We start from the raw sequence: 288,358 nt of genomic DNA on the forward strand, positions 1-288,358 counted from the left end.
GAAAGTGATTTGTGCCTAAACTTTTGAGATCTTTTGCACTGATGATTTTGGACAAACTCCAGGCCTAAAACAACTCAGTCTGCTTTTTTTTAAAAAATCGCCTCTGTCACCTTTGGTTCTTTTGCTAATTACTTTAAATCTGTTTCCTCTGGCTACTGAAATAGTTTTACAGGATTTACACCATGAAAACTATTCATGATTTTAAACAAATATCCTCTTAATCTTCCCTCTAAGGATTGAAATTCCAGCTTTTTTTATTCTCTCTATAGAAATGAAGTCTTTCGCCCATGGTACTAATCTAGTAAATCTCCTCTGCACCCTCTCTAGGGCCTTTGGCATCCTTCCTAAAGTATGGTGCCTGGAACTGTACACAATGCTCAGTTGGGATGAAACCAGTGATTTATAAAGGCTGGCATAACTTTTGTGCTCTGGGCATCTGCTCATAAAGTTGTGGATCTGCACGTATTTTAACCACCTTTTCAGCAAGTTGTACACTTTGCAAAATTGGTGAACCATTTCACCTCTACCCTCATTTTCCCTCCACCACCCTCCCCCCCCCCCCCCACACCCCCCAACATCATGACCCGTGATTTTCTGGTCCTGTATCCTCTTTAAAACTACACCAGTTTTCAAAAAACTGGCATTCCATGGATAGCAGCAGAAGCAGCCACTGGTTACTGGCGGCTAACGTTTTAGCCTTTGACTGCTGGTGCATTGTGCACTGGGAGTGCCACTAACCTGTTTCAGATGGTGACTCCTCAATCCCGTGGGAGGAAGTAGAACCTTCAATCAGATTTGGCATTCATTTCTCTTCATAAACTTTATGCCTTGCACTATATTTACAATGCATTTATGCTGGTGCATGATTGCTCCATAGTCATCAGTGTTGGATAGCAGCTTAACTGTTTCAATGCATTCCAACAGTGGCATTATGATTAGTTTGTGCCATAGAATTGTCCATCCATGTGACACATAATTGGCAGCAGTGAGCTGGCTCCCTTTTCCGGCAATTGTCTTTACTGCTGATAATGAACTACTTGCATTCCCCAACATGTTTAACCTGTGGCCAGAAAATAAAAATCGATGCAAGCATGGCAGTAATTGCTCATGGAATTGAAAACACTGGAAGTACTCAGCAGGTCAAGTGGCATGTGTGAAGAAAGAGGAACAAGTAACAGTTCAGTCCAACAACATTTCATCTGAACCAGGAATGCTAAAATGAAACAGCTTTCCAGCTGCAGCTCTGTAGTAAAAGTTGCTGTTGGTGATGTGGGGAATGGAGAAGGGAGTTTGTAAGAGATAAAAATGAGATGGAAGGCCTGAAATAGAGAGACTGAATGACTAAAGGGATGATAGAGCCAAGTGCAGGAGGCTGTTGAATGGGGAAATAATATAGAGGAGGTGTGAGTGCAGAATAATTATCAGAAACTACCAAAGATACATGGAGTGAATGAAAATAAAATGCAGAAATGGCTGAGTATCTGAAATCTTTGAACTCAGCTTTGGAACTCACAGTTGTAATGTGCCTAACTGGAAGATGTTATGTTGTTCTTCAAGCTTACGGCTCACAGAACAGTGCAGGAGGCCAAGGTCTGAGGAGTCAGCCTGTGAGTGAGATGGAGAATTAAACTGATAGATATTTAGGAATTCATGATCACTGTTGCAGATTGAAAGTAGGTCCATTTAGTCTCCCAACTGTAGAAACCAGATTATGACAAGCAAACACACTGCAGTATATAAAACTGAAAGGAGTGCAGGTAAATTATAGCTTCACTGGTAAGGATGTCTGAGGCTTCCAGTGGTGAGGAGGGAGGAGCTAAAGGGCAGACATTGCATTACTTGCATTTACATGGGAAGGTGCTTTGAGAAGGACAGTCTGTATTGGTGGAGATGGAAGAGCAAACCAAAGCGTCTCAGAGAGAATGATCTCCTCAGAATACTGGAAAGGGAAGAGGTGTCTGGTGGTGACACCACTTTGGCAGTAATTGGTGTTGAACACACCCCTGAAAACATCATAGCTTTCCCTGTAACTCAGAAATGAGAAGATGGTAACAATAAGCAAAACTCATAATGACAACATTTTTTATAACTGAACACAGTAAAATTCCACTAATCCAGAACACCTGGGAATTTGGTGATGGCTGACATCAGATTTTCTGGAATATTGGATATAAATACCTCAACATGGTTTAAGTTCACTTTCTTTTGATGGGACACAGTATTTTTTTCAGTGAACCTAGAAGTGTGCAATGGAACTGGGGCTCCGGTGAGTTTCAAGGAAGCACAGAAACACCAGCTGTGAGCCAGATGCCGAACTACCAGCATTTCTGAATGGTCAAATATTGGATTCTCAAGAGTCTTACTGTATAGCACTTACTTGGGGCTTACACATGCACTAATATTCCCAAACATGTAAAGCAACTTATCTGAAATGTGAAGCTTTTGAATGTTTGAATTAATATTATGTGTTTACAAACAAAATGCCAGATTAAGCATTTATTCATTTGCACTATACATGAGGAATAGCTTTAGGTATGGAATTCACTGATGGCAGGGTTGGACAGCATCTGAAAGAATTTGCAGGGCTATGCAGAGGAATTGGGGGAGTCAGACCAGCTGGATTACTCTTACGTAGAGCTGGTATTGACTGAATAGGCTGAATGGCCTCCTTCCCTGCTGTAGCTATTTGACGATTCGAGCTTCTTCGAAGCTTCAATCACCTTAAAACAAATAAATTGATAAATATTTTAAAGAACAACATTTTAACACATAGTTCAACCAGATTATTTTGTAAAGTTTTCACTGAACAATGGGTAATTTTCCAAAAAAAAGCACAGGATATTTCTCTTTAAAGACAAGTTGCAATAAAGGAGAATACACTGAAAGATCTGCATTTCTGTTCTTCAGTTTATTGTCCTTCTTACCACAATAACAAGTCAGACTAGGGCCAGTTCACAGTATGTCACTGTCACAGGATGAGGTGGAAGTTTACCTGTCACTTCATTTCTTCATCCCTTTTATAATAAAGGGCATTGTTCTCTCCTTTATTTATTCTTGTGGTATTGCTGTACTTTGCAGCTCTGTGTTTATGTGAGCAGGAAGGGAGTTTTCTCGAGATAGTGCCATTGTTGACACACCTGGGGCAGACTTTCAATAAGGCAATACATTCACCTGCCCTTCCACCTGTAGCAGTCACTGTAGGAAGAGTGATTAACTGTACCTATAGTAATGGAGCTGGGCAGCTGTGCAGGCAGCTGTACCATGCACAGTTTGTGCTCCACAATTCGAGAAATTAACCAAAAATGTAGTATCTAGTGTGCTTTGAGAGAACAAAGCACTGTAAATGTACAGCTGTAAGGAGACAGAGAGAGAGAGAGAGAGAGAGGGAGAGAGAGAAAGAGTATCTGACCTCCCGTGGTTTTTGATTGTTGAAAGAACTATAGCTCTGCCATAAAATAGGCTCCTTATAAGCTTAGATACATTTAGAAACACTGACATGCAAGAGTTGTTTGTTTATACTTGGATTGGGATGAGTTTGGTTCAACAACGGAATGCAAGTGCTGGGAAGTTTTTTTAAGTTGTTTATTTCCCCAGCTAAAATGTATCCCATTGTGAATAAACTGTCTTCACGTCTGAAAATGCATTGAAGTGTACCCCACTGTAACCACTGAAATTGTGTTTAATCACCTGGAATATAATTCAAAATTATGACTTTGTAGCATTAAAAAATTACAACAAACAGCTGATGCATATACCAGACAGAAAAGGGGAAGAGAGCTGAAGGAATGTTAGCTCAGGCCAGCAGGGAGGGGGAGTGCAATACTTAGTGTTAGATTGAAGAGAAAGTTGCAGCTTCTATTGTTAATGAAAATCAAAAAAACACAGATGCTGGAAATCTGAAATAAAAACTGAAAATGCAGGAATCACTCAGCAGGCCAGGCAGCATCTGTGGAAAGAGAATGAGTTAACATTTCAGGTCCGAGACCTTCAGCATTTGGACATGAGGTCTCAGACCTAAAATGTTAGCACTTTTTTTTATCTTTCTATAGATGCTGTCAGACTTGCTGATTGTTTACAGCACTTTCTTTATTTATTACACTCTATTGTTTATGGCAATGAGGTTTTACCCCAAAAGTAAGTTCTCGCAGCCACAAAGGTGTTGCAGACAGGTAAAAGTGACTCAATCTGTCTCTAGGAGCCGTGCCTCATCAGATTATTGGCAGATTGACCCTTAAAACAGTCTTGTATGTAAGCACAGCACGTTGCATGGAGGGATAGAGAAAAGGGGACAGAAATCCTCATGTCAACTTTTGCATTAAGATTATTATAATTTCTCAACTTCATGTAAAGGAATTTCACCACAGAATGAGAAAATATTGTATGTCATCTCCTGAGAATCCCTCGACAGGACTTCTGCACAGCTGGTGGTGATTCAATTAGTAACCATTGTAAACATAGGAAGGCAGGAGGAGGCACTTGTCCGACACATGGCTGGCACAAAGCCCCACATACTTTGATCCATTTGTGGGGCCGGAGAATTTCAAGGCCCAGAATTTGTGGTCGGTGGCAAAGTGATGGAACATGAAGGTGACCTTGAAGAAAGTGCCCCTCAAAGATCCTGCCTTCCTGCGATTTTGCTGCTGTCAGGCATCAGTTCACAGAATTAATGGTGCGATTAAAGAATTTTCACAGACAATAAAACAAGGAAGAAAATGGCATAATTTGAATTAATTTTTGAACATTATGCTGAACATCAAGGATAGATCAGAATGAACACATATAACTAAGGTAGAAACTATGTTTCAAAATTCCTTATATTTTAAAGGTTTGTGTGAGGGAATTACAACACACAAACATATAACTGTATTTGAAGAACAAATAATTTGCTGATCAGTAATTAAGGCTTTGTACACCATTAAAAATGTTCAGATCTGCATAAAATTTGCTGGGTATTTGACAGGACACCTAGTTCATAGATACTTTACATGCACATCAATGTAAATGAAACCATTGACTGAACTGGGGAAGGCTGCACAAAGCAGTCCACAATGGAGTACCGAATCGCTTGCAGCAACTCTGAACTTGCTGTGTTGAACAATGCGTGCAAAACAATCCTGAAGTTTATATCAGTTTCCTGGAGCAGTGACAGTTACAGTTCTGTCATCATTAGTACTGCAAAATGTGGGTCATTATTTTGAAAATGGGATCCAATTGTTCAGTGCGGGCTCTGACCCATATGTTCTTTTTGAACAGATTGCCCCAGAAATTACCTTGCTTATCAGGCAATGTTGAGTAGGAAGTATGGACACACCTCCAGCCAGAAGTCCATTGTCCACAAATAAGAGCCTTCTTTCACCCATGCAATGTAAATAAAAGCAGGAGATACATAATAGGATCTTTCATTTTAAGTGAGGTCAAAATGACTCCCCGGGCCATTGTTTCACTGGTCCATCAATTCAGAAACCTTTGGATGTGCACACTGGCAAGGAGGCCGCTGATCAATCCCTGTCTGTCATAAAGATCAGACACTTTTCCCCTGTTTTACACAGATAAATGTACAATCTACACTGTTATAGGCTCCAGCCCACCTATAAAGTTCTGCACAAAAGCTCCCCGATACCCAAAGGCAATCAACTGAAAGTCTCTAATTCCCACATCTCTACTATTAACTGCTGGCTGACTGCCCAGCACACCTGCCTTATTGCACTGAAATGCCATGTACACAACAGAAATTCCAGCAAACTTTTTAAAATATATTCTTAAATTCCCCAAGGGGTGAAGTTGGCTATTCAATGCAGAGGGAAACAGTGCACAGTATAAAGTGGGTTGCTCATAAGATATAAGTCCACTGCACGTTACAGGTGAGTATCAAGTCCACCTCAACATTTTTCTTAAAAGTGATATGAATCAGGGATTCTTGCTGCAAAACTCATGTAAATAATGTCCACACTTTCTGTGATGCAGCTTATTTTGTTGTTACGTGTTACAGGATGGGGAAGGGGTAGTTCGGGGTGGAAGCACTGAGTAGCACATTGACCAATGCTGAAATTGTGCTCACAGCACATTCCCCCATCTTCCGGCTGCTCCTTAAAGGGAACAAAGCTGCCACGTGGACTATGATTTCTAGAAATTCATCCCAATATTTTAAAATATACAGAAGAAGTACAGCTTATAATCCTGATGTGTTTCAGTAGGTTTTACGAATCCCACCATTGAGTAAAAGTCACAGCGTGACCCCCATGATGCTGAGATCACCACAGGAGGGCGCTGTGATGGGCAGGGAGGCAGAATCAATTTGCCAGAAATGAGGAGGTTCGGCACAGGAGAAATCAAAGTGAATTTGTATTGGCCTCAATAACGCAAAAGAGGAAGTTGTCAGCAATTGAAAAAGAAACTCTTAGAGTCATATTTCAGCTGTTTTAAACATTTCTTTTGGAAAATAGACGAAGATTAGGAAAGTTGATATGAGGCCCAATTTCATTGTGATACAGCTGCAAGTTCTGTTAACACCTTTGCTCTGTCTATAGACTTCAAAGGGGCAACTTTAACCTGACAGGCAGAAGAGGATACAACTCGTTTTTCAATTGGTCCATTTAACTCTCCAAGTTAATTGAGAGCCGTTTCGACAATGCAAAAACTGCCATTCTACCTGATTCCTATTAGCCGTCTACCCAGGGAGCTGGGTTCAACTTGTACCACTAGCTTACAAAATAGGTAATGAAAGTCAAAAACCTGTAGATGCTGGAAATCTGAAATGAAAACAGAGAATACTGGAAACAGTTAGTGGATCAGACCTGCCGAATGTTTCCAACAATTTCCATTTTTATTAAAAAATAAATAACCTTGCAAGACTATATTATGAATACCAGTGTTGTGTGCTGTGGTAAATTTCTGGAACCTGGTCTATTTAGGGAAGTAGGTTAAATATAGAGTCACTGAGTTACAAAGCATGGAAATGGGTCCCTTGGCCCACCTCATCCACACTGACCAAGGTGCCTTCCCGAGCTGGTTACATTTGCTGCATTTGGCCCGTATCTCTCTAAACCTTCCTTATCCATGAACCTGTCCAACTGTCTTTTAAACATTGTAACTGTACCCCCCTCTACCACTTCCTCTGGCAGCTCGTTCCATGTACTCACCACCCTCTGTGTGAAAAATTTGTTCTCAGGTCCCCTTTGAACCTTTCCCCTCTCATCTTAAATGCATACTCTCCAGTTTTAGACTCCCCTGCCCTGGGGAAAAGACTGTGACCATCCACCTTATCTATGCCCTTCATAATTTTACAAAGCTCTATAAGGTCATCCCTCAGCCTCCTTCGCCCCAAGGAAAAAAGGTCCCAGCCTATCCAGTCTCTCCTGATAGCTCAAGCCCTCCCGTCCCGACAACACCCCCGTGAACCTTTTCTGCACCTTCTCTAGCTTAATCACATCCTTCCTGTAAGTGCGGTCTCACCAATGTCCTATAAAGCTGTAACATGATGCCCCAACTCTTGTACTCAATGCCCCATTCAATGCAGACAAGCATGTCATATGTCCTCTTCACCACTTTGTCTACCTGTGACACCATCTTCAGAGACTTGTATCCCAAGGTCTCACTGTGCTGCAACACTCCCCAGGGCTCTGCCATACATTTATGTGAGTCCTACCCTGGTTTAACTTCCCAAATTGCATCACTTCACACTTGTCTGAGTTAAATTCCATTTGCCATTTCTTTATCCACTTTCCCAGTTGATCTAGACCCTGTTGTAACTTTAGGCAACTTTCTTCACTGTCCACTACACTACCAATTTTGATATCATCAGCAAACTTACTAATCATGTCGCCTACATTCTAATCCAAATCGTTAATATATATGATAAACAACAGAGGATCCAGCACTGATCCCTGTGGCATAAAACAACCTCCGATCATTTGCTTGTTTCACTCTCTGCCTATCTTTCCCCTCTCTCTTCTAAGTATGACTTCTCCCTGGAAAAACGTTCTGTGAAACTACTCAGCACTGTGCTTTCAAATTCCCAACCAACTCTGGGGCCTGGTGCTGGATTCATCCTGACGTTTCCACAGCCACTGATCTGCTACATCACATCTCATCCAGCATGTTTGACCACTGAACACATTAAATCCATCAGTCTCACTCTCTCTCTCTGTCTCACACCAGCCGTTCCCCCTTGTAATTCTGTGTTTTGTGCCAATTCACCCTTTCACCCTAAAATCCAATGTGATGTAATGTTGACCCCTGTTTTATTCCGAACCAGCAATCCAGTGTCCAAGCCATGGTGAACCGAGCCCAGTATGTATTTCATTTACATGCATTGTTTATTATCCTGCCAATTTCTGAGAATTCTGTCTAAATAATTTATCCCAACCAACTTTTGAAAGCCATAACATGGAATGCATGTTGCAATATAGTTCCTACATATTGTTTGGTCCGCTTTCTTCCACTAGATAACCAACCTAAAACAAGATAAGACAGATATAAGTGGTAATTTTACTGATTAAGTGACTGTGTTATATTTATCACTCTGTTTTAAAATGAGACAAGTCATTGAAACATTTTACAATATGCCTATTAGCCAATAACAAATATGCTGACTTTCCAAATGTTTGTACTTAGTCTCATTCCTCTGCCCTTTTCCCAGATCCGATCATTACAAAAAAAAATCAAGTATTTATCTAATTCCCTTTTAGATATTCTAATGAATTTGGATTTACAGCAGGGCATAGCTGAACATCCATCTACACTGAAGTAAAATCTTGAGGCTTCACCCTTTATTCTTTTAATGACCTTAAACATATGCCAACAATTACCAAGCACATTTAGTTCCCTTTACCAGCACTGCACCGTGGCTGCAGTGTGTACCATCCACAAAGTGCACGGCAGTTACTCGGCAAGGCTACTCTCAGAGCACCACCTGAACCAGAGTCCTCAACCACCACTCTTGGGGCAGCAGATGTGTGGAAACACCATTACCTGCAGGTTGCCCTTTAACTCACAAACCTGCCTAACTTGGAAATGTATCACCATTCCATTATCATTGCTGTGTCTAAATTCTGGAATTCCTTACGCAAAAACATTGCGCCAGTGTCTACATCAGAAGGATTATAGTGGTTCAGGAATGTGGCTCATTCTCATTTCCTCGAGAGGAGTCAGGGAAATGCAGCAGCTACATCCTGCAGGTGAGTAAATCCTTTATTTCATGGGTAAATTTACAAACAATTTACTGGAAACACACATCTCGCCCAAGATCCACCTTTCCCCAGGGCGACAATGGCTAACATGAGGAGACATAATTTTAAGGTGATTGGAGGAATGTATAAGGGGGATGTCAGGGGTACGTTTTTTACACAGACAGTGATGGATGCGTGGAACGCACTGCTGACAGAGGTTGTGGGCGCAGATACATTAGGGACATTTAAGAGGCTCTTAGATAGACACATGAATGATAGAGAAATGGGGAACTATGTGGGAGGGAAGGGTTAGATAGATCTTAGAGCAGGATAAAATATCGGCACAACATTGTAGGCCGAAGGACCTGTACGGTTCTGTAATGTTCTATGTTCTATGTAATGTGATAAAATATCACCCTAAGGAAGGAGTACTGCTACCCAGCTGAATGTATCAACATGGTAGAATGAACACCCACACTTAACCCCACACCTCAAACAGGACTTGCCAGGGAGAGAAATCAAAGCCTGCTAATCTGCATCTGAAAACATGCAATCAAGTTCTCATGGATCTGAATGTTTGGCGTTTATCAAGCCAGTGACATATTCACTATAGAATACAGGTAGGAGACATGCCATTCTCTGCATAGTATCTTAGCCTATCAAACCCACGAATATAAATTTTGAGTGCAGTGGTGAGTACTCCTAATCATGGGGAAATTGAGACTTTCCATCTCAGCAGCAACTTAGGTACAACATTAGAGTAAAACTTCCACTGTTCTGCCACAACCACGGAAACATATCTGTCACACCGGTGTGATATTTCACTGCTTTTTTTTCTGCCTCTCCTCCCTCCATCTCAGACATTGGATACTGGAAGCAGGACTGCTTAACTCCAGGATTGCCGAGCTTCCCTGTCCAGGGTCATTAACGTGGTCTGGAGGATCCAACTTGGTGCAGGCCCGCTTCGTGGGAGGAGAAGTGCAGGTACAAGGGAGGAGAAGTTCTGGAACCACAATAAGCCTCTGAAGCCTGTAACCATGGTCTTGGTCACTGCCTTTGAAGCTATCTGGCTGCCACTGGAAGTAGGGAAAGATATTGCATGTACATTTTAAAATACTTTCTTACAGTGATACTTAAGGAGTAAGCCTCAACCTGCATATCTAGCAGTCTGTCGGATGTCCATGCCAGTCTTCATACTCCATGTAGCTGCTATTGAGGTTTTCAATGCATGTTTTTTTGCCATGAGGAGGCCTGAACTTGGTCTATCGTTGGTTTCCTCTTAGTGTTCTGAAGGTGGATGTAGCAAATCATAGGATAGAAATGGAATCATAGGAATCGAATGATACAGAAGAAGGACATTCAGTCCATCACGTCTGTGCTAGTTAAAAATGTGCTACCCGGCCTGACCCCTTTTAGCACTGGATCTGTAGCCCTGCAGGTCACAGCTCTTCAAATACACATCCTTTAAATAAAACGAGGTTTTCTACTTCTACCACCCTTTCAGGCAGTGAGTTCCATACTCCTGGGTGAAAAATGTTCTCTCATCTTTTCTCTAATCCTTCTACCAATTGCTTCAAATCTTACCCTTTGGTTTTTGACCCCCTCTGTTGAGGGAAACAAGTCTACTCTACCTAGACACCTCATAATTTTATAGACCACAGTTAAATCCTCTCTGCCTCCTTAATTCCAACGAAAAATATATATTTCCTCATAGCTACAATTTTCCAGTCCTGGCAACATCCTCGTAAATCTCCTCTGTACCCTCTCCAGTGCAACCACATCTCTCCCGCAACATGGTTGACCAGAAATGTGCGTAGTACTAAAGCTGTGGTCTCATGAGCAGCGCTCCCTGTTTTTATAGTCTATGCCTCAGCAAATCAAGGAAAGCATCCTCGATGCACCTTTACTGTCTAACTGACCTGTCCTGCTACCTTTATGGATCTGTGGACATACACTTCAAACTCCTTTTGTTCCTCCACACCAAGCAATACGTTCCAATTTATTCTATATTCCTTTGTCTTTCTGGGCCTCTCCAAATGTTTTACATCACACTTCTCTGCATTAAATTCAATTTGCTACTTTTCTGACCAGACAATTTGTACCTTCTTGCAGTTGCAAGTTTTCCTCCTCATTATTAAACACGTGGCTAATTTTTGCATTATCTGCAAACTTCTTCACCATACCTCCTACATTTGTCTAAACTTTATTACGTATTACATAGCACTGTTCCAAAGGACAGTGGCCCCAAAATATTGACCAATATTTATTCTTCAACCAACATAAATAAGCAGACTAGCTAGTTAATGTCTACGGATCTTGCTATGCAGAAATTGGAACTGGAATTGGAATTGGTTTATTATTTGTCACTTGTACCGAGGTACAGTGAAAAACTTGACTTGCATACCATTCATACAGATCAATTCATTACACAGTGCATTGAGGTAGTACAAGGTAAAACAATACAGAATGCAGAATAAAGAGTCACAGCTACATGAAAGTGCAGTGCAGGTAGACAATAAGGTGCAAGGTCATAACGAGGTAAATTGTGAGGTCAAGAGTTCATCTTATTGTACTAGGGAACCACCAATAGTCTTATAACAGCAGGATAGAAGCTGTTCTTGAGCCTCATTGTACGTGCTTTCAGGCTTTTGTATCTTCTTTGTGATGGGGAGGGAAGAAGAGAGAAAGTCCGGGGTGGGTAGGGCCTTTGATTATGCTGGCTGCTTTACTGAGGCAGTGAGAAGTGTAGACAGAGTCCATACTTCTGGCTGGTTTCCATGATGTGCTGGGCTGTGTCCACAACTCTCTGCAATTTTCTTGTGGTCACAGGCAGAGCAGTTGCCATACCAAGCCATGATGCATCCAGATAGGATGCTTTCTTTGGTGCATCAATGAAAATTGGTGAGTGTCAGAGGGGACATGCAAATTTCTTTAGCCTCCTGAGGAAGTGGAGGCGCTGGTGAACTTTCTTGGCCGTGGCATCTGCGTGGTTGGACAAGAACAAGCCATTGGTGACATTCACTCCTAGGAACTTGAAGCTCTCAACCCTCTCAACCTCAGCACCATTGACGTAGACAAGAGCATGTTCACTGCCCCCTTCCTGAAGTCAATGACCAGCTCTTTTGTTTTGCTGACATTGAGGGAAAGGTTGTTGTCATGACACCATGTCACTAAGCTCTCGATCTCCTTCCTGTACTCTGACTCATCGTTATTTGAGATATGGCCCACTACAGTGGCATCAGCTGCAACCTTGTAGGTAGAGTTAAAGCAGAAACTGGCCACACAGTCATGAGTGTATAGGGACCAGAGTAGGGGCCTGAGGACGCAGCCTTGTGGGGCACCAGTGTTGAGAATAATCGTGCTGGAGGTGTTGCTGCCTGTCCTTACTGATTGCAATCTGTTGGTCAGAAAGCCAAGGATCCAGTTGCAAAGGGAGGTGTTGAGTCCCAGGTTCAGAGTTTGGTGATGAATTTGCTCGGAATTATAGTACTGAAGGCGAAGCGTAACCCATATTACAATAATGTACTTTAGGAGAACTTCATCGGCTGTAATATGTTTTGTGATATTCTGTGGTGATGAAAAGCAGTATAGAAATGGGAGCAATGAGAAGCTCTTTTTCTGCTAATATTTTCATTTCAGGGTGGTTTCTGCACTGCTACCAATGTTTTCCTTGTGCAGTTGTACTTGGCTCAAGGGAACAAATCCTTCACAACTTCATCGGCTTCAGCCTCTTTTTTTCTCTACTGCTGATACCAGGATAAAGTTACGTCCCACGATCTGCAGAACCTTGTGCTGAAATTTCATTGGGTGACACCTTCTTACAATTGATGTGTGCTTCATATTTCAGTTGAATTATGAATGTCGTTTTGAACAAAAGCAAAGCATTAAAAATTTGGCAGTGTTCAGTGTGAATTGCCAGGGATGCCAGTGGTGATAACCAGAAACTCTTTGTAGGAGTAGATTATTCAAGATGAAAGAGTAACTAATATAAAACACAAATGTTGTGCAGTGGGTATGTTTCAAACCAATCTGAAAGTCTTGGCAGCAGTCCTGCTGTACGCTAAATACTTCTAAGCAAAGCACAGGTGCTCAAGTATAATAGGGGGTACTTAGATTTCTGCCTCAGTGTAGGGCTCAGATTCACTGAAGAGCAGCTGACTGCAGAAGCACTGCAGATGCAGGGAACTGCAGAGTGAGGTGTCCACTAGAATGTAAACATGGTCAGATGGTTTTCCCCTTTTCTGCATGCTGCTGGCGTTCAGCTTGAACTCTCTGTGGACTTTCTCTGTGTGCTTGTCACAGCGAGCGAGCATTCGTGAGGTGTCAAGAGAGGGAACAAGCTCATTTGTGCAACTGTGGAGGGTCTTTTATTCCCAGAGCTCAAAAGCTGGAAGTGAAAGCGGCCTATTGTACTGCCTCAGCAGCGACAGCTCTCAGCCTAATGTGGTCTCAAAGACAGAGAAGTGGGAACAGTAAATATTAAACAGCAATAGACCATTTTTTAAAAATTCTTTTATTCTGCATTGAGCTCAGTATATTCACTTGCAAAAAGTGCTAAACAGCCAGAGTTTTATCATGAAGGGAGCGTGAGAAGGGGCTGAATATGTCAATTATTTAATTTGAAGCTGAGATTGTGCTATAGAAATCCAAACAGCCCTACTTGGAAGCAGTTAGTGACTGAAGCATGTTCCAAAAATTGGATGAAATGTCCCTGAAACAAATGTTGCACTCTTCAAACCTACTTCACCTTAAACCATTATTGAAATGAAATCTATTTTAAAAGCCCTTGTATTTGTATAGCCCAGACGGCATTTTTACAAATAGCATTGACCTCTGTTCCATGCTGCTGGCTCTGGGTTCCGTGATTGGCAGGTAATGGCAAGCCAGAGCAAGAGGTCAGCAACATCTCAATTTAAACACACGACTTAGGATATTGATCCTTGCTACCAAAAGCAACCCGAAAATGACAGGAAAAAGACCTGGGTCAGGTTTCAAGTGGAATGCTTGACGAATGCCATCGACCCTCAGATGAATGCACACCTAATCCTCCTGGAATTCCAATGTACTTAACTACTTCCTGTCAGCCTCAGAGCGTATAGAAATCCTGAGCCAAGCAAATCTCTTTAAAGGGGCAGATCACTTTAAGGGGACATGTCTCCATTTGGAAAGTCTTTCTTCTTTTGTTTACAAACATGCAGTACAAGGCTATAAATCGTGCAGAAATTATGTTGGTGTATAGGCATTGCATCTCCATTTTATTCAGGAGCCGAAGACCCACACTCAACGATTCAGAAACAGCTTCTTCCCCTCTGCCATCAGACTTCTCAATGGTCCATGAACCCATGAACACTACCTTGTTATTTTTTCCTTGCACTATTTATTTATTTTTGTCATTTATAATAATTTTATGCTTTGCATTGTACTGCTGCTGCAAAACAATAAATTTCACATCATACAAGTCAGTGATTAATAAATCTGATTCCAGTTCTGATTCCCGATTCTCCTCTCTACCTGATCAAAGAAAATCGCAAAGCATTCTAGAGAAGGAAATGCCAAAATGCTGAGCAAAGCACAAATTGGTTTATAATTAGCTGGACTTGTGTACTCAGCAGTGCTAAATCTCATCAATCCAGTGTCAAATCACATTGGGACTGCCAGCGCTTGGAAACTAATGGACTTAAATTTGAAATACCTGTTCCTCTGAAGTGGTCTCTGGTTGAAGTGCAAGATGAAAGTCAGCAAATTACAAACAAGCTCTGCATATTGCTAGCTTTCAGAACACCTAATCTAACCATAACACTGTGGCAAACTCTGTGAAGGTACATATCAGGAATCTGTTGTGGCAACACCTGAATAACAGTGGAAAAGCAGCTGTGTCAAATCTCATCCAACAGCTTTGATGTGCTTGAAAGGTTTTCTTTCAGGTTCTTCTGAAGAAGTAGCAGTCCTCAATGGAGGCAGATTTCTAAATGAGGGAACTTGTAAAAGAAAATCAACCTGATAACAATGCAATAATAAACTATGTTAGTTTTAAAGCTATTGTCTGAGAAATAGAGTAACATAGCTCCTTTTATTGCCTGCATTTCCTTCTTGTACTCTTTGTCTTAGTATTAAAATGTACTCCTAGGACCACTTTCTAAATACTTGCTACATTGTCTTGAAGATTTATACCTCTTGAAGACTTCTTAACCACAAATCAAGGTGTGTTTTGAAAACAATATCCTTCCAATTTCATATTTAGAAGTTCAACAAAGATTTGTTACAGTACAAGTCACAGGTGGCAGAATAATCTCCATGAATTAACCCTATTTGAGTGTTTTCACAATCTCCCCACTCAGATCTGTTTGAAATCAAGCAATCCACCCTGCAGACTTTTGTATGAAGAGGCAGAAGATAACGAAAGAACCATTTCTCAGAGTCCTTTGCTCATTGGCTTTAGCTGCAAATGATTTTCCACTCCACCTTTTAGATCACCGCCAGAATGATCAGTTGTGGCCATTCCATGGATAATTCCACAATCAGAGCACTTCCCCTCTGAATTGTGAACAACGAACAAGAGACAAGCATTCCATAAAGTCTTATAAGTGCAGTATGCTGTGATGTATTTTAGGTGGTTAAATCTTGGTGAATAGATAAATAGATAGAGTTCCACTGATAAACGTATTCCCCCCCCCCCCCCCCATTTTGGGCTTCCCCTTTCCTATTTTCAGTCCTGAGGAAGGGTCCTGACCCAAAATAGTGACCGCCTGCTTTTCTCCACAGATGCTGCCTAGCCTGCTGAGTTCCTCCAGCATCACAGTGTTTTTCATTTAGATTCCAGCATCTGCAGTCCTTTATTTCTCTTTTCTCTATCTCTCACCTACATCCTCAAAACCCTCATCTTGTGTAATTGGATTTCAAGTATCGATAAAAATTCTCAAAAGGCAATTGGAAGTCAGTTTTTTGTATTGGATTCCACTTCGGAACTTGGACGTTATAAATGCAATTCACAGAGCAGTGGTGCAGCATAGAAAGCATTCTATCAGATGCATCACAGCTTGCTATGGCAATTGCTCTGCCCGAGGCCGCAAGAAATTGTAGAAAGTTGTGCACACAGCCCAGTCCGTACATAAAAACCAGCCTCCTCTACCATGGACGCTGTCTACATTTCTCACTGCCTTGGTAAAGCAGCCAACATAATCAGAGGCCTTTCCCATCCCAAACATTCTCTATTCTCTCCCATTCCACAGGCAGAAGATACAAAAGCTTGAAAAACGGGCACCACTGGGCTCAAGGACAGCTTTTATCCCGCTGTCAGGGGAAAGCCACAGTGGCCAGGTCTCTGGCACTGAGTCTGGCTCTGTGGCTCAGAAGGGAAGGGGGAGAAGAGGAGAGATGATGGTGGTAGGGGATTCATTGGTTAGGGGAACAGACAGGAGATTCTGTGGATGAGAACGAGACTCCCAGATGGTATGTTGCCTCCCAGGCGCCAGGGTCTTGGATCCGCTTCGGAACTTGGACATTATAAATGCAATTCACAGGGCAGTGGTGCAGCATAGAAAGCATTCTATCAGGATGCATCACAGCTTGCTATGGCAATTGCTCTGCCTGAGACTGCAAGAAATTGTAGAAAGTTGTGCACACAGCCCAGTCCGTCATAAAAACCAGGCTCCTCTCCATGTCCGTATCAGTCTTAAGAGGGAGGGTAAGCAGCCAGAAGCTGTGGTGCACATTGGTACCAATGACATAGATAGGAAAAGGGATGAGGTTCTGAAGACTGAATATAGGGAGTTAGGAAGGAAGCTAAAAAGCAGGACCTCCAGGGTAGTAATCTCTGGATTGCTGCCTGTGCCTCACGCTATTGAGGGTAAGGATAACAGATGAATGTGTGGCTGAAGGGTTGGTTGCAGGGGGCAGAGTTTCAGATTTGTGGATCATTGGGGAAAGTATGACCTACACAAAAGGGATGGGTTACACCTGAACTTGAGAGGGACCGATATCCTTGAGGACAGATTTGCTAGAGCTGTTGGGGAGGGTTTAAACTAAATTGGCAGGGGGATAGGAACAAAAGTGTTAGGTCAGATCATGGAGCAGTTGGTGTAAAGGTAGATGCAATGTGCAGAGAGACTGTGGGGAAGAATAGGCAGTGGACGGCATAAATGCAGTCAGTTGGATGGGTTGAAATGTCTTTAATGTGAGAAGAATTAAGAATAAAGGTGATGAACTGAAGAGCACGGATCAGTACATGGAATTACGATGTTGTAATCATTGCAGAGGCTTGGCTGTCACAAGGGCAGGATTGGCTGCTTGATGACCCAGGGTTTAGATGTTTCGAAAGGGATAGAGAGGGAGGTAAAAGGGAGGAGGGAGTGGCATCGCTAATCAGGGACAGCATCACAGCCGCAGAAAGGGAGGACGTTGTGGAGGGATCATCTACTGAGTCAGTGTGGGTAGAAGTCAGAAACAGGGAGGGAGCGATCACTCTGTTGGGAGCATTCTATAGCCCCTCTTCCCCCCCCACCCCCCCCCCCAATAGCCACCAGTTTGGAAAGGTGCAAAAATACCAGGTTTGTTGTCATGGGTGACTTCAACTTCCCTAATATTGATTGGCACCTCCTTAATGCAAAAGGTTTAGACGGGGCAAAATCTGTTGGGTGTGTCCAGGAAGGATTCCTGATACAGTATGTGGACAGGCCGACAAGAGGAATGGCCATACTGGATCTAGTACAAGGCAATGAACCTGGTCAGATGACAGATCTCTCAGTGGGCGAGCATTTCAGAGATAGAGACCACAACTCTCTAGCCTTTAGCATAGCCATAGACAAGGATAGGAGCAGACAATATGGGAAAATATTTAATTGGTGGAGGGCTAATTATGATGGTATTAGGCAGGAACTTGGGAGTGTAAATTGAGAACAGATGTTCTCAGGGAAATGCACAGCAGAAATGTGGAGGTTGTTTAGTGAACATTTGCATGGGGTTCTGGATAGGTTTGTCCCACTGAGACAAGGAAAGGATGGTAGGGTGAAGGAACCATGGTTGACAAGAGAGATGAAACATTTAGTCAAGAGGAAAAAGGAAGCATACTTAAGGTTTAGGAAGCAAAAATCAGGCAGAGTTCTTGAGAATTATAAGATAGCCAGGAAGGAGATTAAGAAGTGACTTAGGAGAGCTACAAAGGGACATGAGAAGGCCTTGGTGAGTAGGGTTAAGGAAAACCCAAGGAGTCTTACACGTATGTGAAGAACAGGAGGATGACCAGGGTGAGGGTAGGACCGTTCACGGATAAAGGGGGAAACATGTGCCTGGAGGTGGAGGAGGTAGGGGAGGTCCTTAATGAATACTTTGCTTCAGTGATCACCAGGGAGAGAGACTTTGATGAATGTGAGGTCAGCATTGAACAGACTAATGTGCTGGAACATGTTGAGGTTAAGAATGGGGCAGTGTTGGAGGTTCTGAAAAACATTAGGTTAGATAATTCCCTGGGCCATACGGGGTATACCCCAGATTACTAAGGGAGGCGAGGGAAGAGATTGCTGGGGTGTTGACGATGATCTTTGCGTCCTCTCTGGCCACAGGAGCGGTACCGGAGGATTGGAGGATGGCAAATGTTGTTCCGTTGCTCAATAAAGATAACTGGGATAATCCTGGGAATTGTCGACCAATGAGTCTTGCGTACTATTGTAGAGGATTCTTAGGGACAGGATTTAGGAGCATTTGGTGAAGCTTAGTTTTATTAACAATAGTCAGCATGTCTTTGTGAGGAGTAAGTCTTGCTTCACGAGCCTAATTGAGTTTTTTGAGGAGGTGACAAAACAACTTGATGAAGGTAGAGCGGTGGATGTGGTGTATGTGGACTTCAGTAATACGTTTGACAAGGTTCCCCATGGTAGGCTCATCCAGAAAGTCATGAGGCATGGGATCCATGGAAACTTGGCTGCATGGATTCAGAATTAGCTTTCCCACAGAAGGCAGAGGGTGGTAGTAGTATTGTGCCTGGAGGTCGGTGACCAGTGGTGTTCTGCAGGGATCTGTTCTGGGACCCCCTGCTCTTTGTGATTTTTATAAATGACTTGGATGAGGAAGTGGAGGGGTGAGTTAGTAAATTTGCAGATGACATGAATGTTGGAGATGTTGTGGATAGTGTAGAACGTTGTCGTAGGTTACAACGGAATATATACCGGATGCAGAGCTGGGCAGAGAAGTGGCAGCTGGAGTTCAATCCGGAAAAGTGTGAAGTGATACACTTTGGAAGATTGAAGTTAAAGGCAGAATACAAGGTGAACGGCAGGATTCTTAGCAATGTGGAGGAACAGAAGGATCTTGGGGTCTAAGTCCATAGATCTCTCAAAGTTGCCACACAAGTTGATAGGGTGGTTAAGAAAGCATATGGTGTGCTGGCCTTCGTTAGTCAGGGGATTGAGTTCAAGAGCCCTGAGGTAATGTTGAAGCTCTATAAAACTCTGGTTAGACCACACTTACACTATTGTGTTCAGTTCTGGTTGCCTCACTATGGGAAGGATGTGGAAGCTTTAGAGAGAGTGCAGAGGAGATTTACCAGGACGCTGCCTGGATTAGAGAACATGTCTTATGAAGATAGGTTGAGTGAGCTGTGGCTTTTCTCTTTGGAGCAATGGAGAATGAGAGGCGACGTGATAGAGGTGTATAAGAGTATAAGGAGCATAGATAGAGTGGACAGCCAGCACCTTTTTCCCAGGGTGGCAATGGCCAATCCCAGAGGACATCCGTTTAAGGTGAGTGGAGGAAAGTTTAGGGGAGATGTCAGAGGTAGGTTCTTAACACAGAGTGGTGGGTGCCTGAAATGCACTGCAAGATGCTGATACAATAGGGACATTTAAAAGACTCTTGGATAGGCACATGGAAGAAAGTAAAATGGAGGGTTATAGGCTGTGTAGGAGGGAAGGGTTGGATTGATGAGGGAGTAGATGTTTATATAGGTCGGCACAACATCATGGGCTAAAGGGCCAATACTGTGCTGCGCTGTTCTATGTTCTATATGCAGAACCCCCTTAAGTTCATACCAGACTGCAGCTTGAAACTTCATCTTTCATCTTTAAAACCTAGAGCTGAAAATGGTCTTCCCCATAAGTGAGCCAAAGTGCAAATGATGAAAAACAATCAAATTAATAATGAACAGGAAGAACTAATAACATTGGAAAATCATTTCCAAATGTAGCAAGAATCAAACAAGACTTGTTTGGGGACAATGAAATGGGATTCACTGGACACTGGTGCTGTACAGGAGCTCACTATTTTGTTGAGGCTTTACTTGTTTACTAACAAGTTCCTCCCAGGAAAAGGAAAAAGAATTCAAAAACAATTAATTTTGGTAAACATTGTATGATAAGTGGGAAGCTGGGCACATTAGGTTTTTAAATCTGCAAGTCATTGTGCATTTGTGAACTTTAAAAAAAAACTACTTCAATTATTTGGACAGATGTCAAAACAAATAAACTTCTGTTAAGTGTGTATATGAGAATGCTTCATGAGTGGAAGCTTCAGAAGAGAATCAAAGTGAAAGTGTGGAAGTGATTAGGAAGCACAAAACTGTACAAGGAATGTGATGCCAAGGGGGAATTGCATTGCACAATGTTGCTGGATAAGTGAACAGTGTTTTTTTTTGAAACCAGGGAATTATAGAGATTTGTTATGGTTATGAATAAGAAGCCACCTTAAAATGTACATGCACAGTAGCAAACACCTTAAGAAAGTACAGACTAGCCTGGCTTTGTTTGATTTTATTTTATATGATCTGGTGAATAATTAGCACTGAGGTTGACCTAATTTTTGCAGCTGTTTGAAACCCCAATGATGTATGACAAAGTGGAGCAGGAAGTGGGCAGCCATTCTGCTACATCCTCACCATGATGCCTGCTGGGCGTGGAGTGGGAGAGTTACAAATTCCTCCAACAGCCAGATCAGTCAAGAGACCAGATAGTGGAACAAGATTCATCCCCCACCGCTCCTGGAGGGTTTGACCATAATCATTATCTATGCGTCCAAAGAACAGAAAGTTTTTTAACAGCTTTAGTTATAGCAAGACAGTACTTCTCTGGCCTTGGCAGCATCCCGAGATTTCCTGGAAACTTGATGCAAGCAGATGCGGAGATGCAGCAGCTGTAAGCTGGTAACCTCACCCATAGATATACAGACTGACATCATCCAGACAACATAACCTCCCAAGGGGTCAGCATCAACACTTGCCGGTGAGCCTGACCCAGTGCACCAGGATGAACAACTTACAGATTTTCAGTCTCAGTTTCTAACACAGTGACATTGGATAAAACTTGGCTTTTATGTAATATTTTTATGACAGTAAAGCATCCTAGGACATTTGACAAGAGCATAGTCAGATCAAAGTACCCAGCTGAAGAAGAAAGTGGTGACACAAATCTTAGACAAGGCAATAGATTTTAAGGAACACCTTCCAGGAGGAGAGAGACAGAGACGGAGGGGGAGGGGTTTGAGGAGGTACTCTGTGAGCTTGGAACCCAGGCAGCTGAAGGGGAACTAACAGGGAAAAGACCAAGGATCAAGTGGCAATGTCAGCCACAAGCCCAAACCTTGACAGAGTCAAGGTAACATACATTCAATTCCCTCTGCATCTAGTGACAATCATAGTTTCCATCTCACATTCAAATGCATTGAACTCGGATTTCAGATTGAATTAGACTGAAGCAGGCCTGCTCCTCCATTCAGTGTGATCATCGATGATCTTCTGTTTGTCATCCCTTCACTTACAGTACCTACCTGATCCCAATTATCTTGGATTCCTGTATAGTCCAAGGGTCTACCTCACCTTGAAGATATTTAATTTCTCTTCCCCACTTGAATACGTGCTTGCTTTTCTCTTCTTCCCATTCTGACAAAAGGTCCCAGATATGAAAGATTGATTATTTCTCATTCCTGGATGCTGCCTGACCTGCTGAACATTTGCAGCACTTTTTCTTTTTTGTTTCAGATTTCCAGCATCTACAGCTTTCTGATTCCATATATTTGGAATTTCTCCACCTTTAGCCATTAACCTGTCAAGTACATTTTCTTTTGTGATATTGTTTCAAGTTCCTCGCTCTCTTTTGGTCTTTGTTACTGTTTATATTGTGCTTTTATTGTCTTCTATTTGGAAGACATATGCAAAAGATTTGTTTAATGTCTTTGCCATTTCCTTATTCATTGGTCTCAGCTTTGTGACCTATTTATTCAGATGCTTTCTTCATGGCAGAGTAGTTACAATCTCCAATAGTTATGTGTGCTGTGATATTTACAACCACCTGAAGAGAACTTAAGCTTTGAACTTAAGACCAAACAAATGTGAGTTCCCTTCCCTAATGGCTTTAAAGAAAATAAACAGAAAGTTTGTCAGTCAGTGGAGACCACAAAGGGCAATAAGCAAATAGAGTGTAATATAAGAGTGGGACATTATATTGTAACTTTAGAGAACACTAGTTAGGCCACACTTGGAGTGTTATATGCATTTCTAGTCACCACTCTATAGGAAGGATGTGATTGTGCTGGAGACAGTGTTAGAGGAGATTCACCAGGATGTTGCCTGGATTGGAGGACTTTAGTTATGGGATGAGACTTCAAGCTAGGCTTGTCTTCACTGGAGTGAAGGAGGCTGAAGGGTGACCTGACGGAGGTATATAAGTTTATGAGAGGTATAGATAGGGTAGCTAGTCAAAATCTTTTTCCCATAGTAGTTTCAAAAACAAAAGGGCATAGTTTTAAGGTAAGAGGAAGAATTTTTAAAGGGGATCAAAGTTTCAAAGTTTTTTTTACACAGAGGGTGGTTGATATCTGGAACTCATTGCCGGAGGAGGAGGCAGAAGGAGCTACAATTACGAAATTTAACAGGCATTTAGACAGACACTCAACTAGGCAAAGCAGAGAAGGATATTGTCCTAATGCAGGCAAATGGGATTAGTGAAGATGGGCAAGAAGATTGACATGGACGCAATGGGTCAAAGGGCCCTTCTCGGTGCGACACAACTCTGTGACTCTGTGACACTCTCCACATTCTTTGGATAGTGGCTGCTGGCAATGGTTCTGATATTCCCAATCACATCCCTAACTCCATCTTTTGTTTCTTGTTCCATTACCATCCCCTTTTGCCTTGCGTTGTTATCTGTTTGAAAATTAAACATAACACTGCAGGTGCTGGAGATTTGAAATAAGCACAGGAAATGCTGGAAATACTCAGCAAGTCAGGCAGTATCTGTGGAGAGAGGAAAAGAGTGAATGACCCTTCCTCAGAACTGGAGATGTTTTTGCCATCTTACTTGGCCTCTTTTCTGCCTGCTCTCAGTAAACTCTGCTTCTCTCTCCACCAATGCTGCCTGTTCCACTGGGGGTATCCTATATTTTCTGTTTGTAACTTATATGTCAAGCATCTGGAGTAATTTGTTTTTATATAACAAATACGTGGCGGGAATAAAAATGAATAATTATTGTATTAAATACATTAAATGAAAGCCAATTTTATTGAATGCCATTGAGTTGGATTCTGAGACTGAATATCTATCAGTTGTTCGTCCTGGTGCATTGGGGCAAGCTCACTGGCAAGTGTTGATGCTGACCCCTTGGGAGGTCATGTTGTCTGGATGAGGTCACTCTGTTATATCTATGGGTGAAGTTACCAGCTTACAGCTGCTGCATCTCCGCATCTGCCTGCACCAAGTTTCCAGGAAATCTCAGGATGCTGCCAAGGACAGAGAAGTACTCTCTTGCTATAACTAAAGCTGTTGAAAATCTTTCTGTTCTTTTGAGATTATGGTGGGGGGGACTCTTCTTCCACTTTTTGGCCTCTTGGCTGATCTGGCTGTTGGATTAATTTATAACTCTCCCACTCCACGCCCAACAGGCATCATGGTGAGGATGTAGCAGAATAGCTGCCCACTTCCTGCTCCATTTCTAATTATCTAAACAACTTTTTCTCTTATTATTGCTGTTGACTTTTAAATAAATATCAGGTGTCACCACGTAGGAAAAGTTTGGGGGTGCCTTCAGAAAAGAGTATGTCAACATTTAAATGACACCGATCATAAACATTCACTCTGTTCCTCTTCCACAGGTGCTGTCTGACCTGCTAAGAATTTCCAGTATTTTCTGTTTTATTTCAGATTTCCATTATCTGCAGTATTTTTCATTTCAATAACACCCTTATTTAAAATGGAGCTGGATTCTACTTTAAACATGATATGTATGTATGTTTTTAAAACCTTCATTTTCAGAATGTCAATCCAAGAGTTGCTTTTCGCCATATGAACTGGATTCTCTTCTGCATCCTCTCAGGCTTCAGAGGGTCTCTATGGCTTTTATTCATTACAATATTTTAAGAATGGCCATTACATGCTTCTTTCTTTCATTAGACTCTGCTTTTGCTGCCAATGTTGTCATCATAAGTAATTTATATTCTGCTTGATCCCATAGAAAAAGCCAAACAGATGGTCACCCAACATACTGCTGTACTTTTGAGAGTCTTTGTGGCCTATTTGTTCAGATGTTTTCTTCACAGTCCAATAGTTTCAGTCTCTAGATCCCAGTAATGGCGGTTACTCTGTGCCACCAGACCCTTTGTACTGAATTTCAATATTTCTTGGTCGGAAAGGTAAATGGGTTTCCTGCCTCAGTTTTCAGAAGAATGGAAATGACCGTCCATGAAAACAGCAGGGAAAGGGATCTGCAAGGCACAAACCACGAGTGTAATGGGATGCTCTCCACTTGCCTGGATGAGCACAGCACCATCAATGCCCAAGATCCTTGGCACCATTCAGTACAAAGCAGCCTGCTCGACTGCCCATCAACCACGCTAAACATTCATTCACTCCACTACCAGTGCCCAATGGTTGCAGTATCTACAGTCGACAAAGTGGATTCCAGTTACTTGCCCCAGCTATTCCAACAGCACCTCCCAAACCCATGACCATTAAGAGCAAGGGAAGCAAGCACCTGGGAGCACCACCACCTGCAGCTTCCCCTCGAGGTTGTGCACCATTCTGACTTGGGAGCGTCGTCAGTTCTTCTTGGTTGCTGGTCTAAATCCTGTAACTCCCTGCCCAACAGCATTGTGTGAGTTCCTTCACAAGAAAGACTGCAGTGGCTCCAGGAAGCAGCTCACCACCATCTTTTCAAAGGCATTTAAGGATGGGCAATACATACTGGCCTTACCAGCTCTAACCAGAACCTGAAAATGAATTAAAAAATGGACGGTATGCTAAAGGCACTAAATGAACAAACACATTTTTGTAGAGACATAAGAGACTGCAGATGCTGGAATCTGGAGCAAGAAACAATCTGCTGGAGGAACTCAGTGGGTCAGGCAGCATCTGTGGAGGGAAATGGACAGGCAACGTTTCAGGTTGAGACCCTTCATTTGGGCCTAAAGATAGAGAGCAGATATCCAGCGTAAAGATGTGAAGGGAAGGGGTGGTGCTACAGGTGGATCCGGCTGAGGAGGCGTGAGAGGCAGATGAAGGAGAGAAGAGTGGAAGTAGTGACAGAGGCTGGGAGGTGATAGGTGGAGGTGACAAAGGGCTGGAGATGATGGAATCTGATAGGAGAGGAATCAAATAAGGGAGGTGGGAGGGCAGATGGGATCAGTGGGGGGAGGGGACCCAATGGGATGAGTGCGTGGATGATGGGCAGGCCGAATGGGTGGAGCAGGAGAAAGAGGGTGATGAGGGCTGGACCGAGTGTTGGAGGAACTGGGTAGATCAGGAGGAGAGAGAAAAGGGACCGAGGGGGAACAATTTACTTGAAATTGGAGAATTTGATGTACATGCTGCCGGGTTATAAACTACCCAGGCGCAATAAGATAAGATAAGATTTCTTTATTACTCACATGTACATCGAAACACACAGTGAAATGTATCTTTTGCATAGAGTGTTCTGGGGGCAGCCCGCAAGTGTTGCCACGCTTCCGGCGCCATCATAGCACGCCCGCAACTTCCTAACCCGTACATCTTCGGAATGTGGGAGGAAACTGGAGCACCCGGACGAAACCCACGCAGACATGGGGGGAACGTACAGACGGACAGTGGCTGGAATTGAACCCGGGTCGCTGGCGCTGTATAGTGTTACGCTAACCGCTACACTACTATGACAATATGGGCTGCTATTCCTCTGGTTTGTATTTAGCCTAACTCTGGGAGTGAAGGAGACCAAGGACAGACAGGTCAGTGTGGAAATGGGGAGGGGAATTTAAATAGCTACTGACGGGGAGCTCCAGAAGGCCATGGCGGTTGGAGAACAGGTGCTCAGTCTGTGCTTGGTCTCACCGATGTAGACACAGCAACAGGGAGAGCACTGAATGCAATAAGCAACATTGGAGGAGGTGCACGTGAATCTCTGCCTCACCTGGAAGGGCTGTTTAGGTCCCTGGATGGTGGTGAGGGAGGAGGTGTAGGGATAGGTGCTACACTTCCTATGGATGCAGGAGTAAGTGATGGGAGAGGAGGAAGGATCGGGTGGGAAAGGATGATCGACCAAGGGAGTGACAGGTAGAGTGGTCCCTGTGGAAAGCAGAAAAGGGTGAGGTGGGGAAGATGTAGCTGGTGGTGGGGACTGAATAAGTTGGGGCTTTTTTCCCTAGAACGAAGGAGGCTGAGGAATGACCTTATGGAGGTATATAAAATCATGAGGGCCATAGATAGGATGAATGGTCACAGTTTTGTTCCCAGGGTAGGGAAGTCTAAAACTAGAGGGCACAGATTTGAAATGTGAGGGCAAAGATTTAAAGGGGACCTGAGGAGCAACTTTTTCCCACAGAGGATGGTGGGTTTATGGAACGAGCTGCCAGAGGAAGTGGTAGAGGCAGTACAATTGCAATGTTTAAAATAAATTCAGACAGGTACATGGACAGGGAAAGTTTAGATGGGTGTGGGCCAAACACAGGCAAATGGGACTAGCTCAAGTAGGCAAATTGGTCAGCATGGACAAGATGGGCCGAAGGGCCTGTTTCTGCGCTGGATGACACTATGACTCTATGATTCCATGACTCTCGCCATCCTAAACAAGATGAGCAATTTTCATTGGTCACGCTGTTACTATGAGGGATCCTGGCTGTCAGCCAGCCACCAGTCCAATGAGTATCTGCTTCTCCGCCTCTTTGCCGTACTTCTGCCAGTGTCTGCAGCAGGGCTGGTGGAAGCCCATCAGAGGAGGCAGCTGAAGGTGTCACCGTAAAACATCGAATCATTCTGTAAGGCTCAGTTTCTTGGACTGTGACCTCTCGTTAAGTGCAGCGGCAGCGCAGACCTGCTGGCTGGCAGGCAGCTGTGAGGGAGCAGCAGTGGTGAGGCCAAGGGAAAGCAGCTGATTCGCATTCCATGGAGTCACTGTCATTCTACTGGGGTAGTGCCTCAGGGGAATCTGCAGGAGGATGGATCATTGGAGGGATCCTCTCAAAACCCCTGAAAGTCAGTGCCATGATGGCAGCAGGCTGAGGTCACATGACAGAAGTCTGAACTCCCACTAAGATACTTAAGATATTTCTTTATTAGCCACATGTACATCGAAACACACAGTGAAATGCATCTTTTGCGTAGAGTGTTCTGGGGGCAGCCCGCAAGTGTCACTACTCTTCTGGCACCAACATAGCATGCCCACAACTTCCTAACCCGTACATCTTTGGAATGTGGGAGGAAACCGGAGCACCCGGAGGAAACCCACGCAGACACGGGGAGAACGTGCAAACTCCTTACAGACAGTGGCTGGAATTGAACCCGGCTCACTGGCACTGTAATAGCGTTACGCTAACCGCTACACTACCGTGCCGCACTACACTCAGGAGTTTGGTACCTTTCGCTTGTGCTGCAATTGAAGTTGAGACGTTGCATTACAGTACAACATTACAGGATGGTTGGGTTGACAGGTGTTGAAAAGATGCTGGTAATCACATCCATGCCAGAAAAGATGGGCACTAGCCTCTGTCTGCAGCCCTGTCCTTCTGTAAGGTTAGAGTTGGACTTCCCCATGCTCTTTGACATTTCCCTCATACTTTCAGTCAGGCTGGATGATGCCACAAACACTGTCTTTGTCATTTTCATTTCATTGTCTTTACCTTGATGCTCTTGTGTTTAACTCCTCTTCCAAGCACTGCAGCAGAACTCGTGTGTGACCTTTGTGAAGCAGGCACTGGGGTTACCCTTCCCTAGTTGCTGCCCGCTCATACCTGGTGACTCACTGCATCTGGACCCCACATCCAAGCCACCCTCTGCTATCTGAGTTGGGGCATGAGTCACATTGAGAGGTGGGAGGCCTTCTTCACCCTGGCCAGGTCGGATTTATTCAAAGGTGCATGTGTGGGCTTCTGGTGAAGTGAGGGGTGTAAATAGGAGCTGAGCACTCACACCTTCTGCAGTTTGTCATTCACAACAGATTGTGGGATATGTCAACTTTAACAGTTTCTCAACTACCATTGGGCATCAACTCCGTGGTAGATGCACCAATAATGGTGAGCACTATCATCCGGTTAAGTGAACTGTTGGAACTGAACTTTAACCCAGCAGTCTGCTGTTGCAAGCGCCAGTTACATGACATCTTCTCCTGAAGGAGAGGGGCAAGCATGTTAGTGAGTCTGTTGAAAAGTGCTAGTATTTGGGTGAAGTGCTTGACTATGCAAGGGAGCCGGGGGACGTAAGCATAGGGCTTGGGGTAGTGGTAAGTGTGTGAAGGTGTAGTCGGGTACAGGCAGGAGTACTGACTGACAGAAATCATTGCTTAGTGTCTGATGGCCATTCAGCAGTGTGGGGTAGTTGTTGGTTTGTGTGACTTGATGATATATTTACTAATCTTGACAACACATGAGAGGTCAGTAAACTTTTCGAGGCACCATGTCCATTTCTTTGGATCTTCTCTTCCGATATTGACCTAAATTGCAACCTCCTCCCACTGCCATAATCTTGATGAATGGTTGAGCTCAAAGGCCCAAAGGAACATATTTCTTATGTTCTTAAGCTACTGAACGATTTGTCTGGTGGGCTTCCTGAGCCCTTGTGGGTAGAAGACTTCTCTCCTCTTCAGCTGGTCACCCAGATGTAGCTCTAACTCTCACTCATGCATCCCCGTGAATGTCAGGAAGCTTCCTGAAGCTTTGCAATGCCTTCCACCAGCAGTAATCTCCTCCCATTTAAGAGCTTAACGTTCAATTTAAGAGATGCCTCATGGCTCCGGCAACCAGGTTCAATTGTGACTTCCCATGATGTGTGTGTGCAGTTTACGTGTTCTCCTTGTGACTGCATGGGTTTCCTTGTGTGCGCTAATTTCCTCCCATACCCCAAACGTGTGCGGGTTGGTAGGTTAATTGGTCGCTGTAAATCACCCCTGGTGTGTAGGTGAGTGGTGGAACGTGTGGGTTGAGGGGAATGTGGGGAGAATGGAGGGGAATTAGGGTAGATGGGTGTTTGAAGGTAGGCATGGACCTGATGGGTGAATGGGCCTGTTACCATGTTGTTTGCCTCTATAAGATGCAGCATGCTTTTAGTCTGTACCAGCTAGCTATAACTAGTGTTAGCCACTTGTGGAATTGGACACCACATTTATGTTACTGAAGCCCATGTGCTTGTACTAAAGTCAGTAGCACTTGGTGCTGCAATAACGATGTCATATCAGAGATTTGTCACATCCTGCTGCTGGTCAAATCATTGTACACTGCAATCCCAGTGCATGCTTTACACCACTTCTCGACTAAGCTTACTGCACTTTCTTTTTAAACATCTCCACACACCTTCAAATTATACATCTGCTTGGATTAAAAGAATTAGAACCTTTTTCCATACATGGCATTTGCAGAAAAGCAGGAAGAAAGTCCTGCTACATTGCACATACATTGCAGTTGATTGACAACTGATGACAGATGTGGTGATGCTAAGCAAGTCATTCTGACCTGACTTGGGCCAGCGGAGCCTGGACTGACCTGATCTAAACCCAAATCTTCTGCAGGTCCTTCCCAGGTTACTGCAGGATTCCGTTCCTGTGAACTGTTCATAACCCAGACAGGTCACAAATTGGAAATGTGGCTGTGAACCAAGTTCCCAGGGGGACGAAGATGCCTGCAGCCCCGCAGCAGCCGGCAAATCCATCCCGCCAGTCTCCCAAATGCTCATTCGTAGGTACGGGCTGCACATTTGTAAGCTGGGGAGGACCTGTATCAGCATACACACTTAACCCATCCCAATTCCACATTTATAGTCAGATCCTGTTGGGCACAGGCCAGATAGTAAGGCTCCAGTTCAAATTGATAATCAACCATTATAACCAAAATTGACTGCTTATAGGCCATATTTCTCACGGTAGTGTAGCGGTTATCATAACGCTATTATAGCGCCAGTAACCCGGGTTCAATTCTGGCTGCTGTCTGTGGGGACTTTGTACGTTCTCTCTGTGTCTGCGTGAGTTTCCTTCGGGTGCTCTGGTTTCCTCCCACATTCCAAAGACATACAGGTTAGGAAGTTGTGGGCATGCTATGTTGGCGCCAGAAGCGTGACAACACTTGTGGGCTGCCCCCAGAACACTCTACGCAAAAGGTGCATTTCACTGTGTGTCTCGATGTACATGTGACCAATAAAAATATCTATTCCCCACCTATTCTAATTAGTGCAGCACCAACTTAGTGGAAGTTCTGACCCTGCTACCAAAACAAGTCTATAACCTGCAGTATAGTAGTCTGAGAAATATTCATCCACCTCCTTTCTGAAAGTAGGAAATTGACACAGTGTTAACCATTACTTTCAGGCTTGCAAATATGTCACTGATTCTTCATTGTTGCTGTGAATAACATTGGAATTTCCTTCAGAGCAGCACTGTGAACAGAACTGTACTGGCAATGCCCACATCCTGCAAAAAAAAGGTGAATCTACTATTTAGGTGGGGGTGTAGGTCCCCAAGCCTTGTGTCCAATTGGAAGTTAATGAACTCTAACCTTAAATCCTACAGTCTCATTTACATACCAAATGATCTGATTAGGTCTGCACCCCAGCCAGAAGGAGGCTATTCACCCTCTGACAGCTCTTTGAAGAACTTGACTCAGACCCCTGCTCTTTCCTCATATCCCAGCAACATTTCACTCTTCAAATATTCACCCAATTCCTTTCTGAAAGTTGTTTCAGTGACCTTTTCATCACTTTATTCCAGATCATATCAATGTTTACACATTTTGTTTTGACTCATATGGCCTCTGTCTTTTGACAGTAAGATCTGTGTAGATGTTCCATCTGGCACTGGAAGAAGTTTCTCTTTATTTATTCTGTCTAAACCCTTCATGATTTTGAACATTTCTGTCAAATCTCTCCTTATGCTTCTCTTGCTTAAAGAAAATGATTCCAGTTTCTCAGGTGCTCCACATTACTGAAACCTTATACCCCTGATGCCATCTGTGTAAGTCTCCTCTGTGGCCTTTCTAAGCCCTTGGTGTTCCACTTAACATATAGTCCACAAAATTGCCCACTCCACTCCAGCTGGGGCCTAGTCAGAGTTTAATAAAATTGTTTTTATATTCCATGCTCGTAAAGACAAGGATCCCAGAAGAAATTTTAACTAATATTTCTCGACTGAGACAATCGACCATGGGCATCCACCAACTTATCTCTCTGTAGCTGAAATGCATCTGAAATTGTATTATCTACACTTCTCAACTGTATTTCACTGATAAAGCAGTCCATCTCTATGAGTCTCTTCGTCCAACTTAAAGCCCTAAATCTTGCCCAGTGTTGGTTACAGCCACACAGAACAGCAAGGCCCGGATATGAAACCCCACTCTCTGATGAGGCAACAGGCAGCTAATGATAGAGAGGTCACAATTGGCAGACTCACAGAACAAAGAGGCAAAACATATTTTTATTCATATTTGTTATCCCTTGGAAGATGCATAGTGTGGGCATCAATAAACAAAATTTGGCTCCCTTTGAGGCCCATCACAGTCAAATAGCCTATTGATTCTTTGGGTTTGCATGTGAAAATCACTGTGTAAACTTAGTAATCACAAGGCCATCATTGTGCACAAACAGGGCTTCAAATTTATCAGAGGAGAGAATATGAGGAGCAAAATGCACTTTCTATTTAACTCTCACAAATATCTGGTCTTTGAGTGCATGGTTTAGTCTTCATGGGAAATTGCTTCACAGATATGCTCCCAATCAATAAACACTATAATTGATATTAAATTCTGCAATGATTTATATCATACCACGATGTTACAAAGAAACCAAATAAAGGGTTGTCAAATTGTGTTTTTTAAATACCTTTTCAGCATAAAGACAAAATATAGAGATGTCATTTGAAGTTTCCTATTTAATTGGGAAGCAAGATTCTGCATAACAAAAAAAAGGATGATTTGCAAAGAAAACTTTTTTTAAAGTAAGAATCCCCTTATACAGTGCAAGTACATAAATGTGCAGAAGCTTATTTCCAGATTTCCTCAAATGACTTACAGATTATTTTCTTCTCCTATCTGAACAAACAGACTCCTGGCAGAATCATCCTTTAAATTGAGGTTGTCATGGAGCCTCTCACAGCCCCAATCATTCTGGACATTTCGCATCACTGGTGAAAAATTAGTTTGGTATCAGGCCCTTCCCAGGTGGCTGGAGGGTCCGGCTGCATGAAATGTGATAGGTTTAATCCCATTTACACTAATTGCAGCTGGGGGAAAATGAGGCCCGTGTTTCATCAGGAACTTTACAAACATCAAACTGGGAGAATATTGCCTGGCTGCTGTCTTTGTTCAGTGACAATTACAACAGTATAATTTAACCGGACCACCTTGCTCTGGGTCCACAAAGTATGAGACAAATTATCATTTCCTGTGAGTAATCTCAAACAAAGAATTTATGTATATAAGAAAATCAAAGCAGCTGGAAGCAAGATTATAATATTGTGTCACGGTATTTCATAACATTATATTTGATACACTTAAGGTCACTTTGTGAGTTTGATATCCAAAAGTTTAAGTCCTGTTCATGCTCAAATGCTCTTAAACCAATAGTACCCATTCACTAATATTGCTAGAAATATGGTCAGATTTTAACTGAAGAGTAGGGGAAAGGACAGAGTTTGGGATGAATGATCTCCAAACGTGGCAATGAACCTGGGGTGTCTGGGGAGGTGGAATCTTGGTTGATCTTAATGCCTAGTCCTCCACTCACATTCTTTCATCCACATCTCACAACAATAACAGGAATCACCTTGACCTCATCCTCTCTTCCAAAAGTCTTTGCAACTGGCAGAGCTTCCTCTCCTATTTCTATTATTTGGAGTGTCAGCACATCAACAAGCATGCATTTCCCTTCCTTCCTTCTCTGTTTTTAGACATTACCTCCCCAATGCTCTTCTATAAGCTCCATTTCTTTTCCCCAAGGACTTTCATATGCAAAACTATAGTGGATGCAATGTGTTTACAACTACCCTCTTCATATACATGTGCATTATTGGTATTGGTATTGGTTTATTGTTGTCACTTGTACCAAGGTACAGTGAAAAACTTGTCTTGCATACCGATCGTACAGGTCAATTCATTAAACAGTGCAGTTACATTGGGTTAGTACAGAGTGCATTGATGTAGCACAGTAAAAACAATAAACAGTACAGAGTAAAGTGTCACAGCTACAGAGAAAGTGCAGTGCAATAAGGTGCAAGGTCACAACAAGGTAGATCGTGAGGTCATAGTCCATCTCATCGTAGAAGGGAACCGTTCAATATTCTTATCACAGTGGGGGTAGAAGCTGTCCTTAAGTCTGGTGGTACGTGCCCTCAGGCACCTGTATCTTCTACCCGATGGAAGAGGAGAGAAGAGAGAATGACCCGGGTGGGTGGGGTCTTTGCTTATGCTGGCTGCTACACCAAGGCCGCGAAAGGTAAAGACATTATCCCAATAACTTCTCAGTTGTTTACATATTATGCCACTAATCTGGAATCCAGTGCTTCTGTCCTTTATCAGATGTCATCTTTATATCCAAACCAAGTGCCAATTTGGCAACCAGACTACCACATGTCTGAATCCTATTTGCAAACATTAACTATTATCACCATATGGCTCACTAATTCAACTGCCTCAATTAGGCGTTACTTCAGCAATGCCCTCAAACAAACTCTCAATGCATGTACAGCATGCTCATTTGTCTTTACTGTAGGAAGATGTTAGCCAACTTCTGGGGCATGGAAGTTTTTACAAGTAATTCCCAGAACTCAGTGATGTCAAAAGTACCAAATTTTGGAAGCCTGGTACGACACACGACCACTACAATGCTGCATACTCAGCTTAAGCAACCAAAAAAACTCTTCCCATTATGATCCCTTCCCTCCATTCTGAGGTCAATAAAGACGTTCTAATCTTCATAAATCGTATATCTATTATGACACAGAAGATGACCATTAGGCCCAATGGGTCCAGACCAGCACCTAGAGAAGCAATACCAATTCCTCTTACTATCTCCCTGTAGTCTTGCAACTTATTCACTTCCACATGTCCATCAACTTGCCTCTGATTCTTATTTCCCTAAGAGCTCGTGGCTGTGGGAGGAAACCAAGAACACCTTGGAGAAACCCATGCAGTCACAGAGAAAATTTGTAATCTTCACACTAACAGCACCTAAGGTCAAGATTGAACCTAGGTCCTCAGAGATGCACAAACTATTGTGTCACCACACTGCTCTGTACACTCTTAGTGAACTCCTTGATGTCAGAGAGCAGCTCGGAAATGCCTGAGAGCTAAGGAGTTGAGTTTGACACACTGACAACCAGGGAGCTCTCCGATACCTCGAAGAAGTATGGATCTTAACGGGCTTGAAAATGTCGGTCCACTTCCTTTCCTCATTTAAAGGACAGCACTGTTGACAATGCAGCACTTCCTTACTGCTTCACTGAGGTATCAGACCAGTTATTGTAAGATCTGGGAACAGGTGTAGACCATCCAGGCTTCGGATCACAGGGAGTTAAAAAGGGGGATGGGAGGGGAATTTGGGTGAGAGAATCGAGCTGGAGTAGGATTGGAGCAGGGTTGTTCAGAGAGGGGACGAAGGAATGAACAGTGTTGAGGTAATGGGTGGTTGTCAGCCAGATAGGTGGACAGGTTCCTTGCTGATTGGATGGTGGGGGGCAGGGTTGGTGGGTGGATAACAGTACCACCCTAAGAACATCAGCTGAAATGAGGTGAGGTTGGGAGCAATGAAGGCAAACACAAAACAAACACTTAAAGGTGAATCTACCTGGAAGAAAATGGAGACCCTGCAGTAAACCAGATGTTAGGTCCCCCACTTTATGTAATCTCAGAGCAGGCCTCCAACCTCCAGTTAAGGCCTGCTTCTGTGTCTTGAGGCCCACACTAGAGTCATTGGAGTTATACAGCATGGAAACAGGCCCTTCGGCCCAACTGGTCCATGCTGATGCCCATCCATTAGTCCCATTTGCCAGCATTTGCCCGTAACCTTCTAAACCTTTCCTATGCATTTACCTGTGCAAATGTCTTTTAAAAGTTGTTATTGTACCTGTCTCAAGCACTTCCTCTGGCAGCTTATTCCATATATATCCACATCCCTCTGTGTAAAAAAGTTGCCCGTCAAGTTCCTAGTAAATCTCTTCCCTCTCACCTGAAACTTATGCCTCCAGTTCCTGATTCCCTAACCCTGGAAAAAGACATAATGCATTCACCCTATTAATGCCTCTCGTGGAGGAATCAGTATAACCTCCTGGAAGTGCACGACCCACACACTAACCTTAGCAAACGGTCTATTGGTAAAATTTGATTGCAAGCTTCACAGAAACATTATGCTCCCTGGTAGGATTTTAAGTCACAGCCTTTGTATGTGGTGCACTAGGTTTTCACTTTAGCATCCCTCAGCAATATTTATCAAAGGGTTGTATGGCATATCCCTGCTTCTAGTCTTCTGTTTCTGAATTGCCATTTTTCAGCTGGCCTTGCAATAAATGAATACATGGTTGCAATAATTAACTAAAACTCAAGTTCAGGTTGAGAACCATTAGATTGGCAATTGAAATGGATGTTTTCTTTATGCATTATTTGTAAATCCAGCCATCTGCATTGGGTTCAGTTGCTCGGGAGCTTGTCACTTTCTACTATTTATCAATTCACACTCCAGGAGGAGGGTCGGTAAAGTATCCTCCAGCATGCTCCGCAAAAATGCTGCTTTCAATGCTGGGGCAGTGAAAAGAGCCTAATGAGCTTAATGGTGAACATGTAGCCTGGCTAGACTCTATTAGTTGGTGAATAATGGGGTGTTAAACTGACTCACTTAGATAAACAATTAGAAGATAAGCATTTGCAAAGGTGAGAATGGAAATTATTAATCTCCCACTGAAGTACACATTGTACTGGCAGTAAAATTAGATGGCTTTTCATGGAAGAATTGTCTTCCATAAACCTTCATACCAATGAATGGAGTGAATGAGGAATAATTTGCCTTAATAAAAATAGAAATGCTGGAAAAACTCAACAGGTTAGGCTTGCTGAATTTTCCAGCATTTTCTGTTTTTTTTAGTTATTTCAGATCTCCAGTTTCTGCAGTCTTTTTGATTTTCAGTAGTTTGTCTTATGGTGACTGATGTAGACAACTAGATCTAGTAAATGAGACAGACATACTTCAGGTTGGAACAGGAAAGTATTCAAGACTGTTTCACTTAAAGCCTTTTCCCATGTTATTCTGTTGTTGGAATCTGGTCTAAATGATCTTCAGTAAAATAGATGTGTGTAGAATGTTGCTCAAAATAGTGTTGTAATCTACATTTAGAGCCAATAATTCTTCAAATTTACTAATATCTCAGGCCTTGATAAATATGTTGTGGTGATGTAGCCCAGATGTCTTCACTGACTGTACCACAAATCAAACTTACTGTCTTTGAATACTTCAACATGCTGCAAATTTCCTTTCATTGTGCAGTTACTGCGATATATGAGATGTGGCCAAAATGAAGGTTGCTGGCAAGTCAGAGGAAGTAAGTGCTAAACAAGGGAATGACAGAGGTACTCATTACAATGAAACCTAATTTATTAAAATGTAAAATGAAATCTTTGCTGTCATTCCCGGTTACTCTTCATAACAATTCCAGTGCAATGAAATCAACCAAGATTTTCTTCAGTAAATGAAAGTTTAAAAAAAGATGCAAATGCTGGTAATTTGAAACAAATAACAGTAGAAAATGCTGGAAATACTCATCAGGTCAGGCAGCATCTATGGAAAGAGAAGCAGAGTTCATGTTTTAGGTCAAAAACTCTTCATCAATCTTCTTCAAATTAGAAAAGAATGAATTCCCAAACTTTTATATCGGACTGCAACTCTTTTCAGTATTACCAAGCAATGAAAATATTTTAATACAAATACAAGTATGGTAATTCATGTTTTAGGGCTTTAACAACTTTTCTCCTTGGAAGTTTCAACAAAATTATCTTGGGTTCTATTTGTCACATGGGCTGGTTGCCACCCATGATAAGAAATGTAGGCAAACAATTATAAAAAAATGCCATTTATAGCTCTCCTTCGACCTCTGATATTTTCTATTTCAGCTCTACAAGAGATGAAACTGTTTATTTTCTGGATATCAGCATGGTGTGAATCAAATCAGCTGAAATTGGCTTCCGTACTGGAGAGATCTCAAGAGAAAACTAAGGTGGATATCGAAAGATAGCTGCTTTAGAATTTTGGTTCACAAATCTTTGCAAGGAGGAAGAAATTTACTATTACTGCCCTCAGGACATTTAAATGACTTCAGTGAAATCCACAATAGATTGTCGTCTGTGGATGGGATGGACATGTTGAGCTGAAGGTATATCTGGGAACTTTTCACCTGTTCATCCTGACACCTTCTCAATCCACAGATTCCAATTAGCGCATGTGCAGTCCCTGGAATCAAGTGTGTACACATGGTCTCTCAAAATTGAGTTCGCAATTCTAGTGAAGCTTCTGGCTTGTGAGACCAGAGTTTGGGAAGCATGTGTGGGCCTGAGCTTGGTTGAACTGGAGTTTGCAAACAAGTTTTCATAAAATACTGGAGACTTTGGATTGAAGTCAGAGAATACCGAAATATAGCTGAAGGCCTTTTCTTGTTTCCACACTAACTTGTTCACATCTTTATATGTTTACTACAGCTGTTGGCACAATGCTACATTTTTATTTACTGGCATCAAAGCCACTGTTAAAATCCAACTGTTACAAAATGCAGTTAAACTGATCACTGTCTTCCAGTTTGGACAATAGTCCCTTTGTTAGGTCTTGAGCTTCAGTGACTTCGTAATTATCACCCTTAAGGCAACTGCATTGCTGTTGCTATTAATTTTGGGAGCAAAATCCATTGTAAAGTGTGACTTACATTAATACTATAGGGTGTGCTAAATTCTGAAAAATATCACCACTTAATTTTATTTCATTAAATTTTGCATACATGGACAATAACGCCTTACTAACTGCTGGGTATTAAGGGAATACAACCTTTACATGAAAGTCCTTTAGGAAGATCCCATACTAATCAGGATGAGATGTCCAATCTCAGCCTTAATGACTAAACATTAGCTTTTCCCTATTCAAAATCATAATGATATAGGAAGGCATAGTTAGCCATGTGCTAAATGAGTACAGAGAACATTGCTTGAATAGAGCTCCAAAGACAAACTACCACAGCCTTCTGATCCAGCAGCAGATGTACGTTCTCCCAATTCACCCAGAGACATAAGTGTCCACTCAGACACAATGTGTTCTGAGCAGTGTCAAGTCATGACTGGGATTGAATGAGACCCAGATGGCATGAAAATGGAAAATACTGCCCATAAGAATGAGATAACCTCTACAGATGACTGAAAAAAGGGTTAAAAAAAAGGAAATATGTTGGAGGAACATTTTGCTGACCAAGACGATCAAAACCCAAGCCTGGCTATAATGAATATGTTGCTCTCAGATGGTGTATGTTGTTAGCACTGTAAGGGTTTATGTTTATAGCTTTTTAGGAGTATCTATTACATATTTCAGTCTATTTTAATTGCAAGCTGTTGGTTTTCATCCTGAGATGAAGGTGCAGCCATGATAACAAATTTAACAATAAAAGACAGCCTCGAACAGTGCAAGTGTTGCTTGCTCCTGGGAATTGGATGGCTGCTTGTTATTAATGTTGTCCTCTGCTCACCTGCTGCATCCAAATCAAAACACTTGGAGCTGAGTTTACACTGTTTGCATTAGGCAGCTGAATTCCTTGGAGAGCCCCCTTCCTCGTCAAAGTGAATCAATCATCCACAAGGATGTCAGCATCTGCCTGAGCAATTTTATTTGGAAGAAAGGGCAGATGGTGGTGTTTTTCTGTTTAATCAGTTCCACCAAATGTGGACCAAGCACTGACACAAAAAAAACAGCGATTGGAGATACTCGCTGTTTCCAGTGTGGCAAGAGACTGTATGTTATGGGAAAATTGAATTTATGAAAAAAAAGGAATGCTTGAATCCAAAACAGAACAAAACACACCAGGAATTCACAGCAGGCTTGTCAGCATCTCAAAAGGCAAAAAAAGGTCTTAATGCTTTGGATGAGAGCTTTCATTTGAATAGAGATCCAAAGACAAACTACCATCAGTTGTAGTTCGAGCAGTCCATTCTCCTACTTCACAGTTCTGATCGACCTGCTGCACATTTCCAACATATTCTGGTTTTCTTGGCCAATTCAAATTGGCCACAATATAAATACAAAATAAGGAATAGGATGGTTCCTAAAATTCAATGTAGTCAGGGGTTATTTTTCTGCTGGTTACCCAGTAATATTTCATCTAAACCAATCCATCAAATAATATGGGGATCGATTTTCAACATCCCACTGGGCATGGTACTCTCATATCCTGGTCCACATCTGTTATAGAGACCAGCAGTTTGAAACCCCGTCAATTTGTGCCTGCTGAACTTTGGGGTAGGAATTTCTTTAGTGACTTTGAACCAAGGATGTTCATCCTTACACAGTGTTTCTGATGAGATTGTATACTTGGAGACCCAAGAGACAGCAGATGCTGGAATCTGGAGCAACACAAAAGGTGATGGAGAAACTCGGTAGGTCAGGCAGCATCTGTGGAAGGGAATGGACAGTCGACGTTTCGGGTCAAGACCCTTCACCTGGGCTGAAAGAAAGAGGGGAGAAGCCAGTATAAAAAGGTGGAGGGAAAGGGTGGAGCAAGAGCTAGCAGATGATAGGTGGATCCAGGCGAGGGGGGTGTGATAGGCAGATGAGGGAGGGGGGAAGGTGAGAATGATGTCATAAGCTGGGAGGATGAAAATAACGGAATCTGATAGGAGAGGAAGGTGGATCATGGAATCAAGGGATGGAGGTGGGGAGGGGAACCAGTGGGAGGAGTGTGTGGATGATGGGCAGGTGGAGAGGGTGGGGGAGGGGAAGGAGGGTGACGGGGTCCAGTTGGATCAGGATGAGAGAGGAAATGAAAGAAGGGACAAAGGGGCAGAGGGGGAGTAGTTACCAGAAGTTTGAGAACTTGATGTTCATGCCACCAGGTTGGAGACTGCCCAGGTGGGTGATGAAGTGCTGTTCCTCTAAGCTGCGAATTGTACACTTCCTTTTCAGAAAATGCTTTAAAAATTGGATTCTTGATCTCGAGTCATTGAGTCATACAGCACAGGATTAGGCTCTTTGGCCCGCCAAGTCTACGTCAACCATGAAGTAGCCATCTACACTAATCTCAGTTTTTTAATTGTCTCCACATTTCCCATCAACTCTCCCCTTGGGACATGGAGGAAACCGACACATTCACAAGGAGGATGTGCAAACTCCACACAGACAGCACAGAAGGGTCCGGCTTAAACCTGGGCTGTTGGAGTTGTGAGGCAGAAGATCTACCAGCTGTGACATTGTGCCACTCTCTGAGGATTTGGAAGCTGAATCAGAGAAAGGACCTTTCACAAAACTGCTTAGGCTTCCACAGTTGTCCATGGAACTCATCTGAAGCTAGAGTTTAACCCATTAGCTTGTGAAGAACAATCAAACATCCAATGCAGATTCCTTTTGGAAAGTTAACCAGACCTGATAAAGCCCAAAATGTTTGGCCATGGATTCAAGTGCTCCCTTTTTTAAAAAATTCTCCACCACAGTCTACCACCTTTTGTGACGCTGGAACATGGTGTATCTCAGATCACTTTGTTTTTGTTAGTTAAAGCAACCCTTAAAGGAGAGTCTCCATTTGCTCCACTGAGAATCAGCAGCAGCCACCATTTGCGACACATTCACTCCCTCACTCTCACCCCCAATCTTCTCTGCCATTTCTGTAATTATCCTGGGCCCTACGTTGACATCCCTCATGCCATCCCTCATGCCCAATACATCATGGGCACATCCCTCCCCACCATCAGTAATATCTGCAGGAGGCACTCCCTCAAGAAGGCAACCTCTATCATCAAAGATCCCCACTATCCAGGCCATTCCATCTTCTCACAGCTACCATCGGGCAGGAGGTACAAAAGCCTGAAGTCCCACTCCACCAGGTTCAAGAACAGCTGCTTCCCTTCAATCATTTGGATCTTGAATCAATCAGCACAACCCAAATCACTATTTAGCAACACTATGACCACTTTGATCATTTTGCACTAAAATGGACTTCTGCTTATTTTGTTCTAATTGTGTTCTTCCTTGTAAAATTTGTGCTTAATTTATGTTTAATTTATGTTATTCTTGCGAATGCTGCCTTATATGATGCTATGTGCCTGTGATGCTGCTGTACAAGTAAGTTTTTCATTGACCTGTGCATACAGTACATGTACTTGTGCACATGACAATAAACTCGACTTTGACTTTGACTTGATGAGCACCCCAACTCCTGCTGATGCAAAGATACCAACTTTTAATAGTTCCTCTTCCCATTAGCTTTAGCTACAAAGAACAGTGCCTAAATTTCTCAGCCTGTGTTTTCTGATTTTATTAGACTCAGCAGCTTGGAGAATTTCAGCTTTGATGAACAATTTCTGATAGCATCTTACTTGCCAAGCAATTTTGAGAAAGAGTAAAGATGTTAAGAAAGTTCTTTTTAGAAATATGATTTCTGGTTTGAAGGTGCCAAAAGTTCACAGATGGAGCTTGAAACCATATGAAAGCACATCTTCCGGCACAGAGATCTCTCATACTCTCAAACAAATAGAAGAAGCATTCCAAATCTGCCACCATTTTAATATAACACAATGAGGAACAATTAGTCAGAGAGCTGTTCAGGGAATCCTGTGCAAAAAGTTATTTTCATCAGCCAAAGTGTTCTTATTTCTGTAATATTGTCTTAAGATTAGATCCATTTTTCTATCTGATTACTTTAACATAAAAAGGACAAGAGCTCAGATGTATTCCTAGTTAGTGGAAGGACAATGAGAGTGACATTTCTGTGACTTAATGTTTTCAGTATGGCTTTGAACTGCAATGTACAAACTCCCCAGTCCACCCCAGCAACCCCGCCCCCACACCCCACAACCTCGGTCTTTCCCTCTTCTCACCCCTCTCAAACAGTCCAGTAGTGAATATATCAAATGGTATATTTTTATGACTAGAATTTGCTGCATTAGGACATCTCATTTCCCTTTTGCCCTTCAACTTGCTGGAAATGTGATTGATTATAGCACAGTGAATGAAAAGTCACAATTAAAAGTAAGAAAACCTTGAATATTTTAAAATCTCCAACACAATTCACTACCTGATAGAATGAACTTTTAGACTTTTAATGGTTCAGTTTCTGGGCAAGAAATGTTGATTGGTTGTCATTGGCACTTTTTTACATTATTGAAAAGTTACTTGCCACTATGAATTACTGGTCTTAACTTTCTATGGTAGGTTTAACAGGCAATCGTTGGGAAAATATGACAAGATTATAAAGTTTATCCAGAGGTCAATGGTACAATGCTGTTTTGCTGCAAGGTTAATGATGGAGTAGGCAAATCAGCCAACATCTAGTGAAAATTTGTAATCACAGGCCATCTCTTTACCCCACATATTACTGACTAATTTGAAGATTAGTCATGAGCTGCATCATTATGACAGATATGAGGCAGAAAAATGTATAGATATGGTACAAATAGAAGGGTTTACACAGCACACAGGATGATCATCCAGACGGTGGTGAAACTTGTATGTTGAGCCATCCTTGAGCACCGATGGCCATCATTCCAAGGCTGATGGTTCTAGGTGGGGCAACGAGAGGTTACCCAGAAGCCAAGATGTTAAGAAAATCAAGAAAGATTCACTTCAGTTTTAGAGACCACAGGACGGGGGGAGGGGGGTGGGGAAGGTGTTGAAGGTGACAGGGCTGCACTTTCCCACTACTGCTGTAATTGTTGAAGTGTGCAAACTGTTGCTTGACACTGAGCAAGGTCTCCATATTCTGTTCACCATTTCTAGCATCTTCAGTCGGCTGATATGCTTAACCTGAATCTAGTCAACCTCTGCTACAATGTCTTGGTTTGTTGATATCTCTGTGGTTCTAACATCTTCTTGTTGGCAAGATGTTGGTTGGGTGCAAATATACTTTCATACATTAAAGAAATGTTCAAATAACTCCCAGCAATAACCAGATAGCTAGTGTTGGTAAACGGTTTGTGCCATTTGACTGCTGTGGGAATTACAGAATCCTGGAACTTATACCACGAAAAGAGACCATCTGGACCTTGTGTTCTTGCCGCTCAAAGTAGAGGTTAGTCCCACTTCTCACATCTTGTCCCATAGCCGTGTGGATCATGACACAAAAAAATTGATTGTCCAGATACTTGTTAAAAGGAAGAATGTTTTCTGCCTCTCTTCAGGCAGTGAGATCTCCAACAGTACTATGCACTGAGTGAAACTTTTTTCCCTTAGCTCCCATCTAATCCCAAATAAATTAAATTCATGTCTCCTTGATGGCTGTCGCGGATAATCAAGATATAAATAGTGGTGAATGCATAAGGTAAGATATCTTTATTGGTCACATGTACATTGAAACACACAGTGACCTCACCAGCCATTGTCTACTTATAGATTGATATTACATTGCGGACTGAATGAGTCGACGGAAAATTAGGTGGGATCAAGTTTACTTGAACAATGTCCCCATTCACTGACTACCTTCTGCCCAAATCACATCACAGGTTAGAGCAGACCCAAATCCAGGCTTCACCAGCCCATCTAATAGATATACACCTATTCAACCAATGTGGTCAGTTTGGCTAATGCCTGCGAAGGTATTCCCCAGCCCAATGGGAGATCGGCATTGGAGCTGAGACCACCTTCCACGGGTCACCTACAACATCTAAAAGAAAAATGATAACAGTGTTATTTTGTCAATGATATCCACCTTGATTTGTGGCATCACTCTTTTATTTCTAGATTTTTGAGAGTGATGTGCATCACATTGTTTTGTTAACCAACAATTTGCCTTTCCAGCAGAAAGTTTGTTCCACACCCACGACAGGGTGCTGTATACGTGGCTTGCCTCGCTGATAAAATTATGTTGAATTTCGCACAATGAAGGTAATTAATTTCAAACAGGCTAACACTCAATCTGGAATCAAGTCCATTGCATCACAAAACATGCTTCTTGCTTTAGTTAATTTACGCTATTGGTCTAGGGCCAACATTTTGACACATGACAACATATATATTTTTAAAATTTGTTTTGCAGCTTGACGATGAATTAAGATTTCAAATACCTGAGTGGGGAGGTTACTGGTTCCTGATCCATCTAGCCACAGGTTACAGGTGATTTCTTGTCAATTCGACAAATTAATAACAGAGCAGCTACAATCAGATCAGTTTTAGCACACATGACAGGAATTGTAAAGGATTGTATTTTGTTGGATTTGTTTTCTAATTGTTTACCCTGGACCGAGAACACTGAGTTTCCTTAACCAGGAGTACTGAGACCCCTGCACCAGTAACACCGAGACCCCTGCACTCGCAGCACTGAGACCCCATGCACCAGTAACACCGAGACTCCTTCACTGGGAGCACCGAGACCCCTTCACTCGCAGCACTGAGACCCCTTCACCAGGACCACTGAGCTGAAAAATTGCAGCATCTGCACTGATAACTTCTTGCAAAATTTTAAATATTTTTTACATTTTCAAAACATTGTCTTTTACTCATCAATATTTCTTTTTTATTACTGTAAGACCTTTGCAACGATTGAATAATCGTTGCCATTTGTGGTGTTATATAATTTTTATTCTGCACCATGGGTAGCAGTGGAAGCAGATACGGTCGTGGCATTTAAGAGGCTTTCAGATAAACATGTGAATATGCAGGGAATGGAGGGATATGAATCGTGTGCAGGCAAAAGGGACAGTTTGATTTGGTATCAGGTTCGGCACAGACATCTTGAGCCGAAGGGCCTGTTCCTGTACTGTACTTTTCTATGTTCTATGTTCTAAATCAGGGGGCAGGAATTTAAAACTAATTGGCGAAACATCTCGGCAAAAATAAGGAGAGTAATTTTTATGCAGGAAATTGTGACCTAAAATTCACTGTCAGAAACGGGAGGAGTGGATTCAATAGAAAATTTGTGAAGGGAATTAAATATATACTTGAAACAGAGAAATTTGCAGAGTATGGAGGAAACTGCAGGGGCATGAGAGTTAGTGGATAACTCTGTCACGGAGCTGTCACAGTACATTGCTCAGAATGGCCTCTTCTTGTGCTGTAAGAAATTTTGAAATGCACAAAACGTTTTCTGGACTTGAAGAGATCGACAAGTGAATCTGAATAACGAATGCTGAATGAAAGGTAAAGAATGCACAAGCTATGCAGGCATTACACACTCATACCACTGCATTGTGCCAAATTGGAAATGCAGCCCATATGACACCCTCACACATTACACCCACCTCAACCACTCCACTGCTGCTCTAGCTCCATTTCGATGGAAGATGTTTCCTTCGTCTCTTGTGGCTTTAAATCCTGGTCCCTCAAGCTATTTTATGCATCCTGCTCACCTTTTCACACCACATGGAATATTTTTCTCAGAGGGAGAGTGAGGGTGAATGTGTTTGTGTAAATGGCCTCCACTCACTTTAATTTTTTGAGAGAAATCTCAATTTTTTTGAAAAAATCTGCTGTAATTTCTGTCATAATTACTGTTTCCATTGTTTTCACAGTAACTTGGCTTTTTTTTTGTTATGAAACCAGTCATATATCCTACTGGCTGACACACTGCAGTCAACAGACACACTGTTAATAAAAAAGGATGTTGAAGTACTGGGGCAGAGATTGTTTTTTCACAAGGATAGTGTCAGAAATGTGAAAGTAAACTTATAAGGAAAGGATGAATAATTTGGATTTCTTTTCTTTTGAAAAAAGGAGTGGGAGCCTAAAGGTGTTTGAGATTATGATTTTTTTTTGATAGAATAGGAACAGAGTGAGTGGTAGATCAAAACCAGAAAGCATCAATATAAGAAAGTGTCTGAGAGATCAAACAGGAATTCAGAAGAAACATCTTTATTCAAGAGAGTGGTGAGAATGTGGGACTGGATCCTACATGGAGTTTCATGTGAATGCCGTCAGGGAAGCCTGGATAAGCTCAGAAGATAGAAGGGAATAAAGGTTGAAGCTGACAGATGAGGAAGGCTGAGAAGAGGCTCAAGTGGAACATAAATGTCAGTAATGAATAATAGGGCCGAATGGCCTGTTTTAGTTCTATATTTCTACCTATATCTATGTAAATTCTATGCACACAATCAAAGATAATACAAAGCTATTGAAAGAAAACACTTCTGAAATGCTAAAAAGAAATGTTTGATAGCCTGACTGTGCCAGGTTTTATAATCGCTGAAATTTCTCTTCTGTCTTTTTTCTCTGGGGTGATAACGCTTGCATTCGCTCTGACCACAGTCTTCTACAGGTACAACTTACACTCTTCTCCTGCAATGATGGTACCCAAGAGTATCAAACAGAGCAGTCTTCTCTTTACTAAACTCACATAGAGTAGGCCATGTCATCTTCCAACACAGGCATTTGATTCTTGAGGGGATGACCAGTTGGTCAGAGTGAAAGATTTAGGGATGTGCTCAAAGTCTCCTTGAAGATGTGAAACATGCCCACTGAATCTGTCCCGTGACCACTCAGAGTGGAGAAGAAGCACCCGAGATGATGCTGAAAGCCTCAGACCCGTGAATCAGGAGCACATAGAAGCCCTGCAGAAGCAGTGGAAGGAGCAGACCACCTCACAACCTACCCAGCTGCCCACTACACCAGTCAGCTCCTGCCCCATCTGTGGAAGTCTGCGGTTCCCACATTGATCTCATCAGTCACTTCAGAACCCACAAATCAAGTCATCTTCAGTCCCAAGGGACTGCCTAAGAAGAAGAAGAAGAAGAAGGAGAAGAAACTCTCAGCACTTGTAGCTCTAACATGTTTCTAAGCTATGCAAACTTTGGTGTAAGCACACTTATAGAACATAGAACAGTACAGCACAGAACAGGCCCTTCGGCCCACAATGTTGTGCCGACATAGCTAATCTATCCTACCTACAGAATGCCCATATCCCTCCATTTTCCTCTCATTCATGTGCCCATAAAGCCCCTCTTAAAAGCCCCCAATGAATTTGCCTCCACCACCCTATCAGGCAACACATTCCAGGCATCCACCACTCTCTCAGTAAAAAACGTACCCCTCACATCTGTTCTGAACCTACTCCCTCTCACCTTAAATGCGTGCCCTCTGGTATTGGATCACTCAACAATGAGAAAAAGATATTGCTTGTCCACCCTATCTGTGTCCCTCATAATCTTATACACTTCCAACAGATCACCCCTCAGCCTCCACTGCTCCAGAGAAAAGAGCCCAAGTTCGTCCAGCCTCTCCTGATAGCACATGCCCTCTAATCCAGGCAACATCCTAGTAAACCTCCTCTGCACCCTCTTTAAAGCCTCAACATCCTTCCTATAGTGAGGTGACTAGAATTGCACGCAATACTCTAAACTTGGCCTAACTAGAGTTCTATAGATATGCATCATAACTTCTTGACTTTTATACTCAGTACCTCGATTAATGAAAGCAAACATTCCATAAGCCTTCTTAACCACTCTCTCTACCTGTGTAGTCACTTTCAATGAGCAATGGACTTGCACCCCAAGGTTTAAGATGACCTATATTTAAAATGGCTGTTCCAATCTTTTAAATAGTCTTTGAAACTCCCTTCCCTTTACCCCCTCCACACTGGATGGCATGAATTCACCACAGAGGCTGATTTCATGCTGTGCATAGAAATTACGCCCAATTCACACCTTGGTACTAATACGGCCATGCACAACTTCAGCAGGTACCATCCCAAACTCCACAACCATTCCTGGCCTTGCCAGGTCAAGAAAGAAAATTTGCTTATCATGTTTAGTGTATGTAACAGGATTGCTCTTCAATGTTTTTGCTGGACACCTGAAATTCCTTTGTAACTTTGACAGGAAACACCAGATACGAAGGCAGCAGCCAGATAAGCCATGCCCAAGACAAGCAATGGAGTTTCTCCAAACTAACTTAGTCTGTTGCAGGCGTCTGGAGCTGGTGGCAAAGTCCCTCAATGTCAGGAGTTTCTACAAGTCTGCTCTGTTTTCCAACTGGCTTGGAGCAGATACATGTCAATTCCGATCTGAACACAGAGTTGATGGATACAGGGAGGAAAAAGGGGTAAGGCAGGAGCTACAATAGGTGTCCGATTCATCTAAATTTGGTTTATGCCAGGAGTAAAGCACAAAATATCAGTAACTGAAGAAGGACAAAGGGCAAAGACTTCAAAGAGGCATGGTTCTAGTCAGAACAGCTGCCTTGATAAAACAAAACTTGTTTTACAAATACAAAAATGAAGGTGTAATTCATATCCCAAGCCACCAGCAGCAGAAGACCAGTGCAAGCCCCAAGAGAGAATGGTCTAACCCCAGTAATTTTAACTGGAGTCTAGAGTCAAACATGGCGTAGCAAGTCTATTTGACAGTTGCACGGAGTTACTTCAAATAATTATTGAGACTAGGGCACTTTCTTCCAGCCATTTACATTCTCACAACATTTACCAGCAAGGAATGGGGCTATTTGTGTGTTTGTATATTAAAGTGTAAGACCTGTCCCCTAAAATGATTGGAAAGTCAAAATCACAAGCAAGCAGTTAAACAAAGCCACATCTACTGCACACTACTACTGTGAACTGAGAATGTTAGCTACAGTAGAATTGTAGCTATAATAATTCAATATGTCTATCAAGTCTCCACAAGCTTTAAATATAAAGCTTAAATATTTGCATAGTCAGCAGCCTTCTGCAAAGGTACAAGAAATATTCTTTCTTTTAAAGAATAACTTTATAGGAAAGTTTCATAGTTTTAACAGCCAGTCATTTTCCAGCAAATGCCAGCCCAAACTATTGCACCTACTGAATTCTATACATTTATTTATTTCATTTGGTTTACACATTGCAGTTAATAGCACATGTTAATTGTATTAAAATTCATTGATACAGGATCTTGATATTCAAATGAAGTTAGTGATTCACAAGGTCATTTAGTATAAGGAATCTATCCCAAAGGAAGGCCTGTAACTTCTTTGATTGGTTCATCTTTTAGTGGTTTAGAATGTTGTACAACACAATCACTAAACTCTTTCGGGTTTAAAGGAATGAGGGGTGATATTGTTGAAACATATGAGGGCTTAACGTGATGGTTGTTGAGAAGCTGCTTCCTCTGTCTGGAGAGTCTAGAACTAGGAGACATGCTTTGAGGTAAGAAGTTGTCCATTAACAACTAGGATGAGGAGGAACACCTTTAATCTAGAGGTTGTAAATCTTTGGAAATTTCAAATCAAAAGGGTGGTGGATTCTGTGTATATTCAACTCTGAAATCAGTTCATTTTGGACTTCATGGGAACTAAGAACTATGGGGACTAGAAGAGAAAGTGAACTCACAAATGAAAGTGGAGCAAGCACAAGGGACCAAATAACTTTTCCAGCTCCTTTAACGTATCTCATGTTAGTAATGAGTGCATTGGACTGCTGGTTGCCAGGTATCACCTTTTCTGATTGATTAAATAATATATTACTGTGCAATAAGATCTTCTTGAAATTAAATTCTGCAGGACTGAGGTTCATTGTTGTTTGCAAGTGAAAAATGTATTGGTATTGGTTTATTATTGTCCCTTGTACCGAGGTACAGTGAAAAACTTGTCTTGCATACCGATCGTACAAGTCAATTCATTACACAGTGCAGAGAATACAGTGAGAGGGAATATGTGAGAGAATACAGTATTTCAGTTGTACTCACCTTCTGCACATTTGGTCCCATGGAAGTGAATGGATGCAAATGTGCAGAGGTTAGTACAGCCAAAGTTTGAAAATGAATTTATTGCACATCTCACAATAAGACAGACCCATTTTATCCAGATTTATATGTGAGCAAGCTTCCATAAAAAGCATGGTGAACATATAAAATCAAAATGTACATAAAACATATCAGATTGCAAATTATATTGGTTAATAAAATCCATTACAATTGAATTGGAATTTATAGTTCTAAACACTCAATCCATGACATGGCAAATTATAATGCTCAAAAACTAGGTTTTTATACGAAAGGTATCTTGGTAACAGAGCACAAAGATATATCCAACACTGGGTCAAATGCCCTGCTCAAATCCAAAATGCGTAGTTGAGGTAGATTGTGGAATTTACCATTCTTCATGTTGCTTTACTCACGTAAGCTGATATATCATGTTTAAACAATACTGTTTTTGGAACACACGGCTTGATTTATGACCAGTTTAGTGTCTCATAAATCACACTTGCAACCTTGTGCACTGAACCCCATTTTATGACAGGATTTACCATTTATAAATGATTTTACTTTACCTCCCATTGTGATTCTGTTCCTTGCAATCATTTTTTTTCTCCCCCAGTGTTCGTAAGGGAGGCTTAGCAACTCCACATGGAATTTCAATTCCAGTTTTTTTCTAGCTTTTACAAGAATGATGTATTTAGATGCTTGCAATTTCTGGTTTTATTTTAGGGCAGAATTTTCAGGATTTATGTTTTAGTTTATATTTTCTGTTTGTTTACTCTAAATGCAGTTAAGGATTAGATTTTTCCACAGTTAACATCTAAATTTTCATTGGCAGGAGGCAGTTGTTTTCACAAAACAACTCTTGACAAGGCACTATTAAAAAATTTGCTTTCAAACAAATGTAAGAATGAGGCAAACAATACTCAAATTCATAATGCAATATATCATCATGGTAAAAACAATGGAGGAATTTCCATGACTTTGTTAAACCCTTTCTAAAACAAAACATTGAAGCAGGAACAGGCCATTTGAGCCTCTTCTCCTATACATTTACAATATGTTCTCAGCCATCCGGTATGCATGGGGAATGGGGTTGCCAGTTACATGAATAAGCTGGTTGTATGAGAATTGTTCAAAAAATTACTGTGCATCATACACTCGCATTCTATGCATAAACCTGTAAATAAATTGCAGAATCATATGTCATCTTCTTACCCTTTTAAATAATGATGTTTTACCCTCCAATTCTATATTTTACACTTAAACAGTCTTAATGTAAAATACAGCAAGACTAAATCAAATGAATGACTGATCACTATCATGTGAAGTGCCAAATCTTTAAAGAGGATGTTGCTGCAAATCAGACTACAACTGCACTGCCCTTGTGTATAAATGTAAATAAACTAAAAATGTCTTTTTACACTTATTTTGATAAAACCTGAAATAAAATTTACTGTTTGAGCATTTTATGAAATTGTTTAGTACTCTCAGAAATTTTTGCTAGTTGTTTTAGAATTCCAGCTGTATGATAAACGGGAGTTCAACATTGATGAAGGGTCAGCTCACTCAAACCTATAACACTGCCTTTGGTCCATATCACAAAGTACCAAGTGCTAATAAAACTCTGACAGTCTCAGGTATGGAATTATCATTTGGCCCAGCATCCTCAACATTTTAGAGTAGAGTTTTCCAGATCCCTCCTATCCTTGTTGGATAAAAGAGCTTCCCGATTGGAATCCTAAATGGCCTGGTTACAATTTTAAAACCATTCCACTTTTTTCTGGATTTCCCACCTGAGCCAATAGTTTATTTGAATTAATTCAATTGGACCATCCTCAACCTTGTGAGTTTAGGGGAATAGAAAACAAATTTTGCAACCTTTGCAATAAGAAAGCAATTTTACTTAATTTGCAAATTGCTAATTTAACTTTTTAAGTCTCTGTATCACATTCTGAATCTATTGTATGCTCTATTAGCCTGAGAAACAGATCCTGAGGTTTCATGACATTCTATTTAAAATTCCAATACAATACTTGAGATGGTTTCTGACAAAGGATCTGTAGGTACAAAGGATTAATTCCATGAATTTTGAGATGGCCCAACAGTGCATCAGCCCTTTTGACTTTTTTTGCATCTGTTTACCACCGCCTAGTGATTTCTGTGCATGGACATACAACTCTCTTTGCTCCCATTTAATCTCTTGTCATTAAGAAAATAATTGTTCTTTCTTGGATCTAAAATAGATGACTATATATTTCTCAATTTTAAACACTGCCTGCCATGGTTTTACCCATTCTTTTAATTTCTCCATGACCCTTTGTAACTCCCACCTCTGTACTTGCACATTTTTCTCTGTCTTCTAACCAATCTGCAAACTCAGATAGACAACTTACTATTCCTTATCCTATGCATTATTATTATGTATAGTGAAATGCTAAAGCACTGTACAGATCCCTGATGAACATTGCTTGTCACATTCTGCCAATCAGAGAGTATTTCCATTACCCTTTCATTCTGTCTCCTACCTCCCGATTTATTACCATTTTTAATTAAATGCCATGCTTTCCTCTGGAAACTTATATAAAGTTAGATTATGAAATAAATATTTTTGTAAATTTTATTAAAATGATCTTGTTGGATGAAAGAGTTACATAATGGCTGCCTAAGTGTATTGATACTTGATAATGGTAACTGTTAATGGATGTATTATTATTCCCGTAACCATTACCATTACCACTGGGAGAGCTTAGGTGGTCTGGTGCACAGAGATAGCCCCAGAAAGAAAGAATCACGGTGCTTCTGATCACTTCATCTAGCTGGGCATAAAATGGAAAAATGGAAAATTATCAGTACCATGCTTGTAACATATGAGGTGGGACAGAGCCATTCCAACCAATTCCCAATGGCGAACCGAGTTATCTCTCAGCAGGGACTCTGGAATGTAAATACATCACAATAGATGTTACACAAGCAGTACTCCAATGAGTAGAATGTAATTTTATAAGTATCCAGGCCTACTGAATGGTTTACATTCAGGAATACTAAACAATTATTATTAAACTTGTATATCAAGGGACAGTTAATTATTTAAGCCATAACTTGATTTAAAGGGAACTCCTAGAGAATATTCACTTTTAGGTACTTGAACAAAGTTTAGTCCAAAACTCTCTGGGTTTGAAGAAGAAATCTGAGTTTTAAGTGCTGTGTCACAAGTTAAAGAAGTCCAGGCCTACCAAAAGGGAGCCATCTAACCATGTGTCTCTATATTTAGTAGATAATAAGGTCAAGTGGGAGAGGTCAGGTACCTTTGGGACAGCATTCCTGGATATACTTTACGATTATCCATTTAGTGTTTAGCTGAAAGTCCCAGTAGTTGGTGGTAAAATATTTCCAAGACAAAACCTGTTCTTACAAACAAAGTTGGTCTGAGTTTGATCAAAAAAATTAATCTATCCAACAAATAGAATATTACGTAAGATCCTTATTTAGAGCAAGATGATGTCTCATTTATATCCTTAGCACACTTTCAATAATGATATATGATTGACCACCTGCCTTATTAATGTACCTGGAAATTTAAATATGTTCCTGCAATTTAAGGTATTCCATTCCCTCATTTTAAATTGTGTTGATAAAGTGATGAAAAATGTCTGGTACTTTGTTTTGCTTTCTCAAATATCAGCAAAGTACATCCGGGTAACACCAGTGATTGCTACACCTTTAGTTATTTTTAGTTGGTGCTTCCCATACTTTCCTAAAGAAGTTGCAACTGGGTTTTGAGAGTTTGTTCTGATCTTCCAAAAAAATCTTGGTTTACCAAAACTGTATCAATTGGATTGAGGAATGTCACAGAATTTATAATCATGACAACAGAATGGTTGCTCGCCTGGACTTATCTACATATGGGGCTTCATCCCAGCTAATAGATATTGAACAGGAGATGGTCTAACTTTCAGTGTTAATCTCTCAATCACATGCTATCATTTAAGGAAATCAGAAAACATTTGATTTGCTGTTATTGAAAAAGTAAAAGAAAATATTCAATATTGTTGCCTCAATGCTGTCTCTATGACTCCAGCTGAATCGTAGTACTGCACTTTGTGGGCGTTTTTCAAACAATTTTAAAACTTGATTGATATTGAGGTCCCAGAGAGAGAAAGATAATCTTCTAATTTATGGAAGCATCCATAAATATAGTTCTACTGTCATGCTATTACTTTTATTATAAGGTTTTGGAATGGTCAATATTCCCCTTTCATGCCTTTTGTCAATGCACTGAACACCAGGCAAATTATCTTTTTTCAGCAAAGACAATTCTTAATAACCCTAACTCTTAATTGATCTACATCTAAAGCATATTAATATAGATATGCCCTGGGTTAATTAGGAATGCATGTGTGTCAGAATTCTTTAATTCAAATAGTTCTCAATACTGGCCACTTGAGGTTAAACTTTATAACTTTGGTTTACATAACCCATATAAAATATTCAGAATTACTGCTCATTCCTGTTCTAGGTGTGAAAATAAAAGAAACATGCCTTTATATCTGAAGTGGAATGGCCCCTTCACAAGCTTGATATATTTTAATTTATGCTATATCTTGCAATATGCATAGATAATATGTTTTCCACTCTCTTTTACTGGTAGCAGATGCCTTTCCTTCTTGATGGTTTGCAACTGCATCTCTGTCTGATTCCCTGTCAGACTTAGGTTGGTCTGTGTACCATCTCTGGTTTAGTGGTGAGCTTTATAGCCCCCCTGGTGGTCTGAGCTTGAATCCTCACAAACTATTGATGGGTCTGGGGCCTCATTACCTAGCTATGTTGCATTATACCAAATGATACTAAAGGGGTATCGCCTCTCGAAGGAGATTGCAAATGCAATAACATAAATCACCTTGACAGCTTTCATTGTCTCGTTTGTACATAACATTATGATGAAACACTTCTTTAAGGTACTGCTGCTTTGACTACTGTAATTTGTTTTTTTTAATCCTCTGTTGTTCTTCTTTCTTAATTTGACTTTATTTTACCTGTATACCTCTTTGATATTTATATTTTTTCCATATATAAAACCAAAATCCTAATACCTATTGAAAGAAACACATGTAGATCCACATGATCCTGCTGTATCTTGTAGGATGCAGTAATATGACAACACTACACCTCACTGATGTCCAATTTTTAATCAGGACGCAAAAGAATTCAGTGTGGGTTTTATGCCTTTAATCCATTCTTAACAACAAGGTTGTGAGCAATATAATTATTCTTGGAACGTAATAGCATTATAGTTCTAACAGTGATATAATAATGTTAACAAAACATTACACAGACAAAGAAGATTAATGTATTTCTAACTGCTTCCCTACCTGCTCCCATTAACCCATTTGATCTCACCTTGTCAGGGAAATTCATTTTGTTTTACCCTATCCTCTCCAACCTTCTCTGCGCCAAAAACTAACTTGTTTTTCTCTTTTACCCAGTTCTGACAAAGGGTCCTGGACCTGAAGCATTGATATTGCTTCTCTTTCCACAGATGCTCCCTGACCTGATGAGTGTTTCCAGCATTTTCTGTTCTCTGTTTGCCGTTTTCTAATTTTCCTAATTATTCTTGGCTTCTGTTAACTTATGATATATAAATATTCCACAACATATGAAGTAGTAAACCTGAACTTCTTTAGTACCATTCAAGGACCTCAGAATGTCCCAAAGTGTTTTGCAACCAATTAAGAGTTGTCAATAAATAAGGAAACACAGGAATCTATGATAATTAAAAGATAATAGTTACAAGGTCGGGCTACGAAATGCAGGCTTATCCATCATCACCAGTGTCCACAATTTAGTTCATGAATTGCCAGTGTACATGTTTAACGTGGTCCACAGTGTTCACAATATTTGTTACCAAGGCAGTGCCTGCATCACCCGTGGACCCTAGAAGTATCTACAGTAAGCAGCCTGTGACACCAGCCATGGGGCAACATAGATTTGATGCCATCCTTGCCACTTGGGCTGAGTGTGTTGGAATGTGTGAGGATGATGTGCCTGCCGTGGTTGCTTGACTTGTATGGTGTGGAAGCTGTAAGCTTTGGAGTGTGAGAGGGGAAATAGATTATCAGAATGTTAGTTATGTGTCCTGATTGACAGGGATTGTCTTCTGGTGAGTGATGGAGACATCTTTTCTGACTTTGACCACACGTGCAAGCCTATTTTTGCAGCACTGCTTTGGTGAACCTGTGGATTCACTTCCTGGCATTGACCCTGCTCCTGACCTTCTCCAATTGTGCCTTAACTGACTGCCTGGTAAACTCTCAGAGTCATTGTGATAGAGAACCTCTCTCTTTCTTGCCATCTAATTAAAGCCTTTTGAGCCATGACTGAGGGTACCCACATTTTTCAAAGACTTCCTTCAAAGGATCCAAACCTATGATGTGATTCTACTGTGAGCACAGACAGTGAGCATTTGCCTTTAGGAGGTGCAGACAAGGGTTCAGCTGGCACCCTGTACATTTGAGCTTCCAGTAAACATGGCAATTAAAGCTGCCTGAATGCTGAACCCATGATATTCAGGCATTGGTATGCACTTTGCGTGAGTTCTGCATTTGACAATGTTTTCTTCTGATATCCAATCTCTCCCCCAAATGTCATTTTAGCAACGTGACTTGAAGGATTAATATTGCTCAGGACACTTGGGCCAACTCTTCCTGCTCTAATTCTGATAATGCCAGGGAATCTTTTACAACCACTGAGAGGGCAGATAGAGTTTGATCTGATACTCCAATCAAAAGGCAGCAGCCCTCAGAACAGCATTTGTGCATCGGGCTAAATGTTATGGTCGAGTCACCAGAGTGGGATCTTAACTCACAAGATTCTGACGGAGCAAGAACATTACCATCAAAGCCATGAATGACTTACTGATGCAAGTGTCTGCAATACCTTTCAAATGCACCATCTAGGACAAAGTTATAAAGATGCTGAACAATGAGAGTTGGCCACACACATAGAAAAACAAATCCAGTATCACTTACTCCATTCTGAATCTCACTTCAAAGTCTTCAAGGACCATAAAGAAATCACGGACTTTGACAATTAAAGGGTTGGCAGTGAAATCACCACACTGACAAAGTTAAGGTTAGCTAATTATTATAAAGGGTTTAAAGAGTAATTGGCACTGTAGACTCAAACAGCACAGAAGATCTTTTGGCTTAACGTATCTGTGCCAGCTCTCTGTAAGGTTAATTCCACTGCCCTGCTCTTTTTTCATAGCTTTGCATATATTTTTTCATTGTCATGTATATATCCAATTTCCTTCGAAAAGTTACTAATGAACCTCCTTCCATCATCTTTTCAAATGTTGTATTCTATATCACAATTCTCGCTGCATTTACTTGGAACAAAAGAGGTTGAGGGGAGATTTGGTAGATTTTATATGATTATGACAGATTTAAATAAAATACGTAAAGTAAAATTCCTCTCATTTGGTGATGGTACATTCCAGAGTCATAGATTTAAGGCTCTCAGGCAAGAACTGCTGGGGAGACATAAGGAAGAACCTTCTTAACGCAGTGAGCGGTAATGAGGGTGGTGGAAGTTGAGATGATCAATGAGTTCAAAAGATAAGATATCTTTCATTAGTCACAAAGCCCACGCAGACACAGGGAGAACGTACAAACTCCTTACAGACAGTGGCCAGATTTGAACCCAGGTCGCTGGCACTGTAATGCATTACACTAACCACCACACTACCATGCCTGCCCTCCATTACAATGTGGATGGGGCACTTGAGGGAAATAAACAAGCAGGGCAAGAGAGATAGATCAGGTAACTGGGACTGGCTGGAGAGTGAGTGTAAATTCAATTGCCTCCTTCCATTTTGTAATAACTCTGTGACTCTATCTCAACATAGGTGACCCCCACATTTTTGGGTGGGGGCAGGGGGTGGGGATTGTGTTCCTAGAAAACAGTCCATATATTAATCTTTTGTAACGCAAAGCTGTGTCATCTGTGCATGCGTCAAGAAACACGAGTTAAAATGAAATTGTGTTAATTAATTTACTTTGTTTTTCACACAAGTTCTGTGAGAATGAATTTTCTTCCATATCTCAAATTTTCAGGTAGTGATTTGTGAATTCTGTGAGGGCAAATTTCCATAACCTGAACAGCCATGCCTGTAGACACAAGAGAGACTGCAGATGCTGGAAATCTGGAGCAACACACAAAATGCTGGAGGAACTCAGTGTGTCAGGCAGCATCTAAGGAGGGAAACGGACAGTTAATGTTTCAAGTCGAGACCCTTCATCAAGACCCATCAATCCTGATGAAGGGTCTCGACCCGAAACATTGACTGTCCATTTCCCTCCGATGCTGCCTGACCCTCTGAGGTCCTCCAGCATTTTGTGTGTTGCAGCCATGCCTGTATGTAATTTCCTCTGGCTCTTTTGCCAATTACTATAAGTTTGTGTTCTCAGAGGAAATAGATTTTCCTTCTTTATCAAAACCCTTTATAGTGTTATACATCTAGCAAATTACCCTTGGTTCCATTCTATTAAGTCTCCTCTGCTCTCTCACAAAGGCTTGCTCCAAGCTAAATGACAGCTAACTTCACAAGCAGGTTCTCTCTAATGTTTTACAAATTTATAAAATCTGTGCACAAATGGTCTTACGTAAAGATATTTTCCAGCTGCAGGTAGAATTATGGAACTTTCTCTTGAAGAAGCTCAAGTGTTGTGTTCCACCATCATTTTGGATCTAATCATAATGAAAGCTATGTCACCAACGGTGACTATATCCAAAGCCAGTTATACTCTAGCAAATTACCCACATTATCTAATGGTAACAAGCAGAGCCTTTTCAAACACAAATACTATCTCTCCGCTAAACAAGAAAACCAAGGCACACTTATGATGAAAATGATCATGCATTGTACATAAGGGAATCTTAAATCTTCTTGCGAGTATTTAGAGTTCTATTTTATGTGTTCACATGTATTGACATTGTAACGTAAATCAAGTTTGAAACATTCCATTATATATGAAATCTTAGCAACAAAAATAATACACCAATTTTCTTGCTTTCTTTCTTTCCAAACTAAGAGAGAGGCTATTTGAAAGCATAAGCTTTTTGTTTCTTGAGATTGTGGTGCTTCAGTTTTCTTGGGTCGAGTACAGTAAATCATAATATCCTCTTCCAGGTACAGAAACAGAAATTCGTCCAACCCTGGAATGCCTGAAGTAAAAAACGAACCAAGTCTCTGAAGTCATTTATACTGCTAAAGACTCTTGTAAATATGTTATTGGGCTGATCTTCTGTTGTCCTGAAATCCTTGGTTCCCTGCCCCTGGGCTATGCTGTCTGTTCCATCATCAACTCAGTGAAGTCCCCCAGCACTTTGGTGTGGCCCAGTACAGCCAAGGGCTTGTATCATTGCAAGCAGCCTGCTGCACTCACAGAACAGCTCTGACAGCTGTTGATGCCCTGTCTCAGCCTCACAGGCTGCCAGTGTTACTGATTGTGAATGTCTTTGATGCCTAGATCCTATTAAAACATTTAAAAATTGATATTAAAATTTGTTTATTTTACACATTTAAGACAGCAAAAAGAAATGCATTCATGTACTAAAGATCAATTAAGTATATTGCAAATGCCCTAAATAAATAATTTAAAAGACTTTTATCCTGGCAGCCAATTTCTTTCATTCAACTGAACAGGTGGCTACCCCTGTGTTTTCACCAGGCTTAAAACAGGTCAGCGGGCAAGCTTCCCAGCTTGTGAGCCAGGAAGTCACTCTGCTCTGTTGTACCATGAGGATTCCAGTGAAGCAGGACAGGGGTAGTCATGGCCAGAGGGGGCACAGCAGAAGGTTAGGTCCACACCAGCACTGGAAACTGGGACTTCCATTGGAAATCCAGGGTAAGAATCAGAATAAATGCTGGCATCAAAATATAAAGTCACTGAGAAAAAGAGCAAAGACTTGTCACAGAACCAGACAATATTGATTTATTAAGGTAAAACCGTCTGCATTAGTTGAGAAACAAATCAGCGAAGGTGATTGGCAGAAGACATGAGGAGAAACTTTTTCCACACACCAAGTACGAACTGGAATGCACTGTCAAAGAGGGAAGGAGAAGCAGCTTCAGTCATGGCTGAGAGAAAGAAATAGGATAACTAGCGGAAGAAAAAATATTTGCTTTGCTATGGCGAAAGGGTTGGGGAATGGGATTAGAATACCGAACGTAGAACATAGAACATAGAACAGTACAGCACAGAACAGGCCCTTCGGCCCACAATCCCTCCTCCCTACAGAATGCCCATTTCCGTCCATTTTCCTCTCATTCATGTGCCCATCCAAGCCCTTCTTAAAAGCCCCTCTTAAAAGATTGTGGATCACTCTACGAAAAGTCTTCACAGGTGGAATAAATAAAGAGATATCTGTGCTGCAATGATTCTATGATTCTGCCTTCCAAAACAGGGACCTAACAAATCTTCTGACTCCCATTATACTGGTAGATCTATGAGCGTGTTCTATTCATTTCATTCTATTATTGACAATACATACTTGGTAAGTGCTCTATGGAAGTAGACAGGAACCCGAAATTAATATATGTATAAGCACCCTTGATTCAAATTCATTTGCTTTATCTGAAGTTTGATAAAATTTTGGGAGATTTACAAAATTTATGACTGAAAGATTTTTGAAAAGATAAAGCACAGGAAACAAAGGAAAAATGTCCTGCCCAGAAAAGTGCAGGAAGAATTTATAGATGAATGAGAAAACAGCCACACCACACAGATATCTGACAAAGTATTTCCCCATATTTGCAAGTTTAAGCAGATTATCAGCAGGTGAGGTTTTACTGTTCTAGAATTTTTTGGATCATCACACAAATAACCGAATGGTTGTCACAGCTTACCAAGAAATTGGACTAGGAGTAGGTCATGTGGCCTCTCATGCCTGCTCCATCTTTCAGTAAGATGGTGACTGACCCAGAACCTCAATATCACTGTTCCACAAGCCTCCCTGTGCCTGGATACTCCTCATATGCTGAAATATATTGATCGCCAACCATTGCTATAGCCAGTAACTAAACTGCCAGTCATCAATGATGGATAATTCCAAAGATTTACAACTTTCCCCATTAGAAATTTAATCTTATTTTGCTCTAAATGTTTGACCTCTTATCCTGACACTATGTCCCCTGGTTCCAGATTCTCCAAGCTGAGGAAATGGCCTCTCAGTATCTATCCTGATGATTTCTCTCAGGATCTCTAGCATAGTAAATATAACTAGTCTGCTTTTAAAAATTGGACCAATTTAATCCTGTATCCCTGACTTCAACTGAGGAATAGAGCCATAGAGGCATACAGTTATACAGCACGGAAACAGTCCCTTCAGACCAACTTGTCCATGATTTTTTTTTCTTTTTTTAAAAAGGAAGTAAAGATTTTACCACATATTCTGCCTGGGTAGTCTACAACCCAACAGCATGAACACTGAATTTTCCAATTTTGAGTAACCCATTCAACTTTTTTTTGGTTCACCATGACATTAATTTAATGCAATAGTTCCTGGAGCTCTGCTTCACAAGGAGTCCCATAATCGACCATTCTTCTCTAACCCTTTTCTTATTTCCTCCATTTCAGTAGTTTGTCCTCAACTAATTATTCTGATCCAGGAAAAAACCTTGTTTAAGTGGGTAATGTAATCAGTCAAATTATCAGGCCTTAATCTGATTCAGTTGTCTGTGTTTTGACTCTGAGCTACTTAGAATGTTTTTTAGAACCTACCATTTAATTTTGCAGTGGGGAATAGAAGCAAAACTCAGTTGATTGCACCAGCCAAAGGCTATAATTATGTTATAACCTATAGTAATGGTCAATATGACCAAAGGCAAGGCTTTACATGCTGCCAACCAGTCATAATTCTAAGAGTAAACTAGCTGATGACCTGAATCACATGGATATCGAGTGCAGGTCTCATATGGAGACACAAGAGATTACAGATGCTAGAATCTGGAGCAAAAAATGAGCTGCTGGAAGAACTCAGCGGGTCAGGCAGCATCTGTGGGGGAAATGGACAGTCGACATTTTGGGTTGAGACCCTTCATCAGGATTCATCAGGTCCCACACGACAGGGTGAAAGACCTCCAGTTGTGTGGCTTCTTTGTAATAGTTCAATAACTGGTTATCTACCTCACAGCTGTCATCACGTTTATATCATGCTGAACCACAACAAAGACATAAAAAACAACCACAAGTTTTTACATTGTCAAATTACTCGAGATATTTCACAGTATTATCAAACAATATTTGACACTGAGACGCGCAAGGAGGTATTAGGGAAGATGAGAGAGAAAGATGTTAAGAAGTCGCTTCGGAGAAAGAGATATAAAGAGGTAGAGAGGTTTATGGAGTGGGCTCCAGAGTTTAAGAGATTCACAGGCAGTGACACAACGATTATAGATGAAGTCATTAAAATCAGAAATGCTCAAGCAGTCAGAATTGGCAGAGCAACTCACAGTGTGTAGAGAAGCAAGAAACTACAGATGTTGGAAATCTGTCATAAAAACAGAAAATACCAGAAATTCTTAGCAGGTCGGACACACTCATGTAGAGAGAAAAAGAGCTCATATTTTAGGCAGATGATCTTAACCTGAAAAGTTAACCTTGTTCCTCTCTCCACAGATACTGCTTGACCTGTTGAGAAGGTCCAGTGTTTTCTGTTTTTATTTCATAGGGTTGGGAGGTTGGAAAGGCAAGGAGAGTCAGGGAGAGGCAAGGACACAAAGGGAATTGAAAACAGGAATGACAATTTCAAAATCAAAGTTTTAATTGGGGCAGTGAGCAGATGAACGATGGTGAACAGGATTTGGTGCAAGTCAGTACAAAGGATGACGTGGAGTTTATAAAGAATGGAGCAAAGACGGTGACTAGGGGCATGTTGTAATAGTCGAGTCTGGAGGCAGCATAGGCACGGAGCATGATTTCGACTTCACATTTCAGCCAGGAACAGCATTGCGTGGTGTTACGGATATGGAAACAGATGACCTTATTCATGATGCAGATATGTCATCTGAAGCCCATCTTAGTGTTAAATATGACCCCGAAGTTTGCAATACTGTTGTTGTATTATATCGTGCAACTGAGAGACAGCATGTTGAAATAAACTAAGACCAAGGAGAAATCCTTGGGTAACAAGGCAACAAAGAAGAATGGTCTTATATCCACAACTAGACAGATAAGAACAGAACCACAGAGAAATGGTCCCATCTTACCCACGACAATGGAGAGATGTTGTGCGAGGATGGTACTGGATAGCAATTAGTTCAGTGAAGCCCTGAGGATTGGTGCCAATTGCTTCACACTTCTGTTTGAAAGTGATGTTCCAGAGCACTGGGGGAAATGGTCAAATTTCTGTCTTTGCCTTGTAATGCTAGTAGCTTGGTATGTACTGGTTCAGCAAATTGTGGAACACTATTGGTAACTTCACACATGGTGAAGAAGACTGAAGATTTACTTTCCCCACCAAACCATTTTTGAAAAGAGCAAGACAATGTACCACTGTCAAATAACCAACAAAGGAACAAGTCTTATGTTTATTCACACACAGTTTTGCATTTCCCCAGAAACCTCCCATCTCCACCCATAACCACAGTGAAACCACAGGAGATATTTAGTAAATGGTTGTTTCTGCTATTTCTCCCTGGGACCTTCCATCCGAGAACCATGAAGAAATTATGAGCAATCCCACTCATTCCCAAAGCAAACAATCCTGTCTTTTGTAGTCCTACTTTTCGTACTACCAGCAACCATTTTCCCTCCTTCAATCCAACCTTTTGGCATTGACTTTACCACAAATATAACCAAACATCAATTCCATAATAATAAACAAAATCCCACAACTCAGTTCCTTCTGTGGTCAGCACTTGATAGCAACAACATTATTTTCTGATGTCCACAAAGGATCTGGATTTGTTTCAAGTAGAAACTGCACAAGCTTTTGACTGTGGACCATTTTCTGTCTCTCCTTCAATTAACTCAGAACATCATGCAGTAGCAGCTGTCAATCTAACTCCCACCTTTCAGCAGTAAGAGCAAAGACCTTGATTATCTATTGATAGTCTCCATGCCTCCAAATTTATCTTAAATAAGGTGTTTCTTGACATGGCTAAGAAGGTGAGATTATCAGCAATCACATTAAAAGCACTATACTGAACAGAATCTGAAATACAGTGAGAGAACAGTCACCATGTTTTGTTCCGAACACATCCCGTACTATTAGTTGATGCATTTATTGTAAAATTTTATGACTTTATTGTCCTTTCTAATTCAACCAAATTGTTACCATTGAATTATTCTTAATTAATACTTTACTAGGTCTGAGTGAATTTGATCTTTGCCAGGATTCAAATTAAACTGATTAAAACCATTTACTGTGACAAACTTGCTTACAGTTTTTAAGGAACATTTTCATTCCAAAACCACTAAGTATGTGGTAATATTGCTGTACATTAACCAATGATTGCAGAATGTTGTTGCTGGCAGCCATCATATGCATAGTGATTACAGCTACTGCTTATTTTACATGTACTCTTTCAGTGACCTGTAATAGTGTGCTGAAAGTTGGCCAAAATACTAATTATGGTAATTATTTGGAGCAGATCTTTTCTACATTAGCCAGACTGATACTTTCTACATTTCTGTAGGATGTTGAATATGATTATATTGTCAGCCATATAAATGTAGAATTTCATTATCATTCAGGTGAGTGCCACTTCCTGGGTGTGTCACTGTAAGGTTCACATGAGACAATCTTGGCACCAAACATATTGGACCAATCGGGCTGAATTTTGCCAGCAGTCCCAAGCTGTCATGTTCAGCCAATAAAACTGGAATAAGTCCTGGACTTCAGTCATATCTGAAGTGCCCACAGCAACTTGAGCATTCAGCAGTCAAAGAGGTTCATGTGCCTTGAAATTTAATTACATTGCACATTTTCTTTAAGTGCTACGCAATTAACTTCTGATTGCAAAATACAATTATGATCATAAAGAGTTCTAGAATGAAATTTAATCTTCAATAAGCTGCTGCAGCTTGAAAGATGTCAATCCACATTCAACACCCAACTGGCAGCTTCCTGTGAAATTGAATCACAGATACATAATTTACACAGTGTGAACCACACACAGGATGGCATGCCTTAGCAGTAGGGACATCTGCACTATTAAAAGGACTGTCATTTCGCAGGCTTTTTCAGGAGTTACTTGGAGGAGAGTTCCCTAATTCCAAGAAGGTGAGCACTACAGTGATAGGGTGTGTAATGAGTCTGGGCCGGCGCTGAGCTCAAAGTTGCCTTTCAAAGATCTTTACTATGGGTGTTTTAGTCATGGTTCTGCTGGGTATTGTTGACCACAAACAGCAGGGGATGGGACAAAGGCAAGGACGAGATGCTGCTCATTCCCAGAGAAGGAGTGGAAGAAGGGAGATGGCCAGGACGGTCTATCCCCTAAGAGCCTTTGGAGAGGAATCTCCAGTCTGAACAGTATTGCGTCCAGAGGCCTGAGTTTACCAGATGACGTGGACTAACAGGGACAGAAATTGTGACTGGTTGCTCAGGTAATCACATCATGTGCACACACAAAAATCACACACTGATAGCACCAGGACACGTAGGCACCTGGCTCCCAAGCAGGACCATTTTAGGACATATTTTCATTGGCAAATGACATTTCTAGCTCTCTGATTCGGTGAGCTTTAAACCTTTGGAATTCTCTAACCCACGGAGTTGCAACATTACAGGAGGTACTAAGGAGAGATAAGTTTTTCAAAGATGAGCTGAACACATTGAAGAGCGCCTAAGAAAAAATTTATGTTTATCCCAAAACTCTACCAGAGTTCTTCAAGCCAATGTCAGTGTCTTATGCAATGAAATCAAAACTAGAGTGAGAAAATGACAAGCTTCTCAGAGAGAAGGTAATTGAACCTATTAAGGGTTTACGTCCAGAACACTGACAGCGGCAGAGAAAGTTTACCTGTCACGTTGAAGTACATTTATTGACATTATTTCACTAGTTGCACAGATCACAAAGCTCTGATTTCCCTGTTCCATGAAATCAAGTCAATACCTCAAACAGTTTTCCCCAAACTTAAAGATGGGCTTTGACCTTGAGCACATATGTTGATACAATTGTTTTCAAAGCAGGGAAATGCCATGGAAATGCATATATCTTCAGACATCTTCCAGTGCCAGAGATGACTCCTGATAAGGAACACAGGGTCAAATGCTGATGGTGGTCATCTGGTCAGTATGCCTCCGAGTAATATGCAAATAAACAGTAGACAGCAAAAGATCTTGGACTGCCTCAAGTTGAGGTCAGACACTCTATCAGAGATAGGGGATTTCCAGCATACATGAAAAATTTTATTAAGCAATGTTGAATTAGCTTGGTGGGGTGGGGGCAGGGGGAGGCTGCATGTAGTAATGTGTACATTATATGTAATTGAATGTATATAGTTGATAGTTGGCCTCCTCCAAGTCATGATGTTTCTGGGAGCCTATCTTGTGTCACTGTTTTGATTGTTGACAGATGTCATTTTGGGTGATCGCTCTAAGGATTGTTTTGAAGACATGTGCATATAGCAAAGAAAATAAACAAACTTCCTTAAGCACGAAACTTAGTATCCACCTTTTTGTATGTTAAGGAATAACAGTCGGTAGCTGAATTCTTAGCAAGCAGCTGCCGCCTGGATCACACATGTCAGCTTCTAGTGCTTGTAAATGGGAGTAAACCACGTGAGCAACTTCTTAAAGTTTTGGATGTACCACTTTAGCATTTTTTCACCTTCACTGATTTGATGTTAGGGCAAAACACAGTGCCCACTTAGCAAACCAAAAATGGCTGAAACCCAATTTCTAGGCTGTTGTTTGAAAATAGGTTTTAAAGAGAAACAAATGTTTTGGTGTACCATTGGAATGTACCACAAGTTGCTCTTTGTTCTGAAGTGGTAGGCTTTGAATTTCTGCCCATAACAATCCGCACATTGCAACTCTATTTTTGCCTAGTCTACAGGAGTGTGACAAGGGCGTTGCAATATGCACCCTCCTGCTGCCCCTACCCCACCCCTCATGAGGGGAATGAAGTTTACCTTGGAGAGTCCTATTAGCATTTTGCTTATCCATTGCAATCAGATTACATCAGAAGTCTATTCTCTTTCTGGAAAAAAAAACATAGCAAGACATACTTTTGCAAAGATCGCTGTAAGTTCAGTGAAAATTAAATCATTATACTTAAAGCATGCCTTCTTTGCCTTCCCCTGTGGGTCAGTTAGCAATTAGCTGAAATGTATGAGTTAACCTTGTCAGCTGTGCCTTCAGCTATCTGGACTCCAGCTCTGCAATTAGCTCTCTACACCCCTCCCTCTCCCTCTTAACACTCACTGATCTGTACTGAATTAGTTGATCAAAGCTGCTTCAGCAGCTGAAGTGCTGCAAATGTAAAACCACAGAGCCACAAAAGGCAAATTTGTCTTCCAACTATTGATCTGTTCAGAAAAGGAGAGTTGATTAAAAAAAATCCGAAAGCTCCAGGTACCCATCCAGTTTGGAAAGAAGTCACTGAAATATCTTTTACTCTGAAAGAGTCCGTTTCTTTCACGAGGAATCCCTTTATTTCTGGGAAATGTGTGTCATTTTCTTCATATTAGCAAAAGACAAGTCCACTGGAAAAATCAGCGAAGAATGTTTGATAACCTCTTTTCCATGTAAAGGCTAGTCTTTAATAAAACAATAAATGATTTGGAGTGGAATGGGTTAAACCATTAAGCAGCCTGGTTGTAGATGAATGGTGAAGCAAAAGTAAAAGTCTTTGTTGTTAGCTTCAATGAGACATATGAAGAAAAAGTCTTTTCACAAAGGCAGTCCGAATCTTTTTCCCAGGGTAGAAATGTCAAATACATGCATTTCAGGTGAGAGGGGGAAAGTTCTAAGGAAATGTGCTGGGCAAGTTTTTTTTACACAGAGTGGTGGGTGCCTGGAACAGGCTGCCAGGGGTGGTGGTGGAAGCAGATACAACAGTGGCATTTACGAGGCTGTTAGCCATGAATATGCAGGGTATGGAGGGATATAGATCAGACACAATCAGAAGAGATTTAGTTTAACTTGGCATCATGTTTGGCGCAGACATTGTTTGGTCGGAGGGCCTGTTCCTGTGCTGTACTGCTCTATGTTCTAAAGTCATGAAAGATGAGAAGTGTTTACAAACAGCTTAACTGCAAACTACTAACTGAATATTAAACAGGTTAGGAATTGAAATTGTAATTCCTGAGGCTTTACATAAGATCCAATAACTTTTGACCATTTGACATTGACATAGTTTCTTACAATACCATAAATATAAAGGCAATAAAGAGTACAAATTCCTCACCACAGGAATGTCCGACTAATGTCCTAACAACTGTATTAAGAGAAAAGCACCTGACGTGATGCAACAATGAGGGATGGGGAAGCAGGTGTCTCTAAAGAGTAATCATAAGCCAACTGAATAAGAAGATTTCTGGTTTTGACAATAAAACACGTTCATTCATCTTTGAGTTGTTAACAAAGCAACAGATTGTTTAAATGTTTGCCCTTCCCTGTATAGATCTACTAGTTGAAAATTGCTGCAACATTCAGTTGGCAGAGGAAGATGAAGTTCAACAGATGTTTGAGTTACACAACATGCAATGAACTTTGTATTTCATCATTTACCAAAATATGGATTACATGTTTACAAGCATTTGATTTATTTTGCATTAGTACCACATTTGAATGTTATCTAATTGTGTCTGAAGTAAATGAGGCTTTGTAACCATCCATGCTTAGCAACCAGCTCTTGTAACCAAAGGCTATACAGAAGGCACTGGATAGGTGGATAAATTACAAATTGTCACTGTCTGAACCAACTTTCGGCTTGCCATAGAATGGTACAACACAACTGTTTTTGTAGGAAGGGGCAGTTTGAGGATCTTTATCTCTTCTCAAGGCCACTCATGTAAAGAAAGGAACTCCTGAATTTCCTCAGAGATTCACTCCATTGTCATTCTTATTGCTCTCTGATGTTGGACTCCTCATGAAGCACAAATGCATAATGGCAAGTTTCTGCAGTTTTCTTGGTGGTTATGCTGGAATATTTTGGCACTGAATCTACAGCAGATTAAACCTGATTTAGATTCAGCAACAAACAATCTGCTGGAGGAACTCAGCAGATCGAGCAGCATCTGTGGGAGGAAGGGAATTCTGAACGCTTCAGGTCGAGACCCTGCATCAGGACTGAGAGTGGAGAGGGGAGATGGCTGGTATGGAGCAATTTCATTTGTGTCAATAGAGAAGAATGGCTGCAAAGAAGATACAAAGTTTCAGGTAATTTATGTCCATGAATTAATTGAGTTAATATAAACACATTTATTTGACATGTGTTTTCTAAATGTGGTAAGTATTTTAATTACTTTCAATTCTTATTCATTTTTAAGACTTTTAACAATGTGTGGCGACTCACCGTCTAGTCGGGCGAACTGGCTCGGCAGTCGGGTCGCGCGGCGTCGGAGCGACGAGGCCCAAGATGGCGGTGGGCCTCGTCTTTCCGAGCGACGGGGAGAACCCGCGCGCGGGAAAGTCCTGATGACGTAGGACTTACGTCATTGCCGGTTGTTTTGGGCGGGAACATTCTCCCTTAAAGGGCCCGCGCAAGGCGGGAAAATAAACCAGTTCTGTTTGGCAATCCTCCGAGTAGAGTCTTGTTTTATTCCGCGGTAGCAACCGCTACATTGGTGACCCCGACGGTCCAAACGGCTTTTGGACCCGCGAAATGGACGACAGCGCAGCAGCCAACGCAGTGGCCCTCAAGCTGCCCACCTTTTGGACACTTCGGCCCAGCGTCTGGTTTGACCAGGCCGAAGCGCAATTCCACCTTCGGCAGATCACCTCCGACTCCACGAAGTACTACCATGTGGTTAGCTCTCTGGACCAGGAGACAGCCGCCCAGGTTGGAGACTTCATCCAGTCGCCTCCGGAGGGAGATAAGTACCCGGCTTTCAAAGACCTTTTGATCCGGACCTTCGGCCTCTCCCGTCGTGAGCGCGCCGCCCGCCTGCTTCATCTGGATGGCCTGGGGGACAGATCCCCATCCGTCCTAATGAATGAGATGCTGGCATTGGCCGAGGGACACAAGCCATGCCTGATGTTCGAACAGGCCTTCCTCGAACAGCTCCCCGATGACATCCACTTGTTGTTAGCTGACGCTGACTTCAGCAACCCCCGTGAGGTGGCCGCCCGGGCAGATGTCCTGTGAAGGGCCAAGCATGAGAGCGGTTCGTCCGTCAGTCAAATCACCAGGCCGCGAGCCCAACGCCCGCCTCGCCCGGCCCCAGCAACCGAGCAGCCACGCCCCAGGAACGCAGACGACGACACGGGTGACCAGCTGTGCTTCTACCATCAGAGGTGGGGTGCGGAGGCCCGTCGATGCCGCCCACCCTGCAAGTTTTAGGGAAACGCCAGGGCCAGCCGCCGCTGATGGCTACGGCGGCTGGCCGCCGACAGAGCCTCCTCTTCGTCCCGGACAAGAAATCTGGACGGCGTTTCCTCGTTGATACTGGAGCGGAGGTCAGTATTTTGCCCCCGACAGGCTGCGACACTCGTGACAGGCCACCAGGTCCTCTACTCAATGCCGCCAACGGTACAACGATACGGTCTTTCGGCACCTGTACGCTTCAATTACACTTTGGCGGCAGCCGTTTTACCTGGACCTTTACCCTTGCCACCGTCGCCCGACCACTCCTAGGAGCCGATTTCCTTCGGGCCCACAACCTGTTAGTCGACCTGCGAAGGAAGCGGTTAGTCCACTCTAGCACTCTCCGGACCTATCCCCTGGGAGAAATCAGCCCACCAGCCCCGCGCCTGGACTCCATTTCCCTTTCTGGCGACGATTTCGCCAAGCTCCTAGCTGAATTCCCATCGATTTTGGCACCTTCGTTTACAAATTCTAGGCCCACACACGGGGTACGACACCACATCATTACCACAGGGCCATCCCTTCATGCCCGAGCACGACGATTACCTCCAGACAAGCTCCGCCTGCCAAAGGAAGAGTTCCGTCACATGGAGGAGCTGGGGATTGTTCACAGGTCAGACAGCCCCTGGGCCTCCCCCCTGCACATGGTCCCCAAAGCCACCGGAGGGTGGAGGCCCTGCGGCGACTACCGCAGGCTGAATGACGCCACCACCCCGGACCGCTATCCCATCCCTCACATCCAGGACTTTGCAGCGAACTTACACGGGGCCCGCATCTTTTCCAAAGTGGACCTCATTAGGGGATACCACCAAATCCCGGTCCATCCGGATGACATCCCCAAAACTACGATTATCACCCCATTCGGCCTGTTCGAATTCCTTCGGATGCCGTTCGGCCTTAAGAACGCCGCGCAGACCTTCCAGCGGCTGATGGACGCGGTAGGCCGAGACCTGGACTTCGTGTTCATTTACTTGGACGACATACTGATCGCCAGCCGTAACCGCCAGGAACACCTTTCCCACCTCCGCCAGCTGTATTCCCGCCTCCGCGATTTCGGCCTCATGATCAACCTGTCCAAGTGCCAATTCGGACTTGACTCTATCAATTTCCTCGGCCACAAAATCACCAGCGACGGGGCAACACCCCTACCCGCCAAGGTGGATGCTATCCGCCATTTTGCCCGCCCCGACACAGTCAAAGGCCTACAGGAATTCCTTGGGATGGTCAACTTTTACCATCGTTTCATCCCTGCAGCAGCCCGTATCATGCGCCCTCTGTTCTCGCTGCTGGCTGGTAAGGGCGAGGACATCACCTGGACTGACGAGGCTGCGGCTGCTTTCGTTAAGGCCAAAGACGCCCTGGCAGACGCCACAATGCTGGTACACCCCAGGACTGACGTCCCGACTGCCCTCACGGTAGACGCGTCCAACACCGTGGTGGGTGGGGTACTGGAACAGCTACTCGAAGGCCGCTGGCAACCCTTGGCATTTTTCAGCAAGCACCTTAGACTGCCCGAACTGAAGTACAGCGCTTTTGATCGGGAACTTCTAGCGCTGTATCTGGCGGTCCGGCATTTCCGATACTTTCTAGAAGGCAGGCCTTTCACCGTTTTCACCGATCATAAGCCTCTGTCCTTTGCCTTCTCCAAAGTCTCCGATCCCTGGTCAGCTCGTCAGCAGAGACATTTATCCTACATTTCCGAGTTCACAACCGACATCCAACATGTCTCCGGAAAGGATAATGTCGTTGCTGATGCACTTTCCAGACCAACCATCCACAACCTATCCTTGGGTGTCGACTACACGGCCCTAGCTGACGCACAGCAAGCCGACGACGAACTGCCCAGCTACAGAACCGCAGTCTCGGGTCTGCAGCTCCGAGATTTCTTGGTTGGTCCAGGTCAGCGGACCCTACTTTGCGACGTTGCGACTGGTCAGCCCCGTCCTATAGTCCCTGCAGCCTGGCGGAGACGCGTTTTTGACTCGGTACATGGGTTGGCGCACCCGTCCATCAGATCTACTGTCCGACTGGTCGCCAGCAAGTTTGTCTGGCATGGCCCGCGCAAACAGGTCAGTGAGTGGGCCAGGACTTGTCCACACTGCCAGACGTCAAAAATCCAGCGACACACCAAGGTCCCACCACAGCAGTTCGAGCCTACCTGTAGGAGGTTCGACCACATACACGTCGACCTCGTGGGCCCTCTGCCGGTTTCAAGAGGAGCCCGGTACCTCCTTACCATCGTGGACCGGTTCACGAGGTGGCCTGAGGCAACCCCCCTGACTGACATCACCACTGATTCTTGCGCCCGGGCGCTGCTCACAACTTGGGTCTCACGTTTTGGCGTTCCGGCCCACATCACTTCAGACAGAGGCACCCAATTCACTTCCAGTCTCTGGGCTGCATTAGCGAACCTGCTAGGGATGCAGCTGCACACCACCACGGCCTACCATCCTCAATCAAACGGGTTGGTGGAACGTTTTCACCGCCATCTGAAATCGGCCTTGATGGCCCGCCTGAAGGGTCCTAACTGGGTTGACGAGCTGCCTTGGGTCCTGCTCGGCATACGCACTGCCCCCAAAGAAGACCTCCGCACTTCGTCAGCTGAGCTTGTATACGGAGCGCCACTAGTTGTCCCCGGGGATTTCATACCTGCCCTTCGGGACCAAGGGGAACAATCCCCAGCAGTCCTACAAAGACTGCGCGAGAAGCTTGGCGCCTTGGCCCCGATTCCCACCTCACGGCACAGTCAAACCCCATCCTGCCAGCCCAAGGAACTACGGGACTGTAAGTTTGTTTTCGTTCGCAGGGGCACACCTCGGGCGCCATTGCAACGACCATATGAGGGACCGTTCCGAGTCATACGGAATAACGGATCCACTTTTATTTTGGACATTGGAGGCAGGGAACAGGTTTTCACGGCGGACCGCCTCAAACCGGCCCATTTGGATCTGCAACAGCCTGTCGAGGTTGCCACGCCGTGACGCACAGCCCACGGACCTTGGGGACTGTATCGCCGGTTCTAGGGGGGGTTGTGTGGCGACTCACCATCTAGTCGGGCGAACCGGCTCGGCAGTCGGGTCGCGTGGCGTCGGAGCGACGAGGCCCAAGATTGTGGCGGGCCTCGTCTTTCCGAGCGACGGGGAGAACCCGCGCGCGGGAAAGTCCTGATGACGTAGGACTTACGTCATTGCCGGTTGTTTTGGGCGGGAACATTCTCCCTTAAAGGGCCTGCGCAAGGCGGGAAAATAAACCAGTTCTGTTTGGCAATCCTCCGAGTAGAGTCTTGTTTTATTCCGCGGTAGCAACCGCTACAAATGTAATCTTTTTAATTTGATTATTTTTAAATACTCCTTGAATATTTTCTGATGGTTGTGAATGTCAGAGGCACTCAGACTTCGGTCTTGACAGTTTTGAAAGAAAAGCCTGGCAGTGTTGGGCATTTCTGAGGGACAGGCTTGGATTTTCGGTGTGAGGACCTTGAGCTGTGCAGGGCCTCACCAATCAGGAGCCAGATTCAGTGACCATGCAGCCACTGTAGGGGAGAGGCAATAATGAGAGCTCACTGCTTACTGAGATGAGCAGACAATTCATCCCATGAAATGTTCATGTCCCATTATGTACCACTGGTGCATGAGCTGCTTTGGTTGTTACTTTGTTCAAGTCTATAGAACTGCTGGTAACTGTAAGAATTCTGCTTTTGTGTGTGACAACAGTGGCCGATGATCAAATAACACTGTTTAATAATTAATGAGAGAACTACTGTACAATATTTGAGGTATTCTACACCAAAAGTCACAGCTCACGTTCCCAAAGACTTTCCACCATCTGGAAGACAAGTCAGGAATTTGATGGAATGCTCTCTGTTTCTATTTCTTTTTCAACAATCCCTTGGGATGGATGATGATTTTCTTTGTCTCCAATTCTGAGGTGGTCAGTGAGACCAATGGAGACTCTGCCAAGGGGGGAACAGAAGGTGCTTAACGGGGCAGGAGTATGAAAGGTGGTGCGCTGGGCTTCTGCGTGCTCTCGATGAATGGGCTTGAGGTTCTCAATGCCATCCTGAATGCTCCTTCTCCATCTTGAGCATTCATGAGCCAAGAATTCCAATTATTTTGTTGTGTTGTTCCACTTCTTCAAGCATGCTTTGAATATGTCCTTGAAAAGTCTCCCTTGTCCACTTGGTAATTTCTTGCTGTGATGGAGCTCAGGAAAGAATGCTGTGTCTAGAGTGTGGTGTTTGACATGTTAACAAGATACTTGGAAACATGGACTGCTTTCCCATATCCTGGAAATCACCTCTCATTGACAGCAGAGATCAATGATGAATGTAACCATGACTACCATGTGTACCAATGACAAAAAGCACTGCTACAATTCATCAAGATTTCTTTGACAAAATTTTCCACCTCTACAACTGAGAAGAACAGGAGGAATAAGAAGGACACCTGCACATTTCACTCCACCACACACGCTATACTGATTTGGAAATTTAATGCTATTCCTTTACCATTGTTGAAACAAAAACTTGGAATTCCTCACCTGAAGACACTGTGGAAGAACTTTCACCACAATAACTGCAGTGGTTCAAGAAAGCAGCTCATCGATACCTTCCCACGAGCAATCGTGGAGGGGTATTAAATGTTAACTGCACCAATGACCATTTCCCATAATTAAATTGAAAGAAAACTTGACCATTATAAATGTGATTTACTTTCTGTCAGCAGGAATGATAGCAGATTGGGTTATAAAATAGAACCAAATTTTGCAATCAGAATGTGCAGCTGCTACTAAATTGCTATATTGCTTATACTTTTGTGTTTGCTGTGGTCAGCATTTCTACTGGGAATTAAAGACTTTAGGTACACATTGCAATCCAGGAATACCTATATCAAGCTTCACAAAATGAGCTCGTGGTTTCTATTATGTTCTAAGAATATGTTGTGCTTGCACCTTCAACAGGATGTCTATTTGAATGTCTCTTCCTGACTCTAACAATCTTAGCAATTTTTGCCAAATTAGGAAATTTTGACCTGCATCTGGGCATTCACCACATGTCATGGCTCCAGACTGTTCAGAGTCATTCCAGATGAGTGAATGTACTTTTAGATCAGGAAATAAATGCCAATACTTATTATGCAAGCTTACAAGTAACTTAAGAATTGCAAATATCATCAGCAAGTTATGCAAAGCTTTCTCTTAATACTTCAGCCTTTCCTAATACAGCTGCTGCTGTCACTGGGCAAGTTCTACAACAACAAATGTGGTTTATTGTTTGAACACACATATTGTGGAAACAGCATTTGGGTCCATTTTGTATTATTTTGCTTTGTAGTCAAAATCTTCCAGTCAATGTGAACATTGAACAACCATCAGGTTCATGGCATGGTTGTCAATTGGTTTGGGTTTACTTCTGCATCACTTGTTTGGCCAGAAGAGAACAAATGAGGAATGGATGGATTTAATAGTGGTTATGCAGAAGTTCACAAAACTTCTTTCAGTGGCCATAGCAAGTACACCAGTACAGACATGTGAGAAATGTTCAAAACTATCTGCCAGGGTAAATTGTCCATTTCTCATGACTATCAATTGCAATAATGGAATTATGATCCACACACATCTTTCTCAAGTGGTCCAGAACACCATCCACACATCAAAGCCACTTCAACTGTCACTCTGGGACTTACTGACAATAGCCCGACTGCCATAACATTAATGAAATTTCAAGATGTTCCATCATCATGTGCAGAATTTAAATTCCTGATCTTAACCTTGCCTGGTGAAACTAGAATGGGTTTGCCTGAAGGGCTGCCTGAATTATACCCGGCTCAATTTTATGCTCCATTGATTTCGATGCTGGGGTTTCCAGTCTAGCTGGGCAGCTCAGCTTAATCCAGGGTTAGGGTTTGAAGAATATTGTTGGCATTTGTGGGTTCCACAGTTTTTTTGATAGTGACATCACCTGATCAAGGTAATGAGATTTTTGCTGATTTAATTTACAGAAAACAATCAACTAATTTTGGAGATGCTAATGGGGCTTTAAATGTTGTCCCCAGGCTTATAACTACAGACTTTATGTCATTTTATGAAGACTTACGTCAATCAAGGAATATTAATAGTGAAGCAGATTTAGGGAATTATTTTAACAAGCTAAACTTTCTGAAGCATTCATTTGAATTGCCAGAAAACTGGGAAGGCATTCCTCTGGCAATACCTCCACATCGGATGATTTTTGCGAAATGTAATTTTATGAACTGTAATTATATCAACTCTGACATCCCTTTAATGGAAGGCTGAACTTTTAACCCCATTTTATTTCATTTTATAAATTATGTACAAATTTGGCATACGAATGTTTGGCCTTTTGCAATGAGAACAAACAACTTAGAGTGCTATTCTGCATAGAAAGGATGGTTAGAGTTGCTGAAGGAAAATCTAGTCAAAGATTGCCAAGAAGGTGGAGGCTGGGAAACTGGGGAAATGTGATCCCATGTGATCTCCATCTGAATACACTTCCACAAGATGACCCATGTGGGGTTTAACAATGAAGTTTCAATAAGAGGTTCCTATTTTTTGTGAATTGACTTTTAAAACTTTGAATCTGCCTTCATTTAAGAACAACCCTCTTGATGTCAAACAATCAAAAATCCCCTAAAATATAACATAAAGCTTGTTTTGGCAAAGCCAGTTTAGCCACGCTCCAATATATCCTCTGTCATCTTGCACAAGCATAGAAGCTATTATAATGTATTTTCCTACCTTCTTCCTCTTCACCGAGCTCCCAGAACTCGGCTCCAAATGGGTGAACAGTCATAATGAATGAGGGCCAATCCTGAGAACTCAGCTGCTGAAGAGTTGTCAAGCATTAATTCTTTTAAATAATCAACCAACAATGATGGCTACATGGTTATGCTGGACTCACCAGCTGGATAGTATGTCTTGAAGTCTGTTTTTAAGAGTACAATGGAGACAGTTATTCATTATTTTAGGAAGCATAGGAACTGGAGTAGACCCTCAAGCATTTTGTCTTTCAAATAGATCATGTTCCAATCAATAAATTAACTGCATCTGCCTTGGCTCTATAACTCACAATAATACCCTTTATGAGAAACAAATCTTTCTGTCTTTGCTTTGAACTTTCAGCTTTCAATTGACTTAGAAGCAAGAGTCCCAAATTTTTGCGTGAATAACACTTCCTGACATCGTCTTAATGGCCTGCCCCTAATTTTAAGGCTGTGCCCCTTTGTCCTTGGCATGTTCACTGGATAAAATACTACATCTCCACCTATCCTATCGCGTTATTTATTCAAGTTAAACACATCATTTACAATGTCCTTAATTCTTTTACATTGAGGGGAAAACAAACATGTCCACACAGCCTGTCCTCATAATTCAGCCCATTTTGCACAGGCTTCTTTGCTTTGTAATTTAGGTCACTTGCCAACTTTGAACTTGGATATTAATAACTAACCTCTTTTATTTTATTATCCACAGCAAGCACACAGACTATTTCCCATAGTTGCTGGTTGGTCTACATCTGGCTGTATGAACACCCTGGTCTGGTTCTCCTTATTAGTGAGGCAGCTCAACAAATTGTCTTCTAAGTACTTTCTTTTTTGGGCTACTGTATTCATTGGATGTACATTCTTACTGCTACATGGTCTGGAATTGCTTCGTTTATGTGTGACCAAATGTCAAAATGAACTAGTATTGGCAACCCAATCGCAGGGAAAGTGCAATTGTGAAAATATAAGATACACAAAATCTAAAATTTGTTTTGAGAATATTTATAGAGGATACTAAAATCAAGAAACAATATGACATAACTTGTTGGGTACCAACTAAAATATGGCAGTGGCAACAAGAGTCTCCACCTGCCATACGCCTGACATTTCAGGTATGGCTTTTTGCATTCACCCAAAAATGGGATTTAACTCTGTTTAATTATCAAAAAGTTACTGGAAACTAACTGCAAGACTCCTCATTAACTAAAGTCAAAGTCAAAAGTCAAAGTCAAGTTTATTGTCATATGCATAAGTCCATGTATGCACAGGTGCAGTGAAAAACTTCCTTGCAGCAGCATCACAGGCACCTAGCGTCATTTCAGCAGCATTCACAAGAAAAACATAAGCTAAACATAAATTATACACAATTTTTACAAGAAAGAACACAATTAGTACAAAAAAAAGTCAAGGTGCAAAGTGATTAAAGTTTGTCATGGTGCTGTGGTAATTAGGGTTGTGCAGATTAGTTCAAGAACCAAATGGTTGAAGGGAAGTAGCTGTTCTTGAACCTGGTGGTGTGGGACTTCAGGCTTCTGTACCTCCTGCCTGATGGTAGCTGTGAAAAGCTGGCATGGGCAGATGGTGGGAATCTTTGATGATGGATGTTGCCTTCTTGATGTACTACCGATGGTGGGGAGGGATGGACCTGTGATATTTTAGGCTAAGTCCACTACTCTCTGCAGCTTCTTACGTTCCTGTGCATTCAAATTGCCATACCAGACCATGATGAAGACTTCTTCCTCAGTACTTCAGGATTTATCTTTTAAAAAAGCCTCCATATGATCTCAGGCAATGTTGCTTTCAGAGTTTTTGTTTGTGCTGTGTGGTAATGTGACGAAGCCAATAGTCCGGAGTGTAAAAAATGAGCAATTATGTGCATTGGGGATTTGCATCTGCAAAACAAAGTCCTAAGCAGCTCTGAGTTAGAAACTTTGTAACCAGTCTAATTATAAATTGTGCATACTTCCTTTTGCTTAACGTGATTCACAGCATGTCCCTTGTATTTTGAAAGCCTTCTTTGATAAGAAAGTGTTAAATGCACACAACAAATTTAATTCACAAATGACATGGCACAAGCTCGGTACTGATCAACAAATTTGATCAAAAAATTCTGATGTATTCTGGACTACACAGGCCCTCCAAAATGCTTTTCTAACCTTAGCTGCACAAAGTCACATAACACATAATTATTATACAGATCTAGTTTCCATGGATTGGGGATGGGGCCGTTACATTGTTATGGGGCAAATTTTCTATTTCAGCACTCCTGATGTTATGTTTATTGTAAATTTGTTGACCACCAACCTGTGAATTTCTATGCATGGACAACATCCACAGGGGCGGTGTTTGTGTTATTGATGTGTTCCCCTGGCAAGTGCTCATATTTCAAAAGTGGAAAAGTCACTCTAAAATCCTACTGAAAGCGAGCTCTGCTCCAGAATATCCATTCCAATCTCTCATATAATCTCCACTGGTTATCTGGATCTAAATTTCAAATTAGGTCAATTTGACCATGAGCTATTTCAAATAAAGCCCTTGATTATTATGGAAGAAACTGGGTCAATTTTCATCTTCACTCTGTGGTACTCATCCTGTAGGGTTAATTCACCATCAACTGCAGGATCTGCTGACTGTTTATCCCACTGAAATTAAAAATGTGCACTTTGCAAACAGATTCACTCTAATGGATTACCACCCAGCTGAAAGTTTACATCCTAATATGCCAGCTTGCACACCAGAATATGAAACAAAGTATAAAGAAGTTCACCAATGGAATCTTGGATCATGTTACTTTGCACTGGCGGTGGGATAAATTCCACTGGCACCCAGGAGGTCCCAATCTTTAATTGATTACTGAAGCTGGCATTGAGACAACCTTTCTCACCTCCATTTTGATGTCATCAATGAAAAGAGCCGACCACTTCATCAGTTGTCTTCAATCAACAAAGAAGTCAACAGAAATGCACAACTGTACAAAGGTCTCAGCCACTCCTCAAAGAATTCCATAGCAATGTAACATCACTGCCCACTTGCATTACATAACCAACCAAATGAACAATTATGGTTGGTTGACTCAGGCTGTTTTTTCTTCCAACCATGGTATATTTGTGAAAAAACACATCTAGAAGAATGTTCTTAAGTATGATTTAATTGCAATTGAACTAAATGCTTATTGCAGGCATGCAAGTTGCTCACCATTACATGTACTGACCCTTAACCCTTTGATCACATATTTGTAAATACAGCAAGCAAATTGAATTTTGGAAGTTCTGAGTACCACCTAGTTTTGTGCTCCATGACCAAAATGAAGGCAAACGTTTAGTGCACTTAAACAACTGATTAGTGAAAAATATATTCCTCTCCCCTTCTGTGGGTCAAAGTGATCTGGAGAATCTCCAGTTGCAAAGAAATTATGGACTTACACGCAGAAACGATATAAGGAGGAAATAGTTCATCTCATCTGAATAAGATCATTTATAAATCTGTAACAGCAAAGCATAAATTTGGCAGATGGTAAGTTAGTAGGCAAGCACAACAGAACAGTACGCACTGACTCTGAAATTATTCCCAGAATTTACGTCCAGTTAGCCTACAGGGCTATCAACAACTTTATAGGCATCACTTGCTTTTCTACTAGGCCTTACCTACTGTACATAATGAATGCAACATATCACAGTGCCTTTGTTATAGAGGCATACAGCACAGAAAGAGGCTCCTCTGTCCACCTCACCTATGCTGACCCATGCCATTGAAGAAGAATTCGCATGCAGATGTTGGCAATAAATAATGAGCTTGTCCATTGTGTGACGGCAGCAATGAGTTAAAGTGGCCCAAGGTTTGCTCTGTGAGTCAAAGTAACATTGACAATCTCAACCAGAATATAAGAATTGATACTTTTGTCAGTGTCACTATCTGCTCACCCTCACTGGAAATGGGGACATGCGTCTGTTCTCCCACTACAAAGCTTGCCAATGTTCAGACATTGATGAAGACTTTGCACATTATACTGGAGGTTAAAAAGCATCCATGTAAATGAAGCCCAGGAAACAATTGACGTTTTAGGAGGAGGATGAGGAGGAGGAGGAAATGAATGAGAAAATAAAATAAATTTTATTAAAAATTCTTAAAAAGGTCAAAATGAATAAAATTGATCAAGTATGGTCCATAATTTAGTGGAAAATAAGAATTAAGACAGGCATTATTAAATGTAAGCAGTGTGTCAAAATGACTATTTGTAATTAGAAACCTTCAAAAACCACACACTGTTATTTCCTTGATATCCTGTTATGTTCCATAAATGACATTCATGTCTGTGGTTTCAGCTGTGGCAAAAGTGCAGAGCAAAGAATGCATTTATATTTACTGCTTCTAATATGCCTTCCAACAGAACTGAGAAGAAAGTTAAAGCTGCAAGGAAAAAGTTCCCATGTAAATGTAAGTTGTTCTGTTAGCTGAACTAACTTCCTCAAAGTTCTCTTTCAATGTGACAGTATTTAAAAATATTTGAAATTCTTAACATGGCAAGCTAAATAATTCAGGAAAAAAACAGTAAGTACTGAAAACATTCAGGCCAGACAGCATCTAAGGAAAGAGAAATAGAGTTAACAACTCCGATTGATGACCTTTCATCAGAACTCTGTTTCTCTTTCCGCAGATACTGTCTGACCTGCTGTGTTTCCAGTATTTTCTATTTTTAGTTCAGATATCCAGCGTCTGCAATTTTTCTGATTTTGGGTTCAACAAGACACTTACTGAAAGAGCTTTCTCCTAATTTTCTACACTCTTGTTTAAAACAGCAGTGCAGCTTATTTTTGAGCCTCAACTTGGTTTCCTGTTTGAAGTAGAAGATGGTATGGCAGCAGGCCAAGGAGGAACTATCCTTCCAGTTAGATCTGGACCAAGACATCCACCAATATGGACCTCTAGATCACTATGAACTCACACCTTGCTGACAGACAGTACAGCTCAGGCTAAATGCTCCTTTTCATGAGAAGTTATAACTCTACAGAAGCAATAATGAATCAGTTAATAAGAACAGTATTTAACATCATCTGTTCCCAAACTAAAGATTCACATTCTTAGCCATTTTTCAGTGTAATGTCTGAACATGGATGTATGATGCATAATTTTATGTGAAACGCAGATATCCTCACACACTTCCTAAGTTGTTAAGCAGTTTTGCTAGATAAAAAAAATCAAAAACATATTTATGTCAAAATTTAGCCAGGATGAAGATATAAAAAGATAGCCTTCCCAATTAGTCAGAACTGGTCTATACTGAACTCATCTGTATAGTGGCAGCGAGAAGTTAAATTAGGAACAACCTCAAAGAACACTGAATTAAAGTGTAAAATAACTAGTTACAGGTCCAAAACAATCTGATGGTGCATAGAGTTCATTTGGGTAAAAATAAATTCCCTCATTTTAACTCTGTCATTAACATTGTGATTATGTGTCATTAAGACTCCATGTTCTTAGACAGAACTGTACATTATCCCACACCAATTTGGTTTTTTTTTTGCAATACTTGGAGAATCTCGAAGATGTCATCTTTCAGATGTGATATACACTACTGTTCTCTCAGATGAATGTTAAAGATCCAAAGAATGGCAAGAGGATTTCTCCTGGTATCCTGGTCATAATTATTTCTTAACAAACACCTAAAAAACAAATGAACTGAACACCAGCATCATTATCACATTTGCGAGTTTGCAAACTGACTGCCACATTTCCGCCGTAGAAAGTGACTAAACTTCCAAACTATTTAATTGGCTGCATAGAACTTTTGATATTGCAATGTTCAAGTTATCTATTGCTGTCTCTCAAGCTAGACTCCAATGGTCCAAGAATTCAAACACCTCAAACAACACAGCTACATTTAACACAAATGACAGCGGCCATGATAGAGAACTTCTAAAAATGTGTTGGGATTCATCACAAGGCTTGACCTTGTTTTCTCTGAGAAACAGACCAAGTCTTCTTCAACCTCCCAGCAGCATCTCTTAGCTGCTGATTGTGAAGGAATCACAAGTCCAAGGCCTGGGAAGAGCTTCTCTGCTCATTCACTTAATGAATTGTGCATTAAATTATGAGAACATTCCACAGAGAATCATCAGTCTTGTGGAGACGTTGATAAAGCTTCTCCCTTTCTAATAATCTGATTTCACATTGCTGAATGGCGCAAGGTTGTCAATGGATCTCCTGTATGTCACATCACATTACAAAACAATATGAGCACTAAGGCACTCTCCCTGCTTCCATCTCACAAAGCTGACACTGACATGCACAGTCCTGTGCACAGAGGCACCTGTAGCCCAAATGAACAAGAACCATCTGTGAGCTGAGACCAGGCCAGAGGCAGTCATATCTGATCCTCATGTGTGTTAAATCTGATTTTGTGTAAACGTGTAATACGGTTGATAAAATATTGATAGCCATCGCCTAAACTTAACGGAAATAATAATCAGAAGAGATGTAAGCAGCCTGCAAATTTGCTGTCACCAATTTGAACTTTGTGAATTTGACTTAATTTTAAGAAAATTATTAGAGTCAAAAGGAGTTTGGAGTGAAGGATGAGTCACTGTAGCCCTGAAGGCTCATTCCCCTGAGTCAGATGTGTACATTCAACATCAAGACTGTACATGCACCTAGCTGGAATCTATTGGCCCAAAATGTCCATAGTTATACTGGTGATCAACAATCTCAGAAATACTTCACAAACCCTTCTAGTAGGAGTCACAAGTACAACAAGGTCAAGACTCCTGGCCAGTTTTCCTCCTCTGGTCTCCTGTGGCAACTTCCACTTACTGTCTCAGTTCAGTTAATACTCCTGTTTTATTACATGCAGTATAACACCAGGACCTAAGCCATTAAACATTCAGCCCATGGGGGTACCAAGGAAACAATGCTAGAGTATTGCTAAGAACATGTGTCCTGTAGGAATCGAAATCTGAAGACTGCAGGCAGATCCAGGGATAAGTATTTCATATCCTTGTCTGGTAAAACGCCCAAATCAAACTTCTGCACATCTCATTCTTGATGCCAACACTGTCACTATAACAACAAAGAATATTTCAGAAGTATCATGTAGGCTGCAGCAGCAAATACAGTACTGCAGATTCTGATTGTGAATAACAGGAGCCAAAGTAACATGGATCACTGATGCTCCCATTGTTTTGCAAACAACTACTGATCCTCAGCATGATCCTGCATCTAAAGCCTGGATGCAATCAATGACTGACTAAAATGACTTTAGCTTTAAGCATCTCACTCTCCATTTACTAGAAACTAACTAATCACAAATTACAACCACATTGAAAATGCAGATGGTGGAGCAGTAAGTGTTACTATGTATTTCTTTGATAGCATTACACAGGAAATATCTGACAACATGAACCTAATTCAGCTACTTAACCTTCTTAAAAAATATTCACGTGCCAATTACTTCATCACATTAAAGACTGTTTGAATAAGTGCATCATCATCATTTTTTTAAAACAGGAATGTTTTTCTCAGTTTGCATCAGTAGTTTGTTGCTTTGGAGGTGCTTTGCTATATCATTGCTATCATATCCACAGACATTCCAAAGGTCCTCTCCCTTACCTCATAAACAGCATCAGAAAAAAATGTCACTTAATTTTATCAGGATATATAACTCACTGGATGTCATTGGGCCTCCCTGGTACCAGCATAAAGAATATCATAGAACAGGTGGTGAACTCTCCGGGGTGGGAGGTAACAGCCAGAAGTTGTGGTACATGTTGGAATCAACCACATAGGAAGGAAAAGGGTTGAGGTCCTGCAGTTAGAGATTCATTAACCAGGAAGGAAGTTAAGAACATGACTTCAAAATATGGTAATCATCTGATTACTTTCCGTGCTATGTACTGGTGAACACAGGGAAACAGTAAGGTAAGGCCAGTTAGTGTGTGGCTAGAGAAATTGTGCACAAGGGAGAGCTTCAGATTACTGGAACTGGTACTGGGACAGCTTGTTTTGGATCCACAGCCTTGCAGGCGGCCTAAGTGTTGTTTGGAGAAGAGTTTATTTTATTTTGCCAGAGGCAGAGGCAACAAGATTGGAATTGGAATTGGTTATTGGTTTATTATTATCACGTGTACCGAGATAAAGTGAAAAAATTAGTTTTGCAAACCATTCATACAAATCAGTTCAAAACATAAGTACATTGAAGTAGTACTAAGGGAAAAGCAATAACAGAATGCAAAATATAGTGTTACAGTTGCAGTTACAAAGAAAGTGCAGTGCAGGTTGATAATAATGTGGAAGGGCCATGATGAGGTAGATTGTGAGGCCAAGAACTCATCCTTAATGTACAAGAGTCTGTTCAAGAGTCTTATAACGGCAGGATAGAAGCTGTCCTTGAGCCTGGTGATGCATGTTTTCAAGCTTTTGTATCTTCTGCCCGATGGAAGGGGGGAGAAGAGAGAACGTCTGGGGTGGGAGGGGTCTTTGACTATGCTGGCCACTTTTCTGAGGCAGTGAGGTGTAGACTGAGTCCATAGAGGGGTTTTCATGGTAGACTGAGCTGTGTCCACAACTCTCTGCAATTTCTTGTGCTCTTGGGCTGGGTAGTTGCCAAAATTGCTACTTATGTCTTCTTGGGCAGTCCCTTGGGATCAAGGGACTGCCCAAAGAGGAGAGATTTGTTAATTTTCAAAATAATCAGAGGTAAAGATGTAGAGATACACTACAGCAGGGTATTCATCTCATCATGCCACTGCTGGCTCTTTGAAAGAACTTCTCATTTAATTCTGATGAAAGGTCACTGACCTGAGATGTTAATCTGTTTCTCTCTTCACAGATGCTGCCCAGCCTGCTGAGTGTTCCCAGCATTTTTTCCTTTCATATCCAGTTCATGCCAGTAGAAATGACGACATTTAAAGAAGCTTTTTATATGACAAGCTGTTACATCTAGAATTCACTGTCTGAAAGGATAGTGCACACTGAATTACAAAAGGGAATTGGATAAATATTTGAAGAGGAAGTACTTGTGTTGCCCTGGGGTAATATTGGGGGAGTGGTCTAATTGGACCAGTGCTGGCAGGAAACTGATGGGCTGGAAAGATTCCTGTACTCTGTCATCCATGAAACTGTAAATGGTATTTTGATTTTCATTCCTAAAGCTAATCTACATTCACCAATTACTTCATGACATTAAAATGTAATGTTGAATTATAAAACGTTATTACACAGCCTCTTTACTGAGTGTACACAATTTTCTTTTTTCTTTTTCAATCTTTTTATTAGTTTCCAAATTAATACAGAATAATAGATAACATCAATGATTGTACATGTAATACAAAGAGATCAAGAGAGCAATCATGACATAGATAACCATAAAAAGTAATAAAATATAAAAAAAATCTTTAGATCTCACGATCTCTTAGTAGATGAATATAACATAAAAGAGAAGAAAGAAAAAGATTTATTTTATATATAAAAAAAAATCCCTAAATCAATAAAAAAATGTAAATAATATAACAAACTAAACTATAAAGAAAATTTCAAAAAAAAAGAAATGAAAAAAATAGAAAGAAAAAACTGGACTGACGTTTCTCAATAAAAACAGAGCAATATTATGTCATCAACTCCGTTCCTTTAAATTGAAAAGTTATTGAAAAGGGATCTATATCATATGAAAGTATTGAATAGATGGACTCCCAAATGTCTTCAAATTTAAGCGAAGGATCAACAGTACCACTCCTAATTTTTTCCAAGTTTAGACATGATATAGTTTGAGAAAACCATTGAAAAGTAGTAGGGGGTATTGGATCCTTCCATTTAAGCAAAATGGATCGTTTGGCCATCAATGTGACAAAGACAATCATATGGTAAGCGGAAGCAGATAAATGGCGAGACTCTATCGTTGGTAGTCCAAAAATTGCAGTGATAGGGTGAGGTTGTAAATCAATATTCAATACAGTTGAGATAATGTTAAAAATGTCTTTCCAATATTTTTCCAAAAGAGGACAGGACCAAAACATATGTGTCAGAGAAGCCACATTCGATTTACATCTGTCACATATAAGATTAAAATGGTGATAGAGTGTACACAATTTTAATTTTTTTTCTACAATATAAAAAATTTTGGAGTGAAATACTTGGTAATGGTGAAAGCCACCCTAATGTTGTGTACACACATATTGTGAATAGAATCATTTGGGATGGTGTAAAGAACCTTGAGTCCAGGCAGCAGGAGCACACAGAAGTCCTATGTAAAGACCTGAAAGAGCAGACAGGTAGTCTGCTGCCCATCTGTGAAAGAGTCTGCTTCCTCATTGGTCACCTCAGAATGGAATCAAGTGATCCTTGATCCCAAGGGACTGCCCAAGAAGACATAAGTAGCAATTATGTCAATGGTAAACATTACTTATTAATGCTAACAGTTGCACATAACTGTTTGTATCTCACCATTCCACTTCACAGTGTCAGAAAGCAGTTGCCAGACACACATTGGCAAGTTTTGGCCCAAATATCACAAACAAAACATTTGCAAACCTCAAAAAGGGAAGGGATCATATAAAGCCAATGTATATTAGTTCACTCCTATGTACAGAACTAAATACATGAAAATATTGGCAGAAGCCTGGCCCTAAGTTGTCTGCACATGCAATCTTGGCTATGTTGCAACAGTATCTAATGTCGGGGCCACAAGATGAACTTAAACAAGGAGGGAGGATAAATTAAACAAAACAATTTCAGTTGATGGGTTAAACCACTCATTAAAAAGCTGAACCTATTAAGTAGTAGCAAAAAAGTGAGAGTGGGAAATAAAATTCAGTACAGTATATATGATTCCCCCTTTTACAAAAATCATCAACAACAACAGCATCTTGTATTTATATATCAATTTTGCTGTTGTGAAGTGTTCTAAGCCATTTGACAGAAGCAACATCAAACTATGTTTGACACTGAGCTATGAAGAGAGAACAGGTCAGATAACCAAAAGTTGGTTAAAGGAGTCAGTTCAAGGTAGCACCCTGAAGGAGAAAAGAGACTGAAGAGTTGGAAAGCTTACAGAAGGAATTCCAGGGTCCTGGGCCAAGACCTAGGTGCCAATGACAGAGAGATTAAGTTCAGAGCTCTGCAAGAAACCATAACTTTGGAGAGCACAGATATCACAAAGCCCTATAGTGCTGGACAGAGATGGGGAGGGTGAGGCTGTGAAGAGATTAAAAATCAAGGATAAAAATTTTATAATTGTCAATGCAAGCACAAGGATGAAGCATGAATGAAATTTAAAAGAGTTTTAAATGGATTCATGTTTACAGACAGTACTACAATGAAAATCAATGAGGAGTGCATTGGAATAAGCAAGTCCAGTGGGAATAAAGTGAGGTGAGGTGGACTGTGGGTGGAGTTAGGTGACATTATATTGTCTGTTGAATATTGTCTGCCACGAATTCACAAAACAGAGTGGAATTGTTTTAGTGTATCTGAACTAACCGCAGTCCTAAGCTATTGTCAGATAGGAACATTTGAGACATGTGCGAGTTGGTAAGTTAATTGGTCACTGTGAAATGCCCCTTAGTGTATAAGTGAGTGGTTGAATCTGGGGGCAAGTTGATGATAATACAAAGAGAATAAAAAAGGGATTAATGTAGGCTTAGTATAAATGGATGGTTGATAGCTGGCATGGACTTGGTGGGCTGAATGGCCTATTTCTGTGCTGTATGTCTCTATGACTCTATATGGTCAAGTTGGAATAAATTTGCCTTCACATTACTGCTCTCTCCTTTAATAGTGGTAGATGTATCAGGTCTGGAAGGTGATTCTCATAAACTTTTCTTAGGTTCACATGCAATGAAATGAATCAGAATCAGAATCCGATTTACTATTACTGACTCATATGATGTGAAATTTGTTGTTTTGTGGCAGCAGTACAGTGCAAAGACATAAAATTACCATAAATTATAAAAATAAATAAAGAGTGAAAAAAAAAGGAATAATGAGGTAGTGTTTATGGACTGTTCAGAAATCTGATGGCAGAGGGGAAGAAGCTGTTCCTGAATCATTGAGGCTGGGTTTTCAGGCTCCTGTACCTCCTCCCCAATGTTAATGATGAGAAATGCTCATGAGTTGTGGTAATTTTCAGACACAGAACTATTTTTCCAAAAGATTCTTAAGATTCTGCTTGACCTGTTAAGTTTTTCCAGCTTTTGTTTATTCCATATTCCAGCATCTGCAGTCTTTTGAATAACCTTAATGGTGTACTCAAACTCAGTATCTCCTCCCAAGCCCTTATTATTTGGCCAGATATTAACAGATGTGAGTTTACAACACAAAGTACCCTTGATTTTGTACTAAATTAAGTTGCTAGTATCAGAAGTTGAAAATATATTACCAGGGCAAGACAGGAAGTTCATTCATCTCTCGTCTCAACAAATACAATAAAATCTACCATTAGCTTGAGTACAACTTTAATTCAGTTTAAAAATTACTATTTTTATGAAAAACACATAACAATCACATTATAGTATTCAGTATGCCCAAAGTACATGCAGTTCACAGCCCCACTTAGTGATCCTTCAACAGCTTTGATATCCATTAAGATAGAATAACAATCAGATGGATATTCATGTTCATGTCCATGGTCTTACTCGTAGCTGGCAAGTTAAAATCTAAATTAACATTCCCACTCGAGTTATCTTTTAAAAGCAGCAATATTAAATGGTTATTATTAGGCTTTCTTTCTAAATTACAGGCTGAGGTCACTTACAAAGATGCTTACAGAAATCCATTTGTAATTCTGTATTTTACTGTGTCTCATGGGAGATGTCTCTTAATCCTATTTATTTAATATTCACACCAGCATCGTCAGGCCTACTGCTATCCAGACCAGCTGCAGGTACTAGCTGTACAAAGTAGTTTTAACGTGCTATGAAGTCACATGCCAGAGCTGTGCCTCAACAGGGACTCCAGCAGCCTTCTCCAAATGGGCTGTTAATCTTTGTTGCTGATTGATCAGGGTGTAAAGGCATCTGTTTGCTATCAGGTTCATGAGTTGATAACAGGTTTAGTAGTACTATAATGTGCAGGTGGGTGTATAAAGATCTCGTTTGTGGGGACATAAATTCTTCATTATGGTCTTTGTATGGGAGAGTTGGGTTTGGTTAGATTTTAACAACAAGGGAGAGGCCCAGTAAGGATAACCTTTTTTCTATTAAACTGAAGGATACGTCTCATGATTTATTGAATTGGATTTGCATTTTAAAGCTCAGTGCAGATGTGGATTGGAATGAATGTTCTTATTATTGTACAGAAACTGTAGCAATTTATATATTGATGTCCATATTTTGGAGCAAGGTCACAGCATCTACTCCCAGGCTCAGTGATGTGCCTGGAAAAGAATGGAGGGAGCAGTCCTTGAGGAAGTGTTCCATGATTTGGCTTCCACTACTGAAGTCACCATTGAGCTTCTATCAACATAAAAGAAGGTTACATCTTCCTTGTCTGATCTGTATCTGGTTCAGGACTGCCCATATACTGCAGGGAAGCTCTAGTCCAAATGATGAGGCTGTAGATTTCACTGGGATTGTTTTAAAGGTTCAAATATAATTTCATTTCAAGGGAGATAGTTTTAAGCATGAGATCACAATCGCTTGTAATATGATCACAGCAGGGAAACTGAGTTGCAGGCTGGGCACTGAATTGCAGATATATAGAAACTATCTGCATTGACTTTGAATGAGGACCTTTGCAACAGGGAAAAATCAATGTAAAATCAATAGGAACCTTTTCCATTAAAAATATCTAAAAAAAAGTCAAACATCCAAAACTAGAAATACCTGAATAGTGTGCTAAAACATTTCTTTAGTGGTTAGGACCATCAGCCAGAGTTTTGGACCATCAATCCAGGGACATGAGTTGGACCCACTATGGCATCTGGGGAATTTTAATTCAAGTAATGAAATAAATCTGGAATGACTGGTCCTGGAGATGGAATCCCTGAAGCTACCAAAATGTCATACGACCTATCTGGCTCATTAATGCCCTTCAGGAGAGAAAACCTGACATCCTTACCTAGTCTAGCCTGTAAGTGACTCCAGACCCTCCAACGTGGCTGGCCCTTAAATGCTTCCTCAGTTTAGGAAATGAACAATAAATGCCGACATTGCCAGCAATATTCTCAGCCTGTGAATGAATGAAGAAAATAAAAGTTGAAGCTGCAAGGGAAAGTATCAGCCAAATTATTTCATCTGCCAAAACTTTACACACAATCCTTAGCAAGCTTCTCAACTGGAAAGCTGCTTTGTGCTATTTAGTTACTTTCAACAATGACCAGGGTCAGCAGGACACAACAGTCATTTTTATCTTTTTGTTTTTAGCACATCATGAAGGGTGTTGCACCCATCCATCATGTGAGCAGCTTTTGCCTTCAGCAACATGCTGTGTGATACATGATCTGCCTCCTTGAACACTGTGAGGTTGCATATGGTTAAAGCAGTGTTTCAAATTGAAGTGGGCTCCAGTGGATCTTCCCTTTTAAACTTCTGTATGACCTCTTTGGAAATGGTGTCCCGACTGAGCTGTACCTTTGGTGTTTGGGCAGGCTGATCTCTTACGCTGCATTTTATGTCATTGAATTTAACCAGTAAATGTCACCAGCTGGAGTTTATCACACTCTGCTCAAACTGTGCTTCTGGTAGCCAATTTTACAGACTTAAAACCCTACTCTGTCTTTGCAATATCAACAGCAAAAAATAACTGGCTATCCTCTCAACTCTCCTCAAATCTGGGAAGTTTCCAATTGTGGTCAGAAACCAATGGACAGATCTCCTCACAGAAGCAACACATTCTCTCCCTCACCCATCTCAAGATCTATGCCAATAGGGTTATCAACCTCACTACTCCAGACTCATTCTGAAACTGTACCTTGTAATTCAACAAGTTATAACAAAAGTGATGAGCAATAAAAAAAATATTGGAAGTAGTCTTTGCCACATTATATATGCTGACTCTCATTCCAAAGTTCAAACATAAGTCAAATCAAGTCAAATTTATTGTCATATGCACAAGCACATGCATGTACAGGTGCAATGAAAAACTAACTTTCAGCAGCATCACAGGCTCATAGTATCAGATACACAGCATTCACAAGAAAACATGAATTAAACATATTATACATAAATTATAGGAAACCTTACAAGAAAGAACACAATTAGAACAAAAAAAAACAAAGTCCATTGTAGTGCAAAGTGGTCAAAGTGGTCATATTGTTGCTATACCGAGGTAGTGATTAAGGTTGAGCAGATTCGTTCAAGAACAGAATGTTTGAAAGGAAGTAGCTGTCCTTGAACCTGGTGGTGTGGGACTTCAGGCTTCTGTACCTCCTGCCCGATGGTAGCTGCAAGAAGATGGCATGGCCCGGATGGTGGGAACCTTTGATGATGGATGTTGCCTTCTTGAGGCAGTGCTTCATGTAGATAATTGAGATGGTGGGAAGGGATGTGGCCATGATGTACAGGGCTGAGTCCACTACTCTCTGCAGCTTCTTACACTGCTGCACATTCGAATTGCCATATCAGACCATGATGCAACCAGTCAGGATACTTTCAATACATCTGTAGAAATTTCTTAGAGAGTTCGGTGACATGCCAAACCTCCTTAACCTTCTAGGAAAATAGAGGTGCTGCCGTGCTTTCCTTGTGATTGCATCTATATGCTGGGCCCAGGAAAGGCCAACAAATATTTTAATGCCCAGGTATTTAAAGCTGCTGACCCTCTCCACTGCTAATCCACCAATGTAGACTGGCACATGTTTGTCCTCCTTCCCTGTTTCCCACATAAACAATTTTCATGCATTTCCTAACCAGTTCTCATTCCAGCAAACCAAATGATAATTTTCATTAGTAATTCACATTTACAGGTTTCTTGGCACAAGCACTTATATAGTTGAGTTCTTATCTGTACATTAGTAATATAAACAATTGATTAGTATATGAATAGTACACAAATATGAGTGACTGGATGCAGCTTTGACTGTGTATAAATGTTGTACTATTACAGATGCAACACCAACCTTTTATCTCTTCTTCTTTTGGATCCATGTATCCAAATATCCTTTATAAGATGAAGCAGCAACTCATTTCCAACCCTTCCATTTTAGTGCACACATTCAGTGCTCGGCTTGCAGTCTCCTCTACATTGAGTAAACCAAATGCAAGTTGGGTATTGCTTTACAGAACACCTACCTTACGTCCATAATGATGACCTTGAGCCTTCAGTTGCATGTCCATCCCACTCTGACCTTTTTCTCTTTGGCCTCACACACTGCTCCAACAAAGCCCACTGTATGCTTAGAGGGATGGTATCTTTTGACTTGGTAGATTACACACCTCAGATGTTAACATTGAATTAAACAATTTTACATAAACCTTCCAGTTTGACTAGATTGATGATAGGTCATGAATCTAAAACATTAACTTTGTTTCTCCACAGATGCTGCCTGATCTACGAAGTATTTCCAGCATATTTTATTTTTACATGTTATCATAGACCTATAAATAAATCTTAATCATTCAACTGCAGCTAAATTGTAGTAATATCTGATTATTTCACATGGAATTATTAGGAATTATACAGAAAAAAACAATTTGTCTCAACCAGTCAATGCTAGCATCCTTTTGCCTTTCCACACCAACTCAGTCAATGTGTCCTTCCACTCCCTTCTCTTTTACAAGCGTATCCATTGTAAAGATCCCATTCCCATTGAACCACAGTTAGAATACTATTCGTCAGCTTAGGAACCTTACTTGAAGGAGGATGTCCAAGGCATTGGAGAGAGCACAAGGAAAGAGTAGATAAACTGGTATTCGTCCATTAGAAATGACATAGTAACAGGAGTCTGGGAGCAATATTCAGAATTATAAGAGCTTTTGGTAAGTAAATATGGAACAAAAGTGCTGGTGGCTTGAGACGGCTCATTTAAAGATCTCCTGCCAAGTACAAAGAGAGAATTTGGGAGTAATTATTAATGCAGTGGGTAGTTAAATTAAGGGAGGCTCCAGCAGAAATAGATCGCAGTGAGGACAGAAGTAGCACTGAAAATATTTGAAAAAGAAAAATATGAAGGGATATGGGGAAAGATAATGAAAGTGGTAGATCTTTAGCTGCAGTGGACTGAATGGCCTCTGCACCATAAAATTGTATGGTTCCACTATTCAGAATCAAGGTCAGCTGGAGCTCAGTACTTCCGATCAATAGCAGACTCTTTACAGAAAACTAGACTTAACAGGATGCAGCAGACTCCAGTTATCTAATGTGGCTAATTTGTGATCAATCGTAGTGCTTATTCATTCACTGAAATTGATTAAAATTAATGATTAGCAAACTGAGTAGCAAATTCCATCACAAAAAAAATGACTTGAGGTATAAAAATGCTTTGTGTAATCCATTTAACTGCTCAGCCACAGAAATAAACCATTGGTGATATTTTAAAGCTGAAAATCTGCTTTCAGAGTGAAATGAAAATGATGTTGCAACATAAATATCACTATGAAAATGTGCTTTATATGAAAGGAGACTAGCAGTGTTAACAAAAGGATGGATATATCAAAACGATGATTCAATTGTTGTGCATTAAAGGCAGGGTTCACACCCGTCAAGCAAAATCTTTGGAAACTCATTGATATACAGTTTAAAATAATTTTACAGCTCTGCATTGTATTATTCAAGATTCTAAGTTCAATTAGTTTGTGGGCTGTACTTAGCAGTGCTTTCTATCTGTGCATTCAGTTTATATCAATTATCAGAGATGTTTTAGCAGGGGATGGAATGGCAAGGTTTTCTGGTTTCTGATGTCAACATTTTAAGATGTCTGACAGCTAAATATTATTACGCATCTTTACTGTATCCATGGTATCATGACCTTACATGACAACACAATGGAGTGTGTTAAAATACTTCATAAATCAGGAGCACGTGCTCATCTTAAGACATTAGGCATTATTTTAAAATCACTTGCATACTTTCTCAGAAGATCAACAAGTTAATTTGGTTGTAGCTGGACCCTGCAATTTAGGACAGTCCCAGCTTCAAGGAGTTGATCTTATCCAGGGAAACTTTTGTAGTTCGATGCTTGGTCCTGGTATTGGTGGATTAATGAGGAAATAAAATCACTTTTTTTATCATTAAACCCATTTGAGAAAACCAGACAAATATGTGCTTGGCTATTTTCTTAACCAACAGCACAGCAGCTTAAAATAGTACGTCAATCTTTTATGGACATGAAATGTCAATTTTATTTCTCTCCCTCCAGAGATGCCACCTGACCTGCAAGGTATCTCTAGAATTTTCTGATTTTATTTCAGATTTTCGGCATCTGCAGTATTAGGACCCAGCTACTCCATCTACATTGTTTCCATTTTGGGTGCATTGTGCATAATCTCCCCCTCAACACCAACATTGTGTGACATATATGTATATATATATCACACAATGTTACATATCACACATATATCACACATTGTGTGATATATATATATATATATATATATATATATATATATATGTAGAGTACATTCCCCCGTGCCTATTTCTAATGGGTCATGCCTATGTCTACGCAGCAGAGAGTGCTGCTGCTGCACATGCCCAGAAAACAAGATTTGATCCTGACTCAGGTGTTGTCGGGGTGGAGTCTTCATGTTCTCCCTGTGACAGCATGGGCCTTTTCCAAGTGCTCCAGTTTCCTCCTACATCCCAAAAACTGGTTGTTAACTGGTGACTATAAATATTCCCTGGTGTCAGTGGGTGCGGTGAGAATCGGGGAGGAGCTGATGAGCAGGTCAGGGAGAATAAAATACAGGGAAATAAGTGGAGGAATTGGACTGATGGTAATGCTTGGAGAGCTGGCATGAATTCAACAGGCTGAATGGCCTCTTTCTGTGTCCTAAAGAAAATGTGAAATATGAAATATTTCACCACGTTAGCCTGCTACCAACAGTAAGGCTATGCACCCCAGCTTTACATCTCCTCAGTAATCCGTCTCTGTCACTGGGTAACTTTGGAAGTACAAATAATTCTGCACCAATTGCCAAACTGCCTGCAGCTTTTCCACTCAGCTAGAAGTAACAATATAAATTAATTAATGTAACAGGACAGAATATATGAATTTTAAAATGTGGAATGAGAGTACATCGGCACACAGAGTCCAATGGCTCCCTTTATCTAATTCTGATTCAGTTGATCCTGATTGTCTGCAACTTGTATATGAAAAATAAATTCTTCAGTGCCACTGGAATAACACTAAAGCCACTCGCCTGCCTCTAGTGGGCCTGCATTTGCTGGTTGTTTTGCTGTGCTATAATCCTCTACCACTAGGTAGGGCTTGTCCTACTAAGCCATCAGTCTCTGTTTGCATGGCGATTTGATACCTGAAACCAAAGGCACCTACACCAAGTGCATTACTTGCTGTGTGCCAAGGATATCTATAAATTATTTAATTGAGCCGACTTCAGGAAGCCAGCTTCATTTCTTCTCCAAAAATATACTTAAACTATATAGTTATACAATCCAAGATATTGCTTTGTCTTCATTTGCTGTACCACTTGTATCAACAGTCATTTCTATATTAGCAAGACGACCCCGGAGCGTGGCGACTCTTTGCAAGTTGCTCTCTACAGATCTATTCATTACCCTTACTATAATCATTCTACACTTTTAACTCAATGTAACTGCATAGTGTAATGAATTGATCTGTATGATCGGTATGCAAGACAAGATTTTCACTGTACCTCAGTACAAGTGAAAATAATAAACCAATACCAATACCAATACAACATTCACATTCTGTCAGCATTGCATCAATTGTTCTTTCCCAATCAGTCCATCTGAGATCAGTTTGAGAGGTTGTCACACAGGGCCCAGCCCCTCAGTGTCCAGTGGTGGGAGGACTCTAGTCTGCGGCCTTTCCCCTCTGAGCCTTTGCGGCAGCTGATTTGAACTTCAAGTGTGTCCCTCAGTGCATATTCCTTCATCTTGGAATGCACCAGTCTACATGCTTATTTGCGAGTTCTGTTGATGATGTATTCTACTGGTGACTTTGACAGTTTGCTCAGGGGACCATCCAACAGGATCTACCACCTCCTTCTCCACAAGGTTTGGAGGACATTCCACGCAGACCACTGCTTGATTGAATCATGGAACTTCTTTCTCCTCCATCTCTCCTTTTCTCTGGACATTTGTACGTCGCAAGTGCTATCCATTTTAGATCTCCAAAAGGCATGGAAAATGGCTCAGGTGACTGCTGCAGCTCAAAGGCAGAATATGGGCTATGCCTGCACCATGGGAGCACAGCGCACCCCCGGTCAAGTTCTTTTGCATGATTAAGAGGGAGTGCTGCTCCCACATTCCCAGTTTCTGATACACCTTGGATATGTACTCCAGCCAGTTGTTGGTGCCTGCCCTGGCTTCTCCAAACTAGTTTCCCAGCACCTTCCAGTAATCAGACCTGATGCTGAAGGAACCAAGGATCGTTTGTTCCAATTGACAAAACACCTGGCTTCACTCTTCCTCCAATTGACTCTGGCCCGAGACCAGTTCAAACTGGTCACAGAGACTCATCAATCTGCTGACTGACAGTGAGTCTGGGCAGAAGACGGTGATGTCATCCATGTGCTGTGAGCCTTTGACCTGAGTGTCTCCACTGACTGTGAACGTCACCTCCCTTATGCCCACGTACCTTCTGATGGATTCAGCAAAAGGTATGATAAACACACAAGCAAGTGTACTCCTGCACCTAGGAATGCGCTAATTGGGAACAATCACTTGCAGACATCCGTTACACAGGAAGACCAACAAGAAGTATTTTCTTTTTTTATGTTTCAAAAATATGCTTTATTCATAATATGTAGAGCAAATACAATCAGTTCACGTCTTTCTCTACATTCAAAGTCAAAGTCAAGTTTATTGTCATGTGCACAAGTACATGTATGCACAGGTGCAATGAAAAACTTACTTGCAACAGCATCACAGGCACATAGCATCAAAGAAGCAACATTCACAAGAAAAGCATAAATTAAACATAAATTACACACAACTTTTACAAGAAAAAAAATGTCGATTGTAGTGCAAAGTGATCAAAGTGTCATAATATTGCTATACTGAGTTAATGATTAGGTTTGTGCCGGTTGTTTCAAGAACGGAATGGTTGAAGGGAAGTAGCTCTTCTTGAACCTGGTGGTGTGGGACTTCAGACTGTACCATCAATTCAACACATTCTCTTGCAATGTGTCAAGGCTACTCATGTTTCCTCAAAGCATGCACCTATGGAGTATTGGAGAGGCTGTTACACCCCCTCAATGTACAATGGCAGCAGGAACCAGGAGATATTTTCTTTGGTGGACTGTGCCACAGCAAGGTACACTACCATGCTGTACTGGTGGCGGCCTTGATGAGGGAGAGTGTTCTCACCTGTTTGTCAGGAGGCAATGAATCCAAGTCATCCTCCACAGACTTAAATCATAATTATGGTTTGCATGCTCACTTCATTAACGAAGGAGTGCTGAACTCTCAGTGCCTTTTGGATAGAGGTTAACCTCTGACCTTGCATGCACTCCCAGATGCATATTAAATATCCTGTGGCATCATTCCAAGCAGAGCATGGAAGTTTACCTGGAAACCAGGCCATTATTTATTCTTCAACCAACATTACTAAATTACATTTTCTGGTAATTACCACATTGCTGTTTGTGGAGTTGGCTGGGTGAAAATTGACTAGCAAAGTGTAGTCATGTAGCTACCTTCCAAAACAGCATCATTGGCTCAATGGACCATCCCAAGATTGTGAAAGTGCTTTCTGAATCCATCTTCCATACTTTGTTGTGTATTGCTTTATTAGTAGTGATTCAGTGTAGAGAGGGACCAGTGTTTTTGCTGTCACACAAAGTTTGCTCAATATTAGACAAATAGAGACTCCATCTATGAATGCAAATCAAAGTAAATAAAGAGTTGTGAACAGCCATCAGATGAACAAGGCTTCAAAGCACAGCTCACACTCATGAAACTGCACTGCGTGAGTCAATGCTTTTCAGGCAGAGAAAGTGAAAACTACCCTTGCATTTCAGTTGCTCATCACAAACTCTGCAGGAAGATACTGCTATAGGGATGCACAATATCCCACAAGCAATGACTGACCATAGGTGCAATGGACTAGATAAGAATAAATAAATGTTCTGTTTCGGCTGAAATTGAGGCAATGTTTGAATGCACTTCTTACACAAGGATCCTGAGCAGGATGAAGCAAACTTAATTTTCTCTCACAAGTGTAACTGAAACACTTGATAATTCATTTACTGTTGTGTCATTATGTATTCACAGTGTGTTAATTTTCTAATCCCTTTAGCTTTGGAGTTTATCCTTTTTTCTTCATTTAACATACATATATAATATGACAAAAATGATCAGAATTAAGTCATCAGATTGTTTCAGACATTCTTAAGTGCTTAGTAGCAATTTTACACAAAGAAATGTATCTTGGTATGGCTTGGATGAACTCTTAAAGGGAAACATCAAATAGCAAAATGCTGGATCTATGTAAGGTAAATGCTGAGGAGTTCAGAATTTATGACGAGAACAGACAGGTTGGCCATTTGAGTCATCCTTCAGAACTGAAAACCAAAAAAAAGCCTGCAAATAGACCTATAAAAGCAACGGTCCTCAGAATCACAAAAAGGAAGTTCTTGAGTTGATTGACATGTGAATTGCTGATAAGAAAAGCAGGAAACTGTAAGGTGATATACAAGAGTATTTCAGCAAGGCAACAAAGGGCAGGATCATGCTGTGCCCTCCAGACTGCTACAAGTGCTTTGCAGCCTGTAAGCCAACTGGACGAACTGCTTTTCATTGATTGTTAAAACACGATAATATTTTACAATGAGAAGCATTTGAAGTTTGGTGTAGACTAACTGGTTTAGTGGCGTTCTTATAAACATATGCGCTTGTTGCTAAATTGATTGTTATTTAACAACAAATGCTACTTACTGGTTCAAACCAAATTATGCGGAAATAACGGAGGCAGTTAAACAGGCTTGGGTGGAGCCCACAGAAGGACACAGGTCATTTTTTTTTAAATACAGATTTAAAAGGAGTATGGTAGCACGCAGTGGATTTATCCACATCCAAAGAGAAAAGCTGGTTAAGACTTGACATGCAGACTATTCATCACTATTCTTTACTAAGGTTCTGCCCCCAAAGGTCAAGCTAAATCTCTATTCTCCATGTCTATGTTCCTGGCACACCATCACACACAGCTCTGCACTTATACCATCTGTCCCAGCAGCTCCTCACCTCATGGAAAAGAAACAAGGAGAGTCTGCAGGTAGAGTTGTGTATGTCCTCGGCCCAAGCATAGACATGGGGACTTTCACTGGTGGAATGTGTCAATAGATAGTTTAGGGGAGTGAAAAACCTGACCACCTTAACCTTCCTAGTGCTGAAGCATTGGGGCCAACTATACTGAGCTCATCAATGTCATTCAAAACAGCCCAGAGAGGGGACAAAATGGACAACTTCCTAGCTCTAGCTCACAAACACCACAAGGTGCAATGGCCAACTTTAGCACCACAAAGGCTTCCACTTCTCTTTTGTCTATTCTGAAAACAATTGTAGGTTGGAAAATATATTTCACAATCAATTCCTTATCCAGACTTCTTTTAAGATTATGCCCAGAGCATATGAATATTAACAGTAATACCCTAAGATTAGTTAAAAGTTGATTTTATTTTTAGCAGCATTTGGCAAATTGTTATTCAGGTAACCCAGATACAGCAATAATTTCATCTTGCACAAACGCAAAACATGTGGCAAGGCTACTGGAGAACTTTCAGTCCCTGAACAAAGGTTGATGTTTCAGGTGAGATTCATCACCAGTGCATCAATAACTATCTTGTACCTTTTCTGTCAAACATATTTTGCTTCACAGGTGCCTCAAATTCTTTTAGGCTGCTTCTGTTCTTAGGATGCTGGTGTAATTTGAACTAGCACAGTGACATTGTGTACAATGTGTGGAAAATCAAAGGGAAGATTTTACCAACACCTGCTGAAAACCAACAACATATTTTCTCTACAGTACAGTCCAACACCTTGAGCACTGATCTGCTTAAACAAGAACATAAGAATTTTTAAATACATCAGTTTAAGTTGCACTAATGCAAATAGAAAATACTCAAACATGGTTTAAATAACCTATCGCATCAGGAATTTTGCATTGGCTGTTTTTTTTTTACGCTGCACCATTTCCACAGGTCCATGCCTGTACCACCATCAAAGATATTATTTATTTATGAGGCACATGTACATCGAAACACTCAGTGAAATGCATATTTTGCGTAGAGTGTTTTGGGGGCAGCCCGCAAGTGTCGCCAAGCTTCCGGCCCCAACGTAGCATGCCCAAAAATCCTAATCTGTATGTCTTTGGAATGTGGGAAGAAACCGGAGCGCCCGGAGGAAACCCACTCAGACACATGGGAGAATGTACAAACTCCTTACAGACAGTGGCCAGAATTGAACCCAGGTCACTGGCGCTGAAATTGTGTTACACTAACCGCATATGGTTCTTATCACTACTGCCAGATCAAAGGAATGTACAAGGGTGAAAATAATGTAGAATCCAAATACTTTCAAACTAAATGCTTGATTCCAATGCCAACGTATCCTTGGTGTTAAATAAAAGCAGAAAGTTCTAGAAACAAGTCAGCCAGCATCTGTGGAAAGAGAAACAGAACAAACATTTCAGGTCGACAAAAAGAACAACTTTATGTGTGTTATTGGCCCATTTTGCTTTGAAGTTTGTTAAGCCGTCTCCAATGTTCTCTAACTACAAACCAGTGGTGAATGTCTACTGTTAAGAGAGCCAACTCACAATCCTTTGCAGGAGTGCACGCAAACATTTCAGGCAAGCACTTCTTAAATCAGATGGACAAGACACTTATTTTACAAAAGACTAACTTTAGTTAGGCAAAACTTTCCATGGCTCTAAGTAAGAATTAGACAGCCTGATGATGGGTCCCAACATGAAGCAATCTCAGGAAAATTAACACTAAACAGAAATTGGTGGTGGTCACTAGCTCATTCCATCAGCACTATTCACCCATCTGTATTATTGCCTATGGATCCTGTTGCTCTGGCTTTTGGAATTTGCCTCTTATTCTAGTATTTGACAGTTTATTATTGGTTTGAAAGGGTGTTTTTTGTCTTTTGCACTTCCTTCTTAAACTAATTCCTGTTGTCTTTTAGTGCATTGGTTTTGATTGAGAGATGTGCATTTCCCTAATCCTTTTGCCGATGAGAGTCTTGATGGTAACTCCCGGGATTAGTGCTTCACACAGCAGTCTTCTTTGCTGAATTGCTTATACCACTGCTAATTCCATAATGACATTTTCACCATTTGCTGCACTGTGATTTTACCATTCTGCTTGACAAATTTCAAACTCCAAACTAAGTTCTCTTTTCAGTTCAAGGCTGTGGAGACAAGAGGAAGCCCTTGCGGATGGTGCCAACCTGCTCATACATCTGAAGGGTTGGTTCGAGGTGCAGTTCTTTTTTTGATCATTATGGCTGTAGTCTGAGCTTCGTCGCAGTTAAGTCACTGGTCTATGGCAGTCATCTGCAGCCTTAGCCTGCCCTACCAGATGCTCAACATTACTATTAAAATTAAGTCAAAACGAGAGTCATGGGAACAGGCACTGATCTGTATGAGTCTGGAGTGAAGAAGCAGTAAACCAGAAAACTTTTCACCAGCATGTTGTGGTGAGCCCAACCTTGCCATTGGGCCGATGAGAGAGGCAGAAAACAATTCATCTTACTTATCTATAAAGGATTGCACACCAGAATTAAATGGGTCTACCCTCTCAAAAGTATGTGCCAAGAAATTCATATCCAGTCAGTAGTATTAAATGCACTGCACCATAAGAACTAAAAGGAGTAAGAGCTGATCATTTAGATCAGGACCACTTTCCAGCACAGACCCAAATTCCTTTGATTCTCTTTATATCTGAACATTTAGCAAATCTCAGTCTTGAATAAACTCAACAGCTGAGCCTCCATGGCCCTCCTGGCTCAATAGTTCCAAAGATTCATTACCCTCTGGGTGAAGAAATTTATCCTGATCTCCATCCTCATCGAACAGCCTCTTACTTTAAGATTTTGACTCCAGTTCAAGACGCCACAATTAGAGGAAACAATTCCACACTTACTTTGTCAAGTCCCGTAAAAATCATTTCGACAGTGTACCTTGCCTCTAAATTTCATTCTATTGATGACTTGACATGGCTACATGGAGAAGGCCAGTCCCTATCTGCAAAAGAACCTGCCTCAGCTTTAAGAACAGGGTAAAACTGAATAAGACCCAAAGGAAGCTTCATATCCAGTGCTTCAAGGTGACTATATGCGAGATATTCCTTGTCCACTTTATGTGGAAGAGTATCCAAAGACTATCCCTGGGGAGAAAAATTGTGGAATCACACTAGTGCTCACTGGCAATGTATTAGGAAGGATTGTGAGCAACCACCAGTTTGCAGGCAGTGAGGCTCTGCACCTTCACTGCCCTGATAGACTTTTGACACACTGTCAAAGGCTTTTCAACTATTTCTAAATGTTGCAGATAATTGGTGACATTTAAAAACATTTGAAATAAATTTAAATAAATGAAAAATTATAAATGACTGAAAAAATTGATAAATAATAAAACATATTTAACATTCAAATAATTTTATTCAATATTAACATTTTTAGTTAAGAAAAACTACACGTAGACGCCATGGCCAAGAAAGTGCATCAGTGCCCCAACTTCCTCAGGAGGCTAAAAAAATTCAGCATGTCCCCATTGACCCTCACCAATTTTTATAGATGCACCATAGAAAGCATCCTATCCAGATGCATCACGGATTGCTATGGCAACTGCTCTGCCCAAGACCGCAAGAAACTGCAGAGGGTTGTGGACACAGCTCAGCACATCATGGAAACTAGCCTTCCCTCCAGAGACTCTGTCTACACTTCTCACTGCCTCGGTAAAGCAGACAACATAATCATAGACACCTTCTTCCCCGGTCATTCTCTCTTCTCCCCCTCCCGTCGGGCAGAAGATATAAAAGCCTGAAAGCACATATCACCAGGCACAAGGACAGCTTCTATCCCATGATAAAAGACAACTGAATGGACCTGTTGTACATTAAGATGGACTCTTGACCTTACAATCTATCTCATCATGACCTTGCACCTTATTGTCTGCCTGCACTGCACAGAGTACTCCATGTGCAGCCTCACCAGTACCCTGTACAGTTGCAGCATAACCTCCCTGCCCTTAAATTCAATCCTCTGGCAATGAAGGCCAACATTCCATTTGCCTTCTTGATAACCTGTTGCACCTGCAAACCAACCTTTTGCATTTCATTCACAAGCACTCCCAAATTCCTCTGCATAACAGCATGCTGCAATCTTGCATCATTTAAATGATAATCTGATCTTCTACTTTTCCTTCCAAAGTGGATGACCTCGCATTTACCAACATTGTACTCCATCTGGCAGACCCTTGCCCACTCACTTAACCTATCTATATCTCTGGCAGACTCTCCACATCCTCTGCACAATTTGCTTTTCCACTCAATTTAGTGTCATCAGCAAACTTGGATACGCAACGCTCGGTCCCCTCTTCCAAATCGTTAATGTGAATCGTGAACAGTTGTGGGCCCAGCACTGACCCCTGTGGCACCCCGCTCACCACTGATTGCCAACCAGAGAAACACCTATTTATCCCAACTCTCTGCCTTCTATTGGTTAACTAATCCTTTATCCATGCCAATACATTACTCCCAACTCCATGCATCCTTATCTTATGGATAAGTCTTTTATGCGGCACCTTATTGAACAACTTCCTGAAATCCAAGTATACAACATCCACTTGTTCCTCTCTATCCACTGCACTCATTATATCCTCAAAGAATTCCAGTAGGTTTGTCAAATATGACCTGCCCTTCCTGAATCCATGCTGTGTCTGCCTGATGGAACCACTTCTATCCAGATTTCTCGCTATGTCTTCCTCAATGACAGTTTATAATTTACCAATTTACCAATTTCACTTTCCATGCAGGGCAGCAATCCCATTCAAATGAATGGAGTTGTGTGACATATACCAGCCATGGCTGGTATAAAATAAGGAGGTCAGATACAGTGTGTTCAGCCCTCAGTGCTGCTCTGTCCCAGGACTCGGTGCTGAGTCCAGCATTGGAGCAGGAGGTCAGATGCAATCTGACTTCCAGACCATTCCCTACATCCTCACTGCCACAAACAGAAGGCATAAATGCACTGAAATGCACAGAGGACCTTGCTGGTAATTCCCTTTCAAACTCTCGACAAATGGTGTGTATTTTTAAGCTCGCAAACATCCATTATAAAGTTAAAATTTTGTTCTGTGCTTAAAAGATTGTGCTTTGCATCATACAATGATCCAGCAAAAGTGAATCCCCTGCTCAATTATATGTTCTGTGCCACCCGGGCCAATTAGAAAGTACACTCTAGTTTCTTCACACTAATACTTAAAACAAGAGAAAGAAACGGTGTTGAATATCAAACCCCTGCTCCATCACTGCTATTCAAGCCTCTGGGAAAGCTGCAATTCTTCAAGGTTACGTTGCCACCTCTTGTTACTCGTAACAAAAGGGATGGAGTCCTGTGTGTTGCTGAATAATGCATAGGTGACCTGTTTGAATCATGAATGGGTATCAGATTGACTGACTCTTCAGATGTGCCTGGTGTTGACCTGGAAATAGCCCAAAGCACAAAACCTGAGATTTTTTTTGTGTGACAAGAACAAGCTACTGTATCTGCCGAGGGATAGACCACAGCACTTCAAGTGCCCCCAACTAAAACCAAGCCCCCTGTAATTGACAGGCTGTTGTGCCTGTACAGAAGCCCTGCTGTGCCTTTTGTACCATTTGATGTCATATCCATTGCTTTCCTGGTCCTGCCTGATCCTTCTCTCTTAAATTCTGTGCTGGTGAACCACTGAATCCAGTCTGTGAACTATACAAAACCCCAGAAAGAGGAAGTGAAATGTTCAGCTGCTTTTATATATTGAGATGCCAGTTCTCCATTGCAGCCTCTCCAGCAGCAAATATGAGGGAAGGTGATGCACTGAGCCAGCAATCATTTACTGCTGCAATAAAGGAGATTTTTATGATCCTCAATATTAGTTGATCATTGTGCCAAGGCCCAATATAAAACTGCAACGGAGCAACAATGAATTGATATGCAATGCCATAGTTCATGGGGTATCGGTGCACTGTTCTATCATACCTTGTTTTGTTATACTATTGCATCTCCCAACATTTTCTGTTATATCAACATGCTACCTTCAAAATAACCCTTCTAATATTCTGCCTTTAAGCTCAATGCTGGCAGCTATCTCACACGGTAGAGACCCAGGTAAAAGATATTAACTGTCCAATCAGGTACTAACTCTCTGGTTAAATACATCACTGTTGGCCTTGAAATTCTTTTAACTTTAGTGAACAAAAAAGTTGTAAAGGTTTGCAGCACAGCATCTAGAATTTCCAGTGGTCAAAATGTCAGAACTTCAACTGGATTGAAGTTATAATCTATATTTTCAAAACAGTAGTGGGAAACCAGGCACCAAATCTGTACTTTTGGCTGCTGCAAGAACTTTGATCCAAAGATCCAAATATCAATATGGTGACATTGGGATCTATATCCGCTGAATTACTAAATGATTCTTGCTTATATCCTAAAATAGTATTGCTAAAGATTCAAACACAAACAGGTTGGTTTTCCATTGTTATGCTACTGAAAAATGATTTTACCCAGAGTGAAATGCAATAACAACTAATTCCGGGTCAATGTGTGCCATTTTGAAAATTCAGTTGTGCCCTTCCACTCTTGTGCTCTGATGTCATTTCTGAGGCTCCTCTGATCCCCTGAGGCCCCTCTAATTCTTCCATTTCACAAGCATCCTTCCAATTCTCCCATCCCCTTGAAGAACCCTGATCATCCCAACTCCCCAAAGCCCCTCCAATCTCCTGATCCCCTGTGCTTCCAGTTCACTAAGATCCCTCAATCCTGGTTTCCCACTACTGTCTGAGGCCTCTCTGAGCCTCCTGAGGCCCTCGACAGAGGCCACAATCTCCACATTTCAACCTCACGCACCCTGCCCACATAACTGATCACCACTCTCTATTATAGGGTCCGATTCTTTCAAATTCCTCCCAACCCAAATCCATGATCCCGACCAGGTCTTCAGAATTCTGCCCCTCCCACGTCATCTGCCCATCGGCCACCAAACCCAGTATCAGTCTCAATATGAAAACATTCATCAGCCATTCATTCACAGGTAAGGTCCAGGACAACGGCCACAGTTGAAATCTAAGGCCCCTGGCTAAAACTGTTGTCAGGACCCAGTTGCAATGCCAGTCCACTACATCCATTTGGGTGCACTGGAACCTCTTCATAAGTGTCTGGAGCAATAACAGTACTGGTAATGGTCATCACAATGTTGTGTTCCATGCACCTAAAAGCTCAGAATCAGGTTTATTATCACTGACATATGTCGTGAAATTTGTTGCTTTGCAGCAGCAGTACAGTGCAAGACATAAAGACATAGAACTTACTATAGGTTACAAAAATAAATAAATAGTGCAAAAGAGGAATGATGAGGTAATGTTCATGGGTTCATGGACCGTTCAGAAATCTGATGGCGGAGGGGAAGAAGCTGTTCCTGAAATGTTGAGTGGGGGTCTTCAGGCTCCTGTACCTCCTCCCCGATGGCAGTAATGAGAAGAGGGCATGTCCAGGGTGGTGAGCGTCCTTCATGATGGATGCTGCCTTCTTGAGACACCATCTCTTGAAATGTCCTTGACGGCAGGGAGGGTTTTGCTCATAGTGGAGCTGGCTGAGTCTACAACCCTCTGCAGCCTCTTTCAATCCTGCACATTGGAGCCTCCATACCAGGCTGTGATGCAACCAGTCAGAATGCTCTCCACTGTACATCTGTAGGAATTTGCAAGAGTCTTTAGTGACATACCAAATCTCCTCAAACTCCTAATGAAGTAATGCCACTGATGTGCCTTCTTTGCATCATTGTGTTGGGCCCAGGATAGATCCCCCGAGATGTTGACGCCCAGGAACTTGAAGTCGCTCACCCTTTCCACCGCTGACCCCTCAATGAGGACTGGTGTGTGTTCTCCTGATGAGCTGAAACTGGCACATGGGAAGGAGAGCAGAGGGGGAAAGTCACTTCAGTGCAGCTTCTTTTCTCCTTTGATCATTGGTTTTACCAAGGCACACAAACAAATCGTTTAACAGAAAAGCCGAGATTACTGGATCTTTGTCCTATTGCAAAAAACAGAGTTCTGTACCTTCAATATGTGCCAAGCCAGGAAGCTGGCAACCTGGGAGCACCAAAAAAATAACTATGATCCAAACAAAAAAACAGACCAAGATTTCCACCTTAAACATGACCCTTTTGGCAGAGAGAACTGAATTGGACCAAAAATTCAGTAGAACACTGACTTGTCATACCCAGACAACTTGTGTTGCCTACTTTTTTTATTGCAGACAAAAAGCAAACCTTCAGTAGAGGATGCAGTAGTGAAGGATTTATAATCCACTGGAAGGTGCTGGTCACATGATGTTATTTATGGAGGTTTCCTGAGGACATCCTCTGAAAGTATATATTTTGGTAATTCATTGCAATTTCTGATGCCGACAACAATTCAGTTCATCACAGGGAAAATAAGGGGCTGGGAATTGTAGGGGCCTGAAATCATAGAACATAGAACAGTAGAGTACAGGTACAGGCCCTTCGGCCCATGAGGTCTATACTGACCATGATGCCAAATTAAACTAATCCCATCTGCCTGCACATGGCCTATATCCCTCCATTCCCTACATGCTCATGTGCCTGTCCAAATGCCTCTTAAACACTATTATCAAGTCTGCTCCCACCACCTCTCCTGGCAGCGTGCTCCAGACACCTACCTCTCTCTGTGTAAAAGACTTGCCCTGCACATCTCCTTTAAACTTTCCTCCTGTCATCTTAAAGGTATACCTTCTAATATTTGACATTTCTACACAGGGCAAAAGGCTCTGACTATATACTCTCTCTATGCCTCACAAAAATTTATAAACTTCTATCAGTTCTCCCCTCAGCCTCCAAAACTCCAGAGAAAACAATCCAAGTTTTTCCAACCTCTCCTTATAACTAATCTTCCCAAATCCAAGCAGCATCCTGGTGAACCTCTTCAGCATCCTCTGTAAAGCCTCCACATCCTTCCTGTAATGGGGTGACCACATAATACTTGAAATGTGGCTTTACCAAAGTTTTATATAGCTGCAACATGACTTCCTGACTCCTGTACTTAATGCCCTGACCAATGAAGGCAAGTATGCCGTATGCCTTCTTTACCACCCTATCAACTTGTGTTGCCACTATTAGGGAGTTATGGACTCCTCTGTACATTAATGCTCTTAAGGGTCTTGCCGCTTACTGTATACTTTCCCTTTGCATTTGACCACTCAAACTGGAAAGTTTAGTTAACACATGGCATGAGTGGCATCCAAGGCTTTTTCTTGATAGAGCAGAACATATAGAGAGGATCATGGATGGGGGAAGATAGTGGTGAAGACGGGGCTTGACATAAGGGAAGATGGGGCTTGATCTGGGTTTAGGTCAGGGTTGGGGACAGAATGTCAGACAGTATTTCAGCACAATAGTTGACCTAATCATTTTAAATAAATTAATACACTCAACTAAACTAATTAAAAGGGGAAAATCCTTCATATATGTTGCAAATTATATCTGTTCCATCACTAGCAGTCATGTCTGACCTCTTTTATTTGTAAGAAAACGTTTATTTTCTTCCATCAGATGTACAAAATGATGGTTTGCCGGAACATGGAATTTTTTTTTCTCTTTTTCAGGTCCTGCCTCCAAATCTGGACCCTACCACCTTAACAAGAGGCTCACATTACAAGTGGTTAGTGCTCATTAATGCACTCTTGAACTACTTAAAGCCAACCTGGATCTCAGACAGGAGATGTGCACTGTACCTGCAGCAGGTGATGAGACGTGTTCTGCACCAGAAGCTGACCAGGGAGAGTAGAGAATGCCAACCACATGGGAAAAAGTGTGTATTCTAACCTTGTAGGGGAACACCACTCTGCACTGGAGCCCTTAATGTAGGATGTGTGAAATAGAAGAGACAACCAGCATATGGCAAGATCTTTCCGGGAATCAAGACCACAGGGCATGGAGAGATTATTGCATTAAGTTCAATGACCTCGACTATACAGTCAAGAAAAATGAATGTATCTTCAAATGCCAGATCCCACCAACTGTAACGTGTTCTTCACACTCTGTTCAATATACCATACCTCCACAATTATCAATCAGGACTCGTACCAAACACTCATATGTCTTACCCATCCACATAGACTTAACACCGGTGCAAATTTTTCATCTTTCAGCATACATGCAGCCTGCATTAGCTGTTGCAGGTGCAGCACTCAAGCACATTGGCAGACGTTCACTGTGATACTTTGCTTTAACTTGCTGGATAGGGATACACATAATCACTGCCTGCAGCTGATTGGAAGGACACAGGTTATTAGACCCAGTACCAAACATCACTGGAGTAACCTTGCTGAGTCTGTGGCCAGTAATGGTTTTGAAACAAAGAAGATGTCAGTTTCTTGACACATTTCTCTTCCTCCTCATACCGCAATCTCCTAAATGTACAAGTTGCAGATGGTGCAAACATGCAGTTCCAAAGATCTACACACCCCTCTCCTCACCACAACCTGATTCTTGTGCTTTTCCTCTCAGGCAAGCAGGAACAGCAATCTATCTAGATAGTCCAAGAAGAGCAAGAGAGAGATGAGGACACAACATCTTCAATTAACATTCACATACTGCAGCTCAGATACTGATATCACCCATAATTTAAGGGTTTGCTTTGAGGGGATCTCCAATCGTGATTCATTGCACACAAGAGGCTTGCAGCCATGGCAGAGCGGTGAGGATATCACAGATGTACAGCAGCTTGCATATGAGTTGATGGGCATGTTCATTGAAATGCTTCATGCAATGGCAAGCTTGCCTTAAAGCCTGCGTACAATGTCGAAGACAGTGGGGGAGTCCAGTGCAGGGCTTTGGCAGATTTTTGTAGCTCATCCTTTCCAACATGGAAATAATGTCCAAATTCACTAGCGCACCTGCAGACCCAACCATGGGGCAGAATCTCTTGGCTGATGTCTGAGCTTACATCACAGAACAAACAGAAGCCACCTGTCACCAGAGTGCTGCAGTGGAGGCTGTTGCCATCACGACTGTTGGTATCACTCCTCAAAGGCTATCACAGCTTTTGGCTGTTTCAGCAATCCAGTCTTTGAAAGATCACTTAGATTGCCGAGGCATCACCCATGGGGCTTCATGCAGCATGGACTCGCAGTTCTGTCAGACTGACACCATTGTTATCTGATCTCCGCCAGTCTACCTGTCACCCAGTCTGCCTAGAATGCTGCCATCCATACCGAGAACCAGAGTGAAGTCCTGGAGCACTTCAAAACCATCCTCCACAAAAGTCTGCAGTTCTTTCACAGACAGTCAGCAAAATCCCAACAGCACTTTATACCCAATGCAATACTTTCAAGCACACTTTTATCTGAAGTTGCACAGCAGGCATTTGATGCAGAGCAAGTTCCCACAAATTGCATTGTGGTACTGTCCATTCAGTCCATCTTCAGTGATGTTAAATATCGGCCAGAGTTTTGACCAACGTGTAAGAGGTTAATGATTTCTACCACCAACGCTATACTTCATCAGGAGTTTGAGGAGATTTGCTATGTCACCAAAGACCCTCACAAATTTTGATAGCTGTACGGTGGTGAGCATTCTGACTGGTTGCATCACAGCCTGGTATGGAGGCTCCAATGCACAGGATTGCAGGAGGCTGCAGAGGGTTGTAGACTCAGCCAGCTCCATCACGGGCCAGAACCCTCCCCACCATCGAGGACATCTTCAAGAGGCAGTACATCAAGAAGGCAGCGTCCATCATTAAGGACCCTCACCACCCGGGACATGCCCTCTTCTCGTTACTACTATTGGTGAGGAGATACAGGAGCCTGAAGACCCACACTAAACAATTCAGGAACAGCTTCTTCCCTTCCGCCATCAGATTTCTGAATGATCCATGAACCCATGAACACTACTTCATTATTCCTTTTTTTGCACTATTTATTTATTTTTGCAATTTATGAATTTTTATGTCTTTGCACTGTACTGCTGCCGCAAAATGACAAATTTCACGTCTAATGTTAGTGATAATAAATCTGATTCTGATTCCTTTAAGCAGTGTTGGTGGAGAGTGTGTCTTGCTGCTGAGCATGCGTTCTGCTTTGTGAGGTTAAAAGAGGATGTTAGCTGGAGTGCTCAAGTAGAAAGCACCAAATAGTGCTACCATCAGCATTGACTTGCATCGTGATCTGCCTAATACTAATATTTCTACCGGGTGTTAATTCTATCAACCTGGCAGCTGGTGAGACATATGCAACAAATTCAACATCGTATTCAAACTAAAGAGCCGAATTTTGCAACCAAAGTCCCCAAATGATTAATATGTTACCTGGATAAATAAAATACCACGGACGAATAGTTAGGCAATCTCCACCCTTTTCATCAGTCAGTATCATCTGTGAAAACAAGTTTGCCTTCACTTCATGCTTGGAAGAACAGTAATACACTATTGTATGTGTCCCAAATGTATGTTTTTTGTCTAAGTGAGCTCCACCTCATGCTTAAGTATTTAATTGTGGGCCAACAATGGGAAATGGAAACAATTTGACAAGTGGGTCAGAAGAGGTAAGATGCCTTGTTAATAAATGCCAACCCCTCCCCCCGCATTGTTCCCAATTGCTGTAAATTTATTCATCAGCCTTTCCAGCAAAAAGGATGTACATTTGAACTAAACTTTCATTTTTAGATCTGAAACCTCAAGTTCAGCATGATCTGTGAAGACCTAGAAATGCAACTCCACCAGCAGATCAAACCACAACCAAGCAAGTGAGGTCACTGGAATTTTTTTTTTGATTCATCCACCACGCAAATACTTTCAGAGAAATTGCCACCTGCTTCTTTGTAAAGTGCAGCCCACGCTCAGTGACAGCTGGGCTTGATGATCTGACAGAGCACAACATGTTTAGGCAAGCGTGAATCTACCATTACCTGATTCCAGGCCAAGGAGGAAGCAGAACTGAAAGCCAATTACTGAAGAGTTGTTAAACAGACACCTGTCCAAGTGACTCATCAGATTGGGACTATTTAAGTAACTTGAGATTCTTTATGGAGAGCAATAAGTTCATGTGCAGCAGGAAAGTTCATTTCTGTTAAACCATTATTTTATGTATTGTAATCAAGGTTTGTGGCTGTGGAAAACATAATTAAACCGTGATGCTGACATGTATCTTCACCACTCCCAGAGGCTTCTCCCAAAGAGGTCTATTCTCCAATATATCTGCTTGCTGAAGTCCTTTCCTAAGTCAATTCACAATATAAATTAATTATTGAGATGAGGGAATTAAGTACAAGATATCCAACTTTACAAATGACATAAAGCTAGGGGTGGGAGTTGTGAGGAGGATGCAGCAAGGCTCCTGAGTGAGTTGGACAAATTAAGCGAATAGACAAATGCATGGAAGATGTAGAATAATGTGGATAAATGTGAGTTATCCACTTGGGTGGCAAAACACAGAAAGGTGGATCGTTATCTGATCAGCAATGGATTAGGAAAGGGGACGGTGCAATGAGACCTGGGTGTCCTCATGCACCAGTTGACGAAAGTTAATTATGCAGCTGCAGCGGGCAGTTAAGAAGGCAAATGGTACATTAGCCTTCATAGTGAGAAGATTTGAGTACAGGAGCAGGGATGTCTTGCTGCAATTATACACGGCCTTAGTGAGACCACACCAAGTTATAGTCTTCCTACCTGAGAAATGGTGAGCATTGCTATGGAGAGAGTGCAGCAAAGTTTCATCAGACTGATTTCTAGCAGGACTGATGTATGAAGAGAGATTGGGTCGATTAAGCTTATATTCATCAGAGTTCAGAAGAGTGAGAGGGGATCTCATAGAAAGCTATAAAATTCTGACAGACTAGGTGCAGAAAGGTCATTCTTAATGGCAGAGGAGTCCAGCACCTAGGACCTCAAACTAAGGAAAAGGGGTAAGCCGTGAGGTGAGGAGAAAACTGTTGAACCCGTGGAATTACCCACCCAGAAAGCAGTTGAAGCCAAGTTATTCAATATACTCAGAAGGGGTGAAACATATTTCTTAGGGCTAAAGGGGTTAAGGGATAAGGGAAAATGGAAACAGTGTAATGAATGTTGATGATCAGCCATCATGTTGAATAGAGAGCAGACTCAAAGGGCTGAATGGCCTCATCCTGCTCCTATTTTCTATATTTCCAAGTTTCTATGATGTGTGCCCTATTACAATGTTTCATAACAAACAAAGCTTATATACCAATGTGAAACACTGGTCTTTTCTGTACAAAGGTCCAATGGTATATAATCATAGTATGGATTTTAAAATAATCACATGTAGCAAAATCTTTCTGATCCTTGTTTTAAAGTAAGTTAACAGCATTACAATAACTCCCTCTTCTTAACAGTCGTGCTTTTCTCTTTTGGTACTGGGAATGGATTGAAAGTGTATTAAAATAATTTGCATTTAGATTGATGTGTTATTTGTGTGCCCATTTTAATAACTGAAGTTTGAAGGGTGCTTTCTGTCCACCACAGCTGAAGTTCCAGGAGCTCAGGTGCAATGGGACAGCAAACAGGGGAAGAGGTGTTTTGCCTGGCTTGCACTGTTTTGCTCAGTGCTTGGCTTATCTAACATGCACCAGCAACACAAGCACGATATTCATTAGATCATTCATTCAAAGGCATGTTAAAGCTGTGTCCTTGCTGACCCAGGAATTTGGATTGCTTGCTTTCAAAATGCTTGAACAAAACACCCATCTGAACTGAGTTTTAAAGCTGCATAATTAAACATTACAGTAGCATCATAGAGAGATATAGCATGGAAACAGACCCTTTGGTCAAGTCCATGCCAAACATCAAACACCCATTTTTACATTAGTCCTAACATAACTCATCTTGTTCTCCCACATTCTCTTCAACTCCCCCTTCCCCTCACAGTCCACCAATCATCCACACACTAGGGTCAATTTACAGTGACCAAATAACCAACCACCCCACACTTCTTTGGGATGTGGGAGGAAACTGGAGCACTCGGGGGAAATGCACACGGTCACAGGGGGAACGTGCAAACTCCACATAGGGAGCACCTGAGATCAGGAGCTGTAAGGCACCTGCTCTGGTAGCTGCACCACTGTGTTGCCCATTTTGTCAGTTAATTGGTCAGGCAGTTTAAGACTAATGTTCACTCTCTTTTTGTTATACAAATTATTGTGGTCTCCCCCACCCCCATCCATCCATCCATTGAAATAGCTGCCTCCTTATTAAACACTGAAGCTATGTGTAGGTTGTTAATCCTCCATGATCACTTGAAGTCCAAGAATTGAATATTAATATTCATATTAATATATTAATACTAATCTCCAGGACAGTGTTGCGAGCAAACACAGGAAGAATAAAAATCATCAGGTTATTTTTAAAAAGTGATTTTCTTTGCTAATTTTCAGTTGATAGTTCAAACAATAATGGAGATAGTGAAGGTAAGAGCAGTTTCCCTTGTAGTCAAGGTCACTGAAGCCAAGCAGAAGCTTAGTCTTTTCCCTATTGGCATGGGAAGGCAGTGTGTGTGGTTGACAATGAGAAAGGTTGTGATGTAGCCTCCAGGATTACCCCAAACACAGTTTTGCAACCATAATCTGAAACCAGGAAACTAATCAGAGCTGCTGTGGCTCTGTCTGTATTATTCAGTGCAAGTGGGGCAGAAACCCTATTTCTGGGTGTAAGTGCAGTTGGGTAACAGTTGCAGCAGAGTGGAACAGCTTCAGGGAACCTGTTGGCCTGAAACCTTTTCTCTTACCACTGAGAACAGCTCCCTTGAAATGAACAGCACTCTCTGTATTTCTTTTTATTTATTGACCTTATCCTTGGAGAAATGGACGAAGAAGAGGAATGGTACAGCCTGCAGCAGTGGGACGAGAACCCTTTCACCAATGGGGTCTTGGAGGGTGCAAGAAGAGGTCTTCCACGCCTATCAATGGTATGTGCATCCTTCAGTTTGTAAGGGCTGCCCTTCCCCTGTGATCCTCCTTTGTCTGTGAGGCCTGCAGCTGCCCACTATCCCACCCAAGGGAAATACAAAGGACATGCTAGGGGAAGTCATCCTACCCACAGCCAGTGAAAGATCTCTTGAGAGAATGAAGCCCTGAACTTGTGCTGCTTTGCAAACACATTAAAGGGAGCAACATAGGTAGGATGGTGAAGACAAGAAAGTATGGTGCCTTTGGGTTAAATTTCTCAATACCCCAACCTATCCCACCCTCCCATCTTCCCTCTATCTTGCAGGCAGGAAGCACCTTCAGTGGCCCTGACACAAGACGGTCAAACTGCAGGGGAATGTGCCAAGAAATGCTGGTGGAATTGCAGCCCGGCAGCGTTACAGAAGGGGGAGTGGCTGCCACCTTCACCGCCTCAGATCGCAAATACGCACCAGCGGCCAGACGGTCTCGAGGCCAACAGGCCAACAAAAAAATCTTGCTGATGCTTTGAAGTTTGCCTTAATTTCCCATGCCTGTTCTGCTAAACCTTTCTTCACATAACAGCCCACTCATCTCAGGAATCAGCTTCACTACCTACAACTCAATTATTGTGGCATGTTTGAAAGGGTCTTGAATTTCGTCTGCATCCTCTTTATTGCAGGCATTGCTCTGACTTGCTCCTGCACTTCTTTCCTGGCACTGCTTACTGCAACTTGCCAGATTCCTGTAGTTCCCACCACAGACACTTTGCTTTCATGTTGATACCTTGCTCAGCATGACTTGCAGGAATCTCTCACCAAAGGCAGAGTTATCTGCCCACGTCCGCACTCACGCCTCCACTGAATTTGCAGACTCTTGGCTCCTCTTAGTATAATCCAGATGAAATAAAAGTAGAATTCAACAAGTAAAAGTCAGGTAAAAGTGCTGCAGGCACATTAAGGAACTGTACCTGCACAGTTATAGCCTCCTGTGCTCTACATTCTCAATGCTTGATGCAAATCACACTGGACGTGTAATGCCACATAACAAATGACAGGGTAGCAGGAATTCTGAGGTTTCCTCCATGTCAGCCATGAGAAACATGCAAAATAAAACAATAATTGTGCCACAAATATGCTCTTGGGTGCTGTCTGCATGGAGTTTGCATGACCCCAGTGTGACAATACAAGTTTCCTTTGTGTGCACTGGTTTCCTCTCATATCCCAAACATGTGCAGGTTGGTAGGTTAGTTTTCCACTGTCAGTTGCCCCTAGTGAGTAGGTGAGTGGTAGAATCTGGGGGGAGTTGATGAGAGAATGTGGGAAGAATAAAAAATGGGATTAACGTTGTCGTCGTGGCTATCCCTCGAGGTCGAGGATGATGGTCTTTGTTCCATTGATCTATTTGTGGGCTCTCAAGTGGCTTATGAGTCCAATCTTGGCTCTGAAAGTTCTTCCGCATTCAGGACAGGTAGTTCCAGATGGCTGATCGGGTTTTGGTTGTTTCTGCCTCTCTTTCCATTTTCTTCTCTTTTCCTCTAATTCTGCACATCTGTTGGCTTCGCAAGTTGCTGTTCCTTCTCGGATGATGGTTTGCCAGAGTTTCCTGTCCTTGGCATTGGTTTCCCAATTGTTGATGTCGACGTTACATTTCTTCATGTTGGCTTTTAAGACGTCTTTGAATCTCTTCTGTTGTCCGCCTCTTTTGCGTTTGCCTACTTTAAACTGGGAGTAGAAGATTTGTTTCGGCAGACGTTCGTCTTTCATCCGAACAACTTGACCGCTCCATCTTAGTTGGTTGTTGATAACATAGGCTTCAATGCTTGTTGATTTTGCTTCATTTAGCACGCTGACATTGGTTCTTCTATCTTCCCAGCTGATATTTAAGATGCTTTGAAGACAGCATTGATGGAACTTTTCAAGTGCCTCCAGATGTCATTGGTATGTTGTCCAGGTTTCTGATGCATACAGGAGCATTGGGATCACCACTGTTTTGTACACTAACATTTTTGTGTCTGTTAGGATGTCACAATCGTGAAAGACTCTTGTTCGGAGACGTCCAAAAGCCGTTCCAGCGCATTTAAGACGATGTTGGATCTCGTCATTAAGGTCGACATTGGAGGAGAGGTTACTTCCAAGATATGGAAAGTGGTCCACGTTTTCCAGGGTCGTTTCGCCAAGTTGAATTGATGGTTCTATCTGATTTGTCTCAGTTTGTCTCCCTCTGTAACTAGATCCTTGACTTTCTAACAAACAGACCACAATCAGTGAGGATAGGCAGCAATACCTCCGGCATGATTATTCTCAACACTGGTGCCCCACAAAGCTGCGTCCTCAGCCCTCTACTCTACTCCCTGTACACTCATGACTGTGTGGCCAGATTCTGCTCTAACTCCATCTACAAGTTTGCAGATGATACCACCATTGTAGGCCGTATCTCAAACAGCGATGATTCAGAGTACAGGAAGGAGATAGAGAGCTTAGTGGAACGGTGTCATGACAACAACCTTTCCCTCAATGTCAACAAAACAAAAGAGCTGGTCATTGACTTCAGGAAAGGGGACGGTGTACATACTCCTGTCTACATCAATGGTGCTGAGGTCGAGAGGGTTGAGAGCTTCAAGTTCCTGTGTGTGAACATCACCAACAGCCTGTCCTGGTCAAATCACGTAGATGCTATGGCCAAGAAAGCTCACCAGTGCCTCTATTTCCTCAGGACGCTAAAGAAATTTGGTTTGTCCCCTTTGACTCTCACCAACTTTTACCGATGCACAATAGAAAGCATCCTAACTGGATGTATCACTGCTTGGTACAGCAACTGCTCTGCTCAGGACTGCAAGAAGCTGCAGAGAATTGTGGACACAGCCCAGAGCATCATGGACACCAGCCTCCCCTCCCCTCTCGTTGTCTTGGTGAAGCAGCCAGCATAATCAAAGACCCCACCCACCTGGGACATTCTCTCTTCTCTCCTCTTCCATCGGGCAGAAGATACAGGTACCTGAGGGCACGTACCACCAGACTTAAGGACAGCTTCTACCCCACTGTGATAAGACTATTGAACGGTTCCCTTATACAATGAGATGGACTCTGACCTCACGATCTACCTTGTTGTGACCTTGCACCTTATTGCACTGCACTTTCTCTGTAGCTGCGACACTTTACTCTGTACTGTTACTGTTTTTACCTGTACTACATCAATGCACTTTGTACTAACTCAATGTAACTGCACTGTGTAATGAATTGATCTGTATGACCGGTTTGTAAGACAAGCTTTTCACTCTACCTCGGTACAAGTGACAATAATAATAAACCAAACCAAACCAGTTGGTGACAGTTGGTAGATGATCTGAGTCTTCTTGGAATTGATGGTAAGTCCAAGTTTCGTGTACGCACGGTTGAAGGCAGTCAGAATCTGTTGTAGGTGGTTTTCTGAGAGAGCTGCAACACAGTTGTCGTCTACGTATTGGAATTCGATGAGGGAACTCGTGGACGTCTTGTTTTTGGACTTGAGGCGGGCAAGATTGAAAAGTCTGTCATCTGTTCTGTAGAAAATTTTGACTCCTGGGGGTAGATCGTCCTTGATGATGTGGATGATTGTCACAACGAAGATGGTGAACAAAGTTGGGGCAATCACGCATCCCTGTTTTACTCCTGATTTGACTTGAAAAGGGTCACAGTTACTGTTGCTGACCATGACTGTGGCAAGCATGCCATTGTGGAGGAGTCTCAGGATTCAAATGTATTTTTCAGGGCATCCATAGGTGGATAGGACATCCCACAGGAGTTCCCTTGATACCGAGTCAAAGGCTTTGGTGAGGTCGATGAATGCCATGTACAAAGGTTGAAGTTGTTCACGACATTTTTCCTGCAGTTGTTGCATTGTGAAGATCATGTCAATTGCTCCACATGATGGTCTAAAACCAGCTTGTGTCTCCGGAAGGATCTTCTCGGCTGAAGGCTTGAGCCGATTGTTCATGATGCGGGTGAGGATCTTTCCTGCTGTTGCTAACAGGGAAATTCCACGATAGTTTCCGCATTCGGATCAATCACCTTTCCTTTTGTAGATGGTAACGATTGCTGAGTCTCTAAAGTCTGCTGGTACGTTACGTCTTCATTTATCCAGACCTTGCAGTTGGTAATGAAGCAGGTTACCTCCAATTTTGTAGACTTCGGCTGGTATTCCATCGAGTCCAGCGGCTTTGTTGTTTTTCAATGTTTTGATGGTATTTTGCTTAGGGGGTCATCAACGGGCTGTTTTGGAATGTTGTTAATCATACTCCTGTCAAATGAGATTGTTTGATTTAGAAGATCTTCAAGGTGCTTCCTCCATTTAGAATTGAAGTCAGCATTGCTCTTCAGGATGGTTGAATCATCTTTGCTTTTGTGAGAGGCTTGACCGTGAGTGGATGGGCCAAAAATAGCTTTAGCTGCATTAAAAATACCTCGAGTGTCGTTGTCGTCTGCCAGTTGTTGGATTTCCTGAGCTTTCTTCCTCCACCATTGGTTTTTCAGGTTTCGGGTGCTCTTCTGGACTGCAGCCTTGCATTCCTGATAGCATTTCCTTTTAGTAGCCGATTGTTGGTCATTGTGTAAAGTGATGAAAGCTTTTCTCTTTTCGTCAATGAGTTGTTGGAGTAGTTTGTCGTTATCATCAAACCAATCCTGATGTTTTTTTGTCTTGAACCCAATTGTTTCTTTGCAGGAGTTAATGATAGCGTTCTTCGATTGATTCCAGTGTTCTTCTACAGATAGCGGGATTTGTTGAGGCAGTTGTTCTTGAAGATTTTGTTGGAACTTCTATATATGGTTGATGTCTTGAAGGATGTCAACATTGAATAGTGTTCTGATTTTGGTGCATCCTTTTGGGCCGAATCTTCATTCTCATGGTGGACGAGATGAGTCGATGGTCTGTCCAGCGCTCATCGGCACCAGTAACAGCTCTTGTTATCAGTACAGTAGGATTAGTATAAATGGGTGGTTGATGGTCTGTGTGGACTTGGTAGGCTGACGGGCCTGTTTCCTTGCTGTATCTCTCTATGAAATGGGTCAGCAGATCTGTAGACCATCTGAACTTAGACAGGCTTCAATTGCTTGAGATGGTTGGGAAGGAATTTTCTGGTGTAATTTTCCCCTTAATTGATCTTGGTGAATTATCTGTTGCTTTGCTCTCTCAAGAGATGAAGTACCTTTGTGGGTTTGAGGGTGAGGAGTAGTTGGGGAGTGGGTTCGTGTGGGGTGGAGGGGGGAATGAGTGGGGAAATAGTGCACAAAATGTATCACCTTGACAGCTCAGCCATGTGTACAAGAAGCTAGGTGGGCCACCAGCTATTTTCCTGTTTGGTAATTTAATATTTTTGCAAATTTATGTTATCAAGTCTGATACATGTGCAGGCTCCTGATACATACTTCAAAGATAATGGCCTAGTTTTACAATGCAGACAATCTGACAGCATTCACTGCTCCTTGGCAGGTTTTGCTGTTGTGCTGTCCTATAGCGTAATCAATGAACTGATGAGGACTCTAGATAAACTAGACTCACCATTAAAATACCTGAAAATATTGTACCTTGTTGAAAGAGGTATAACTGAGTTTTCAATGGCTTACCAAACCATAATTACTAGTTTGCAATCTCTTTGGTCCGATAAAAACTGGTTCTATATATGTGCATTACTATTCCCTAAGATAATTGCATTAAAACTCCATGCTTTTTAATAAAAACATTTTATTTTTTACAGTTTATTTCTGACACCAACCTTTACCTTCATGTCATGTGCATCTTTACCTCGCTCTCCACAAAAGGTTAACAAAAAGTTGGTTATAAATTATCCTTTTTAAATTCTTTAGGGGCTAGGAATTACTTCACACACTCAATAAAAAATGCATTGTACAGTTGAAAATCAGCTTAACAATGGAATAGAGTATTAGTGTGTCCAATTGTGGCTGTCTATGCTTATTAGGAATTGAACCCTGACTGTTGAGCAGATTTTTTGCCAGCAGTTATTTTCAGGGATAAAACTCCACCAGTGCAACAGCTAAAATTTGTCTCCAGCGTGATTTTCAGCCTTAATGGTGTGAGAAACAACCAGTTCCATATTAACTCACAGAAGGCCTAGCTTTGATCAATCCCATTTCCTCCTAAAACCATGCTACCTTAAGGGCCAGCATTCAAACTCGTTCTTTGTTCTCTCTGAAATCTGGAACCTCCTTTCACCCCACACTTGGATTGCTTTGCATATTGTGGTTATGGTCATGGTTGCTCTCAGATTCCTAATCACAGGAATGTTCCAAATTGCTACCACCAATCTCTGCTGCAACTCACAATTTGCTGCTTACTGCTGCATTAGGAAGTTCATCCACACTCCACATATAGAGCGAAATCTTCAGGTGCAGAAGAGCAGACACTAGTATCTCTCTGCATTGCAGACATCTTCAAAGTGCAAGCATTAATAGACTGCATTTCATGCCCTTACAGACCTTCCTGGCACCTTCCTGCCAGGGGCACTTGGCTGGGCTCCTGGAGAATCTCTGTGGCCTAAATGAACAAAGAACATATTTCTGCAGATATCTTTCTTGTCCAGCATGTCCAGGTCCTTCTGAGTTACTGAGAGTGCTTTTCTACTGTAGAAAGAGGCAGAAGTGGACTAGGGCTTTGAATGTTACCAACAGCCATAAACAGAGAATATACTTGTATATTTGCTGTTGTCAGGAGTCCAGAACAGCAGAAGGAATATGAGAACACTGTTTTGCTTGAGAACTGTTTGTTTCTTGAATCAATTGAGCAAACTTTCCTTTTGAACTGTGGTCATCAGTGGTATTCAGGGCTATTGATGACTCTTACTTTTGCCATCATCAGAGGTCTCCACTCTCAGTAGGGCTTTGAGAGTTCTGTTTACTTTAATAGAGCAAACAGTTTTCTCCTTATTATTGGCTTAAAACAATTTTCTCATGCATATCGATTGGATCAGAATCCTACTGTGATAAACCAGTGTCTTGCAACATCTACCACCAACCCCTCTTCAGTAAAGCAGGGAATAGGGGAGAAAAGCTTCAATCTGAAATGTTAACTGTTTCTCTTTTCACAGATGCTGCCTGGCCTGCTGAATATTTCTGGCACTTTGTGTTTCTGATTTCAAGTATTGGTAGTTTTTTTTTATTTGATTTGCTCTCTCCATTACCTGGCAGAGTTGTGGTTCTACAATCGCATGTGTCTTTAAGAGCTGGCCACTGGGTTTGCAGCTGTTAGGCTAAATGCCAGCAGCTGTGAGACCTTGCAATAAATCATTAGAGGAGTGCTACACTGAAACTGACAAAGGGCATTACAGAGGGAAACCAGAAAACATTCTTCTGGTAACTTTGCAAATTATGGTTATAATGATTAGGGGCCTTTCAAAAACGTTAGGGTGACAAAACTCTCAACACTGTTAAAATAATAGTGAAACAACTTCTTGGTCTTGGTTTTCTATCCGTGAGAATTCTTCAATACTTTGCAATATTAATGTTCTACTGAATACCATTAGTCTATTTTTCTCTTAATTGGCAGAAAAGAGATCAATGCTCTGCTACTTTTCAGAAGTTCATATTTAAGTCCTATTTTGACCTGATAATTCTAAGTTGCCTAAACAGCCTTTGAACTGAAATAGTGGTATTCCTTACTTAAAGTAACCAATACAAACTTGACATAAGTAGTATAGTGACACTGTAAGTGGTATCTCACAGCTCAAGCCACCCAGCTTTGATCCTGACCTTCAGTGCTACGTCTGGGGGACACCCTGTGACTGTATGAGTTTCCCCCACTAAAGAACTGCTGGTAGATTGATTGGCTACCGTCACCTACCCCTCATGCAGGTGGTTTGTGGGAGAATCAGGCTGGCTTGAGAGAGAATAGGGATACAAGTGGAGGAATGGCAATTGTTTTGGGGGCTGGCATTCACAATGAGCTGAATAGCTTCCCATGTCATAACAGAAAATGTCATGATATGAGATAAAGCAATATCACAAGCCAATGCCCAGATATACTTTTTAAAATGGGACAACTTCAAAGGGACAGTGGAACAGCTATAACAAATCATTGTGGGGATATTCTACAAGAAAATTTAAGTTGAAAACAAATGGAACGTTTTAAACACCATTACACTGGGAATGCTGGACAAGCCCAGGAAGCACAGATTAAACAATTGTGGCCTTGTGTAGTAGCAAGGGAATATGAAGTATATATAAGAATGACTAAGCCTGACTTAAGGCTGTTGGTTCAAAGATAAAAGAAAACATTAAGAAAAATACAGGAACTTCAAAAGGTTTGGGAAGGTTAGGGGAGCTAGAAATGAACAGAGGTGCGGAAGCCAAACATAACAAAGATCTTCATCTGCTGTTATAATGAAGGCTTTTAGGGAAGAACTGAAATGTTCAAACAAAGTTGAATTTGAGACTAAAGATAAAGCAAAAATTACAAACAAACTTTTAATTAAATAATTATTTCCTGAAAATGTTCACTGTAAACATGGAACTGCAACTATTAAACCTGATTCCACTATATAAACTAAAAGAACCTAAACCCTTTAATCCTGGAGATGAAAATGATGTCAACAAGAGTGGTAGTTGAGGTAAGGAACAAAATTCTGTTATCCCGAACTTTCAAAGGCACTTAACACTCTCCAGGAGCTGAAATCAGAGTATCTGATTACAGTTTACAATCCCTAACTTGCATTTCCACTGACAATGGCTTCCATCCTTGAATATATGATTGTGTAATTACTCCCAAAATCTACAGGGTATTTAATCTTGGGCTCTGTTCCAACTGTCTATTCTTGCTGATTTTTAAAAAAAAATTCCATAGTAAAGCAGAAAATGCTGGAACTACTCAGCAGGTCAGACAGCATCTGTGGAGAGGGGCAGTTAGAGTCAATGTTTTGGGTTGATGAATTTCATCAGAATGGGAAAAGTTTGAAGGTATGCATTTTTAATTAGCCGAGAAGGAATAGGGAGAGAGAGAAGGATGTCAGAGTGGAGATCAAGATATGCCCATGACAGTGATGTCAGCTGGGAGAGATTGGTAAAAGCTTGTGGAGGAGTTTCTCATCTGCCTGGAGGAGATGAGAGAAGGGGTTGAATTTATTATTCATTCAAGGGATGTGGATTTTGCAGGCTGAGCCAACATTTAATGGCCCATCTCTAACTGTCCTTGAGAAGGTGGTGGTGAGCTGCCTTCTTGCACCACTGTCATCCTTGAGGTGTGGGTGTTTCCCACAATGCTGTTAGGGAGGGCGTTCCAGGACTTTGACCCAGTGGAACATGGATACATTTCCAAGTTAGGATGGTGTGTGGCTTGAAGAGCAACTTCCAGGTGATGGTATCTCCATGTTTTTGCTGCCCTTGTCCTTCTAATTGGTAGAGGTTGTGGGCTTGGAAGGTGCTTTCTAAAAAGTCTTGGTGAATTGTTGCAGTGCATCCTGTAGATGATACAAACTACTGCTACTGTGCATCGGCGTTAAGGGTGGAAGACAGGGAAAATTCAATGCTGGAACTGTGAGACAGAGAATACAACAATTACTAGAAACCTGAAACAAAGGAGAATGTTGGAAATACCCAAAAGGCCAGGAAGCGTCTGTGGAAAGAGAAAAATTAGTTAATTTTAAAAGTTGATGACGTTTCATCAGAAATTGCTTCATTCAGGTTGAGTCTGTTTCATGTCTTGTGATGCTGTTCTTCGAGCTTAAACTGGACTCTGCTAAAACAGTGGAAAAGGTCACAGTAGGTGTAGGACGGAGAATTAAGGTGACACTGCATGGAAGCCCAGTGTCACCTTTGAGAACTGCTTCGATTTGCAGACTCTGATCTGAAATTTGTAACCTTACGTAGGATGTTAAAGCAACAATGAAACACAAAACGAGCGATAAACCTTCAGCTGAGATACTTCACATCAGATCCTGTGTGCAGTGCCCAGAAAAATGTCCAGTTCACTCTAAAAAGATGGTAAAGATTATAATATCAAATCATATTGTTTTGGTGAAGGTTGCTGGACAATTGCAGTTGTCAAGAAATGTAATTAAACAGAAGCAAATAAACATCGCAAGTAATTTGCTGTACAGGATATAATTTTGAACTATTCATGCGACTGATAAAAATCTGAAATCTTAACACCTCAGTTGATAACCTTTCGGTTGGATCATTGATGAAGGTTTTAGGGATTATTTGGGACATCTTCAGGAGTTATGGAACAGGGGGAGCAACTAATTCTGCGATCTGGGGTGACCAAATTCAAACAAGAACCACTCTCCAAAAGAAACTGATACTTCTAGGCCATTGATACTAGTATAGGATGGGGAACATTCTGATTGTATGAACATAGCGTTGTAACTGCGCAGGGGAAGACAATAAATTAATGCTTATGTTAATCCGCTCTCATTGAAACCCCCATGATGAGATCATGGAAGGCATGAAGTGGCCATCTCCTGTATTAACATGTCATTAAAGACATATCCCTGCCAGTTAACACACAGTTCAGGACATGTCTGCTTTACCAATTAATAGTCTGGCTGTTTGTATTATCAGAGAGCCATCCCTTAGCATTGTAAAAGTAGTCTATTTTGGGTGTCTCAGAACCCCTTGGACCAGTCACTGCTATTTTAATATTCAAAGTTCTGTCAGCTGAGATGTGCTCCCATTGTAAATATGTAATTCTGCAAAAGTTGCCTGTCTACACATTTGTGTAAAACATCACTGTGTTGTTGAATGTTGGGAGAATAAAAGATCTGCTTGCATTGAATAAAGATCTTTTACTTCTACCAGCTTCAGTCTCTGTGTGGATTAGTCACAGTCACAATATTTCGGGGTTCATCCAGGATACGTTTGTGACCCATTTCGTGGCCAGTGACCTCAGTAGTCTAAGGGGTGAGTATTTTTAAGTGTAGCATCCCATGCTTGGATCTGTTCAGGCCAATGAACATGAGATCATAGAGTATTAAAGAACATGATGGAGAGCTGGAGGAGTAAATGTAAAAGTGTGGTGTGTGTGTGTAAGGGAGCAGCTATCTGACGGCCGGTCATGTATACTCATTCAGGAGACCTTATAGTAGTACACTTTTGTGTGTGTGTGTGTGTGTGTGTTAAGAATATCTTTGAACCAAGACTCAGATGAGGTTATTGAACACGAACTTTTAACATCTTACATAAAAGGGAATATAGCGGGCATTATGAGCTCAGTGAAACAGAAGGGGGAGATTGCAGAGTACATTCTCTTCAGTTTTAATTACATGTTCCTTTATTTTTCTCCTTCCTTTGACTTTTATTTATTATGGGAATTAATACAGAAGTACGAGGGAGAGGTTATACCCAGTGATGTCTGTACACTGTTCAGGGTTCAGTTCACTGTTTTGCCAATTTATTTTCTAGCTGTTTGTATACCCAGTGAGTCACCTCTCAACTCTCTTACAAAAGTGGTATATTTTGGGTGTCTGGTCTTTTGTGCTCAGAACCCCTCGGATATTGTTAACACACACACACACACACACACACACACACACACACACACACACACACATTTGAAAGAATTCTGTCAGTTGGGATGTTCTCCCATTGTAAATGTGCAATTCTTCAAAGTTACCAGTTGACACTCAGAGTTAAGTAGGTGATTATAGCCATTGAAATCGTAGCTAATTATTTGTTGCCGTCCATGTGTTTAAAAGGTATAAAACATCACTGTACTGTTGAATGTCGTGAGAGGAGAAATAGGTTCGCCAGGAGATCTGCTGGTGTTGAACAAAGACCTTTTACTTTACCAGCTTTAGTCTCCATGTGGCTTAGTTACAGTCATAACAAAGGCAACATTACAACTTGGCTCCACAAAGTGGATTTTGGTTTGTTTCTTTGAAAAACAAATTGAAGTATGATCTTGCTGTTGGGTATGTTTGTGTTATTTGCTCATTATGTTATCAAGGATAATAGAATGTGAAAAGAAGCCACCTGACTGGCTGTTATTTCTCCGGCAGGGAGAAGGGAATTATCAGCTAACTTAAATTTTAAATAGCTTTATTCAGAAGACAATTCCAGCACATACGAGGTGCAGATTTGAATATCTCATTTGCCGTGAATTCTCCTGGCTAAGTGCCCAGAATATATACTTGGCTCTGGAACTGAGGTACAGAAGATGCTTGTCTATGACTTTGCCCAAAGTTCTGTCACACTTTTAATTTGACAAGAAACAAGATATGAGTCTAGTAGTGATGTAAATAGCAAACAGTAGAACCACTACCAGCACCTGTGTGTGTGTAAACTGCATGACTAAACTTCAAAAAGTATTTCATTGGTTGTGATATGTTTTGGGTATGTCCTGAATGGGATATGAAAGGAGTGTTTAACCATGTGATTGTTGTCAGTATCTAGAGTGGAAGAATAACTACATCAGTGTTGAAATAAAGAAAATCAAACTACATAAAGTCTGACCATGAAAGGAAAGATTCTGAGAAGTGCTTGAATAGTTTGAAAGCAACATTGTAAAACATTAGGAGAATCCTGGTGATGGAAAGATTTCTTCTAAGATTGAAACAGTTAAAGAGGAAGTGGTAATGAAATAAGCTGGCCATTTAATTGATAAACATTTTCGAGAAAAGTTTAGTGGAGAGCATAGAGGTTGGCCATTCTTTTAACTGTGAGGTTGGCCATTCTGCCACGAGTGTTCAATGTGAGTAGCCCCCTGAATTTGTGAGCACTCAGAGGCTATGTCAATCATTGCAAGAAGATGTGATATTTGATATCATTCTGAAATTGCAGTCCAATGTGAGATAATTACTTACTCTGGATTGGAGAGCATGTCTTATGAGGAAAGGCTGAGTGATTTAGGGCTTTTCTCTTTGGAGAGAAGGAGGATGAGAGGTGACTTGATAGAGATGTAAAAGATGATAAGAGGCATAATCGAGTGGACAGTCAGAGACCTTTTCCCGGGGCGAAAATGGCTAACACAAGGGGGCATAATTTTAAGGTTATTGGAAGAATGTATAAGGGGGATGTCAGAGGTAAGTTTTTTTTACACAGAGAGTGGTGGGTGCATGGAACAAACCACCGGCAGAGGTTGTGGGGGCAGATACATTAGGGACAGTTAAGAGACTCTCAGATAGCCACATGAATGATAGAGAAATGGAGGGCTATGTGGGAGGGAAGGGTTTGATAGATCTTAGAGCAGGATAAAATGTCGGCACAACATTGTGGGCTGAAGGGCCTGTACTGTGCTGTAATGTCCTATGTGCTTGCATCAGTGGACTAACCAGTCACAGGCTGGATCTCTGCCTAAGGTCCCACCCTACTTTGAATGAATCTCCTGAATCTGGCTATTGACCCTCCAACCATTGGGAATAGCTAGAGAAACTACAAGCCTTTGTTTCTTTTCCTTTATCCAGGTCATTGATTTAAGTTGAAAATGTCCATTCTGTTTGTGGAACTTTAAGAAAGAGATCTTGAGCACTACTGTCGAATTGAACAGATGTAACAGCGAACCTCGATTCCCTCTCGGTGCTGGTGTTGAAAATTAAAGAGGAAAAGGAAAAGGGCAAAGAGGAAAAGAGGAAAAGGGCAAAGAGTATGTGAGACTAAGGTCAAAGATAAAGAAGTGAAGGAAAGCAAATAATTTCGAGTTCAATCCCAGTATTAATTTTGCATAGGGCAAGTGGTTCCTTCTTCACGCACATCAAAGTTAGGATATAAGTAGAACCTCCTGTGCATCTGCCCTGCTGATCCATATCAATATGCCTGACCTTAGCATAGATTTGTATCTTGGCAGGCAAACCCATCAAACATCTTCTTTGCTATCCATCTCCAAGAACATGAAGATGGGGACAGAAAACATATACTAACAGAGAATCCTCAGGAGTTATTAAACATGTGGATGACTGTGTCAAGCTGAGAGTCTATCTGACATTTCCATTGGACATAGCATGTTACATTGTCAGCGATTTATGCATTATGTATTGATTGTAGGAAATCACTCAGGGATGCCAGGAAAACAGATGGTGCCCTGATAATCCAAGTTACTTTTCTATGGATCTGCCCTGTTTTGAGAATCTACGTACAGGGACCTGCCCCATGCTGTATTTTTCCCTTTCTCCTGTGATACGTATTTAGCCTCTTCCCTCCTCCCCTCCTGAAGGCACCAACTTTCTCCTAGCATAAGGTTACACATGCACCTACCATCTGCTATGTATGGGCACAGCATCCTGCCTCAGCTCAAGCTTGTTCTGGCCTGTCATCCAGATGTGTTCTTCCATCCGGATCGTTATATGAAGACAACAGACAAACCAATGTCATCACTACCTGCTCTGGCCCACACTTTGACCCTAAACACCTTTAAGCAGTGAGCATCAAATTGTGCCCTGCCAGTATTATCCATACCTCAAGAATATAAAATGGCTGTCTCAGTGTGTGGTGATTAAAATTTGCAAGAAACAGCATAGATGAGAACAATATATAATGTTACTGTTGCATCATTAGTTTTGACAGGCCATCAATGGACACTATATATCCTTCATGAAGTTATCCTTCTGTCAGCAACCTTTCACCATCTTGCCTCAGCATGTCATCAAAGAAATAAACCTACACACTTCCTCTCAGACCTGCTTGTCAACATTTTGTAGTTTGCACACACCTAATACATGGTTCCAACAGGTTTACCAGCACATACGTGAAACTAGAATTGATGAAATTGGAGAGGAACCTAGCACCAGATGTTAAGTTGGCTGTTTAACTCCCTCATGAATGCGTTATTAGGTGCAGAATCAACTGTCTACAGCACCTGTGAGAAAAATTGTGCATAACAAGGGATTTGACAAAATACTAATTCTTTCAGACAAGTGAAGGAAAAATCAATATAATTTATACAGTCTCACTGCATCTCTCAAAGATGTCTCAAAAATATATTTGCGAATCACAGAGAGATATCAGCCTTTGTAAGTTCCCCTGTCATTAAGAATGAGCCTTGGGGTCCTGTTCTGCACTGTTTTCAACCTTTATTACTGATAATATTCCTGTAAAGTGCCTGAAAATATTATTTCTGTAGTAAAAGTGCAGAACAAATTAAACTTGTTCTTCTTCTGCGTCCAACTTACCCCTGTATCTGAGTGACCATAGCAGTCACTGTCTGACTCAGACACAGCACAATGCTGCATCAGTAAAGTCCTTGTTTGTATTTCTTTCAATTTAGGAGATTGTACATCTGCTCATAGTGTGATCTCCTCTACACTGGAGGAATGAGTGTCCGTCCACAAGTGGGACCATACACTTCCAGCACTTCACATTTTAACTCCCTATCCCATTTCCGTTCTGGCTGCACTGTTCCAAGCCTCATCCACAGCTAAACTAAACCTCCAAAGGAGTTCAAGGAATAGCACCTTGTCCTCTGAAAAGCATGCTTTACTGCTTTCTGAATATGAACCTCATCTTTTGACTTACTGATCAACCTAGTTTTTCCACATTTCAGTCCTGAAAGGCCTACCACCTTTTCCTGAGACTGTGATCCCTGGTTCTTGGTTCCTTGGACAAGGCACACATCCTCCCTGCATCCACCCCGTCTAACCCAGAAAGAATTGTGTGAGTGTCAATGAGATCACCTCTCATTCTTCTAAACTGTAGAGAATACAGACCTGAGCTATTCAGTCTCTTCTCATATGGCAAGACCCAGGAACCAGTTGAGTGAATCTTTGTTGAACGCTCCCCATAGTAAGCACAACCTTTTTAAGTAAGGGAACTAAAACTGCACACAATACTCCAGTTGCAGTCTCACCGGGGCCTTACAGAATTACCGTAAGACATTTTTACCCCCTTACTCAAATCATCTCGTACATGCCATACAACCTGTTAAATGCTTGCGAGACCTGCATTTTAGCTTTCAGTGACTTTTGTGCAAAAACATCCAGATCCTCTCAAGTACCAACATTTCCCATTCCCTCACAATTTAAAAAAATATACTGCTTTTCAATTTTGTGCATCAAACTGGAGAGCCTCACATTTTTCCACACTATATCCCATCCGCTATGTTCTCACACACTCAATTAACATGTTTACATCCCCCTGAAGCCTTTTGACATCCTCCCCTACTGACAATCCCACCTGATTTTGTCTCACTGACAAACTTATAAATACGACATTTGGTCTCCTTAGCCAAATCATTGATATAGATTGCATATAACTGGGCTCAGGTATTGATTCCTGTGGCACTGCACTACTTGCAGCCTGTAAGATCTGTTTAGTCCCACTCTTTGCTTTTCAGCTATTAACAAATTCTCAGCCCATATCAATACCCCCCAATTTCATAGGATCTAACTTTGTTGACCAAGACCTTATCAAAAGCCTCCTAAAAATTCAGAATACACCACATCCACTCATCCTCCCTGATCTATTCTACTAGGCACTTTTTCAAAGAACTCTAACAGTCAAACATCATTTCCCTTTCATAAATCCATGCTGAATCTGTTTAATCCTAATACTGAGGCAATATTGTCCTTTAGTTGGGGAAATTCTTGGGGGACATTTTATAAATTATCACACTATCAGCATAGCCACCCATTAAGTGCTGCTCCTTCAATAGATGTTTTACAGTGTCAGCTAAATCAAAATTAAGCCTTGTCCTCATTCCCAGTTTTAACATGGATGTTGAATCTCATACAAAATTCAGTTGCAATTTCTTTCAAGTAATTACTACAAGCTGAAAACAACAGCTTGCATTGCTCCCTTGACATAATCAAATGTTTCATGTAGATAGTAATAGTCCATGTTAATGAAAGGCGAGAAGTAGCAGAGAAATTAGGTAGGAAATCCGAGAGAATGCTTTCTAGACAGCTGAAGTCCCTGACATTCAACTGATAAGACTGGCAAGAGTTAGAGTGCTCTGGAAACCCAAGACAGATGATACCAGGTCACCAGACAGGCATTTGCTTTTCTCATTGTTCAACCAGAGAAATTTCTGGCTCTTCCCCAGTTTAATTTCAGAGGTAGCTGGGTATAAGGGATAAGGAAAACTTGGCATACCACCTGGTATCTCATGCCTCTGAGCGATAACACTGTTCAGGAAGTGAGGTCTGCTGGTCTGCTTATCAATTTGCTTCAAGCAAATTGGCAGCTCATTTCTGCCTCATTGGGCAGTGACAATTATACTACATCAATCCCGTGCCAAATTTCACACTCTTCAGGAGAATTCCAGCCTGACAATCAACTCACCAATGAAAATGGGTGCATACCTGATCCAATAACCTGGCTTCCTGCGGTTTACTCCCGCTGCTAGACTCCTCTCATAATTATTCACGGTGATGTTCTTGAACTCCACTTCCGACTTCAGCCCTCCTAGCTTGACACACCCCAAAGCCCAAAGCATTCATATGACTGGAGAGCCAACAACAACAAAGTCTTGGAGACATAAGAGACTGAAGTTGCTGGAATCTGGAGCAACAAGCAAGGAGCTGGGTCAGGCAGCATCTGTGGAGGGAAAGAGACAGTCGCCTCCTCCTCTGCGCGGATGTTCTGTCACATTTTGCTGTCTGTGTTAGCACCTCATATTCACCTGGATAGGGTGAACACCAATGGGATGAACACTGAATTCTCCAGTTTCAGTTAAACTGCTCCCCTTCTGTCCCTTTTGCCTCTCCTGCTGATTTCTCCTACATCCCCAACCCCCCCGTCACCCTCGTTCCATCTCCTCCTCTGCCCACTCCATTTGCCCATCACCTACATGCTCCTCCCACCGGGTTCCCTCCCCCACTGTTTCCATCTGCCTACCCCACCTGCCTTATTTCATTCCATGCTCCTCCTTCCTTTCCCATCAGATCCCGCCATCTGCAGCTTTTTGTTGCCTCCACCTGTCACCTCCCAGCCTCTGTCACTATTCCCACTCTCCCCTCCTCCATCTGCCTATCGCCCTTCCTCACCTGGATCCACCTACTGCTTGCCAGCTCTTGCTCCGCCCCTTCCCTTCGCCTCTTTATACTGGTAGGCTAGCTCGCCTCCATCTTTCAGTCCAGATAAAGGGTCTTGACCCGAAACGTTGACTGTCCATTTCCCTCCGCAGATGCTGCCTGACCCACTGACTTCCTCTAGCATTTTGTTTGTAACAACAAAGTCTTGATATGTTTCCAAGATGCGAGGATGTTCTGTCACATTTTGCTGTCTGTGTTAGTTTCTACTTTTGTGGAAAGTATTGTTCCCTGGAGATTCAATTACATGATGGAGTTTTTTTCAGCAATATGAAAATTAATTATTTTCTCCACAGTGAAACACAATAAAACTATTCCCAGGTCAGTTCAGGTCATTCAGAAAATTCAACTGGATGCTTCCTGCTATGAGTTATCCTTGCAAGTGCACCCTTATTTCCACGATATGGGTGTATGGGATTTCTTCACTCACCAGGCAAACCTCTTTTTGAAGCATTGCAAAGGACATTGGAGCACACTATTCTGGGGAAAGGAAACCCTTCTTGGTGTGACAAAACTTTAAAACCACAGCACTGAGCCAAGGTACCTTTGAGGTAAGTTACCATTGCGCTGAACAGCCTCCCAACACTCATGTTAACTGGTTTCTCTTTCCATGGATGTTGCCTGACTGACTCACCTTCTGTTTTTGTCTGTGTACAGAGTGTTACCAGAATGTGGAAATCTCTGCCCCAACCTCCTGAAGGGTCAGAATCCATTGGTGGGGTGGGGTGGGTGGGGGAGTTGATGGAGGGAGCTTAACTACAACCACGGGACAAATTTAAATGTTTTAAAGAGTTTTCATGCCTTCTTTTTTCATTTCTCTTTTATTTTTAGCACCGTCAAAAATGAGAAGTGCTGAGAAAAGGCAGTAAGTGCTTTTAGAGGATTCCTGAGGGCAGGGAGGAGATGTACTGCTTCCTCCAGGACTAACAAGCTAAGCTATAAAACATGCTCCATATCTACTGATCAACACCAAAGTCAACTGTTCAAAGGCTGGTATTGCCTTACCGACTCAAGATAACCATCTGCACGGGAACTAGGTGTCTTGCCGTCCAAGCATCCGCAATGCAATCCCTCTGATCTCTGATCCCTCTACTCATTCTAGCCCTGCTTTGGTTTGACAGGATGAACTTAATGCATCCTGATAACCAATCCCCTCTGAACCCCTTACCTGCTCACCCCTGCTGTGGATCAAAGCTGCAGACCTACCCAACCAGCCTCCTCCCAGCCTTCAGTCTGCCTGGTGGTAAAGCAAAGTGCTTTTAAAAAATCCAGATCCTGCTGTTAAATGACCTCCTGGAAACTCCTACTTCTAGGCTTCCCAATCACCTTTACCTTCCTCCCCCATACACTATAACCATCTACCAGTCATTATTGAGCATAAGTGTCTTCAATGGGAAAATGGATACTTATATGAAAACGAATATTAAAGAGAATAGAAAAGTGAACAGGAGAATGGGAAAAAGTGTAAAAGTGGAGTAAAATGGATACTGAGAATAATAGAGTCATAGAGCAATACAGCACGGATACAGGCCCTTCAGCCCAACCAGTGCCGACGACGGTGCCCACCCATTTAGTCCCAATTCCCTGCATTTGCCCCATATCCCTCTAAGCCCCACCCCTCCGTGTACCTATCCAAGTGCTTCTTAAATGATACTATTGTACCTGCCTCTACCACTTCCTCTGGCAGTTCGTTCTATACACTTGATGAACTTCGTGGTCTGTTTCCATACTGGGTTATTTGAAGCTAACAAAGTTCCAAAATTATCAAAATTTCATCAAATAATTTCAGTACGATACACTCAGTTTCAGAGATCTTGTTCCCATATGCATGCCTTTAATATCTTAACCTCATGTGTTAACAAGATCAATTAACTCAAGGTATGCAACTGCAATACATTGGGAACATTCTCAACTGTTCATGAGATGATAGCTTACGATAAGCAGCCTGGCATTAACATGGCACTCCAGCCAAAAGATTGATCTAGTTATCCTGAATTGCTTTGATTTCAAAGGGTTGCATTGTGAGCTAATTTTCTTGAAAGCTTATTAGTGTATAAAGCTGGTGCTCTGTTTCTATTGGCAGTGTTACCTGCCTGCAGATGATCATCCTTGGGTCTGCTCTTCATTCCTTGCTGAGCAAGCCTCTCAGTGCTTTCTGGGGAACCTGTCAAGTGTCCAATGAGAGAGTATTTCAATCATCTGTCACCAGAAATTGAGCTTCATCTAAACTTTGCAAAAGTTGGTAGGACCAAAGAATAAACTAACTTGTTACCAGAACAAATTTAAAGTGGGTCAATAGGTCAAAAAAAGTAATTGAACCAAAAGTGGCTTCCATTATAGCCACAAGTCTAAAAGCAATTTGTCATTATGTGAAAGTGAAAGCAACATACTTTAACATGCCCAAACAGTTACAGCGGCATTTATGTTTTACTGAGCTTGTAACTGTAAGGGTAACAGTTAAAATTGCAAATTGATGATATTTATCTGTAAGGTGAGCAGTAATTATAGACTATAAGTGAATCACGGTGTTAGCAGTGTTAGACATCAACAGGTTAAATTCTGGAACAAGGACAGTGAGGAAGAGATGAGGGTCGTGAAGGCCAGAAACAATGTTGATAACAGGGGGCACCTGCTAGACCCTATGCGATGAGATTAACAGCCACGTATAGAAAATGTCTGCATCAGCTGTTGAGCTGTATAAACATTGCCGCAATGATTTGTCATTTTGAGAGACTTTGGTATTGGATATGTTGGAATAAACCTTTGATCATTTGAACTCCACAGACTCATGAATAGTCTTTGCCCCACAACAATTGGCGTTATCAAAATGATCTTTAGAGTCTTGGTTATGGGTGCCAGATAGAATGCTGGATGAGCACATTTACTTTATCACCCATTAGAGAGGGAAGCCAACATTTGGAATGGGAAAGCCAGTAAGCCACCTTAAACATATGAAACAAAAAAAAAACAGGGCTACAGGTCAGAGATGGCGCAGCGCAGATCATAATTCCTAAGGTAAACACTTCCTCAGGTAAACCAGGCAAAATGAGAATGATTATAGGGTAAAATGACAAGGAGTCTGCTTCCTAATTCAAGGAAGTAACAGTGACCATAAATAATGATCAACAAAGATCGAGGCTTGGGACTCAAGGGTTCACTTGCCAAAAGTTAGGGGATAAAAGTAAGAAGGAGATTAAGCAAAATGTTTAAGGGTGACTGGGCTGTCACGTGAGCTCTAGACAAATATTTGGAATGGTAGGAGAGACAGTCAGAAGATAGGGAGAAGAAAGACAGTGGCAGGAGTATCCTTCAGAAGACTGTAGGATACTTTCTGTATCAATGGTGCTGAGATGAAGATGGTTGATACTTTCAAGTTCCAAGATATAAATATCACCAATAGCTTGCCCTGATCCAACCACATAGACACTATGGCCAAGAAAGCACACTAACACCTCTACTTCCTTAGAAGGCTAAGGAAATACGGCATATCCCTGATGACCCTCTTCATAGAGAGCATCCTATCTGATTACATCACAGCTTGGTATGGCAACTGCTTGGCCTAAGACCACAAGAAATTGCAGAGAGTTGTGAACACAGCCCAGTCCATCATGAAAACCAGCCTCCCATCCACTGACTATGTCTACACTTCCCACTGCCTTGGGAGAGCAACCAACATAATCAAAGACCCCTCCCACCTGGGTCATTCTCTCTTCTTCCCCGCCCCCCCCCCCCCCACTTCTAGCAGGCAGAAGATACACAAAATTGAAAACATGCACCACCAGGCTCTAGGACAGCTTCTATCCCGCTGTTAAAAGATTCTTCAATGGACCTCTTGTATGATAAAGATGAACTCTTGATCTTTCAATTTACCTCATTATGGCCCTTGCACCTTGTTGTCTACCTGCACTGCACTTTCTCTGTAACTGCAACACTATATTCTGCATTCTGTTATTGCTTTTCCTTTTGAACTTTCTCAACGTACTTACGTTTGGAATGATCTGTCTGGATCACATGTAAAACAAGGCTCCTCACTGTATCTCGATACATGTGACAATAATAAACCAATCCAATCCAAGACTATGGACTCATCTGCAATAAGATAATGATCAAAAGTATTGTTTGTTTAAATCTGCAACTCAGGAAAATTTGGGAAATACGTAGAGGCAATGGGAGCCAATAGCTAGATTGACAAAAACCAAGGGGAAACACACCTCTGAATTTGAAGAATGGAAATATTCAGCATATGAGAAATTCTCTAGAGTAATGATCCCAACCTGGAACTATCCAGTTATCTTAAGATGCTGGAGGGGGAGTTTAGTCCCAGTACCAGAAGCTCCTGGATCTCAGGATTTCGAGTGGGTAGTGATGGCAGGACTATCACACAGTGAGATAGAAGCTAAACAGGCAAACTCACCCCAATGACAGCTGCAGTATCAGTTCAGGTAGTGGTGGTATCAGGCAATCCTAACTCTTCAGGTCAACTCTGATAAGTTGGGACTCTGCGCTAAGGATCGCAAAGACAGAAACAAAGGGGAGTCCAAATGTGCTGAGGGCCATGAACAGGGGAATGCTGGAGCAAACAGGAGGGAAAGAAGGGTGTGGGCCTCACCAGCACTCAGACCAGGGGAACCCCATCATCTTAAACCTGACACCCAAACAGATCCTGGAAATGGTCAAAATGGCCTTCAAAATGGATGAAAACTTTGCATTGGCCCCAAGGTTAAATAGAAGGTGACTGCAAGCAATTACAACAGCATGGTTAGGGAACCAGCAGTGTGAAGTGTTAGCGGTCAGGAGTGCACTGATTTCAATCACAGGTCAATCACGGAATTAGAGGAAAAATCAATTAAGGTTAGATGGTGTTGGAGATAGGGTCTCAGTTCAAATTAAATAAGAGAACAATTTTGGGAATTGATATTTCATGCAATATTGGAAACAAGTCATTCAGCCAACCACCAGGAGAAGAAGCTTCCATTTGATAAGACCCTGCGTTCATATCCACAATGAAGCCTGCTGGCAGCAGTCAAACCACTCACCCAAGATTGGTCTAAAGACAATATAAGAGGCCTAATATGTGCTCAAATCCACAGAGCTTGGACCCTATATAAACTGAATCGCAGGTAGATAAACATAGACGAAGTAAAAATTCCCAAAGTAGATCACTGGACTCATCAACAATGTCCCTTTAGACCAGAAGCAAAAGCTACAATTAAGGAAGTAGTTCAGTGAAAATAGAAAGAGTCACAGCGGGAGAGATATCCACAGCCACTTCCTCCTGTTGTAAAATCGGATAAGACGCACAGGTCTACAATTTACTGTATGTCCCTAAACAAAGTGATTCCTTTTGTTGCCATGAGCCCAGACACAATTTTTAATAGTTTAAGTGTTCTGGGTCCTAGATATGACCAACAGAACCACTCTTTCAGCTCCAGAGTCACAGAACAAATTTGGTTTCTCTTTACTGGAGAAACAATATACATGAACCTGTGTACCACAGGAGGTTTCAAGACCGTCTGTATATACTTTACCAAGCAGTGAACAACATTTTGGCAACAATAGACATATCCCCCCCCCAATGGAAGCAGTTCTACAGCTTTTAGATCACCACCATGGTGCATATTAAAAATTTGCCCAAGGTGTCACAGGTTGGCCAATCAGCAGTCGAGTATCTGGGACACCCCCATCCACCGAGGGTACTGGTCCATCTTCAATGAGTGCAGATCACAGTCACTGAGATGCTTCCACCCGAGAATGTGAGAAGTTTTTGGAAAGTCTGAGATCTTTTCAATTCTTGCAGAAACTTCATCCCTAATTTTGTAGCATTGATAGAACCTCTTCAATGGCTGATAAAAGGGAAACTCAACTCTTGGAATCGGTAGACTGGGGTAAAGAGCAGGAAGGAGTGTATGCAGACATTAAACAAATACTGATAAAGTTCCTAGCCTGGAGACAGCTGGATAAGGACAGGCTACTTCATCCATACTGAGGTCATGGTGGAGATCACCATTCTGCAGTCTTGAGGCAGTGTCATGGTAACTAGAAATGCCTGGTAGCTTACTACTCCAGCAAAGGTGTAGCAGTAGCCACAGGCCTTCCTCAGTGTGTGGTCTCATTAGATCATGCAGCCTGGGCAATAGGAGTTAGAGAACTGATAGATCATTCTTCATACCCGCCACACTCCAATGATACTATTGGGCACAGGCAAACTATGACTGGCTGCATGGGAGCTAACCCTGATTCCCAAAGACAAGGCTGTGCAGATACTGCAAGATCTGGGAGTCAGCTCCATAGGGAGCATATTGTGGATGGGATAACGTATCATTGTAAGGCAGTGGCTGAGAATGAGGAATGTTCTCCACTTTCAAAGCAGCAGTGGAGGAACTGTTTACAACTAGATCCAGGAAATATGTAGATAGTAAGCCTGAGGTTAGCTGGTTTGTGATCGAATCTAGTGCAGGCACAATGAAGGAGTAGGAGGGAGGGTGGCAGCAGCTGTGCCATTGACAGCAGCCCTGTTGTACAGCCTCTGTATTTGCTGTTACCAGTGACGGGTGGTATGTTAATAGGTGTAGATGGTGATGCTGGAAGACGTCAGGCACAGTCCAGTATCCACAGTTACCTGAACATTCTCGAAAGGTGAGAAACTGGGGTATAAATACAAAAACTTTGCCATTTAGAAATGGCTTTTTCCAGGGTTAACCCAGGTCACCAGTAGTGCTATAAGAAAGAGATATGATTTTAAAACATGAGATTCAAAACTCATTGAAGCGCACTGATCCATGGAGAGACCACTGTGTAGAGAATGTTGTGGCATTCTTCCTTCTGACCAGAGCCCAGAAGAAAGGATGATGACATTTACAAGTAGGATGAGCAGGAACCATGGCCATGGGTTAATCACAGTGTTAAAGACATTAAACAGAAGCATTGTTAGACAACAACAGTTGAACAAGAAAATTGAGGAAGGAATATGGGTTACAAAGGTCAGACATGATAGTTAATAATGGGAGGACATCTTCCAGAGCCATCATGAGGAGTATAAAAGCCATAAATGGAATATGTTTGCAACAACTGTTAAGTTTCAGGTTCAGGTTTATTGTCACGGGCCTACATACCCAAAGTACAAGTGCCATGAAAATTAGCTTTTGGCAGCAGCAGCACAGTACATGACAAACATAAATTACATACAATTACATCACATAAAATACATTACGTAAAATCACATGCAATAAATTACATTACACAAAATAAATTTGAAAAGGTAACAAAAAGGCAGATGAGGTAGGGCAGTGGATGTTGTCTATTTGGACTTCAGCAAGGCCTTCAACAAGGTCCCGCATGGTAGGCGGGTCTGGAAGGTGAGGTTCCATGGAATCCAGGGAGAGTTAGTTTGGTGGATTCAAAATTGGCTCAGAGGTAGGAAGCAGGGGGTGGTGGTTGAAGGTTGTTTCTTAAAATGGAGACAGGTGACCAGTGGTGTGCCACAGGGGTCGGTGTTGGACCCTTGTTGTTCATTATTTGTATAAATGATTTGGATGCAAAGGCACAAGGCTTGATCATTAAATTTTTAGATGACACAGAATTAGGTGTTGTTGATAGTGAAGGTTATTGTTGATTACAGGGGGACCTTGATTAGTTAGGGAAGTTAGGGCAAGCACGGTAGTGTAGCGGTTAGTGTAACATTATTACAGCACCAGCGACCTGGGTTCAATTCCGGCCACTCCCTGTAAGGAGTTTGTACGTTCTCCCCATGTCTGTGTAGGTTTCCTCTGGGTGCTCTGGTTTCCTCCCACATCGCAAAGACGTACGGGTTAGGAAGTTGTGGGCATGCTATGTTGGCGCTGGAAGCGTAGTGACACTTGCAGGCTGCCCCCAGAACAGTCAACGCAAAAGATGTATTTCGCTGTGTGTTTCGATGTACATGTGACTAATAAAGATATCTTATCTTATCTGAAGTGGGCCAAGGAGTGGCAAATGGATTTCAAAACAGATAAGTGTGAGGTGATGCATTTTGGAAAGTCAAACCAGAGTAAGACTTATACAATGAATCGTTGGCCATTAGGGAGTGTAATGGAACAGAGGGATCTGAGAGTCACAGATAGGATGGTGTAAAAGGAGTTTAGCACACTGGCTTTCATCAGTCAGGGCATTGAGCATAAGAGTTAGGACATAATGATGGAGTTGTATAAGTCATTGGTGAGACCGCAATTGGAGTACTGTGTACAGTTTTGGTCATCCTGTTATAGGACGGACATGGTTAAACTGGAAAGAGTGCAGAAAAAGTTTATGAGGATGTTGCCAGGACTAGAGGGCCTGAGATATAGGGAGAGGTTGGCTAGGCTAGGTCTTTATTCCTTGGAACGTAGGAGAATGAGGGGTGACCTTACAGGACTGTTTAAAATTATGAGAGGCACAGATAAGGTGGATGGTAACAGTCTTTTCCCCAGGGTAGGGGAGTCCAAAACTATGGGGCATAGGTTTAGAGTGAGAGGGGAGAGGATTTAAAAGGGACCTGAGGAGCAACTTTGTCACGCAGAGGGTGATGAGTATTTGGAACGAGCTGCCAGAGAAAGTGGTTGAGGCAGATACAATAGTATCATTTAAGAAACATTTGGATAGGTACATGGAGGGGCAGGGCTTAGAGGGATATGGGCTGAACGCAGGAAATTGGGGATAGCTGGGTGGGCACTGTGGTCGGCATGGACTGGTTGAGCCAAAGGGCCTGTTTCTGTGCTGTATTGCTCTATGACTATATGACATCAACTTAAATTAACATAAATTATACATAACATTCAATAAAATAAACAAAAATAAACATAAGGGCATTAGTGCAAGTTCAGCGAAATATCGTCTGAGGTAGAATTAGGGTTTTCCAGGTAGGTTCAAGAGCCTGATGGCAGTGGGGAAGAAGCTGTTGTTGAACCTTGAGGTGTGGGTCTTCAAGCTTCTGTACCTCCTGCCTGATGGCAGCATCAAGAAGAGGGCACAGCCTGGATGGTGGGGGTCCCTGATGATGGATGTTGCCTTCTTGAGACATTGCCTGTAGATCAAGGATCATCATCCTTGATGATGGGAAGAGCTGTACCCATGATGAAACTGGCTGAGTCCACCATTCTCTGTAGCCTCTTGAAATCCTGTGCAATGGAGTTCTCATACCAGGCTGTGATACAACCAGTCAGAATGCTTTCCACTGTATATCTGTAGAAGTTTGTCAGAATCTTCGATGACATAATGTATCTCCTTAAACTTCTAAGAGAGTAGAGACACTGGAACGCCTTCTTCATGGCTACATTTGCAGCGGGGCCCATCCCTTTCTCATATGTAAAAATTGATATGACTACTTTGATATACTTCAGTACATTGAGACTCTCTATTGCATGTACTCAAATAAACCTCTGATACACGAACTCCACAAGTTCATGGGCAGTCTTTGTCTCATAGCACAATGAACCTTGGACCTAACATGAGTCTTACAATATCTTCTAAGGCTGGGAGGGGCATACTGCTTGTCCTCCATTTTCACACAACATATTTGAGAATAGTGCTATGTTGCTGTGACCTGGTACTGAAAACTGAGTAGAGGGACCCAAGGTACTGAGAATTCAGTTACCATTTAAGGGCACATCACCACAGCAATGGTGGTGCAAAAAATGCAGCTTAAAGAAGCAGAACGTTGGTGACAGATAGCCACAGCAATCACTTAGAAACAAGAAGAGCAGATTGGGTTGAGATTTGATGAAGCATACCTATCTCGCAGTCGCCAGTAACCATTATGTCTCATTGGAAATATCTTACTGATCTCATTACTGCCATTGGGGAGGAGGTACAGGAGCCTGAAGACCCACACTCAATGATTTAGGAACAGCTTCTTCCCCTCCGTCATAAGATCTCTGAATCCATGAACACGACCTCTATTCCTTTTTATGCACTATTTACTTATTTTGTAATTTAAAGTAATTTTTATGTCTTTGTACTGTACTGTTGCAGCAAAACAACAAATTTCACGTCATATAAAGTCAGTGATAATAACCTGATTCTGATCGTGATTCTGGCCCAAGCTAGAGCTGTCCCTGCTGTAACCTCCCTCTCACAATCCCTGGCTCCATTTTTCTTCCAATTCTTACCCCCCACCCCCCACCTTTATATCACTGACCATCTCTCAATTTAGGCTCCTCTCCCTCTCTCAACTGGTATCTCCATCATCATAGAATGCACCTTCCCCAACCACCCCCCACCCCGCCATCTTGTGGTGGGATTTGAGCCAGAGATGAAGAAATACCCAGGACCATCACCTCACTGGCACTTTTCTAATTACTTATTGCTTACACCTGATGTCAATTGTTCGCTGTCCAGAGGATCCCCAAGCTTCCTGTTCATGAAATTAGTTTTAAAGTTGTTCTTTCATAACAATAGAAATGGCTTCCAAGTTCTGTAAGTGCAATATTGGACCTCTTCCATTATAACACCCACTTATGTACTGTAAATATTCAAATTGCCTCATAAATATTCAGCCCCACAAAATGATGTTTCACTGTGCCAAATCGAATGAGTGAATTATTAATATCGAGCAGAACAATCCAGACAGACTGCTTGCTGATTCACTGAAGAAAAGTCAGGACATTTGATTTCAAATGGGCAATATCAAAATGGGAATTTCTTCCATGAGGATCCATCATATGAAACCATTGAAGAGCAATATTGTAGGGATTATAGCACTGCTAGTTGCACTCTGGTGTACTAAAACTCTAAATGGTTTCTTTAGTGCAACCAGACTTGCAAACAAAACTTTTGAAAACTCTCCTCCTTTCAAGTTCCATATTCTCTGAGCTTCTACATACGGCCTTAGTTTTCAGTTCTTAAGCAAGCTCCCCAGTGGGTCACAATGGCAAGGATTTCTCTCTTTCTCTCTCTCTCTATTTCTAGTTCTTTAATTGGCTCTGTATCTGTGCCTGACTGATTAAATGTAATAGTTCAGAGTGGTGACAAAAGATCTGGCTTTCTGTTTTTCTTGGTTCTTTTTATCTTTTTATGGCAATGATGAAAAATCCCCAAAGAGTCAGTTATAGATTTTTCCTTCAGAATAATTTCCAAACATGTGCCACTATACATTTTGCATCTGTCTTCCCTTCTTCCATAAATTGCACAATTCTCTATATTAATAGTGTAGCATTGGACCCAAACTGAAAATTAAAAGTATATATCTAAATGGAGCAGGACTTGCCAATTTAATAATATATTTGTGATTTAACGACAGGGTTAAAGCAGGGACAGTGGTGATCGACAGCTCACACATTTGATCTGATTCACAATAGGATGTTTGCTCTTGAACACTGCTTCAATATTTAACAGTTAATTCTACAGTGGGACTATTATATAATTGTTCCAAAAGATCAGGGGTCAACAATCTCTGGCTGGCAGCTTCACTGCCAGAAGACATGGGAAGTTTCACTGCTGATTCTTATTTGAGCAGTTCTACAATCCTGAGGTGAAGAAGCAGCAGCTTTTGTGCTCATGGAGTAAGCATGCATCAATGACTAATGACATGTACCATGCGGCTATGAATGTATTCTTGCAGAGGATTAGATGGCTCAGTTTATTTTGGTGTTACAGTGGATGGGGTATGACAATGGCTGCTTGGAATTTGGTGTCGGGGGTGAAAAACAGTAATTTAACTAAACAACTTTTTTTGGTTTGCCTCTGAGTACAAGCCTCATTTGGATAGAAAATATGAAGGAAAAAGAAGCAATTAAACTGCTGAATCTTATCAGCATGATTCTGCTCTCCAGCTGCCAACCTCTACAAGCCCATTACATGAAGCAATACATGGTATGTTACTAAAATATGGCTAAACTTTTATCATAGCTCATCACCATCTGATCAAAGGAATCAAAAAGTACAGTCCATAAAAGTTTACAGTTGAGCTAGTAAAGATTTAAGTGCTGCCATCATCATCACAAAAGCAACTTTTATGAAGCAAAATCAATGCTTGAGAAACAAAGTGAAATTCCCACTAGGACCGTGGAACACAGCAAAACAAGGGACTCTTGAAACACGAGGCGCCTTACCCCACAAACCCTTCTGCTTAATGCCAACCTCTTTCAACAGAACTGTTCAATTTAACCTTTTAATGGACGCTCCAACTTAAACTTTATTGCTTAATGACAACTGATGGAAAAAGGGTACTTTCATTCTTCCCATCCAGCCAGTTTATAAACAGCATTCCTAGAGGCAAGATTGGTCCTGATGCAGGCTCACGACCTGAAATGTCGATTGCATCCACAGATGCTGCTTGACCTGCTGAAGCAGTTTGTTTTTGGCTTCAGATTCCAACATGTGCAGTTTCTAGTGTCTCCACAAAGCACTTCTAGTTTAGAACCTTGCAGTTATGCACAGAATGTGATTTATTTTACTTGTGTAGATTTTCTTTTGAATGAATTCCCTGATATTTCTATCTAATTGTCTGAGTTTAATTCGGATTGAGTAGGTTGGATAAATTCAGATGATAGATCAGTGGCATTGGTGTATTAGAAGTTGTCGTTATTCTTGTGGAAGCTGATAGTTTTTTTCCACTGATGATTTTGCGAAGGGGCAACATGTAAGTGAGAATTAGGAAGAAGGTAAGTACAGATATCCAGGGAACACTGGAAGCAAGGGTGCATTCAGAAGAGAAGTCAGTTGGGGGCTATGGGTAGTGAGTTTGTGCTGCAGTTATCAATGATGGAAATCTTATTTGCTACAAGTTTAAGCAATGCAATGTGTCAATTGAATGGAAAACAGGATGACGCTGGAGGAACTCAGCAGGCCAGGCAGCATCCATGAGAAAAGCAGGTGGTCAACATTTCGGGCCAGGACCCTTCTTCAGGACTTTTAATGGCATGAACATTGAATTCTCCCACTTTGGGTAATCCCCACCCCCCTTCCCCACAACAACCACCCCACACCATGCTTCTTCTCTTCTTCCCTTTCCTAGCCTTTTTTCTTTTCTCTCCTTACCTTTGACCCATCCCCCGGTGGATCTGCTCTCCCCTCCTCCCCTTCACCTGCCTATCACTATCTCTTACCTGCATCTACCCTGCGCCCACCCTGCCTCCCCTCTTTTGTCTACCTATCACTGCTCTGCTTTTCCCTCTAACATATTGGGCTTTCCCTTTTCCTATCTTCAGTCCTGAAGAAGGGTCCTGACCCGAAACGTTGACCACCTGTTTTTCTCCACGGATGCTGCCTGGCCTGCTGAGTTCCTCCAGCATCATCCTGTTTTTCATTTAGATTCCAGCATCTGCAGTCCTTTGTTTCTCAATGTGTCATTTGGTTTAGTTTCTCTTTCACTGTCAATTTCTTCCGAATTAGAGGTCAGATGTCCAAAATCGTGTAAGTTTCAGATACTCTTTCCTGGGGAGAAATAAGAAATTGCTTACATTTAGGATCCTTGAATTTTCAATGAGGGGCAATTTGAAACCTCAGGATCCAGTCAATTTCAATTAATGTTCCCTAATGAAAAGAAAAACACCGGAAAAAGACATTTATTTTCTCTGCTCAGATAACAATATGACATAAAGGATGGTATGCCAGTGCAGTCAACAGATTTGCATTTTGATAATACTCTAAAGGGGCTGTGGTGGAGCAAGCATTGACCCCAGCGTGGGTTTTTGACAAATTAACTTGATTAATGTTGCTACGAATTTACATAGTTTGCTTCAGGTGTTTAGAGACAATTTTTGACTATAAATACAAAGCCATATTATGTAACTGTTACTTGTTGAATTTTCATGAAGTATAATTATTTAACATTCCAAAATTAAAATAAAACGATCCATCGCTCTGTTGTTTCTGTGAAGTGAAATGACATTTTAAGAAGGCATGTTCAGACAATAAATACAGTTACCAGGAGTGGTTTGCTTCCCTGGACGCACCACCAAAAACTTATCTATTACTCAGGACAAAGGCACATACTCTCAAAGCAACTGGAAAATGAGACTTGCCCATGAGAACCAGAGTCACAGAAATTTATCACACAGATTGTTCAGCTTGTACCAGTTAGAGCATTCCAAAATGAATTCCACTGTCCCACTCTTTTTCCATAGTCCAATTTTTCTGCTTTTCCACTGCTTAAAATATTTGTTCAGTTTTTCCTTAAATGGTGCTGTGGTCTTGACCTTAGAATCCCCTTGGCAAAGTATGCCATGTTCCAGTGACCTGCTGTGTTTGGAATGTCTCCAGCCTTCCCCCTTCACTGCTTTGGTGCTTCATTTCAATTTATAGCCCCCAAAACTCCAAACCAGAATGAATTGCCTTACCGTATTCACTGTTTCAAAACTCTTGAGGACTTTAAAAACCCAATAGAATCTTTTCTGTTCCAGTTAGTCACTGTAACTCAAGGTCTAATGTTGGACCTCTCCATCCCTGGCATCATCCTGGTAAACTTTGAATATGTGAGCTAAAGTAATATTAATAAAGGCTAGAAAAGACAAAGAATAAATACAACTTAAAAAATATCACTGACACATAACGGGTTCTTGCATTCTACCATACAAAAATTCCACAAGTGCAAAAATAACCCAGGCCAATAATTTTGTTTTTAACATGATGATTGATTGAGAATAGTGACCTTGGTTTAGTGCTCTGAGAGTTCAGAGCACAAGGAAAAAAAGGGAAGAGGTTATCAGGAAGAGACAAAAGGCACAGGAGAAGAAAACAGTTTGGTGATACCACAAATTTGCATAAAATAAGGAGGAAGGGTAATAGTACAACGGAGACATAAGAGACTGCAGATGCTGGAGTCTGGAGTAAAAAAACAAGTTGCTGGAGAAAGTCAGCAGGTCAGGCAGGGAGGAAAACTTCTTCAAAGTGGGCATAACTCAAGGAGGTTTTGCAGCGGAGCAGTAAAGTGGAAATACAAGAGATGGCAGAGGCTGCCTGACCTGCTGAGTTCCTCCAGCAACTTTTTTAAGTAGTACACCTTGAAGAATTTAAATTTGCATAAAAAGCAGAGGGAAAAAAAAAGAGGATATTGGTGTTCACCAGCTGGATGAAAAATTAGACAAAGCAAAACAAAAGAGTTCCAGCTCAGAAGATAAACAAGTTTAGTTTTAATTTGGACTGATTTTGGTGATTGTAATGTGGGGTTGGAGAGTATCAACAAACCCCTAAAGGAACGGGTCAAATATTTGGCAGAGAAAGCTATTCAAAAGATTACATGTCTGAGGTATGAAGTTCATGCTGTGTAGTAAACTGATAGGATGAGATCATTAGTCCACTGTAGTCCAGTGAGTATACTACCTGAGAGGCAAAGGATATTTTCTAAAATTCTCAGAAAACAATGTTTTTTTTCCCTATGTGTCCGTGCTAATCCTTTCTTATAACATTAGAAGGACAAATTAAGAGGAAGAGTTTAAGAAACAAGTAACAGATGTATATAAAAGAGAAGTACCAGAGAAAGAAACAGGATCTAAGTTAAAATACATTGAGGAGAAGAAAAGATATGAAGGTCTATTTTGGCTTCTGGTCAGCCATCTGTTCCAGTGGTGAAGAAGCCCCTTGATTTTTAAACCAAGACTCATTTAAATTTGGCAGGATAACTGCGGGCTGCCAAAGGGGTGGCACTCACTGTCCTGAGGCTTCAAAATTAGGCCAATCCAGCAGCATACATTGCAATGTGTGTGTTGGGCGGCAAGGTGGGTGGGTGGGTAGTCTTGACTTAGTTTGGTGGTCCCAAATGAAAGCCCCAGAAAGTGCAACCGGTTGGCCAAACGTGAATGTAAACACAAGTAATCAGTAATGTCCACAAGCATTGCAACAAAATCAATTACTTGCATCTGAGGCAGGGCCTAGTGACCACCGTTGACACGTTTCTAACAATCAGCACTTGTGGATGAAAGTGACAGTCAATGTCTAGATCCACTTCACTGATATTTTAAAGCAATGTAAACCTGCACCCCATCATCAGCTGCTATGCACATGCACCCCCCATGACTCTCATCTCACAAAATACGCACCACTTGCAAAGACGTGGTTACCTGGCTTAACTACGTGGTCTTTGACAAAGGAATAATGCAGGATACAGGTATTAATATTTCCAATCCTGCCATCTCTCAATTTCCAGGAGCAACACATTGGTGAGATTAACCAATACAGATGGCAGCTGTTATTTTTAGGCCCACGTAATGCCACCAGATAGTGCTGAGATGGGGCACATAGCTGGGTCTTATTCCTCCAAAAAGCCTCTTGTGAAAGGTTGGCGTTGCTGAGTTGTTGTCCTTCACGCAAGAAATAATTTTCTGTATGACTCATGTTGAAGAGCGCCATGTCATATGTTGCTAAGCAAACATACAGCCTAAAATTCCTGTAGTAGTGAAGGTATGGGAGAATATCTTTAAATCATCACTAACAACTCAGTAATAAAATCTAGGAGAAGCTGAAATGCAGTTTCATCAGAGCATTGTCACGGTTGGGAGAATCAAAGAAATTCTCTCATTCCTACTTCCATAAGGATGACATCCATGTCAATGATGTATGAATGCAAAGAATCTGCTCGCCCCTGCAAGCACCGAGGAAGAACTGAAATTATCCCAAAAGTTATTTTAAATTGCCTTCTGAACCGTCTGCAGATCTGTAGTGAAACCTTGCACTCTCGGTGCTGGGTTCTGACTCCAGGAGTTAGCTGCTGTTTTATTTTCCCAAAGAAATGGTGTCAGCCATTTACCATAATTAACTTGATTTCGCCATCAGCAGGAAATCACTGGCGACGGCTGTAGCTGCGTCCAGGTTCAGCGGCAGTTGAGTCGGAAGTCAAGTTGGGCAACCGGTATCGCAGCTGTTCTCCCAAACCCATACATTAACGTTCAGTGAACTCTACGACTTGATAAGGATCATAGCTCCCCATGTTTATCAGTGCCACCACAGGCTACTGTAGCCTGAGCTGTCATTTTATTTTTTTACTTGAGGAGATCTATTTTTAATAAGAAAAAGTGACAAGAATTCATGCTTTCCATTTGGGCACCAGATCTTTCCCCTCCCACCCTGGTGGGACAGTGTCTCCGTCATTAGAGGGTGAAGCAGATGGCTTACACCAAGCCTCCCCCACACAAGGCCACCCCACAAATAGGCACAATGAGCCGGCTGACTCATATGGCATTTGCTTAATTTCTTCTCTTGCCTGGCCTAGATATCAACCACTGTCTAATTCCTCTGCATGAAGGACCAGTGGAAACTAGGTACCACTCTGAATCCATTCTACGCCAGCATGTGGTACTGCAAAGTGATATGCAAAACCCACAAGGCTAACCTTGTTACCCCTCACCTTTAAACCATAGCAGGCACGATAGCATAGTGGTTAGCATAATACTTTACACTGCCAGAGACCCGGGTTCAAATACGGCCACTGTTTATAAGGAGTTTGTACGTTCTCCCCGTGTCTGTGTGGGTTTCCTCCGGGTGCTCCAGTTTCCTCCCACATTCCAAATTTGTACAGGTTAGGAAGTTATGGGCATGCTATGTTGGCGCTGGAAGCGTGGCGACACTTGTGGGCTGCCCCCCCAAAAAAAATCACTACGCAAAAGATGTATTTCACTGTGTGTTTCGATGTACATGTGACTAATAAAGATCTTATCTTATCTTAGTTTTTAAACGATTTATACTGTCCACTCACGCTCACCTCTCACAAGTTATATATATTATTGCCTTGTGCTATGTGCATACCAGTATTTTTTGCAGTCTTTTGTGGTCATAATTGTTCATGACATTATAATCGCTCACTTAAATGGTCCTTACACTATTTCACATAGAAGTGACCATACAGAAGTGACCACCAAGGGATCCAAAGGCAGGACTCCCTTTAAGGAACTTCAGGTCCATGAATTGGGCACTGCTCTATCCATTTGCCCAGTTTTATTGTTAGGCTTATGTGATTCAGATGAACTTGCCCGTTGCCACCCCAGCCCCATATGTTCTTGAGATATGGGTTCAGGTTCACTGTAAAGTGGTTCAGAGAATGATGGAAGGTGTGATGGAAACATTGTAAGAGCTGGAAATTCAAAGGTACAATGCCACAAAATTCATGGTGCCACCCAAAATCTGACGGAACAGGTCTTTGTTGTACAAAAACAATTCTATTGCCTAGATTGCAATACGGTAGCCCCACAGCACTCAGCAGTCAAGAGTCAAGGTACTGCGAAGTGTGCTGTACATCATCATCAGGATGGACAAGCTTTGTCACCAGACAGAGAACAGAAACCAGGCTAGGAGGAAGAGGACATGAGGGGACAACCTAAACATCCCCACTGTCTGGCCGGTCCATGAAGAACTCATTCAAGTAACCACATCCCCAATTCCGCATTCGTCAACAGTCCCTCACTTTCTTCACAATTGTAGTGTGACTTGCCCGCAATCTAAAATGAAATGCCAATGCCAAACAGATATTCCAAAACAAATTTATCATTGAAATCTTGCCATGTATTGCAAAGTCAATGAGTCACCTTTCCATCTTCTCACTGTTTGTTTGCCTTTTCCATACTGACCCCCTATGAATGTCTGCATCAATGGTGATGGGAGGCTGCTGATTTTCAACGGAGGTGCTTCAGATGGCTCTGGATGATGACCCTGGGCTTGGAAGGCGTGGCTTCGGTCTATACTTTCTTGGCGTGGGCAGCAGCAGACAAGGCTGATTCACAGGCCATACCCAGGGGACTGGCGGGGTGGGTAACAGTAGGATCACAAACACTGTCATTCATAGAGGGTACCACATTCATGTTCCTGGGAACAACTGCCACTCTCTAGGGGTGAATTCACCTCAATGATCCTAGCAACCTGCTGGGCAATAAATTGCTGGACTTCTGTGAGGTTTTCAAGCCTCTTTACACACTGTAAACTATGATAGGAGCTTTCACTGAGGATGCTGAGGGTCTTCTGCTTGTACTGCAAAGAAAGCAGAGATATCAACAAAACAGGCTTTGCATATTGTTGGGTCTATATACACTAATGGAGGTGGCTACCATTTCCAGTTTAGAATAGGTGGGCTCTCAACATTATGAAAAGCCTTGTGCCAATTCAGTGCTGGATTGATACGTGCTCTTAAAAATTGATTGCAGGTTTGCTGACACATTTCCTGAAGTACCAATCATTTCACCGCAAACAAACAGCAGCCTCGGGTGATTTCATGCCCATGAACAATTTGCTCAGTGTTACTGTTTGGATTCAAGGGGCCAGGAAGCACTCCCCACTTTGACTGTGACCTGCCCAGCCATAGACCAGTGGTCCCCCTGGCCTCTGCATTCATGGAAAATCTCTTCCACCTTCCACCCCCTCCACCAATATCAGAAACCGTAAAGCCCACCTCTCCCCCACGTTGTTCCACTCTCGGATCTGAAGCCCTGCTGGCACTTGTTCCAGCCACATTACTGACATATTTTTCAGAAGAGAAACATAGATATAAAAGCGAGAAGGAGCCAAGGCTAGATCACTGGCCAGGGGAGTGTCCAGGAATTCAGATTTACCCACTTTTGAGGAGGTGGAGAAGTGCATGTGCAACCTTACTTTCTTTAAATGATCTTTTGGAAAGCCCTGCTTACAACTCCTTGGAAACTGCCCCTTCCCTGGGGAGCGCATGCGGTAATGATGTATTTGCATGCAAAGAAGATATTGAAGAAGATTCTCTGGCTGCATTTGCACATAAAACTTTGGTTAGGCCACATCTGGAGTATTGTGCGCAATTCTGGTCGCCCCATTACAGAAGGATGTGGAGGCTTTGGAAAGGGTACAGAGGAGATTTACCAGGATGCCTGGATTAGTGGGCCTGTTCCTGAGCTGTACTCTTCTACGTTCTATGCTCTATGTTTTATATAATGATGGAGGCAGCCAACTATAGTCTGACATAGCTGGATGACAGGTCTTTGTCAAGAAGAATGAGGAAAAATAGTTCAGCACATAGTACATCCTTGCTGATTGATAAATGCCATTACAGAGGGAAGAACCAAAGGGATGCAAACAGAAGCTTTCATTCTCAGTGACAATGACTAAGTTGTCAGAAGTGATGATGGATGAGGCAAGGGGCAGAGGTTTGAGACAGTTCTCAGTTTTAAAAAAGTTGTGCATTGGTGGACGAGGCTGGACTCTTGAGCAAGACCCAGTGATGATTCGTTGAATCAGTTGTCTTCCACACCTGTTCTGGTCTGGGTCCCTCCAGCAGAGATGATGTGATAGCGAAGGATTTCAAGGCTAGCTGAAGATGAAGAGCAGGTTGGTGGCTGCAGAAATGCCATGGTAGGATTTTGAAAGTGCAGCTGTGAGTAGATTGGCATAGAGTTTATTTCCTCATGGGACACTCAGAAAGATTAGGGTAGGGATGGGCCAAGGAATGTGGGTGGACCGCAATCCAAGAAAGTGTTCAGAGATATCTTTATTTTGTGACTGATACAATGGGTGTAACAAGAGCACAAGAAACAGTAAGATCACAAGAGTGTCTGTGAATATGGGTTGGGTAGTTTATGTAGGGTGAACCATGAAGGGAGTCTCAGAGGGCAATGAATTCAGAATAAAGTATGATGAGTTCAGCATCCAGAAGCAGTGCAGATAACACTCAGCTGTAGTTTACAGTGGCGCCACACACTTAATGATTATCATTGCTGTTCTTGGTGGGGTTCTTCCTGCAAAGAGAGGAAACTATAAATGACAGTCTCCATAGGAGAGGCAGAGAATGGAACAAATTACACGTCCGAGGATCTTCAACCACCCAGGCGCCTATAGCTGTTTTAGACTAGCACATGTAAATCAGATTCCAGCATTTACACTATTGCATTTGCCGCTTTTACTCCAGTGACAGAAATGTGGATCCATGAAAATTTGCTCTACTTTCCCTGCTGTCGGGGCCGGTGAGAGGGATTTAGCAGTAAAGCTAATGGGAGCTAGGTTAAAGAACCACCAGCATCAAAACTACAGGTCAGGATGCCTCTCTGTGATGGCCTGGTTAGGTACACTGTTTAATTGTCCCTTACAGAAAGATTGTTCCTTGTTAATGGATTACCACTGGATTACTCAGTATCATGATAAAGTTGGGACTGGCAAAAGTTTGTAACTTCTCAGCAACATCACAGGATTTTTTTTGAAAGTTTACAGGAGAAGAAAATGCCACCACAGACAACCTGGCCTGCTCCAAATTTTGAAAGATACTGTATACCGCTCTTGTACCACTCCAGAAACCATCTGAGTTGCAATTATTGATTCACCTGCTCCCTTTAAGCTTGAAAAATAGAACAGTGAAGAGGACCATTATGCTTGGTTGTCTGGCACAGTCTGTTGTTTAAGTGTGAACCCTTGGGTTATTGCTGTTGTAATATTCTTCAATCAATACATCCACAGGTACACTTGAACTTGGGGTCATTAGTGTTGAGTGCATGCATCAGAAGAAACATAATTCAACTTGGCCAAATTCATTACGTCTGTTGCAAATGCCTCAACTACTGAAGTGGTAAAAAATATCTATTCAGTTAAAATTCAAGATTAAGTCTGTTTTAGCACCAAAATACAATTTGAGCTTCACTGTTCCATTACTGAGGGAGCTTTGGGAAATTACAGCTATATGACGAAATAATTAGTCATTCTGTCATTTTCTAAGGAGTTCAGGACATAAGCCCAAATAATTAGTGCAATTGAGGCTGCAGAGTGAACCTCCCAAAGAACAATGAGAATGGCTAGAAGTTTCACAAAGGTTCAAGATTAAGAAAAATGATCTGAAATTCTGTAATAAGAATCTATAATAATCTGTAATGCAAGTTGCAGTCATTAAATGCTTACACCAAAATAGGCGGGACAACATTACAATATGATGGAGCCCAGAATTCTAATCACTTTCAGGAACTAATGTTGGAAATTTAGACAAATTTTCTTATTAGTATTATAAAACCACCATTGTGTGTTCCTGAATCACCTCAGAATCAGGCCAATAAATGCTCCCACCTTTGGCAGGAAACTCACATGTGAGATCATGGCCTCAAATATCTCAAGATTACAGAAGAGTCCTGTTGCTTTTGTATGAAAGCTCCCGTTTTAAGAAGTAATTATTCTACTTCATGCGTGGATGCTGGAACAGCCCCATCTCCATAATCTTCTGTTTTTTAACAAGAGAACATTATTGTAAAATAGATGAGCCAAACAAAAAACAGTAAAGAGAAAGAGAAGGAAGTCCAGATGATTGCTGCTCGGTTATTCCCTGCTAACCATGTGTTGGACTCTGTACGACACATTTAATCATGTTTGTATTTCAGGTGCAGGAGGAGGCCCAAGGCTCCTGAATCATACCTTTAAATTTGTATCATGTTGAATAGATCACCTCCAATGCATTTAAATAGTCATTTTTTAGGATCTAGCCAGCATTTATTACCCATCCCCAATTGCCCTTGAGGTGGTGGTGGTGGTAAACAACTTTCCCTGCCCAGCAACAACCCTTCTGATGAAAATGCGCTCTCAATGATGTTGAGTTGTGACTTCCAGGATTTGGACCCAGTGACAATGAAGGAACAACAATGTATCTCCAAGTAAGAATGGTGTGAGACTTGGAGGGGAACCTACAACTCTTGCTTGTCCTGGTGGTTGATGCTTCAGGTTTGGGAGGTGCTGTCACTGCAGCCTGAGCATAGAGAGGTGGATAGTGGGAAACCTTTCCCCATAGCAGGAAGATCTAAAACTAAGGGGAATAGTTTTAGGCCAAGGGATAAGGTTTGGAGAGGATCTGAGGAAGAATTTCTTCACCCAGAGAGTGGTTGGAGTCTGCAACACAATGCTTGAGTGGGTGATAAGAAGTATCGGGATAAGCACCTGATTTGCCAGGGCTATGGACCCAGTGCTGGTAAATAGGATTAGCAAAGATGGTCAGCACGGACATACTGGGCCAAAGGGCCTGTTTCTGTACTGTATTATTCTATAACTCTGAATAACTGTAGTGTATTTTGTAGATGGTACACTCTGCAGTCACTGTGCACCATTGGTGGAAGGAATGGCTGTTTAGAGTGGTGAGTGGGTTGCCAATCAAATTGGCTGCTTTCTCCTGAATGGTGTGAAGCTTCTTGAGAGTTTTTGGAGGCAAGTGGAGGATATTCCATCACACTCCTGATTTGTGGAAAGGCTTTGGGGTGTTAGGAGGTAACTAAGTCACCACAGTATATCTAGTTTCTGACCTGAATTCATGGTATTTACTATCTGGTTCAGGTGAATTTCTGGCCAATACTGATCTCTACGTTACTGGAGGTGCAGATTTGGTGATGGCAACACCGCTGATTATCTAGGGTAAGTGGGTAGACTCTTTCTTGTTGGAGATGGTCATTGTTTGGCTCTTCCATGTTGGAAATGTTACTTGTCATCTACCAGTCCATGCCTGAAAGTTGTCCAGATCTTTCTGCATGCTGGCATGGACTATTTCACTTCCTGAAGAATTGCAAATGGAACTGAACGTGTGACTTCTGACCTCACAATAGAAGGATGGTCATTGATAAAACTGATAGCTGGAACTAGAAGACTGGTCTGAGGAACTCCTGCGATGATGTCCAGGGACTGTGATCACTGACCTCCAACAGCCATGTCCACCTTCCTTTACTCAAGATGCATCTTCAGCTATTGGAACATCTTTTCTCTTGATGCTCCTTAACCTCAGTGTTACCAGGGCTCTTCGACATCAAGGCAGCCACTTTCACCTTAGCTTGGGAATTTAGCTTTTTGGTCCATGCTAGGGAATGACAACTAGAGCCCAGTGACCCTGGCTTCAGTGAGCAGGTTATGGATGGGCAGGTACCACATGATAACACTGTTGATGGCACCTTTCATCTTTTTTTCCCTTTCTTAGACAGTCCCTGGGGATCGAGGATAACTAATTTCCTCAGTCTCACTTTGTTGTTTCTGAGGTGGCTGATGAGGTGAATGTAGGAACTCAGACTCTTCCACAGATGGGGCAGGACCACTGGAATTAACCTTCAGAACTACTGGGGAACTACTCCATCTACAGTGACTGTACTCCAAAGCCAAAGTCGTCCAGATCTCAGTGGTTGAACTGCAGTTTGCAAATGAAACTTGTGTTTGTGCACACTCAGAGGCCAGGTTCCAGGATTCATTCACCAACACATTCGACAGGATTACACTCCACACCTGCAAGGCCAAGGTCCTTTGCCAAACTGCCCCTACTAAACCACACTGCCCTCTGACAACAAATATGCATGATGAAAGTTTGGAAAAAGTGGACCTGCATCTATCAGCACCTCTGGCAGCTTGTTCCATATACCCACCACCCTCTATGTGTAAAACTAGCCCCTCAGGTCCCCTTTAAATCTTTCCCCTCTTACTTTAAACCTATAGTTTTAGATTCCCTACCCTCGGAAAATACTGTGATCATCCACCTTATCTATGCCCCTCATGATTTTATAAACCTCCATAAGTTCACCCTTTAGCCTCCTTCACTCCAACGAAAACAGTCCCAGCTTATCCAGTCTCTCCTTATAACTCAAGCCCTCCAGTCCAGGCAACGTTCTTGTGAATATTTTCTGCACGCCCTCTAACTAAATCACATTCTTCCTATAGTGTGGCAACCAGAACAGCACATAATATTCCAAGTGCAGTCTCACTAAAGTTTTTCACAGCTGTAACACGATCTCCCAACTTCTGTACTCAATACCTTGGCCGATGAAGGCAAGCACATCATATGCTTTCTTCACCATCCTGCCTGCCCGTGTTGTCACTTTCAGGGAACTATGTACTTGTACCCCTAGGTCTCTCTATTTGACAACACTCCCCAGGCCCTGCCATTCTCTGTGCATGTCCTGGCTTGGTTTAACTTCCCAAAGTACATCACTTGTCTGACTTAAGTTCCATCTGCCACTACTTTGTCCTCTTTCCCACCTGATTAATATCCTGTTGTAACCATGGACAACTTTCTTTACTGTCCACTATACCATCAATTTTGATGTCATCTGCAAACTTTCTAATCGTGCCCCCTACATTCTCACCCAAATCATTTAAAATATATGACAAACAACATAGGACCCAGCGCCAATCCCTGCAGCACACCGCTGGTCACAGTGCTCCAATCAAAAAAACAACCTTCCACTCCCACCCTCTCCCTCCTACCAGCAAGCCAATTTTGTATCCGATTGTCAAGCTCACCCTGGATCTCGTGTGCTCTAATCTTCTGGACCAGCCTACCAGGCAGGTCCTTGTCAGAGGCCTTGCTAAGTCCACGTAGACAATGGCGACCAGGCAGAGTGATCCCTGTCCTCCTATATGATTCTGAGATCAAGACTATGTTCAATAGACACCTCAAGACAATGGAAAATTACCACCAATGCTGTCTGAGTAAATCCTTCAAATTTACTGAGAGGATAAGTGAACAACAATGGTGGAGAAGTCAGAATGGATCATTCACTCGGCACTTCTGGCTGAACGTGGTTGCAAATGTCTTGTCTTTAGCACTCATAGGACAGGCTCCGCTACCTTTCAGTATGGGGATGTTTCTTGTAATCCCCTCCTCCCAGTAACTGCTTAATTGTCCACCACTCTTGACAACTAGATAGAACTGCAGAGCTTCAATATGATCTAATTGCTTAACTGAACATAATTGTGTGGCACAGAATTTCAAATTAAAATCCAACTATTCTTGGCCTGTACAGCAGCAAGGCACTGTTCAACTTGCGGAAAAAAGTTTAGTTCAGTTTAAACTGAATTAATAATCTGATTCCGAGCTCTGGGTTTCAATAAGTTTTGAAGCAGTTTAATTTCTGATTAGCAAAACATAACCAGAACATGCAAGGGAGTCTGCCTAGGTTGAATAATGCTCTGCATTCAGGGCTGTGGCATCGAATCTGTTAAACATGTCAAAGTCAAAGTCGAGTTTATTGTCACATGCATGAGTACATGCATGGACAGGTACAGTGAAAAACTTACTTGCAGCAGCATATGGGCACAAAGCATCATATAAGTAGTATTCACAAGAAAAACATAAATTAAACAAATTATACACAATTTTTACAAGAAGGAACACAATTAGAATTTTAAAAAGTCCATTTTAGTTTAGTGCAAAGTGATCAAAGTAGTCACAGTGTTGCTAAACTGTAATGATTAGAGTTTTGCCTGTTGGTTCAAGAACCGAATGGTTGAAGGGAAGTAGCTGTTCTTGAACCTGGTGGTGTGGGACTTTCTGTACCTCCTGCCCAATGATAGCTGAGAGAAGATGGCATGGCCCAGATGGGGGGATTTTTGATGATAGTTGTTGCCTTCTTGAGGCAGTACCTCCTGTAGATACTACCAATGGTGGGGTGGGATATGCCCGTGATGTATTGGACAGAGTCCACTACTCTCTGCAGCTTCTTATGTTCCTGCACATTCGAATTGCCGTACCAGACCATGATGCAACCAGTCAGGATACTTTCAATGTTATTTAATCATTTAGTCACCCCAAGAATCATGGCATCAAATAGCAAAAGGGAGGCTTTTCAGCCCATCCTACCTGGGCCAGCTCTTTGAAAAAGCCATCCAATTACTTGGTATTGGTATGGTATTGGTTTATTATTGTCACTTGTACCAAGGTACAGTGAAAAACTTGTCTTGCATACCGATCATACAGGTCAATTCATTACACAGTACAGTTACATTGAGTTAGTACAGAGTGCATTGAGGTAGTACAGGTAAAAACAGTAACAGTACAGAGTAAAGTGTCATAGCCACAGAGGAAGTGCAGTGCAGGAAGACAATTAGGTGCAAGGTCACAACAAGGTAGATTGTGAAGTCAAGAGACCATCTCATCGTATAAGGGAACTGTTCAATACTCTTATCACAGTGGGATAGATGCTGTCCTTGAAACTGGTGGTATGTGCCCTCAGGCTCCTGTATCTTCTGCCTGATGGGAGAGGAGAAAAGAGAGAATGACCTGGGTGGGTGGGGTCTTTGATTATGCTGGCTGCTTCACCTAGGCAGCAAGAGGTATAGAAAGAGTCCATGGAAGGGAGGCTGGTTTCCGTGACGCACTTGGCTGTGTCCACAATTCCTGCAGTTTCTTGCGGTCCTGGGCAGAGCAGTTGCCATACCAAGCCGTGATGCATCCAGATAGGATGCTTTCTATGGTGCATCGATAAAAGTTGGTGAGTGTCAAAGGGGACATACCGAATTTCTTTAGCCTCCTGAGGAAGTAGAGGCGCTGGTGAGCTTTCTTGGCCTTGGTGTCTATGTGATTTGACCAGAACAGGCTACTGGTGATGTTCATTCCTAGGAACTTAAAGCTCTCAACCCTTTCGATCTCAGCACTGTTGATGTAGACAGGTGAAATGTACACCACCCCCTTCCCTGAAGTCAATGACCGGCTCTTTTGTTTTGCTGACATTGAGGGAAAGGTTGTTGTCATGACACCATGTCACTAAGCTCTCTATCTTCTTCCTGTACCCTGACTCATCGTTATTTGAGATACAACCTACTACGATGGTATCATCTGCAAACTTGTAGGTGGAGTTAGAGCAGAATCTGGCCACACAGTCATGAATATAAAGGGAGTAGGGTAGAGGGATGAGGACACAACCTTGTGGGGTACCAGTGTTGAGAATAATCGTGCCGGAGGTATTGCTGCCTATCCTCACTGATTGCGGTCTGTTGGTCAGAAAGTCAAGGATCCAGTTACAGAGGGAGGTGTTGAATTCTAGGTCTTGGATTTTGGTGACAAGCTTGCTTGGGATTATTGATTTGAAGGCAGAGCTGTAGTCAATAAACAATAGTCTAACGTAGGTGTCTTTACTGTCCAGATGCTCCAGAGCTGAGTGTAGGGCCAGGGAGGTGGTGGCCACTGTAGACCTGTTTCGGCGATAGGCGAATTGCCACAGCCCTATTTTTGTTCCTTTAATCCTCAAGTTGGAAGATGAAATGTAAGGTCAACACATTAACCCCATTCTGTGATTTGTAGTTCTTGAAGTGTTAACATCAGTAAGGGACAATTTAGAGATTATACAGATAAGCGCTCAATTTTGCTATCCCCGGCAGGTAAATCTTCCACCTCTTTCAAGTTGGTCAAAGCTATTCAGTGTATCCCTGGCCTGCAAACAAAGTTCAAAGATGACAGCAAGTAAAATTAAGAAGTTTTTCTGTTGGTCCTCATCACATTATCTACCCCACTCAAAATTGGACAGACTATAACAGGTTAAAATAAAATGACCGGACATTGTACTTGTCTGGGCAGACTACAGTGCCTGTGGCAGCTGTCAGGAAATAAATAGAAGAAATAGCCACAGATAAAGTGCTGGATGTTTAAAAAGTAGCAGAGATAGACTCTGTGACAGGAAGTTGAGGTGTCAGGCCACTGAGTGATATGCTGCTTGCACACACATTGTTATTAAAGAATGGAACCACCAGATAATGAGCGAGAGGACACAGCTGTCACTGGAATGATGAAGTAACTCCAAGGAAGTCAAACTTTGTCTGTGGTAAGTTACCCCACACTTTGTTTTCTTTGCATTTTATTTTTTTCTTCCCTCTTCAGTTTGAAGTTGTTCAGTTGTTTTTGCAAGTCTAAAATGATCTAAGCTTCTACCTGCTTTGAAAATTCCCCACTTTCTTTGCTCTTTCAGCATAAAATTTTCACTTACATAATCACAAACTGCAAATAACATAAAGCCACAGGAACCCTGTTCCAATGGCAGATGTAAGACTGAAAGGGGAGACATGGGGAGCTTGGAGAAGTGATACTTTACTGCACAAAGTCTATCGATTCAGTCTTGAAAATATCACTTAACCTAGCATCCACAACCTATTGAAAGGGCTAATTCACTACTCTTTGTCTGAAGAAGTGCTTCCTGCTTTCACTCCTGTGATTTTAAGTGTATGCTCTTTTGTTCTTCACTCTCCCCTCAGAGAAAAATAGTTTCTCTGTTTCTGAATCTTCAGGTCTCTTAGATATTTAAAGTACCACGATTAGCCCACCTCTCATTCTTCTAAACTCAAGAGAATACAAGCAAAGCTTTTGTAACATGACCTTATAAGTTAACCCTTTCAGCCCTGGGATTAATTTGACAGATCAGCATCAAACCACCTCTGAGGCCAAAATATAATAGTGCCAAAAAGTGAATGCAGAATCCTGAAGGAGATGAAACAGTGCTGTAAAACTAAAGCTGGTGCTGCCTACCTTACGCATTCATATATCAACAGGGCCAAAAGCTTGCTGGGTCACAGGCACCAAATAACAATTTTTTTGTCTTTTCTCAGTTGACAGGAAGCACACATCTATCTGAAAATGACACACAAGCCTTTTTTCCACCATTCTGAAGGTTTTCTAGAAGAATAAGTGCACAAATTTAGATGATGCATAATTTAAGTTATTGGTCAAAATCTCCCATTACTACCAGCTCAATTTACTACATGAGTCCCTGATATTTAAACAACATCTGGTATATCACAACCATCAAGTACATCGAAAACAATTTCCATCAGGCTCTTGCATCCTTTTCTGTACTATAACTCAACCCATTCTGCTTCTACTGACTGATCACTATCACTGAAAGACCCCAATTTCTATTGCACTGCTTATATCTTTATTGATATTGTTGCACTTTTTCCTTTTCCATTTTCCCAGTCCAATCTAAAGATGGCATGGTTTGTAATATTCACTTACCAATTATACTCCAGATGCCTTCTGATCTCAGTATTGGCTCTTACACCGCTATCCTTTAAGCTGAATCTGCATTTCTAACTCACTCACTTCCAAGCACTTGTTATTAACCTTCCATCTCGATAACTATCCCCACAATGCTCAGATGTCTTTCTGGTCTTTTTAAAATTTTTGACAGTATTAATTTTCCCTTCCCACCCCAGCAACTAGTTTAAATCTTCTCTTGCTACATAAAGATGCTAATTCCTCATTACTATTTTAAACCTCGGGGAATATCATTTCTACTTAAGAAAAGACAGAAAGTGAGAGAAAAAAATTTCCTGTCAATTACACTTAACTAGCACATGATAATTACAGAACTACAACTCTCATAAGAATGGTCCACAAATTCCAACACAGTTTAAATATAGTTGCAAAATCTTATCTCCTTGAATTATCCAGAGTTGGGTGAACTTAATGAACAATTTACTATGTGTTATTTGACACTGATATAACGTATTGTACAGAAATCAAGATTGAAATCAACATATAAGTTTAACTATGATAAAAACGCAAAATATTGGAAAAGCTCCAGGCTGCCTCTGTGGAAAGAGAAACTAAGTTACATGCAGTGAGTCTGCTTCTCATTCCACAGATGTTACCGGACTGCTTCTCATTCCACAGATTTTGCCCAACCTGCCAAGTGCTTCCAGCATATTCTAGTTTTATTTCAGATTTCCAGCATTTACAGATTTATTTTTATTTTCATTGAAGTTTAACCTCTGCCAGACTGAAATGATCTCTTTGGAATCAAGCAAATAAAGCCATGACAAACATATCAACTATTGCAGTCCTCATCCTTGAATATTATTATTTTTATGAACATGAATCATTTATTTTGCAAAAAAGTCATAAATTTTGGAAATGTAACAGTTATTGCAACTTCTTTGTTCTAGAAGCAAGCCATTGCCACTCACTTCCAACCACCTCTGGATGAATGGGTCATAATCCTATTAAGGGAGCAGGAGGATAACTGGGAAGTGCATGGGGATAAAGATGAGAATTTAACAGATGCAAATCAGGTCCTATAGTAAAGACAAGACACTGGATTACAATTTTAGGATATGAACAGGTAGAATGTGCCCATCATATGTTGTGCCCATTTGTACCAGTGGTAAGAAACCCAGCCCACTGTCCTTAGAAATGAGCTGCCAAGGAAATGGATTCTTTTCATTCATTTTTATTTGTTTGGGGTCAGAAATATTTTTGGTTCCAACTTCTTAACAGGAATAGTTAAGTGAATGGTACCGCTGTTACACAATAATCACTGCAACTGTTCCCTTATCTACTTTCTGATTAAGAAAATTTGTTTCCCAGTTGTTAACTAAACCAGAGTCTCTTAGAGATTATTCCACAACTTTACAAGGTCATAGAAGATTACACTGAATATAGCCAATATACCTAAAGAAAGTAGTGTGAGATTTCCATTTGGCTCTAAAACCTCCAATAAAATTTATTGGGTTAAGCTACAAGGAAAGCAATGCTTTAATTTGTATAGATTGGGGACATATTGCTGAATACATGCAAAATATCCAGAGTGAAACAACCCTGACAAATCAGTCACTTCACAGGATCAGCTATGAAGGTGGTCACTGATTAAGTTACGAGACTTGTTATCCAGAGGTTTGGACTAACAATCCAGAGGACTGAGTTCAAATCCCACCATGATGGTTATGAACTTTAAATCCAGTTAAAAATGATGTGGAATTTGCAAACAAACAAATAAATCATGCTCATGATGACCACCAGACTGCCATTAAAAACCCATGTGCTTCACTGATGCCCTTTTAGGTAAGTAACTTTACAGTACTTACCTAGTCTGATCTATATGCCAATCCAGTCTGACAATGATGTGGTGAACTCTTGATTGCTCCCATAACTTACCAACAAAAACACCCAGTTGTATGATAAATTGGGATTGGTACTGGTATTGGTTTATTATTGTCACTTGTACCGAGGTACAGTGAAAAGCTTGTCTTACAAACCAATCGTACAGGTCAATTCATTACACAGTGCAGTTACAGAGTGCATTGATGTAGTACAGGTAAAAACAATAACAGTACAGAGTAAAGTGTCACAGCTACAGAGAAAGTGCAGTGCAATAAGGTGCAAGGTCACAACAAGGTAGATCATGAGGTCATAGTCCACCTCATTGTATAAGGGAACTGTTCAATAGTCTTATCACAGTGGAGTAGAAGCTGTCCTTAAGTCTGGTGGTACATGCCTTCAGGCACCTGTATCTTCTACCCGATGGAAGAGGAGAGAAGAGAGAATGTCCCAGGTGGGTAGGGTCTTTGATTATGCTGGCTGCTTCACCAAGACAACGAGAGGTAAAGACAGAGTCTAAGGAGGGGAGGCTGGTGTCTGTAATGCGCTGGGCTGTGTCCACAACTCTCTGCAGTTTCTTGTGGTCCTGGGCAGAGCAGTTGCCGTACCAAGCCATGATACATCCAGATAGGATGCTTTCTGTGGTGCATCTGTAAAAGTTGGTGAGAGTCTTTAGCCTCCTGAGGAAGTAGAGGCACTGGTGAGCTTTCTTGGCAGTGGCTTCTACGTGATTTGACCAAGAGTTGCTGCACAGCTCTAGTGATATAGGTTCGATCCTGACCTTGGGTGTTCTCTGTATGGAATTTATGTGTTCTCCCTGTGATAGTGTTATCACAGTTATCATGTGCTCTGGTTTCCTCCTACATCTCAAAGACTATTTGGCTACTGTAAATTACCACTATTGTAGGTGGATGGCACAGAACTGGGAGGAGTTGATGGGCATGCACTTCAGAATAGGTTGTAAGGAAAATAAGTAGGGAGATAGTACTGTTGGGATTGGTCAAAGAGCTAGCATGGACTCAGTGGGACATTCCTTCTTCGTCATTTGAAAATATGAAAAACATTAAAACGGAAACGTGATTAAACTGGATGGGTGACCAGGCATCAACCTTGGCACTGAACTTGAACACAGTAAAGCCCAATCAACTCTACAAAGTCTCCAGTGTAGTGGCCCGGACCCGCAGGACTCAAACTGCCATCAAACGCGACGCAGACTAACCGCGGGGCTGGCCTTCCAGCGGGGACCGCATGTCACGTCCGCCGGAGAGGAACTTGGTTACTTTAGCGAACGCACATGCTTTGTTTGAGTCAGTAAAGTGTGCTCCAGTCCAGCCTCCGTGTTTCTGTGTTTTCTTTTCTGCCACGCGCCGTGTACGGCTACACATACTAATATCTGGAGACCAGTGTCTGAGTTAGGAGAGCTGTCCCACAGCCATGTCAGCAGCCAGCACCTGACACAGTTATGCACATGGAATCACAGTGTGCCAGATTGATCCATCACAATCTCTGGGCATTTCCTGTCTCACTGGCAGGGCAGATCCATCGAAGATACTAGCACTGTCGTCAGACCCCATGAAGTCAAGTGGCAAGGAAAACCCCTCCAGATTACCACCGACTGTCACCTCTCAGCTGATGAGCAACACTTGGAAGAATAACCAAAAGGAACAACGCACTGGACATACCTTGAAAGGGGGCATCAATGTTCCTCCCCAAGACTAGCTTAATAGCATGACTGATGACCCAGCTGGCTGAATCTTGAAGGTAATTAGTTTATTATTATCAGATGTACTGAGATACAGTGAAAAGCTTTTGTTTGCATGCCATCCAGACAGATCATTACACCCATAAGTACATCAAGGTAGTACAAAAAGGAAAAAAAACAAAATGCAGAATATAGTGTGACATTTACAGAGAAAGTACAGTGCAGGTAGGCAGATAAATTGCAAGAACCATGATGAAGTAGACTGAGAGATGAAGAGTTCTTTGTTAGCACATAAGAGGTTCGTTCAGGAGTCTGATAACAGCGGGATAGAAGCTGTCCTTGAGCCTGGTGGTATGTGTTCTCAAGCTTTTGTATCTTCTGCTCGATGGGAGTGGGGAGAAGAGAGAATGAATGGGGTGTGAGGGGTCCTTGATTATGCTGGCTGCTTTCCTGAGGCATCGGGAAGTGTGAACGGAGCCCATGGAGAGGAGGTTAGTTTGCATGATGTACTGGGATGCGTTCACAACTCTGCAATTTCTTGTGGTCTTGGGCAGAGCTGTTGCCATATCAAGCTGTGATGCATCTGGATAGGATGCTTTCTATGGTGCTTCTGTAAAAAATGGTGAGGGTCATCAGGGACATGCTGAATTTTCTTAGCCTTCTGAGGAAGTGGAGGTGTTGGTATGCCTTCTTTGCCATAGCACTCACGTGGCAGGACCAGGACAAATTGCTGGTGATATTTAGACCTAGGAACTTGAAGCTCTCAACCATCTCCATTTCAGTACCATTGATACAGACAAGGGCATGTACTCCACCCCACTTCCTGAAGTGAATGACCATCTCTTTTGTTTTGTTGAAATTGAAGGAAAGGTTGTTGCCTTGACACCGGTGTATGTAAGAGCAGGTTGGAGGCCGAGTATTTTGCCACTGGTGATTCACCACCTGACACCTTAAAACATTTCCACCATTGACCAGCCATATGTCAGGGTCATGATGAACACTCTCCACTTGCTGGATAAGTGCAGCCCCAACATCTTTCAAAATCCTGATGGCATTGAAGTCAAATGGTGGTGCTTGACTGGCATCCTATTCACCACCTTAAACATTCACTTCCTCCATCACCAGGGCACATAGATTGCCATCTGGAGAAATTAAAAGATACAATGCAGTGGGTCACCTGGGCTAATCCAACAGCACCTCTCAAACCCCTTAATCTCCAGTGCCTAAGGGGGCATGGGAATACAACCAACTACAGGCTCCCATCAATATCAGACACCATAATTAGAAATACATCCTGGCTCATTCTCTCTTCTCTCCTCTTCCATCGGGTAGAAGATACAGGAGCCTGAGGGTACGTACCACCAAATTTAAGGACAGCTTCTACCCCACTGTGATAAGACTATTGAATGGTTCCCTTATATGATGAGATGGACTCTGACCTCACAATCTACCTTGTTGTGACCTTGAACCTCATTGCAATGCACTTTCTCTGTAGCTGTGACACTTTACTCTGTACTGTTATTGTTTTTACCTGTACTACCTCAATGCACTCTGTACTAACTCAATCAAACTGCACTGTGTAATGAATTGACCTGTAGGATCGGTTTGCAAGACAAGTTTTTCACTGTACCTTGGTACAAGTGATAATAATAAACCAATAACAATACATCACCAGTCCTTCATCTTCAGTGTCTCTACATCCTGGAACACCCTGCTCAAGAGTACTGTGGGAGTTCCTTCAGCCGAAGGACTGCAGTGGTTCAAGAAGGTGGCTTACCACCACCTGAGGCTTCAAATTCCTGGGAGTGAACATCACCAACAGCCTGTCCTGGTCAAATCACGTAGATGCCACAGCCAAGAAAGCTCACCAGCGCCTCTACTTCCTAGGGAGGCTAAAGAAATTTGGTTTGTCCCCTTTGACCCTCACCAACTTTTACAGATGCACCATAGAAAGCATCCTATCTGGATGTCTCACGGCTTGGTACGGTAAATGCTCTGCCCAGGACCGCAAGAAGCTGCAGAGAGTTGTGGACACAGCCCAGCACATCACAGACACCAGCCTCCCCTCCTTGGACTCTGTCTTTACGTCTTGTTGTCTTGGTGTAGCAGCCAGCACAATCAAAGACCCCACCTACCTGGGACATTCTCTCTTCTCTCCTCTTCCATCGGGTAGAAGATACAGGAGCCTGAGGGTATATATCTCCTTATACAATAAGATGGACTATGACCTCATGTCACTTGTTGTGACCTTGCACCTTATTGCACTGCACTTTCTCTGTAGCTGTGACACTTTACTCTGTACTGTTACTGTTTTTACCTGTACTACATCAATGCACTTTGTACTAACTCATTGTAACTGCACTGTGTAATGAATTGACCTGTACGATCGGTTTGTAAGACAAGCTCTTCACTGTACCTCAGTACAAGTGACAATAATAAACCAATACCAATACCGATACCTTCTCAAAGACAATAAGGACTGGGCAGTAAGTGCTGGCCTTGCCAGCAAAACGATCATCCTGGAAAAAGGAACATCAGCCGAGATTACGTCCTTAAATCACTGGTGTGAATTTGGGCATGCAATCTTCTTCCCAAGGTAAGAGTTCCCTAATTCAACATTGCTAACACTTTCAAAAATGAAATGGAAAGAGATGATTGCTGCAGTCTGTTTAATCTCAGTTTGGGCTCAATGAATGACCTGCAAGCATTACCTTATTTAAATATAAAAAGTCTCATTGAAAGAGAACTAATTTTTTTTAAACTTGTATTCAGTTTGATTACCGGCATCAAGGTGACGTGCGACTTTAAGCCTTTTTAGTAGCACAATTAAATTTTGTTCATTTGTGCAGAGAAATAAATCAGATAAAATTGCAGCTCAGAACCAAGAAATAATTCCCATGGAACCAGGATGATCTCCAAAGGTTCACTGTAACAAAGGAGGTAATATGGATAAACAGGGAAAATGGAATTCAATGTTCAATCCGGTGACAAGGAGTTGCAGGCATTTTGCAGACCTGAGGGCATGTAATAGCTGGTAGAAGAATTTTATCATCATCTTCGCAGGTGAAGTTTTGCACCAAAACTGAGTCTATTTTGCTGTTTCCTCTCCACTCTTAAGCCTTCTCTGTTTTCCTTCTTTCTTGCCTTTGCAACCAATACAGCCCCCACCCTCACCACTCCCACCACTGCACCATCATGTTATTGCTTTGTGGCTTATTGACAGAATTGAACTCGAAATATACAAGGACAGGTGTAAATTCCTTTTTGAGCTTTTGTCATAAGCTATTACACTTTGTAGAAATCAACCCTCCACCTCAGCCCACCCCAAAGCAAGTACCTGATTAATAAGAAAATCGCTTTGTGTGCTTTTAACAGAAGTTTTACCTATTTTTACAAGAAAGCCATTAGTTCTAATAGGTGTTCAAACATGAGGTGAATGCATATCCTGTTGGCACACAGGATGTGGGCATCGCTTCTGCATAATTTCAGCTGCTTGGTAAGCCTGTTACACCTTCCTGGAAATGCGTCCACAGGAAGAGATGGCTGTGGGGGTGCGCCATCCTGTCTGGATTATGTGGGATGACGTCAGCAGCAGATGGTACTGCACATGTAATTCAAAATTGGGGAATGCTTGGTGTCAGCTGAATGCAGATTGTCGATGTGAAGATGTCCCTGAAACATACCATTCAAGCCTCCATTGCTGGAGCAGTACTACCTTTTGTGTACATTTAAATAGGTCGTGTTTAAAGTGGGAACAGAAAATCCAAACAGTACAGTTTGCTTTCTTACATAAACTCGAGCTTTCAAAATATAGAAGGCCTCTGACTTTTTTAAATTGTGGCACAGCTTTAGAAAAAAAACAGCTGTATGTTTTGTTTCAGAAGTGCATTTTGGAATTAAAAAGAAAACTTGATTGCTTCTCTGTTGATGTATAAAACATTTGAAACTCTTTAGGAAGACTTACCACAAACTCTTTTATCTGTCACTGAGATAAGAGGCTGGAAGGACTGTAAGATATTTAACGATCTAACCTATGTTATCCTCTTGGCAACCTATGCCAGTGAACAGATTTAATTTCTTTGTTTCTGTTTTGAAATATTATATGCCATATTACCTCTTCAGTAGTTCTTCTTAATTAGATTTGAGCCTACAGCACACTCTGACCTATGCCGTCTCCTGTGGAATCTGGAACTGACATAAGCAGTCCACACCTGCACCATTTGCATCACTGTGCTGTGATTCATGTTGAATAATTTTGCAAACATCCTGGAGCACTTTGAAAACGATGAATTTGTGTCTTTATGTCACCCATCTGCACCACAAATGCAAATGGCAAACACAGTCGACTCCTTGTTGGACTAAAGTTATCAACAGTTTAAAAAGAAAATTGTGCTTTTGTCAGGAACTAACATTGCACTAACCAAAACTGGTGAGCAGGCAGGGGCTACATGTGAGCCAATAAATAGATTCAGCTGAAAAGCAGCCCGATTCAGTTGACTAGTTTGCAGGTTAACATTTGATTGAATTATGGAAGTAAAAAGATATTAATTTGTGGTGTTGCTTAAAATAATTAGAATGCCCCAAGTAAAGCAAAAGTCAAATGAATATGTGCTCTAACATGACACAATTTATTTTCAGCACTTTGGGTCTGATGTGTGCCATTCCCAACAACCATAACTGTATAGCGCCAGTGGTGCAGTTTTCAGACAAAGTTTGATATAAAAAATGCAGGAAAATCCTAGCATGTCAAACAGCATCTGTGAAAAGAGAAACAGAGCTAACATTTCAGGCACAAGACCCTTCAGAACTCACTTCTGACCAAGGGTCTTTGACTCAAAATGTTAACTGTTTCCCTTTCCACAGCTTCTGCCTGACATGCTGAGTGTTTACACGATTTTCTGTTTTTATTTCAGACTTCCAGCATCAGCTGTTTTTTGTTTAGTTTTCAAAATTTGACACAGGACAGATGACCAAAAGCTTCTTGGAAGAGCTGGGCTTCAAGGAGCTATTGAAAGAAGACAGCTTGAGAAATAGGGAGATTTAGGGAGGTAATTCCAGAGCTTGGAGTCTTGGCATGAGAATGCATGGCTATTAACAAATGAGTAAATAAATTTGGGGATAATAAAGGGGCCAGGATTGATACTGCACTGATATCGAGGAGATCACAGGGATTGAGGAGGGAACTGAAAAGAAGAATAAGAAGTTAACAAGGGACTACTTAAATAGGGCCCACTGTGGATCAGTGAACACAGAGGTGATGGGTGAATGAATTGAGTTATGCCACAAACTGCTAAATTAGAGATAAAGGGTAGTTTGAGAGAGGCCAGTAGCTACTGCATTGGAATAGCCAAGAATCTAAGTTAGTTGATATTATGGAGTTGGAAATAACTTGTTGATGATGCAGAAATGTGACTCAAAACAAGTCTCTGGATCAAACATGACACAAAGATTGAGAAGAGTTTGGCTCACTTCCAGGCAATTGGCGGGAAGCTGGATGGAGTTGGTGGCCAGTAAACAGCAATGATGACTGGGACAAAAAATGTTGGCTTCAAGCTTTTCGAAATATTTAGCTGGAGGAAGCTTCTTCTCATCCAACAATAAATGTCTGCACAGTCTGACAATTTAAAATAGAAGAGAGGTCATGAGAAGTGGTGATGGGAGTCATTAGTATAAAAATGGAAGCTGACATTGTCTTTTCAGATTCTGTTGCCATGGGATAACATGTGGGTAAGGATTAAGAGGAGCCTTGGTGGATACCAGAAGTAATGGTATGGAAGTGGGAAGTGAAGATACTGCAGGTGATTCTTTGGTTTTGAGTGGATAGAGGAAAATGGAACCACACAAGTATATTCCCACCAAAATGGACAGCAATAAGGGCATTGGAGGAGAATAGCATGGTTCAGTGTAGCAAAGGCTGCAGACAGGTTGAGAAAGACAAGAAGCAATGGATTCCCTTAGGTGTTATCGCTGATGTTGCTAAGAGTTGTTTTGGTACTGGAAAAGGCAAAAACCTCATTGGAGGAAAAGATGGCCATCAATTAAGTAGACTACAGCTCATTCAAGGACGTGAGAGAGAAACGGGAGATTGGAAGAGGGGAGATAGCCTGCAAGAAAGCAAGATCAAGGATTGTTTCTCTAAAGAGAGTGGTGATGACGATGGATTAGATGAGGACATGCAACCATTAACTAACCAGAAGCCAGGGAAAGAACATGGGTGGGAAGCAGCTGTTGGAAATAAGATTGAGGATGCGGGTGGAATGGGAGGACTGGAAGCCAAGCAGGGATCTGATTAGCTCCTCCCAGTAAATTCAAATGATGCCAATCGGCAATGGTAAAATTGTGTGCTAACTCACATGGGCTAGTCCTTCAGTATTTATTGCCTGTTTCCACACTTTGGCCAAAATTATCCTTTGTGTATCCAGAACTTCTGTCTAAATTGGTCCAGCTGGGTGGTGGAAATTAGTCAAATGAATTAACAGAAATCAGTCATATCAATCTCCTGGAAGCAGTAAAGGGTAAACAATCAAATATTTATATTTTTGTGGTCATATTTATATCTTATTTTAAATTCTGACCCCTCTCCAACTCCAGTCAAGCAGTCAGATCACAGAGGTGGAGTTGTGCATCACTGAGTACAAACTACCAAGTACTTCTGGAGGAACTTTGTTCACACTCATTTTTCAAAGGGTTACTTTTGATGGCTGGAGATTGAGAGTGCCCACTGGGCGATCCATCCTTTTTCGCTCCCCAGCAGGCATGCAATAGGTAATAACAGGTGAGAGTTAGTGCAGCTAAGCCCACCAGGAAAATGAAGGTATGCTCCACCTGTGTTGCAGGAACTTGAGCACAAAACCTAGAGTGATATTCCAATTCAATACCAAGGAAACCATATTGGAGGCAACCTGTCAGAAGGCCTCAGCTGCACTATTGAGAGGAGGTAAAAGGTTGCAAAATATTCTGAAGAAGAGACAGGGAATTTCCCCCATGTCCTGGTCAATACTGATTACTCAGCCAACACTTCAAATATGCATTTTAACATAGAACATAGAACATAGAACAGTACTGCACAATACAGGCCCTTTGGCCCACAATGTTGTGCCTACCTTTAAACCACGCCTAATACTATCTAACCCCTTCCTTCCACATATCCCCCTATTTTAAATTCCTCCATATGCTTATCTAGGAATCTCTTGAGTTTGACAAATGTACCTGCCTCCACCACCACCCCAGACAGTGCATTCCATGCCCCAACCACTCTCTGGGTAAAAACCTTCCTCTGATATCTCCCTTGAACTTCCCACCCATTAGTTTAAAGCCATGCCCTCTTGTATTGACCATCGGTGCCCTGAGAAAGGGGCGCTGGCTGTCCACTCTACTTATTCCCCTTAATATTTTGTACACCTCTATCATGTTTCCTCTCAGCCTCCTTCTCTCCAAAGAGTAAAGCCCTAGCTCCCTTAGTCTCTCCTCAAAATGCATACTCCCTAAACCAGGCAGCATCCAGGTAAATCACCCTTTCAAATGCTTCCACATCCTTCCTATAATGAGGCAACCAGAACTGGACTCAGTACTCTGTGGTCTAACCAGAGTTTTATAGAGCTGCATCATTACCTCGCGGCTCTTAAACTTGATCCCTCAACTTATGAAAGCTAACATCTCATAAGCTTTCTTAACTACCCTATCCACCTGTAAAGCAATCTTCAGGGATCTGTGGATATGGAACCCCAGGTCCCTCTGCTCCTCCACACTGCCAAGAATCCTACCATTAACTTTGTATTCTGCCTTGGAGTTTGTCCTACCAAAGTGTACCACCTCACACTTCTCCGGATTGAACTCCATCTGCCACTTCTCAGCCCAGCTCTGCATCCTATCAATGTCCCTCTGCAATCTTCAACAATCCTCTATACTATCCACAACACCACCAACCTTTGTGTCGTCTGCAAACTTGCCAACCCACCCTTCTACCCCATCATCCAAGTCAATAATAAAAATCACGATAAGCAGAGGTCCCAGAACCGATCCTTGTGGCAGACTGCTAGTCACAGCCCTCCAATCTGAATGTACTCCCTCCACCATAACCCTCTGCTTTCTACAGGCAAGCCAATTCTGAATCCACACGGCCAAGCTTCCCTGGATCCCATGCCCTCTGACCTTCTGAAGAAGCCTACCATCAAACGCCTTACTAAAATCCATGTAGACCACATCTACTGCTCTACCCTTCATCAATCTGCCTGGTCACCTCCTCAAAGAACCGTATCAGGCTTGTGAGACATGATCTGCCCTTCGCAAAGCCATGCTGGCTGTCCCTGATCAGATCATGATTCTCTAAATGCCCATAGCTCCTATCTCTCAGAATCCTTTCCAACAGCTTGCCCACCACTGACATAAGGCTCACTGGTCTATAATTCCCTGGACTATCCCTACTGCCTTTTTTGAATAAGGGGACAACATTTGGCACCATCCAATCCTCCAGTACCATTCCTGTGGACAATGAGGACTCAAAGATCCAAGCCAAAGGCTCAGCAATCTGCTCCTTCACCTCGCAGAGCAGTCTGGGGAATATTCCATCAGGCCCTGGGGACTTATCTGTCCTAATGTTTTCTAACAGCTCCAACACATCCTCTCTCTTGATATCTACATGCTCTAGAACATTAACCTTACCAACACTGTCCTCAGCATCATCAAGGCCCCTCTCCTTGGTGAATACTGAAGAGAAGTAGTCATTGAGGACCTCACCCACTTCCACAGCTTCCAGGCACATCTTCCCACCTTTATCCCTAATCGATCCTACCTTTACTCCCATCATCCTTCTGATCTTCACATAAGTGAAAGATGCCTTGGGGTTTTCCTTAACCCTACTCACCAAGGCCTTTTCATGTCCCCTTCTTGCTCTCCTCAGCCCCTTCTTAAGTTCCTTCCTTGCTACCCTATATTCCTCAAGAGACCTATCTAATCCTTGCTGCCTACACCTTATGTATGCTGCCTTCTTTCTCCTAACTAGATGTTCCACCTCTCTTGTCACCCATGGTTCCTTCACCCTGCCATTCTTTCTCTGCCTCACCAGGACAAATTTATCCCCAACATCCTGCAAGAGATCCCTGAACAATGACCACATCTCCATAGTACATTTCCCTTCAAAAATGTCAGCCCAATTCACACTCACAAGTTCTAGCCTTATAGCCTCATAATTTGCCCTTCCCCAATTAAATATCTTCCTGTCCTCTTTGCTCCTATCCTTGTCCATGACAATGCTAAAGGTTAGGGAGCGGTGGTCACTGTCCCCCAAGTGCTCACCCACCGAGAGATCTGTCACCTGACCTGGCTCATTACCTAATACTAGATCTAATATGGCACTCCCTTTAGTCGGCCTGTCAACATACTGTGAAATGAATCTGCCCTGGACACACTTAACAAACTCTGCCCCATCTAAACCTTTGGTACTAAGCAGGTGCCAATCTATATTTGGGAAGTTGAAGTCTCCCATGATAACAACCCTGTTATTTTTGCACCTTTCCAAAATCTGCCTCCTGATCTGCTCCTCAGTATCCTTGCTGCTACCAGGGGGCCTATAGAATACTCCCAGTGGAGTGACTGCTCTTTTCTTGTTCCTAACTTCCACCCATACTGACTCTAGAGAGGATCATTCTACATTATCCACCCTTCCTGCAGCTGTAATAGTATCCCTGACCAGTAACGCCACCCCTCCTCCTCTTCCCCCACCCCCATCTCTCTTAAAACACTGAAATCTGGGAATATTCAGTATGCATTCCTGCCCTGGTGACAGCCAAGTCTCTACAAGAGCCACAATATCATAGTTCCATGTATTTATCCAAGCTCTCATTTCATCACCCTTATTCCTGATGCTTCTTGCATTTAAGTATAGGCACTTTAGCCCATCCACCTTATTAATTTTATACCCTATACTCTGCTTCTCCTTCCTCAAAGCCTCTGTATATGTTGGATCTGACTTTACTCCATGCATTTCTTCCACTGACCTATCCCTCTGGTTCCCATCCCCCTTGCAAACTAGTTTAAATCCTCCCAAACCACACTAGCAAACCTGCCTGCAAGGATATTGGTCCCCTTGAGTTCAAGTGTAACCCATCCACTCTGTAACAGGTCCCACCTTCCCCAGAAGAGATCCCAATGATCCAAAAATCTAAAACCTTGCCCCCTGAACCAACTCCTCAGTCATGCATTCATCTGCCATCTCCTCCTATTCTTACCTTCACTATCACGTGGCACTGGCAGTAATCCTGAGATTACTACCCTTGAGATCCTGTTCTTCAGCGTTCTGCCTAGCTCCCTAAACTCATTTTTCAGGACCTCATCCCTCTTTCTACCTATGTTGTTGGTACCAACATGTACCACGACTTCTGGCTGCTTTCCCTCCTGCTCAAGAATGCTGTGGACCTGATCAGAGACATCCTGGACCCTGGCACCTGGGAGGCAACATACCAACCGGGAATCTCGCTCATGTCCACAGAACCTCCTGTCTGTTCCCCTGACTACGGAGTCCCCTATCACTATTGCTCTCCCCTTCTCCTCCCTTCCCTTCTGAGCTGCAGGACCAGTTCCAGTGCCAGAGACCTAGCTACTGCAACTTGATCCCTGTAGGTCATCCCTCTCAACAGCATCCAAAGCAGAATACCTGTTTTTGAGGGGAACAGCCTCCAGGGTCCTCTACACTGTCTGCCTGTTCCCTTTCTCTTTCTCTCTCTCTCTCTCCAGTCACCCATCTATCTGCCTCCTGGACCCTAGAAGTACCTGCCCTAAGGGGGGTGACTGCCTCCCGATGCACAGCATCTACATACCTCTCTCCCTCCCTGATACTTCGCAGTGTTTGAAGCTGCGACTCTAGCTCATCAATTCTGAGCCGAAGTTCCTCCAGCCTCAAGCACTTACTGCAGATGTGGTCACTGTGCACCACATCAGGGTCCACTAGCTCCCACATCATGCAGCTGCAGCACATTGCCTTGCCCTCCATCTGAACTATATTTTTTCTTACCTAGCTGTATTCTACTTAAAAGTTATAACAATAACAGTAAACCTTACCTTTACTTACCAGCTACTCACCAGTGTTGTTGCAGATGGCCTCCACCTCTTGATGCCGAAGCCTGTTGTGCCAAAGCCACTCACTCTGACTCTGTCTACTCCGACAATGGCTGCTCCAAAATGGCCACTCCGCTTGACACAACCTCCTTTTTATTAGCCCTTCTAAATTAGCCCAGACCTGTGAGCGACCAGCTGCTCCTTGGTCTCTCAGCTCCTGCTTCTCTCCTAAGGAAAAAGCCTGCGAAAAAATGAACTTTTTAAACAGTTTCAGACCCAACCTGTGAGGGACCCACTGCTCCTTGGTCTCTCAGCTCTTGCTTCTCTCCTAAGGAAAAAGAAAAATTTTCTTGCCATTATTGGGATCCTGAATGTTAAGCTAACTCTGTGAAAGGTGCCAGTAACTATATTTCGGAAGTATTAAATTAGCTGCAAAGTGCTTTGGAAGGGGACATGAAAAGCACGATATCAATGCAAGATTTTCAATACTTTATTTGAACCAATGATAGAATATAACCTGATCTAAAGTCTAAAATATGATTAAAGCACATTAGATATTTTACAGTCAGATACAGGAGAATTCATAATGGAGAATAATGAAATGGCTCAGGAAGTATACAAAGTCCTTGTGACCATCTCCACAAAAAATCTTAGAGAAATATTGGAGAACTAAGGGTCCGGTGCAAATAAGGACATAAAAGAAATTAACAGAGAAATGCTACCAGAAAAAGTAGTGAGCCTCAAAACTAATAAATTCCAAGGACTTGATGACTTATTTCCCAGAGTTTCGAGAAAGGAGGCTAGGGAGATAGTGGATGATTCGGTTATCATCTTCCCAAATTCTTTAGATTCTGGAACAGTTCCTGCAAATCAGAAGGTTGCAAATTGACCCCACTATTAAGAAATGAAGGAGGAATATACAAGTCTGTTACTTTGACATCAGTTGCAGGAAAATGCTGGAATTTATAATAAAGGATGTGTTATAAAGATACTTAGAAAATTGATCAGACTCAACTTGGATTTATGAAAGGGAAATCACATTTGACTAATCTATCAGATGAGAATGTGAGTACATGAGAGGGAATCAGCGGTATATTTGGATTTTTGGAAGGCTTTCAATAAGGACCCACAGAGGAACTTCCTGAACAAAGTTAGAACACACAAAATTGGGAATAATGTGCTAGAATGGATTCAGATTTGGTTAGCGGACAGGAAGTAAATAGTAGGAATAATCAGGGCCTTCTCAGGCTAGCAGCCTGTGACCAGTGAGGCACCACAGTGTTCAGTACTTGAGCTTCAACTATTTGGAAACTATATCAATAATTTTGCTGAGGGGACCAAGTACAACATTTCCAAGTTTGCTAAAAACATTAAACTAAGTGGGATGAGGATGCAAGGAAGTTTTAACAGTATATAGGGAAGCTGAGAGAGTGGTTGAGGATATGGTAGATGATGTACAATGTGGAAAAAATGTGATCCTACCTATTTCAGAAAAAAAACTGATGGATTATTTTTTAAGTGGCGAGGAACTGGGAAATACTAATGTTCAAAGGGACATGAGGGTCCTTGTGCATGTTGTCTAAAGTTAAAAAACAGGTACAGCAGGTAATTAGAAAGGCAAATGGTATGTTGGCCTTTATTGCAAAAGCTTTAAAGTACGAAGGCAAAGATGTTTTACAACAGTGATATAGGGCTTTGATTAGACTACACCTGCAGTATTGTGCACAATTTTGGTCTCCTTATCTATACTTGCTGCAGATGCAGTGCAGCAAAGATTCACCAGACTGGTTCCTCAGATAGCTGGTCTATCACATGAGAAGAGATTGAGATGGCTTGGCCTCTGATCTTTAGCATTTAGAAGAATGAGAAGTGAGCTCATTGAAATATTCAAAATTCTTAGAGGGTTAAGCAGGGTAGATGTGTGGAGGATGTTTCTCCTGGCCAGACAGTCCAGGAGTCATTCTCCATTTAAGATTGAAACAAGGAGGAATTTCTTCCCTCATACTGTGGTATATCCTTAGAATTCTCCACCCCAGAATTATTGATTGTATTCAAAACCAAGATGGAGTAGGCATATTTTCCTAGCATTGTACATGTTCTCTCTCCTGGCATGTGTTTCATTCATCAGCAGCTTGATGTCTCTCTCATAGAACCTTGAAGATCTCTCAATGTTCTCTCCAGCCTCTCTTGTCCCACAACAGCCATAATGAGTGTTGTTGCTGTCTGGCAGTGTACATTTAATGGCTGACATTTAAGTGATGGGATAAACTGGGAGCTATCCCATTGGGACCCATGCACGTCGCAATTTAACACACCTTTTTGGCAGAAACCATGACATCAATATTGCACAATTGTTTGTTACCAATTTTACAATCTTTTCGGGGTGCCACTTTGGTATAAGTTGTACTCACAATGCTCTTTTAGTGAACCAAAGGTGGTGAAATCCAGTTTCTAGTTAACAGATCAGACAGAGAGTGGTGTGGTACATTCATTATTAAGTATGTGGATTATGTTAAACTAAGTTCCTCTAACACCCAAGTTGAACTTCAAGAACAGTAGTGACATTAAAGAGTGAAGAGGTGAGATTACTCCGATGTAAACAGCATCCACACGCTGCATGTCAGGAAGAGTTCATGGCAATCATGGGACCCACAAAAGCTAGGGTGATATAACAAAAGTTAAGACACTTGAGCTGGAATGGGAAGATTGGATAGAAAGAGGGAAACTTTGTCAGTCATGGCTGTTGGCGAGGGAGAGTGGATCTAAATAGATTAGACCAAAAAGAGTTTCTGGAACTGGGCAATTAGATGGGCACAGTGTTTCTTATGGAATTAAAGGAAGAAAAGAACATCTTTAGAAATCAGGAGATCTGGAGGGAAAGTGGATTTTTGAATTACCAATCTAATGATACAAGCACAATGCAACCATACAGTATTCTTTACAGCTATTTTCTGATCTCCTTATTTTTAACTCTTGAGCACATGATATTCACCACAATGAAGGCTAAAAAGGAAGCAGGAGTCAGAAAATTTTGGAAGGTCTTTGGCCATGGTGGGATCATTAAATGAACAAAGGTAAGGCAGGTTACAATACCGACAATTTAAAAGAGATATCTCCTAACAGGCAACAGAGGAAGTGACACAAGAGTTACCCCAGTTCAGAATTGACTGCTTAGGAGACATGCATTTTCCAGACTGCACCTGTGGCAGCTCTTCACTGTACTGGCTTGGTCTATCCTGAAACCTTTCACTTTGGGCGGCATGGTAGCGTAGAGGTTAGCGCGACACTATTACAGCGCCAGCGATCGGGGTTCGATTCCCGTCGCTGTCTGTAAGGAGTTTGTACATTCTCCTGTGTCCGCGTGGGTTTCCTCCGGGTGCTCCGGTTTCCTCCCACATTGCAAAGACGTACGGGTAGGTTAATTGGGTATAAAATGGGCGGCGTGGACTCGTTGGGCCAGAAGGGCCTGTTACCACGCTGTAAATAAAATCTAAAAGACAAATTTTCTTGGGCTTTTCTTCAGCCATTTCCTTGATTAAAAGGTATCAATCCCCAAAAACCCTGCACTTAGAGAAGCTTGAAGCAAAAAAAACAAACTGCTAGAGGAACTCAGCAGGTCAGGCAGCATCTATGGAGGGAAATGGACCCAAAACACCAACTGTCTATTTCCCTCCACAGATGCTGCCTGACCCACTGAGTTCCTCCAGCAGTTTTTTTTTGCTCCACATTCCAGCATCTGCTGTCTCTTGTGTCTCCATTTAGAGACGTTTCTAATTTTCCTCAATCACCATCTCTCTAACCAGTGTAAGCAGACTGGAGACATCCCATGTCTCACCTCATACCTGTAATTTCCCACCCAGTCTTTATTCTGGTGAATCACACTAATGTTCTTATTGGTTGTAATATTGTTTCCATAATGGGACGCCTGCAATAATCTAAATGCGGCATCGTCAGCATTCTACATGTACTCCTAATTACTCCTTTACTCTTGTACTATATCTTCTCTTTATAAAGCACAAAATTACACTGGTATTTTTATGGCTTTATCTACCTACAAATATTACTTTCCAGATACTTAAACCATGAGGGAAGTTCATTCACACCCTCCAATTTATTTCCTTTAAATGGATACTGCCATTTCTTGTTTTACTCCGAAAGACATTTGCACACATTAAATTATACCTTCCACTTGTCTGTCACCCTGGTTTGTGGCATAGTGTTTATCTTGTGAAAGGGAGCAGACACACTGCAGCCACAGGGTGATCACTGCAAGGTAGCATTGGGTCATCAAACCCTAACGTTGATCGGAAGACGAACAGTCCCAGGGTATTTAACTTGATAAACAGAATATTGTGACATTTGCCTGAGTACCATTTGGCTTGAATTTGTTGTAATCTATCCTTGAGGCACTAACAACATTCAAACATCCTTATTTATGGTACATTACATCTTTCAGTGAGCTCAGGTAAGTCAGACTGCCATTTGCTGTACACACTGGGATGCCCCATCTGGTAAGGATACTGACATTTCAGGTCAACTTGGATTGCGGCTGAACAGTAAGGGACGACTTTCAAATAAAAATGCAGAGCAGCAAATGATGAAGAAATAATTTTCCTCCAGCTACTTTAGTCCAGCAATGTTTGAGTATGACTTCTAATGTGAAGTCAGTTCATATCTCAGTCACTTCAAGCAGACTGATCTATTTCTCTTAAATCCAAAGTGAATGATCTCGGATTCCACCACATTGAATAACACCTATCAAGGTTTTACCCACTCAGGGAACTTATCTCTTGTTTCCTGGCTTATACTGAACCCTTCATCCAAATCAAGAAAACCAATTAACTGGTCATTATCGCTTTGCTGTTCATTAAAGTTTTGCTACACAGACTGCCTGCTTTGTCCTTTACACAGGAGATTCTGCAGATGCTGGAATCTGGAGCAGTACACACAAAATGCTGGAGGAACTCAACAAGTCAGGCAGCATCTATGGGGGGAAATGAACAGTCGACATTTTGGGCTGAGACCCTTCTCAGGACTGGAAAGGAAGAGCCCAGAAACCAGAATAAGAAGGTCGGGTGAGGGGGAGGAGCACAGACTGGCAGGTGATAGGTGAGTCCAAGTGATAGGGGGAAGGTAGGTGGGTGGGGGAGGGGGGATGAAAGGGAGAGATGTAAGAAGGTGAGAGGTGATGGGTAGAAGAGGCAAGTGGCTGAAGAAGGAGAGGGCAGTAGGAGAGGGCAGTAGACCATGGAATAAAGGGGAGGAGGTGGGGAATAGATGGGCAGGTCATGAGGGTGGGGGAGGGGAAAGAGAAGGGGTGAGGGGGCCCACAGGAATGAGGGAAGACAATAGGGGGAGAGGGGGAAGGCGGAGGGGCTACCAGAAGTTAGGAAAGTCGATGTTGAGGCCATCAGGTTGGAGACTACCAAGGCGGAATATGAGGTGTTGATCTTTCAACCTGCTCCTGGCCTCAACATGGCAGTAGAGGAGGCCATGGGTAGATATGTCAGTATGGGAGTGGGATGTGGAATTGAAGTGGGTGGCCACTGGGAGATCCTGGCTGTTGTGGCGGATGGAGCGAAGGTGCTCGACGAAGTGGTCACCCAATCTGCGTCAGGTCTCACCGATGTAGAGGAGGCCACACCGGGAGCACTGGATGCAATAAATGACACCCTTGGATTCACAGGTGAAGCGCTGCCTCACCTGGAAGGACCGTCTGGGGCCCTGAATGGTGGTGAGGGAGGAGGTGTAGGGACAGGTGCAGCACTTTGCACGGTTGCAGGGATAAGTGCCAGGAGGGTCAACAATACAATTGTGACAAGTTGTACTAACTCAGTGTAACTGCACTGTGCATGAATTGACCTGTATGATCGGTATGCAAGACACGTTTTTCACTGTACCTCGGTACAAGTGATAATAATAAACCAATAACAATACCAATACCTGTAAATGCTGTTAAGATATGGATTACCCTTTTATCTGAATGGTGGAACAAGTCTGAGGGTCTAAATGTTACTCTATTCCCATTAGAATACGTGTTTTTTTAAGTGTGTTCTCAAAATTTTCTGCAAAAACCACAACATAGTCTAGAACATACGTGGCCTTTTTAAGTATGAGGTACTTTTACACACTATGTAAAAGTGAACTGCATTCCCTCAGTATTTCTAAACCTGACAATACCTTTCCCTGCCAGTCAGAATCCTATTAGTATTCCTCTGTGACTTTGAAATCTCATTCGAGCTGTATATTACCTCACCAAGAATAAACAAGAAGATAAAATAGTTATGGGATGATTTATTCCCAGTCTGTAATAAAATTCAGAACTAAATATTTCAAAGGGCACAAATAGCAACACATTGGGGCCCTCAAATCAGTGTGCAGTCTCATAGCCTTTATTCCCAGTGTTAAATAGAAGCTGTGCTGAAACCAGGAGCCTAATCAGCTGGTTGAGCTTAATCTCTCTCTATCTACAATTGTTGATTGTATTTTTGTTCTGATATGGTCGTTTTTTTTACATAATAGTTTGAACAATGCCATAAAACTGCATGCACCAAATTTTGTTGTACAACTGGTGTGCTTTTATTTGCTAAAAAGTGTCAATCAAACTGACCCAGTGTCACTCCAGAGTCTTGAGGGTGACGTTCAGTGCAATACCACTGTACTTTCAGGTGGCATAGAAGATCCCACAGTGGCATGTTGAAAATAGTAGGAGAATTCGTTCTGAAGTCCTGGCCAATATTTATTCCTTAATTGATGTCATTAAAACAGAGTATCTATGTTATCTCAGAGCTATTTGTAGGACTTTGTACAATTTGCCACTGTGTTACCTGCATTGCTTTAAGTTCAAAGTTGCTTGAGATGAAGAAAAAGCTCTATGCAAATGCAAGCATTTGTAATAACCCTACTTCCACTTGCTTTGACCCATTTAGCTTGTAGAACACTTGATGAAGACAAACGAAAACATTATAAAGCAGGCTCAATTGTATTCAATTTTAGGAGACATATGTGGAATGATGAAATATTCTGCAGTGGAACGAAGAGCATATGGTCCCCAACTTTTCAAAACTCCAGAGGATCTCCAGTAATATAACATTCAGGCATTCTTCTGTCTTAGCTTTTTGGACCTCTCTCACTTTGGTCTTCATTTTGCCTTCCGCTCCACCTGTTCCTCTCACCATCTGATGTTCATAAATGCTAACCCAGAAAGCTAGCTTAAAGCTGGCCAACTTATTTTATCATTTGTAATCTGACAGCTCTCAGACACAGCACTGCATAAAGACCCATGTCACCTGTGCCAAGGAGCTGAACTGAGTGCAGTGAAACACGGGCTTATTACAATCCACATTCCGAGTATACTTGATAGTTAAATGCTTTGCTGTACACAATTTGCAACAATTACAATTCAGAAATTACTTAAAATATGAAAATAATTATCATGAGGACATACTCCTAAAATATTCTGTAAAGAAGCGACATAGAAATTGAGCTTTGTTGTGCACTTCGCATTCAAGTTTCAGTTTAAAGAATCATCGTGTGCCTGTGTAGCTGGTACAAACAAGGTTTTCATTGTACCTGTACCTCACCGTACTTGTGCATATGACAAGAAACTCAATGGCTCATTTAAGAAAAGCAATGACATTGTAAAATCATAGACTCTGAGTTTTACAAAATCTTCCAAGTCCTTTCTCGATGCCTCCAACAGGCTCATGCCCAAAGGAGCCTCGACAAGTGGAGTGGTAGCTATCAGTGGGAAGACATTTAGATACCACATCTTTGAGCTGGGTCAATGGAGGCATGCCTCATGAATCGTGTGGGCCCCTCATGCAGAAGCAGGCCTTCACAACGCTGCAGGACATTTGGTCCAGCAATGAGTAACCATCTCAGGTAAGCCTCTCCCTTGAAGTAAAATACATCCATTCTAGTGGGTATCCCTTGATCTCCCATAACAAATTCCAGTCCAAATTCCACATCGGCATTCCTCCTCAGTGTTTCCCACCCCAGCCTGGCAACTGAGCAAGACCTCCCAAACAATGATCCAACCTGGTCCTTGAGGTCCTTATACCCCTGAAAAGACACACTCTAAACTCCTTCCAACCCCCAGACTTCCCTCACTCTGAATAATACCCTGCCCCCAAGCACGATCCAGAGCCAGACTAGCAATATACCCATTGTCCTTCAAGCACAGCAGCATCAATCATGAAGGTGAGGCTGAAAGGTCAAGCATGGAGAGTCTGTTCTGTAATGTACAATCATCTGAGCCTGCTACGCACTGGCAGCTTAATGTGTCTTTAAGGGCAGGACACAATTTCTAGAAATTGGTTTGCTGCAAATATTGCAATATTATATAAAATCTATATTATTGTTGCAACAATGCCCATATATTATTGTAATAAATATATATCTATTATTGTCATTACATAACTGACAGCAATTTTAGAATTTGTACAAGAGTGCAGGAATTTTCTCCCATTGTTCAAAGTTGCTATCAGAAATCACTGAGGTTCAGCTGGTCACAGTGTAACACTGGGCTCCTTGTGGAACTGAATATGGGAGAGGGAGGTGGATTTAATTGCCCTGCACTTACATTTAACACTCACCCAAAATGTTTGTGAATTGTGAAGGTCAAAAGAGGTTCAAGGGGTATCCTCCCAATAATTGGAATAGAAGGAACAGCAGTGAGAGTCTCAGTTCAGCATTTGTCGATTTAAAAAGACCTTCAGATAGATTACATTTATAGTCTCTTTTAAGTCTTTCAAAAGATTCTGAAAAATTACAGATTATATTATTAATTTATGTTTTTCAAAGGAGTTTAAATGTGTGTTTGGAAATATTTACAATTTTAAAGTTTTTTTTTAACTTACCTATATACTTAATTATTGATTTTTAACTGTTTAAGTATTTTTAAATTCATGTGCTTTTAAAAGATGGAAGAGCTTGACAGTTCCAAGTCTGGGTGTGGCTTAACCACCTCTCACTTTTCTTTATAAACACACATTTGTGGGCCCCTTTCAATGCGGAAGGCATCTTGGCCACACATCTTTGCCACACATCCTGTCCACACCAGGCGGTATTCTCTAACCACTCCTGCAAGCTCCTTCTGAGAGGGGGTAACTGACAGTGTTCATTATAGACTGAAAAATCTGACTAAGCCAATGATAATTCTAAAGAGTGAATCTCTGTTTGACTCCTTAATAAAGTCCCTAGTCATTCACAAGTACAGTGATAAAAGTTGATCAACTGAAACCAGTTTGCATCTTCACACCAGAAAAATTCACCTCTAATGTCAAAAGAAGCAGTTCTGACCAGTACTTTGAAAGAAATATTTTCACAGCCAGTCAAGGAATCTACACATTTTAAGAAGCAGCATTTCAGTGACTTACTTATCACTTATTTGGGGACAGACATGAACTAAAAACACTGTACTTATAACAAAAATTATAGCTTTATATTTGGCTCTGTGCAGAGCAGTTAATGTGAGAAAATTAGGCTTGACGACTTCTAGTTACCCAGCCCCACCCTCCAATCTCTCTGCTTCTGGCAGAATGGTGTCACAACTTCCAAAAGGTCTGAATTGTTGATTACAAAAGCTTCCATCATCACTGAATAAACCTACCATTTTCCTTGTCAATCCTCACAAAATGTCTCAAGGTGATGATTGACACCTGTGCCTTTCTTCTCCCCTGTAGGCTCACTCGTCAGCATCTTCACTGAAGCCACAGCCACCATCATTGAAGCAATCGTCATCATGCTCCAACTCCACTGGACCGGACTGTGTGCAGATGCCAGACTCCTGTCTCTCCAAACAAGCCCTCTATTCCCAGATTCCCCACAGTCAGAAGAAACTCAACCAGGACAGGCTGAAAGTGTTCCAAGGAAACAGACGGAGACATCACAAGCAGGGAAAAGCAACTAGACTTAGTGTCACTTCATTCTCCATCCAATGGTGGGCTGCTTTGATGAGATGCACTCTGCCCTTAAAATTGTAGTGAGTGAGGGAAGGAAGGAAAGAGAAAGAACCCCCTGCCAGCAGACAGCTAACCTGTGAGAAAATGTCTGCACTTTCTGCAGGCAAGTTTGTTGTTTCAGGATCAAACTCCAAATCTTCTTCAGATCCATGTGTGGTAGGGCACATGGATGATGCACACTGGATGTTCGAATCCTCTGACAGCCACAGAAAGAAACTCATTTCTCCCGGGATCTGAATCCATAATTCTCCACTAGCCTACAAGCCAGTCTTATATTCCCTTGATAAGAAGCCTCACCTTCACATACGACAGGCTGTTGCAGCGCTATAAAACTCTGGTTAGACCACACTTGGAGCATTGTGTTCAGTTCTGGTTGCCTCATTATAGGAAGGATGTGGAAGCTTTCGAGAGGCTGCAGAGGAGATTTACCAGGATGCTGCCTGGATTGGAGAGCATGTCTTATGAGGATAGGTTGAGCGAGCTGGGGCTTTTCTCTTTGGAGAGAAGGAAGATGAGAGGTGACTTGATAGAGGTGTACAAGATGATAAGAGGCATAGATCGAGTGGACAGTCAGAGACTTTTTCCCGGGGCGACAATGGCTAACATGAGGGGACATAATTTTAAGGTGATTGGAGGAAGGTATAAGGGGGACGTCAGGAGTAAGTTTTTTTACACAGAGAGTGGTGGGTGTGTGGAATGCACCACCTGCAGAGGTTGTGAGGGCAGGTACATTAAGGACATTTAAGAGACTCTTAGATAGACACATAAATGATAGAGAAATAGGGAGCTATATGGCATGGAGGGGTTAGATAGATCTCAGAGCAGGATAAGATGTAGGTACAACATTGTGGGCCAAAGGGCCTGTACTGTGCTGTAGTGTTCTATGCTCTATGTTCACAACACCACTCACATGCTCCAAGGAAGCCAAACAATTTAAAAAGAGGCAAATATCTCACCAGCATGATCCACCACACACAAGTGAAGGAGAAACTGACAGCCTTGCAGCTGGGCTGAGAAAAAGAACATTTGACCAGGATCTGGAAGCAAATGGTAGCTCAGCAGGGCAGGATGGGACTTGGCAGCAGAGCAGGCAGGACTGGAGCTCACCAGTCTGGCCTTGTACTTTGTGAGTGAACGAAATGGTAACCAAAGAACCATAGAAACCATAGAACAATACAGCGCAATACGGGCCCTTCGGCCCAGCATGTTGTGCCGACCTTTAAACCACGCCTCAGACTATCTAACTCCTTCCTCCCGCATATCCCCCTATTTTAAATTCCTCCATATGTTTATCTAACAATCTCTTGAACTTGACCAACATATCTGCCTCCATCACTACCCCAGACAGCGCATTCCATGCACCAACCAATCTCTGGGGGAAAAACCTCCCTCTGATATCTCCCTTGAACTTCCCACCGATTACCTTAAAGCCATGCCCTCTTGTATTGAGCGTTGGTGCCCTGGGAAAGGGCGCTGGCTGTCCACTCTATCTATTCCTCTTAATATTTTGTATACCTCTATCATGTCTCCCTTCATCCTCCTTCTCTCTAATGAGTAAAGCCCTAGCTCCCTTAGTCTCTCCTCATAATCCATACTCTCCAATCCAGGCAGCATCCTGGTAAATCTCCTCTGCACCCTTTCCAACGCTTCCACTTCCTTCCTATAATGAGGTGACCAGAATTGGACACAATACTCCAAGTGTGGTCTAACCAGAGTTTTGTAGAGCTGCATCATTACCTCACGGCTCTTAAACTCGATTGCACGACATATGAAAGCTAACATCCCATAAACTTTCTTAACTACCCTATCCACCTGTGAGGCAACTTTCAGTGGTCTGTGGATATGAACCCCCAGATCCTCTGCTACTACACTGCCCAGAATCCTGCCATTAACCTTGTACCCCGCCTTGGAATTTGTCCTTCCAAAGTGTACCACCTCACACTTCTCCAGATTGAACTCCACCTTCCACTTCTCAGCCCAGCTCTGCATCCTATCAATATCCCTCTGTAAGCTTCGACAGCCCTCCACACTATCCACAACACCACTGACCTTTGTGTCATCTGCAAACTTGCTAACCCACCCTTCCACCCCCTCATCCAAGTCATTAATAAATATCACGAAAAGCAGAGGTCCCAGAACCGATCCTTGTGTCACACCACTAGCCACAGCCCTCCAATATGAATGCACTCCCTCCACCACTACCCTCTGCTTTCTACAGGCAAGCCAATTCTGAATCCACACGGCCAAGCTTCCCTGGATCCCTTGGCCTCTGACCTTCTGAAGAAGCCTACCATGTGGAACCTTACTAAAATCCAAGTAGACTACATCTATTGCACTACTGTCATCAATCTTCCTGGTCACCTCCTCAAAGAACCCTATCAAGCTTGTGAGACAAGATCTTCCCTTCACAAAGCCATGCTGACTGTCCCTAATCAGTCCATGATTCTCTAAATGCTCATAGATCCTATCTCTTAGAATCCTTTCTAACAGCTTGCCCACCACAGACATAAGGCTCACTGGTCTGTAATTCCCTGGACTATCCCTACTACCTTTTTTGAATAAGGGGATAACATTTTCCAAGCTCCAATCCTCCGGTACCATTCCCGCGGACAACGAGGACTCAAAGATCCTAGCCAATGGTTCAGCAATCTCCTCCCTTGCTTTGCGGAGCAGCCTGGGGAATATTCTGTCAGGCCCCGGGGACTTATCTGTCCTAAGATTTTCTAACAGCTCCAACACATCCTCTCTCTTGATATCTACATGCTCTAGAACATTAACCTTACCAACACTGTCCTCAGCGTCATCAAGTCCCCTCTCCTTGGTGAATACTGAAGAGGTGTATTCACTGAGAACCTCACCCACTTCCACAGCTTCCAGGCACATCTTCCCACCTTTGTCTCTAATCGGACCTAACTTTACTCTCGTCATCCTTCTGCTCTTCACGTACGAGAAAAAACCTTGGGATTCTCCTTAACCCTACTCGCCAAAGCCTTTTCATGTCCCCTTCTTGTTCTCCTCAGCCCCTTCTTAAGTTCCTTCCTTGCTACTCTATATTCCTCACGAGCCCTATCTGATCCTTGCTGCTTACACCTTATGCATCCTGCCTTCTTCTTCCTAACTAGTTGTTCCTTCACCCTGCCATTCTTTCTCTGCTTCACTGGGACAAATTTATCCTTAACATCCTGCAAGAGATCCCTGAACATCGACCACATCTCCATAGTACATTTCCCTTCAAAAATGTCATCCCAATTTACACTCTCAATTTCTAGCCTTATAGCCTCATAATTTGCCCTTCCCCAAGTAAATATCTTCCCATCCTCTTTGCTCCTATCCTTTTCCACGACAATGCTAAAGGTTATGGAGCAGTGGTCACTCTCCCCCAAATGCTCACCCACCGAGAGATCTGTCACCTGACCCAGTTCATTACCTAATACTAGATAATATACTATACTTAGGATAATTGGGAGGCAGGCTTCAGCTCAGCAGCTCTCCTGAAACTCACTTGAGTTTTTCTAGATCTTGCCTTGTGTGCTAACTGCATGCTTGCAGACTGAGATGCAGTTTTGTGCAGATGTAAAGCCGACAGCATTCCCCTGTGGTGGCTAGAAAGCAGATCTCCCCAGTTCTTCTTCTCTCCCTCAAAGGAGCACCTTTTTTTTCCGTTAAATATTCATTTTAGCATCTGGGCAATAGCAGAAAGATCAGCACTTAGTGCCCATGGGAGGAGGGGAGAGCAGATCCACCGGGGGATGGGTCAAAGGTAAGAGAAGGAAAAAAAAGGTAGAAAAAAGAGGCTAGGAAAGGGAAGAAGGGAAGAAGCATGGTGGTGGGGGGGGGGGGGGGTTGGTGTGGGGAAGTGGGGTGGGGATTACTTAAAGTGAGAGAATTCAATGTTCATGCCATTAGGTTGCAAGGTTCCAAGATGGAAAATGAGGTGCTGCTCCTCCAGTTTGTGCTTGGAATTCTCCTGGCAGTGGAGGAGGCCGAGGACTGACATATCAGTGATAGTGTGGGAGGGGGGGAGGGGGAGTTGAAGCGACTGGCAACGGGGAGATGCAGGTTGCGGTTACAGACGGAGCTCAGGCGTTCTGCGAAACGATCATCTAGTCTACGCTTGGTCAACAGGCACCTAGTCTGCATTTGGTCAGCTATATATTTTAAGCTATAATGGAATACTGTGGGGAACTATTATACCAACTCAATGCAAGGAATCTTCTTCATAGAATATGACAGGGAGGGGAAAAGTTAAAAGAGTGGGAACACAGATTTTATTTAATTATGATTGATGTGACAGCAACAATCCAAAATAATGAACTGGAAGTACACAGATAACTGATGAGCATGCAGAAACTTGACAGCTTAGTGCAGAGCTTCCAATGGACATACAGACACTTCACATTCTCATACTACATTCCTGCAGGTACTTTTGTTTTGCATTGCATTAACCTATTTAAAGTAAATGTCTTTGCAAAAACATGTGCACACAAATGCTGTATGTGTGCTTTAAGCGTTCTGACTTGAACCGCACTAATTGGAAGTTCTGCTTTGACGTACTGACATTGATTTTTACTGGCACAGAGCAAATTGTGCTGAGAATGTACATTAGGAATTGAAGACACCCAAGGATGAAAGAATTTTTATTTACATTGAGTCTGCAATGACCTTAGGTTATTCCAAAGAGCTTCACAGTCAGGAAGCTTTGAAATGTCAGCAGGTCTATAATGTAAACAAAGCAGCATCTAATTTACACACAGCCAACTCCCACAAAATGCAATAAATGAATGGCCTGGAAATCTCGTTCAGCCTGTTGAGGGATAATGTTGGTCAGGACACCATAGAGAACTTCACTGCGCTGTTCAATACCGTGAGGTCTTCCTTGTCCATCCAAGGTGGCAGGGTAGATCTCAGATTAACATCTCTTCAAAAGACAGCACTGCACTTTCTTGATATTAACTCAAACAACAGCCTAAATCATGTGTTTACATTTCTAGATTGGGTTTAGAGAGCGCCAGCACTGAATCACTGCTGAATTTGTGCCAAGTGTGCATACCCTGCAGGATTTTCCACTGGTCAAAATCAGTTGCTGGAATAGTCAGTGGGATCAGTAAAATTCCAAGCCTGAGTTGTAAATATTAACTTCTAGTGTGCAAGGCCCAATACTAGGAGTAGGAGGTTATCGACCCACTTTTAAGATTTAATAATCTTAAAAATGAGTTGATAAATTGATAAATTATTGCAAGACTTTCACTGGATTGATACATCATTGATATATCCCAGGAACTTCTTTTCGTCAGGAAGAAAGACTTGTACATAAATAACTTTTTTCACAACCACAGGAGATCGGGTATGTACCACAAGCTTCTTTGATTTTTCCGCTTCTGCACAATGAAGTATGAGGTTCAGCCCCAAAAAGATCCAGTGCTGTGACAATTATTGCCATTTGGTGGAGAAGACCCCAGACATTTCTGATGCAAATTACCATGCAAAGTGGTTGATTGTTAATCCCATAGCACACTTTTGTGTTCATGTTATCTATAAAAGTTTCAGTTCTTAAGAAGGTGCATGGCTGCTAATGGAAGCAGCCTTCTTGGTGTGAACGTGAGGTTAAAGTGTTAGGAGAATGCCTGAATTGTAACAGTTCCACCTGGCTGAGACTGTGCACCTCATTAACCACAAGTGCTATTTCCTCAGAAGGCCCCATGCATTGAAAATTGCTAGTTTGGAAACACTTGATCATATCCCCAGAGCACTCTGCCTGTCTGCTTCACATATCTTGTAATGTCGAACGTTTAAATCACTTTAACATGCTAATGGGCTATTAATGGACAACAGAACACACACATGCACACACACTCCGTCCCTCTCTACTGCTCTACATTGCCCTGTATCTGCATCCATATAAATATCCTTGTAAATACAAGATCTCCCACAGATGCGCAGCACAGGAATGAAACAAAGCATTGTGCAGGAAATATCTCAATTTCTTAACATTTAGCATTATTTGACATGTTTTTAGATAAGAATACTTCATGTTCAGTATAAATGATGACATTACCCTGTTGGCTTATTCTGGTGGTCCCTGACACAGATGTTACCTCAGTTTGATTCTAAATTGCTAAATCCCGGATGCACTTCATTTTCAAAATCTGTAATTGGCAAAAAATGCCAGTTCATTACTGGTAATAATCAAATACATTCTAATACATTTCCAGCCACTTAACTGGAATAAGGATGAAAAATATTATAATCCACAACAGGTTTGCAACAAGAATATTAAACCTTAGCATGATATTGCATTTTTTGAAAAGATCCTGAGCCAAAAAAAGCCCTATAGGATGTAAAGTGCTTTGGCATTGACCTGAAACAGTGAAAGCTTCTACATGAATGCAAATCTTTTTTCTCTAGTTTGGGAAACAGTGACTTAGAAATTCATGTACGCTACATTAGGAGTGCTAAAGCAGCAATAAGCATAATGTTGGAGTATTCTTAACAGTTGCCAATGGATCCCAATCTTTGATCGCAAAGCACATAGGTGCACAAGCTTTGCAGCTGCAACTTGTAAAAAGTGAAGTGTTAAAAATATAGAGAGAAGTAGCAGAATGAAGGGGCCAGCTCTCTGATTCACTTCACTAATCAACACCTCAAAACTTTGGTAGAGGAGGCCGTTCTTTGATGGGAGGCCAGGGCACCGTGTAGGACAAAAGCCAAGGACGCCAGGCAAGAGGCAGTGGTGGAGCTCAGCTCAAGAAAAGATACATGAAGAAGTGTAGGAAGAACAACCATGACCTAAAGTTATATGAGGGTGAGACATCCATGGCCTCAGACTTACTACTGACAGGCACTTACAAAATTGTAAGCAACAGCTCTCTCTTCTCCACATTCACTGATGGACAGTCTGGGACACCTTCCCTTCCTCCCAATTCACTTATCAATAGACAGTGACAACTTCTCCCCACACTCACAGTGAGACCTACCCCCTCCCTCCACACACACACACAGTGACATCCCCTCCCCACACAGTGACACCCCTCTCTCCACACACACACAGTAACAATCCCTCCCCACACTCACAGTGAGACCAACCCCATCCTTCCCCACACTCACAGAAACACCCCCTCTCCCCCCACACTGACAGTGACACACCATCCCTCCCCACACTGACAGTAACACCCCTTCCCTCTCTACAAACAGTGATGCCCCCTCTCTCCCCACATTGACAGTGCCTCCCTTCCCCCACACTATCAGTGACAGCCCCTCCCTCCCCACACACAGTGACACCACTTCCCTCCGCACACAGTGACACCCCCTCCCTCCCCATATACAGTGACACCCCCTCCCTCCCTCCCACACTGACAATGACCCCTTCCCCACACTATCAGTGACAGCTCCTCCCTCCCCACATACAATGAGAGCCCTTCCCTCCCCACACACACGCAAAGTGACACCCCCTCCCTCCCCCCACACTGACAGATCCTCCCTCTCTCCCTCTCCGGTCTCACTGCAGGCAATGTCAGCCCTCCTTCCCTCCTTCCCCTAACTCATTGACAGTGACACCCCAACTTCCCCCTCTCTACCCTCCATTCACTGATAGAAAGAAGCAAACATATACATCAACTGAGTGAACCAATGCATTTGGATCCATCCCATAATTTGCCAGGCCAAGGTGGCACACAACTATCCCCAAGAGGAGACCCTGTTGGCCTATTAGACTGACTGTATGGTGAATGATTCTCTTCTGTATGGACACTGAAGCTGCCAAGTGCATGTTGGTTATTTTCTATTAAAGGACCAAGTTCTCACTGTTAACAATGCTCCCTCTTCTGCCCTCAAAGCACGATTATCAGGGATTGAGCCCACACTGAAAGCTGACCCAGCTACAGCCAAGGACTAAAATGCTTTTGATGTCCAACCAGAGCCAAATCCAACACGTACAGTTAAGCCCCCTCAGACACAAGCTGGGCTCTACCCCAGATCACTTGTAGAGCACGGAAAGAGAACTCCAAGGATGAAGGAAATGTGTCTAATGTGGGCATTCTTCATCAATGTGTTATCACAGTCACCTTATCACATTATCACAATGCACCTTATCACAGTCATTCCCTTTGATATGTGTATCCCTCCCCTCTGTACAACTCAAAACATGCTTGCTTTCTCACTTTTCCAGTTCTGACAAAAGGTCATTGACCTAAATGATAACTCCATCTCTCTCTCTCTCTCCACAGATAGTGCCTAACCTCCCAAATATCTCCAGCATCTACTCTTCATATTTCAGATTTTCAGCATCTGCAGATTTTTGTTTTCAGATACAAAAAGATATCGTTCTAAAATGAGTATGCAAAAAACGTATGCTGACAATCAACACAGGTGCACTGCAAGGATACGTGCTTAGCCCACTGCTCTACCCTCTCTACACTCATGACTGTGTGGCTAGGCACAGTTCAAACACCATCTATAAATTTGCCGCTGACACCACTGTTGTTGGTAGAATCTCAGATGGCGATGAGGAGGTGTACAGGAGTGAGATAGATCGGCTGGTTGAGTGGTGTTGCAACGACAACCTCACACTCTACGTCAGCAAGGCCAAGGAACTGATTGTGGACTTCAGGAAGGGGAAGTCAGGAGAACACACACCAGTCTTCATTGAGGGGTCAGCGGTGGAAAGGGTGAGCAGCTTCAAGTTCCTGGGTGTCAACATCTCGGAAGATCTATCCTGGGCCAACACATTGATGCAATCAAGAAGAAGGCATGCCAGCGGTTCTACTTCATTAGGAGTTGAGGAGATTTGGTCTGTCACCAAAGACTCTTAAAAATTTCTGTAGATATACGGTGGAGAGCATTCTGACTGGTTGCATCACAGCCTGATATGGAGGCTTCAATGCACAGGATTACAAGAGGCTGCAGATGGTTATAGACTCAGCCAGCTCCATGATGGGCGCAACCCTCCCCACCATCTAGGACATTTTCAAGAGGCGGTACCTCAAGAAACATCCTCCATCACTAAGGACCTTCACCATCCGGGACATGCCCTCTTCTCATTACTACCTTCGGGGAGGAGGTACAGGAGCCTGATGACCTACACTCAATGATTCAGGAACAGCTTCTTCCCCTCTGCCGTCAGATTTCTGGACGGTCCATGAACAATACCCTGTTATTCTTTTATTTTGCACTATTTATTTGTTTTTGTAATTTATAATATCTTTATGTCTTTGCACCATACTGCTGCCGCAAAAGAACACATTTCATGTCATCTAAGTCAGTGATAATAAACCTGATTCTGATTTTGAAAAACTTTAAAACAATGAACTGAATCAGACAAATGTCCAAATGAAGAAACAAACTGAACTACAAACAGGAAAATGATTTGTTGATGGGACAGGGTTGTATTAAGTGGGGACACAGAGTTGTCATACCAAGCGTGGTGAGAAGACAAACGGAGAAGAGTTTCACACGGAACTTCTTGTATTGCAAGTATGAAAGCAATAACCAGAAATTTTGTTTATAGATTAGGTAAAGATTTGAAGAGCAAGCAGTTAAGTGTATTATAAGGCTGCAGATACAAATCAGTGAAGACACTTTTACAGACCAGGAAATGGCCAATGAGACTATTCCAAAGAATGTACATTGATTACTAGCAACATAGAAAAATAAGAGCAGGACTAGGCACTTGGCACATTTAGCCTGCATCACTCCTTTTTATTATCATGGCTGATCCTTTATCTCAACATCATGTTCCCACTCTCTACTCATACGCCTTAATGCCTTTTGTGTCTATTGTGCAAAGAGGATTGGTAATTTCTCAATATTCACAGTCAGTCACTCAAAATCAATCGACTTGAAGGTGTTGCATCTAGTTCTACAACAGAGGGCTCCATCAAAAGAATGACATCCATTTTCTTGTGATTATGGTCACCATAAGAATAGTTATAGTTAGTGTCATCATCCGGCCCTTCATCAGGGTCTGCTGAGTGTTTCTTCAGTTTTGTTCATTCCTATTTGAGCAGTTTATGAAACAAAATGGTATTAAGTACACCATTGTTTTGCCATTTCATTTCATGTCAATGTTACAGCTGAGATATCATTGAAAATTGCCTTTTTGTGACTTGTGCGAGTGTCATTTGGGAGACCAAAAGCAATTCCTATCGGAAAATAAGGAGACTTGTTTTATATTGAAGAGTTTGTAGCTTGCTATTTTTATGTTGCTTGCCTCAGACAGGTTGGGTACAATGTAACGAGGTGGAATAAACACCATAAAATTGACACAATGGCTTAATGAGTGTACTCCTCCCATAATTTAGAGACTCAGCATAACATTGAAATACTTCTCGCATTACCTAAGACACTACATTTCGGATGAAACCAGAATCCAGATGTCTGTTCTGATACTCCCAATGAAAGACAGAAGCCCATTATGCTATTCAGAGAAAAGCAGTGCATCTTCCTAATATACCGTCAATATTTCTTGCTCAAACACCACTAATAACAATCATTCATCACATTGTTATGATGGGATCTTGCTGTGTGCAAAATAGTCTCCATTTTTGAATGCAAAATAGTCTCTGTTTTAAGTATTTTAATTTTTTATGGAAGATTTTATATCATTTCCAATAGGAAGCTACATATATGCAAATCATTCTCTTTATTTCTGTATCAAAATATATCCATTGAAGCATGAATATATTAATTTTTACTCTACACTGTAAGAAAGATTGCAAAAGTAGTTGGAAGTCAATGAAGTGAATGGCTTGAAGCATAACATTAAGTTTCCTTTTAGCTTAACAATATAATCAACATTTTTAAAACATGAGAACAGATGGCAGCATCCCAACTTGCAACTGGTCAGCTACAGCCTTTGTGTTTCAAAGGTCCTCCAACTGCTACACAAAGGAAGTCAGAACTTTATGAAAAATCCACACACTAGTGCAAAAAAAATTCAGACACCTAACTTTGTGGGCGATATTTCACTCTGATTGACTTATCGTACTACTGCAAGGACAAACGACCCTAATATTCAAACTGCAATGTACTTAGGCTTTTGATAATATGATGGCTCTTGGCAGCAGTACGAAGAAAGCACTTGAGATGCAGTTGCTTTTTCCCACTTTCCTGCATCAACAAAAAGCTACCACCAGCATTCATGTTCAGAGAAGTGCTAATATACATACAGCAGCAGGCCAATGAATATCAGATCATTTGCTTTTCACATCATCACAAACAACCCAGTGGAGAAAATATTGACTCCATTGGAACTGAATGTGCAGAGGTGAGCACAGCCAGTGGACAACATTCACAGGTACACTTAACACTGGTGAAAGATAAGTTTCTTCATCTGCCAGATAACTATGTGACTTTGACAAAGCATAATTTATAAAGTTGGGCTATTCACTTAACTAGTCTTTGACAGTGTTAATACCTAACAGTAACATGTTCCCAGTCTATTTACTTCATCTCTTGTTTTAATATATTTATTCAATTCTCCCATGCTTCTGTCTGGAATATCTTAAATTTGCTTTGGTAATTGCCTCAACTATTCCTTTAGGGAGCTAGTTCCACATCCTTATCACTCTCGGGGTAAAGAACACTTCCCAAATCTTTTATTGAGTATTTTGAATGGTGTCGGAATACTTAAAACCAAATGTTTTTTATAGTTCCCCACAAGTAGAAACATTGAGATAAAATCTCTCTTCAGTTACGTACACTGTGCCCAATATAATAACAACTGAACTTTGAACTTCTTGTCTAATGTTCAGTTCCATTGACTTTAGGTTTAGCAAGCAACCAACAATGAATACATATCCCATTCTCTCTATGTGTACCCCAGCAAACATTTCATGACTACCATTAGGTCAGGTTTCAGTCTTCTTGCCATAGTCCAGACCTGCAAGCCTTTCCTGATTGTTATACCTTGTTTTGTTCTGGTGAATATGGTGAAAGTCATCCTTATGAATATTTTATGCCATGAAATATCAGCAGTGTTATATCCGTTTATAATGTGGAGACCCTTTAAGTCTGGCTAAATCAAGGTTCACTGTTTCTAAAAGCATTAAATCAAGATAAACAATTTATCACAGCCAATTTTGTCATTCTTCAAATCCAGTAACGTTTAGCGTGTTATATCTCCTTCAATCTCTAAGATGAGGATACCAAGGAAAGTGATGGCATTGCAATCCACAGGGACACCTGTAATGGAGGGAGAGGCCCCTAGATGTTGACGAACAGGATATCTTTTGGGGGCCTGTTGATTTTATCTCTTGAATTCCCAATATGCATTCTTGGCATCAGACTATAATCTGATATCAATTACTTGATTATTCCAGTAAGGAAATGTCACATAACAGCAAAGAGAATGAATTGAATTTAAATCAAACTAATTTCAATTTCCTCTTATAATAAGCATAAGCATTTAGCGTTTGTACAAAACCTGCTCACCATCACTAGTTCAATTACAAATTAGCCAAAATCTTTTTATAAAATGTACTTTTCACTTTTTAACAATTGGAATTTCAACAGTGAGTGCTAATGATATTGTTAGGAGAGCTAGTTTGGAGGAATTATTGTGTCTGAAAGAGGAAGAGAACTGACTTAACACACACTGTTGAAATGACAAGCTCACTGAAGCACCCTGGGGTTAATGACTGTATCTCTACTTATGTTAATTCAGCTTCCTCACACTGTTAGTAGAGTTGGAGCCAATAACACAGGGGTGCTTCAGCTTTAACCGTGTATTTTCATTCATCTTTGTCACCCTGTCTGTCTCAGTAACTCCCTCCGTCAGTTCCCCTGGTGATGTCATTAGTACATACTGGTTAATGACAATATTCAAAAGAAATTACAGATATAAGCAGAAGAAAACAAAAAAACACGTCAAAGTTAATCCCAATTCTTTGTAACTGGCTGATTTTTCAATGGGCTCATGTTGTCAAGTCTATAAGGATTTTTTTTATATAAGGAAGGCATCGAGGAGTCAGTTTGGTACAAGATAGTGGGAAGTATTCTCCACAAGTCATGCACATTTTCGCAAGCAGACTGCAACTTATATTTTAGTTAAATTGCACATCGCAACTGATTTTTACTGATTTCGGTTTCCATTATGCACTTCAATGCCTACGACTTTGCAAATATGGCAACAAGCCTTTATATTTGTGCATAGGTTTTGTTTGTCCCCATTCACCTTCTGCTTCCCTAATGTAAGCCAGCTCCTTCTACAGATATAGCATAAGTCCCTTCACCGTGTTTTCCATGGCCCTATCATTTAAAAAAATGGAAGAGGCAATTTCAAGCCATTTCATTCTCGTCTTTTCTAGTATCTAAGATATTTAAGATATTTATTTACTAGTTACATGTACATCAAAACAACAGTGAAATGCATCTTTTTGTGTTACTGAGAATGTGCTGGGTGCAGCCTGCAAGTGTCGCCACTCTTCCAGCGCCAACATAGCATGCCCACAACTCCTAATCTGTACGTTTTTGGAATGTGGGAGGAAAGCGGAGCACCCGGAGGAAACTCACGCAGACACATGGGCAGAACGTACGAACTCCTTACAGATAGTGGAAGGAATTGAACCCGAGTCGCTGGTGCTGTGGTAGCATTACGCTAACTACTACACTACTGTGCCACTGCCTATTGTATCCAATCCATTCAATCTCTTGAATACTCTATAAAGATTTTCTCTCTCCGTACCCCAACAGTAAATCAAAGACAAATATATAGCTCCTACATCTGCCCTTCATATTCATCCCTGCCAATGGTAAGAGCCCAAAGAGCATCAAGTTGGACATATATTAAGTCATCTCCCTCTGAACTTAGCCCAATATTTTTCATCTGGCTTCCTATCCAAATATGCACCAAACTTGTTTTATTGATTTCAATGTTGGCTTTACCTTAGTTGTTGCTCTGGGTGCTTTTTTCTCCACAAATACTCACAGGAGGGAAAATCTTCCCAATCTCTTACTTTGTCAGAGGGTTCTTAATTTCTTGCTAAGCTCCTCTATTCCTCTATACCTTCTGCACACTTTCTTGCTTGCATTTGCTTTTCCTCTCAACATTTCCAAAACCTGAATCATGTTATTTCTAGTCTCCTTCTCTAGTAAAGTCCCAACAAACAGAAGGTTATCCCTCAATGAATCATCTTGGGGCTCTGTCCCAAGCCGTTTCCAATACTGTTGAAGACAAGCTGCCCCAGACCACAAGCAGCGTTCAACATCTGGCCTTGCCAGTGATGTCTCAATAATTTTAGTCAAGTAATGACCAAACATATTTGAGGCAAATACTGGAACTTCATTAACCTTGTTGATAACAGCTTAATGTTGTATGGATTCTTTCAGTGAGTGACTAATCACACTATATTCTGTGGGCATCAGTGGCTGAAATGTAAAAAAAAAACATATTTGGATCCTTATCATCATGTAACTGGAATCCTACCAAACTGCATATAGATTTGTTTTGAAATGAAACATTAAAAAGAAAAATGTTGTGTGAAATTATACAATGCGTGCTTTGAATTTTGCTGGACTACACTTGGAATCTTGTCTGGTCTCTACATTATGAAGAAAAACAGAGGTATTGGAAAGATGCAGAATAGATTCACCCAATTGAAAAGATACCTACGTCAATAAAGACAGAGTAGGCTGGGGGGGGGGGGGGGCGGTGGCCACGGGTTGCCGTCATAGAGATTTAAAGAACTGAAGGGGTTTCATAGAGTAATTGTTACAAAAAATTGCTTTCTCCTGTGGGGTTGTTAAAACTAGAGATCTTAAATATAATAATCACTGATAAATCTCATGGGAAATTCAGGAGACACAACTTTATTGAAGAGAATGTAATACTTGTTACCATCGGGATTAGTTGAGGAGAATAGGTGTATTTAAGAGGAGCTGAATAAATCTATAAGAGAGAAAGGATAAAAGGGTATGAATTCAGTAGGGAACAGAATTGAATGCAGCACTTACACCAGCACTAACCAGCAGGGATGAATGGCCTGTTTCTGTGCAATTTCAATTTCATATAACATAGTGACAAAGAACCTTCTATTCTGAACATTTGCAGGGAAGTAGTTCATAGCTGATTTTCTCTGCATGCAAACCAAATCACAACTCTGTGTTCACATGTACATGAAATGCACAACTCCAGAGTCTAAAACTAAAACCTGGACGTATTTTTCTTGAACAATGTGCTCCAATTGTAGCTGCACTTTGCAAACTTTGATGCATTTCTGATTTGAATAAAGATAGATTATTACACTTTATGAACAAAAAAGGGATAAGTTTTGACTTTTAAACAGGTAACATTAATTCAGCCACCCTTAAAAATGTAGTAGAAATGATTTGCTTTACATAGAAGAGCTGCAGCATTTCATTCTGTATTGACATACTATAACTCCTAATTGAAATATTATATCTCTGAGCCATATAACAGGGAACTGTGCCAAAAAATACACAGATATAGTTGTTTTAAAAGCTATGTTAATTTCAAAATGTGAAATCTTTGACAGGAATGCAACCTTCTGCATTATGTTGAATTACCAACTGTAAGTTATTTAACTTATACCAAATATCAGATACTGATAAGAATTTTAGTATCATATACAAGGTGTAATACATTGATAAAGATACTCTAAAGATACAAAGTTAGACGACTAATCCCAAAAGTATTTAAGTCATTTTGATTGAGGCAGTTTTCTCTTGCATTAGATCTGATTTAGAAATGATGTAATCTGCTTTCCTGCAAATGAATATACTGACCCGTGGCTTTGCACCTGGTGTTTTGGCATTTCCCGATTGCATTATAGTGGAATCATGTGCTTGTTAGTTTGATTAAAGCCTGTAGCAACAGCTCATCAAAACTCTAACTACAGTATAGGCCTAAATGGTCGTTTCATGACATTGTGCTCCTCCTCATTCACCAAGATCACATAGAGATTTTGCACACTTCCCTGAACACAATTAATCAGAAAATCATGCTCAGTGTGTCTCCTCGCCAGGAGAGTAAGGTCATTGAATTCTCTCTCAAGAATTAAATAGTAAAGTCATTTTCCTCCAAATCTCTAGCAGCCTATATGAAGTATTGAAATCTGCAAAGTTTACATCAATTTAGCCCTGTAAAATTTGTAAGAATTTGTAAGAAGCTGTGAGGACAATATTAGCTAACAGTGATATATTTTGTTGTTTCATCTGTCCTCAAGAGGCAGAATGTATTTTTAAAAGATAATTACAAATGGAATCAATATTAACCTGATGATCAGAAAATAATTCATTACTTTATCTTGATTATTAGACACTAAAGGCCAGAATTTCCTTGTAAATTTAGGCTTTAGTTTTATTGAGGCCTACACTACAGGTAAAGAGCTAACAAAAACTTTCCAGCACCTCCCCGTACCCTGTACTAAGTGGATGGAATGGTGGAAATGGGAATGCCGTTGAGTCATAGAGAAATACAGTGCAGAAACAGGCCCTTCAGCCCACCGAGTCCATGCTGACCATCAACCACCCACTTACACTAATCTCATATTAATCTCATTTGTTTTATTCTTCCCACATTCTCATCAACTCCCTCCAGATTCTACCACACGCCAACACAGTTGGGGGCAATTTACAGTGGCTAATTAACCTAAAAACCCGCATGGCTTTGGGATTTTGGAGGAAACCAGAGCACCCAGGGGAAATCCACATGGTCACAGGGAGAATGTGCAAACTCCATGCAGACAGGATTGAGCCCAGGTCTCCGGCACTACAAGTATCTGTGCACTGTGCCCCCTTCTGATACTGAAAACGTACAGAATAGGAATATCTAAAAAGAAATTAATGTGAGAAACACTCTGCTAGTTACCAGCTATTGACCATGCATATACATTTATAGAGTTCCACCTATACTTCTGCGGGCTCCTTTTGGGGATCTTCAGCTTTGCAAAGGCTTTACTCCAGTTTTAGCATTCCAGCAAATGCAAATAAACTTCATAGAAATCCGGTGTGAGTTCCATTGACAGGATTGGAACAGAAACCTAAGTATGTGCAAATGAGATTCATGAAATTTGAGGCCATAAATTCAAATTATTTAATTAAACAATGAAAAGTAATGCACAGGCTAAAAATTTTAGAGACTGCTGAATGCCCACCTTGATGGACAGGGAGACAATATCAACCACACTTAACTCAGGGTCTCATGGTGCAAGTGAGAGCCTAATTTAAATTCAACATTAGCTGTGCAAATTCCATAGGGCTTGGGAAATTCAACACCATGGAGACCCCTTTTCAATTGCTTCAAGGAGAATTGGTTCTCAATTTGCTGAGATTCTCATTACTGTGGAATACAATTCACTTTACGTGGGCCAATATCATTTAAAGAGGACAAAAAGCTATATTTTGGGATTGATGACTATTTTGAAGCTTGGTTAATCATCCCTGGGGAATAGAGGTTGTTTATGGTACAAACTCCCTTGGTAGATTTAATAAATAGGATATATTGCACATTGCCTGGATCATCACCTACAACCTTCACCTCCAAAAGCAGATAAAATTGCCATTCAGCTCTTTGCTGATTGTCGAACCTAGACGTGTACAAAACAGTTGCCATAACTGCTTAATTATGGTCACTGTGTTACAATTAGTTCACTATACTTGGTACTTTAAGATAGCTGAGACGTGATAAAATTTTAAATGCACGATCTGTGTCGCAATTAAGATATGAAGATAGAATTTAGAATCTACTTTGTCTATTGTGAAGATAAATTTTAAAGACATTTATCCTATTCTGGGTTGCTCTTAGCACCAATGCAGTTTCATCAAAGTCAAAGTTGAGTTTATTGTCATATGCACAAGTACATGTGTGCACAGGTGCAATGAAAAACTTACTTACAGCAGCATCACAGGCACCTAGAATCATATAAGCAACATTCACAACAAAAATATAAATTAAATATAAATTACACACAATTTTTACAAAAAAAGTCCATTTTGGTGCAAGGTGAACAGAGTAGTCATAGTGTTGCTAAACTGTAGTGGTGATTAGGGGTTTGCTGGATAGTTCAAGAACTGAATGGTTGAAGGGAAGTAGCTGTTCTTGAACCTGGTGGTGTGGGACTTCAAGCTTTCTGTACTTCTTGCCCGTTGGTCAACATCTACTGTTATGTTACTGCAGTAATTGTGTAGATAATTCTTATAAGGTTAAGGTTATGGAGCTGCTTGATGTAATGTAAATGTAATGTTAAAAATAAAATGAAAAGCAACAAAAGGTAAAATGTTCAATTCATTAGCTGTCTATTAAGTTTTAATTGAACATTCAATTTCAGCACCTTTATATAAATAGCTTTTGTGAGAGTAACATTTTGCTTTAATCGCTGAAACTCCTACCATGAGTGATACTGAGAGCCTATTCCATCTTATTGTTCTTATTCCCTGTTATTGCGTCAGCATATGTAAAGTGCCATCTATTGTTCAATCCAAAGATTATCCCATAGAAGTTGGTGCATTTGGAATCACTTACAATTTTCACCAGCACCTCAAAATTACAGAATAACTTACCCAATATTTGTGTACAGCTTATACTGATCGGATGCTTTGTTTATATTAATGAAAATAACACAAGTGTTCTTAATTGAAAAAACAATCAGGATCATAATTTTAGAAAAAAAAATCAAAAATCTGTAAAGAAAATGAAAAGGGAAGGAGATTTGAATCCTTAAATATTCCTGGAGGATTGGCCAGTTGATTGATTGCTCTATTTTCATTATTTTCACAGTCTCATGAAAAGTCTCTTCTCCTTATTTGTTGTAAATTAGCCCCAAGCGAAGTTCTTTTTAAATAGAGCCCTAACTCAGCATAATCATGTGGAAATTAATAAATTATCTTTAGTTGTTACATCCCTGGCAAATATTTAAATGGTCTGGTTCCTTGCAATGAGTGGGACTTGAAGCTCAGGGTTTTACAGAACATGCCATGCATTTCATCAGAGTCAAAACCAGGAACTCTGTCGTTACCTCACTGACATTTGGGTGATAAACATTGATAAAAGTGCTTGGAGTACTTCCCATTATTGTCAGAGAGCAACTGAAATAATTTTAAATGAAGACGTTCAAGCAGCAAAGATGGTGCGAATACAAAATGGTGCACACAAGAGATTCTGCAGATGCTGGAATCTGGAGCAACACACACAAAATGCTGGAGGAACTCAGCAGGTCAGGCAGCATCTACGGAGGGAAATAAACAGTCGATGTTTCGGGCCACGACCCTTCGTCAGGACTGGAAAGGAAGAGGCCAGAAGCCAGAATAAGGTGGTCAGGGGAGGGGGAGGAGCACAGGCTGGCAGGTGATAGGTGAGTCCAGGTGAGAGGGGAAAGGTAGGTTTGTGGGGGAGGGGGAATGAGAGGGAGTAATGTAAGAAGCTGAAAGGTGATAGGTAGAAGAGGCAAAGGGCTGAAAAAGAAGGCGTTCCCTTCTACATGTGTTGCAGCTTTTCCACTATGCCATCAAACAGAAAATTCAACCCCAAAAGAACTGATACCTTTTTTTCAAACTGCCTTCAGAATGATCTCAGTCCTGGTTATGCTGCCAGTGACACATGGAAGAAATCTTGCACTTGGTGGTCAGTCTCAGTACCTCCAGGCTGGGGATGGGAAAGAAATTAGCCAAAGTTTACACACATTATTGGTATCCATCCACCTGCTTCAAGGTTTAGTGTGAACAAGATGGGAACAATTGCAATGGACACTAGGATGAGGTTGCCTATGTATTAATGCTATGCTGTAATAATAATAGCCATGTTGATGAGGAATATACTTATTAATTACATTTACCCTGTGCATTTAATGTGGATGATGTCCCAAGGCACCTTACAAGGGCATTAATGACAAAATCTGACACTGTCTCATAACAGACATTAGGACGGGTGCCCAAAAACTTGGCCAAGGAGATAAGTTTCTATGATCCCCTAAAAGACAAGAGTGAAAGGGAGAGGTGTAGAGGTTTGGGGGAAAAAATTCAAAACTTATGGCCCAGCCAGCTGAAAAGAAGATTAAAAATGGTGACCTATGAACTTACCTGTGATAACTTCAAGAGGAAAAAAGGAGAGAAAAATGCCTAAAAAGATTAAATATCACAAATAATATTATGTGAAACATCTGTTCCAATCTTGAAGAATTCTCAAGCAATTTGTGTGCTCCAATCTACGAACCATCTCTGAAAGTTAGCTGCAAGTTTCATTTACGACAGAGCCTTTATTTTAGTTCCTTTTTAGACACTAAAGGTACAACTTCCAAAGAAAAGATTCTCTCTGGCTCTTAAATAGAATCCAGCAAAAATAAATGTTTACTCCACACTATTAAATTCTGACAATTCCACTCAAAAATTTGCACTTGAAACCTTGAATTTATGAAGTGTTTTATAAAATCAAAGCATTTTAAAGTTCTTTATGTTAATCGTCCTAAATTGCAAATATATTGTTGTTCCTTCACTGTTTCTGGGACAAAATCCTGGATCACCATGGTAATACTATCACTACACACTTAAAGAAGATGGTTCCCCACCACTTTCTCAAAGACAATAGCATGTTGGCCTTGGCAGCAATGCCAATGATGCGTGTATGAATAAAAATTCTTTTACATTACTTCTATTCTTTGCATTAATTACATTCCATTAATGCTGCAGCTTCAAAATCAGCCACAGAGACAAAGACAGAGGGAGAAGGGCTGTTGGTTTCTAAATTTCTAAAAGTGCCAGGTAGTTAGTTGTACAAGATGTCCAAAGCTGCTATAAATGCTGAGTGTTGAATTAGCTGATCTTGCCTTTATTGGCTAGAATATACTGCAATTGATCCCCAGAGCTGAGAAAAGAGACAATGAACTAATTCTGCTACTCCTGAATGCAGAGCAAATTGCCAGCACATAGAAACAGGTTGCATGTAAATCAAATGCAGTCCAGTGCTGTTGTGTTCATCTGGTAAGGAGCGCGAGACGTAACCACATCATGGGACACCTATTGCTTTTGCATGAAAAAAAGTGCAGGTCTTGCCAAGTGAATGTCATGTGAGGAAAAGAATTGGCTTGGGTTGTAACTGCCTTTCCAGCTCCGATTGGAATGACCACAAATAATCACTGCCAAGGTTTGCAAATGGAGACTCGTTACTTGAGATATGTACCAGAGGTACCGAGTTCCTAACTTTGAGGGGAAAAGAGCCAAAGAACCAGAGGTGACATGGGGAAACATTTTTTTTGACACAGCAATTTGTTGGGATCTATTCTGCGCTGCCTTAAAAGATGGTTGAAGTGGATTGAATTACCACAGAAGATGTAAGAATGTTGTAGGGGAAAGGCACGGTAGTGTAACAGCATAATGCTATTACAACCCAGCAACCTGGGTTCAATTCCGCCCGCTGTCTGTAAGGAGCTTGTACGTTCTCCCTGTGTTTGCGTGGGTTTCCTCCAGGTGCTCTGGTTTCGAGTTAGGAAATTGTGGGCATGCTATGTTGGCGCCGGAAGCATGGCGACACTTGCGGGCTGCCCCCAGAACACTCTACGCAAAAAGATATATTTCACTGTGTATTTCAATGTACATGTGTCTAGTAAAGATATCTTATCTTTTTAAGAAATGTGGAATAGTTATGATCTGGAACTTAGTGGAAACAGAATCAATCAGGTTTTCAAAAGGGAATTGGAGAAGCACATGAAAAAAGTCTTGGAGAATATGGGAAAGAATGGGTAAACTAAGACTGACAGAATTTGTCTACTTAAGCCAGTAGAGCATTGGGAGTCAAATGGCCTCCTTCAGTGCCATAACAATTCTATTCAAAAGAGATGTGGATAAATACTTGAAGTAAAAAAAAATTTGCTCTGGGAATAGAGCAGAGGGTGGGAATAATTGTATGGGCATATGGTAGCACTGTGGTTAAGTTATTGAACTCAATCCAGAGGCCTGAACTTTGTTGATCTAGAAACATGAGTTCAAATAGCACTGAGCAGCTGGAGAATTTCAATTCCAGCAACTAAATAAATCTGGGATCGAAAACTAGCTTCAGTAATGGTGACCATGAAAATACCAAGTTGTTGGAAAAATTCAGCAGCTTCATTAACATCCTTCAGGGAAGAAAATCTGCCATACTCACATAATTTGGTATAAAGATATTCCAGACCCATCACTCTTACTTGTCCTCTGAAATGGCTCAGGAAATCACTCAGTTCAAAGTGAAATTGGGATGAACAATACATAATTTATTGGCTGTGGCCACAACATCCATATTCTGTGAACCAAAATTCTGATTGGAATAAACTTTATACGAGGTACCTGAAAGGCTAGCTTCACATTTGATAACTCATCTGGTCCAGATAAGATACATCCTAAGTTGCTGAAGGAAGAAAGGGAGGAAATTGCAGAGACTCTGGCCATAATCTTCTGAACATCTGTAGATTTAAGGGCGATGCCCAAGGACTAGAAAATTGCCAATGTCACACCTTTTTTTCAAAAGAGGGTATAGGGATAAACCCAGAAAATTTAGACCAGTCAGTGACACAGTTAGCAGTCGCTTGAATGTGCAGATCAAGTAGAGAATAACGTTACGGATTTGTTAAAGCAATTCGTGCCTAATCAGCTTGATTGAGTTTTATCAAGAAGTAATAGAGAAGGCCAAAGAGGGAAATGCAATTAATGTCATTTATGTGGATTTCCAAGAGACATTCGATAAGGTTCTACACAATAGGCTTCTCATCAACATTGAACAAAAGCTGCTGTAGCAGCATGAATAGAAATTGGTTGAGGAACAGGAAACAGAGTAATAATTAAAAGCTATTTTCTTTAAATGGAAGAAAGTGTGCATTAAATTTCCCGAGGGACTCTTCTTTACTTTATGTACAAAGCACAATTTCCAAATCTGCAGATGACATGAAATCTGGAGGCACATTGAACTGTGAAGAGGATAGCAAAGATTTCAAAGACATGTAGATAAGCTGGTGGGTTGGGCAGATAGGTGGTTGATAAAACATAATGCTGAGAAAGGTGGTGTGTTCCACTTTTATAGGAGGAATGACAAGAAGCCGTATAAACTTGAGGACACAATTCTAAAAGGGATACAAAGATAGATCCGGGGTTATATATACATAGTTTGTTGAAGTGGCAGGGCAGGTTGAGAATTTGGTTTGAAAAAGATAGAGGTATAAAAGTCTTGGGCTTAGTAAATAGAGCTAGAGAGTGCAAATGCAATGGAGTCATTGTGAATCTTAACAAAATAGTGGTTTAGCCACACCTGGAGCGTTGTGTCCGGTTCTGGGCAGTAAAACTTCAAGAAAGGTCTGAAAACTTTAGTGAGGGTGTGGAAGAGATTCAACAAAATGATTCCAGGGATGAGGAACTTCTGTAAGGATGTACAAGAGATTGCAGATGCTGGAATCTGGAGAAAAAATGAGTTGCTGGAGGAACTCAACGGATCAGGCAGCCTCTGTGGAGGGAAACGGACAGTTGACATTTCGGGCCGAGACCCTTCATCTGGACTTCGAGGAACTTTTATAACATGGATAGACTGGAGAAGCTGAGGATATTCTTCTTAGAACAGAGTAGGTTGTCGGGAGATTTGATTGTCGAATTTAAGATCATGAAGAGTGTAGGCAGAGTAGATAGAGAGAAACTTTGCCCATGTTCGGCTAATTCCTGGAATGACAGTGTCGTCCTACCATGAGAGACTAAAGAAGATAGATCTATATTTAGAAGAATGAGGAATGATCCAATTGAAACATCAGATCCTGAGAGAGCATGACAAGGTAGATGTCAAGATGTTTACATTAGTGGGACAATGTTGAATGAGCGGATCGTTACAACATTAGGGAGTGGTCATTTAAAACTGAGGTGCTTAAGAAGTTCTTCTCACAGAATTCGCTACCCCAGAGAGTTGTGGAGGTGAGATCATTGGAGGTATTTAAAGTTAAGGAGATAAATATCTGAAAGATCAGGGAATTCTGGATAATTGGCACAGAAGAGGAGATAAAGTTTGGGGCAGATCATCCAAAATCATGATTGAATGGAGGGGCAGGCTTGAGGGCCTGAGTGGCCTTTCCCTGCTCTTATGTCTTATTGGTGAAAGGGGTCGAGAACTGGAGGATACAGAATGAAGGTTATTGGCAGAAGAACTAAGAGTGACAGAAGGGAAAACTATTTTCACACACAGTGAGCAGTTGGGGTCTGGAATGCAGAGCCAGGGATAGTAGTGGTAGCAAACGGGAGCTGGATAACTTACTGAGAGAAAGGCATATGCTGGGCTATGGGGAGAGGGCGGGCAAATGGGAATAGCTGGATTGGTTGTACATAGAGTGGGTAAGAACTTGCCAAGGCAAATTGCTGTGAATATTCTGTGAACAAATAAGTCCAAAATAAGTCTAAAAGTAAGTCTAAAACTCTGTCAAAGAGCCAGCACAGGCACAATGGGCCAAATGGACCCTTCCTGTGTTCTGTGATTCTAAGAAGCAATAGCTGCTGAAAATCTAATTAGAAACAGAAGTTGGGCAAGGAGAATCTGACATTGAGAACTGGGCAGAGGGACAACCTAAACCACCAGTAAAGCAAAATATGCTCAAATAGACCAGTGAGTCATTGGGTCAAATGATATAACAAAGATTGGGCAAATGCAAATGGTGTCACAAAGCTAATTGTGTAGAGGAGTCATAACAAGTCAGAAAGGATCTAAGTTAATGGTTTCCAACCTTTTATACCGAAAGCCTCCCTTGTTCATGCTCGGTAAAGTACGCAGCCCCCTTTCCGCCATCCTCAGAAACACCAGGGGTAGCTAACCTGCCCAACATAGTTTTGTTTCTTTAATGTATTCACCTCAATATCATTAAAGCCTTGTGGACCCCCTGTAATCCTTAGTGCCCCCTTCTCCCATTCTCCTGGAGGGGATCAGGTAGGTCAAGCTGGAACCATTGAACTAAGTCACAGAAGAAACCCAAACAGGCTGTGGCTTATGTGAATCAGGCAACAGTGATGTTAAGGTTAAGCAACTAATCCTTGTGGGGGAAGCAGAGACGATTGACATGAACATTTACAGTTCTCTTGTGCCACATTTTGAATATGACTGACCCCACAAAGGAGCTCCTTATTAATTTTAAAGATTTGCAATAAATAAAGAATAACTTGTGACACTCCTGTACATCGGTGAGACCCGACACAGATTAGGTGACCGCTTCGTCGAACATCTTTGCTCCGTCCACCGCAACAGCCAGGACCTCCCGATGGCCACCCACTTCAATTCCACATCCCATTCCCATACTGACATGTCTATCCATGGCCTCCTCTACTGCCATGTTGAGGCCAGGTGCATTTTGGAGGAACAACACCTCATATTCCACCTTGGGAGTCTCCAACCTGATGGGCTCAACATCAACTTCTCCAACTTCCGGTAACCCCACCCCTTCATTTTCTCCCCCCCCCCCCCCCCCACTCCTTTGCCTTCCCTCATTCCTGTGGCTCCCTTCCCCCACCTTGATATCCTGCCTATCTCCTTTCTTACCTTCCCCCGTCCTTTATTCCATGGTCCACTGCCCTCTCCTACCGGATTCCTTCTTCTTCAGCCCTTTGCCTCTGCTACCGATCACCTCTCAGTTTATTACATCTTCTCCCCCCTCCCCCACCCACCTACTTTCCCCCCTCTCACCTAGACTCGCCCATCACCTGAATTCACCTATCCCCTGCCTGCGTGTGCTCCTCCCCCTCCCCCCCCCCCACCTTCTTATTCTAGCTTCTGCCCTCTTCCTTTCCAGTCCTGATGAAGGGTCTCAGCCCGAATCATCGACTGTTTATTTCCCTCCATGGATGCTGCCTGACCTGCTGAGTTCCTCCTGCACTTTTTGTGTATTGTTCCAGCTTCCGGCATCTGCAGAATTTCTTGTGTCTCCACTATTTAAACTGTGTATGCCAATTGCTCTTTCTGCTTTTGCCTCCTTTAAGTAGATATTATTTAAAAGGGCAGACAGCAGCTTTAACAGAGTGTGAGGAATCAATTTTTTGCCTTGGTAGTGAGTTTGTAGATTGCTCTTGCAGCCAGACTCATGGAAAAATGCCACCACAAAGAGCTGAGAAACTCAATGCATCATTCCCCTTAGTGCATCTATTTAGAATCTGTTTGGGCATGTCCTTCTTGGAACAGGAAGGAGCATGTTCAAATCTTAGGGAACATAAGCACCACTGATGGAGAAAAAGACCGACTTGCCCAGTATGTGCCTCAGTGCGTCAGCGTATCTGGATCTCTCAGAGGAGTGCCCTCAGAAGCTTTGATTCACTCGAAGGCAGTGGCTAAGTTGTATTGGGTAGAGTGGATCAACCAGTGAAGATAAGATGCTGCCATTGGCAGTCAATGTGGTATCTGCTTTGACCTCTCTCCGAGCTTATTTTTTTCCAGAGAGCCAATGTAACCATCACCATCAGTCAACAGGGCATTTTCCATTAAACAGATAACTAATGCCTTTTACCAATGGAATCTGCACCCTTTTCTTTATGGGGATCTGGACTTCTCAAGGCTCCTATATCTCCACTGAATGGCTGGATTCCAGCAATCATCCAGAGGAATTGTTTTTCAAAGAAGATCACTTTTTGATCTTCTTTGAATAGGAATTCCTCCGGACATGAATTGTGAGGCATTTAACTGAATCAGTGTTAAGGCCATAATCACAGGATCACAATATGTCATTGCATTTATACCACCTTCAGATATTTCAGAGAGATCACAAATAGTTGGTTGTCAGAGGCGAGGAGTTTTAAAATCCATCAGGACTTTAGTTCAAAAGTGTATCATGCTGAAGTAAAGAGACCAATCTGTAACTGCTTCCTCACAGCCTACACTGACAGTATTGGTTGGGCACTACAGAAAACGATTTGTACAAAATAGATAATAATCTCAGATGGCAATGCTACTTACTAACGCAAAGAATGGAAACATTACGTTGGCGTTATCCAATTCATGCTTTGTTGATAGCGTTAACTTTGTTTTTGGAGTAGTGGGGCATTTAACTCTGCACCTAGCAGTCCATAAAACTTGACCAGATATGTTTGATGCTGACATCTGCATCGCTGAAACAGAACCAATGTTCCATTCCCAGCAATAATATCCTTTAGTGGAATCAGCTCCTCTGAGGCTTACTGTTGTTTCATTTCCCAGCATTATCACCGCAATGAGCATTAAATAAAAAACAGTTGAGCAAAATTCAAACAGAAGCCAACCATACATCATTTTCTGCCATGCCTCCTCTTTGCCAAAAAAACTGAACACCAGAAAATAGCAAGCTGAGCATGGAAAAAAGCCCTTTTCTCTATACCTCAGAGAATAACTTGGGTTCTCAATTGTTCTCCAAGAAAGTAATACATCTTGGAATCCAGATGACACTGATAAATCATCAGCTCAAGCTTCACTTTCACTGCTTAAGAGGCTCCCCCAACTAATTCATATGCTTCAGCCTGTAACACATTGGGTTTCCCAATGAATAAAAAGTCCCAAGGGAAGTGGTACAGTAACATTATACTGTGTGCAACTAAAAGTGTAACTGATGCTTTGTGATGAGCTGCATGTATGTCGTTTAAGGGGACATACCCTCCTAGTCATACATCATCTCTACAAACAAATTCCAGTAATTTTATGGTGATCTGTTTCAATACCCTGCTTGCTGAGGGGATTTCTCACACCTGTACATATATACAGTTAATCAGAATGATTTACATTCAGAACATATTACTTTTCATAATTACCGTGAAATGCGGAAGCATTTTTTTTAAGACATGAAAAGGACCAAATTATCTTAGAGCTGCTAAATAGATGGTGTATTCTCACTAATTGTGCAGTTAAGTTATCAAGCACAGAAGTGAAGTGAGTTACACTCAGTGTCATCATATTGGCAGTCTGCTCTTGTGGTTTTGAAGGTTGAAAGAAGTGTTGTTTTGTGGTTAAAGACTGTCTTTTGTGCATTAAACGATTTGCCTATTTAGAAGAATGACATTGTACATGCCAAAGGCTTTTTGAGACCACAAACTCTCATGCAAGTTTTTTTTGCTACAAGAAACATTGTTCCGACATTTCATGCCATGCACGAGATTAGTTGGTCAGATTTGGGAACTTGCATTTGAACGTATAGTTGTTCTTCTGTTTAGCAGCCTTAGTGGGAGAATTGTTAACAAGCTTTATTCTCAAGGGTATTCAATGAGCTATTGAGACTTTAATTTGCTGAAGTAATTACTCTGCAATACAGTAATCTCTTTAATACTAAGGGAAACTTAATAAAGAGATTGAGGGTTGAAGTCCTTAATTCTTTTCCTGCAATTCTCAAACTATTTTGGGTGATAAGAAATCTATAAGTTAAGTGTTTATCTTGAGCACCTGCATATCAGTCAACTTTCCACTGAATTGCCCTTTGCTCTGATTTGAAGACAGTTGCTGTGATATTATTTTTCTTGCTAAGGATGACAGAGCATGTGACTCTAAAACTTTTCCTGAATCATAGCAACATAAAATTTCCAGATGTACATTGTTTTCTTTTGTGGTTACATTTCCATATACAGTACGATGATTTACATATTTCTATATAACTAAAATTTAGCTATTATGTTTGCTTATTCCATGGTATTTGCCACATACTATCAAAGTTCTCTGCTGCTCAACATTAAGATATACTTGCAATTCTCATGACGTCAAATTTAGGCCAATGAGGAGTGAGGTATTTATGCAATAAGTTATTTAGCTAATATCCAAGCTTTTAGCTAATTGCAATCACAGTATGAATGAGTTCAATGCAGTGCTTAAAAAGGGGGAACAAAAAATCCTGGAAATGTGCAGCAGGTCAACATAAAAAACTAAAAGGTTACAAAAAGCCAAAAACTAACAAAGAACAACAAAAGGTGACCAAACAGTTAATAGGGCCTACAAAAAAGTGTATGGGGGGAGTTAATTAATGTATACATATGTATTAAGAAAAAGAGCGACCAAAAATAATGTGCCCTTAAATAATGTGCCCTTAGAAATCGAGTAATGTAAATGATAAAGGTGTGGTAGACATGTTAATGATTTTGTCCGTATTTACAGGTGAGGCAGAGCATGGCATACTAACGTCCACCAGAAACCAATACTGAAACAGGGAGTGTGGTCGCCAACATTAATGCAACCAAAGTAACAGTGATGAAGAAAATAAAGGCAACAAGATGTGATAGATCTCCAATTACTGTTATGTTTCCATCACAGAGTTGTAAAGGAAGTAGGTGAAAGCAATGCAAATGTGCTTAACATAATTTTCCAAGCCTTGCAATTTGTAAACTAATCCTTTACATTTGGCCACAGAAGAGTCCCTCTGTTTTTTATGAAATCCGAGAGGGGAAAACCAGGGAAATAAAGGCCCCTTGACCTGTTGTCAGGAGATTACCAGAATCAAAAATTAATGATAGAGTAACAGAACACCCTGAAAGTTTTCAGATGATCAGAGAGGTTTTGTGAAGCTTTTGTTATACCATATCATTCTGATAGATTTTTTGAAATCCTATAAAAATATTTGACGCATGAATGTCTATGGTAGCCATTGAAACATTTCCTCATCAGGTTATCTGAGTTGAAGATGAACAGAATTGAAGGTAATATTGACCAGGGTTAGGAAGTTAGCTGAGCAGGAAACAGAGGGTATCAATGATGGGCAGACAGCCAATTGGCACTACTGTCACACAAGGGGCTGTGCTGGGGCTACAGCTGTTCCCTGTATTCACATGCCTAGACGATGGGTTGGATAATCAATGCCTAGAAACTGGATCATACCTATTTTTGGTGAACTACAGGGTTGATGTGTTGCACGTGAGCAACAAATCAGATCCCTCTGAAAATATCATGAAATTGGTCTAAAGTAAGTGAGTGAAACTATTATTAGCATGGTTTACAGACAAAAATCAATATTAAAACATAACCTGCACAGTTACCAACAGGATCAGCCTAAATTAAGCACCACTGCCAATACATTGTATTGAAAGCACACTCCCTATGGCACCCAGCAATACACACCATACTTCCCAGGGAGAAGAGAGGCTGGAGAAGAAGTGAGCCCCTAGATTTGTAGAGACTGAAATGCTCATCGCTAAAAAATGAAATTTGCATCTGTGAAACACATGCCAGATTCAGTGTGCCAGGAGGGCCAGGAGAACTGCCAGGGGCACCATAAGAAGAGTCTGGCAGAAGGTGCTTGGGTCATCTCCTCCAGTCTGGGAGTCCCTGCTTAATGCAGCAGTGTGGCGAAAAATGATCTTGGAAGATATGTCAAGATAAACTGTACACCATCATAAGCACTGTTCTCTTATACATGGAGATTTATCTCCCAAACACACACATACTGCCATGCAACCTGCAACTTCCATTTACTCATCATTGCTAAACAACCTCCCACCCCACACACAGAGGTCAAGCCTGCACAAGTATGATAATGTAAAGGTTATTCAATGTCCTTCATTTCCTCAATCTAAGCAAATAGAGTGAGGAATGGATGGGAACCCTCTTTAGGAGCAGAGGGGCCACTGAGGCACAAGCTCTGAAGAGCAGAAGCTATACAGAATCTCGAGGTATGTTTCATTGTGATTAATATCAGCCCTCTGAATAGATCTATGGTACATCTTCAAAACCAAGTGTAGTGCTGTGTCATCATAAAGGTGCATTGGATGAGCTTGCATTGCAACTGTCCATTATGAAGAGTCCCCCCGGTTTCCCCCACACCACAATATCCGCAAGCAGGAAGGGACGCGGTAGATGGAGCAGGAGGGGAAAATGGAGGGAGAGGGCAAGATGATGCAGACAATGATGGTGAGCAGAGTCAATCATTACACCAACACCCCACAGATACAACCCCAGACACTAGCACCATGAGGAACGAGCAAAGTTTGAGGCGCATGCATCACAAGAACATGACAGGGCTGCAGCCTGACATCACACATACAGAGTATGGCCGGGGGACTTGCCAGAGGGAAATCCACATATCCATACTGCTGGTGAACTCAGATGTGGACCACTATTATCATGACAAAGTTGACATGGATGTACAGTGAGACGGTGGTGAGTTGTCAGGACTGCCTGACTGAATGCAGGGATGACAATGGGCATGGAGCAGCCCATCTCCACAGTCACACAGCAGGTTGTGAGGAACCAGCAGAACACAAGCTCCACTCAGGAGGTGATGGGCAAAGGCTCAACGGCAACCTCCTCACAAGGCACCTGTTGGTTCACGTGCCCATAGAGCCGTAGGCAGAGGCCACACTAAGTCTTTCTGCTTCAATGCAGACTCTAACAGGGATTTGCTCGCTGGCACTTGGGAGCAATTTGAAGCTCCTCCAGAACAGTGAGGAGGGAGCAGTTTGACTTCCTCATGTAAAAGATAGTGGAAATCTAGAACATTCTCACTTTAAAAATGCAGTTGGGACTTTGGTGGGGCAGGGAGTGATTAACTGGGAATTGGTTTATTATTCTCACATGTAACAAGGTACAATGCAAAGCTTCATTTTGCATGCCATCCAGGCAGATCATTCCCAACACAAATATGTTGAGGTATTACGAAAGGAAAAGCAATAACAGAATGCAGAACGCAGTGTTACAGTTGAAGTGCAATGCAGGAAGACAAATAAAGTGCAAGGGCCATAATGATGTAGATTGAGAGATCAAGAGTTCATCTTTATAAAAGCTAGGATTGATAGATTTTTATTATGTAAGAATATTAAGGATTACAGAAGCAAGTTGAGAAAACAGAGTTAAGATGCAGATCAGCTATAACCCAACTGAATGGCCTTCAACTGTTCCCATAGATCTACTGTGAATCCCAGTGGAAAGATTCCCACAACCTTAATGCCTGTGTATGCTTTAAATGACCTGGCTTCAACCGTGACTTCAGCTGCTGACGGTATGGAATTTGCACGTTCCCCGTGACCAGATAGATTTCCATTGGTTGCTCCATTTTCCAACCATATCCCAAAGGCATACTGATGGGTTAATTGATTACGACAAAATTACCCCAAGTGGGGATGGTTAGCAGGAGAATTAGGTGGGAGTTAATGGGCATGTGAGAAAGAATAGATTGCAGGGAAATAAGTGGGAGAATGGGGCTTGCAGCAATGTTCAAGGAGCAGCAATAACCCAATGGAGTGAATGGCCTCTTTGTATGTCATTAAGTAAAAGGAAGTTCCTCACTGAAGCTTCCAAATCTTTGAAATATACAAACTGGAAGCTTCCAAAACTTTGAAAAATACAAACTGGAAAGATTTATGACAGCGCCATTCTGTGAAGTTAGTAATCTCATCTATGGCAATAGTAGAGGTGTTACAAATGGCTGTTGCACTCTTGAACAGAGCATGGGAACATTGGCCAGTGTTGCTATTCAGCAACTCCTATTGAGTGACTGAGACAGAAGAAAGTGTTAAAGATATTTGCTCTTCATCGATTCCATGATTTTTAATATTCGTCAGGCTTGCTTTTCCTCTTTCACCACTTTCCTTCCTTGTTCGTTACTCTTCAGTTTAAGATATATGAAAGAAAAACAAGAATTGTACTTGTATAGAGCATTTCATGACCTGAGTAGAGATCAAAATGTTTTATAGCAAATGAAGTACTTCTCAAAAGTGCAATCAATGTTCTTAAAATAAGAGCAACTCATATCCACAGACCTACTGCCTGTGAGGTGTGGTTCTTAGAGAAAATTGGCAAGAGAAAATCAATGTTTTAAAACATTAATTAAAGTAACAGTGGGAGAAGTCAAAAAATGCTAATGTTGAATGTTTCACAGACAGCTGGGAGGGGAGAGAAGTGAAACAGTAAATATTAGAATCACTTGCTTGAGTGGTTTGCCTAACATCTGGGTAAGGGAGGAGACAAAAGTAAGTTATGAATGAAAGTATATTTAAAAGTTAGGAGGAAGTGAAACTGTTTTCTTGAGGATTGATTTAATGAGTAATTCAGAAAGCTAGAAAGGGGAGAAAAACTAATATTACAAAACTGACCTAATAATCAAGAGATGGGAGGGATTGAACTAAAATGATACCGATTAAAACTGCATTATGCTAATTTTTAACTCCTAAGGAGCTTCATTTCATTTGGAGATTTGCAACAGAAGGAAAAACTTATTTAGTTTTTATTCCCTGGTGTTTTTTTTCCTAAGAAATTGAGTAGTGGGTACTAAATTGACCAGATTTGCTGTGTTTGAGCACATAACTTTTGCAAAATCTGTACAATTTATGCCATATTAACAGAGATTACACAGATTTGAGATTAAGCTTCTTGCTGTAAATTCAGACTCCTGTCTTAAGTATCCTCACTAATAATGGACAAAAATCTTTTGTACCACACTTGCAGTTACTCTTACACAGTTAGGGTTTCATATTGGTTGTCATATTTCTGTTGCAAAATTCAGATAAGTAAAGGTCTATGAGTAGGGTGAACATTAATAGGAACTTGCATTAGAAATCCATACATCAGAGCATTGGTGGATATGCTGGGCAACCTGGTCATTTATTTATTTGATACCTTGAGGCAGATTTTCATCTTTACCAGCTGACCTCTAATCAATGGAATCAAAACTGAGCAAGTGCTGCAAAACAGGCATCCAGTTCCCAGCAGGCAGTGAAAACCACAGGGAGCACAGTGGCACATCCAGTGGAGATGCTGACTTCGAGTTTCAGTGACCCAGGTTCAATCCTGACCTCTAGTGCTGTCTGTGTGGAGTTCTTCGTGATTGTGTGGGTTTCCTTCTACATCCCAAAGACCGGAAGTTTGGTAAGTTAATTGCCCATATTGAGTTGGTTAGAGGTAGGATCTGGACAGAGTTGATGACAATAGAGAGAGCATAAAATGGGTTAATTGTGGGATTATTGTAAATAAATGCTTGATGGTCAGTTCATCATTTTAAATCCTGTATATGCAGAGGCTCACTATAACGTGGTGGGATTAGCATCAATGATTTAGTGTATTTAATTCCCAAGTCTTGAGGTAGGGTTAACAAGTCTAGTTTTGAGCTGAAACTCAGAGAGTTTGAACTACCTGAAGACCGGCTCTCCACTTAAAGATTTGGCTGCATCAACCATTGAACCTGTTGCCAAAATACAACAGATTCTAATATAATGTCCAAATGAAGGAGATTCAATTAATGTGATTTCTTTAGTGAAGCTTCCTATGCAAAAGTGGCTAGAAAGAGTTACTGAAGTAATCTGGTGGAATCTCGCCTTACGTAAAGACCGCGTACCATACACTATTTAACCATTCATGTTCATCACTAGAGTCATCTACAATGGGCAAATAATAATAACTAGTTGCTTTTACTGTGGCATTCAAATACCAAGGCATTGCTTATAACATACTAAGCAGGATTGACATTCAAGCTGAAAGACAAAACTATCATAACAATTTAGACTCAGGCATAATTCCTGGGTTTTAAAAGCTAGTAAACTGACTGTTTTAGACAGTCGAATTTTCTTGAAAAAACTAAGTTTTAATCTGTTTGAAGCTTATTCTCAAGATTAACAGGCACTTCAAGCAGCTCCTCAGCAACTAAATTCATGTGTCCAAGTTAAAATTACTTTAAATACTGTGAAATTAATTAATTTTTAGTGCAATAGACTTATCAACATTTAGAGTGGTCTTTCTTATTTGTGATAATGCCTAAAATGACTTTACGAGGCACACAATTTAAGGATATATTTGTTGTAAAGTGTCTACAATAATTGATAATCAAAGATTTCACTTTAGCCATAAATTCAATTTTTGAGTACAAAAATTCAATTTTCAGAAACAAAAAAATGAGATTATGAAAAATGAAGATCAAATTCATCTAAAAATTATGCAACCTGCACTTTAAAATTTGTTTTATTCTAAAGAATATTGACAAACTATATTTTTATTGTGACCTAGTTCTTTAGTAACAGATCAGGCTAAGATGCCACCATAATTGTGCCCCTCCCCTTGCAACAATATGTGACCTTTGACCTCTGTGTGGACAGATCCATCCACGCCTTCCACCCACTACTGATTCTCTAATGCACACACATTCAAAACAATTTTGGCATTGATGTGAAAAAAATAGTAATAAAATTAAGAAAGGTCAACCCTCCCCATGTTGCCAGTTGTGTTTTTACAGATTGCAGTGTGGCATTATTGCTCAACATTCAAAATAACTAGCAATTATGTATAAACCCTGTTCAGTAAGACAAGTATCCCTATTGTCTGCCTGTATAGGCTGTATTTACAATCTCAGTGAGCCTGCAGTACATTTGTTGCTTCTTAGAGTTTGCATGAGTTTTAAAGTATTTTGCTTAAATGCCGATTTACAAAATTAGGAAATGAGTTTAAAAAGTAATGTTGAAGCATAAATTTCATGAAACATCACATTCTCTTCCATCATTGCCCTGTCCTTGTTTTCGTTTCCCCATAGCTCCAACAGCAGAAGCATTTAGCTGGATAAGAGAATTGCTCAAGATGTAAGTGGCAATAGGTAGAGATAATGGTAACATTCAAATTTGCAATATAATGTCCCCTAAAGATCTATTCTGGGTCACAGCCTTTTTCTATATTTATAATTCACATGAGCCACATATCTAAGCTTGCTGATAACATTATGTTAGGTTGCCAGTAAATTGTGTGAATCAGAGCAGAAAGCTGCAATGGAACATTGATAGCTTGACCGGACAAAGCTGAGGCAGATAGAGTTAAAATGTGAGATCATCCATTTTGGATGCAGAAACAATAGATAAAAGTATTTTCTAAAGCATGAGAAGCAGGGCGGTGACAGAGATATAGGAGTCAAACTACAAAAAGCATTAAAAGTTAATGAAGAGGTAACATATAGAACGCTAATGAAACATTGGCCTTTAAGATAAGATAAGATAAGATAAGATCAGATCTTTATTAGTCACATTTACATCGAAACACACAGTGAAATACATCTTTTGCGTAGTGATTTTGGGGGGCAGCCCGCAAGTGTCGCCAAGCTTCTGGCGCCAACATAGTATGCCCATAACTTCCTAACCTGTATGTCTTTGGAATGTGGGAGGAAACCCACACAGACACGGGGAGAACGTACAAACTCCTTACAGACAGTGGCCGGATTTGAACCCGGGTCTCTGGCGCTGTAAAGCATTAGGCTAACCACTATGCTATAGAAAGCAGTGCAAGTCATAGATCCCATCTGGATTATTACAATCTGTTCCTTGCACCACACTGAAAAGGATAAATTGGCTTTGGAAGGCAACAGAATAACTATAACAACTGGGTTAACAGGCTTAAACTACAAGGACAAGTTCCACAGACTGACGTTCCCCTAAATGCAGAAGATTGAAGAGTCCAATTGATGTGTTTAAGAAAATTAAAGCACTCATTAGCATAGATCGAGTGAAGATATCTCCTCCAGTGGCTGAGTCCAGAACAAGAGGGCACAATTAGATTTAGGCAGATTGGGAATGATGATGTCAGGAAGCATTATTCCTCAAAACCTGGATCTAACCATCCCAAAAAAGCTGTTGTCAAAACCGTGACTCTCAGCTACTTGTTAGGTGACAGCTTTAAGAGCCACAGAACCATGGCAGGTGGATGAAGTTAAGACAGAGATCAACAACAAGCTAAGCAAAATGTGGAACAGGCCGGAGGGGTAAAATGGATTACTGCTGTTCCCATGTTCCTTGAAAGACGAAGATGCTTATTGATTCTTAGGCATTTGTCAATGTTAGTCCTGCTGCTAATTCATGCCAGTGGCTGACAATCTCTTTCTTCTTTTTCTTGATCAATGCCTTTCCAAGATGGACTCGTGGAGGTTTCCTCAGGATGTCTTCTATCCTTACATACTCGTTATGAGGGGCAGATAACTTTCAGAATCTATTCCATTCCTCAGGATAATCAGATTTCTCTCCATTTTCAGAATTACAATAGGTGGCACATAGTCAGATCACTGGACAAACTATCACCATCACCCCACTCTCATACAATGACTAATAAGTTCCACAGTAGTCCAGTATGACAGCATGGTTGCAAGATCTTTTTATCACCAACCTTTCAAGCACCTCTCATTCTCATAACTACACTCTGAAGTTTTCCTTTTCTCTCTTCTCTTTCATTATTTCTTGGTCCAGCTCTTCTTTACCAACTTCTTTGCCACCTCTGTTTGAGGGTTTACTGTAAAAGGATTTCCCTTTCTTGAGGGTGTCATGGTCAAACAAGACTCAAAAGCATACCCCTCAGAAGTGTTTTAAGAACCCATTGTGCGTACTGTAAAACTATACTGACGATTTCTGATGGAACGTCCTCAACCTGAAAGATCAAACCTCTTTCTCTCCACAACTTCCATCTAGCCAGCAGAGTGTTTCCAGCATTTTCCGTTTCACTAAAAAATCATTCCCTCAAATTGTCAGAGCCCAATTGTCAAAGGTAGTCAAGTGGTGTTTTTGACCCAGCAGGTTCCACAGTGCTATGACCTCCTACCTTCATACCTACTCACCCCACTCCTCTCTCCCCAACCCCAACCAGTAAATAACAGGAGAACCTCTCAGCTGAAATAAAAAAAAGGCTTTCCATGTAGTTCCCGGTGCCTAATGCTTTCCAGGAAAGATGCAATCTACCTCTTATTACTCCTTATGTTTAGAACTATGATGCAAGTGTAAGAGCATATTTCTGATAAGTTTGCAAAAAGAAGTTCCAACTGAGATAACAAGGAGACTTCCACCAATCATCCACTGGGTAAATGGGCACGTAATAAGCATGCTTAATGGTTCAACATCTGATCCTGTTGAGTCAACACTTCCTTGTCAGAACAGTAATGAGGATTCTAGAATTGATCTTGTGTATTGGAGAGGATACATAAGAACATAAGAACTAGGAGCAGGAGAAGGCCATCTGGCCTGTTGAGCCTGCTCTGCCATCCAATAAGATCATGGCTGATCTGTCCGTGGACCTACCTGCCTTTCCCCATAACCCTTAATTCCCCTACTATGCAAAAACCTATCTAACTGTGCCTTAAATATATTTAATGAGGTAGAAAGCTTCTGTGGGCAGAGAATTCCACAGATTTTGCTGCTTCCCTGGGAAGAGAATTCCACAGATTCACCACTTTCTGGGAAAAGCAGTTTCTCCTCATCTCTGTCCTAAATCTATTTCCCCTGAATCTTGAATCATGTCATGTTACATCAGTCATGTTCACTGTTTCTGATCACTGCACCATGTTGGACCATATCCCGGGATAAGTTATAAGAATAAATTAATAGAATTGGCTAAAGGTGCCTTAGTATTAGAAGCTTAAGAGGGAATCTATTTATTGTGTTTAATGTTGAAAAGAGATTTGATAAGGTAGATAAAGAAAAGCTGTTTCCTTTGCTGGGAGAATGCAGAATAAAAGATCATTATCCTAAAATTAGGTGTCATCTGTTTAAAAGCAAAATTCAGATGTGTTTTTCACACAAAGGGCAGTTGAAAACTGAACGCTGCTTCCAAAATACTGAAATTGATACAACTGAGATCAAAGGAGATGGATGGAGTTTGGGAAGAGATCAGCTTCATCTAACCAAATTCTGGACCAAGCTCAGGAGAGAGAATGCTCTACTCCTTTTCCAATATTCAGTGCAATGACAACCATTGGCATTAATAAATATGTGGCTACTGAGGGGCAAAAGGTTTGAGATTAGTCTTCACCTCTTTTTATTGGTATTGGTTTATTGGTATTGGTTTATTATTGTCACTTGTACCGAGATAGAGTGAAAAGCTTATCTTACAAACTGATCGTAGGTCAATTCATTACACAGTGCAGTTACATTGAGTTGGTACAGAGTGCATTGTCGTAGTACAGGTAAAAACAATAACAGTACAGAGTAAAGTGTCACAGCTACAGAGAAAGTGCAGTGCAATAAGGTGCAAGGTCACAACAAGGTATATCGTGAGGTCATAGTCCATCTCATTGTATAAAGGAATTGTTCTATAGTCTTATCACAGTGGGGGTAGAAGCTGTCCTTAAGTCTGGTGGTACGTGCCCTGAGGCTCCTGTATCTTCTACCCGATGGAAGAGGAGAGAAGAGAGAATGTCCCAGGTGGGTGGGGTCTTTAATTATGCTGGCTGCTTCACCAAGACAACAAGAGGTAAAGATGGATTTCTATAGGTTTGGGATAGGATGAACCATGTCGTTCACAACAGTTTCACATTGATTCTGCAGGCAGATTTTTAACCAGTCCATGGAGATAATTTTGGCTATTTCTACCAGAATATCCATTAGCAGTCCACATCAACAACCTCAGTATTAAATCAATAATCAAGCAGACCTGGTTTTAAAACACCAGACAACCGGATGCCAAATTCTCCATTGATTTTAAAGGACAAATGAAAAACGATATGTGTGCAGCATGCCTCAATGGTTGAAGAACCGAGCAGCACCAGTCATCTATATTCACAGATCGAGTACAAGTCATGGAATCCTACAGCAGAGGGACAGGCCCTTCAGCCCATCAGGTCTATGCTGACCACCAATCATCCATTTTCTTTAACCACACTTTATTCTCCCCACATTCCAATCAACACTGCCCAGATTCTACCACCTACCTGCACACTAGGGACAATTAACAGCTGCCAGTCAGTCTACCAACCCGAGCGCCTTTGGGATGTGGGAAGAAACTGGAGCATGTGGTCGCAGGGTGAATGTGCAAACTCCACACAGGTAGCACTGGAGGTCAGGATTGAACCCGGGCTGCTGGAGCTGAGGCAGCAGCTCTACAAGTTGTCCGCTGTGCCTCCCCAAACGTTGGTTAGAGGCACTCATGAAACCTCACTTATAAATTACTGTCTTCAGGAGACAACAAGGGAGAACGACTAAATGAAATAGTGTCATAGAGTCATAGAGTTGTACGGCACAGAAAAAGGCCCTTTGGCCCATACTTGTCCATGCCGTAAGGTAAGTAAAGGTAAGTTAAAGCAAAGTACAGTTCAACATTTTGGCCCAGAACTTCTAGTACATCTAAAAGGAAGTCAAGTTCAAAGAGAAGGTTTGGGATGGTCGGTGGCTGAAGACTTGATCAAGCCAGTGCTATGACTGGGTGGGTGAAACATGGGACACCTACATTGTGGTGGTATGGGGTTAATGACCCTTGCCCCATGGTCTGGGGAGGGCAGGAAGCCTCCACTGGAAGCCCTGTCAGGTCACGAGTCACGTGGGGAGTTTGGAAGACAAACAGGAAACTGGGAGGGGCAAACGGTGGGTGGTCCAAGTGTCCCTGCAGTGATGCAAAAGGAGCACTGCACAGGAAATGACATCATCCCATGCATTCCTGGTTCAGAAATTATAACAGAGAGGCAAAAATGACTCATCCTGGAAGTACCAGGTCGACTTTCCACCGTGACACAAAATGACCCCGATAAAGTCATTTCACTGGAAGTGTGGGCAAGGAATGTGAAGATAGGGAGGGGAGATCAATTTTCAATCACATAATGCTGAAAATAAAACTACATTATGTAACTAAATTCATCAGCATTTATATCCCTGCTCCACCTGAGCATCCTTTTCGATGGGGCAACTATGAAAGATTTGCCTATCCTCCCACCACCACCACCATACAGGGCATCACCAGTTTACTCTCAATTAATTTTAAGAATGAGATAACCCAAACCACTGCAAATCAGGCAGACTGATTTCCTGCTCGAATGTGGAGCCTCACAAAATTTGACCTTGTGTACTTTTGACACTGTGTCAAGTGAGTAACAGGATCTACTATAAAGGTAACAGAAGTGAGGAATTCAGTTGAGAGCGTCTGTCCCACTTTCGACATGTATGGAAAATAAGCTCCTTCCATTCTACTGCTGTCAGGGCCTTTAAGGGCATAGAATTTCACCTTTGCAAATATTTAGTGCCAGCGGAAACTAAGCCAGACTCATTAATGAAGGTTAAGTGGTTGTTTTCTTGTTGTTATAGGGGAAGGAAAGCCCAAGGGAGCACTTTCAGCTTAAATGACTCCCACTGTGCACACTCCTGTGTTTTTCCACAAACCGGTATATACCACCTTTCATTAACGACGACATCGACTAAAAACAAATTCTCATCATAGCAACAGAATCAGAACTTTAGTGCAGACAATCAATGCAAGTTGTTTTACAGTAAGTGGAAAAAAGAAACGATGGGGAAATAAGGGCAGTAATCAATGATAATCTATTTAAATCCAGGAATTGAATATGTAGATATTAATACTAATTTCTTTGCTACCTGTCACCTTAAGAAAAATCACCAGTAGTGTTCTTATGCAAAGATTCGAGTCATTCTGACATCATCTTCTGAGAAATACACCACTTATTGTTGTTATTTATTGCATTGCAATTTTTTATATTAGCCCAAAGTTGTACAGGTTATATTTGATAGTAATTCAAAGCACGTATTATTTCATTTGAGAAACTATTCAATTAACAGGATACAAGATTGTCCTAAAAGAGAGGATGCAGAGTCCCAAACACTCTCAGGTGTTGCAGAACAGAGATGTACTGGCTGTTCTTGTGAGAAACAAATGCCTTGGGTGACAACATACCATTACTTATTTACACCACCAGCACAGTGTGTATATAACATGGAAGTTACTTTAATTTGCATTTCATTTGAGCCTAATTCTTGTGGCATCTTATACTTGACTTAGTGAACAGGACTGCACAGTATCGCACCCAATGTGTATACTTACCATCTTGAATATTCTTTGAGCAGTAAATAGTTTAAGCAAGTATTTTTGTGGAATATTATCTGAATGTATTAATCATCGGTTTCTAATACAAACAATTGCCTTTCTAATAGTCATTGTGTGGCTTTATAACCTAATGCCACTAAAAAGGAAATATTCCCATTAACCCTACCGTGCAACAGATAAAGAAAATGGACAAACATATGTGTGTAACTTTTAAGGCCAGATGTTAAAATCCAAAGCTTTTAAGTTAACAGCAGGTTATACAATTAAGTTCAACAGAATGCTTGAAATATTCCATTGAGTAATTATAGGGAGATGTGATGGAGGGTAGAAATAGAAAGAAATCTTCCTCCCTTCACCGGAATATATTAGGCAAATAAGGACCTCCTGAACTTAAACCGTGAAGCTTGCCACAAGCAACTGGGTAAAATACCTACAGCAGCAACGTAACATGACTAAGTATTGGTGCTTTCCCCCACTTATTAAATTTTAAATTAAATTTTATTTACAGCGTGGTAACAGGCCCTTCCAGCCCAACGAGTAAACCCCCAAATTAACCTACCCGTACGTCTTTAGAATGTGGGAGGAAACCAGAGCACCCGGAGGAAACCCATGCAGACATGGGAGAACGCACAAACTCCTTACAGACAGCGACGGGAATCGAACCCCGATCACTGGCGCTGTAGATAATATTGCCATGCTGTTTCTTCTGAGTGCAAATGATTTCTGTTCCCCAACAGTTTACAACAGTGCTCTGCGCATCAACACTAGAGGCTGCAGCAAGCAACACTGCACTTGGAAGATGTGCCATATGTCCCAAGAACTTTTTTCAATTTGAAGTGCGAGGCTGTGTCTTTGGTAAACAACAGTGTTACTTGATGAGGACATAATGAAGGTGATATGAGACTATTCACTTGCCCTCTGAGCTTCAGTGCCCATGTTTACAAATCAATCTCTTAAATGGCTCTGTCCTTTTATCCACAATTTAAGGAAACATAGTTATTCTATTCAGACAGGAGTTTGGCTCAAATGTCACAGGCAGTGCTATTGAACGCACATCCTGCCAAACACATGAAAACCATATTCTGTATCTTCCATGATTACCTGGCTGGGCATTTCTCTGTACCAGTAGAAGCAAATAATCCAGAATCTGTGAAGTAGGAGACAGAGGTAATTAAAACACAAGGAGACTGCTGAGTATTTTAATTAGCTTAGCATTCATGCTTGACAATCTCTTGATGATACACTACTGCCATTAAAAGATGTGTCAGGACCAACCATCTGTAAATAAAAATGTATTTTGACAACCCAGACCTATCTTTTCGCCTCTTGCTAGAAAAGCCCATCTCTTTCTGTGAATTTCCATGGACACAAATCTCTCACGTAGCCATTCTTCATGTGGGAGACCAGACTGTCTCAACAGCAAACATAAATTAAGAAATCAAGTCCGATTGTCTTGACATTTCCTAGATACTACTGAAAGCTTACATCTGCCCTGGGGCCTCATTTTTTTGGTTTAGTCTCAATTTTTGTCTGGTTACGCTCACATGAACATTAAAATAAGCAGCAAGGTTATACCACACAGCTCTCCGAGCCTGCTCTGCCATTCATTTAGACTATGGCTGATTTGATCTGTGGTTTTAACTTCACTTTCCTGCCCAGTTCCTGTAACCATTCGTCCATTGTCAAAGGTCAGCCAACCTCTGCCTTGAATATATTCTGAGGTAGAGAGTTCTAAAGAGCCTCTGAGAAGAGAAATTCCTTTGTGAAACACATGGAGTTATTTTACAATGTTAAATAATTGTTACAATTATTGCTATTTTTATTCATTGTTGCACATTTTTAAAATGAGGAGCAATAGAAAGCAATCAAAAGTGAAAACATTGATTTCCCCCTCCTCTCCCCTCCACCCATCTCCTTCCCCAGTTCCCCACAACCATTCTGTTCTCAAACCAACCCGTCCAACTCTAATCCTGCCTCAGCAATGGAACACCACAGACCACCTCTTGCACTACTGTGGACTTGTTTCTAATTGTGCTTTTTGCACTAATGTATTGTTTTACACAGCCTTTTTCTTCACTGTTTTGTATAATCTTCCATGTGTTGTCTGAATCTATGTGCCTGTGACGTTGCTGCAAGCAAGTTTTTCATTGTACTGTGCATAAGACAATAGACTTGACTTAACTGACTCTAATTAAACCACCTTTACTCTGCATTAGGGGAGATCAAATAAATCAACACATTGATGCAAATAAACACAAGGTTGTCTTGTGCAAGGAAGGATTTAGTACTACCATGTGACATATTTACCACTAATCTGGATCAGCCATTTCTATCCTGATCTTAGATAAATATTTAGAGTTTCTGTGGCTTTATCGAGAGGTATGTAGTGCTGATGGTGAAGCACTTTGAATTTAACTTCAGCTTTTCTGTTGTTGAGAATTTTGAAAACTGCAGAAAAATCCAAAAAGATTAGCAAATGGCCAAACGGCCAATGGGCCTTGAGCCTTAAGTGGTGTGGTTGAACTGACTGTTTAGTGTGGTGTGCTGGAATAAAGACCCATAAACTGCTTACAACATTCCCAGAATACAAGATTTCAGTTGTACTATAGTATCCATTCTCTTAGCCTCTCCCAGAATCAGTTAAGTTAAACAATTTGTCTTACTAATGTTGCAACAAAGTACATGCAGGCATGTTTCATATTAAAATTGGGGGAACTGGGACTGGCCTATTTAAAGTATAAGTCATTACATTGTGATTTAAGTGACTCAAGCCTTGCCACAACATAAAATAACCACCAATGACATGTTACTATCATCCTAGATAAGAAGGTTTTTACCAAAGTAGTGGTAACATTGGGATGCTGCAAGTCACCAACAGTACAACATTGCAAAAGTATATTTTTAAAAAACTCTGTGTACATGAAATGTTTGTTAACAGATAAAAACCTAAGAGACTAATAGGCAGCCAAAAGACATGAACTCAATCTTAGAATGGATAACACACAAGCACAATGAAAAAACTTGTCTAAAGTTATTGAACTATACCATTTTAGATCAGCTGTGCTAAGGTCAGAGATTTACCATTAACGAGCTAAGCCATAGATACCTGGAATGTCCCAAGTGCAATTGTACCTTGTTTGCATTAATTGTTCTCATCCAGAGATCTGGAGGAATATTTTCAGATCCTTAATTTGGTTAGCAGAAAAGCAGCCCATTCTCACTATTGCACGCTATCCAGAAATTTGAATGTTGATATCAAGGGAAAACAGGAGCAGGCTTGATGCAGTCAACATATTGTCCAGGATTTCTAAATATATATATGAGCTGTGCTCTAGAAGGAAAACAAGTCTTTAAGAGGAAATTGATGATAAAAAAGCAAACATTGAAGATCACAATCAATAAATTTCTCATTTGCATTTGTGACCTATGACAAATATGGGTAAATACTTTCAAGCGTACCTTTCTAATTTGGTCTTTCCAATCACAATTTTCCTTCATGACCTTCTAATGTAATTTATTTGATCTGTAAAATGATTTTTAAATTGGTGATTGCTCTGGTTGATTATAAGTTATTGCTCTTAAGATTTTTCCCAACCTTAAGTTTGAAGAGCCAACAATCGCTTCATTCAACTGATGAGATTTCAGCATTTGTTAATATCCTTGATCATGAAGGTGCTTCCATATGGCACAACACATCACCAAACCTGTGCTGTACCTGGCAGGAAGATCTTTGACAGGCTCATGCTGCTCAGGGACACCATCGCCTACGTGCAGGACAGAGGGTGGATACCTGCCTGGTCAGCTTGGACCAGGAGAAGGCCTTCGACAGGATATCACACACGTACATGCTGGACGTGCTCTCCAAAATGGGCTTTGGGGAGGGAATCAGGAATTGGATCCAACTGCTCTGCACAGACATCTGTAGCACAGTCCAAATCAATGGGTTGGAAACAGACAGCTTCCCCATTAAGTCTGGAGCCAGGCAGGGCTGCCCTCTCTCCCCTGTCTTGTCCGTGTGCTGCATAGAACCCTTTGCCGAATCCATCAGGAAGGATGAGAGCATCAGAGGGGTGAATTTGCCGGGCAGTGGGGGCACCCAGGTGAAAACCTCCCTGTACATGGACGATGTCACCGTCTTCTGCTCAGACCCAAGGTCAGTTCGCAGATTGATCAGCATCTGCGACCAGTTTGAGTTGGCATCAGGAGCCAGAGTTAACCGTGCGAAGAGCGAGGCCATGCTCTTCGGCAACTGGCCCGACCGATCCAACGTCCCCTTCACCATCAGGCCTAACCACCTGAAGGTGCTGGGGATCTGGTTCAGCAGGGCCGGAACATGCAACAAAAATTGGTGGGAGCAGATTGGGAAGGTGAAGCAGAAACTGGGACTGTGGGAACAGTGCACCCTCTCAATAACTGGGAAGAACTTGGTCATCAGGTGTGAGGTGCACTCAGGGCTGCTATACTTGGCACAGGTGTGGCCTGTTCCTCACTTCTCTGGCTTGGGAATCACCCGTGCCATCTTCCAGTTCATCTGGGGATCCAAGATGGAGCAGGTCTGATGGGTCACCATGCACAAGTCCCTGGACAAGGGGGGCAAAAGTGTCTCCAATGTCGCCCTCATCCTGATGACCACCTTCGTCTGTGGCTGCATCAGGCTGTGCGTGGAACCAAAGTACATGGGCACCAAGTATCAATATGTGCCGAGGTTCTACCTCTCCCCGGTGTTGCGAAGGATGGGCCTGGCCCTGTTGTCATGCAATGTCCCAGTCAGCTGGACGTTGCCGCGCTACCTGTCCTTCATGAAAAGGTTCTTCCAGACCAACACCTTTGACCACAAGTCCATCAGGCAGTGGTCAGCACGGAACATCCTGCAGACACTGCAGGGGAAAGACTAGATAGATACTGTGGGGTGGTTCCCTGAGCAGACTGTCCAGACCATCTGGCAGAATGCCTCATTGCCAGAATTCACCAACAAGCACCAAGACCTCACTTAGCTGGCAGTGAGAGGGACCCTCCCAGTCAGATCCTTCCTTCGTGGGCGAAACTTCAGTTCCAGCGCGCGCTGCCCCCGGGAGGATTGCTCTGGGGATGAGACGGTTGCCCACCTCTTTGCAGGCTGAGGGTTTGCGAGGAGGGTGTGGTGAAAGATGCAAGGGTCCTTGTCACATTTCATTCCCAACAGCTGTGTAACAGAGAATTCTCTGATCTATGGGCTGTTCCCGGGGACACGCACACAGATGGACATCAACTGCTGCTGGAAGGCCATCAACTCGGTGAAAGGCACCCTTTGGTCTGCCCGAAACTTGTTGGTCTCCCAGCACAGCGAGAAGTCTGTAGTGGAATGCTGCTGACTGGCACATTCCAGGCTGCAGGAGTACGTGCTGAGGGACGCACTGAAGCTGGGTGCAGCCAACGCAAGGGCTCGGTAGGGAAGGACTACAGTTTAGGGTTCTCCTGCCACTGGAGAGGGAGGGGTGGGGTCAAGTGAGAAAGCCCCTTAAATATTGTAAATACGGGATTGGGGTAGCACCCCAGGGAGCCACACGAGTGGCATCGGTGCTGGGTATTTTATATAAAAATGTAACACTAGTGATTGATCCGTACACAAATGTAAAGGTTTGCGCTGTTTTATTGTTGCATGTAGTTTGTTTTTTTGATGAATAAAGTTTATTTTGGAATAAAAAAAATGCATCAGCTCTCCATAAAGATTCACTTAAACCTGCATGTGTCTTATTTCACAAGATCTCAGGCTGAATGTTGGAAGATTCCATAATATAGTGCTTCAAACATCACATGACATCACTAACTGAGCCAACATATATCACCCACTCCAAATTGTTCAGAGAAAGTAGTTAATTTACAGAATCTGTATTGGTGACTTGATATAACTGAGCCAGCTGGTAAAATTCTCTAGTTAGGCTGCTTCACAGGGCAGCTAACAACATTGGACTGAGACAGGACTAACAGGACAGAGCAGGAACGGACAGTAGGTTTTGTCCCTCAGTGGTATCAGTGAACCAGTTAGGTTTTACAATAATCCAAAAGTTTTACATTCCCTTTTATTTATATGGGAAATTTTAACGCCTATGGAACAGTAAGTTATGGGTGGACAAGTTTGATCTGTGAAATAAAAATTTCCATATATTAAAATCACCTGCTTCCAATTTTGAGAAAACTTTGTTGGGGGGGAGTGTTTTGGGGAACGGCCGATCACCTCTCAGGAGGAAGGTTAGCGAGGAGTTAAGCAATCAGTCATCAGACGTGGGATATTCAATAACATTTTTAAAGGAGGAGAAGTTGCATGCCTGCAGTTTTACGGGAGTTTTAGTTTTATTGGCATCTCCTAATTAGATCCCCATTACTTAAGAAAGAAAGGAGGGAGAGAGAAAAAAGGGAACTACAGATCAGTTATCCTGACATCAGCAGAAGGGCAATGCCAGAACCTACTTTTAAAGAAAGGTCAAAGGGCACTTAGAAACTAGTAACAGGACTAGGCAGAGCAAAATGGATTAATGAAAAGGAAATCATGTCTGACAGATTTGTTGGACTTTATTGACATTGTTAATATCAGAATAGATAAGAGAAAACAAGTGGATGTGGTGCATTTGGATTTTTCCAAATAAAATGGGACTTTGTGGCATTAGGGTAACACATTATTGTGGATTGATTAAAGGGCAGAAACCAAAGAATGGGAGTAAACAGATCATTTTCAAGTTGAGAGGTTGTGACTAGTTGCAGCTGGGATGGGCTCCAGTTCTTCACAATCTATATCAAAATTTAGAAGAGAAGATCAAATACAGTAAGTCCAAGTTTGCTGATGATGTAATGGAGTGTAACCGTATGAGTTGTGAGAGCACAGAGAGGCCTGTGGTGATTATGGACAAGTTAAGTGAAGAATTAAGGACTTGGCAGATGGACTATAATGTGGAAAAACATGAGGCCATCACTTTGGGAATAAGAATACAAAGACAGAGCAACTTTTTTTAAATGGTGAGAGATTGAAAGGCCTTGGTGTTCAGGAGGACCTGCATGTCCTTACATGAGAACCTCTGATAGCTATGTGCAGATACAGAAGGCAATTAGGAATGCAAATAAGATGCTGGCCTTTATTAATTGAAGTTAACTATTTGGTAATGAGGTTATTATTTGTGAATGTTAAGTGGAATTATTAAAGACGCCTTGTTTGTTTCTATTTATTTCCATTTGTCTTTTTTATTTCAATGTGTTTATTTTGTGCTCGCCTGACAATACTTCAAAGACACTCTTGTTTTCTTACTTTTCTTCCAGGACTGATGAAGGGTCTTCGACCTGAAATACTAAATCCATTTCTCTCACTGCAAATGCTGCCCAACCTAATCCATAGAATGTTCTGTTTTTATTTTCATTTTCAAAATGTTCACTTTATTCCATGCGCCATCAAAGTAGGAGAGTTCCAGGGGTTGGGGGGGATGGGGGCCGCAACAGAGAAAACACTTCCTCGATCTTCTCAAAGTACCAATGAAAAGACATAATGTCTTCTGGAATCGTTGGCCCATCACTCTTCAAAATGGGAAAGGAGCATGAGAGACAGCACAAAGCAACTCCAAGGCCAAATACAAACAATGGAATAAGCATATAATGACCCACTCTGCCAAGCATCACTTGTACCAATTGTGGTGGAGTAAATCCCACACAGGATTCTTCAGCTATTTCAAACCTCATCAAACTAGAGTGGAAGCAAATTTCCCTGATTACGTAAGAAGCAAGAAACTGATATGCAAAAAAAAGTCATATCAATCTTTGAAAAATCCAAACTTCTAATCAAAAACTACATCTTCTGAAAGAAATATTAAACTGAAGCCCCATCTGCCATTACACTACAAAGAATCAGAGAACTTTTCCTAATGCACTTGCCATTCTTTTATAGCATATGCAACACATCTAAAACAGATTATCTGGTCAGTAACTTACTGCTGGTTGCAGGAGGTTCCTGTGAGGAAATTGGATCATACATTACAGATGCATAGTACAGTAGAGCCCAGGCACTGATGACCTGTGACAGGATTGGCAATTCCTTTGCTCATTTGGTACTTCACCTCCACATGGGGCATCTAGAGGACAGAAAGGGTATACAGGCAAGGCAATTAATGCCCAAGAAATACTACACTTTGAAAAGTAAATCATATTTGGTCCTTCACACCAGAGGCCAAGGGACAATCTCCAGACACTTCTGCTCTGCCCACTCCCACTCTCACTGGAAGATGGGACTCGATTTCCAAGCTGCACGTGCAAATTTTGTGCCCTCTCTTGACGAAACAAATTGCAACAAGGTAAGCCCTGGAGGGAACCATTTGACTCAGCCTTACAGAAACCACCAGGTTTACTTCCTGAAGCAATGTCTTAACATTTTTTCCTTTAGGAATCATCTCTGCTTTCAACATTATCCTCTTGGCTGCCCCAGGATTGTAATTACATTTTTTTGATCCATTATCCAAGTTGAAATGACTTTACTCTTCCCAGACTTATAACTGTGACTGTGGTTATTGGCCACAACTAGTGTTAACTGGCCAATGCAAGTGTTGCAATGCCATGATGACTGCTTTCAGATTGCTTCCTGTACTTTCCCATTTTCCATCAGACAGGAATTTTCTTATTTGTCTCAGGCAAATGTTTGCAGGCTGTAAGCCAGGAGTCTCTGTTTGCATTCTTTGTTACTCAATTGTTGGAAAAAGTGACTTTATACTATTAAATTTGCCTATTATACTATTAAGCTATCTCCAGCAACACACAAAGTGCTGGAGGAACTCAACGGGTCAGGCAGCATCTATGGAGGGAAATAGACAGACAATGTTCTGGGTTGAGACCCTTCAGGACTGGAAAAAAAGAGGGGAGATAGCCGGTATAAAATGGTAGGGGGAAAGGGTGGAGCAAGGGCTGGTGGGTGATAGGTGGATCCAGGTGAGTGGGGGTGATAGGCAGCTGAGGGAGGGAGAGAGTGGGAATGATGTAAGAAGCTGGGAGGTGATAGGTAGAATAACAAAGGGCTGAAGAAGATGGAATCTGATAGAAGAGGACAGTGGACCATGGAATAAAGGTGAGGAGGGGAACTGGAGGGAGGAGTGTGTGGGTGCGAAGCCCAGCCAGTTTAAAGTGCAAGAGCTGGATCCAGAATCTTCACAGGGCTGCTGGTGGACTCGGAAGAACATGTGTACGTCTGCCAAACCTAACCAGCTACTGCCAAAAAGGAGGTAATCCGTCCATTTCCCCATAATGAAACCTCTGACCACATCTCACTCCCCGCCCCAATACCTCTCATAAAATCCCTGCCCACCTCTCTCACCAAATCCACACACTTTTCCCATCCCCTCCCCACCCTTTTCCTACTACTGACCACAGCCTCTCCCTTCCTCCTTACCTGCTGCTCTCCTCTGTTCTTCTGCTCTATATTTCCCCACCCAACAGGCCTGCTCAAGCAAGCTGGCGATCAGGTGGGAAACCAGGAAAGTACGTTCCAAAGGCATCCACCATTTAAAAGGATCAGACATTGGCACACTCTTAACATGTGGATTTCTCATCCATAGCTTCTCCCCAAACTCCCATTTCAAACACACAGCTCTGCAGATGTCAGGGCCATAGTTAGAAGGCAAGCAGTTCACCAAGGTAAGACAACACGTTAAGAAAGATAGTGAACATACAAGCAATATAAGAAACTGCAAAGGAAAATGAACTAGACTGGTCATTTTAATGGCACCTGGTGAGCATGAGGTTGCTATAGCGTTGTCAATCATCCTGGATTTAACCAGCTGTCTCATGAAATTAAATAAAACCTTCAGGAAATGACTGACAAATTTATCTCCCAGCTTGGTATCTGTCCATATTCGGGACATTGTGCACATTCGGCTGTGGACTGAACTAGTCCAAAGGAGAATGCAGGCACAGGGATTGGACCAGCTAGGTGAAGTCAGCCCTTCCCATGTGAGGCATGCACCAATGGAGATGTACAGTGCACATGTGTGGAGATAACCTGACCTGCACCCAGGGCTGGGGTATGAGTTGAGGGGCAGACAAATGTTGGAACACAAATCACCAGGGAAGCCAATGCCTAATTTAAAATGGAGGCTAGGTCAGGAGCGAGCTCAGGCTCAGCATGGGCTGCTCAGCTGTAGAATGCAGGCCAGTTATTAATGCAGTTTCATTATGTGATGTGTTACATCAGATTAATTATGTCTAGCACATGTCACGTGGTGAAATCTCTTGGAATGGATTAAAGAAAATTTGCAACCCAACCATTTGTGCATTTTGACTTTGGATTCAGAGTAAACCCTTAGAAGAAGGAAAATATTTCAATGGGACCTGCAGTATTTAAATGCAGTATTTAAAATTTCATTCAGGACAATATTCATAGATTTAAGCACGTCATTGCATGAATCTTGCACATTCCTATTCTCAGCAAGGAGTTGTCTACCTATACAACCCAATCCACAGTTCACTGGAATTAATTTCAGTGTTTTATTATATGTTTTATAATATGTTTTATTATTGTTAAATAAATATGTTTTATTTTCCCATGTATCTATGGAATAGACTCCCAGATAAGCAGTGGTGGCTTGTCCACTGAGTAAATCAATTAACTTGTTTAAATGAAGAGTTGGATAAACATCTATCAAAGAGCAGGTTTAATGGTTATGAAGATTAGAATTAATTTAGTTGATAAATATATGGAATGCAAATACCTCTTATCCAACGAGTAAGAAATTTCAAAGTGTCTTAGCTTATGAAAAATCTGTCTTTAGGATGCTGCCTCTTTGAGGAGATTGAATAGTTACAGTAGTGTCCATGGTTGACTGCATGATGTGTACAGCAAATGAGATGGACTAGTTGGAAGGTTTTCTCTCATCCTTTATTTATTCCTTCTTCCCATTTTGTAATTTGAAATACCCTTTGTACCAAAATCAATTGGCAGACCAGGAAAGAGAACATTCTCATGATATTCTGAATTAAGTCACTGTGGAAAGTTTGTAAAATCACTTTAACTTCCTCAGGGAAGTGTCTGGGTCTCAGCAGCATTATTACATTGAGCAGGATAGTCCCCAGTTTTGTTGATGTTGTCCCATGTGCATCTGATATCTGTATTCAGCAGAGCAAAAGATATACAGTTGTTGAGTTTACACAGGATACATAAAACTGTATATTGACTGCACCAGAAGAATTGAGGCTTGATAGCTTTTGCAAAGATTGGTAAACACTCTGTTTGCATCTATCTTCATTGTGGCCAAAAAATTGTGCATAGGAGCAGGTCACTTGGCCCATAAGCATTTTTTTTCACAAGTAATATAGAAAATGCTGGAAATACTCAGCACATCAGGCAGCATCCACAAGGAGAGAAACAGTGCCAGGTTTTCAGATCTATAACCTTTCATCAGACCTTGAACCTGAAACCTAAGTCCCTCCCCCCCTCTGCTGATGCTGCCTGATCTGCTGATACCTGTTGTTTCAATTTCTGATTTCTAGCATCTGTGGTATTTTGTTTTTATACAGTTGGAATTGCTCACACATTCTGCAGTAAACACACAGAGCAGCAATGAACATAAAGAAATCTCACACCCTTCCCCAGCTCTCAACCACACTAAAGGTAAGATACTGTGGGTAAGATATTTTGCACTCAGGTAAGGTGGCGAGACCATGTTGTTCTTTTCAATACACAGACCAGCACCCTGCAGATATTTTGTACTATCAGGTCAAATCTCTCGTCCCCTTCAAAGCCACAAGCCTAGAGATCATCAAGCAGAGAGTTCTACTAACCGTAGGTAACAAGTAAGTTGGAAGTGAAAATACCGCAGCTTTGTATAATTGTTATCACTATTATCTACACAGATCTATGCCTGTGGTGTGCCACAAAAACTGCCATGCTCTGGCTGCATGACAAACCTGCCATGTGCATTGATCTATTTGTTATATCAGCGTCAGCTATGTCAGTGCTCCAGATGCAGCAAGCCAGACCATCGCAAGCATAAATCTGACCGGAGAGTAATCTCCCTACCAGTTCATACACACACACACATACTCTGGGAGAGTTTACTAATGGAGAAGAGGAAGCACAGTGTGAGTCACTTCTTGTGGGTGTAGAGAGGGCAAAGGTGGAAACTTCATGAGTGCTGTCTGTGGCTGGGTTAAGATACAGCACTGTAACACACCCTGCTGAATCACTTTATAACTCTGATCTCATGAGGCCAGTTATGAGATGAAGAATACATCAAAAACTCAAATGGGTGTACCAGTCACTTGCATGGGCAAACAGTTGGTACCTTGCTGAGTGAGGGCACAGGGCTTTTCAAGGGCAAATCGAGTTTACCCAATTCAACCCAGATGTGCAGCAGATGGGCAAGGCAGAGTATTGCTGGAGACCAGGGGCTATGCAAGCAGTCAGTGCAGTTATAATACTTCTCATAAATGACCCCACTGATGTCACTGGGATGTTAATGTTCCATGTCATGATATTGGAAGGCTTCAATGCACTTGGAGACAGGAGCTATTTTGATTTTATGCAACAGTGTAAAACAGATAACAGCTTTGGAAATAAGAACCAGGAGAGGTAGGAATCAGACTTCTGTCTCACTATCATCCACCTTACAGTGTTGCCCAAAGTCTAAATTACTCCAAACTTCTGTGAGGAAACAAGTGTCTGGGAATCAGTGAGCAAGGTTGCTTTCCTTTGAACCTGGATGCACTCAGCCTCCAGGCACAGGACTGCTGGAAAATGGATGAAAATCAACAATGTTGGGTCTCCAGCTGCTTGCATTGTTTGGGAATCTCTGTGGTTCCTTCTCAGGGAAGGATGGAGTACTTATACCTGTAGCAAGTGTCAGCATTCATAATGTGGGACTGGTGTCAAGGCTTCTTCTAGCTCACTTTCCTTTCCAACACTCAGGGGAGGTGCCAATTCAGAAAGGAGCCTAGAAGAAGCAGTCTGTACCACAGACTGGAGAGCCCACTGTGAGGCTACAAAGACCTGAAAAACGAACTGAATTTTATTTCTTGCTCCAGATTAATCTCCAGGACAGCTGCTATTCTGATCATGATGGACTTCTGGTGGCCAGTTTGCTGCAGCAAACCCCTCTGACCTACTGTTAGCTTTCTGCCCCTGCTTCTTAGGGCCAAAGGGTGAGCCAGCCCTGGATGCCCCACCATGATGGGTGAAGTTCCACTGGCACATGAGGTCTAGTTGAGTGGAAGATTTGGGGGGGGGGGGGGGGGGTTGGTTTGGTTGGAAAAGCAACTGGTTGCACCCTGGGGTTCAGGAACTGGAGCATAGGAGACTGAGAGGTGATCTTATAGAGGTGTATAAAATCATGAAGGGCGGAGATAAGGTGAATGCACACAGTCTTTTTTCCAGGAAAATGGAATCAAAAACTAGAAGGCATAGGTTTAAGGTGAGAAGGGAAGGATCTAAAAGGGACCTGAGGGGCAACTTCTTCACGCAGAGGTTGGATGATATATGGATTGAACTGCCAGAGGAAGTGGTTGAGGCAGGTACAATAACAACATTTAAAAAAACACTTGGACAGGCACATGGATAGGAAAGGTTTAGAGGGACATGGGCCAAATACAGGCAAATGAGACTAGCTTATATGGGCATCTTGGTTAGCATGGACAAGTTGGGCTGAAGGGCCTGTTTCCATGCTATGACTCCATGATAGCACCAAGGGATCAGGAAATGGGCAAGAGAATCATAAACATGGATCAGACCGATGAGTATCTGTAGTTATACCTCCCCTATTCTGCATTGAGCTGGAACGTTATGGGTGCCAGGGAGGACAGTGAGGCAAGGGTGAGGAGCAGCCAAATTCTCAGAGCCTCGAAATCTTATTGAGCAGTTTCCCCAGCTCGAAGAAAACACTGACCAAATGATTGAGATAAGGACGTTGCCGTGAGCCAGGATATGCAGCTAGAAAACAGATGTTTGAGATAAAGAACATCTAATGAAGCTTAGAGATACAAGGAAAGAACCACTGAGCAATTAGCCTGACTTTGTGTGCTTCCAACACTGACTGCAGAGCTTCTGTCGGCTTTACATGATCAGCTTTCTCTTTGTTCTCCTCTTGCAATGCCATAGATTGTTGGCTCTTTCTTCATCCCCTTCGATGGCCAAGGTGATGCAACCTGTAGGATGCAGATCCCCTGCTGTGTTATTTAAAGGTAAAAGTCCATCGATTCCAGATTTCAACAACCAGGGGCTCCGGTGGGACTTGAAGATACATCTTTTTGCCATTGGCTATCAGGGCCCAACAGTTGACCTTGGACCCCTCTCGTTTACAGGGAGGCTGTATCTCATTCCAGAGGCAGAGAGTTTCAGAGTGTCCTTCCAAGTGTGTGCTTGTTGCTCCCACGGCACAAATGGTCCGGTAATGTTTACCAGGAGTTGACGACACAAAGCAAACATCACATTATAGACAGCAGAGGTTATAGGATTGAGGTGAGCTGTCAGAGGAGCTTAAATGAGTAACTGCAGTGCATCTTGTAGGTGTGTACCCTGCAGCCACTGTGTGCTGATGGTGGAGGGAATGAGTGCGTAGGGTGTTGGATGGGCTGAATGTCCTGGATAGTGCCAGGTGTTGTTAGAGTTGCACTCACTCAGAGAAGAGAAAAGAATTCCGCTTGAACTACAGGATCACCATGGTCTTCAAAAAATTCTCAAGGGAATCAGGACTAATGAAGGCCAGCACACCATATGTCTTCCTAACAACCCTATCGACCTGCACGGCAGCCTTGGGGGATCTATGGACGTGGACCCCAAGATCCCTCTGTTCCTCCACACTGCTAAGAGTCCTGCCATTAACCCTGCATTATGCCTTCAAATTCGATCTCCTGAAGTGTATCACTTCACACTTATCCGGGTTGAACTCCATCTGCCACTTCTCAGCCCAGGGCTGCATTCTATCAATATCCTGCTGTAATCTACAGCAACCTGCTACACTATCCACTGCACCACCAACCTTTGTATCATCAGCACACTTACTAACCCACACTTCCATATCCTCATCCAAGTGATTTATAAAAATCACAAAGAGCAGGCGTCCCAGAACAGATCCCTGAGGAACACCACTGGTCACCGACCTCCAGGCAGAATGTGCCCCATCTACCACCACCTTCTGTCTTCTATGGGTGAGCCAATTCTGAATCCACACAGCCAAGTTTCCCTGGATCCCATATCTCCTGACTTTCTGAATAAGCCTTCCATGAGGTACCTTATCAAACGCCTTACTAAAATCCATGTACACCACATCCACTGCTCTACCTTCATCAATGTGCTTTGTCATATCCTCAAAATATTCAATCAGGCTCATGAGGCACGACCTGCCCCTCACAAAGCCATGCTGACTGTCCCTAATCAGCCTATACTTCTATATATGCTGATATATAATAGCAACGCACAAAAAGTTGGAGGAATTCAGAGGGTCAGGCAGCATCTATGGAGGGAAATGGATAGTCGACGCTTCAGGTTGAGACCCTTCATCAGGACTGGAAAGTAAGAGGGGAGATGGCCAGTATAAAATGGTGGGGGGAAGGGGTGAAGCAAGAGCTGGAAGGTGATAGGTGGATCCAGGTGAGGGGGTGATAGGGATATATAATAACTGTTGTTTGAGCCAATCAGCAAACTGTTCAGATGAAAGGTCATTGATCTAAAACATTGACTCTGTTTCTCTCTCCAGAGAAGCTGCATGATCTGCCGAGTGTTTCCAGCATTTTCTGTTTTTATTTCAGATCTCCAGCATCTGCAGTTTTTGCTTGTAACTGATTGCTGCTGCTTATCCTGTGACATCATGCTGTTTGCTGTCGATATATAAATGCAAATCTTACAGGAATAAGTGGAGAAGCAGAGAATTCACTTAACAATGGGACTCTGGGTTCTCCTTAGGAACTGGAAATCCTATGTATCGTTCCTTAGCAGTGATCACAGACTACTTGAATATTCATCAGCTAGTGACCTCCTCCACAGGGCATTGCACACTCAGATGGGTATTGCTTTCAGTTACTCTCTCCCATTGCTAACGCAAGCCTGTGCTGATAATAATGGCTGATATTAATGGCCCCCAAAATCCATCAAGATTCTCCCAATATCCTAGAAGAGTTATCAAAAGAGACTATCAGAATCTGCAAAAAAAATCACATTAATTAATTAACATTACAAAGGTCACTATTTTGCCCAGAGGATGGTCCATATATGGAATGAGCTGCCAGAGGAAGCAGTTGAGGTAGGTAAATCAACAAAATTTAAAAGACACTTGGACAGTACATGGATAGGAATGGTTTAAAGGGATGTGGGCCAAATGCATGCAAATGGGACTGGCTTAGATGTGAATTATGGTCAGTATGGACCAGTTGGGCCGAAGGGCCTGTTTCTGTGCTGTATGACTCCATGACTCTATGACTGTAATAGCTGAGTTCTCAAATAGAACCATTAATCCTTTCCCAAACATCAGAAAGTACAAGGCAAACTTCAGCCACTTAACTTTTAGAGGTTTGAGAAGTTCTGGAGACTATCAAAGCTCTTCAATGAAACTGTGACTCACTGTAAGAAGAGGCCATATAGTGAGCAAGACACATGAGTTCAGCATCATGGATGGACAGTATTCCACATGAGCAACCCAGAATATTGGGTGAAAGAAGGAACAGACATGCATTTACTTGGGATGATCCAAATGCTTCTTGGCCAATTAAGTAATTTTGTTGTGTATTCAGTACTGTAATATAATAAAAATGACCTCCACTTTGAACAGAGGAAAGCTTCATAAGCAGTAAGAATCTAAGTGATAAGATAATTTGATTTTTTGGTACTATTCTGCGGATAAATGTTGGCAAGGTACCAGGAGAAACCCTTGGTCTTCCTCATATAGAACTTGAGACGTTTTGCAAAGAGTATCACTGAACAGAATGGGAGACCCATAGCAGAGACAATAGACAATGCAAAAGGCAACTCACAAAAAGTGGGAGGTGAGATGAGTGAAGAAGACTCAGTCAGACAAAAAGGGGAAAATTCTTTTAGAGCCACAAAAAAAAGGACACAGAGTTAATAGAGAGCACTGAGAAATGCAGCCAGAAGGTGCAATGTAATACAAGGTCCATTGCAACAATAAATGTAGCTAACTGATTGGAATGAATTTTATCATTTTGCCTGTGAGCAATTTTCTGATCAGTTAATATTTGTGACACAATTTTAAAAGCTATAGTATTATGGAGCCAGTTCTGTGTCCTGTGCTCCCATGTGACAAAATTCCATACAACAACTGCATCTTCTCTAAAGCTTCCACGTCCTTCCTATGATGGGGTGACCAGAACTGAACACAATACTTCAAGTGTGGTCTAACCAGAGTTCTATTGAGCTGCAACATTACCTCGTGGCTCTTGGACTCAATACCCCGACTAATGAAGGCCAACACTCCATACGCCTTCTTAACAACCCTATCGACCTGCAGATCCCTTGAGGGATCTATGGACGTGGACCCCAAGATCCCTCTGTTCTCCACACTGCTAAGAGTCCTGCCATTAACCCTGTTTTATGCCTTCAAATTCGATCTCCGGAGGTATATCAACTTCACACTTATCCGGGTTGAACTCCATCTGCCACTTCTCAGCCCAGGGCTGCATTCTATCAATATCCTGCTGTAATCTATAGCAACCTTCTACACTATCCACTACACCACCAACCTTTGTATCATCAGCAAACTTACTAACCCACCCTTCCACATCCTCATCCAAGTCATTTATAAAAATCACAAAGAGCAGGGGTCCCAGAACAGATCCCTGAGGAACACCACTGGTCACTGACCTCCAGGCTGAATGTGCTCCATCTACAACCACCTTCTGTCTTCTATGGGTGAGCCAATTCTGAATCCACACAGCCAAGTTTCCCTGGATCCCATATCTCCTGACTTTCTGAATAAGCCTTGCATCATGTACCTTATCAAACACCTTAGTAAAATCCGTGTACACCACATCCACTGCTCCACCCTCATCAATGTGCTTTATCACATCCTCAATGTATTCAATTAGGCTTGTGAGGCATGAACTGCCCCTCACAAAGCCATGCTGACTGTCCCTGATCAGCCTATGCTTCTCCAAATGCCCATAAATCCTGCCTCTAAGAATCTTCGCCAGTAATTTGCCCACCACTGAAGTAAGACTCACTGGTCTATAATTCCCAGGGTTATCCCTACTTCCTTTCTTAAACAAAGGAACAACATTTGCCACCCTCCAATCATCTGGCACTACTCCTGCGGCCAGTGAGGACTCAAAGATCGTCGCCAAAGGCGCAGCAATCTCTTCCCTCGCTTCCCCTAAAACCTTGGATATATCCCATCCGTCCCCGGTGACTTATCTATCCTAATGTTTTTCAACAGTTCCAGCACATCCTCTTTCCTCACATCGACATGTCCTAGCATATCAGCCTGTTGTACGCCACCCTCACAAACGTCAAGTTCTCTCCGAAGTATTCATTAAGGACCTCCCCTACCTCTTCTGACTCCAGGCACATGTTTCCTCTTTTATCCCTGATCGGTCCTACCTTCACTCTATTCATCCTCTTATTCTTCACATATGTGTAGAATATCTTGGTGTTTTCCTTCAACCTACTCACCAAGGACTTCTCATGCCCCCTTCTAGCTCTCCTAAGGCCATTCTTAAACTCCATCCTGGCTACCTTGTAGCTTTCCAGAGCCCTGTCTGATCCATGCTTTCTAAACTTCAGGTAAGCTTCTGTCTTCCTTTTGACAACCACAGTTCCTTCACTCTACCATCCTTACCCTGCCTCAATGGGACAAACCTATCCAGAGCCCCATGTAAGTATTCCTTAAACAACCTCCACATTTCTGCTGTGCACTTCCTCAAGAACATCTGTTCCCAATTTACGCTCCCAGCTTCCTGCTTATTAGCATCATAGTTCCCCCTCCCCCAGTTAAATACCATATCGTCTGCTGCTATCCCTCTCCAAGGCTATGGTAAAGGTCAAGGAGTTATGGTCACTGTCTCCAAAATGCTCTCCCACTGAGAGATCTGAAACCTGATCAGGCTCATTGCCTAGTAGCAGGTTCAGTACGGCCTCTCCTCTAGTCGGCCTGTCCACATACTGTGTCAGGAATCCTTCCTGTACACACCTAACAAACTCCGCCCCATCTATACCCTTTACAGCAAGGAGGTGCCAATCAATATTAGGGAAGTTGAAATCACCCATGACAACAACCCTGTTATATCTGCACCTCTCCAAAATCTGCCTCCCGATCTGCTCCTCAGTGTCTCTGCTGCTACTGGGGGGGTCTGTAGAATACTCCCATTAGAGTGATCGCTTCCTTCCTGTTTCTGACTTCCACCCACACTGACTCAGTGGACAATCCCTCCAGGACATTCTCCCTTTCTACAGCTGTGACACTGTCCCTGATCAGCAAAGTCACTCCCCCACCTCTTTTACCTCTGCCCTTGCTCCTTTTGAAACATCTAAACCCCGGAATTTCCAGCAGCCATTCCTGCCCTTGCGACAGCCAATTCTCTGTAATGGCTACCATGCCATAGTTCCACATACTTACCCATGCTCTAAGTTCATCAGCCTTGTTCCTGATACTTCTTGCATTAAAGTAGACACACTTTAGTCCATCCAACTGACTGCAAATTTTCCCTTTCAACTGCCTATCCTTCCTCACAGTCTTTCTACACTCTTTCTAAACTTTGCATCTCTCCTGATGTTTGTTGCTCCAGATTTATATTACTCTACAGCGAAGTCTCTTCAAGGCAGAGAGACTTTGAAGAAGTTTTCCTCTTCTCTTCGACAGGAGTTCTATGAGTCCCTCCCTCACTGCTCCCCTTCTGTGGTTTCTATTACCCTCCTGATGCAGCATTGTGACCTGAAACGGCAAAAATTCCTTTCCCCCAACAGATGCTGCTCAACCCGCTGAGTTTCTCCAGCAGATTCATCATTATTCCAGATTCCAGCATCTGCAGCCTCATGTCTGACAAAATTCCATGCCAGGAGCATCACCTCGCAAAACTACTTTTATTTTTTTCTTCTTTGTTTTACTCTGAATGTGAAGATGTAAACAAGGAATCATTTACTGCAGGCTGGCAATAAGATGTAATTTTGGCAATCAAAGTTAGGAAATTAAAATTTTGTTAATTCCTGGTCAATACAGTAATAACACACACCCAAAGCACATCCTGAAACTCGTGTTCTCAAATGAATTCATAACGTACAAGTTAGCATATGAATACAAGTTGGCAGCAAGTGGACTATTTGCATAACAGGAACTAAATATATTAAATCCATTATTAAATACACTGCCATTACAGTTTACAAATCCCCACAATTTAGCACTAATTGGCATCAATTGGTAGCTGACTCATAAGGTTGGCTGTTATGCGCAACAGAAAATATTCACACTGGTGCAGCAGGTGGTGTTCCTCCGAGATCGCGATGAGGCACGTCACTGAGGCAGAGTAGAACTCAAAGTGGAGGATTCTAACGATGCATTGCCAAGGGAGAATCCATTTCTGCTATGCTAAACATCTCTGCTGCCACATCAAATATGATGACTCAAAATCCTTTTAATGTGCTTAAACTCTAACCTCTGCAGCGGGGATGTGACTTTTTCCATTACCTAAACTGCCATTTCCCTGTGACCTGGCTCAGCACAGTTGATGAAGTGGTGCCTGTTGTAGCAGATATGAGAGCGTTTCTGTGGCACAGGCTCATGTCTACTGGGAATTAAGTTGAAGCTGTCAATATGCATTAAACTTAAGGTCCTTAACATGCATCACAGAGGGGAGACTTTCATCCCATCTGTCATGGATGGATTTAAACCCAGGTGCTTGGGGTGAAAGGACAGCTTTCTAGCTACATCATCCAATCCCCTGGTTTATTGAATTGCTTTGTTCACTGCTGACATTAAGCATCAATTCCTATTCTATATACCATACTGATTGTCCAGATTTACAAAGCAATGTGGATCATAGCCCCGCTGCTGTATCAATGATGGTTCTATTTTTCTTATTCACAAGGCAGTGATTGATACAGAATTCATGAGCATTCTTAACCCCATGAGCTCTACTGCAGCCAGTGAGTAACTTGGAATTTCCAAAATAAAGCTAAACGTAAAGGAAGCAGCCGGCACTCCTTCTAAAAACAGATATCTCTTTCACAGCCTGAAAGCTTATTTCCAAACAGCTTAAAATTCAGGACATTTCATCTGTATTACAGTCCAAACAATGGTCTCATCAGTGTGACCAATTATAAGATAAACTAATAGAAGAAAAAGCAGTTTATATTACGTTTTCTTTTAAGTTTACTTTTTAACGATCTGACATGTTCAGTACAGTAAGGTGAAGCCTATGTTGGCAGAGTTTGAAACTCAGAGGGAACTGCTCTATATTTTGAATACAATGTGGTGATGAATGAAGATTCAGGAATCTACTGAATAGTCTTGAGAACAATTACAATTTTCACGTTTAGTGTGGACGGAGAAGACTTGTCCAGATTCTTAAGTAAAGAAGTATTATCCCTGGGTTAGTAATTGGTAAGCAATGGATTTCTGTGTCTCAGGCTGGCATTGTACAAATCAGCACACAAGAATACACAGATATGCAGATATTATCAAATGCTTCTGTGTACCTCACCTTCTTTTCACTAACAGAACCATATTGTCTTTTGCCCGGATTCAGCCACCCACTTCATGAAATGTTCAAGATGGATTGTATGGAGGAATCTGTGCCACCATTGATGTGGTTTTAGGGTAACCCATCCCCCTAGGCCCTTACTCCACCATCATGGAACAAATTAGAAGAAAGCATTTTGGATAGGAATTAAAAGGACAACTAAGACACTGTACATTTGCAGAATATACAAGGTAAAAAATGGTCAACAATGTGCTTGTACCTGGATTGATCAGCACAGGAAGTGGATTTCAATTTACTTTGACTTAACTGTGAAATTCACATGGTGACTAAAGCAATTACAAGGCACTGTGCATTGCATTAATGTTCTCAGCCTTCTGTCTCCAAGGGTGCGGGGCAGGGGTTAGTGGGGGACCCCTTTGTGAGCTAGTCTTCCAGCAAAGCATGTGATACAGCTAATCTGTCTTCTCATGGAAGGCACTGGAAATATATGCAAATCCAACTGGCACTAATGGGTTTTACGTAATAACTTCAGAATTAGATACAGTTGTTCCAGTGTGAGAATTTCCCACAATCTTTTTTTTCAGCCTCTGTCCTCTGAAAGTTAGTCACAGCACAGAAGTTACTCTGTTATTGTGCTGTAACCTTTTGGCACATGCCTGTGGTTTTGTGGAAACATCTGAAGATGGATTTTGGCACCACTATCTCAAGTACAGTATTTGATGTGCAATAATTTACAGGCCTCTTTTCAAGTCATTAAATTCAGATCATGTATGAACAGTGATCTCCACATTACTTTTATTGTAATCAATTAAAGTGGTGCTAAATGCAAACAATCAAACACCACCAATTGAATTTGACATTGAATATTTCCTTCAGCATGGCTGTATTTTATTTTCTTCTCTCTCTGTTACAGTTGGCACTGTTATCTGGTCAAACTACTGAACAGTTTGTTGGGATCCTGCTGAAAAACTGATGGCGGCATACTCATGGAAACCTTGGAGACAGGAGTAGGGCATTCAGATCCTCCAGCTTCCAATAAGCTTGATCCATATTCTCTGATCTCTCTGCATTTGATCCTTATGAGAATTACCAAGGACCGGCAAACTTTAGGCTGTTGCAGGCCAGAAAACCTTACCCACTTGCCAATACCCACCCCACCACTCCCATCATGCACTACAATGGAGCCTGCACCATGTGGCCTGATAGGTCCCAGGGTCAGTTAAATGCAATTGTTGGCTCTCAATCACAAAGTTGGTTGAGTTGCCCTCAACTCCATTTATTCTTAACCTCACATCCCTTGATACCTTTGCCTAGCTAAAACACATTGATCAGTCTTACTTCAAATGTCTCAGAGTCGAGAGCAGTCTGGGGAAAGTATCACTCCTGATTCTGCCACCATTTGTGCAAATTGTGCTCCTGGGTTTTGCTCCTAAATAGCCAGCCTCTAATTTTAAGTTCATTTCCCTCATTCTTGATTCTCTATCAGAGAAAACAGATTCCCAATATTCCCTGCTGATGAATCCTTTCAACACTTTGAACTACTTGATCAAATCAGACCTCAATTGTTTGTACTTAAGGGAATATATACCAAATTAATGCATCTTATCCTAATACTTCAAAGTTCTTGTTATCAATCTGCTGAACTAACAAATTCTGGGTTGATTTATCAATCTGCTTCCTTTGCTCAATGTTCCCCCTTTATTTTGGCAGCCATTTCATCCTCTCCATCACCCATTTTTAGTTGGCATGATGGGCACTTATGGCAATCAATGCCAGACATTCAATGAGTTATTGAGCAGATATGTTAACATGCAATAAAAGGTGCCATTTGTTAGTTGATACCATGCTAGAAGGACCCAACTGTAAAATGATGACACTTGCCACATCTGGTAAGCAGGCTGAAGACAAAAGGAGCCAGGACTGAACTCACATTCAAGTGTAAGATGTGAAGAAGCATCTGGGCTACCAAGCAACTGGATAACTCAAGCACTAGGGAAAGATTGCTGGGGCTCTGACAGACATTTTCAAATCTTCTGCAGCCACCGAAGATGACCGGAGAACAGCAAGTGTGGGTACCTTCATACAAGAAGGGTAGCAGGGATAAGCCAGATAATTACAGGCCAGTGAATCTAACATCTGTGGTAGGGATTAATCAAGAACAGTCAGTCTGGAGATCCTGTCTGATTAATTTTATTACATTTTTAAATACATAATTGTGTGGATGGAAGTACTCCATATGGACTTCATTTAGGCCTTTGTCAAGGTTCCACATGGGATCCAGGGCAATTCGGCAAATTGGATTCAAAATTGATTTAGTGATGGGAGGCATGGTCAAGGGTTGTTCTTGCGTTGAAAGCCTGTGACCAGTAGTGTACTAGAAGGATCGGTACTGGGGCTCTTGCATTTTGTTGTATCCATCAGTAATCTGGATGTGAATGCAGGAGGTATGATTAGCAAGTTTGTGGATGACACAAAAATTGGTGGTGTTATTGATAGTGAGTAGGCTGGTTTCCAGCTGCAGAATGATATTGATGAGTTGATGAGATGGCCCAAGCAATGTCAGACAGAACTGAATCCTGAAAAGTGAAGCGACGAATTCTGGGAGGACCGTCAGTGCAAAGCATACATGATGTATGGTAGGACCCTATGAGAAACTGAGGAACAGAGGAACCTTGGTGCACATGTCCAGGAATCCCTGTAGGCAGCAGCACAGGGAGATAAGGTGGTTAAAAAGGCATACGGGATACTTGCCCTTACTTGCCAAGGCATAGAATGTAAAGCAAGGGAGGTGACAATACAACAATACAAGATGTTAGTTAGGTCATAGTTGGGAGTACTGTGTACAGTTCTGATTGCCACACTAAATGAAGAATTTGCTTGCACTGGAGAGAACGCAGAGGAGATTCACTGGGATATTCCCAGGTATGTAATGTTGCACCAGTGAGAAGAGGCTGGATAGACTAGGTTTGTTTTCCTTGGAGAGGAGAAGGCTGGGTGGACCTAAAGAAAAACTGCAAAATTATAAAGGTAATAAATAACGAGAAACTTTTCCTTTTTGCAGAGGTGTCCATAACCAGAGGGCATGGGTTTAAGATGAGGGGTAGCAGACTCAGAGGGGATTAAAGAAAAGATTTTTTACACGCAAAGAGTGGTTGAAATCTGGCACATTGGTGAGAGGATGATGAAGGCAGGTACTCTCACAACACTTAAGAAGTGTTTACATGAGCACTTGAAAACACATGGCACAGAAGGACTGTGTGCTGGGAAGTGAGTAGGTATCTGATAGGCAGAATGGACACAGTGGGCTGAATGGTTTGTTTCCATTTCGTATGACTCCATGTCACCAACAAATCTGAGTGCACAATAATGCTTTCATTGCAGGAATTTGAGTAGAAAGAACAGCGAGCCAGAGAGGTTACTAAGAGCAGTAAAAAGGTCCAATTTAGAGAGGAATTATCAAGGCCTCAAGCTGGTGATGATGATTCAGAGTTTCCCTGAATACATTTTCACAAGAACAGCTGTGCACCTGCTTTACAGAGTCAGGCCTGCAACTCAACATGCAATTCCTGTTTTATATCCCAATACTCATCTGTTAGGCAAAGTGTCACCCCAAGCGTCAGTCTCCTGTTAAACAGCACTCTGTAACTTTAAAGCCTAAGAATATTTTTAAAATTTAAGTTGTTCAGGGACCTGCTATTTGGTTAAAAACAATAGATTGCATTTCATTAGACACAGCTCAATGACATTTAAATTAGAGAACAGTCGAGGAGGTCTGAGTGATAGTGAATTACTACGCTGTTTATTCTGCTGGAATTTGGATTTAAATCCAAATTACATTGATGGGATTAAAGTTTACTTTTGACTGATTGTTGTGTGTATCACAAAACTGCCAATGACGCAACACCAAGCATTCGAGGGAATGGGTTATAGGGAGAGGCTGGGCAGGCTAAGATTTTAATCCTTAGAGTATAGGAGACTGAGAGGTGATCTTACAGAGGTGTATAAAATCATGAGGGGCATAGATAGGGTGAATGCACAGTCTTTTGCCATGACTGGTCCTTATATGGAAGAAGCTGCCAGAGGAAGTGGTTGAGGCAGGCACATTAACAACAGGTTTGGAAAGGTTCAGAGGGATATGGGTCAAATGCAGACAAATGGGACTAGCTTAGATGAGCATCTTGGTCAGTGTGGACGAATTGGGCCAAAGGGCCTGTTTCCGTGCTGTATTACTCTATGACTCTATGACTATTAATGGAACCAAATTCGAATTATAATTCCACGATGACAGCTATTGATAAATGATATGATGGTGCAGCAGTAGTTCCAGCCTTGACTTCTGGTTTTTCAGGACCTGGGAGTAGTTGACATTTACAAGACCTGGGAAAAGTTACCATTCTGTGCAAGGTGTCACTCATAAGAAATACTCAAATTATTGGAAGGATCAAAAATAGTTCTTATGTTTTCTATTTTCATGGTCATCATAAAGACAGTTCATACTCATATACCTCACATGCTTAATATCAAATGTCAGTAAAACAAATTGCTGTTGCATTCTGCAAAATGATGTATAGGGTGCAGCTTACTCCTCTGCTCAAAATTTCCCAAACGCCAAGTGATGGAGCGGGATTCAACTGGAGATAGGTTTATATAAATGGATGCTAGCACTATTAAGTGGGTACTAATTGACTAAACTCAGTAAGTGCCAGGAATATTTAAATTAGCGATAAACCTATTTCAAATGGATGACAAGGCTGTAGTAAGTTGTTTCAAGTGCTTTATTAATTCAATGACAGCTCTGTACAAATCTGGTACTAAGCCTATTTAAAATTTATGCTACTACTACAATGAACTGGTGAAAGCTCTTGATTAAATTGCTCTGAGAACCATATTATACTTGTGATCGGGTTTATTAAATTGGTTTTAGGGTTATGTTTATTTGGTACTAGGTCTTAACTAAATTTGTGCTGGGATTTTATGAAGTTATAGATAGGGCCACAGATAGGGCTACATTAGGCCTGGGTGCCGGAGTATGTTAAGATGTTGCTGGAGTTATGTAACTTCCTACTTCCAAATCCAGAACCTGCTGGGGCTTCACCACAGAAATGTTGCCCCAGCCAGTTTGCCCTCATGTACAACAAACGAAAAGTGGGGGGGCGACACAATGGTGCGGCTAGTACAGCCACTGCCTCGCAGTGCCAAGGACCAGGTTCAATCCTGACCTCCGGTGCTGTCTGCGTGGAGTTTGCACATTCTCCTTGTGACCATGTGAGTTTCCTCTGGGTGCTCCGGTTTCCTCCCACATCCCAAAGACGTGTGGGTTGGTAGATTAATTGGCCACTGTAAGTTAGGGTGAAGCTGAGCGGCAGAATCTGGGGGAGTAGATGGGAATGTGGGGAGGAAGAATATGGGATTAGTGTAGGATTGGTGTAAAAGGTCAGCACGGACTCAGTGGGCCAAAGAGCCTGTGCCCGTGCTGTATCTTGCTATGACTCAATGAATCTATGGAAACACAAATCTGCAGCAGCAAATCCCATCAGCATGCTATGATAATCATTACACACTGACTGGGAAATGGATGCCATCATGGCAATATGATTGCCTAAAAATCAGCAAGAGCAACATGCAGTTCCATTTTATTTAAAAAAAGATCTTTTAGATATCTAGTTTACATTTTAGAAATTTTCCAGACAATTAGTCTAGAAAACAAGCTGCATTGTCCAAACCCAATTGGATGCTAAGTTCTGATGAAGGGTTTACACCCTAAATGTCAATTTGTTTGTTCTCTGCACAGCTGTTGCTTACCTGCTGAGTTTTCCCCTGTATTTTGTGTTGCGTGGTAACTCTTTTTGGCTGCTCCTCTCAGCAATGTGGACCATGTTTTCTGCCCCCTTACAGATTACCATGTAAGAGAGAACTAATAATTTTGTATTAAACAGTCAGATTACTCTAGGAATATTTGTGCATGTGCACCATAGATTTTAGGAGGCATTAAGGTTCCTATCACGCTTTGGGTCAATGCACTCTCACCTTTGTCTGAAGGATATGGTTTCAAATCCTGCTCCTGAGACTTCAGCATATAATCTAGGCTGACATTCCCAGCCTCAGTCAGGGAGTTACACAATGTCAGAAATGTCATCTTTCAGAACCTTAAACCTGGGTCTCCATCTACTCTCTCAACTGGATTTAAGAGATCCAATTGGACTTTTCGAACAGCGTGGTTATTTTCCCCAGTCAATACTTATCCTATAATCAACATTACGAAACAAAAACAGAATATCCCATCATTGTCTTAATGGCGCCTTCCTGAGCATAGTTCCTGGTTGCCGTGATTCTACATTTCAGTTGTTCCTAGACCGTAAAAGCACCTAATAGTTTGAAAAGCATCTAAATATTCCATGAGATGATAAAAAACACTCCAGAAATTCCTGATGTCTCTTGAGTATGGTAGACCATTAAAGCACAAGCCTTTTCAGTGTTGGTCTTGTCCATGAATCAACAAAAAAGTGCATTCCTGCAATATAATTCAACATCGCGTTTATCAATGGATTCAGGATTAGATTGTTTATTTCTTTCCTGTAGGGTCAAAAGTTACTGATTTTACTCTATGATCCCTATTTTCTTTTACCTGCTTTGAAACAGCTGAATTTTCGAAAGAAAAGTTACAGTAAAATCCTTGACTTAAACAATAAGTAAGTCAGCCTGAGGTTTCAAATTGCTTATCAGTTTTTTTTAAAAAAGGAGTGAAATCCAAATGAGTGAATGCCTCTCCCAGTGAGGAGTGACACTCACTGGTTGAAAAAACACATTAAGCGCATTAAGCCTGAATTTCCATCCATAGATTTAAAAGCACAGGCACTGTGTGACTGTAACAAAATCAGAAAATGCTGGAAAAACTCAGCAGGTCAGGCCACATCTGTGGAAAGAGAAAGGGTCTTTGACCTGAAACATTAACTGTCTCTCTTTCCACAGATGTGGCCTGATCTGCTGAGTTTTTCTCACATTTTCTGTTTTTGTTTCAGATTTCCAACACCAACAGTTTTATTTTGATTTTCATTTGTTGTGATCCCAACCAACATTCCTGTTCATCATGTGTAATCAAACTTGCATCCCCATGATTCAAGAAAATTATTGAGTATTCTAACTGAGGCATTTAAGATGATTAGAGGAATTAATAATAGTTGGAAAGAAACAGCTTCATCTGTTTTGGTGAGTTCAAACAGGTGAGAATACCTTGAGAATCAGAGTTAGGCTGACCATGAGTAATGTAAGGAGGCACTTCTTCACACATAGCATGGTGTTAATCTGAAACTCTCTCTTCCAACTAGCTGTCGCAATTAAAATTTTAAATTGAAACTGAAACAGGAAAGGACATGAAGGATTATAGAATTAAGGGCAATCATGATCATTTGGAAAATTACTTCTCCCAACCTGCCTCTTTGTACAACACTGTCCTTCAACAATAAAGGTCCAGCACTTCCCATATGTTATGAGCTACCTCTAAATGAAGGCAGCCACTGATGATGACACCACCTTCAGTGCATTAACACAACCTTTGGCCTTCAGTGAAAAGAGTGTTTGAAGATCATTAGCTCAAAGCCAAAAGAAAACTCATTTTCTATCAGACAGCTATGATTTCTACCCTTCCAATAACTGGATTATTAGAACAGACAAGGGCTTGAATGGCCTACCCTTGTTTCAATGTTCCTTCACGTTCTGTGAGGGACAGATTGACACAATCCAAGATGGTACTAATGGAACCTTCCATCTGGGAGGGCAGTTGAGGTCCCTCAAACAATACCACCAGCTCTCAGTGCTGACGTGGACAGACTGGGAATAGACACATTAGTGTATGTGTTTGCTCATTTTACAACATAGAACATAGAACACAACAGCACACAAACAGGCCCTTCGGCCCACCATGCCTGTGCTGACCACAATGCCAAATTAAACTGCACCCTGCCTGTTCATGTGCCTGTCTAAATGCCTCTTAAACATATCAACATTATCTCTCTAATTAGATAATAGGATGTCAATGAATATAAAGCAACACGGATGAATGACTGGGGAAGGGAAAGATTGGACCTTTTATCTTTTCCACAATTATGGTGAACAGCACCCAGCCTTTATGGTTGATTCTTCTTCGTTGCCATATAAGCATACACAAAAACATCGTGTGCAGTTTGGAACATGATACAAACTCCATTCTAAACGCATGGTTTTGAGCCTGCATTCTGTAAGTGCATCCTGTTACTGTAGACTGGAAGAAGTGTACCACCATAGGGGGAGACCCAGAAGAACACTACCTTTGTAGCTAATGCTTACAAGGTGAACCCAGCTGCGTGCATCCTGGAAGTGCACTGGAGGAGGTTGCATCTGATAAATCGCAAAGGTCAAGTGAGGAAAACAAAATGGCAGTATTAGAGGAGGAGCAGGAAACTGGTACACTCCCCGCAGTAACAACCTCTATTGAGGGAAATGTAGCAGTGCAGTGTCATTGGTTAGCCACGGCTTCTTGCTGCTGCTCTCCACTGAGAAAGGAGATAAAAGTGCTAGCTAGCCAGGTGACCAGTGCTTCAGTCATATGTTTGATCCATGTGTGGGCAGCACTTTGATTGATTATGGTCACTGATCCCTATCCTATTCTGGAAGGAACAGCAGTCAAAGTTGCTGGGGTAAGAACTGACCTTGAATGCATTTGACAAGGCATTCCACGCAGCTGATGACACAGTACATTTACTCTGTAATAACAAAGAAACATTGCAAATAAATCAGGGGTTATATTTCTTTTTCGTAAAATGGTTCAAACATTTTTAACTAAAGACAATATTAAGAAAAAAAATCTTCAAAGTTTAACTTGTAACTTCTGAAGAACTCTTTTGAGGTTTCACTTTGGTCCGCTATTGGAAACCTATATAACTGGAAAAACTGTGCCACGTTCAACATGAAAGCACTATATTCAAACAAAGATTGCTTCTATTCAAGTCTGGTTTAGTTAGATGATCATGCACAGTACAAAAATAGCACAGGTCCATCACATGGATCTGTATCTCTCCTCAAGCATAAAAACTGCTATGTTTTCACCTTTGTGTGGATAGCCCATCTAAAAGACTTGTTCATGCAAAGAATGCGGCTCTGTAACTAATCCTGACTATTAATGGGTGGCCCTTTCTAATCCTCTATACCTAAGAGGTTCACAAGATTTAATTTGGACTACAGTTGAAATCAGCTTCATGGATTTAAGTTGAGAAGTGGCTTGAATGGTCGACAATGCAGGGTAGAGAATAATGCTTATGAGCTGAAACAGCAGCACAAGTATGGACAATGACCCTCTGCAGAATTGTATGACCCCCTGACAATATTGTTTTCAGTCAGTGTTGAAAGTGATGAAGTCTTTGGCACTGTTGAAGGGAATCATCGAATCTTACAGCAGCAAGGGAGGCCCTCTGACCCAAGAGCTCTGTTCTACCTCTGTGCATTCAGCCCCACTCTCCTTCCATCTCCCCGTGCCTTTTTAAATATTGTCCTTGTTAAATTTTGATCAACTTTTCCTGAACGTTCTGCTTCCACTGTTATCCTGTCTTTTATTGCAGCAGATGGAACAGCTGTGAAACTGCTAAACCTGAGCCTGTGGAGGCAGCACTCAATCATTGCCAAGCAGTTGTCCTAGTCCTAGAGATGTGATTAGTGGATGGGCGTGGATGCCACACATGTCCAGCCATTCTTCAAATTATTTCCAGAAAACATTTCACTAAACAAAATTTCATAAGTTTAAAAGGTGGGGCAAACTACATTATGGGCATTTAGGTACTGTGTATTTCTATGGACAGGAAGTAGAGTGCTAGTTGCTACAGTAAAAAAAAGTTCAAAAATCGAAGACATGTACCCCAAAGAGCCAATGGCATGATCAGCAAAAGTCATAAGTTGCCTGTTCATAGATTGAGAACCCCCGTAGTGCCATCTCACTTCTCCACCAGCCATGCAGCTACACCCTGATCCCATACACTTTAATGGCTGTAGTTGTAATGTAGTCCAGCAAAAGCAGATTTGAAGCTACAATATCAAAGAAACAAAATTGACTCCCAAAGCTTTTCACAAAAAATCACCACAGTCTCGACTAATGTGCATCAATAACACAGGGGGTCTGAATGTCCAATGTTTTGATAAAGCATTCCCACATCAGAGATATCTGGGGAGGATTTGAGACTGAAGATTCAGAAAGAATAAACAGGTTTAAAGCTCTGGCTAAGCCTTGCCTTAAAATTCCACCAGAAATGGAGAGAAGATTTCTCCAGGTGCCCTGGTTTCCTCCAACATCCCAAAGGCGTGCAGGTTGGTGGATTAATTGGCCACTATAAATTGCCCCTGGTGCATTGATGAGTAGTAGAATATGGTGGAGGGAGGAGAGAGGAGGGAGTTGATAGGAATAGGGGAGAATAAAATGGGTTAGGGTAGGATAAAGTGTAAATGGGTTCTTGATAGTCAGAAAGGACTTGATGGGCTGAAGGGCCTGTTTCCATGCTATATTTCTCAAAGACTCTAAATTCTGGTCATAGGCAAGCTATGGCCATGCAAGTGATTATGGTTGCCTGTTTTTTTTTGAATATTTAAAATAAAGGTGTCCATGGAATTTCCAGAGATCGGTGCCCTCTTTGTGAAGTACGTCTTGTAAAACAAAGGGAAGAAGAACAGAGAAAACAGGAGGACAAACTAACATAGCAGCGAAGCAAAAGAATCAAAATCTTTCTGCAGATACCCATGGAAGAATGAATCGTTATTTACATATCAGCCTGGAGTTATGTGCAAAGAGACCATGGTTTAACCCAGAACCTCCGAGGAGCTTCAGTTTATAGATCCAGCATTTACTATGGCTCAGGCACTCAAGTCTGCCTTTTAATTTCCCAGTTACTGGCTCATTTCAAGTTTCCATTTTTACATTAAGGGCCTGTATGCCAAATAAATTACATTTGACACAGGAATAAGGCAACTGAAAGAGTGAGTCATTAATTTTCATCTAATTTCAAGCTTCCATGAAATTTTGAAGCAATAACTTGCACTCATATATGCATACAAGCCCTTTCTGTCAGTCATGTTATTATGCCAGTCAAATTTCCTTGAAATTAAATCAGAATGCAATACAAGTCCCAAGTTCAGGAAATTGTTTAGAATCATTTCTACTGCAATCCAGTTTCCCCATGCACTTTTTCAAAATAGAGTCAGATGCAGGGTGTGATCTTGAAGATAAGGTCTATCCAACATTCAGTTTCATGGCTGCTAACAGCATCGAGAGAAAGCAACACAAGGCAGAAGAAATCTCCAATGAGATTGAGATCTCAATGTCAAACTGAAAGCAAACATGCCAACAGTATGCTGAAGGGAGGCTTCAGATGGCTAGCTATGTCCAGAAGCTCTTCCTGATACTCTCCCAGTGATATTTCATGACATGAAATTCTGCTGAGTGCTCCATAGCACTGCTCTTCAAAACAATCCTGAAACTTGAAATTCCTAGAAGGAGCAGAGTTTCACAAGACAGAAAACATTGAACATACATCAGACACAGCAGGATCGCAGCTAATAGGAAAGAGCTGTGAGACATAGTCGGCAGAGATTCACTTCAATGAGCAGAATGTTCCATGCAAGTTAATTTTATATCCCTTCAGAAGAGTCCATCCATCATTTCAAAACTAATTTTCATGTGGAATCCAAATCCAGAAATATTTTCATCAGCATTCCAAACTAAGGGTCACCATTCCTCATTTGACATTTGGCATTATCTCATCCTTAAACGAAGATCTTCCTGAGACAGAAACAGTTGGACTGTATGACTCAGAACCTCTTGGAACAGGGGCATCTATTAGTTCAAGACTATTGAATACTGTGGCAGAGCTCCCCTGGACTCTTGATTTCCTTCCACATGCACAGATTACCAAGAGGAGAAAACCCACCTGGTCCTGTAGTTCACAGGAACTGTAAAGTCTTCAGAGCCATCTACCGTTCTTCACTCAGCATGGAATTAAAGTTCTGGTGGCTGCCAATCATCAGGAAATCAGATTATGAATGATTGCATGGAACAACCTGTAAAGACCCCCTAAATGATGACCTTGGGAAGTAGAAATCCAATAGTCGTTATTCTCCCTATACAATGCCTGAATGTCGCCAGTCAAAGCTTGGATGTTGGAGAGGATATCTTGGCTTCATTCTTCGCTGTTTCTTCCTGCCACAGCTACTCATTCCACACAACTTTACATTCGTGAGAAACCCTCTCTGTTTTGCCACCCTGGGACTTCACCTTCAGCCTTTGCCACCTGCTGCATATTCCCGGAGAGGTTTCCCAATTCATCCACCAGTTTAATACCTGGTAGCTTCCTGCTTTTTGACAGAAGCCAAACACCCGAAGTCAGAATGGAGACACAAGAGACTACAGATGCTAGGACCTGGAGCTTGTTGCGAGGTCTCAACCTGAAACTTTAACTATCCCTTTGCCTCCACAGATGCTGCCTGACCTGCTGAGTTCCTCCAGCATCTTGTCTTTTTGATTCAAAATCAGAATACCGTTTGGCTGAGCGTTGACATTTCCTTAGGATCCACTGGACAACATCCTCTCCACATTGATTATCTCTTGCTCATTCAAGAATGGATGATGCTGTGGTAGATTTTTAGTTGGGATTTGAGAATTCTGCCCGTGGGTCACCTACTTTCTCCACTTAATCTTCCCTGCTTCTATTTCCATTCTGTGCATTCTCAATTATATCCTCCTATTGGCTCAGCAAATGAATGGCTGCTATTCTTTCTCCAAGGTCATTATCCCTGCGGATTTCGTGCAATTTATTCATACAAGTAAAATAATTATTGCCTTAAGTAACAGATAGATTTATTTGACAGCTTCTCAACTGTAGCTGGTATTATGCATCATGCCAGTAGCAATTTCTGGCCTATTGAGACAATAAATGTTAGTTATCAACTTCCGTTCTTCTCTTCTCAGGTCGTCCTTCGAGATCAAGGATGTTTCTACTCTGGTTCTGTGGCTTCTGAGGTGGGTAATGAGGTCAATGTGGGATCCATGGGCTTTGACATGGATGGCGCAGGAGGAGCTTGATGGGACAGGTGGATGAGTAGTTTGGGAGGTGGTGTTCTGCATGCTTCCAACACATGGGACCCTTAGTGCTCAATGCCAAGACAAGCCCTCTTTCTCCATTTATAATAGTCATGATCCAGGGATTCCCTAGAGTTGATAAGAATGTTATGCCTTTTTTGAGGAGACTTTGAGAACACCCATGAATCATTTCTTCTATCCTCCTAGTAATCACTCCCCATGATAAAGCTCAAAATAACAGCAGCAACAGAAACATTGCCATAAGAAAATGAATGCTGAAGGTCTCAAGGACCCTGCAAAGATAGCTCTTTCCAGGCAGTGCCTCACACACAACCTGACGACTCCCAAGTTACAGGAGCCGCAAAGTGTTCGGAGCATCTGGACTGCCCGAAAGTCCACCATAATTAGCACCTATGAAGAGACTCTTGGCTTCACTACCAAAAATCACCAGGACTGGTTTGATGAGAGTGACCAGAAGATGCAGGAGTTAATTAACCACAAAAACAAGGCATTCCTAGATAGAAGCTGCACCAGCTCTCAAGGGAAAAGAAACAGTTCTCCAGGCACCCAAAAAGTTGTCAGCTACCATTTTAAAATAATCCATTTCTTTACTTAATACCAGACCAAACACTTTAAAGGACTAAGGACCACAAGCATGACTCTTGCTATTCCCAGCACAAACTAATTTTCCAGCAGCACATATTTAACACTGTTATGGATATATATTAATTATGACATATGTTAATCAGGATACACTTTAATCAGGAAAATATTAATTAGGATATCTATTAATCAGACTACTTATTAATCAGGAGACAGTAGTAAGGACTGATCTTAATCGGGGCATAAATTAATCAGAATATATATTAATCAGGACATAAATTAATCAGGAAATATGTTAATCAGGACATATATTAATGAAGATACAAATTAATCAGCATATATATTAATCAGCATATATTTTAATCAGGACTTTTTCTTAATCAGGACATTAGTTAATCAGGGCACATTGCTGGATATATGTTTGCCAAGGCAGGGGTCAGGCCAGATATACAGTATCTTGATCCTGATAAATATAAATCAGGGCACATATTACTCCAAATAGATATTAGTCCAGACATATGTTTCACAAGGTACATCTTAGTCAGGGTATTTATTAATCAGAGCAAATATTAATATAGCATTAATTTCTGTCTATTCTTCTGCTTTAAATGTTCTGTAGGTTCACCCAATGGGGTTGAGTGCAGACATCTGGTCATAGTGCTGTACTGTGCCAAATGGACAAACAGATCTTTGGTTTGATCTCCACCTTATGCTGAGTTACCTAATAACAACAGTACAGCAGATGGTCAATACTGTTGGCATCAGCATCCATCTGGTCCCCAACCCCACCCATGAATGGAGCAACACAAATAGGGTTCCTTCTCCCTAGCCAGTTGCTCCCACTATAAAATGTGCACATCAGAGAGTAATGGAATCATACTCAATGGTAATTATCTCCACAAACAGTCACCAGAACTTGTTCTCTAGGGTCACAGATGTTCATCACTTACCAGAGGGCGACATCTGCACCTGGCAAAGGAACTCATCGCGAGCCAGTACTCTTTGGGAGGGAGGAGAGAAAGAACAGCAGAGCAAAATAAATCCAATGTCACAATAGCCAAGAAAGAAATCTGTTTCTGTCTCTCCGAACAAATTTGGAATGGCCAAGCACATCTTTAAAAGGCAGCATGCTTATTTCATAATAATCTTGTCAGTTGAAAAGAGAAGCAATTTACCATAACATTTACATCACTTTCTTCGTCGGAAGTGCTCAAACCACATCCTAATTAATAATAAAAGCTCTGCTTAATATAGCTTTTTGTGTGTGTGTTTACCCCTGCTTTCTTAGAAATTGCATTTTTCTATTTTTAAATAGGAACAGACAACTTTTAATTTGTGAGAACAGATGTTCTAACATTACTGGAAGGAAGCAAAGAGACGTGGACAGTGGAACAAGGTTAGCTGCTGTGTTTGCTTTGCTGATATGTCCCACACAACCTGACTAGTAAAATCAAATTTATTAGACCAATTATAGTCAATTTTAGCAAATAACAAGATTTGTACCCAACACCTGCAAAATCATTGTTTTTTTTTGCTGTGGTTTGATGCCACAGTGTTTTATGCTTTTGATTTTTACATACACTTAATTATATTCACAGCAGAAAAGAAAATGTACAAGACTATAGCAATTAAACAGATAGGTTTTGTTGGATGAATGCACTTTACAATGCAGAGAGATGAAATCAAATTTATCTTCAATAACCAGTTGCGACTCTTTGATTAATTTATGTGAAAACTCTATTATCTTCTTTGATGGTTGCTTTTGTGAAGTCTGTTAAAAATAAATTCTGAATGTGTACTTATAGATTTGCTCTTATGTTAAGTGTGGGATTGTTCACCTAGAAGCCATGACTATTGAAGCTTTCCCACTCACAAGAAACCTCAGCCCTCAATAGAGCATTGGAAAATTGGTTGGAAGGGGCAGGGTAAGTTATGAAGGGCAATCAATCATCTTGAGTAGCTGGTTGCTCTGCCTCCATTCCCACCCTCATCCCATTGGCACAATATTTTTATCCCATTTTAAAGATGATGTTGTACATGAACAATTATTAAAGGGCCAATTTCACAAACACTCTCCAAACATAAAGCTTCATGTGCAAGGGGCAATTGTTGGGAATTAATAAGCAGAGGTCAGCATGCTTCTCAAGCCCTTTCAAGTATAAATTCATTAAGCCCATTCAGTTTGGACCTAGACATTATCCAATTAATTTATTCTCCCAAGGGAAGTTTTCTGCAATTTTTTTTCCTGATTTCTCTTATTTTTAGCAAACTTTTAATGATGAATTGCATCAAAATAACTATCATATAATTCATACAAACATGGAAGGCATACACCAAAGCCCATGCAGTCTACTCTCACAAGTCATACACAATCTACTCTATCATACACTCTGTTCTAATTATATATTCTATTGGGGTTCAGCTCTGAAAATCTTAACCATGAGCTGCCAACTGATCACCTAGCATTAGAAACAAAAAGGGTGTCGTCACTTTGCTGGGCATGTATTACAGACCTCCCCACAGTCAATGGGAAATAGAGGAATATATATGTAGGCAGATATCAGAGAGATGCAATAAAAGTAGGGTTATTGTACTGGGGGATTTCAATTTCCCAAATACTAATTGAGATTGCCTTAACGTTAAAGGATTAAAGGGGGTGGAATTTTTTAGGTGTGTTCAGTGTGTCTTTGACGCAGTATGTAGATAGACCAATGAGGGAAGGAGCATTACTGGACTTTGTCTTGGGGGTTGTAGCTGGTCAAGTGGAGGGAGTGTCATTTGGGTGAAGGGAGGGTGTTCATTTTGGAGAGAGTGAGCATAACTCCATATATTTTGAAGTGTTTATGGCAAAGGATAGGGATAGACATGTAATAAAGGTCTTAAGTGCAGCAGTTAGCGTAACGCTATTACAGTGCCAGTGACCCGGGTTCAACTCCTGCCGCTGTCTGTAAGGAGTTTGTACATTCTCCCCGTGTCTGCATGGATTTCCTCTGGGTTCTCCACTTTCCTCCCACATTCCAAAGACGTACAGGTTAGGAGTTGTGGGCATTCTATGTTGGCTCCGGAAGAGTGGCGACACTTGCGGGCTGCCCCCATAACACTCCACACAACAAGATGTATTTCACTGTGTGTTTCGATTTACATTTGACCAATAAAGATATCTTATATATCAGGGAAAGACAATTTCATTGACATAAGGGAGGACCTAGCAACTGTAGATTGGGAGGACATACTTGCAGGTAAGTCTGCATCTGCACAGAGAGAAGCATTCAAAGGAGAAATAGCAAGAGTTCAAGCCCAACATGTTGTTGTCGGGGTAAAAGCCAGGAACCTTGGATGTCGAGGGATATTGAGGGTTGAATAAGGAGAAAAAGGAAGCAAATGGCAAGTATAGGGAGGTAATGATAAAGGAAACTAAAAATCACAAAAAAAATCACAAAAACTCACTGAGACAAGATTAAGGTAAATCTGAAGGCATTCTATAAGTATATTAAGGGCGAAAAAATAACAAGGGAAACAGTAGGGCCCATTTGGGACAATGTGGGCAATCTGTGCGTGGAGAAAGAAGAATACAGGTGAGTTCCTGAATGAACACTTTTGATCGATATTCACAAAGGAAACTGAGTCAAGGGCTCGGTGAAAGTGTAATGCAGGTCTTCATAAATAAAGAGGAGGTAATCAATGCCTAGCGGGCTTAAACATGGATAAACCCCCAGGACTAGATGGAGGCAAGGAAAGAGATTGCTGGGGCTCTGGCTGAGATTTATAAATCTTCACTTAATAAGATGATTGGAGGATGGCAAATGTGGTCCCCCTTTTCAAGAAAAGCAGCAGGGAAAAGCCTGGTAACTACAGACCTGTGAGCCTAACATCGATTGTCAGGAAGATGCTGGAGGAAATTCTGAGGGAGAGGATTAATGATCACTTAGAAAGGCAGGGAGATAGCTAATGTGACTTTGTCAAGGGCAGATCCTGTCTGACCAATTTGATTGAATTCTTTGAAGAGGTAACAAAGTGCATCACTGAGGGCAGGGTAGTAGATGTAATTTACATGGACTTTACATGGGAAACTGGCTCAAAAGGCTGGGGCCATGGAATTCAGGATAAGTTGGCAAACTGGATCCAAAGTTGGCTTGGCAATAAGAGATAGGGGGTGATGGTAGAGGGTTGTTTTAGTGATTGGATGCCTGTGACTAGTGGTGTCCCACAAGGATCAGTGCTGGGACCCTTGCTGATTGTAATACTGTATATGCGAATGACTTGGATGTAGACGTGGATGTGGGAGGATTGACTGGTAAATTTGCAGATGACGCAAAGATTGGAGGAGTTGTTGACATTGTGGAAGCTAGTCTTGCTGCAGCAGGATATCAACATGTTGGTGAAATGGGCTGACAAGTGTTTAATCCAGACAAATGTGAGGTGATGCAATTTGGGAGCACTAATGAGGCAAGACATACACCATGAATGCTAGCATCATGGAGAGTAGTGGGGAACAGAGGAACCTTGGAGTATGTCCATAGATCCTTGAAGGTGGCCACACAGGTAGAAAATGTAGTTAGGAAGTCATATCAGATACTGGCCTTCATTAGTCGGGGCATCAAATATAGAAGTAGGGGGGTTATGCTTCAACTTTATAAGACCTTAGTCAGACCTCAGCTGGAGTTACTGTGTGCAGTTGTGGTTACCAGGCTGTAGGAAGGATGTGATAGTGGTGGAGAGGGTGAAGAGGAGATTCACTAGGATGTTACCTGGGATGGAGCTGTTCACTTACAAGGAGAGATTGGAGAAGCTAGGACTGTTCTCCCTGGAGTGGAGGAAGTTAAGAGGGACATGATTGAGGTATATAAAATTATGAGGGGTATAGATAAGGTAGACTGCAGGAAAATTTTCTCCATATCAGAGGTAGATAAAACTAGAGGACATAGATTTAGGGTAAGGGGAAAGAGATTTAGAGGGGATACAAAGAGCACCTTCTTCAAAGTCAAAGTAGAGTTTATTGTCATGAGCACATGTAAGCACAGGTGCAATGAAAAACTTACTTGCAGCAGCATCACAGGCACGTAGCATCAGAGATATAACATTCACAAGAAAAACAAATTAATTTATACAGAATTACATAAGAAAGAACACGATTAGAACAAAAAAAAAAGTCTACTGTCGTGCAAAGTGATCAAGGTGGTCTTGGTGTTGCTATGCTGAGGGAGTGATTAGGGTTTTGCAAGTTGGTCAAGAACCGAATGGTGGAAGGGAAGTAGCTGTTCTTGAACCTGGGGGTATGGGGCTTCAGGCTTCTGTTCCTCCTGCCTAATGGTAGCTGTGAGAAGATGGCATGGGCTGGATGGTGGGGATCTTTGATGATGGATGTTGCCTTCTTGAGGCAGTGCCTCATGTACATACTTCCGATGCTGGGGAGGGATGTGCCCGTGATGTACTGGGCTATGTCCACTACTTCCTGCATCTTTTTACGTTCCTCCATATTCAAATTGCCGTACCAGACCATGATGCAACCGTCACCTAGAGAGTGGTGAGTACTTGGCATGCACTGCCTGAGAGAATGGTTGAAGCTGGGTCGCTGACAGTATTTAAGAAGTGTCCACAGTTAGCTTACCTCAAAGTTTATCTTTACTCCTAAACAAATATTTATCAAATGATTGCATAGAATTAAACAGTGTGACATTAGGTTCACTTGCTGGAAACCTGTTTCACAATACATTGCTCTGGGAAGAAAAGAAATCTAATCACTTGACTCCCATTGTTCAAGTTAAGTAGTTTGGTTGCCCTTACACTAATCACATACCTTTGATATTCAATAGTATTGCCATTGCTAACTTCCCAAAATCAACAACAACCTTAAGGTCAACTTTAACCAGAGACTCAACTGGACCAGCCCATAAATGCTGTGGCTACAAGAGCACTTCAGAGACTGGATATCTCATGGTGAATGACTCATCTGACAACCCAAAATTCCACTATATAGTAATTTTCAGAGTCTTCCTAATCTCCTTACAGGTTTAGGTGTTGAATCAACTTCTGAACTCTGGTTCTGGATCTGAAGTCAAAGAAGTTCTGTTCTTTTGTGAGACTTGCTCGTATTTGGTCTTCTACTTCTTAAGTCTGCATTGGATTCAAACTTTGACACTTCATGGCTGAGTCGTTCATCCTCCAGACTTGATTCATCTCAAGCAGAGATCATTTGATTTCCATTAGATTTTTATTGCCAATTTCAACCGAATATCTCATGTTCCACAAACCTAGCTATGTTTCCTACCTCCTACGTGTGAGGTTGAATTATTGGAAGGAGGGCAAAGAGCACAAAGTTCCTTATTTAGTTTGAAACCACATTCTTTCTTATTAGTGTCAATGTGATGCTTTTGATCCAACTGCTTTTATTCAACTCTCGAAGCTAGATTTGTTGATCAAAGCTTAAGCATATTCTTGATCTCTTTATCAAGGGAAGTTGTACACTCTGTGATATAATACTGAACGGCTCTGAACTTCAACAAGAAATTGACTAAGTTATGTTTCATGCTGAATTTTGAAAACCCCTGCAACACTTTCTTCTGAGAGTTTCCTGAACTATTCTGACTGAACTCTCAGCTGTATTATTTGAAGTCACGTGATAAAAAGAAACAAGAGGATGTTTGATACCATTCCAGTTCATAAAGATTGCCAACAGAGAAGATGGAAAGTAAAGAGTAACAGAAAGAAGTTCTTTAACCATGACATGCAGTTTCGGATTTCAATTCAACTATAGTATATTCATAAGTGTTGCATGAACCCATGTGTTTCACTTCAGTGCATTTAGAGAGGTTAAGCAGCACCCGGGAATTGCGATTCCCTTTTTCACAGAAGTCTACATGTAGTCCCTGAAAAGGCTTAGTAGACCATAACCACATCAGCAAAGGAGTTTTTAGTGACTTCTTCCTACAATTTTGACAAATATTTCATTTCCTTTCTGATAATTCAAAGTCAATTTCCAACTCAGGCCAATAAATGAAGCTGTTTGTAATTATTTTCATATTGATTATTCCTGTGTGTTCAGTGTTAGAAGTTCATCCAATTTTTTTCTCACTCTCAAAGCTGGTATTACCAGTCCAAGACCCAACTTGATGCATGCCTACTAACATGGCAAATAATTGCATTGATTCTGGAACAGTTTCAGATACTCATTAGTTTATCGGTCAAGAACTGTGCCCACACTTCCAATGTCTGTTCATGCAGTCTTTTTGCTAGGAAGCAGAGGGTGATGGCTGAGGGTCGTTTCTCAGACTGGAGGCCTGTGTCTAGTGGTGTGCCACAGGGGTCGGTGCTGGGACCTTTGTTGTTTGTACTTTATATGAACGATTTGGATGTGAATGTACAAGGCATAGTTACTAAGTTTTCAGATGATACTAAAATAGGTGGTGTTGCAGATAGTGTAGAAGGTTGTGAAAAATTACAGGGGAATCTTGATCAGCTAGGTATGTGGGCTATCAATCCAGATAAATGTGAGGTATTGCATTTTGGGAGATCAAACCAGGGTAGGACTTATACAGTGAATGGTAGGGCCCTGGGGAGTGTTATGCAACAGAAGGACCGAGGAGTGCAAGTGTATATTTCACTGAAAGGGGCTTCACAGGTAGATAGGGTGGTGAAGAAGGTGTTTTGCACACGGGCCTTCATTGGTCGGGGCATTGGGAAGTTAAGACATTGGTGAGGCCGCATTTGGAGTATTGTGTACAGTTTTGGTCACCCTGTCATAGGAAAGATGTTATTAAACTGGAAAGAGTGCAGAAAAGATTTTCAGGATGTTGCCTGGACTTGGGGGCCTGAGTTACAAGGAGAGGCTGCATAGACTAGGACTTTATTCCCCGGAATGCAGGAGATTGAGGGGTGACCTGACAGAGGTATATAAGATCATGAGGGGCATAGACAGGGTGAAAGCACACAGACTTTTTCCCAGGGAGGGGGTGCTAAAAACAAGAGGGCATAGGTTTAAGATCAGAGGCAAGAGCTTTAAAAAGGGACATCAGGGGCAGCTTCTTCACACAAAGGGTGGTGCACATTTGGAATGAGCTGCCAGAAGTAGTGGTTGAGGCGGGCACATTAGCGACGTTTAAAAGTCATCCAGATAAGTTCATTGATAGGAGAGGTTTAGAGGGCTATGGGCCAGATGTGGGCAGATGGGACTAGCTCACTGGGCGACACAGTCGGCATGGACGAGTTGAGCCAAAGGGCCTGTTTCCATGCTGTGAGACTCTATGACTCCATGACTCTATGACACCATGAGTCTGTGACCAGGTCCAGCTGGCCATTCTCTGCAATTTCAAACACTGCAGCTGGGAACTCCCTATTAATCACATGTGACATGTCGATCATGTGCTCACTTCCAGCATCAGAGTTCTAACACAGAAGCCACAGGAGAACATTCAGAGTACAGGCGGCCCTTGCGTTACGGGGATGGGGAGTGTTGCTTTCCTAGAAAATGGGTCATGCGAAGTCACATCATCTGCACATGCTTCAAGAAAGGCAAGTTGAAAAAAAATATGTTGATTGATTTACTTTTTTTCACATAAATTCCATGAGAGCAAATATTTTTCCATACCTAAAATTTTTGGGTAGTAATTTGTGAATTCCATAAGGGCAAATTTTCATAACCAGAATGGCCAGAACACAGGGGTCACCTGTTGTGTTCTGCTTCGAAACCTTGTGCCGAATGGTATGGTGATCCTGTGATAGAAAAATTGCCCCATCTTTGTATCCTTAATGATGCAACACTTGGTGTTTCTGATTCCGGACCTAATACTGCCAGTAGTGGTTTATGATCGATTTTGAGGGTGAATGGATCTGCTCAGTAACAACTGATGGAATTTCTTGAATTCAAACATTATTCCTAGAACTTTCTTTTCAATTTATGTTTCATTGCGCATGCCCCTTGTACATGTGTGAGAAGCATATTTCACAGATTTTTCTTGCCTATTATCCATCATGTGGCTTGTCGCAACATCTGCACCACATCTTAAAATATCACCTGCCAACTTCAGCTCGCACTTAGAATCTCAACAAAAAAGGAGAGTTTCAATTGCTAAGTTTCTCTTGCATTCATCATATGCACTTTGTTGCTCCTTGCTCCACAGCTATTTCACTTCTTTTTCCAACAGGTGACGCAGCAGGCTGAGTACCATCACAAGATCTGGAAGCGCTTACGCATTAATGTATGACCCCAAGGCATGACTTTATCTTTGCTACATTTTCAAGCTTTGGCACAGTGATAAGATAAGATTTCTTTATTAGTCACATGTACATCGAAACACACATCTTTTGAGTAGAGTGGTCTGGGGACAGCCTGCAAGTGTTGCCATGCTTCCGGTGCCACCACAGCATGCCCACAACTTCCTAACCCGTACGTCTTTTGGAATGTGGGAGGAAACCGGAGCACCCGGAGGAAACCCACACAGTCACAGGGAGAACGTACAAACTCCTAATAGACAGTAGCCGGAAATGAACCTGGGTCACTGGAGCTGTAATAGCATTACGCTAACCGCTACGCTATGGCGGCTAATTTCCCTTCAGAGGTTTTAGGCCACTGGCAGCAACCTTCCAACCAGGGTACACTGTCCTTGTAAAAATATTCATGTACTTCAGCTTCACATTGTTATCATGTTATCTCCTAAATAAATCAAAAACACAAGATTTTCTTCTTCAGTGCTTGTGGTAATCAACAGATCATTTTGGTTCCACAAGCATCGATCCATTCCTTACAAGATTCTGTCCAACATGGGCTGGAAAATCTTAGGTAAATACTTGATGCCATGGGTAACTCTGCGTTGGAGTAGTGCCCTTTGTGTACATGACTGTACATGTCATACATGACAGTACCATTGACTGTTTCTGTGGACATTCAATTGAGCACAGGCACCGGGGAGATCCAACTTTGTGGATGCCTTTGATTCTTCTACCTCTGCATTTAAGTCTTGCAAAGTGGATAGCCGATCCTGTTTGTTGACCACAACTTGGTTTGCATGATCTTGTGGACTCTGCACTGCTTCATTTGCTTTACTCAAAGCCACTATTGGCATGGCCCAATCACTCTGGTAAATTTTCACAAGCACTTCATTTGGTTCTGATCCATTCAGTTCCTCCTCATCTTGATTCTTTATTCAGACTGGTCCAGGCTTTCAGAAGACTGGCTCTGCACTTGGTCTAATGTGAATGTACCTATTATGCCAGCGTAGCTGATCTCCAACAAATTGTCATACTGTCCCAACAATACATAAAGACACAACTTTGAAGTGTCAAAGTTAAAAATATTCTTCCAATATAGCTTGGGTTGCTGCAGCCAGTCTGTCCTTTGAAGTTAGTCCATTCTTATTATTTGCTTAATTGATGGGTGTCTGTCGTAAAATAAAAACAGAAAATGCTGGAAATACTCACTGGGTCAGGACACATCTATAAACATAAAACATAGAACAGTACAGCACAGGCCCTTCAGCCCATGATGTCTGTGCTAATTCAAACTGCACATGTGCATGTACATGGTCTATATCCCACCATTTCCTGCCTGTTCATGTGTCTCCCTAAATGCCTCTTAACATTGCTGTCATATTTGCTTACCCCTCTTCCCTGGCAACACATTCCAGGCACCTACTTGCCTTGTAAACCTCCTTGAAACTTTCCTCCCCCTCATTTTAAAGCTATGTCCTCCAATATTTGACATTTCCACCCCGACAAAAAGACCCTGCCTATCCTATCCATTCCTCTCATAATTTTATATACTGCTGTCAGGGAAGAGAAACAAGAGTTAACATTTCAGGTCATAAACCCTTCGTCAGAACTGGGAAGGGAACAAAAGAAGTTTGTTAAGCTGCAGGGAGCATGGGGAGGGGGATATCTGATGTCTTCACCCCCTCCCTCCCTTGTTTCTTTTTCTTCCCTCTGGGGTGGAGAACATGCCCAACCTGACCTGTCAGGCACATTTCCCTACTCTGCATTTCACTCCTACAGTCTTTTCCCTCATTCTTTTGTCCATGTTCTCACTCTCTAACTGCTCCTATTCACTCATTGACCAGATAACCTTGTTTACAGTTTATCCCCACTGTCACCCTGGTTTTACCCTATCCCCCTCCCCCACCCTCCATGTTTACTATTTGTGGTATAAATGCTGCACAATCCCAGTCCCTCATTGTCTGAGCGAACTTTCAAACTATGAAGAACCCTTCTCTGTGATCATTTTGAATACACACTGACCTTGTTTTGGTTGGCAGTTACCTGACCTGAAACTGCAGGCTGTTGAAATGTGAACTTTCTTTTGGCAAGTGACAATATGTGGCAAGTGATGGCCATTGCAAGGATAGCAATTAACTTGGCCTCATCAGTACGCTTTGACTCTTTTTCAGAGCCATGGACCTTGTTACTGCTTTCTGACTTTGGGCTGTAACTATACTAGTTACTTTTGCTGCTTGACATTCTTCAATATTTTTGGATGCCATTTCCATAAACAAGGCAATCTTACATGCAGGTTCAGATGTCAGGTTTTGTGTACTAAACAGCTTTGACTGAATTTGTTCATCTACTAGTCCTCACACAGCCTGAGACACAATACAAAAAAGCATTAAGATTGCAATGCTAGTTAAGTTCTTTAGTGAACCAATGGACTCATTAGTTGTCTCACCTTGCTTCTGGCTCCTTGTCTTGAACTTTATGGCTTTGGATTTTTAAAAAAAATTCCAGTTTATGAATGATATCGTTAAACAAGACATCTTTCAACTTGCTTGATGCAAGAAGATTTGTCAGTGTGCCATATCCTTCTGGCCCAATCTCCATCAGAAATATTGCCTTTATCCGCTTGCATATCACATTGTGCTGTGCTCTCATGATATGGCCTCTCCATTAACCTCCACCATATTGTTTACTTTAAATAACACGTCCATTTGTTCATTGTGTGAGCTGAATGGTTTTTGAGCTTGGTCATATGTGGCAAGACTCCCAAAATTGCCAGTTTGGGCAACTCTGTTGTCCTATTCCTGTTCATAAAGGCTGAGCTAAATCTGGTGCATGTGATAGTCCAATGATAGGTCAATCTCAATGAATTCAGTGTCATTCTCCCTTGCCACTGTAGCTTATTGTGCCAATACACAGTGGGCCTTATCTAAATGAGATTCAAGGAAAACATCACAGAAGTTCATTCATGGTGCTACAACCTCACTTTAAACTTGACAAGCTGGAACATGTTTCAACAATGCTAAAGAAAAACTACCATCCCTGTTGACAATTTGTAATGTGTTCACAAATACATTAATGTACAAAATATACACACTTACATATCCAAAGAGACAATGATTCATTTGTAAGACAGCACACTTAAACTATTTACACATTGAGATCATAAAATGGTAGACCAAATGATTGTGTTAGTGTTACATTACCATAAACTAGAGCACTACACGATTCTCCTGACCAACAAGGTCAGCACGAACACACACAAAAATACACAGAGAACAGGGTGTACCTATTTAAAGATACACTGCAAGAATAGAAGTAATTTCTGTAATATTTTACTTCTACTTTACATGGCAGTAAACCTGTGGCAATTTCACTGCAATATATCCAAACACAGAGCTTGAATTTTTCAATTTTAACTGACCAAATTTACCATACAATTTTAATGGAAATATTGCATCTATTACATAATCCCTGTAATAGATGCAATATTTCCATTAAAGCTGTATGGTAAATTTAGTTGACTCTTCTACAGGGGCATGAGCAATTGCAGATTTTCTTCATGTGCTGGGCTCTTTCTGCAAGCAGAGTGGTTTTCCTCAGTAACAAAAGGATTGTGGGGATCACAGTCGCTTTCCACCATTGCTATGCAAACTGAGCAGTAAACTCATGTTGATTAGCATTTCAAGGACCAGCACATTAGTTCTGGCAAGAAAAGTTCCTCTTGGTGGGTAGAATCTGTTTTGTCCTCCCTTCTGACATCTGTTATAACTTTTCCAGCCCAAGGAGGTTGGGGGAGTGGGGGAGTGGGAGTGGGGGAAGTGGGTGGCGGATGGTGGGAGTGTAAGGTAAAATAGGCTTGCAGAAGAACCTTGGAAGTTGCTTAAATGTAGACGACTATAGAAAAGCAGACAGATGAAATATTCATGAATGTAAATTGCTAAAAACACAATGTCTTGAAAAGTCAATTCGGATGGAATGAAGTAATTTATGACAGATCAGACGTGGAAGCTTATTAACGTATAATGGTATATACTATTATATTCTGAAAATATGTACATTCAACAATGGCCTCTTGCCAATAATTTAAGCAGTCCTGCACAGTTTCTCATGTAACAAAGGCCATTGCCAGTAGTTAGGCAACCCAGGCGGTTGTCTCAGGAACTCTTTTCCTTTCCCAGTTTGTAAATGTAACACTATTCAAGTAGAACTCTACAATGAAAGTAATAATTTTGTGTACTGTAGTGAAAATGTTCTGTGTTTACCTAAGGGGTGAATGGATTTGTCAGTGCACTAAATGAAAGGCAAAGAAAACGGATTATTCAGTAGCGTCAGTTTGACAAAGTGCTAACAATAATGATGTCCTTAAAAGAGTCTAAGAGAATGTTATATTTGTATGTAAATCAAGTGTACTGTAATTGAATATTTCAGGTGGTGTTTACTGTCTTGTTTTTGATGTGCTATTGCTTCAGAAAACTCCCCCAACTGTGTTTGTCTTTACCCTCACTTCACTCTATCAGCATGTACCGCCTTTAAGACGGTTATGCAGTAAGTGTGAGAGCTGCACATTGCCAATATGAATACACGACTTACAAACAACAGCACCAAGGCACTGGCTTAGGCAGCAGTCAAATGCTGCTCATCATGAATAAAAGCAGGAACAGGCCATTTGGCCCTTCCAACCTGCTCTTCCATTCATCACGCTGACCTTCTACCTCAGCACCATCCTCCTGCACTTTTCCAAGGTGGCAGAGACTGTAGCCAAAAGTCAGTGAGCGCTCTTTCAACAGGGATAGTTAACCACGGGGTGGGTATAAATGGAGAAGTCTATTCTATACAACTCCAATAAAGTCTTGAGCTGTTGAAAATCCAGTTAACCCAGAATGGAGCAATTTTGCACACATTTCTGGGTGCCTCAGTACCGTTCAGGGAATTTGTCTCCTCCTTTCTTGATGTGACTTTTATCTTCCTCACACTTTTTTTCACGTAACACTCCCCCAGCAGCACTGCAATTAGCAATGTTTGTCTGAGGGAGATTTTCAACCTCACTGGTCTGAAAAATATCCACTCTTAACAACGCACATAACACGGTTTTACTAGCCCCATCCCCCTGAAGCTGTGCTATTTAATGGGCCAACACACAAACCGCATTCTTTGTCATCACTGAGATCTGAGTTCTCCCACAACTGTGAAAGTAATCTCATATGTAACCAGGACTGCTTTTCTCTTGAAGGTCTAGATCAGTCAGTCTCTCTTGGCTCCCAGTCTCAGACCATTTCAGACTGCTGATGATGGCCTCTGTCACAGTTCAGTCTGCTGCTCAATGTCTTAATGTCAAAGTAACTAGTATAGTTACATCGGTCATCCCCAGCTTCACACTCAAGGACAGAAGATGTTGTTTGCTTGTCCTTCAGCCCAAAGGAGCAGGGAGAGTGGGGATAGGCACTTGCCTGCTGTGTAGACTTCCCCAAAGTGCAAGGATTTAGAGACCACTTCTGTCTGCATAGTGACTGCCCTGGCAACTTGCTGCAAGAAAGCCTGGCGATAATCTCTGTGGCCTCTAGTACAAAGAAAGTGCCTCCTGTGGGCACTATCCTTCACTGCCAAGGTCCAATCCACCCAAGTCTATGTAACACACATTTCTGAATCAATGTTGGGTACGGAGTGGAGGATTCCACAGAATAACTAGCATTTAAAAGTACTTGGTAGGTCACCTAATTATTTAGTGAGCTGGAGGAAGCTGTACCTCAAAGAGGATTTGAAATCTCATCTTGGCAACTGACCCCAATATAAGTGGGCAGCATACGTTTTTGAGGATCTTCAAGAATAACTGTGTAGGCTCCTAATACTTTCAAAAACTATAACACAAACTTGTAAATTTTAAATCCTGCTACAATGACAAAAGGGAACACCAGGGAAGTTCCAGCATCCACTGATCTCTCTTTCTCCCCCCCCCCCCTCCACACACACACACACACACACACACACACACACACACACACACACACACACACACACACACAAATGAAAATAAAAAGACACAACACAGACAAAGCATCATAACCCTCCAAATTCACAGAACCTTTGATGAGCCAAGACAAGCATGAATATTTCTGTATCCCATGGCAATTCCAGCCTCATCCACCTTCTTTCAAAATGAAGATCTTATTCTGCTTTCCATTTGATCTTTCCACATGGAAATTTATTCTTTATTCACATAAAGAATTCCCCCTTACTGCATGAAAGGGAATGGCAGAGATCACAGAAGTAAAATACTTGGACCTAAAAAATCAAATCCACAAAACTATGAGAGGTCATCTCGATGCCAGTGCCTTCAGTATTGCTACAATGGCAGCTGACATGGTCAAGCACAGGAAATCAGAAATGACTATTACTCAGATCAAGTAATCCTAATTAGTTCTATCATGGTTTTTTTATGTGACTCCTCCGTATCTCATTGTTATGTTGGTCAATTATTTAGCGGTCTGTTATATGGTGTTGTTTGAATATGAATATCTGAGAGATGACCTCACAAATAGTGATGCAATGCTGACAATAATCTCCCCTCCAAAATATTCTGAGGGGAGAGGGTGATCAGCCAGAAGTCTTGGTACATGTAGGTACCAATGACATAGGTAGAAAAAGAGAGGAGGTCCTGAAGGAAGATTACAAGGAGCTAGTAAGAAGGTTGAGAAACAGAACCTCCAGGGTAGTAATCTCAGGATTACTACCTGTTCCATGTGCTAACGGAAGTAAGAATAGAAAGATCTGGCAGATGAATGTGTGGCTGAGTGACTGGTGCAGGGGGCAGGGCTTCAAATTCTTGGATCTTTGGGACCTTTTTTGGGAGAGGTATGACCTATTCACAAAGGATGGGTTACACCTGAACTCCAAGGGGTCCAATATCCTGGTGGGAATGTTTATTATAGCTGTTGGGGAGGGTTTAAACTAATTTGGCAGGGGGAAGGAAACCAGGATGTTAGGATAGAGGAAGAGGTATATAGGAGCAAGTCCAAGACAGTGTGCAGTGAAGATGGAAAGAGGGACAGGCAGGTGAAAAGACAGGATAATTTGCTGAACAATAGAAATACAGCAAAATCGGCAGCAGATACTGGTCTAAATGTACTATATTTAAACGCACGTAGCATTAGAAATAAGGTGGATGACCTAGTGTCACAGCTACAGATCAAAAAATATGACATTGTGGCAATCACTGAGTCATGGCTTATGGAAGGCTGTGAGTGGGAACTAAATGTCCAGGGGTACACAGTGTATAGCAAAGATAGGCAGGTAGGCAGAGGGGGTGGTGTGGCCCTGATGGTTAGTAATGATATAAAATCAATAGAGGGAAGGGACATAGAGTCAGAAGAAGTGGAATCCTTATGGGTGGAGCTAAGATATGGTAAGGGTAAAAGGACAATAATATCAGTGATATATAGGCCCCCTAACAGCAGCTGGGATGTGGACTATAAGTTACAGCTAGAAATAGAAAAAGCGTGTCAGAGAGACAACGTCAAGATAATTTTGGGGGATTTTAACATGAAGGTGGATTGGGAAAGCCAGGAAGGCAGTGGATCTCAGGACAGTGAGTTTGTGGAGAGTCTACAGGATGGGTTTTTGGAGCAACTTGTTGATGAGCCCACCAGGGGATCAGCTGTTTTGGATTGGGTGCTATGTAACGAAACGGAGGTGATTAGGGAACTAAAGGTAAAGGAACCATTAGGAACTAGCGATCACAATATGATTGAGTACAGTTTCAAATTTGAAAAGGAGAAGCTGATATCAGATGTGTCAATATTTCAGTGGAACAAAGGAAATTACAGTGGCACGAGAGAGGAACTGGCCCAAATTGATTGGAAAAGTAAGCTAGTTGGAGGGACGGCAGAGCAGAAACGGATGGAATTTCTACAAGAAATAAGGAAAATGCAGGATAGATATATTCCAAGAAAAAAGGTTATGAATGGAAAAATGGCACAAATGTGGATAACGAGAGAGGTGAAGGCTAAAATAAAAGCAAAAGGGAGGGCATACAAGGAAGCAAAAATTAGTGGGAAAACAGAAGACTGGGAAACTTTTAAAAACTTACAGAAAGAAACTAAGAAGGTCATTAGGAAAGAAAAGATGAATTATAAAAGGAAGTTGGCAGATAACATTCAAAAAGATACCAAGAGTTTTTTTTAAATATATGAAGAGTAAAAGAGAGACACGGGTTGACATAGGACCAATTGAAAATGGTGCAGGAGAGATTATAATGGATAACAGAGAGATGGTAGAGGAACTAAATGAGTATTTTGCATCAGTCTTCACTGTGGAGGACATCAGCAATATACCGGATAGTCAGGGGTCTCAGGGGATAGAACTGAATTCAGTTAAGATTACTAGAGAGAAGGTGCTCGGGAAGCTAAATGGACTAAAGACAGATAAGTCTCCCAGACTGGATGAGGTGCACCCCCGGGTTCTGAAGGAGGTGGCTTCAGAGATTGAGGAGGCATTGGTGATAATTTTCCAGGAACCAATAGACTCCAGCATGGTTCCGGAGGACTGGAAGGTCGCAAATGTAGTTCCGTTGAATAAGAAGGGTGGGAAGCAGCATAAAGGAAATTACAGACCTATTAGTCTGACATCGGTAGTGGGAAAGTTATTGGAATTGATCCTCAAGGACCAGGTTATGGAATACCTAGACGTGCAAGGCAAGATAGGCTCAAGCCAACATGGTTTCGTGAAGGGAAGATCCTGCCTGACCAACCTATTGGAGTTTTTTGAGGAAATCTCAGGTAGGGTGGATAAGGGAGAGGCTGTGGATGTTGTGTATTTAGACTTTCAAAAGGCCTTTGACAAGATGCCGCACAAGAGGCTGATAAATAAGATGAGAACTCATAGAATTACAGGTAGGATATTGGAATGGATGGAGCATTGGCTGGTAGGCAGAAAGCAAAGGGTGGGAATAAAAGGATCCTGTTCTGGTTGACTACCAGTTGCTAGTGGTGTTCCGCAGGGGTCGGTGTTGGGGCCACTTTTTTGTACATTAATGATTTGGATTATGGAGTAAATGGTTTTGTGGCTAAGTTTGCAGACGACACCAAGATAGGTGGAGGAGTAGGGAGTATTGAAGAAATAGGAAGGTTGCAGAAAGACTTAGATAGTTTAGGAGAATGGGCAAAGAAATGGCAGATGAGATTCAATGTTGAGAAATATGCCATTGTACACTTTGGAAAAACAAATAAACAGGCAGATTACTATCTAGAGGCGGAGAAAATTCAAAGTACAGAAGTAGAAAGGGACTTGGGGGTACTCGTGCAGGATACCCTAAAGGTTAACCACCAGGTCGGATCAGCGGTAAAGAAAGCGAATGCTATGTTAGCATTCATTTCGAGAGGTATAAAGTATAAAAGTAAGGAAGTGTTGATGAGGCTCTATGGGGCACTGGTGAGGCCTCATTTGGAGTAATGTGCGCAGTTTTGGGCCCCTTATCTTAGGAAGGATGTACTGATGTTGGAGAGGGTTCAGAAAAGGTTTACGAGGATGATTCCCAGAATGAAAGGGCTTACTTATGATGAGTGTTTGTTGGCTCTTGGACTGTATTCATTGGAGTACAGAAGAATGAGAGGGGACCTCATAGAAACATTTAGAATGTGTAAAGGACTGGACAGAGTAGATGTGGTTAAGCTATTTCCCCTGGTGGGTGAGTCCAAGACTAGAGGGCACAATCTTAGAATTAGAGGGTACCGGTCTAAAACAGAAATGAGGAGAAATTTCTTTAGCCAGAGGGTAGTGAAATTATGGAATTCTTTGTCACGTACAGCTGTGGAGGCCCAATCATTGGGGGCATTTAAGGAGGAGATTGATAGGTATCTAATTAGTCAAGGTATCAAGGGATATGGGGCTAAGGCCGAAAATTGGGGCTAGATAGGAATAGTATTAGTTTAGTTCATGGAGCAGACTCGATGGGCCAAATGGCCTACTTCTGCTCCTTTGTCTTGTGATCTTGTGATCTCAAATACTGGGCAAAGATAATTCAGGAGATTTGGTTATACTGGTAAAGCCAAATGAATAAAGTAATACTGCATGTATACAATTATTGAAAGTTAAGTGATCGACAGTCTATCTCTCACCCTCAGCAACTGACTGGAGCTCCGAGGCTGCTGTATTATTATCTATATTTGTTCTCCAATGCTACTTTGACAGCACCTCTTCAAACCTATGACCTCTGCCATCTAGAATGACAAAGGCAACAGACAAATGGGTATGATACCAAATGTAAGTTCCTTATCAAGTCACATACCATATTGAAACTCTAAAGCAAATCCTTCATCACTGCTCAGTTAAAATGCTGGAACTCCTCCAAATGGTATTCAGCTGTGGTGGTTCAAGAAGACCATTAGACCATAAGATACAGTCACCATCTCCTTTTCAAGGCCAATTAGGAATAGGCATAAAATGCTGATCTTGCCAACAACCCACAGCCATAAATGAATAAAAAATGATTTGTTGAAACAAGCTACAGGCAAGAACGTAAAGCAATGGATTGCTTTTGTATTCATATTTGCTCTTATGAAACTTATGCATCAGCAGGTCACCATCACCTTTTTCCAATAGAGTAGGATCATATGCTGCTTTATAAAATACCAGGTACTTGCTCCATTTGGAATGCATTTATGGACAGTGACTCAGTGTCAAAATCCATATTTATTAAATTATATTCTAGGATTTGTACCATTGCTTAGGGGATCAAGTTCTACAAAACAGTCCATGAAAATCATAAATTAATGCGAGTAGTTTCATATATCTTCCTTCACCAATTCATTTATTTTTTTATCCTTCATTATTTTAAAGCTGAAAATAAATGTGGAAATGCATCTGCCAAAGCTTATGGTGTCAGGAGGACATCTATTTCTCTTGGGATAACTTCTCTTCTGGAAGAAGTTGAAAAGTCCAGTAATGAGTCCTGGATCAGGTGGGTGCCATATTTCTCAACATGAACCTTCCAAATAATTGCCCCACCACTGATGCTCAATTTAAAATTTACCAGATTAAATTAAATGCTAGATGCCTTTGTCGTCCATGTTTTGATCCAGCTTTATCCCAGACTCCCGTCCGCTTTGGATGGATGCCTACCAAATGCAGCGCTATCACCTTTGAAATCCTACTGTCCAGTTCTCACCAGGTGGAAACAGTTAAAGTCGACCCCATTCAGTCTTTCTCTTAATAATTCTTCTTATTATCAGGTACTTGTAATTCAAACAACAAAAAACTGCAGCATTTTTCACTGTAGCATTAAAATTGAGGTTTTCCATTATTAAACCATTAATATGGATTCCACAGGTATATGTCATTCTCAACACTATTGTTAAAGTCAAAGTCAAGTTTATTGTCATATGCACAAGTACATGTATGCACAGGTGCAATGAAAAACTTACTTGCAGCAGCATCACAGGCACATAGCATCAGAAAAGCTGCATTCACAAAAAAAACATAAATTAAACATAAATTATACACAACTTAAGACAAATAGGTACATTAGCTAGCATCTCTACTATCTGCCAGTGGAGCTCAATGGCCTAAAATGTACCCCAGACACATGTAATAACCATCATTAACCAGAAGTAAGTACCAGCACAGTTAGGCGGTAAAATTCTGTAGCTGTCTCTGCTGTTGATGAAATAGAGTCATTGAGCCATAGAATTATATGCATTGGAAACAGGCCCTTCAGCCCACCAGGTCCATACTGACCATCAAATAACCATCAATACTAACCTTTCTTTCCTTTTCTGCTGTTTTTCTGCCTCCGAGGCAAAAACATTGTCTTCAAAACAGGATATACCCACTCCCAAGCTGATGCCGTGTAGCCTTGTCCTCAACTGCTCCATTGTTTTTACGGTGGAGAAAGACGTGAAGACTAAGGAACTCAGGAAAGTAAATGGGGATGTCTCGAGGATAGTTCAAATTACACTAGAGAAGGTGCTGGACGTCTTAAAGCATATGAAAGTGGATAAATCTCCAGGGCCTGGGCAAGTGTATCCAGGAACGCTGTGGAAAGCTAGAGAAGAAATTGTGGGAGCCCTGGCTGAGATCATCACCATTATAGTGATGGGTGAGGTGCCGGAAGACTGGAGGATGGCTAATGTCATGCCTTTATTTAACAAGAGTTGCAAAGAAAAACTTGGGAACTGTTGACCAGTAAGCCTAACATCTGTGGTAGGTAAGTTGTTGGAGCGGATTTTGAGGGATAAGATATACACGCATTTGGAAAAATGATGAGGTCTCATGAGTCAGGTATGTGTGTTTTGAAGAAGTGACCAAGAAGGTCAATGAGGGCAGGCCAGTAAACGTAGTCCATATGGACTTTAGCAAAGCCTCTGATAAGGTCCCACTTTGTAGGCTGCTCTGGAAGGTTAGATCACATGGGATCCAGGGAGAGCTAGCTAACTGGATACAGAATTGGCTTGATGGTAGGAAGCAAAGGGTGATGTTGGAAGGTTATTTTTCAGACTGGAGGTCCATGAGTAGTGCCTCGGGGTCAGTGTTGGGCCCAGTGTTGTTTGCTATCTATATCTATAATTTGGATGTGAATGTACAAGGTATAGTTAGTAAGTTTGCAGATAACACTAAAATAGGCGGTATCGTAGACAATAATAGTTATCTGCAATTACAGCAGGATCATAATCAGCTGAATAGATGGGTCAAGGAATGGCAAATGGAGTTTAGTGTGAGATGTTGTATTTTGGAAAGTCAAACCAGGGTAAGACTTTCACAGTGAACGGTAGAGCACTGGGGAGTGTTGTAGAACAGAGGGACGTAGGAGTACAAGTACATAACTCACTTAAAGTGCCATTACAGGTAAACAGGGTGGTGAAGATGGCTTTAGGCATGCTGGCCTTCATCTGTCAGGGCACTGAGTATAGAAGTTGGGCGGGTATGTTGCAGTTGTACAAAACGTTGATGAGGCCACATTTGGAGAATTGTGTTCAGTTTTGGCCACCCTGCGGTAGAAAAGATGCCATTAAGCTGGACAGAGTACAGAAGAGGATGTTGCCAGGACTCATGGGACTGGGATATAGGGAGAGGTTGGGCAGGCTAAGACTTTATTCCTTGGAGCGTAG

This window comes from Pristis pectinata, chromosome 10 (genome assembly GCF_009764475.1).
Source record: "Pristis pectinata isolate sPriPec2 chromosome 10, sPriPec2.1.pri, whole genome shotgun sequence".
Lineage (NCBI taxonomy): Eukaryota > Metazoa > Chordata > Chondrichthyes > Rhinopristiformes > Pristidae > Pristis > Pristis pectinata.